The 274,714-nt window shown below is 57.5% G+C and overlaps 64 protein-coding genes across 64 annotated transcripts in view; 55 read left to right on the top strand and 9 right to left on the bottom strand.

The window, feature by feature from the left end:
- Positions 1-23, top strand: part of JKF63_04666 (uncharacterized protein) — a gene marked incomplete at both ends in the record, with an annotated part of 3,462 nt that extends 3,439 nt beyond the window's left edge. Inside the window, one exon of the mRNA XM_067900646.1 lies at positions 1-23. This exon is cut by the window's left edge and continues 3,439 nt beyond it. Coding sequence (XP_067756667.1) covers positions 1-23 — 23 coding nt within the window.
- Positions 24-1,099: 1,076 nt separating this feature from the next.
- On the top strand, positions 1,100-4,690 carry JKF63_04665 (uncharacterized protein; the record flags this gene model as incomplete). The annotated part of the gene is made up of 1 exon (XM_067900645.1): positions 1,100-4,690. One exon carries the CDS (start codon positions 1,100-1,102, stop codon positions 4,688-4,690), a length of 3,591 nt encoding a protein of 1,196 aa, XP_067756666.1.
- Positions 4,691-5,595: 905 nt separating this feature from the next.
- JKF63_04664 (uncharacterized protein) lies at positions 5,596-7,149 on the top strand (the record flags this gene model as incomplete). Its single annotated transcript, XM_067900644.1, has 1 exon — positions 5,596-7,149. One exon carries the CDS (start codon positions 5,596-5,598, stop codon positions 7,147-7,149), a length of 1,554 nt encoding a protein of 517 aa, XP_067756665.1.
- A 2,145-nt stretch (positions 7,150-9,294) lies between these two features.
- Positions 9,295-15,567, top strand: JKF63_04663 (uncharacterized protein; the record flags this gene model as incomplete). The annotated part of the gene is made up of 1 exon (XM_067900643.1): positions 9,295-15,567. One exon carries the CDS (start codon positions 9,295-9,297, stop codon positions 15,565-15,567), a length of 6,273 nt encoding a protein of 2,090 aa, XP_067756664.1.
- Positions 15,568-16,848: 1,281 nt separating this feature from the next.
- Positions 16,849-19,377, top strand: JKF63_04662 (uncharacterized protein; the record flags this gene model as incomplete). Its single annotated transcript, XM_067900642.1, has 1 exon — positions 16,849-19,377. The coding sequence occupies one exon, from the start codon at positions 16,849-16,851 to the stop codon at positions 19,375-19,377; it is 2,529 nt and encodes an 842-aa protein (XP_067756663.1).
- A 789-nt stretch (positions 19,378-20,166) lies between these two features.
- On the top strand, positions 20,167-20,475 carry JKF63_04661 (uncharacterized protein; the record flags this gene model as incomplete). The annotated part of the gene is made up of 1 exon (XM_067900641.1): positions 20,167-20,475. One exon carries the CDS (start codon positions 20,167-20,169, stop codon positions 20,473-20,475), a length of 309 nt encoding a protein of 102 aa, XP_067756662.1.
- A 26,001-nt stretch (positions 20,476-46,476) lies between these two features.
- Positions 46,477-48,735, top strand: JKF63_04660 (uncharacterized protein; the record flags this gene model as incomplete). Its single annotated transcript, XM_067900640.1, has 1 exon — positions 46,477-48,735. One exon carries the CDS (start codon positions 46,477-46,479, stop codon positions 48,733-48,735), a length of 2,259 nt encoding a protein of 752 aa, XP_067756661.1.
- An 897-nt stretch (positions 48,736-49,632) lies between these two features.
- Positions 49,633-51,399, top strand: JKF63_04659 (uncharacterized protein; the record flags this gene model as incomplete). Its single annotated transcript, XM_067900639.1, has 1 exon — positions 49,633-51,399. One exon carries the CDS (start codon positions 49,633-49,635, stop codon positions 51,397-51,399), a length of 1,767 nt encoding a protein of 588 aa, XP_067756660.1.
- Positions 51,400-52,495: 1,096 nt separating this feature from the next.
- On the top strand, positions 52,496-54,898 carry JKF63_04658 (uncharacterized protein; the record flags this gene model as incomplete). The annotated part of the gene is made up of 1 exon (XM_067900638.1): positions 52,496-54,898. The coding sequence occupies one exon, from the start codon at positions 52,496-52,498 to the stop codon at positions 54,896-54,898; it is 2,403 nt and encodes an 800-aa protein (XP_067756659.1).
- A 1,193-nt stretch (positions 54,899-56,091) lies between these two features.
- JKF63_04657 (uncharacterized protein) lies at positions 56,092-57,723 on the top strand (the record flags this gene model as incomplete). The annotated part of the gene is made up of 1 exon (XM_067900637.1): positions 56,092-57,723. The coding sequence occupies one exon, from the start codon at positions 56,092-56,094 to the stop codon at positions 57,721-57,723; it is 1,632 nt and encodes a 543-aa protein (XP_067756658.1).
- A 1,452-nt stretch (positions 57,724-59,175) lies between these two features.
- Positions 59,176-60,525, top strand: JKF63_04656 (uncharacterized protein; the record flags this gene model as incomplete). The annotated part of the gene is made up of 1 exon (XM_067900636.1): positions 59,176-60,525. One exon carries the CDS (start codon positions 59,176-59,178, stop codon positions 60,523-60,525), a length of 1,350 nt encoding a protein of 449 aa, XP_067756657.1.
- An 864-nt stretch (positions 60,526-61,389) lies between these two features.
- Positions 61,390-65,094, top strand: JKF63_04655 (uncharacterized protein; the record flags this gene model as incomplete). The annotated part of the gene is made up of 1 exon (XM_067900635.1): positions 61,390-65,094. One exon carries the CDS (start codon positions 61,390-61,392, stop codon positions 65,092-65,094), a length of 3,705 nt encoding a protein of 1,234 aa, XP_067756656.1.
- Positions 65,095-66,192: 1,098 nt separating this feature from the next.
- On the top strand, positions 66,193-66,429 carry JKF63_04654 (uncharacterized protein; the record flags this gene model as incomplete). The annotated part of the gene is made up of 1 exon (XM_067900634.1): positions 66,193-66,429. One exon carries the CDS (start codon positions 66,193-66,195, stop codon positions 66,427-66,429), a length of 237 nt encoding a protein of 78 aa, XP_067756655.1.
- A 1,429-nt stretch (positions 66,430-67,858) lies between these two features.
- Positions 67,859-68,146, top strand: JKF63_04652 (uncharacterized protein; the record flags this gene model as incomplete). The annotated part of the gene is made up of 1 exon (XM_067900633.1): positions 67,859-68,146. The coding sequence occupies one exon, from the start codon at positions 67,859-67,861 to the stop codon at positions 68,144-68,146; it is 288 nt and encodes a 95-aa protein (XP_067756654.1).
- Positions 68,147-75,233: 7,087 nt separating this feature from the next.
- On the top strand, positions 75,234-76,151 carry JKF63_04651 (uncharacterized protein; the record flags this gene model as incomplete). Its single annotated transcript, XM_067900632.1, has 1 exon — positions 75,234-76,151. The coding sequence occupies one exon, from the start codon at positions 75,234-75,236 to the stop codon at positions 76,149-76,151; it is 918 nt and encodes a 305-aa protein (XP_067756653.1).
- Positions 76,152-77,346: 1,195 nt separating this feature from the next.
- JKF63_04650 (uncharacterized protein) lies at positions 77,347-79,659 on the top strand (the record flags this gene model as incomplete). The annotated part of the gene is made up of 1 exon (XM_067900631.1): positions 77,347-79,659. One exon carries the CDS (start codon positions 77,347-77,349, stop codon positions 79,657-79,659), a length of 2,313 nt encoding a protein of 770 aa, XP_067756652.1.
- Positions 79,660-80,348: 689 nt separating this feature from the next.
- JKF63_04649 (uncharacterized protein) lies at positions 80,349-81,668 on the top strand (the record flags this gene model as incomplete). Its single annotated transcript, XM_067900630.1, has 1 exon — positions 80,349-81,668. The coding sequence occupies one exon, from the start codon at positions 80,349-80,351 to the stop codon at positions 81,666-81,668; it is 1,320 nt and encodes a 439-aa protein (XP_067756651.1).
- Positions 81,669-82,352: 684 nt separating this feature from the next.
- On the top strand, positions 82,353-83,126 carry JKF63_04648 (uncharacterized protein; the record flags this gene model as incomplete). Its single annotated transcript, XM_067900629.1, has 1 exon — positions 82,353-83,126. The coding sequence occupies one exon, from the start codon at positions 82,353-82,355 to the stop codon at positions 83,124-83,126; it is 774 nt and encodes a 257-aa protein (XP_067756650.1).
- A 738-nt stretch (positions 83,127-83,864) lies between these two features.
- Positions 83,865-84,125, top strand: JKF63_04647 (uncharacterized protein; the record flags this gene model as incomplete). The annotated part of the gene is made up of 1 exon (XM_067900628.1): positions 83,865-84,125. The coding sequence occupies one exon, from the start codon at positions 83,865-83,867 to the stop codon at positions 84,123-84,125; it is 261 nt and encodes an 86-aa protein (XP_067756649.1).
- Positions 84,126-87,041: 2,916 nt separating this feature from the next.
- On the top strand, positions 87,042-87,830 carry JKF63_04646 (uncharacterized protein; the record flags this gene model as incomplete). Its single annotated transcript, XM_067900627.1, has 1 exon — positions 87,042-87,830. One exon carries the CDS (start codon positions 87,042-87,044, stop codon positions 87,828-87,830), a length of 789 nt encoding a protein of 262 aa, XP_067756648.1.
- Positions 87,831-94,275: 6,445 nt separating this feature from the next.
- Positions 94,276-95,820, top strand: JKF63_04645 (uncharacterized protein; the record flags this gene model as incomplete). Its single annotated transcript, XM_067900626.1, has 1 exon — positions 94,276-95,820. One exon carries the CDS (start codon positions 94,276-94,278, stop codon positions 95,818-95,820), a length of 1,545 nt encoding a protein of 514 aa, XP_067756647.1.
- Positions 95,821-96,783: 963 nt separating this feature from the next.
- Positions 96,784-98,253, top strand: JKF63_04644 (uncharacterized protein; the record flags this gene model as incomplete). The annotated part of the gene is made up of 1 exon (XM_067900625.1): positions 96,784-98,253. The coding sequence occupies one exon, from the start codon at positions 96,784-96,786 to the stop codon at positions 98,251-98,253; it is 1,470 nt and encodes a 489-aa protein (XP_067756646.1).
- Positions 98,254-99,877: 1,624 nt separating this feature from the next.
- JKF63_04643 (uncharacterized protein) lies at positions 99,878-100,528 on the top strand (the record flags this gene model as incomplete). Its single annotated transcript, XM_067900624.1, has 1 exon — positions 99,878-100,528. One exon carries the CDS (start codon positions 99,878-99,880, stop codon positions 100,526-100,528), a length of 651 nt encoding a protein of 216 aa, XP_067756645.1.
- Positions 100,529-102,695: 2,167 nt separating this feature from the next.
- JKF63_04642 (uncharacterized protein) lies at positions 102,696-104,486 on the top strand (the record flags this gene model as incomplete). Its single annotated transcript, XM_067900623.1, has 1 exon — positions 102,696-104,486. One exon carries the CDS (start codon positions 102,696-102,698, stop codon positions 104,484-104,486), a length of 1,791 nt encoding a protein of 596 aa, XP_067756644.1.
- A 1,373-nt stretch (positions 104,487-105,859) lies between these two features.
- Positions 105,860-107,035, top strand: JKF63_04641 (uncharacterized protein; the record flags this gene model as incomplete). The annotated part of the gene is made up of 1 exon (XM_067900622.1): positions 105,860-107,035. One exon carries the CDS (start codon positions 105,860-105,862, stop codon positions 107,033-107,035), a length of 1,176 nt encoding a protein of 391 aa, XP_067756643.1.
- A 1,459-nt stretch (positions 107,036-108,494) lies between these two features.
- JKF63_04640 (uncharacterized protein) lies at positions 108,495-109,295 on the top strand (the record flags this gene model as incomplete). The annotated part of the gene is made up of 1 exon (XM_067900621.1): positions 108,495-109,295. The coding sequence occupies one exon, from the start codon at positions 108,495-108,497 to the stop codon at positions 109,293-109,295; it is 801 nt and encodes a 266-aa protein (XP_067756642.1).
- Positions 109,296-110,374: 1,079 nt separating this feature from the next.
- On the top strand, positions 110,375-111,085 carry JKF63_04639 (uncharacterized protein; the record flags this gene model as incomplete). The annotated part of the gene is made up of 1 exon (XM_067900620.1): positions 110,375-111,085. The coding sequence occupies one exon, from the start codon at positions 110,375-110,377 to the stop codon at positions 111,083-111,085; it is 711 nt and encodes a 236-aa protein (XP_067756641.1).
- A 1,159-nt stretch (positions 111,086-112,244) lies between these two features.
- On the top strand, positions 112,245-113,663 carry JKF63_04638 (uncharacterized protein; the record flags this gene model as incomplete). Its single annotated transcript, XM_067900619.1, has 1 exon — positions 112,245-113,663. The coding sequence occupies one exon, from the start codon at positions 112,245-112,247 to the stop codon at positions 113,661-113,663; it is 1,419 nt and encodes a 472-aa protein (XP_067756640.1).
- Positions 113,664-115,379: 1,716 nt separating this feature from the next.
- Positions 115,380-118,220, top strand: JKF63_04637 (uncharacterized protein; the record flags this gene model as incomplete). Its single annotated transcript, XM_067900618.1, has 1 exon — positions 115,380-118,220. The coding sequence occupies one exon, from the start codon at positions 115,380-115,382 to the stop codon at positions 118,218-118,220; it is 2,841 nt and encodes a 946-aa protein (XP_067756639.1).
- A 1,120-nt stretch (positions 118,221-119,340) lies between these two features.
- Positions 119,341-127,101, top strand: JKF63_04636 (uncharacterized protein; the record flags this gene model as incomplete). The annotated part of the gene is made up of 1 exon (XM_067900617.1): positions 119,341-127,101. One exon carries the CDS (start codon positions 119,341-119,343, stop codon positions 127,099-127,101), a length of 7,761 nt encoding a protein of 2,586 aa, XP_067756638.1.
- Positions 127,102-128,268: 1,167 nt separating this feature from the next.
- JKF63_04635 (uncharacterized protein) lies at positions 128,269-131,358 on the top strand (the record flags this gene model as incomplete). The annotated part of the gene is made up of 1 exon (XM_067900616.1): positions 128,269-131,358. The coding sequence occupies one exon, from the start codon at positions 128,269-128,271 to the stop codon at positions 131,356-131,358; it is 3,090 nt and encodes a 1,029-aa protein (XP_067756637.1).
- Positions 131,359-132,285: 927 nt separating this feature from the next.
- JKF63_04634 (uncharacterized protein) lies at positions 132,286-134,415 on the top strand (the record flags this gene model as incomplete). The annotated part of the gene is made up of 1 exon (XM_067900615.1): positions 132,286-134,415. One exon carries the CDS (start codon positions 132,286-132,288, stop codon positions 134,413-134,415), a length of 2,130 nt encoding a protein of 709 aa, XP_067756636.1.
- An 818-nt stretch (positions 134,416-135,233) lies between these two features.
- Positions 135,234-136,187, top strand: JKF63_04633 (uncharacterized protein; the record flags this gene model as incomplete). Its single annotated transcript, XM_067900614.1, has 1 exon — positions 135,234-136,187. One exon carries the CDS (start codon positions 135,234-135,236, stop codon positions 136,185-136,187), a length of 954 nt encoding a protein of 317 aa, XP_067756635.1.
- A 1,179-nt stretch (positions 136,188-137,366) lies between these two features.
- Positions 137,367-137,621, top strand: JKF63_04632 (uncharacterized protein; the record flags this gene model as incomplete). Its single annotated transcript, XM_067900613.1, has 1 exon — positions 137,367-137,621. The coding sequence occupies one exon, from the start codon at positions 137,367-137,369 to the stop codon at positions 137,619-137,621; it is 255 nt and encodes an 84-aa protein (XP_067756634.1).
- Positions 137,622-138,792: 1,171 nt separating this feature from the next.
- JKF63_04631 (uncharacterized protein) lies at positions 138,793-139,563 on the top strand (the record flags this gene model as incomplete). The annotated part of the gene is made up of 1 exon (XM_067900612.1): positions 138,793-139,563. One exon carries the CDS (start codon positions 138,793-138,795, stop codon positions 139,561-139,563), a length of 771 nt encoding a protein of 256 aa, XP_067756633.1.
- Positions 139,564-141,288: 1,725 nt separating this feature from the next.
- Positions 141,289-143,223, top strand: JKF63_04630 (uncharacterized protein; the record flags this gene model as incomplete). Its single annotated transcript, XM_067900611.1, has 1 exon — positions 141,289-143,223. The coding sequence occupies one exon, from the start codon at positions 141,289-141,291 to the stop codon at positions 143,221-143,223; it is 1,935 nt and encodes a 644-aa protein (XP_067756632.1).
- A 1,027-nt stretch (positions 143,224-144,250) lies between these two features.
- JKF63_04629 (uncharacterized protein) lies at positions 144,251-145,534 on the top strand (the record flags this gene model as incomplete). Its single annotated transcript, XM_067900610.1, has 1 exon — positions 144,251-145,534. One exon carries the CDS (start codon positions 144,251-144,253, stop codon positions 145,532-145,534), a length of 1,284 nt encoding a protein of 427 aa, XP_067756631.1.
- Positions 145,535-146,544: 1,010 nt separating this feature from the next.
- On the top strand, positions 146,545-149,715 carry JKF63_04628 (uncharacterized protein; the record flags this gene model as incomplete). The annotated part of the gene is made up of 1 exon (XM_067900609.1): positions 146,545-149,715. The coding sequence occupies one exon, from the start codon at positions 146,545-146,547 to the stop codon at positions 149,713-149,715; it is 3,171 nt and encodes a 1,056-aa protein (XP_067756630.1).
- A 1,342-nt stretch (positions 149,716-151,057) lies between these two features.
- JKF63_04627 (uncharacterized protein) lies at positions 151,058-152,626 on the top strand (the record flags this gene model as incomplete). The annotated part of the gene is made up of 1 exon (XM_067900608.1): positions 151,058-152,626. One exon carries the CDS (start codon positions 151,058-151,060, stop codon positions 152,624-152,626), a length of 1,569 nt encoding a protein of 522 aa, XP_067756629.1.
- A 2,203-nt stretch (positions 152,627-154,829) lies between these two features.
- On the top strand, positions 154,830-161,588 carry JKF63_04626 (uncharacterized protein; the record flags this gene model as incomplete). The annotated part of the gene is made up of 1 exon (XM_067900607.1): positions 154,830-161,588. The coding sequence occupies one exon, from the start codon at positions 154,830-154,832 to the stop codon at positions 161,586-161,588; it is 6,759 nt and encodes a 2,252-aa protein (XP_067756628.1).
- A 933-nt stretch (positions 161,589-162,521) lies between these two features.
- JKF63_04625 (uncharacterized protein) lies at positions 162,522-168,179 on the top strand (the record flags this gene model as incomplete). The annotated part of the gene is made up of 1 exon (XM_067900606.1): positions 162,522-168,179. The coding sequence occupies one exon, from the start codon at positions 162,522-162,524 to the stop codon at positions 168,177-168,179; it is 5,658 nt and encodes a 1,885-aa protein (XP_067756627.1).
- Positions 168,180-170,487: 2,308 nt separating this feature from the next.
- On the top strand, positions 170,488-175,317 carry JKF63_04624 (uncharacterized protein; the record flags this gene model as incomplete). The annotated part of the gene is made up of 1 exon (XM_067900605.1): positions 170,488-175,317. One exon carries the CDS (start codon positions 170,488-170,490, stop codon positions 175,315-175,317), a length of 4,830 nt encoding a protein of 1,609 aa, XP_067756626.1.
- Positions 175,318-176,131: 814 nt separating this feature from the next.
- JKF63_04623 (uncharacterized protein) lies at positions 176,132-178,027 on the top strand (the record flags this gene model as incomplete). The annotated part of the gene is made up of 1 exon (XM_067900604.1): positions 176,132-178,027. The coding sequence occupies one exon, from the start codon at positions 176,132-176,134 to the stop codon at positions 178,025-178,027; it is 1,896 nt and encodes a 631-aa protein (XP_067756625.1).
- A 789-nt stretch (positions 178,028-178,816) lies between these two features.
- Positions 178,817-182,026, top strand: JKF63_04622 (uncharacterized protein; the record flags this gene model as incomplete). The annotated part of the gene is made up of 1 exon (XM_067900603.1): positions 178,817-182,026. The coding sequence occupies one exon, from the start codon at positions 178,817-178,819 to the stop codon at positions 182,024-182,026; it is 3,210 nt and encodes a 1,069-aa protein (XP_067756624.1).
- Positions 182,027-183,552: 1,526 nt separating this feature from the next.
- Positions 183,553-186,108, top strand: JKF63_04621 (uncharacterized protein; the record flags this gene model as incomplete). Its single annotated transcript, XM_067900602.1, has 1 exon — positions 183,553-186,108. One exon carries the CDS (start codon positions 183,553-183,555, stop codon positions 186,106-186,108), a length of 2,556 nt encoding a protein of 851 aa, XP_067756623.1.
- A 680-nt stretch (positions 186,109-186,788) lies between these two features.
- Positions 186,789-187,151, top strand: JKF63_04620 (uncharacterized protein; the record flags this gene model as incomplete). The annotated part of the gene is made up of 1 exon (XM_067900601.1): positions 186,789-187,151. One exon carries the CDS (start codon positions 186,789-186,791, stop codon positions 187,149-187,151), a length of 363 nt encoding a protein of 120 aa, XP_067756622.1.
- Positions 187,152-188,159: 1,008 nt separating this feature from the next.
- On the top strand, positions 188,160-189,913 carry JKF63_04619 (uncharacterized protein; the record flags this gene model as incomplete). The annotated part of the gene is made up of 2 exons (XM_067900600.1): positions 188,160-189,354; positions 189,432-189,913. The coding sequence occupies 2 exons, from the start codon at positions 188,160-188,162 to the stop codon at positions 189,911-189,913; spliced, it is 1,677 nt and encodes a 558-aa protein (XP_067756621.1).
- A 1,714-nt stretch (positions 189,914-191,627) lies between these two features.
- On the top strand, positions 191,628-193,330 carry JKF63_04618 (uncharacterized protein; the record flags this gene model as incomplete). The annotated part of the gene is made up of 2 exons (XM_067900599.1): positions 191,628-192,822; positions 192,900-193,330. 2 exons carry the CDS (start codon positions 191,628-191,630, stop codon positions 193,328-193,330), a joined length of 1,626 nt encoding a protein of 541 aa, XP_067756620.1.
- A 2,543-nt stretch (positions 193,331-195,873) lies between these two features.
- On the top strand, positions 195,874-197,316 carry JKF63_04617 (uncharacterized protein; the record flags this gene model as incomplete). The annotated part of the gene is made up of 1 exon (XM_067900598.1): positions 195,874-197,316. One exon carries the CDS (start codon positions 195,874-195,876, stop codon positions 197,314-197,316), a length of 1,443 nt encoding a protein of 480 aa, XP_067756619.1.
- A 5,141-nt stretch (positions 197,317-202,457) lies between these two features.
- On the top strand, positions 202,458-204,155 carry JKF63_04615 (uncharacterized protein; the record flags this gene model as incomplete). The annotated part of the gene is made up of 1 exon (XM_067900597.1): positions 202,458-204,155. The coding sequence occupies one exon, from the start codon at positions 202,458-202,460 to the stop codon at positions 204,153-204,155; it is 1,698 nt and encodes a 565-aa protein (XP_067756618.1).
- A 1,504-nt stretch (positions 204,156-205,659) lies between these two features.
- JKF63_04614 (uncharacterized protein) lies at positions 205,660-206,157 on the top strand (the record flags this gene model as incomplete). The annotated part of the gene is made up of 1 exon (XM_067900596.1): positions 205,660-206,157. The coding sequence occupies one exon, from the start codon at positions 205,660-205,662 to the stop codon at positions 206,155-206,157; it is 498 nt and encodes a 165-aa protein (XP_067756617.1).
- A 2,396-nt stretch (positions 206,158-208,553) lies between these two features.
- On the top strand, positions 208,554-210,053 carry JKF63_04613 (uncharacterized protein; the record flags this gene model as incomplete). The annotated part of the gene is made up of 1 exon (XM_067900595.1): positions 208,554-210,053. The coding sequence occupies one exon, from the start codon at positions 208,554-208,556 to the stop codon at positions 210,051-210,053; it is 1,500 nt and encodes a 499-aa protein (XP_067756616.1).
- A 7,162-nt stretch (positions 210,054-217,215) lies between these two features.
- JKF63_04612 (uncharacterized protein) lies at positions 217,216-231,843 on the top strand (the record flags this gene model as incomplete). Its single annotated transcript, XM_067900594.1, has 1 exon — positions 217,216-231,843. One exon carries the CDS (start codon positions 217,216-217,218, stop codon positions 231,841-231,843), a length of 14,628 nt encoding a protein of 4,875 aa, XP_067756615.1.
- A 1,019-nt stretch (positions 231,844-232,862) lies between these two features.
- On the top strand, positions 232,863-234,056 carry JKF63_04611 (uncharacterized protein; the record flags this gene model as incomplete). Its single annotated transcript, XM_067900593.1, has 1 exon — positions 232,863-234,056. One exon carries the CDS (start codon positions 232,863-232,865, stop codon positions 234,054-234,056), a length of 1,194 nt encoding a protein of 397 aa, XP_067756614.1.
- Positions 234,057-236,324: 2,268 nt separating this feature from the next.
- Positions 236,325-237,566, top strand: JKF63_04610 (uncharacterized protein; the record flags this gene model as incomplete). Its single annotated transcript, XM_067900592.1, has 1 exon — positions 236,325-237,566. The coding sequence occupies one exon, from the start codon at positions 236,325-236,327 to the stop codon at positions 237,564-237,566; it is 1,242 nt and encodes a 413-aa protein (XP_067756613.1).
- A 2,485-nt stretch (positions 237,567-240,051) lies between these two features.
- JKF63_04609 (uncharacterized protein) lies at positions 240,052-241,446 on the bottom strand (the record flags this gene model as incomplete). The annotated part of the gene is made up of 1 exon (XM_067900591.1): positions 240,052-241,446. The coding sequence occupies one exon, from the start codon at positions 241,444-241,446 to the stop codon at positions 240,052-240,054; it is 1,395 nt and encodes a 464-aa protein (XP_067756612.1).
- Positions 241,447-242,736: 1,290 nt separating this feature from the next.
- JKF63_04608 (uncharacterized protein) lies at positions 242,737-245,415 on the bottom strand (the record flags this gene model as incomplete). Its single annotated transcript, XM_067900590.1, has 1 exon — positions 242,737-245,415. The coding sequence occupies one exon, from the start codon at positions 245,413-245,415 to the stop codon at positions 242,737-242,739; it is 2,679 nt and encodes an 892-aa protein (XP_067756611.1).
- A 2,798-nt stretch (positions 245,416-248,213) lies between these two features.
- Positions 248,214-250,409, bottom strand: JKF63_04607 (uncharacterized protein; the record flags this gene model as incomplete). Its single annotated transcript, XM_067900589.1, has 1 exon — positions 248,214-250,409. One exon carries the CDS (start codon positions 250,407-250,409, stop codon positions 248,214-248,216), a length of 2,196 nt encoding a protein of 731 aa, XP_067756610.1.
- Positions 250,410-251,880: 1,471 nt separating this feature from the next.
- On the bottom strand, positions 251,881-252,468 carry JKF63_04606 (uncharacterized protein; the record flags this gene model as incomplete). Its single annotated transcript, XM_067900588.1, has 1 exon — positions 251,881-252,468. The coding sequence occupies one exon, from the start codon at positions 252,466-252,468 to the stop codon at positions 251,881-251,883; it is 588 nt and encodes a 195-aa protein (XP_067756609.1).
- Positions 252,469-253,087: 619 nt separating this feature from the next.
- JKF63_04605 (uncharacterized protein) lies at positions 253,088-255,718 on the bottom strand (the record flags this gene model as incomplete). Its single annotated transcript, XM_067900587.1, has 1 exon — positions 253,088-255,718. One exon carries the CDS (start codon positions 255,716-255,718, stop codon positions 253,088-253,090), a length of 2,631 nt encoding a protein of 876 aa, XP_067756608.1.
- A 1,529-nt stretch (positions 255,719-257,247) lies between these two features.
- On the bottom strand, positions 257,248-259,836 carry JKF63_04604 (uncharacterized protein; the record flags this gene model as incomplete). The annotated part of the gene is made up of 1 exon (XM_067900586.1): positions 257,248-259,836. One exon carries the CDS (start codon positions 259,834-259,836, stop codon positions 257,248-257,250), a length of 2,589 nt encoding a protein of 862 aa, XP_067756607.1.
- Positions 259,837-261,965: 2,129 nt separating this feature from the next.
- On the bottom strand, positions 261,966-263,234 carry JKF63_04603 (uncharacterized protein; the record flags this gene model as incomplete). The annotated part of the gene is made up of 1 exon (XM_067900585.1): positions 261,966-263,234. One exon carries the CDS (start codon positions 263,232-263,234, stop codon positions 261,966-261,968), a length of 1,269 nt encoding a protein of 422 aa, XP_067756606.1.
- Positions 263,235-264,906: 1,672 nt separating this feature from the next.
- Positions 264,907-265,116, bottom strand: JKF63_04602 (uncharacterized protein; the record flags this gene model as incomplete). The annotated part of the gene is made up of 1 exon (XM_067900584.1): positions 264,907-265,116. One exon carries the CDS (start codon positions 265,114-265,116, stop codon positions 264,907-264,909), a length of 210 nt encoding a protein of 69 aa, XP_067756605.1.
- A 1,337-nt stretch (positions 265,117-266,453) lies between these two features.
- JKF63_04601 (uncharacterized protein) lies at positions 266,454-267,749 on the bottom strand (the record flags this gene model as incomplete). Its single annotated transcript, XM_067900583.1, has 1 exon — positions 266,454-267,749. One exon carries the CDS (start codon positions 267,747-267,749, stop codon positions 266,454-266,456), a length of 1,296 nt encoding a protein of 431 aa, XP_067756604.1.
- Positions 267,750-274,714: the final 6,965 nt, after the last annotated feature.

Raw genomic sequence — 274,714 nt, 5'->3', positions numbered from 1 at the left:
ACGACATTAGCACAGTAGCCTAGTAACCGGCTGTTACAGAATGAATAGCAACGTACTGCGGCGGATTGCAGCGTCTGCGCAACAGCCTCAGTGTGTTCGTTCTTTGCTCTCATGTACGTAGATATAGTCTCTCTCCCCCGAAACCAACATGTGAACAACGCGCGGAGGAAGAGGAGAAGTGGGGAGAGGATCGATGAAACGCGAGAAACGAACGCGCGGTCCCCGGCACGCACGCGCTCAAGTAATGAGTACATACCCCCCCCTGTAGATTGTGCGTCTCCTGTACGTCTTTCTTTGTGCGTTTTTTGTTGTTGTTGTGGCTGTTCTTCGCGCGCGTGTGTGTACGTGTCCGGGGCTGAGAGCTGTGGGGGGGGAGTGTGTCTTCCTTTGGGATGACGATGTAAACAAGCGAATTATGTCTGTGTGTGTGTGTGTATGTCAAAGAGAGAGAGAGCACTAGAAAGCGGGTAAGGAGAGAAGGGGCAAAGCAAAAGCGGAACATTGCAGGCCCCCCCCCCCCCCCCCCCAGACACGCCGACACCAGGGCATATCGGTGCTCTTGCCCCCCCCCTCTCATTGTGCCCTCCCTACACACACACACACACACACACACAGCTTCCTACAACAACAGTGATATATAATATGAAGCGAAAGCCTTTCTCTCACGGACCTCTCAGCCTCCTCCTCCCCCCCCCCTCCAAGCCGAAGCCCTCAATCATCTGTGCGGCAAATGATGCCGTCGACAGTGTACAGCGAATGAAAAGAGACACTCGGGAGAGGGGAGGGGGGATGGTGCAGTTGCCCACCCTACCTTGTTTTGCTTTTCGACGCACAATCGCACAGTACATGCAACCCTACGTCTCTCTTCACCTACACCAACGGATCTGTACTCAAAGTGAAGCTGCACTGCGCTGCAGCCCGACGCGCCGCCGCCTCTCTCGCGCGCACGCACAACACACGCGCGCAACAAAAAAAAAGAGGGAGAACATCTACATAAATAACGCACACAACGATCACGCGTATCCCTAGACGCACCCTTCATAGATACACACGTTCATACGTGTCTGCCTCCCCCCTCCCCCTTGCAGCGCTGCCACTCATGTCCTCCACTGCCACATCCTGCTCCCCCCGCCTTCTCTCTGGAGTGCGCGTGTTTCTGCACATCCGCCATGGTGACGACGATGTGCAAGGAAGAGGAGGAGAACTGAACTCCAGTAGCAGTGGCATCAGAGTCGTCAAGAAGCGCAAGGGAGGCGGCCAGACAGTCTCTGTCAGAGAAACACTGCGCACGGCGCGTGCGCATGTCCAGCAGCTCGGCGCCACACTTGTCCTGAGTGAGGCAGCCGCTGATTTGATCGTCTTCCACCAAGGCAACGCGTCCTTCCTAGAGGCTGCACTCAAGAAATTCAAGACGGTTGTTCGGCCAGACTACCTCGCCGCATGCATCGCTGCCGATCAGCGAGTAAGTGTAGGCCCCTACATCGTCAAGCCAACCGCAAGCGCGATGGTGACTGCATGCGCCTCTCCAGCGCACGAGTCTGTCAAACCCTCCGCCTCTGCTATCCGCTCACCCCCCACCGCCGCCGACACCCCTGAGGGCATCGATAGCGGTACAATGCACAGTGGGGCAAATAGAGTCGTGGCTGCGGTTCCCTCATCTTCCTCCTCCGTCTCTCCCTCACGTGCGACGCGTAACCCACAGGTATCTAAAACACGAACAAGCACGCCCGCCAAAAAGGCAGGGAACCAGCAGCAACAGCAACGCGGATGCTCAACCCTCGCCAGCACGGTAGCGGTGAGGAAGGAAGATGCCGTCGCCCCTTCCGGCGACTCCCCTCCCTCGTCCTCACTTGCCCAACCCAAACCCCGCACCGCCACCAACCTCGGCGCCACGAGGCCGCTCCATGCCCTGGACGACATGTCCAACTCCAACGCGAATGACAGCCGCTGTGGAGCACAAACGCTCCAAAGTGGCGAGACGGGCAACAAGGAACGCCCGCAGAGCCGATTCGCTGGTAAAAGCAGCACTGTCAACGGGGTGCCTGGGAGAGGAAGCGTAACTCGTGGGAAACGGTGTGTGCCCCAGGTGAGCACGTTGGCGGTAGAAGTCGACGAGGACTTTGCCCAACGGTGTAGCGCCGACAGCGTCCCCACACCGCAGCTCACCCCCTTCCCTCAACACAAGCTCAGTAGTAGCGAGAGCCCAGGCGTTGGCGCGGGGGAGCGGCCCGACTACGGCGGTGGCAGCAGCAGCACCACCACCACCAACACCCACCAAGAGCGGGTGACTGCTGCAGTGGAAAAGCGATCGGCAGATTTGGACGAAGAAGAAGCGATACGCCACGTCGTGCTGCGCTCGACCGCAACGTGTGCCGTGACTCAGCGCCGGGGGCGACCTCCCAAACAAGTCGATGCAACTCTCAACCCCGCTGACACACTGCCATCGCTGGTGAGCCTATTAGCCAAGGAGCGAAACGGACTGGCAATGCGTGGTCAAGATCCTTTCTTGCTTTCGGAGCCCAGTACCCAACATCCACTGCGGTCCCAAGAAGCGTCAGGGCCTTCCCCGAGTGATGCGAGTGGTGGGGAGGTGGATGTCACCCAGCCCCTTCCAGCCGTCTCCCCCCCACCTACGCAAATGACCTCAAAGCGTCATCGCAGCCCCAGCGTCGCCGAAGACGGATATACGGAGGAGCAGGCACACTGCACTCACCACCCACCGTCGTTGGACAATGCGCTAAGTAGCGAGAGGCAGAGACAACGAAACAGACGAAGTGCCGTGAGCAATCCAATCTGTGAAGCCGTGAAGAAGTCAGTGAAGCAAAGACAACAGAACCGGCGTCAATTTTCTGCGCGACAGCGCGGTCGCTTCTCAAGCCGCTGTGTGGCTGCTGCCGCACTGGATCCCGAGTGCGCCCCCGCCGCGGATCCACCACTCTTGATGACCTTCACGGACCTCGCTCTTCTTCGTCGCATGACCTCGGTGAACGAAGACGTGCGATCTGCGGCGGCTCAACTGTGCGTTTGTATTTTCTCCGATGACGGTGGCGGGGCAGCGTCGTCGTCGTCGTCGTCTTTTTTTTTACGCGACGTTGTGGTGCAGTTGGGTGCCGTGTGTCTCCTCCTCGGCGGCGACGATGGCGAAGGGCAGTCGTGCTGGTTTGGGCATTGCACACGCACGCACATGGAACAGATGCCGCGCATGGCGAAGAAGCCGACGCATCTCGTTGTTAGCCCCCACGCTCTCCTAACACCAGATGTCCTGTACTACAAGGCGCTCGGCATCCCCATTGTCACACCGCAATGGATCTACGACGCGATAGCGCTGGGGGCATTCCCGGCAATCCTGCCGCACATTCACACCCACACCCTGTATGGGGATGGACATGCAGCGGACGCGGCAGTGACGGGAGCCACTCCAATTGTCACTGCCGCGTCCGCTACATGTTCTCGTGACGGACTGCTTGGGGGTGAAGAAGACAGCGGAGAAGCAGCACGGGCTGCTACAAGAGCAGTGCAGCGTCCCCTTGCACATAGCACAGGCGACAGTACCGCACCGCCTCTACGCCTTGGAGGCTCTTCTACTTTGCGGCGGCTCCACAAAGAAGTGGCGGAGGAGTACGTGCCTGCCGGTGAGCAGGCGATGCGACCGTTCTACGCACCGATCTTCCAGGACCGCATGTTCTACCTCTACGTCCCCCCGGTAGACTTGGAGAATGCCAACGCGTCTGGCGGTGCCGCCGGACCTCTGCGGCCAAGTCGAGTGAGTCGCAACAGCCGCAACGGGAGCTACCTTGGCGGTGTCACAGCCGCCTTGGCACAAGTGACGGAGCTGCTGCGCGTTCTTGGAGGTACGGTGACGCGTAATGTGGAGAGCACCTATCTCGACGCTGTGATCGACCTGACCGGCTTCTACGATAACATGGTGGAAGTGGGACAGACCGCAAGAGAGCAGCAGAGCCAAGCTCGCACTCTTCGTGAGTCTCTCAGCTGTGCCTATCACGACGCCCTACAGCGTGTCTCTCAGTGGTCTTCCTCCGTGCACACTCATACTGCATCGTCTCCAACACCTGCGCCAGTCTTGGGGATCGCCTGGCTCATTTATTCAATTCTCACACGCCAGTGGACGGCAGTGGACTCGTTTATACTCCATGAGCACCCTATTGCTGCGCAGCTTGCCGCCGTGCACTCGCGTCCCCGGGCCTGCGGCATTGAGGCCGCTGTTGCAAAAATGACCGACATGGGTGCGGTTGGGAGCAGCGGCTTTACACCACCGACAGTCCATGACGCGCCAGACGCGCGCATACCACCAACGCCATCGGCGCATGAGGAGGCCGCAGAGTCGATGAGCGACTCTGTCTGGTTCGCCCTGCTGACAGCAGCAGCCTCTCCGCATCTCAAACGCACGCGGGGCCCGCAAGCCTCAATCAAACACCCCAGCCATCAATGGGACACGCAGGAAATAGCTTCGATGCTGGTCGACGCCCAGCAGGAACCTTTGGGCGCACATGCCACGGCCACCTTGCCCACACCAGCGCTTGCGTTTCCATCGCACCACACCACCACCACGCCGGTGCCGTTCGAATTGGAGGAGGAAGACAACTTCATATTGGCGTGTAAGCACTACAACGGTGACGTTGTGGGACGAAAAGAATCGGGGATGGGGAGGCCGCACAGCTTGCCCCTGTAGTGGCCTTGTATGTACTCCCCTGTATGCCCCCCCCCCCTCCCCAACCCCCACCCCACAATTCCACGAGGTGCTCGACTATTCACAAAATGAACGCATTGACGAACACATGAAGGCACATGGGCTCACGCCAATATCGACGCTGCTCAGACATTGCCAGAAGCAGCACTTGTCCTTTCACAGAGAGAGAGAGAGAGAGTCCATCCCTCTGAGGGAAGCGCTGCCTTTCTTTTCATAGCTCATCCGCCGCACGCGCCATCAACTCCCTTTATCACCTAGCAGGATACAAACGCAGGGGAGTCGGTCGCGCGTGGAAAGAAAAAAAGGGGTGGGGTCAAAGCTGCCCACCACCACCAACCCCTCCCTTTACTCTCTACATAGTCATAGGTGGTGATCATTTCTTCGTACATCTCCTCTCCGTCTTACCCCTCCCCCTCCTCATCCTTCCTCCATCGAGCAGCGCGCACACAAGAGCAAAGTGAGCTCTCTCTCTAGGTGTGCCCCCCCCCACACACACACACACGCCACCGTCTCTTTCCAGCGCATACAATCGCTGCAAGTAAAATTTGAGGCGCGTGTGTGCACCACTGAGCGTATAATTTTGCTTTGGTGGTCTTCAGGCACTTTAGTTAGAACTGGGATCCCACCAGCACCCTCTGTTCTGTTGTTGTTGTTGGGTCCGGTTCGCCGCCTCACCTCCCTTCCTCCCCTTGGGACCATCTTCCTTTCATCTGCACTCAACTCTGCTCCCCCTTTTCAGGGTGCGTGTATGTGTGTCGCATTGTGTGTGTCTTTTTTTAATGGTTTGAGAGAGCACACACACACACACACAGAGAGAGAGAGACAGAGCAACCTGGAGACTTGGTGTAGTAGACGACGAGCTGCCGCGAAAGAATCGCGTCATCATAATGGCGGCTGCGTCTGAGAAGTATCAACCCACCGGAAAGGAGGTCCCGTTCGGGGCAGGTCGATTTCTTCTCAGACACCGCCTCGGCAGCGGCTCCTTCGGCGACATCTTCGAAGGCTACGACAAGCATAGCCAGCGCATTGTCGCAGTGAAGCTGGAGCGCAAGAAAGCACGCTATCCGCAGTTGTCTTATGAGAGCAAGGTGTACCGCGTGCTGCACCAGCCACCAGTGGGACAGAGTGGAATTAACCCTAAGCAGTTTCTTCTCGAGTGCAGCAGCAACAGCAGCGTCAACGCCGGCACCGTGCACGACAGCAACAACGCCGACCTGCCCAGCTCGGCACAGAATATCACTGCTGTGACGCAGCAACAGATGAGAGCCTTGGAAGCCAGCGTAGCCGTCGGCATCCCACAAATTTATTACTTCGATAGCGAGGGTGACTACAACATAATGGTGATGGAGTTGTGTGGTCCCTCCCTCGAGGACGTCTTCAACTACTGCCACCGTCGCTTCTCTCTCAAGACGGTTCTCATGATTGCTGATCAGCTCCTCCACCGAATTCAGTTTTTTCACGAAAAGGGCTTCGTGCACCGCGACATCAAACCCGAAAATTTTGTCTTGGGCTGTCGTTTCAAAGCCCACATCATTCACATCATCGACTACGGGCTCTCCAAACTGTATTGGGAAGTGAAGAAGAATACTCACATCGCCTTTGCAGAGGGCCGCCCCCTGACGGGTACAGCACGTTACTGCAGCGCCAATGTGCACCGCGGCTACGAGCAGAGTCGCCGTGACGACCTCGAGTCCATCGGATATCTCTTCGTATACTTCTTACAAGGGACTCTGCCTTGGCAAGGGATTCAGGCGAAGGAGCAGCAGATCAAAACCATCAAAATCGGTGAAACCAAAATCTCGACGCCTCTGGAAGAATTATGCAAGGGGATGCCTGCGGAGTTTCTCAAGTACCTCCAATACTGCCGCGCATTGACCTTCGCACAGAAGCCAGACTACGAGTATTTACGGCGCTTGTTCCGCGGTCTGGGTAGGCGTCTGGGGCTGACGCTGCACACGCCTAGCATGCCCGCTAGCAACCCATGCGCTTCAAGTCGCACTGGAACGGACCCCCCCAACCCGCTCATCACGCCGGACGCGGCTGGCACCGATGCGGCGTCCTTCACAGGATCGCGTGTGCTGAGTGTCGTGAGCGGGTCAACCGCAACCAGCCGCCCCAGCCAGCAGCATCAACCCCCCAGCACCATCGCCGCACAGGTACTCTCGACCCCCGAATATGGTGACCCGACGCGCGGCACGTATGACTGGTGTTTTGACTGGTTCTGCAAGCGACAGATGGAGGTGAAGAACGGAATAGAAAAGACCCGGCGGCAGCGGTTAGAACTGCCGCGGCCCATGGTAATGAGCGACAACCTCGAGCTGCGCCTCGAGGACGTCTCGAACGCGGTGGACTGCTCGACACAGCGGGGAAAGAGCAGTGAAATAGGCAGCAAGCGTCCTCTGTTCACTGCTCTGCCACAGGTCAGTCGCCTACGCGTGTAGGATTACTCACGGGGTGTGTGAGAGAGAGAGAGACAAACCGTAGTGATGTCTACGCCAGTGTATTCGAGGTCAGGGGGACATACACCGCATGCTGCGAGGAAGTGTGTGTGTGTGTGTCTGTGTCCGCTAGGGAAGGGGCCCTCTGTTTTTTTCTTCATGGCACTCGCTCATATAAGCTATTAACTCGTCCTGCACCATTACCCCGCCAGATTTATATTTCGCGTTCGGCGTGCTTCTACATCCTGCTATTTGTGTATCTGTGTTTGTGCCAGGAGGGGGGTGGGGTTATTCTGATGTATAGTTGAATCGTGGTGGTGGCGGCGGCAGTTCTGTTGTCTCGAATACAACGAAGGCACAGCGAAGGATGAGTGAGAGGTTTGGGGGGTGGAAGAGACGGGTCGTATCGTCTCTCCTTTCCTCCTCCCTGCCACCACCAAGACCACCCATCCCCCTCCCTCCTCCTCTTGTGTGCTCCCCACTCCCATAACCCACCCACCCACTTACCTTTCCTCGCCCCAAGCGCTGCATTTGTTTTTTATACATGTATCTATATGTGTGCATTGAGAGAGACATGTGTTTGAGTGTTACTTCCCAACCCCGGGGACGGAGGGGGGGGGGACAGTCAAGGCGATGCATCGCTACGCTGATGTGAACAATCAGACCCAGGACGGCGTTGCATTGGAGGAAGAGCTGTGACTGTGCTCTTGAATGTGCGAGCCATACGATAGGGCAAAGTCTCAAAGCAGCTCGCCTGTATCTCATTCGGCCCCCCACCACTGCCCACGAGTTGAGGGGGGGAGCCTGAGCTGACTGACAGGGTACACACACCACGAGGCTGGTCAAGTGACACGGGAAGCGACTGTTACGGTGTGTGTGTGTGTGTGTGTGGCCCATGAGGCGTTTTGAGGTATGGGACAAGGGGCAAGGGAGGAAGGGGTCGAGTGTGTGGTACCCCACTCACATAAAGTGTTGTATGGAAAAAAGGGGATACTTGAAAAAAAAAAACGGGGTGGGTACTTCCCACGCTGCCGCCGCCGCCCTCTGCGTCGATTCCGGGTGAACGACTGCCTGCCTCGCTCCCCATGTACATATATATATATATATATATGTACACCTGTTTGAGTGCGTGTGGATATGTGTAGATACCCCGTAAATGTGATGGATTGCCTCTTCTTTTTGTATGCCTTTGTCGTGCATCTTTCTGTCACCTGCCTATAGTAGGGGGAGAAAAGAAGGAGAGGCAGCTCTCTGCCCTCCTTTTCCTTCGTTCTTTTTTTTTTCAATGCCTCCACGCGTGCATGCGTACGTGCACAGATGTGTGTGTGTGTGTGTGTGTGTGGTCTCTTCTCTCTGAGACGGCGGTGTTCTTTTTCAAATTCACTTTTCGTCTTCAGCGCACGCACAGAGCAAAGGTGGAAAAGGGAGGAAAGTGTGGGGGGAGTGGCTCAGAGGAGAGGCGGAACCCCCACCCGCCCCCCTACACACACACAGACATCTGTGCTCATTCATTGATTTCGTTACCCCAAATGGGGCCCTAACATGCTCAAAAAAACAAGTTAGAAAAAAAGGAGAGGAGGAGGGGGGGACAGGCAAGAGAAGCGCAATCCGTAGCAATTAGGTGAAAGGTGTTATGGACACCGAGTTTGCGCGTAGACGAACGCAATGGACAGTCAACACATTCATTGTGCTGTGTGTGCGTGCGTGCTAAATGTCCTGACAGCGAAATGAAGAGCTTAAGGGGGGAGGGGAGGGGAGGGTACTGGGTTCTAGTGTAGTGACCGCCCGCCCCCTCCCCCCTGCTCCTCCCTCGCGCGCGCGCCCGTGTGGGGGGGGGAGGGGAGATGGAGATGGAACAAAACCCGACCTACTCTATCCACCCCCCCCCCGAGCTCACAACAGCTGATGTTTACTCTCTCCTCCCTTATTATCCGCCATCTCGTCTTGGGCACATATTCAAACCCGCGTTAGGATACTAGTGGTACTCGCCGACGCCAGCGTCTCTGTTGCGCCCGTGCGCAGGCAGTGGATGATAACGGGCAGCTCATTCCCCCTCCCCCTCTCTCTCCCCCTGTCTCTCTCTGTGAGTGTGTGCGTGCTTTATAAGCTCTGTAGCCAGTGTGTACATCAAGATATATTTTTCCAATCATGAGCCTAGAAGACTGGGTGGTGCAACGGTATGCGCGACCTGTGGTGGTAGTAGAGAGCAGCTCCGCGACAAATGCAATTTGCGCTCGCAATGGTGTCGATCTCATTCATCTGCTACGTCTGCACAGCGTGTACGCAGGGGGCCCTCTGCACGCCCACACCGGGGACCGCAGTGAACCGACTGTGTGCCACAAGTTCGGCGTTCGGCTGATGCGTACCGAATGTGTACTTGAGGTGGGACTATCCCAGCTGACAAAGCACACTCGACGAATGCTGCGAGACGCGGTGGTGATGGACCTCGCGTACGGAGAGAAGTTTGACGCAGCACTGGAGGAAATTGTCGAGAAGAGTCGCAGTCGCCACGATGGATCGCTGCCACGTCCAGTCCGACCGGCCCAAGCGTGCACGTCGTCTTCGCCATCCTCGACACCATCAAAGTGGATCGGCGGTCCAGCAGCCGTGTCAACGCTTCTGGAGCGTTCTTGTCCCCCTTGGCACCACACTTTCATCCACGACTTCCACAACCTCGTACGGTGCAGCTCTTTTGACACCATCGACTACCCCGTCGGGGCAATCTTTGCGGTGGCAACAAGCGAGGCCGGTGGTATCGAGGGCATCCTCAAGGCCTTCCGTGTGCAGGCACAGCGCATTCAAGAACTGCGCGCCAGCCTCCCTGGCATGGACACAGAGCTTCACTATTACTACCTGATCCTACACGACAACACGTCACCTCTGAGCCCATCGCTGAGCACAGCGCGGCAGCTCCTGGCGGCAGTGCAACAACGCTACGGGGCGAATTACTGCGCACTCATCAAGCTCAACTCCGTCGTTGACCCACGCACCGTGAAGAACCTCGACCCCTCTATGTGGATAGAGGCCTCCCCGAAAGTGATGGACGTACCGTCTGCACGAGCACTTCACCAAGCAGCTGCAGCAGCATCATCCGCCGCCGCCGCCACCCCACGATCTCCCAACGCGTCGACTACCTCCCTCTCTTCCAGTGCCGTGCCGCCGAACGGTGACGTCATCGGTCGCACACCGGCACTTTCGTTCCGCACCGTGCAAAGCACCTTCGGCACCTGGCCGAACTCGAACACCGCCATCATCACGGGGTGTTACATGAGTCCCGAGGACGTGACAGAAGTACACAACGTCATGGCATACTACCTCTCTCAGTCCCTTTTCAGGTTCATTGAACAGCGACTGCGCATGCTCGACCTATCCGTGCAAGATCGGCGCACGACAACGCTGGGAAAGATGGCGGCGTGGTTCAAGGGCAAGGACGAGGGTCGACCCCGCAGTGCTGACGTCGTCAATGTACCCAACAGTTTTGACTCCTCCCTGCGCCCAATGTACGTGGCGCACTCGCTGGAGATGCAGATGAGGCACTGTGGTGATCTCTCGCTGGCGCTGCACGACCTGAAAGGCGCTGCCTCGTACTACCGCATGTGCATAGACGAGCTTCTCGAAACGCTAGCGCTGCGGCCGTTCAACAGGGCCTTCATCGCAGCTTGCCAAGAGGGCATCGGCGTGGCGCAGCTCCTGCAGGGCAAGCTGGCACCTCAGAGCCTAACACCGTGGTACACCGGCGTGATGTCCACGATGCAGCGGGTTAGCTCGCAGGCAAACCGTTGGGAGGTGGCGTCGAACGACTACTTAGCCGCCGGAATGCCTGTGCACGCGATGCGCGTTGCTTTTCTGCTTTACGAAAACAGTCGACTCCATACGCCGCCTATGCTGGATCGCTGTCAGGCGATACTGACGCACCTGCAGCGGAGTGGCATCCTGCGGCAGCATAATCTGATCAACGGCATCGTGAATGACATGTTGGCCGGCATGGCGGTTTTCACGAATCCGCCTTTCCCAGCTGGATTGGCAGTGTCACCATCGATCCCAAGAGACTACCCTATATACATGAGCCTGCGCCGTTTTGCGCAACGGTTGCAGCAGGCAGGCGCCCTGTACCGCACCGAGAACCTACCAGAGCAGGCACTGCGCTGCTATCTGCGTGTGCTGAAGCTATTTCGCGTGATTGACCCGCAGGAAACGTGGAAGACACTTACCGAGCACCTTTATCTGACCGCTGGCCAGCTGTACGCGCAACTGGGCCAAGATGTGCGTGGAATCGCTATGATTAGCGCCGCCGTTGCACAAGGGACACCTCTGTACCGTAACCCTGCCACCGCGCAGCAGGCATTCGAGGCGTTCTGGGCTCAACAGAAGGGCGTGCTCTCCAGAATAAGCTACACCCTGTGCCCCCACATGACGATGCCTCGCATTCTGCGCGGTTCTTTTCACATCGACAGCAACCTGTTCAGCACCGACATGTTGACTGATGACGCGACACGCAAGATGGGCGAGGCAGCGGCGAAGAGAGAGTGGCGCAGCATGGAAAAACATCTGCAGAACTACACAAAGAAGAGCCTGGGGGTCCACCCGCACTACCACCTCTCCATCCTCCAAGGCGCCGACAAGGATAGCATCGGCGGCTCTTCTCACGGAGGACCCAGGCACACTGCCAACAACGGCCACCGGCACAGCCCGACAGCCGACGCACACGCACACGGTGAGGCCTCGTCGCGGGCGCTGTCACGGCAAACGGGTCTGCGCCAGAACGAATTCGGGCCTGCTGTTGAGGAGACGACGTCAGGCGTCGCTCCACAGGCGCTGCGGCGCTACACTATTGCGAAGGCCGAGCCTCTCGTACTCAGCTTCATCATGGAAAACCCCATTGGTTGCTCGATTGAAGTGACCGAGCTGACACTGCTGTACCTTGCGTGCACGTCACCAGAGCAGCTGTGGAAAAGCTCGGCAACGCAGACAGTGCGCCTCAAGGCCGGCGCGTGCCAGCGAGTCTCCTTGTCTTTTGATCCTGTAACGGAGGGTGAGTACGCCATCATCGGCTTTTGCTGGTGTTTGCTGGGTCAGGAGGGATACTACTACTTTGCTACGCGGGAAAGTCGGCCTGGGTGCCCAGAAAGCACATATGAGTACGCAATTGAGCACCCATCGCCGTCGCTCGATGCACCCGAAAACATTTACGTGAGCGTAACGCCATCGAAGGCGCGCGTCACCGCCACCTTCCGGCCTCCGCTTCCAGAGCACCTATACGATGGCGAGTACTTTCACACTAGCCTAGTACTGCACAACACTAGCGCGCAACAGGACGCGGCGCACGTGGTTCTGCAGCGACACCCCGCGGCATCGCATCTCATGTACCTGGAGGAATTCGGTCGGCTGCAGAATCTAGACCGGGAGACCCCCCTGGTGCTAGCGGAGCACCTGAAGGCGCAAGAGACACGCACCTTTGCCGTGACCATACGCGCGCAACATCGGCGCGGCGACGCAGCGCTGCAGAACACCATCAACTACTTTTTCCTTCTGCTGGGCTACCTTCCTGGGCCCCTAACGGCTCCAGAGAGGCTGGAGCCTTCCCCGTCTGCGAGCGCCATGGAGCTCGACACCACCGGACTGACTGCACTAACAGGATCCTCACCGGTGTCAACTTTGACGACGCCCACCTCAGCGCAGCCCCACAGCCCTACCGCCGCTTTTTGGACTTACAAGACTTCGGGTGGACCAGCGGTTGCGGTACGCCTGCATCGATTGCTGCGCCAATGCGAAGTACAGCCAGTAGTGGCGATGTACTCGACGGTGCTGCCGCCAGCCAACGCGTCGCTACGAACGGCGGTTGTGCTAACGGTGAAAAACATTTGTACAGTCGTGGCATCCACCCCGAGCAGCGAGACAGCCACCACTCCGCCGAGTGTCGCCAACGTCGTGCATAATGTCCCCCATTCAAGCGACGGGAACGAGCTGTCGTCGAGACACCCCCACGGCAAAATCCCCTCGTACACCCCAGTGCGCGTTGCTCGTGTACTGGCCGTGCACAGTCCGCGCTGGGGTGTAGAGTGCGAAGGCACCGAAGATCTGTTTGCTGACTGCGCCATGCACTGCCTGCTCTCCCAAGGAGACTCACTGACGCTGCCTCTACTGGTAAAGCGGCAGCAACATGCCGCAAAGGAGGCAGACACGACGTTGCAGGGCATGGACCGAAGCAACGCTGCCTCAGGGGCACAATGCCCGTACAGCGACACGACCTGCATAGCGCTGGTCAATGCCCTTCCGTCGCCAGCGCGGGCGAAAGCTGTTGAGGAACAACTTGGCACGTCCGTATCCCAATCAGAACGTAATCTTTTCTTTCTGCAAACCTCATGCCTCGGCCCGGGTGACGTCGGCGCCAACTCGTCCCCACAGAGGGCCGGAGGCTCTCTGGCATTCTACGCAGACAAGGCTGGGCAACAGAAGGTAAAACTGAAGACTGCACAGCAGCGCCGATGCGACGAGATAGGCGAGGAGAGGCGGCTCTGCGGGGGTCCCATAGAGCAGTACACCCCACTCGCCATTGCCGTGACATGGGTACGCGAAGAAGGAGGCGTCGGCGTGGACAGTCAAAAGCAACGCAGTGGTGGTGGTGGTGTGAAACTGAGAAAAGGCCAAGTGTTTCTCTTTGTGGACCCTATCGAGCATGTGTACCAGACATTGGCACAGCAACAGCAGCGGCACGCTGAACAGGAGACCGCGGCGTCGCTGCGGCCTGTCCTCAGCACTGTCGGAGCGGCGAGGGTCTCGGTTGTGCAAAGTCAACAGGAGCTCTGTGAAGCCATGCTGGTGCGCCACACCAGCCTCAAGCCCTGGCAGGGAGCCTTGGTGTCCCACGTTCACGTACCGCCAGTCATGCGAGTCGCGAAGGGACAAACGCTGGACAAAACTGTCGCGGCCCAAATACCAGTGACACTCCGTTGCCTGTCGCTAGCGCCGGTGCCGCTGCTTGTGACGGCAGAGGCACTGCCGCCCTCGGTGCCGCACAGCTCTCTCTCTTCCCTGGGGCCTGCTCGTATAGGAGGTGCAGGGGGTGACCAACACGGTAGCCCTGCCATGCCACAACCATTGCCTTCGCCGTCGGTGTCCGCAATAAGGCGGCCCGACGCATCGGTGCTGTTTGTTGGCAAGACAACGCACACGTTTTTACTCATGCCGAGCGAAGAGTACGAAGTGAAGTTCACTGCGCTTCCGCTGCGTCCTGGGCTGGTGGACTGTCAGCGCATCTCTCTCAGCGCTGCCTCTATCTGCTTTCTGCATAGCACCGCCGCCAAGAGAGGTGACGACGATGGCGGCACTGAAAACATGCGTTGCGCGGCGAGTGTACCGTCAACATCGCAGGAGGGTGGTGGCAACACTGCCACTGCTGCGCAGCCTCTCATGCGCACAGGCATGACACTTCCGGCCCTCATCCGCGCCTTGCGGAGTTGCGGAACGCCGTCGACGGCAGCCAACCCTACAAGAGGTACGTCACACTCAGCCAGGCAACTGTGGGGGCGCGAGCGCTCCGACGCAGACGCAGACGCAGACGAACGTAGGACTGCGGAATGGCCCAGGTCTCAGCGGACCTCGCAGGGATATCCGGTGGTTGCCGGACACGACACTATGCTGACTCTGGTGGAACGCTACGGCGCCCGGGCAGCGGAGCTAGTGCACCAGCTCGCCCCTCTTGGCCCTGCTGGTGGCGCCACAGTCAGCCAGGTAATTCCGTCCACCGCACCTGCACTCACCCACGTGATCATAGTCGATGACGAGGTCTCTACACGGCCTACCACGGGAGACGGTGCTGGTGTCGCGGTCCAGAAAGAAGCATCCCCTGCGATGACGCACTCGCGTAACGCTGCCCGCAAGTTTTTCCGACAGCTGGAGTGCTTTGAGATGGAGCTAGAAAAGGCGAGCCGCAGAAACCCGTCTGACCCCTTCGCTCTGCAGTACATCTACCGCCCTACGGTCAAGATGGCGGAGGGCGATGCGTCAAAGGCTGGCTACTATACGACTAACAGCTCTCTTGCCACGTCCAAGTCTCTCACCAGCGCCACAGGCATCACTGGCAACGCTGAGGCGCCCCTTCGCAATACCTCCTGGAACTCGCCCTCAACGCCAGCAGCTGTGCCATCACTCACAACAGACACCACTTCTATGATAAGCGGCGGAGGGACCACCACGTCAGGGCTATCGCACAAGGCAAATCACCCTGCACAGGCGGTCGCTGAGACCTCCATCGGCGCACAAGAAACCTCTCCCTCGGCCCTGTCACTGTCACACCAACCGTTGGACGCTGTCACGGAGGAGCTACCTAGCCCTCTCCACCTTCCTGCAGTCGCGTTCGAATGCCGTGCAGCGGACACCGCCCTCACCTTCGACGTTGGTGAAATGAAGACCGCCCTGTAAGCAGCAACAACGCGTGCACAGCAGAGTTTCCCGTGCTCGAGAGCTCAGCCTCCCTGGGAGGAACCGGCATCAAGACAAACAGCGCCACGATGGTGTCAGAAGGCCAGTGGCTGCATGCGAGCGATGCCGACTTTTTGAGTGGCGCTGATGTGCTGATGAGCACAGATGGCGTTGGGGATCCGCACACACGGGGCATCGCCGGAATCAGAGCACCACGCTCTCGTCGCTAGGTGGGGGGATGCGCCTCAGGCGTTACTGCAGGCAACCCCCCCCCCACCACCACCACCACCAATCACCACTGTAGCCAATATCAACCTGCAGCAGCTCAACTGGGATGATGGACAAAAAAAAACGACTTTGTCGAGCAGCGGTGCAGCGACCATCAGCTTGTGTGTGTGTGTGTGTGTCTGTCTGGGAAAGGTGGTGTGTGTGCTTTGATTGGGACGGGGTCGTGTGCACCCTGGACGCAGAGCAAAAGCAGACTGTGTGTGTATTGTGCGCCTGTAGTTGTCCTTCCGTTGTGGTGATGGAGTGTGGTGTCTCGCACATGTATTTCGAAAGGGGGGTGGGGGGCTACTATCAAATACGCTCTGTTAGCCCTCACCCTCAGCTACCGGGCCAAGTTGCCTCCTTCCCACCACCGCACACGCACTCCCGCCCGCTCCTCGGCATCACCTGGCCGTCTTTATAGCTTCCATCTTTTTCTGTCACGCATGCGTCTCTGCGTGTGTGTGTGTGTGTGTGTGTCTGTATGGCGATGAGACACACGAAAACGTGTGACGCATGTGGTTCTTTCTACGTCTGCATATGTGCCCTGAGGCCTCAACCACAAACCATCTGCTGCTCCCAACATATCCTTTGGCAGCTCATCTCTCTACCTCCCCCTTCCCATTCCCACTCCGCAATACACCCCCTCCGTACCCTCTCTTTCCTTCCTGGTGGAGGAACACTAATAACACCCACGTACACTCACATACACAGCGCTCTAACAATCACCCCATACACGCGTACACTTTTCATTATCGAAGAAAAGAGGCAAAGTGCACGAGAAGGAAAAAAATCAAAAGAGGCGGGCCACACCCGCATTTTTGTCCCCCTCCCCCCGCGTGCGGGCGTCAGTGAAAAGAGGGCGAAGCCTGCAATCAACGGCATCGAAGGTGTCCAACCCTTCACGAGAGAGACTCCTTGAGTACACTTTTGTGAGGCGGCGCACCCAACTGTCACGACAACAGCTCGTCTTTGCTTTTCATCCATTCATCCATCCCCCTTCTTCCTCAAAGAATGCACCAGCAGGATTTAACGAGCCCTCTCAAGCGTAATCGCGGGGTCAGTAAAACCAGTGACGAGGGTGGTCCGCATGCGCAGGAGCAGCTTCGCCATCAAAGCCCCCGTGGTGAGGGGTACGGTAGCGGTTCTGAGAGCAACACCACCACCAGCACCGTCATGGTGCAGCAGCAGCAGCACCTCTACGTAGACCCCTCTGTCCGCGAGGCCGTAGTGACAACCCGAAACCCCCACTACGCAGAACCGGTTTTCCAGGAGGATAGCAGTGACAATGAAAAAGGGCAGGCATATGAGATGTACAATACTGCAGATAACGCGGTAGAAGGCGTCTCAGCACACTCCGGGGTCTTCACACAGAGCAACTCCTCCTCCACAAGACCACGTGCGAGCAGCCATAGCAGCTGTCGAAGCCTCTCCCCGCCCGCGCAACATGCAGCGTCAGGGTCGTCATCGTCCTACAGTGATGAGGAACCCGAGGATGTGGAGGATGACACCAACGAAAAGGATCCGCGGAACTATGCCGAGGATGTTGCAAAGAAGTATCCCATGTTCACTGAAGCGTACGCGGACAAGTTTCGCCGCGACGCAACGCCGTTCATGCGCGTCGTGGAGGTCGACTCTGCGGAACCGCGGGCGTCCTCCTCGACGCGGCTGTCGGAGGGCAATGTCGGCGGCTCCCCGAAGCGTGAAAAGCAGTTTGTACTGTACGACACTTATCTGTACGAACGAACACTGGGCAAGGGTACCTTCTCCAAGGTAGTACTTGGCATCGCGCCGCCGTCCTCGCCGGCGCTGGCGAATCAAATCTCCGGCGATGTACCGGCGCGGGTTGCGCTGAAAGTATTTCGAGACAAGGAGGAGTACATCGAGGCCTGCTGGGACGAGTTCACCATCCTCAACTCCATTTGCACAGATCCGCCCTCGGTAACACCGGAGGAAGCAGCAGCAGCAGAACATCGCAACGGCACGACCACCCCATCGCCATACATCTCCGTTCGCTCTGTGGTCATGTTCACAGCCTCTACATGCGGTATCAAGCAGCAGTACTTTGCTGACCAAGGCCGTTTCCTTGTGCCCATGGGATACGTTGCGCATCCGGTGCATCCGGCCATCGTCTTTCCCGTGATGGGGCCGACGCTCCTGAAGGTTCTGAACACCATCCGGCAGAAGAGCAAGGTGGTGACGCTCGCAGCTCGGCGAAAGAGGCTGCGCACCGAGACGCGGCTGGGGAAGATCACCTCTAGTGGCGGTGCCTCCATCAGCGGAGACGTCCAGCAGTCCGTTCAGTCGCCCCCACAGCATCAGCGGCGCGTGTACTACCGCGGACTCCCTCTTCCACTCCTCAAGGCAGTGCTGTATCAAATACTGACATTCCTGCAGTTCATTCATTGCCGCGGCGTCGTGCACACCGATCTGAAGCCAGAAAATGTCCTTTTTGAGTCCTCTAATGTTTTGTCTGTCGACGTCGCCATCTACCACACCCACTACGTCCGCCCCAACGGCGACAGCGCTGCTGACCGGACGTCCACCACCACCGCGACGAAGAAACGATCGAATGACGGTTTCAAGTTTCACAGCTCCTCTCTCGAGCAGCGGGCACATCGGGATGAGCAGACGACTTTCGCATTCTCCTCGGGCCCCCCACCCTTACAGCGCAACGCCACCGGCGCGGCGTCTAAAGGTGAGGGGCTAAAAGCGTCGCCGCTGGAATCCCCACCCATAGAGGGGGGCAATGGGGCGGCTTCGAAGTCGTCGACAGGCCCCAGCGCCGTCCCCACCGACGCGACCCCGTCCCGAAAGGGTGATCTCACACCCGCGCACTACGTTCGGGTGCCGTTGCCCGTGATGAACAGCGTGCGGGTGGTTGACCTGGGCGCCGCGCAGTTTCTTTCCACCTTCCGCGACCGAAGCCCTATCCCAGGCTATACACATGTCCCCGTCAGCTTCAACCATATACAGACCTCCCACTATCGCAGCCCTGAGGTACTGCTGGGGTTTGGCTGGAACACCTCGGCGGATATCTTTTCTTTGGGCTGCATGATCCCAGAACTGCTCACTGGTGAATGTCTCTTTATGCCGAACCACACGATGGAGCACCTCGCGATGATGCAGCATGTCATCGGGGCATTTCATGATAAGGACGGCATCCGCAGCGGGACCGCGACGAACCTGCGCAGCGTCTTTGCGTGCGACATGCGCACATTCCGCCACTACTTCACTCTCCAGCCAAATAACCGCGACTTCGACCTCAAGTGGCCCGTATCAAAGAGCATGGTGCATGAACAGGCAAAGCAGCAGCGCTTTGCGTCGGCGGCAAGCGGAAAGGCGGAGGAGGAAGAGCTGGAACCACTCGAGGAGACGCTGCCAGCGGACATCGACTACGTGACGCACAAGCCAACCCTGGACGAGATCCTGGCCCCACTCCCGGACCTGTTGGACCTGGCACGGCGCATGCTTCATTACCATCCATTCAAGCGCATCACTGCAGAGGAGGCTTTGAAGCACCCCTTCTTCCGCAACGTGTAGAGTCCACCCCCTCCCTCTGATCTCTTCTCTTCTGTGTGAGTGTGTGTGTGTGTGTAGCATGCCTGGGGGGAGAGAGAAAGGTGAGGGGCGGTGTTCTGTTTGGTGGTGGTAGTATATCAAGAGAAAAAAAAAGAGCTCCTCTTATTTGATCACTGTTTATTGTTATCCTGTTCTCTTTTTTTATATAGCGCGTACTCGAGCCTCTCAGATGTTTTGTGTGGGTGTGTGTGTGTGTGATCGGTGTGGGTGTGTGTGTGTGTGATCGGTGTGGGTGTGTGTGTGTGTGTGTGTCGGGTCTCTCAACTGAGAGAAACGCCATTTGTTGTTGTTGGTCTGTTTTCGTTTTCCTCGTGTGTTTTTTTTCCCACCCACCCCAAAAAAAAAAAAAACTGTTCTCCTCCTGCAACACAAAAAAAAAAAAGAAGTACGTTAGGGAAAGGGGGGGGAGGGAAGAACCTCATGCATGCGAAGAGAGTGTGTGTGTGTGTGTGTGTGCACAAGTGGCCATCCTAGAGGCTGTCCCCTTCCGGTCTTGCTCGCTGAGTGCCTCCCCACCCCCACAGACCCCCATGCTGTGTCTGTGGGTGTTCGTCCATAGGCAGTGAGATGAAATGGTGTGGGGGTAACTTTACTTACCACAGAATATTTGCTCTCCTCCACCGCCATCGCCTCATCCGCTCCACTCTGCCGCTGCCGCCCTTTTTTTTTCGAGGGGGGGGTGTCTTGTCCCTTTTCTCAATCGTTTCCACTCACGCACACAAATCAAAGATATATAGGGAGGAGGAAGCTATGCAGCCAGTGCAGCCTAATCCAAGCCTCATGGGGCTCTCGCAGGCGGAGGCGGTCATCCTCTCCGAGAAGCTGCACCACATCAACCATGAAGGGTTCGAGTACTGCATGAAGAAGTGCATAACACATTACGGCGATGATGCCATCCCGTATCACCCGGGCGAGAAGGCGTGTCTGGATCGCTGCATCAGTAAAATTCGAAACGGCATGTACATGGCGATTGATCACAAAAAGGAATTTGAGCAAAAGCTGCGCAGTGGCGACCTTCCGTATCAGTGGATGAAGGACGCGGCAGCAGGTAATATGTGAGGAGGGGGGTAAATAGGAATGGCACCAGCGCACATACACATGTACACACTCACGCATGTTGGCACATCCCCACACACCACGCCCCCTCCCCTCCTCCTCCCCCTCGTACACCTGAAAAAAAAAGGCCTGGCACGAACGCTGGCCCTTACCAACTTTTGAGAAAAGGGACTGGTCAACGAGCATTGGCTGTGTGTACGCATGGCATACACGCGGGTAATCTGCCCGGCTGCGCGAGCGTCTCCGTGTAGGTGTCCAGATCCGGTCTTCCCCCGGTACCTATGGCCGTCTATGTGCTTTTCAGCAACTGTGGCACCTCTCTCTACAGTGTTTAGTGTATGTACGTGTAATAGTGGGAAGCGGAGAAGGGGGGATGGGAAAAGGGAGGTGTAGAGAGAGACTTGGATAGAGAAGAGCGACTGACCCCTGCACCTCGGGTAGATCACAAAGACCACCATCCGGCACGGTGAAGTCCACACTTTTTCTCTTCACCGCCCTCCCCTCTCCCACATCCACTCCTCCTGTAACACTGCACCTCCACCCCTCTATCGCGAAGTGCAGGAGGCTACTCCATTGGTTACCGTCTAAAGGCGAACTTTGCCCACATGCGCCGTCAACTCTAACCCCCTCCCCCTTCCGGCGCGCGACCCCGTTTTTGGGGGGCGTCACTCTGCCTACAGCCGATACACATCGGTGGACAAACACAGGGAACACGCCTTTCCTGATTTCCATTCCGCTCATACCCATGAGCTCCACCCTTGGCGCACTTCACCTTCCATGCCAAAGGTCCTACCCTGTCAATGACGGGCCGCACCGCTCGCCCAACCCACCCCGAACACACTCACCTCTCTGCTCACCTCCACCACCCTCGCTTACGCCTCCTACAGTTCTTTGCCCGCATACACACCAGGTGTCGCTCATCACCACCCGCTGAAGCTCTCTCAGCCCTGCCTCCCTTCCCACACCACAGTCATCCCCGCCCGCGCAACGAGCCCACCGCAATGGCTGTGCCCTGCGTCTGATGTGTTTCGCGCGCCAGTGCCAGCGACAGTGTGTGGCCTCACACAACCCCCCTCCCCTCCTCTACGGGAACGCCAAGCCGGGTGAAGAAGCCGTGCCCCGCTACACCTCCGTCGGGGGCTGCGGCGCCGACACCCGCCAAGAACCAGCGCTCGCGCGCATCTGCCCCTGTCTGCCTCTAGTTTCTGTGCCTGTTTGCTTGCGTGCGTGTATGCCCCTCTTTCCGCCTGTGCGAGTGATGATAAGACTTATGTTACTGACACCTCTAGTCTGATACTGTTGGTGACGAGCACACATTTGTATAGTTATCCCTGTCTGACCGCACACGACTAGGCCCCTCCCCCCCCCCCTCCCCCCCTTCCTCGCCCTACGCATGCCCTTGCCCAGCACCACCCACGTGATGAGCCAATCATGTTTCACTCTTGTCTGAACCACCTGTTGTGATTACAAACACACCCTCGAGGTGTGACTGACCTCTGTGCGCCCTCCCCTCCCCTCCCCACCCCTTTATCCCACACATTTCACCCCGAGCCACCCTTCGCCAGCAGCCCCACATGATGTGTAACACGCAACACTCCGATACCGCTGAGATTGTAAGCATGTGACTGACACGACATTGCGGACTGACACAGCGGCTGCTGTAGGTGCTGCTGGCACTGCGGGTGGTGCGCGGGCAACCGGACGGCACACGCGCGCGCACACGTGACGAGCATTCAACACACTACTAGGTAAGAGCCGTCTGAACGACAAACCTCCGTCCTGTGGAAAAACAACACCTGGGGCCTGCCACCGCAATGGCTGTGCCCTGCGTCTGATGTGTTTCGCGCGCCAGTGCCAGCGACAGTGTGTGGCCTCACACAACCCCCTCCCTCCTCTACGGGAACGCCAAGCCGGGTGAAGAAGCCGTGCCCCGCTACACCTCCGTCGGGGGCTGCGGCGCCGACACCCGCCAAGAACCAGCGCTCGCGCGCATCTGCCCCTGTCTGCCTCTAGTTTCTGTGCCTGTTTGCTTGCGTGCGTGTATGCCCCTCTTTCCGCCTGTGCGAGTGATGATAAGACTTATGTTACTGACACCTCTAGTCTGATACTGTTGGTGACGAGCACACATTTGTATAGTTATCCCTGTCTGACCGCACACGACTAGGCCCCTCCCCCCTCCCCCCCCCTCCCCTACCCCCCTTCCTCGCCCTACGCATGCCCTTGCCCAGCACCACCCACGTGATGAGCCAATCATGTTTCACTCTTGTCTGAACCACCTGTTGTGATTACAAACACACCCTCGAGGTGTGACTGACCTCTGTGCGCCCTCCCCTCCCCTCCCCACCCCTTTATCCCACACATTTCACCCCGAGCCACCCTTCGCCAGCAGCCCCACATGATGTGTAACACGCAACACTCCGATACCGCTGAGATTGTAAGCATGTGACTGACACGACATTGCGGACTGACACAGCGGCTGCTGCAGGTGCTGCTGGCACTGCGGGTGGTGCGCGGGCAACCGGACGGCACACGCGCGCGCACACGTGACGAGCATTCAACACACTACTAGGTAAGAGCCGTCTGAACGACAAACCTCCGTCCTGTGGAAAAACAACACCTGGGGCCTGCCACCGCAATGGCTGTGCCCTGCGTCTGATGTGTTTCGCGCGCCAGTGCCAGCGACAGTGTGTGGCCTCACACAACCCCCCTCCCCTCCTCTACGGGAACGCCAAGCCGGGTGAAGAAGCCGTGCCCCGCTACACCTCCGTCGGGGGCTGCGGCGCCGACACCCGCCAAGAACCAGCGCTCGCGCGCATCTGCCCCTGTCTGCCTCTAGTTTCTGTGCCTGTTTGCTTGCGTGCGTGTATGCCCCTCTTTCCGCCTGTGCGAGTGATGATAAGACTTATGTTACTGACACCTCTAGTCTGATACTGTTGGTGACGAGCACACATTTGTATAGTTATCCCTGTCTGACCGCACACGACTAGGCCCCTCCCCCTCCCCCTCCCCTACCCCCTTCCTCGCCCTACGCATGCCCTTGCCCAGCACCACCCACGTGATGAGCCAATCATGTTTCACTCTTGTCTGAACCACCTGTTGTGATTACAAACACACCCTCGAGGTGTGACTGACCTCTGTGCGCCCTCCCCTCCCCTCCCCACCCCTTTATCCCACACATTTCACCCCGAGCCACCCTTCGCCAGCAGCCCCACATGATGTGTAACACGCAACACTCCGATACCGCTGAGATTGTAAGCATGTGACTGACACGACATTGCGGACTGACACAGCGGCTGCTGTAGGTGCTGCTGGCACTGCGGGTGGTGCGCGGGCAACCGGACGGCACACGCGCGCGCACACGTGACGAGCATTCAACACACTACTAGGTAAGAGCCGTCTGAACGACAAACCTCCGTCCTGTGGAAAACAACACCTGGGGCCTGCCACCGCAATGGCTGTGCCCTGCGTCTGATGTGTTTCGCGCGCCAGTGCCAGCGACAGTGTGTGGCCTCACACAACCCCCTCCCCTCCTCTACGGGAACGCCAAGCCGGGTGAAGAAGCCGTGCCCCGCTACACCTCCGTCGGGGCTGCGGCGCCGACACCCGCCAAGAACCAGCGCTCGCGCGCATCTGCCCCTGTCTGCCTCTAGTTTCTGTGCCTGTTTGCTTGCGTGCGTGTATGCCCCTCTTTCCGCCTGTGCGAGTGATGATAAGACTTATGTTACTGACACCTCTTCCGATACTGTTGGTGACGAGCACACATTTGTATAGTTATCCCTGTCTGACCGCACACGACTAGGCCCCTCCCCCTCCCCCTCCCCTACCCCCTTCCTCGCCCTACGCATGCCCTTGCCCAGCACCACCCACGTGATGAGCCAATCATGTTTCACTCTTGTCTGAACCACCTGTTGTGATTACAAACACACCCTCGAGGTGTGACTGACCTCTGTGCGCCCTCCCCTTCCCCCTCCCCACCCCTTTATCCCACACATTTCACCCCGAGCCACCCTTCGCCAGCAGCCCCACATGATGTGTAACACGCAACACTCCGATACCGCTGAGATTGTAAGCATGTGACTGACACGACATTGCGGACTGACACAGCGGCTGCTGCAGGTGCTGCTGGCACTGCGGGTGGTGCGCGGGCAACCGGACGGCACACGCGCGCGCACACGTGACGAGCATTCAACACACTACTAGGTAAGAGCCGTCTGAACGACAAACCTCCGTCCTGTGGAAAACAACACCTGGGGCCTGCCACCGCAATGGCTGTGCCCTGCGTCTGATGTGTTTCGCGCGCCAGTGCCAGCGACAGTGTGTGGCCTCACACAACCCCCTCCCTCCTCTACGGGAACGCCAAGCCGGGTGAAGAAGCCGTGCCCCGCTACACCTCCGTCGGGGGCTGCGGCGCCGACACCCGCCAAGAACCAGCGCTCGCGCGCATCTGCCCCTGTCTGCCTCTAGTTTCTGTGCCTGTTTGCTTGCGTGCGTGTATGCCCCTCTTTCCGCCTGTGCGAGTGATGATAAGACTTATGTTACTGACACCTCTAGTCTGATACTGTTGGTGACGAGCACACATTTGTATAGTTATCCCTGTCTGACCGCACACGACTAGGCCCCTCCCCCTCCCCCTCCCCTACCCCCTTCCTCGCCCTACGCATGCCCTTGCCCAGCACCACCCACGTGATGAGCCAATCATGTTTCACTCTTGTCTGAACCACCTGTTGTGATTACAAACACACCCTCGAGGTGTGACTGACCTCTGTGCGCCCTCCCCCTCCCCCTCCCCACCCCTTTATCCCACACATTTCACCCCGAGCCACCCTTCGCCAGCAGCCCCACATGATGTGTAACACGCAACACTCCGATACCGCTGAGATTGTAAGCATGTGACTGACACGACATTGCGGACTGACACAGCGGCTGCTGCAGGTGCTGCTGGCACTGCGGGTGGTGCGCGGGCAACCGGACGGCACACGCGCGCGCACACGTGACGAGCATTCAACACACTACTAGGTAAGAGCCGTCTGAACGACAAACCTCCGTCCTGTGGAAAAACAACACCTGGGGCCTGCCACCGCAATGGCTGTGCCCTGCGTCTGATGTGTTTCGCGCGCCAGTGCCAGCGACAGTGTGTGGCCTCACACAACCCCCCTCCCCTCCTCTACGGGAACGCCAAGCCGGGTGAAGAAGCCGTGCCCCGCTACACCTCCGTCGGGGGCTGCGGCGCCGACACCCGCCAAGAACCAGCGCTCGCGCGCATCTGCCCCTGTCTGCCTCTAGTTTCTGTGCCTGTTTGCTTGCGTGCGTGTATGCCCCTCTTTCCGCCTGTGCGAGTGATGATAAGACTTATGTTACTGACACCTCTAGTCTGATACTGTTGGTGACGAGCACACATTTGTATAGTTATCCCTGTCTGACCGCACACGACTAGGCCCCTCCCCCTCCCCCTCCCCTACCCCCTTCCTCGCCCTACGCATGCCCTTGCCCAGCACCACCCACGTGATGAGCCAATCATGTTTCACTCTTGTCTGAACCACCTGTTGTGATTACAAACACACCCTCGAGGTGTGACTGACCTCTGTGCGCCCTCCCCCTCCCCCTCCCCACCCCTTTATCCCACACATTTCACCCCGAGCCACCCTTCGCCAGCAGCCCCACATGATGTGTAACACGCAACACTCCGATACCGCTGAGATTGTAAGCATGTGACTGACACGACATTGCGGACTGACACAGCGGCTGCTGTAGGTGCTGCTGGCACTGCGGGTGGTGCGCGGGCAACCGGACGGCACACGCGCGCGCACACGTGACGAGCATTCAACACACTACTAGGTAAGAGCCGTCTGAACGACAAACCTCCGTCCTGTGGAAAACAACACCTGGGGCCTGCCACCGCAATGGCTGTGCCCTGCGTCTGATGTGTTTCGCGCGCCAGTGCCAGCGACAGTGTGTGGCCTCACACAACCCCCTCCTCCTCTACGGGAACGCCAAGCCGGGTGAAGAAGCCGTGCCCCGCTACACCTCCGTCGGGGGCTGCGGCGCCGACACCCGCCAAGAACCAGCGCTCGCGCGCATCTGCCCCTGTCTGCCTCTAGTTTCTGTGCCTGTTTGCTTGCGTGCGTGTATGCCCCTCTTTCCGCCTGTGCGAGTGATGATAAGACTTATGTTACTGACACCTCTTCTGATACTGTTGGTGACGAGCACACATTTGTATAGTTATCCCTGTCTGACCGCACACGACTAGGCCCCTCCCCCTCCCCCTCCCCTACCCCCTTCCTCGCCCTACGCATGCCCTTGCCCAGCACCACCCACGTGATGAGCCAATCATGTTTCACTCTTGTCTGAACCACCTGTTGTGATTACAAACACACCCTCGAGGTGTGACTGACCTCTGTGCGCCCTCCCCTCCCCTCCCCACCCCTTTATCCCACACATTTCACCCCGAGCCACCCTTCGCCAGCAGCCCCACATGATGTGTAACACGCAACACTCCGATACCGCTGAGATTGTAAGCATGTGACTGACACGACATTGCGGACTGACACAGCGGCTGCTGTAGGTGCTGCTGGCACTGCGGGTGGTGCGCGGGCAACCGGACGGCACACGCGCGCGCACACGTGACGAGCATTCAACACACTACTAGGTAAGAGCCGTCTGAACGACAAACCTCCGTCCTGTGGAAAACAACACCTGGGGCCTGCCACCGCAATGGCTGTGCCCTGCGTCTGATGTGTTTCGCGCGCCAGTGCCAGCGACAGTGTGTGGCCTCACACAACCCCCTCCCTCCTCTACGGGAACGCCAAGCCGGGTGAAGAAGCCGTGCCCCGCTACACCTCCGTCGGGGGCTGCGGCGCCGACACCCGCCAAGAACCAGCGCTCGCGCGCATCTGCCCCTGTCTGCCTCTAGTTTCTGTGCCTGTTTGCTTGCGTGCGTGTATGCCCCTCTTTCCGCCTGTGCGAGTGATGATAAGACTTATGTTACTGACACCTCTAGTCCGATACTGTTGGTGACGAGCACACATTTGTATAGTTATCCCTGTCTGACCGCACACGACTAGGCCCCTCCCCCTCCCCCTCCCCTACCCCCTTCCTCGCCCTACGCATGCCCTTGCCCAGCACCACCCACGTGATGAGCCAATCATGTTTCACTCTTGTCTGAACCACCTGTTGTGATTACAAACACACCCTCGAGGTGTGACTGACCTCTGTGCGCCCTCCCCTCCCCTCCCCACCCCTTTATCCCACACATTTCACCCCGAGCCACCCTTCGCCAGCAGCCCCACATGATGTGTAACACGCAACACTCCGATACCGCTGAGATTGTAAGCATGTGACTGACACGACATTGCGGACTGACACAGCGGCTGCTGTAGGTGCTGCTGGCACTGCGGGTGGTGCGCGGGCAACCGGACGGCACACGCGCGCGCACACGTGACGAGCATTCAACACACTACTAGGTAAGAGCCGTCTGAACGACAAACCTCCGTCCTGTGGAAAACAACACCTGGGGCCTGCCACCGCAATGGCTGTGCCCTGCGTCTGATGTGTTTCGCGCGCCAGTGCCAGCGACAGTGTGTGGCCTCACACAACCCCCTCCCTCCTCTACGGGAACGCCAAGCCGGGTGAAGAAGCCGTGCCCCGCTACACCTCCGTCGGGGCTGCGGCGCCGACACCCGCCAAGAACCAGCGCTCGCGCGCATCTGCCCCTGTCTGCCTCTAGTTTCTGTGCCTGTTTGCTTGCGTGCGTGTATGCCCCTCTTTCCGCCTGTGCGAGTGATGATAAGACTTATGTTACTGACACCTCTAGTCTGATACTGTTGGTGACGAGCACACATTTGTATAGTTATCCCTGTCTGACCGCACACGACTAGGCCCCTCCCCCTCCCCCTCCCCTACCCCCTTCCTCGCCCTACGCATGCCCTTGCCCAGCACCACCCACGTGATGAGCCAATCATGTTTCACTCTTGTCTGAACCACCTGTTGTGATTACAAACACACCCTCGAGGTGTGACTGACCTCTGTGCGCCCTCCCCTCCCCTCCCCACCCCTTTATCCCACACATTTCACCCCGAGCCACCCTTCGCCAGCAGCCCCACATGATGTGTAACACGCAACACTCCGATACCGCTGAGATTGTAAGCATGTGACTGACACGACATTGCGGACTGACACAGCGGCTGCTGCAGGTGCTGCTGGCACTGCGGGTGGTGCGCGGGCAACCGGACGGCACACGCGCGCGCACACGTGACGAGCATTCAACACACTACTAGGTAAGAGCCGTCTGAACGACAAACCTCCGTCCTGTGGAAAAACAACACCTGGGGCCTGCCACCGCAATGGCTGTGCCCTGCGTCTGATGTGTTTCGCGCGCCAGTGCCAGCGACAGTGTGTGGCCTCACACAACCCCCCTCCCCTCCTCTACGGGAACGCCAAGCCGGGTGAAGAAGCCGTGCCCCGCTACACCTCCGTCGGGGGCTGCGGCGCCGACACCCGCCAAGAACCAGCGCTCGCGCGCATCTGCCCCTGTCTGCCTCTAGTTTCTGTGCCTGTTTGCTTGCGTGCGTGTATGCCCCTCTTTCCGCCTGTGCGAGTGATGATAAGACTTATGTTACTGACACCTCTAGTCTGATACTGTTGGTGACGAGCACACATTTGTATAGTTATCCCTGTCTGACCGCACACGACTAGGCCCCTCCCCCCTCCCCCCCCCTCCCCTACCCCCCTTCCTCGCCCTACGCATGCCCTTGCCCAGCACCACCCACGTGATGAGCCAATCATGTTTCACTCTTGTCTGAACCACCTGTTGTGATTACAAACACACCCTCGAGGTGTGACTGACCTCTGTGCGCCCTCCCCCTCCCCCTCCCCACCCCTTTATCCCACACATTTCACCCCGAGCCACCCTTCGCCAGCAGCCCCACATGATGTGTAACACGCAACACTCCGATACCGCTGAGATTGTAAGCATGTGACTGACACGACATTGCGGACTGACACAGCGGCTGCTGTAGGTGCTGCTGGCACTGCGGGTGGTGCGCGGGCAACCGGACGGCACACGCGCGCGCACACGTGACGAGCATTCAACACACTACTAAGTAAGAGCCGTCTGAACGACAAACCTCCGTCCTGTGGAAAAACAACACCTGGGGCCTGCCACCGCAATGGCTGTGCCCTGCGTCTGATGTGTTTCGCGCGCCAGTGCCAGCGACAGTGTGTGGCCTCACACAACCCCCCTCCCCTCCTCTACGGGAACGCCAAGCCGGGTGAAGAAGCCGTGCCCCGCTACACCTCCGTCGGGGGCTGCGGCGCCGACACCCGCCAAGAACCAGCGCTCGCGCGCATCTGCCCCTGTCTGCCTCTAGTTTCTGTGCCTGTTTGCTTGCGTGCGTGTATGCCCCTCTTTCCGCCTGTGCGAGTGATGATAAGACTTATGTTACTGACACCTCTAGTCTGATACTGTTGGTGACGAGCACACATTTGTATAGTTATCCCTGTCTGACCGCACACGACTAGGCCCCTCCCCCTCCCCCTCCCCTACCCCCTTCCTCGCCCTACGCATGCCCTTGCCCAGCACCACCCACGTGATGAGCCAATCATGTTTCACTCTTGTCTGAACCACCTGTTGTGATTACAAACACACCCTCGAGGTGTGACTGACCTCTGTGCGCCCTCCCCCTCCCCCTCCCCACCCCTTTATCCCACACATTTCACCCCGAGCCACCCTTCGCCAGCAGCCCCACATGATGTGTAACACGCAACACTCCGATACCGCTGAGATTGTAAGCATGTGACTGACACGACATTGCGGACTGACACAGCGGCTGCTGCAGGTGCTGCTGGCACTGCGGGTGGTGCGCGGGCAACCGGACGGCACACGCGCGCGCACACGTGACGAGCATTCAACACACTACTAGGTAAGAGCCGTCTGAACGACAAACCTCCGTCCTGTGGAAAAACAACACCTGGGGCCTGCCACCGCAATGGCTGTGCCCTGCGTCTGATGTGTTTCGCGCGCCAGTGCCAGCGACAGTGTGTGGCCTCACACAACCCCCCTCCCCTCCTCTACGGGAACGCCAAGCCGGGTGAAGAAGCCGTGCCCCGCTACACCTCCGTCGGGGGCTGCGGCGCCGACACCCGCCAAGAACCAGCGCTCGCGCGCATCTGCCCCTGTCTGCCTCTAGTTTCTGTGCCTGTTTGCTTGCGTGCGTGTATGCCCCTCTTTCCGCCTGTGCGAGTGATGATAAGACTTATGTTACTGACACCTCTAGTCTGATACTGTTGGTGACGAGCACACATTTGTATAGTTATCCCTGTCTGACCGCACACGACTAGGCCCCTCCCCCTCCCCCCCCCCCACCCCCTTCCTCGCCCTACGCATGCCCTTGCCCAGCACCACCCACGTGATGAGCCAATCATGTTTCACTCTTGTCTGAACCACCTGTTGTGATTACAAACACACCCTCGAGGTGTGACTGACCTCTGTGCGCCCTCCCCTTCCCCCTCCCCACCCCTTTATCCCACACATTTCACCCCGAGCCACCCTTCGCCAGCAGCCCCACATGATGTGTAACACGCAACACTCCGATACCGCTGAGATTGTAAGCATGTGACTGACACGACATTGCGGACTGACACAGCGGCTGCTGCAGGTGCTGCTGGCACGGCGGGTGGTGCGCGGGCAACCGGACGGCACACGCGCGCGCACACGTGACGAGCATTCAACACACTACTAAGTAAGAGCCGTCTGAACGACAAACCTCCGTCCTGTGGAAAAACAACACCTGGGGCCTGCCACCGCAATGGCTGTGCCCTGCGTCTGATGTGTTTCGCGCGCCAGTGCCAGCGACAGTGTGTGGCCTCACACAACCCCCCTCCCCTCCTCTACGGGAACGCCAAGCCGGGTGAAGAAGCCGTGCCCCGCTACACCTCCGTCGGGGCTGCGGCGCCGACACCCGCCAAGAACCAGCGCTCGCGCGCATCTGCCCCTGTCTGCCTCTAGTTTCTGTGCCTGTTTGCTTGCGTGCGTGTATGCCCCTCTTTCCGCCTGTGCGAGTGATGATAAGACTTATGTTACTGACACCTCTAGTCTGATACTGTTGGTGACGAGCACACATTTGTATAGTTATCCCTGTCTGACCGCACACGACTAGGCCCCTCCCCCTCCCCCTCCCCTACCCCCTTCCTCGCCCTACGCATGCCCTTGCCCAGCACCACCCACGTGATGAGCCAATCATGTTTCACTCTTGTCTGAACCACCTGTTGTGATTACAAACACACCCTCGAGGTGTGACTGACCTCTGTGCGCCCTCCCCTCCCCTCCCCACCCCTTTATCCCACACATTTCACCCCGAGCCACCCTTCGCCAGCAGCCCCACATGATGTGTAACACGCAACACTCCGATACCGCTGAGATTGTAAGCATGTGACTGACACGACATTGCGGACTGACACAGCGGCTGCTGTAGGTGCTGCTGGCACTGCGGGTGGTGCGCGGGCAACCGGACGGCACACGCGCGCGCACACGTGACGAGCATTCAACACACTACTAGGTAAGAGCCGTCTGAACGACAAACCTCCGTCCTGTGGAAAAACAACACCTGGGGCCTGCCACCGCAATGGCTGTGCCCTGCGTCTGATGTGTTTCGCGCGCCAGTGCCAGCGACAGTGTGTGGCCTCACACAACCCCCTCCCTCCTCTACGGGAACGCCAAGCCGGGTGAAGAAGCCGTGCCCCGCTACACCTCCGTCGGGGCTGCGGCGCCGACACCCGCCAAGAACCAGCGCTCGCGCGCATCTGCCCCTGTCTGCCTCTAGTTTCTGTGCCTGTTTGCTTGCGTGCGTGTATGCCCCTCTTTCCGCCTGTGCGAGTGATGATAAGACTTATGTTACTGACACCTCTAGTCTGATACTGTTGGTGACGAGCACACATTTGTATAGTTATCCCTGTCTGACCGCACACGACTAGGCCCCTCCCCCTCCCCCTCCCCTACCCCCTTCCTCGCCCTACGCATGCCCTTGCCCAGCACCACCCACGTGATGAGCCAATCATGTTTCACTCTTGTCTGAACCACCTGTTGTGATTACAAACACACCCTCGAGGTGTGACTGACCTCTGTGCGCCCTCCCCTCCCCTCCCCACCCCTTTATCCCACACATTTCACCCCGAGCCACCCTTCGCCAGCAGCCCCACATGATGTGTAACACGCAACACTCCGATACCGCTGAGATTGTAAGCATGTGACTGACACGACATTGCGGACTGACACAGCGGCTGCTGCAGGTGCTGCTGGCACTGCGGGTGGTGCGCGGGCAACCGGACGGCACACGCGCGCGCACACGTGACGAGCATTCAACACACTACTAGGTAAGAGCCGTCTGAACGACAAACCTCCGTCCTGTGGAAAACAACACCTGGGGCCTGCCACCGCAATGGCTGTGCCCTGCGTCTGATGTGTTTCGCGCGCCAGTGCCAGCGACAGTGTGTGGCCTCACACAACCCCCTCCCTCCTCTACGGGAACGCCAAGCCGGGTGAAGAAGCCGTGCCCCGCTACACCTCCGTCGGGGCTGCGGCGCCGACACCCGCCAAGAACCAGCGCTCGCGCGCATCTGCCCCTGTCTGCCTCTAGTTTCTGTGCCTGTTTGCTTGCGTGCGTGTATGCCCCTCTTTCCGCCTGTGCGAGTGATGATAAGACTTATGTTACTGACACCTCTAGTCTGATACTGTTGGTGACGAGCACACATTTGTATAGTTATCCCTGTCTGACCGCACACGACTAGGCCCCTCCCCCTCCCCCTCCCCTACCCCCTTCCTCGCCCTACGCATGCCCTTGCCCAGCACCACCCACGTGATGAGCCAATCATGTTTCACTCTTGTCTGAACCACCTGTTGTGATTACAAACACACCCTCGAGGTGTGACTGACCTCTGTGCGCCCTCCCCTCCCCTCCCCACCCCTTTATCCCACACATTTCACCCCGAGCCACCCTTCGCCAGCAGCCCCACATGATGTGTAACACGCAACACTCCGATACCGCTGAGATTGTAAGCATGTGACTGACACGACATTGCGGACTGACACAGCGGCTGCTGTAGGTGCTGCTGGCACTGCGGGTGGTGCGCGGGCAACCGGACGGCACACGCGCGCGCACACGTGACGAGCATTCAACACACTACTAGGTAAGAGCCGTCTGAACGACAAACCTCCGTCCTGTGGAAAAACAACACCTGGGGCCTGCCACCGCAATGGCTGTGCCCTGCGTCTGATGTGTTTCGCGCGCCAGTGCCAGCGACAGTGTGTGGCCTCACACAACCCCCTCCCTCCTCTACGGGAACGCCAAGCCGGGTGAAGAAGCCGTGCCCCGCTACACCTCCGTCGGGGCTGCGGCGCCGACACCCGCCAAGAACCAGCGCTCGCGCGCATCTGCCCCTGTCTGCCTCTAGTTTCTGTGCCTGTTTGCTTGCGTGCGTGTATGCCCCTCTTTCCGCCTGTGCGAGTGATGATAAGACTTATGTTACTGACACCTCTAGTCTGATACTGTTGGTGACGAGCACACATTTGTATAGTTATCCCTGTCTGACCGCACACGACTAGGCCCCTCCCCCTCCCCCTCCCCTACCCCCTTCCTCGCCCTACGCATGCCCTTGCCCAGCACCACCCACGTGATGAGCCAATCATGTTTCACTCTTGTCTGAACCACCTGTTGTGATTACAAACACACCCTCGAGGTGTGACTGACCTCTGTGCGCCCTCCCCTCCCCTCCCCACCCCTTTATCCCACACATTTCACCCCGAGCCACCCTTCGCCAGCAGCCCCACATGATGTGTAACACGCAACACTCCGATACCGCTGAGATTGTAAGCATGTGACTGACACGACATTGCGGACTGACACAGCGGCTGCTGTAGGTGCTGCTGGCACTGCGGGTGGTGCGCGGGCAACCGGACGGCACACGCGCGCGCACACGTGACGAGCATTCAACACACTACTAGGTAAGAGCCGTCTGAACGACAAACCTCCGTCCTGTGGAAAAACAACACCTGGGGCCTGCCACCGCAATGGCTGTGCCCTGCGTCTGATGTGTTTCGCGCGCCAGTGCCAGCGACAGTGTGTGGCCTCACACAACCCCCTCCCTCCTCTACGGGAACGCCAAGCCGGGTGAAGAAGCCGTGCCCCGCTACACCTCCGTCGGGGCTGCGGCGCCGACACCCGCCAAGAACCAGCGCTCGCGCGCATCTGCCCCTGTCTGCCTCTAGTTTCTGTGCCTGTTTGCTTGCGTGCGTGTATGCCCCTCTTTCCGCCTGTGCGAGTGATGATAAGACTTATGTTACTGACACCTCTAGTCTGATACTGTTGGTGACGAGCACACATTTGTATAGTTATCCCTGTCTGACCGCACACGACTAGGCCCCTCCCCCTCCCCCTCCCCTACCCCCTTCCTCGCCCTACGCATGCCCTTGCCCAGCACCACCCACGTGATGAGCCAATCATGTTTCACTCTTGTCTGAACCACCTGTTGTGATTACAAACACACCCTCGAGGTGTGACTGACCTCTGTGCGCCCTCCCCTCCCCTCCCCACCCCTTTATCCCACACATTTCACCCCGAGCCACCCTTCGCCAGCAGCCCCACATGATGTGTAACACGCAACACTCCGATACCGCTGAGATTGTAAGCATGTGACTGACACGACATTGCGGACTGACACAGCGGCTGCTGTAGGTGCTGCTGGCACTGCGGGTGGTGCGCGGGCAACCGGACGGCACACGCGCGCGCACACGTGACGAGCATTCAACACACTACTAGGTAAGAGCCGTCTGAACGACAAACCTCCGTCCTGTGGAAAACAACACCTGGGGCCTGCCACCGCAATGGCTGTGCCCTGCGTCTGATGTGTTTCGCGCGCCAGTGCCAGCGACAGTGTGTGGCCTCACACAACCCCCTCCCCTCCTCTACGGGAACGCCAAGCCGGGTGAAGAAGCCGTGCCCCGCTACACCTCCGTCGGGGCTGCGGCGCCGACACCCGCCAAGAACCAGCGCTCGCGCGCATCTGCCCCTGTCTGCCTCTAGTTTCTGTGCCTGTTTGCTTGCGTGCGTGTATGCCCCTCTTTCCGCCTGTGCGAGTGATGATAAGACTTATGTTACTGACACCTCTAGTCTGATACTGTTGGTGACGAGCACACATTTGTATAGTTATCCCTGTCTGACCGCACACGACTAGGCCCCTCCCCCTCCCCCTCCCCTACCCCCTTCCTCGCCCTACGCATGCCCTTGCCCAGCACCACCCACGTGATGAGCCAATCATGTTTCACTCTTGTCTGAACCACCTGTTGTGATTACAAACACACCCTCGAGGTGTGACTGACCTCTGTGCGCCCTCCCCTCCCCTCCCCACCCCTTTATCCCACACATTTCACCCCGAGCCACCCTTCGCCAGCAGCCCCACATGATGTGTAACACGCAACACTCCGATACCGCTGAGATTGTAAGCATGTGACTGACACGACATTGCGGACTGACACAGCGGCTGCTGTAGGTGCTGCTGGCACTGCGGGTGGTGCGCGGGCAACCGGACGGCACACGCGCGCGCACACGTGACGAGCATTCAACACACTACTAGGTAAGAGCCGTCTGAACGACAAACCTCCGTCCTGTGGAAAACAACACCTGGGGCCTGCCACCGCAATGGCTGTGCCCTGCGTCTGATGTGTTTCGCGCGCCAGTGCCAGCGACAGTGTGTGGCCTCACACAACCCCCTCCCTCCTCTACGGGAACGCCAAGCCGGGTGAAGAAGCCGTGCCCCGCTACACCTCCGTCGGGGCTGCGGCGCCGACACCCGCCAAGAACCAGCGCTCGCGCGCATCTGCCCCTGTCTGCCTCTAGTTTCTGTGCCTGTTTGCTTGCGTGCGTGTATGCCCCTCTTTCCGCCTGTGCGAGTGATGATAAGACTTATGTTACTGACACCTCTAGTCTGATACTGTTGGTGACGAGCACACATTTGTATAGTTATCCCTGTCTGACCGCACACGACTAGGCCCCTCCCCCTCCCCCTCCCCTACCCCCTTCCTCGCCCTACGCATGCCCTTGCCCAGCACCACCCACGTGATGAGCCAATCATGTTTCACTCTTGTCTGAACCACCTGTTGTGATTACAAACACACCCTCGAGGTGTGACTGACCTCTGTGCGCCCTCCCCTCCCCTCCCCACCCCTTTATCCCACACATTTCACCCCGAGCCACCCTTCGCCAGCAGCCCCACATGATGTGTAACACGCAACACTCCGATACCGCTGAGATTGTAAGCATGTGACTGACACGACATTGCGGACTGACACAGCGGCTGCTGTAGGTGCTGCTGGCACTGCGGGTGGTGCGCGGGCAACCGGACGGCACACGCGCGCGCACACGTGACGAGCATTCAACACACTACTAGGTAAGAGCCGTCTGAACGACAAACCTCCGTCCTGTGGAAAACAACACCTGGGGCCTGCCACCGCAATGGCTGTGCCCTGCGTCTGATGTGTTTCGCGCGCCAGTGCCAGCGACAGTGTGTGGCCTCACACAACCCCCTTCCCCTCCTCTACGGGAACGCCAAGCCGGGTGAAGAAGCCGTGCCCCGCTACACCTCCGTCGGGGGCTGCGGCGCCGACACCCGCCAAGAACCAGCGCTCGCGCGCATCTGCCCCTGTCTGCCTCTAGTTTCTGTGCCTGTTTGCTTGCGTGCGTGTATGCCCCTCTTTCCGCCTGTGCGAGTGATGATAAGACTTATGTTACTGACACCTCTAGTCTGATACTGTTGGTGACGAGCACACATTTGTATAGTTATCCCTGTCTGACCGCACACGACTAGGCCCCTCCCCCCTCCCCCCCCCTCCCCTACCCCCCTTCCTCGCCCTACGCATGCCCTTGCCCAGCACCACCCACGTGATGAGCCAATCATGTTTCACTCTTGTCTGAACCACCTGTTGTGATTACAAACACACCCTCGAGGTGTGACTGACCTCTGTGCGCCCTCCCCCTCCCCCTCCCCACCCCTTTATCCCACACATTTCACCCCGAGCCACCCTTCGCCAGCAGCCCCACATGATGTGTAACACGCAACACTCCGATACCGCTGAGATTGTAAGCATGTGACTGACACGACATTGCGGACTGACACAGCGGCTGCTGCAGGTGCTGCTGGCACTGCGGGTGGTGCGCGGGCAACCGGACGGCACACGCGCGCGCACACGTGACGAGCATTCAACACACTACTAGGTAAGAGCCGTCTGAACGACAAACCTCCGTCCTGTGGAAAAACAACACCTGGGGCCTGCCACCGCAATGGCTGTGCCCTGCGTCTGATGTGTTTCGCGCGCCAGTGCCAGCGACAGTGTGTGGCCTCACACAACCCCCTCCTCCTCTACGGGAACGCCAAGCCGGGTGAAGAAGCCGTGCCCCGCTACACCTCCGTCGGGGCTGCGGCGCCGACACCCGCCAAGAACCAGCGCTCGCGCGCATCTGCCCCTGTCTGCCTCTAGTTTCTGTGCCTGTTTGCTTGCGTGCGTGTATGCCCCTCTTTCCGCCTGTGCGAGTGATGATAAGACTTATGTTACTGACACCTCTAGTCTGATACTGTTGGTGACGAGCACACATTTGTATAGTTATCCCTGTCTGACCGCACACGACTAGGCCCCTCCCCCTCCCCCTCCCCTACCCCCTTCCTCGCCCTACGCATGCCCTTGCCCAGCACCACCCACGTGATGAGCCAATCATGTTTCACTCTTGTCTGAACCACCTGTTGTGATTACAAACACACCCTCGAGGTGTGACTGACCTCTGTGCGCCCTCCCCTTCCCCCTCCCCACCCCTTTATCCCACACATTTCACCCCGAGCCACCCTTCGCCAGCAGCCCCACATGATGTGTAACACGCAACACTCCGATACCGCTGAGATTGTAAGCATGTGACTGACACGACATTGCGGACTGACACAGCGGCTGCTGTAGGTGCTGCTGGCACTGCGGGTGGTGCGCGGGCAACCGGACGGCACACGCGCGCGCACACGTGACGAGCATTCAACACACTACTAGGTAAGAGCCGTCTGAACGACAAACCTCCGTCCTGTGGAAAAACAACACCTGGGGCCTGCCACCGCAATGGCTGTGCCCTGCGTCTGATGTGTTTCGCGCGCCAGTGCCAGCGACAGTGTGTGGCCTCACACAACCCCCTCCCTCCTCTACGGGAACGCCAAGCCGGGTGAAGAAGCCGTGCCCCGCTACACCTCCGTCGGGGCTGCGGCGCCGACACCCGCCAAGAACCAGCGCTCGCGCGCATCTGCCCCTGTCTGCCTCTAGTTTCTGTGCCTGTTTGCTTGCGTGCGTGTATGCCCCTCTTTCCGCCTGTGCGAGTGATGATAAGACTTATGTTACTGACACCTCTAGTCTGATACTGTTGGTGACGAGCACACATTTGTATAGTTATCCCTGTCTGACCGCACACGACTAGGCCCCTCCCCCTCCCCCTCCCCTACCCCCTTCCTCGCCCTACGCATGCCCTTGCCCAGCACCACCCACGTGATGAGCCAATCATGTTTCACTCTTGTCTGAACCACCTGTTGTGATTACAAACACACCCTCGAGGTGTGACTGACCTCTGTGCGCCCTCCCCTCCCCTCCCCACCCCTTTATCCCACACATTTCACCCCGAGCCACCCTTCGCCAGCAGCCCCACATGATGTGTAACACGCAACACTCCGATACCGCTGAGATTGTAAGCATGTGACTGACACGACATTGCGGACTGACACAGCGGCTGCTGTAGGTGCTGCTGGCACTGCGGGTGGTGCGCGGGCAACCGGACGGCACACGCGCGCGCACACGTGACGAGCATTCAACACACTACTAGGTAAGAGCCGTCTGAACGACAAACCTCCGTCCTGTGGAAAAACAACACCTGGGGCCTGCCACCGCAATGGCTGTGCCCTGCGTCTGATGTGTTTCGCGCGCCAGTGCCAGCGACAGTGTGTGGCCTCACACAACCCCCTCCCTCCTCTACGGGAACGCCAAGCCGGGTGAAGAAGCCGTGCCCCGCTACACCTCCGTCGGGGCTGCGGCGCCGACACCCGCCAAGAACCAGCGCTCGCGCGCATCTGCCCCTGTCTGCCTCTAGTTTCTGTGCCTGTTTGCTTGCGTGCGTGTATGCCCCTCTTTCCGCCTGTGCGAGTGATGATAAGACTTATGTTACTGACACCTCTAGTCTGATACTGTTGGTGACGAGCACACATTTGTATAGTTATCCCTGTCTGACCGCACACGACTAGGCCCCTCCCCCTCCCCCTCCCCTACCCCCTTCCTCGCCCTACGCATGCCCTTGCCCAGCACCACCCACGTGATGAGCCAATCATGTTTCACTCTTGTCTGAACCACCTGTTGTGATTACAAACACACCCTCGAGGTGTGACTGACCTCTGTGCGCCCTCCCCTCCCCTCCCCACCCCTTTATCCCACACATTTCACCCCGAGCCACCCTTCGCCAGCAGCCCCACATGATGTGTAACACGCAACACTCCGATACCGCTGAGATTGTAAGCATGTGACTGACACGACATTGCGGACTGACACAGCGGCTGCTGTAGGTGCTGCTGGCACTGCGGGTGGTGCGCGGGCAACCGGACGGCACACGCGCGCGCACACGTGACGAGCATTCAACACACTACTAGGTAAGAGCCGTCTGAACGACAAACCTCCGTCCTGTGGAAAAACAACACCTGGGGCCTGCCACCGCAATGGCTGTGCCCTGCGTCTGATGTGTTTCGCGCGCCAGTGCCAGCGACAGTGTGTGGCCTCACACAACCCCCTTCCCCTCCTCTACGGGAACGCCAAGCCGGGTGAAGAAGCCGTGCCCCGCTACACCTCCGTCGGGGGCTGCGGCGCCGACACCCGCCAAGAACCAGCGCTCGCGCGCATCTGCCCCTGTCTGCCTCTAGTTTCTGTGCCTGTTTGCTTGCGTGCGTGTATGCCCCTCTTTCCGCCTGTGCGAGTGATGATAAGACTTATGTTACTGACACCTCTAGTCTGATACTGTTGGTGACGAGCACACATTTGTATAGTTATCCCTGTCTGACCGCACACGACTAGGCCCCTCCCCCCCCCCCTCCCCTACCCCCCTTCCTCGCCCTACGCATGCCCTTGCCCAGCACCACCCACGTGATGAGCCAATCATGTTTCACTCTTGTCTGAACCACCTGTTGTGATTACAAACACACCCTCGAGGTGTGACTGACCTCTGTGCGCCCTCCCCCCCCCTCCCCACCCCCTTTATCCCACACATTTCACCCCGAGCCACCCTTCGCCAGCAGCCCCACATGATGTGTAACACGCAACACTCCGATACCGCTGAGATTGTAAGCATGTGACTGACACGACATTGCGGACTGACACAGCGGCTGCTGTAGGTGCTGCTGGCACTGCGGGTGGTGTGCGGGCAACCGGACGGCACACGCGCGCGCACACGTGACGAGCATTCAACACACTACTAGGTAAGAGCCGTCTGAACGACAAACCTCCGTCCTGTGGAAAAACAACACCTGGGGCCTGCCACCGCAATGGCTGTGCCCTGCGTCTGATGTGTTTCGCGCGCCAGTGCCAGCGACAGTGTGTGGCCTCACACAACCCCCTCCCTCCTCTACGGGAACGCCAAGCCGGGTGAAGAAGCCGTGCCCCGCTACACCTCCGTCGGGGCTGCGGCGCCGACACCCGCCAAGAACCAGCGCTCGCGCGCATCTGCCCCTGTCTGCCTCTAGTTTCTGTGCCTGTTTGCTTGCGTGCGTGTATGCCCCTCTTTCCGCCTGTGCGAGTGATGATAAGACTTATGTTACTGACACCTCTAGTCTGATACTGTTGGTGACGAGCACACATTTGTATAGTTATCCCTGTCTGACCGCACACGACTAGGCCCCTCCCCCTCCCCCTCCCCTACCCCCTTCCTCGCCCTACGCATGCCCTTGCCCAGCACCACCCACGTGATGAGCCAATCATGTTTCACTCTTGTCTGAACCACCTGTTGTGATTACAAACACACCCTCGAGGTGTGACTGACCTCTGTGCGCCCTCCCCTCCCCTCCCCACCCCTTTATCCCACACATTTCACCCCGAGCCACCCTTCGCCAGCAGCCCCACATGATGTGTAACACGCAACACTCCGATACCGCTGAGATTGTAAGCATGTGACTGACACGACATTGCGGACTGACACAGCGGCTGCTGTAGGTGCTGCTGGCACTGCGGGTGGTGCGCGGGCAACCGGACGGCACACGCGCGCGCACACGTGACGAGCATTCAACACACTACTAGGTAAGAGCCGTCTGAACGACAAACCTCCGTCCTGTGGAAAAACAACACCTGGGGCCTGCCACCGCAATGGCTGTGCCCTGCGTCTGATGTGTTTCGCGCGCCAGTGCCAGCGACAGTGTGTGGCCTCACACAACCCCCTCCCTCCTCTACGGGAACGCCAAGCCGGGTGAAGAAGCCGTGCCCCGCTACACCTCCGTCGGGGGCTGCGGCGCCGACACCCGCCAAGAACCAGCGCTCGCGCGCATCTGCCCCTGTCTGCCTCTAGTTTCTGTGCCTGTTTGCTTGCGTGCGTGTATGCCCCTCTTTCCGCCTGTGCGAGTGATGATAAGACTTATGTTACTGACACCTCTAGTCTGATACTGTTGGTGACGAGCACACATTTGTATAGTTATCCCTGTCTGACCGCACACGACTAGGCCCCTCCCCCTCCCCCTCCCCTACCCCCTTCCTCGCCCTACGCATGCCCTTGCCCAGCACCACCCACGTGATGAGCCAATCATGTTTCACTCTTGTCTGAACCACCTGTTGTGATTACAAACACACCCTCGAGGTGTGACTGACCTCTGTGCGCCCTCCCCTCCCCTCCCCACCCCTTTATCCCACACATTTCACCCCGAGCCACCCTTCGCCAGCAGCCCCACATGATGTGTAACACGCAACACTCCGATACCGCTGAGATTGTAAGCATGTGACTGACACGACATTGCGGACTGACACAGCGGCTGCTGTAGGTGCTGCTGGCACTGCGGGTGGTGTGCGGGCAACCGGACGGCACACGCGCGCGCACACGTGACGAGCATTCAACACACTACTAGGTAAGAGCCGTCTGAACGACAAACCTCCGTCCTGTGGAAAAACAACACCTGGGGCCTGCCACCGCAATGGCTGTGCCCTGCGTCTGATGTGTTTCGCGCGCCAGTGCCAGCGACAGTGTGTGGCCTCACACAACCCCCCTCCCCTCCTCTACGGGAACGCCAAGCCGGGTGAAGAAGCCGTGCCCCGCTACACCTCCGTCGGGGGCTGCGGCGCCGACACCCGCCAAGAACCAGCGCTCGCGCGCATCTGCCCCTGTCTGCCTCTAGTTTCTGTGCCTGTTTGCTTGCGTGCGTGTATGCCCCTCTTTCCGCCTGTGCGAGTGATGATAAGACTTATGTTACTGACACCTCTAGTCTGATACTGTTGGTGACGAGCACACATTTGTATAGTTATCCCTGTCTGACCGCACACGACTAGGCCCCTCCCCCTCCCCCTCCCCTACCCCCTTCCTCGCCCTACGCATGCCCTTGCCCAGCACCACCCACATGATGAGCCAATCATGTTTCACTCTTGTCTGAACCACCTGTTGTGATTACAAACACACCCTCGAGGTGTGACTGACCTCTGTGCGCCCTCCCCTCCCCTCCCCACCCCTTTATCCCACACATTTCACCCCGAGCCACCCTTCGCCAGCAGCCCCACATGATGTGTAACACGCAACACTCCGATACCGCTGAGATTGTAAGCATGTGACTGACACGACATTGCGGACTGACACAGCGGCTGCTGTAGGTGCTGCTGGCACTGCGGGTGGTGCGCGGGCAACCGGACGGCACACGCGCGCGCACACGTGACGAGCATTCAACACACTACTAAGTAAGAGCCGTCTGAACGACAAACCTCCGTCCTGTGGAAAAACAACACCTGGGGCCTGCCAGCGACAGTGTGTGGCCTCACACAACCCCCCTCCCCTCCTCTACGGGAACGCCAAGCCGGGTGAAGAAGCCGTGCCCCGCTACACCTCCGTCGGGGGCTGCGGCGCCGACACCCGCCAAGAACCAGCGCTCGCGCGCATCTGCCCCTGTCTGCCTCTAGTTTCTGTGCCTGTTTGCTTGCGTGCGTGTATGCCCCTCTTTCCGCCTGTGCGAGTGATGATAAGACTTATGTTACTGACACCTCTAGTCTGATACTGTTGGTGACGAGCACACATTTGTATAGTTATCCCTGTCTGACCGCACACGACTAGGCCCCTCCCCCTCCCCCTCCCCTACCCCCTTCCTCGCCCTACGCATGCCCTTGCCCAGCACCACCCACGTGATGAGCCAATCATGTTTCACTCTTGTCTGAACCACCTGTTGTGATTACAAACACACCCTCGAGGTGTGACTGACCTCTGTGCGCCCTCCCCTCCCCCTCCCCACCCCTTTATCCCACACATTTCACCCCGAGCCACCCTTCGCCAGCAGCCCCACATGATGTGTAACACGCAACACTCCGATACCGCTGAGATTGTAAGCATGTGACTGACACGACATTGCGGACTGACACAGCGGCTGCTGTAGGTGCTGCTGGCACTGCGGGTGGTGCGCGGGCAACCGGACGGCACACGCGCGCGCACACGTGACGAGCATTCAACACACTACTAGGTAAGAGCCGTCTGAACGACAAACCTCCGTCCTGTGGAAAAACAACACCTGGGGCCTGCCACCGCAATGGCTGTGCCCTGCGTCTGATGTGTTTCGCGCGCCAGTGCCAGCGACAGTGTGTGGCCTCACACAACCCCCCTCCCCTCCTCTACGGGAACGCCAAGCCGGGTGAAGAAGCCGTGCCCCGCTACACCTCCGTCGGGGGCTGCGGCGCCGACACCCGCCAAGAACCAGCGCTCGCGCGCATCTGCCCCTGTCTTCCTCTAGTTTCTGTGCCTGTTTGCTTGCGTGCGTGTATGCCCCTCTTTCCGCCTGTGCGAGTGATGATAAGACTTATGTTACTGACACCTCTTCCGATACTGTTGGTGACGAGCACACATTTGTATAGTTATCCCTGTCTGACCGCACACGACTAGGCCCCTCCCCCCTCCCCTACCCCCCTTCCTCGCCCTACGCATGCCCTTGCCCAGCACCACCCACGTGATGAGCCAATCATGTTTCACTCTTGTCTGAACCACCTGTTGTGATTACAAACACACCCTCGAGGTGTGACTGACCTCTGTGCGCCCTCCCCCTCCCCCTCCCCACCCCTTTATCCCACACATTTCACCCCGAGCCACCCTTCGCCAGCAGCCCCACATGATGTGTAACACGCAACACTCCGATACCGCTGAGATTGTAAGCATGTGACTGACACGACATTGCGGACTGACACAGCGGCTGCTGCAGGTGCTGCTGGCACTGCGGGTGGTGCGCGGGCAACCGGACGGCACACGCGCGCGCACACGTGACGAGCATTCAACACACTACTAGGTAAGAGCCGTCTGAACGACAAACCTCCGTCCTGTGGAAAAACAACACCTGGGGCCTGCCACCGCAATGGCTGTGCCCTGCGTCTGATGTGTTTCGCGCGCCAGTGCCAGCGACAGTGTGTGGCCTCACACAACCCCCCTCCCCTCCTCTACGGGAACGCCAAGCCGGGTGAAGAAGCCGTGCCCCGCTACACCTCCGTCGGGGGCTGCGGCGCCGACACCCGCCAAGAACCAGCGCTCGCGCGCATCTGCCCCTGTCTGCCTCTAGTTTCTGTGCCTGTTTGCTTGCGTGCGTGTATGCCCCTCTTTCCGCCTGTGCGAGTGATGATAAGACTTATGTTACTGACACCTCTAGTCTGATACTGTTGGTGACGAGCACACATTTGTATAGTTATCCCTGTCTGACCGCACACGACTAGGCCCCTCCCCCCCCCCCCTACCCCCTTCCTCGCCCTACGCATGCCCTTGCCCAGCACCACCCACGTGATGAGCCAATCATGTTTCACTCTTGTCTGAACCACCTGTTGTGATTACAAACACACCCTCGAGGTGTGACTGACCTCTGTGCGCCCTCCCCCTCCCCCTCCCCACCCCTTTATCCCACACATTTCACCCCGAGCCACCCTTCGCCAGCAGCCCCACATGATGTGTAACACGCAACACTCCGATACCGCTGAGATTGTAAGCATGTGACTGACACGACATTGCGGACTGACACAGCGGCTGCTGTAGGTGCTGCTGGCACTGCGGGTGGTGCGCGGGCGGCCGGAGGGCACACACACACACACGCATCGGGGCGTACGCTCATTTTTTTTCAGTTTCTGACTCCGAGGAGCAAAAGGTTTTTTTTCGCAGGGCCGGGGAGGGGGGGCCAGCATAGAGACCGCGGTGTCAATGAGGGACTGAAACTCGGTGTCGAAGGACGATGCATTGCAAGTTCGTTTTTCTGTGTTCCTCGCGCTGGAGACACACCTCTCGTGTGTCCGTATTACAAGTACAGAACTCCTGTGTGAAGTCGTTGGAAGGGAATGGGGAAAAGTAACAATAAGAAGTGGAGGATGTGGCTGAAGAGACGACTTTGGTCTACTGTGCAGATGTGTGTTTGATGACCTCACGCACACACGTCGGGCAGCTCTGCTCTGTCTCTCTAGTTCCTTTATCCGTCTCGAATCACAACTCGCACCCTGTGCGCTTCACTTTTCCCGCCCGTCAATGCTTTCCCTCACTCTCGGTTCTTTTTTTTTGTTTGTTTGCCTACACACCTCGCGGTTATCGCCCTCGCTGCGTCATGAGAGAAAGAGAGAGCTCATTCGGCACTGCGAGGGCTTATCCAGACGTGAGCTCTGTGTGTGTATATTTGTGCATCTTCTGAACTCGCCGCTGCAGAGAAGGGGCTCGAGCCACATACTAGCGACCTTACGTAATAACAGAAGCAACTCTTCACCGAACTTAGGCTATGTCATCGTATTATCGCGGTGGCATTGGCGGCCGTGGTCGTGGCCGTGGACCTTTCGGTGGTGGTACTGGTGGTGGTGAGACCGGGCTACGTCGAGGTCGTGGATGCTACGCAGATGCCGTATCCGGGGGCAACATGGGTCGCAATTTTCAGGAGCAGCGAAGTGAACCACCCCGGCCGAACTCCTCTGGCGACGACGACAGCGAGGGGGGAGGTGTAACCTTTGACGGTATCGTGCAACGCCATGCAGATCCGCCCTTTCCGCTGGATGCACTCGAGTCTTTTCTCAGAGGCGTCGACGGTAGCAACTACAGTCAGCTAAAGCAACTCACTGGTCGTACATACAGCCTCACACGACAGACGAGTCCAGACCCCTTGTCCGTGTCGATCCGCTTTATCCGCATTCAATCAGATCCGTTTGCCCCTGGCAGTCAAGTGTGTGTGAGCGTGCCAGCACCCTTTCCAGTTCACGCTCTGCTGCACTCTGCACAACCCACGCCGCCTGGTGCCACAACCGCAGCGCTCCACACTCACCTCTCGCCGGAGGATACCGCGTGTCGCCGCGTGGCCGCAGAAGACTTCATTCTTCGCTGCGTAAAGGCTGGGCTGGCGGCTTCCCGGCACACCAGTGGTGCCGTGCAGACAACCCATCAATCGCAGCACGTACTTGCCCGCAGCGCTGTGCAGCTGATGGATGCAAGCGAGGAAGGCGATGGCCGTGGCGAATCGGCTGGCCAGATTCATGTGTACTTCCGTGTAAAACTCCCTGGCCATGGTCGGCGCATCGACGCTCGAGGCATTCAGCAAATTCTCTTCTCAGAGGTGCTGCCAGTCTTCCAGGAACATGTGCTGCGCTGTGACCACTTTGATTTGTGGGCACACGTCACTAGTGTGCATGACCAGGAGTGGCTTCGCACGCAACTACGAGGGCGCGGCTTGACGGCTTTCATTGCCGATGGTGCCGTACTACCACGTGCGGCTGGCAACTCTGATAAGCCGCTGAGTGGTCCCGGCGTTGTCCCTTTCTCGTCCCCCAACACTTTGCGGCAAACGTTCGACTTGCCGTACTCGGGCCGGTCTATCAGCGGTGCTGGTCTGCCGCATGGCCTCATCCTCATTGCCGGTGGTGGTTTTCATGGCAAGTCGACTCTTTTGCGAGCACTAGAGTTGGGCGTGTACAACCACGTTCCTGGTGATGGCCGCACGTTTGTGGTGACGGATCCGACAGCAGTCAAAATCCGTGCCGAGGACCGCCGCTCCGTCCACGGGGCTGACATATCGCCCTTCATCACCAACCTGCCCTACCGTGACAACACAACTGCCTTCGCCACCACTGATGCGAGTGGGAGCACGAGTCAGGCCGCCAACATAATGGAGGCTCTGGAGCTGGGCTCAAAGGTGTTGTTGCTTGATGAGGACACGTCGGCAACAAACTTCATGTACCGCGACGCGCTCATGGAGCAGCTCGTCCCGCGCACACAGGAACCGATCACCTCCTTTGTGCACCGTGTAGGCGACCTGATTCATCATCACGGCATCTCAGTGATCATGGTAGTGGGAGGGTCAGGGCAGTACTTCCCCATGGCAAATGTGGTCCTGGTGTTGAACGCGTACAAGGTGTCAGACGAAACTACCCGCGCCAAGAGCATTGCAACGCAGGGCACCAACGAGAGGAACGCGGGACTTGTGGAGTCGGCAACGCCGCCTACATCATCCGTGTTTCGCCTCCCTCCTCGACGGCGTTTTGTGTACGCCGACACCTTCGAGAAAATAGGATGGCACAGTCAGCACCAGCACCATGGCTACGGTGCCCGTGACCACGGCGGAATGGGACGTGGCATCAAAATCAGCGGCTCCGGTATTGATCACATTCGCATGGCTGACGAGGACATCAACGTGACGCTTGTGGAGCAGCTGGTGGAAGAGGGACAACTGAACGCCATTGCACAGTGTCTGGCGATGCTCTACGATCGCGGCAGTGCGACTGCAGAGCAGTGGCAACGAGAAGCAGGACCGCGTCCCAAATACCCGCCATCGCTGCTGAAAGGTCTGTCCGCTGATCCTGGTGCGCCAGCGTCAACCGCCATCTCTGACTTCGGTCGCCTCGTGTATAACTGCGAAGGAAGACTACGGCAGGCACGGCTAGAGCCGCAGACGCCGTCGTGTTACCTGCCCGCCGGATTCACGGCTTTGCCCCGTGTCTTTGAAATCGGGGCGGCGCTTAACCGTCTGCGCACCCTCATCACCAACTGCAAGTGAAGGCGAAAAAAAAATGGGCATTTTCAAGCAAAGGGCAGTGGTGGTGTTATCATCATTCTCTATGATGAAAAGTACACAGAGAAGCTGTTCAAACCAAATGCGGGGGAGAGTGGGAGGAGGGCATTGCCTCAGCTAGTTGATCAACTATATCAGGTGGTTCAGTGTTGGTAAGTAGAATAAGCAATCAAAACGAAAAAAAAAGAACACCGTCATGAACATCGGGCGGTGGTGTTTTTCAGGAAGTGGGAGGGAGGGAGAGAGTGACTGTCGACTGTCGGTTGTGTCGCTGGCAGTTTCCACCACCACCACCACCACCACGCGCACACACACAAATCTTCAGACTTCCTATCTCACTGCACTGCAGTGTCAAAAAATCACACTAAATATACTTGAAAGCTCGTTCCCTCCCCCTCCTCCCCCCCCCCACCACCACTGGTCTATACCACTCTGTGCCTGTGTGTGTGTGTGTGTGTGTGTGTCACTGGTAATGATGCTTATATTCATTCTCCTGCGCGCCAAACTAGAACTTACCTACCTTGCACCTATACACTTTCTCGACCTTGTCCACCCTTCCTCCCGCTTCCCTCCCCTCCACTTGCTCTCTCCACACGCTAACACTCATTTTACCGATCCATTTGGAGAGCCCTGCTCTTCTTCTTCACCACGCACTCGTGTCTCCAAGTGCCTGGGAGTGTGTTTGGTAGCTGACTCAACCCCGTCTTTTTTTTCTCTCACTTCACCTCCCCCGCAGCCGCCGCCTCGGCCCCCCTTTCCCATACACCAGTGAGGGAATAGGAAGAGGGGTGAGGCCCCTTCAAAAGTTAGTCACGTATTGGGGTTATATTTTTCACACACACACACACAGTGCCCTCTCGCTTTTGTTGCTCTCGCCTCTACATGTCGCACTCGGCTACGAATCCGTTTGAAAGGGCTGATGTGCTGAAACTCTTTGAACCTGCCCCTCCTGGGACCTCTGCATCTCCTGCAGAGGATAGTGGGAGCAATGACGACGCGCCCATCACGGATTTGCAGTACTCCGCGCTCCTGTGCATGATGGCAGCAAAGCTAGGAATCTCGCGCGCCGAGGCAGAACGAATTTTTCCATTTCACAAACACGAGCAGGCGGATGCTGGGTTGACGGATACTTCCATCCCCACAATACCGTCACAGCTCCCCCCTCTCTGCGCCCACCTCTCGCGGGAAGGTGCCATGGTGTATTACGGAGCTAAACCTCAAGCCCACACCATCCCCGATGTGCGCTGCTGCGATGCCCGGGAGATACACAAGCAGGAGGCCTTCCCAGCGCCCTGTCACGGTCCGCATGTGCACTGCCTTCACTGCTTTCAACAAAGCATCAAAAGTGCACCGTCGCCTGGGCGGGGGGTGGCGCCGCCAATCGTTGCTGACTACTGCGACAGCGCAAGTCTCCAGGCGCATTTTGAGGAGCACCGGACGCTCTACAAAGCGTACCTGCGCGTCCTGGAGGTGGAGGAGGAGGACGCCTGCAACCGCAGCAGCAGCAGCAGCAGCAGCGACGGCAAAGTCGATTTGGGTGCAGAGGGTGAGGTACTCGTCAATGAAAACCTTGCGGCGTGCGAGGCGGCAGCCGAGGAGGCGAGCCGTCACGTGTGCTTCATGGCCTCGATGGGAACGGTGGCTTGCCCGTTAGTCGTCTTCTACTGCGCCGAGTGCGACTACTTCGCCCCGCTGGTGTCTTTTCACCGCGTGAGCGTTGCGACGAGCACCTCAAGCGCAACTGGAGCTGACACATGGGTGGCGATGGAAGGCGCCAACGTGGTGCTGAGTAGACTCCTCCTGAGTTGCCACGTACTGTACATGTTCGATGCGCAGCGCTTTAGCCACCAGGGACGCAGCACGCGCCACCTTCTCTACCTGTTTAAACCTGTTCTCTTCTCGGTGGAGACGGAGGAGTCCCTCATCGAGGAATTCGAGTCGGACGCCGAGTGCACCTATACCGCGGTGGTGCTGCCAGATGCGAGTGTAGCTGGTGACCCCCCTCAGTTGCTCCTCCGAGAAGACGCAGAGGGAGAAGCGCCAGACGTAACGCAGGTGTTGTCGTGCTTCTCTCCGGTGGTTATCGGGTTTGCGATGGAGTGGAGGTCAGCAGAGCTTCTGCAGAAAAAGGTCGCGATGGTGCTCGAGCACCACCGCAGGGCAGCGGCAGCTTGCTCACAGGATGGCGGAGAGCCGTCCTCCTCCTCGCCTACGTCACCGGCTTTCCACGTTACGACGCGGAGGGTGTACGTTGTGGATACGGGGAAGTGGGAGGTGGCGCACGTTCTCTACCACCGCCTCCTGGCGGCTCACGCTGAGCTGCCACAAAACTACCTAGACAAAGCAGATTACGGTATTCGTGTGCAGGATACCTACAAAGTGGATGTGCCAATGCCCGCGTGGACGGATGTCGCCATGAGTGAGGACGAGCCGAACGCGGTAGACGAATGGAGCGGAGGAGGCGAGTCAGATGAGAGCGTCGCCGCCGCCGCGTCGATCGATGCGCTTGACGTGGATGGATGTCCCTACACGATGGAGTCGCGCACCATCGACTTCTTCACGCGCATGTTGGTGCTGGCCAAAGCGATCCACGAACTGTCTGCATGGCGGCTCACCATTGACGAAAACAAGGAGCCATCGCTTCTGTGAGGCAGACAGATGGGTGTAGTATTTTCGGCCATCCCTAAGTGGATCAGGGCGAGAGGCAATGGTGTGATCCGAGCCCGTATCTCCCCCCCCCCCACCCCCCGCCCCGCCGGGCCCCCTTTTTTTGTTGCTGCTCGCTTTGGAGACTCGCGAGATGGGGTACAACAGGAACCTGAGAAATATGCACACACACACACACACACACACCATTCCCTTCCCTCTCGCGCCAGCAAAGAAGCGATACTCTTTCAGGATACCTGCGTCGTGACGGAATAGGGACGTCGCACACGCAGTCTGTTCACCTCCGCACTCGCGTATTTTAAGGCTCTCGGCACATGGGCAAAAGAAATAAAGTGAGGCAAGGAGGGAACACATGCATCCAGTCTCCCGTTCCTTTTTTTCAGGCTACGGCCATCATGCCCCCACACCGTCCCTCTGTTCTGCCCTCTGAGTATTTGTTCAACACTGCCCTTCATTACGTTTTTTTCCTCTTAGTCTTTTCCCCCAAAAAAAAAACAAGACGAGAGTGACTTGAAAACGAGCACACTGCGTCGCTCCCCTCGGGCTCATCGCCTCGGCTCCTCTCTCTCTCCTGCTGCGAGCTGTGAGTGATCATAGAGGGTGGGGCACACATTGAACGCAGACAGAGTGACGCACGCTGATCCACGTCCCAACACGGTAACACTTTACACAACCCCATGGTGCAACTGCGACATCAGCGACCAGTAGAGCTGTAACAAGTAAAAAACGCTTCGAATATCATAAAGAACACTGAGAAAAGGGGGAGAGAGGAAAAGAGGATCTGTCGACGTCCAACATGAATCCGTCATGGAAGCGGCCTGCGCTCGAACAGCAGCAGCCCACACCCCCAGTGTCCTCTGGTCAAGATGACATGGCGAGCAAAGGCCCCAGTTGCGACAATCCAACCCTTCCACTGCTTTCCTCCGGGTCGAGAAGTCTGGTGCCTACCCATCAGCGACGGTCAGGCCCCGCAGCAGCTACAAGAGCGGACAGTGGTAGAGACCCTGGAACGCATTCTCATCCCGCAGAGGTAAGCCAAACCTACCCCGGGCCCCCACGCACATCCGCGGCGCAGGCGATGGCACTGGCGGTGATACCTTTCACAGACACTAGCAGCGCTCGGGTGGACAATGGCGACATCGGTGCCCCTCTACCGCCACATGGGGACCTCAGAAAACGCAGTGCCGACCAGTGCAACAACAGCGCAAGTGATAACGGCGACAACGTTGCATACTACTCTGGACGCACCCTGTACGAAAAGCTGGCCCCGCTGTCGCTGAGGAGGCAAGTGTGCCCACACTGTCTTCGACCCTACGACATCTTCGACGACAATAAAAATACCTTCGACCAGTCGATGTTCTTTCGCACGAATGCGACGACGTCGCCACCATCGCTGCCGCCTCCCCCAACTCACCCAAGACTCCTCCCACCGCCCTCGCAGGAGGGAAACGCGCAGCAGCAGCAGCAGCAGCAACAATCATCATCATCCCCAAGCCCTCACACTCACGGTCAAAGGGACGTTGGCAATCCCGCTGGCCTCCTACTATGCAGCAGGGGCAATACGCTTCCTGGCTTCGACGACGGCGTCGGTGATGCCACCAACAGCAGCGAAAACTGCATGACGGGTCTTCATCCACCAGCTGCTGCTTTCACCTCACATTACTTCCGTGCGCTACCGCCACCCGCTATCATGGCGGCAGCAACCCGTGGCGTGTCTGTGCCGCTTGCAATCGAGGACTACCACCCATCGCTGCCGATCGATGGCACGAAAAGTGACTATGAGAAGGCGAGGCAGCAGCTCACAGTAGCTCCCGCGTCTGGTGGTGGTGGCACTGGTGACTCAGATGACTCAGGTGAGACGGTGTTGTACAACGTATCCTCCTCACCGTACTACTCCTATGTGAATCCCACAGCCGGTACAAGGATACACTCGCGCCTGAAACTGCTCCAGCAGAAAGACGGCAGCGAGAAAGAAATGCCGCCAATGCACGAGAGCGGCTCGCCGATGTACTCCCCCACATCCATGGCACCTTCGCCAAGCAATGGCTACTACCGGCATTACTTCAAGGAACTCCGCCAACTGGGTCGTGGCACCTATGGAGGGGTCTACCTCTGTCGTCATATGATGTGCGGCGTCAACCTGGGAGAATTTGCCCTCAAGAAAATTCCTGTCGGTGACAAGACTACCTACCTGCAGTCCGTATTGCGCGAGGTGCGCATCCTCGAGGAGGTTCGGCGACATCCGAACGTGGTGGAGTACAAGCACAGCTGGGTGGAAGAGGCACAGCTCGCTGACTTTGGTCCACCCGTGCGCTGCCTCTTCATTTTAATGGAGTACGCGTCCGGCGGATCGCTCGACACATATCTGGAGCGCTACGGCAACAACCTGTCCACTCTCGCTGTGTGGTATTTTTTTCTTAGCTCTGTGGCAGGCACCGCGCACCTTCATGATAAACACATCCTGCACCGTGACTTGAAGCCGCAGAACCTGTTGCTCACCGCGATGCAAGACCGTCCGCCGCGTGTCCTGGTTAGCGACTTCGGGACTGCAGCAGTGCTTGAGGAAAACCTCTATGACCGATCCGGTGGTACGGGTACGCTCGAATATATGGCGCCGGAGCTCTTCGAGACGACAGCGTCTCCACACAGCGTGAACGAGCGGTATGTGAACCATCACACAATGGCCTCTGACGTGTGGTCACTGGGAATGGTACTACACTACCTTGCCTTCGACGGAACGCTGCCAGAACGTCGCGAGGACGGCAGCGTCAACCTTGACAAGGCACGTCGCTCAGTCAACGCCAGGCCACCTGAAATGCTCCAACTCCTGGAGGCCATGCTGCAGCTCGATTCCTCGAAGCGCCCAAGCTGCAGCGACATCCTCGGCTCCTCGATGGTGCAGTCCATCATGCGCATTTTCAACAAGGATGACTACAGTCAATGGAACCTATCTGTACAGCAGCAGCAGCAGCAGCATTCGGCGGCCACCTCGTCCTCTGGAATTCTTCCCTTGAGGAGCCGGTATTCCCCACAGGCACCGGGACCGGCTCCTAGGAATGCCCCGAACATTACTTCAGTACCCTCGAGTAACCTTGTCAATGGGGCCCCCTTCGACGCTCGCCACAACAACAGTAACGTTGTCACCGTCGTCTCTACCTTCCCCTCGAGGGGTGGCGCGCTGCACAACCCTGTGAAAGAAAGGAACACAAACAGCGTTCTTCACAGCAGCCGTGTTGAGCTCTTGTCATCATCGATGTTGACAGATCAGTCATCAATGACGGCGCATGGGGTGATGGGTGGCAGCGGCAGTGGCTACAACCCAATGATAGGGAAACTGTCTCCAATGCGCTCCTCCTCTACCGTGACCCCACAGCCTGGCGAAAAACAGCACCGACGCTCGCATGTGCCGTCCTGTTCGCCGCTGCCGAACAGGGCCGACGTCGGTGCACAAACCGATCCCGTGGTGATCGTGAAGAAGTAGCAGCAGCACTGTAAAGAGAGGGTTATCACCAATGTCGACCGATGCGTCTCGATGGACCCTTATGGGGATCTCTCTCCCCCCTCTCCCCCCCCTCCCTCTCCCCAGTCGGCGGATAGCCTCAACGGCGCAATCTCTTTCTCGTTGTCTAAACCTGCTGTGTTCTTGTATCAAAAAACGTCAATGTTCCCACCTCCCCACCCCCCCCCCTCTGCCGCACGTCTCTCGATCTTATGGAGCGAGCCGTGTAGGCGTATGTACGCCTGGTCTGTGTGTATGTGTGTTCACCGCTTTTCTGTTTTCTTCGAAGCCCCCTCCAACTCGCCTCTCTCTCCATGGCGATACAAAATCCGGCAGTAGCTGCAGCGTCCGTCTCCCAGTGCCTTGACCATACAGTCCGTCATTCTCCCCCACCACCACTGCATCGTCACACGTAGCAGGTGCCAATAGTGAAAATGGCACCAAAGTCCCCTCTTCCAGGCCGTCCCCGCCGCCCCACCCCACCACCACCGCTGGGGGCGCGCGTCGGTACATCTACGCCCTTTTGGGGGTAGGGGGTAGGGGGGGGGGGGGGTACAGCCTTCCTGTCATCAAAGAAGCCGAGCAGGCTTTGTTTGGCGGGCGATGCAGCTCAATGCACGCCAGCATCGTCGCCTGCCGCGCTAACGCGCCTCCTCCTCTGCCCCTTGCCCCGCATCCCTCTTCTCTGGTTGTCCCACTTGAGCGCACGGATCGTGACTTGACGTGACTCCAACTCGGATGAGGGAGGGGGAGGGAGGCAGCACGTGGTTAGTCTGGATCGACTCCTCTGGCCTTTGTGACGGAAACACCACCACCACCTCTCTCTCGCTAGCTTCTTCCCATCCCTCCTTCTTCCCCACCCCCCCCACCACAAATAGTTCGCAGCGCGCGGCAGCGACCATTTCTTTTCTCTGCCCCCTGCCCCCGAGGTCCCGGCCACGGATACACCAAAACATGCAAACAGAGTGAAACTATCACCAGTACCACCACCACCACCACCACATTAACCTCCCTCTACCCATTCACCCTCCCCCCCCCCGCCTCTTTCCTATCCCTCCCTCCTGACGACGGCGACGACAACGATCTCTTTTTTTTTCTGTCCTCGCATGAAAATCAGGTATGCCCTGACTTCATCTCTTCAGTTGTAAAACGTTCAAGCACACACAGGATACCAAATGGAGATCGCGTCCTCCACTCTAAAGTCCCTCATAGAGCCGCTCATAGACCTCATTCATGGAGACTTGGTACTGAAGGACACCTGCTGCCAACGTGTTGCACATGCGCTCGTTGAGCGTCATGATGCGGCGCTGCGCCGCGTCGTAACCAGCCACGCTCTCCCTAATGGTCTCGAAAAAGCGATAGAGGCGTACTTGGTGCGCAGCTATCTGATCAACACGCCCGAGCTTCTTACGCAGTCACACAAAGTGACGGAGATGTTGCAGCAGCTGGCTGACACTCTCATCGACACTGCCAGAGCCCTGAAAGGCGTCCAGCGGAGCGGAGGAGTTGAGAAGGAAAAGGTGCGCCGCGAGGATGAAGGAGCGGAGCCGACATTGGCAGAAATCGATGAAGTTGGTTCGGGCTCTGCCGCTTACTTCCTTGTTACGTCAGGAGAAACAATCAAGGAGGACGTTGCCGCGCTGCAAGTGCAGCCGGAAGCGCAGCGCTGCACGCACCTTATCGATGCCCTCGGAGAGGTAGTTCTTGGGTATATTATGTGCGCTGCCCAGGAGTGTGCGCAGCGAGCGCACGAATACCTTGACGGAGCATCGTGGCAGGACACTCAGGTGGCGCACTCCTCCTACCACGCCGCACTTCACCAATTCGTGAAGTCCGCCATGGAGCACCGCGAGGCGCGCAAGCGGGAGCGGGAGGCGGCGCAGGAGGCAGAGGTCCAAGCTCTTCTGTTTGGCAGAGACCACGCCGCCTCGGTGCCAGCTGTGAGCAACGAACGCGGAGATGATATAGAAGAGGGTGACTCAATAAGGATCCGTGAAGACGACCTGCCCGACGACGCCCATTCATCCCCATATGAGTCTTCTGACGCCGATTTTGCTGCACAGGTGCAGGCCGCCATGGAAAGCCCGCCCCCCTCTGCACAGCCGCCGCAGCAGCAGCAGCAACTCACATTGAAGGCCCCCACGCCGCACACCACGAGAAATCCAGGGAAGCGACGTCTACTGCACTCAGTGAACGACTCCGTTTCTGAACAGTGTGAAGCGCTAATGCAAATGACTCCACCTGCGACTCTACAAGAAGAAGAAAATCAGCCGACACCGCGGCAATCCCTTGCACCGATCGAACCCACATCGAGCCCAGAGATCATTGTTGACCCCCTCTCGGTCGCGGCAGCTTTGGGCACCTCCATCACGTCAGCTAAAAGATGGGCGCCACACGTAGACGACAACAACGACGACGACGACAGGACTCGAAAGCCGCACAAGAAGGTGCACCGAGCGGAAGCCGCTCCCATTGGCGACTCGGTGAGGAGCCCCCTGCGCACGATGAACCACGCAAACGGCGAGGGCAGCGAGGTATGTTATTTGTCGGCAACAGCGGCGTCAGACTTCGCCTCCATGCCGTCGTCCACGCTCCCGGTCGGGGCGCAGCGAACGCACGACGGTGGCGGCACGACAGGCGACACCGTCTCCTCCGCCAACTCGACTGTCACATCAACTCTCCACGTGGCAGATGAGAAAGAGGGAATGTGGCAGTGTCTTCAGAAGCAAAACGCTGAGTCCCGCTCCTACTTTCTGTGCCCTGCAACACATCGGTTCGAGCCGTATGTTGCGAAGGGCTTCTTTTGAGTATGCTGTCTGGGACGGAAGCGTGGTAAGTGTGGGTGGGAGGAGGAAGGGAAGAAGACACACATACACACACTGACACTGTCACCCAGACAGACTTGAGAGAACCTCATCCCCTCCCCAATCAGCTTAGACGAGCGTAGCTGTTCTTGGGCGTGGTGTGTGTGTGTGTGTGTGTATGTTTCTCCATCAACGCGCAACCACTTCAACCATCTAAAAAAGATTGCTTGTCGGCAGTCTCAGCCAAACACACATCGGTCTCCACACTGCTATACATCGTCTCCATCCGCCCTCCCCTCTCCCCGACCCATCAGTCATGCGCCACTGACGTCGCACGGCCCTTGCCCACCACTGTCCCAACCACCACTGGCAATGGGGGGAGAGAGAGCCTGACCGCGCCTGACAGGAGTTGAAGTGACGGTGCGGAGCACCTGAGGTGTGTGTGTGTCCTGCAGTTGGTTATCTCCAACGGGGTGTCGGTCTCACCCGTTGCTGTGACGCCACCCCATACCTCCGCCCGGTGTACACCTCAACCCCCCCCTCCCCTCCCCGTTCTCTTCTTTACCACCGCCTGAGCATTTAAGAAAGCATTGCAGAGGGCACACACACTCTCCTTTCTGAAGCCTCAATAAAGACCTGGCGTGATACCGTCGAGGAGGGGAGAAGGTGCGGTACGGGCGAGAAGCGATCTTTCCATTCTCGCCATCTCCTCACCCCGCACACACCCAAATCATGATCAGCCTGAGCGCCTACGCGCAGCACGTGTACCAGTACTCGTCGCCAAAAACAACGGAGCATCTGCGGCAAACGGTATGGGCCCCACTTGGCCTCTGCGGTGACACGTCTGGCGGCACTGAGTCCGTCCCCGCTGCGCAGGCATCTCGGAGAAGCGCATGGTTGTCGCATGAAGCGCTGTACGCCATCCCACCCATCGCGACGAACGCTCGGTGTGTCGGCCGTCACATTAAAGCCAATCTCACTACTCTTCTCGAAGCGTCCCCGCTCTCGGCAGGGACTTTGCCCTCCCCCCGCTTCGCACGCCCATCTCATCTCGCCGCGATTGGCCTTCCGTTCTGCTTGTGTGTGAAGCCGAGAGAAGAGCTGCTTACGCCGTGGCCTCCCCTTTGCGCCTCGAGCACCCCCTCCTCGTCTCCGCCGAGAAGCACAACAAATTCAGGAACGGATTGTGAGCAGTCAAGCACACCCCTAATTGTCGTGGTCGATGTGGGGGCGGCAGAGGCGGTGCTGCGGGGGAGCGACCTATACGCACCGGGTATCGTGACGACCTCCCGTTCATTCCACGTCGGAGAACGCGCGGTTGTGTCCTTCTACGTGAAGCGTGTAGCAGGCACGTGGGACAAGGAGCAGAGCAAGTCTGCAGAGGCGCCGCGTCGTCTAGCCTGTGCGCTCCCTACCGGAGCCACACTTCCAGCTGAACAGTTCGAGCCCCTGGACATGAACGTTGATTACGAAAACGAAAATCATCTGTTCGACATGCTGAGAAACCGTTCCGCCTTCCTCGTCTGCATCGGCAGTGGTGTGATGTGCATGGAATGGAAGAATATCATGAGCCAATCGGCCCATGGCACGGCGCTGCGGATGGAGTGGACACCCCAGGGGCAACCCTCCCGCACCACCCTGCGCGCGCTGCTCGGAATCACAAAAAACACGGAATGCCAACCTAAGCACAGCGGCATGCAAGGGCAACTTCAAAAGGCAACAGATGTTATCTTCCTGCAAAACTACTCCAGTATGGTGCCGGTAGCGCTCCTGGTAGAGCACCTCTCATCAGTCTCCTTCCGACGTGCGTGGACGCACAACGGCGACGCAGCCCGGGGCACCTCTGCGCCATGCTGCACTGTCCTTGACGCCTGCGCCGCGCCAGGGGGCAAGACAAGTCTCCTGTTGTCCCTACTGCAGGAGCGCGCCGAGGAAGAGAGGACGGCAAAAGCAGAGGCGATCAGCTCTCTTTCATCGATCACAGAACCCTTTCGGGTGGTGTGCTGCGAGCGTAGCCGACCCCGCCTAGAACAGCTGGTCAACCTCATTCACCACCACTTCGCAACCGAGCCCGCTCTGCCGTCTGCGTCGCCCTCATGGAGCGCCGACTCCGCTGACAATGTCCCATTCGTGACGCGCGTTGTGGAGTTTCACTGCGTCGACACAAACAAGTTCCTCAAGCGCAAGCTCACAGATGTGGCAGGAAGCTGCGGCGGCAGTGTGGCATCACATACAGAGAGCTTCGATGCCGTCTTGCTAGACCCGCCGTGCACTGGCATGGGTCTTCGGCCAAAGCTGATGCCCCATATGCACTCTATCGCCTCCATCCAAGAGTCATCCGACTACCAGCGCAAGCTCTTCGACTCCTGTCTCCATCACATCCGCGGCTCACCCAAGGTGCCTGGTGTACTCGTGTACAGCACCTGCACCACCACTCTGGAAGAGAACGAAGCGAACGTTTTGCACTTTCTCCGCACCTATCCGTCTCTGCTTCTCGCCCGCGCCACGACACCAACACAGCGTGCGCTGTGCAACCTCTCCGTGGTTCGCCGCTACGGTTCCCAGAAGGAGACCGACGGGGGCCAGAGCAGCTCTTCTCCGTGCTCTTTTCTCTTGCAAAAGGAAATTACTGAGGTGCAGGTGGCCAAAGAGCGGGCAGCCGCTTCAGAAGGACTGTCATCGACTGATCCACTCTTGTTGCTCCGCTTCATGCCTCGCCCACCCGATGCGTATGATGACACATCTGAAGACAGCGTGGGGTTCTTCGTGGCCGTGTTTCTTTGGAGAGGCTACACAGGGGCATAAAAAAGGCCTTTTCTCCATCTCACCTCTTGAGGAGGTCGTTTAATCCACTGGCACGGGAGGGGGGGGGGGCACAGGGAGGCGAGCAGGTCCGCAGGGACGGGAGTGGCTACGTGTCAGTGAGCACAACCGTGCCACGTGACTCAAACGAGCTCATCACAACCTCCTGGTGACAAGCACCATTCTGGGAAGTCTATCCAAGAACACCTTAGAAGGTACTGTGTAAAAGCAAAGGAGTGGGGGGGGGGGCGAAGAAAGGGGGAATCGCACTTCGTGTAATGCTCAACTTCGATAGGTTCGTCCTTTTTTGTTGTTTCTTGCACCTCCGGCAGCCAACATGGCAATCTGCCTTCGTTGTGAAGTAGTGGCATTGGGAATGGGGGGGGAGAAGGGAAGGGAATGGGGGGGCACACAGGCGGATATACTCAACAAATGCCTCCTCTCTCTCTCTCCCTCCCGCTCCACCCCCCCCCCTCCCTCCCTCCCTTTCTTTCTTCCCTGTTCTCGCACCAAATGCGTCTCCGAAACATGATCGATCTCATGTAATACTGCCGCCTTTCTTCCCAATACTTTGTGTATACACACACACACGCACGTGTCCACCACCACCAAAACCTGTTTGCTGTACAATCTCACACCGTGTGTGAAACATCTTCATACGATTAGCATTGGCCCGCGCCCTTTAGGTGTTTTTTTTTTGGCCCCTCACCTCACACTCTTCACTGGAAAGGCCCCGTCACGCCCATCGGTGTCCGGGGCTCCTCCCAAGCCCCCCAACCCCCCCCCCCCATTCCTCCTCCATCACTGTATCATCTTGTACATCGACACCGCAAGAGCAGTAGCGGCGGCATTCTCTGCTGATCAACGATGGACACGATGCACGCGTGCAGTGAGGCGCCGTCGGAGGAGATTCCGCTCCTTATTGAGGACTTCAGCTCTGCCAACAGTTTCGAGGAGCACGTCGATGTAATACAACAGTACCTGACAGCCCTGTTTGACCGAGAACCCCTCTTGCAGACTTTCCTCGTGGCCCCCGCAGTAGCGGAAACGGGAGGCGAGGTGCCTGCGTGCGAGAGGAGCGGGGCATACCTCACGAGTGAGGTCGAAGTCCCTGTTTCACTGCCGGCGTTACCCACAACTGCTTCATCGTCTCCGGTGTCTCGCTTGTCCGATAATGAAGTGCCGTATCCCGCCACGGAGTCGAGGGTGTTCGGCAAAACGATTCACCTCTACGCGTCGTCTCTCAACACTTCTGAGGACGCAGAAACAAAGCCTTTCTCAGCAGCAGGGGCTACAGAGAGTGCCATATCGCTTGACAGAGACTTATCGATAGCGGTGGAGGTGCACGTCCGAGACGCCAACCACCCCATCACGCAGCAGTACTACACACCGCTATTCTTCCTCATAAAGAAGATCACAGTGAGTGCGTCCTACCGCGAGACCGAAACCAACTATTTGCTGTCGCTACTATCCACAGCAGTACGGCAGATGCTGCTCCAGAAGAACAGGGTAAACAGTAGCGTTCTTCGGTTGTGTCCGGCATCCACCAAGACTTCGGCACTTGGTTGCGTGTCCCCTCCACATAAACGACAAGCCACAGTGAGGACTCTTCTGCCATCGCCGTTCTTCTACCAAGACGGGTGTGCGCCATGCTTCGCCCCAGCTGGTGACTCTTACAAGCAGAGCTTTGTTGGTATTTCTCCACCGCTGCCGACCTCTGCGGCGCTGCCATCGATGCCAGCGGCCTCGCCGCCGCCGTCGTCTCCGGCGATGAGTGCTATCGAGTGGACGCTCTTGCATCAGCGCAGCTTCACCACGAGATTCCTCGCAGACGCCTTTGGCCGCGCCCCAGAGCATTGCCAGAGCCTCGCCGACTACATCGACCTCTTTCAGCTGCACGTAGGGCAGCACAGTCGCATCCGCAGCGACAGCTTCGATGGAATCTGTGTCTCTCTGTGGAAAGAGTACGTGATGCCGGTGCCGTGGAAATTTTACCCGTATGGACCGCCTGTGCACGGAAAGCCCAACAGTGACGGTGGTCTCCTCTTGGAGGGGTCGTCCCTCACCTGGGAAAGTGTCCTGCGTCGAGAAAACGAGTACACACAGCTCCTGTGCGGCACCTTCACACACGACTTTGGTACCACAACCCCTCCGCTGGGCTACGTGCGGTTTCACTTCCAGTGGAACCAGCTGCAAGATGTCGAAGTACACGAGGCTTCCCGGGGGGACAGCCACCTCGACCCTTTCCAGTACGCCGTCGCCCCTGAAACACCCGGGCCCACCTGCCCTGCCGTGTCGGCGCTCAGCAGCGCTGCGGCGTTCCAGGCAGCACAGCGTAAGTGCTCCATTACGGTCCAGACGGTGGTGCGTGATGACAAAGACATCAAGCATGGTGTAAGCGAGCACCTCTCGGAGGTACTGACACAGGGATACCTGGAGTATCTTTCAAACACCGCCTCTGCAGCAGCAGCAGCAGCAGCGGCAGCGGCGCCGCTCGAAGACAAACCTGCACACACCGGAAACCAAAGCGATGGAGAACAAAGTGCGGTCACCCATCCAGCACAGAAACCCGGAGACGACGAGGGTACGGAAAGCGATGTGAATGGGCGTAGCGGTGATCGCTGCAGCGAGGCGCAGCTGCGCGACTTAGCCACACGTATTGTGCAATGGGGAGACGCCAATGTGACGCTGCAGGAGTCCCTCATCCGGCGCTTTGCCACATCTCTGGAATCAGAAGACGACGACGACGACGTCAATGCGCACGAATGTGGTGACGGCAGCGCCTGGCAGTCTCCTGGAGACACACACACGACGCGAAAAGGTAAGCGAGACGAGGCAGTGTTGGCGCGTCATCTGCGCAATCTCTGGGGCGAGTGGGAGACTCACCAGCAGTGCTGTTACGGAGAAGCAAGCGCACAGCAGAAGCAACGGCGCGGAGGGAATGGTGGTGGTGGTGGTGCAGCACAAGAAAAGGACCTGCGTCGCAGCTATTTCCCCGACTCCTTCTTCGCCCGCTTCGCCTTCGTTTGTGCAACAGAGGTTCCGCATCCTGCAGATGTGCGGGTACTGTGGCGACTGTGTCTCGACGCTCTTCATCAACTCTTATTGAACGCCCCACAGGGGCAGCAGAAACAGAGCTGGCAGCGCCTCCTGGACTGCTTGGCCATGCCTCGGGAGGATCCCCCCGTCGACCTCAGTAAGCCACTCCTTACACAGAAGCTCCAGCTGCTGCGCTACGCACAAGAGAGACTCCTGTGTGCATCGGAGGATGCTGACCCGCCGATCACGGTGATGCCTGTGATGACCGAGACCCCTGTCCGGCGTCTCATCACGAACGGCGAGGTGCTGTGCGTTCCTCCGCCGCTGCCACAGCCGATGACGACGGCAGACGAGCTGCTGCAGCGTTCGATTGAGCTTAACTCCCTCGGTGCGGTCGCTGTGGAGAGCGCCAGCGTAGAGTGGCTGCAGACAGACGCGCTGTACAACGACATGTGTCTCTTTCTGTACGTCAACAAGGCACACGAGGGCTGCGTCGTGCGCTTTCCTGACTTTGTGCAGTGGCACAGCCCTCGCGATTTTGTCAATGCGGCTGAATCACTATCGGGGCCTCTCAATGACAACGACTACCTCTCGGAGCGCATGCAGTTGCAGGAGTCAGAAAGGGATACCAGTGATGGCAAAAGCTCGACGCATGTGTGGTGGTCTCTCTGGCGTCGGGCAATCCCTCGCTCTCACGATGACATCATCAAGTCTCTCTTTCGACCACTCGAACAGGCCGCCAACGTGCTTGACTGGCTCGCTTCCATGCCAACAACACGGTTGTTGCTCGAGGTGAGCAACGCCTCTATCGCAAACGCGCTGCACCGCCTGCTCTGTCATCGCTACATTCTCGGAGACGACGGAGCCCCTCAGCCGAGTGGAGGCGGCCGTTCTCGCGACAAGACCAACCGTAGCCCAACACCGTTTCCCCCTACCTCAGAGGCATCAGCCCACACGATTCCGGCCACCCCGCGTATTCGCGCCCTCCACCGATACGTGTGGGACAAGTGCTCGGCGCTCACCAAAGATGTAGAGGCGGCGTCAGCCCTCCTCCTCAGCCATTCTGGCACCCTTGGCGTAGGCGTTGCGGCGCAGGAGTCCATGGTCGGGTCAGAGGACATGTTAAATGAGACGCTTCGCGGGCTTTTTTCAAATGCCCTTCACCATCTCGGTGAAATCGAGGTCAGTGTGTGCACTGCGGTGACGCTTCAGTACCTGCTGGGCTTATCAACAAACCCGGAGGCGGCTGCCGCTATTCATGCGCTTAGCTCCCCTGCTGCGTTGTCTCAGCAGCATCTTGCTACCAATCTGCAGATGCGCGCCGTCACGGTGAGCATGGCGACGTGGTCGACAGCTTTCGCCAAACAGTTTGTGCGGGCAGAGACGCGTGAGGTGCACGAGAGCATGGTGCGTCTGACGTGCATGGCGGAGCGTCCCCTCAACACTGGCGCGTGCTTTCAGCAACTTGTGGTGCACCAAGACGCCTCGCGGTCTCTCCGCCTAGCTCTTGCACTCACGAAGGAGGTGCTGTAGGGAAACAGCGAGGGGGGAGATGGAGATGAAGACAGACGTACGGTGCACGGGGAAGGGGGGGGGCATCAAAACGAAGATGCAAGTGAGTGTGCTGCGTTCTTCCCCTCTTCTTACAGACTTTCTCTTTCTCTCTGGCGTGTCTGTGCACATGGCTGCTGTCACGTGGAAGTGATGTTCGGCGATGACTGCTATTACCCCCACCCCCGCATCACCTTCATCCCCAGTTGGCCCTCACACGTATACGCAGAGACAGACACGCTCGCGTAGGACCGGTGTTAAACTGCTGAGCGTGCGTCGACATGCACGAACAGACACACGCACGCACACACAAAAAAAAATGAAGTTACGATCGGCAAACACTGCATCCCTTCGCGTAGGGCACTGGCGGTGCTCGGAGGAAGGAATGGCCTTAGTGTTGCAAGCTTCGTAGGCGCTACCAGTCTCTCCGACCACCTACGGTTCTGCCGCATTGCCGCGGTGTGTGTGTGTGTGTGTCTGACTGACTGCGAGCCAACGTGTACGCACCGCTCCCTGTCTCTTTTCTACACCTCTTTTGGTGCGTACATCACTCCGCGCACATACACATTAGGTGTACGGACATCATGTCTCTCTCCCCACCACCACCACCACCACAATCCCCTGCATCCTTTCCCATCTTGTCTAAAGCTATTTGCGGTGGTTGCCGACAATGTTTTCAGCTCCAAACTGGCCTACCACACTCCATTAGAGCCGCTCCTGGCCCCCTCCGAGTCTACTCTTCGATATCAACGCCTTTTTCTTCGGGAGTTCCCCCCCCACACACACCCCGCCCACACCGGCGTTGAATCGGCTCTGGCTGCATCACCGCACTTGGCGGCAGGCTGCGCCTCTGCGGTCCTCGCGAATAGCACTTCTGTCTTTAAAAGAGACGCGCGACACCTACTGAGGTAAGGAGGAGATGGGCGACGACTGCTCCAGCTGCTGTGACGCAAAGCTGGAGTACAAGCTTGGCGAGCCGCTTGTCTCCGGCAAAGCCACCCCGTGTTTCGACGACGGCCGCCTCTTCAAGATCATCAAGCGTGATACCTGGTACCCCACAACGACACGCAGGATTATCAGATGATAGTGACGGGAAACTTCGGCGATGACTCGAAGATCATTGCGTTGGGTGACCCGCAACCTGTGCGCAATAGCAGCACGGGGGCCTGGAACGTCACCATGTCGGTGCTCCCGCCCGAGACCAAGTCCATGGTAAAAGTCGAGGATGTGAACGGCCTTATCGGGATGTACTCTGGCGTCCCCCTTCACAGAGACGAACCGAGAGAGGCTTCACCGGAAGGCGGCGGTGCAGATTAGCGCCAAAATCTCCGAAAATGCGCGAGCTCTGCACAACCTGCCCAAAAATCAAGAATTAGCTCCGGGGGGGGGGCGGGGAGCGGAGAAAGAATAAGATGGTTGTTGACCTGTCCTTTCCCCCCTGCCATATCGACTCGCACCCGGCGGCATGTCTGAAGTCCCCAGAGAGGGTCGCGTGGCAACGCCCCGAGGACTTCCTAACGAGGGAGTGGCACTCAAAGATTCGCCTCTTCGGCAATATATCGCCCAAGGACATTGAACAAAGTCAGCTCGGTGGCTGCTACTTACCTCTGTGCTCTTGTGGCAGCTGGCCGAGTACGACGCCAACATCGAGGGCATCTTCAAGAACCACCACTGGTTGTATGTACGCATTCAGGGGCCAAAGCATGGTGCGTGGCGCGTAAGTTTGAACATCAGCGAGTGGTGGCGCACCATCATTGTGGACTCATACCTGTCTAGCGTGCAGCTGCTGCCGACGTTCGCGCGTAACCGTAGACACCCGAACGAGTTGTGGGTTTCCTTCATGGAGGAAGCCTACGCAAAGGCCTTCGGCTCGTACCAGGCGATCGTGGGTGGCCACCCGTGGCAAGCCCTCGAGGATCTTACAGGTTTTCCCGAAGTTTAGCATCGCCGATGTGTGGAAGACAGCACAGACGAATTCAACTCTACGGAAGAATCTCTTCGACCGTCTCCATGAATGGAACAAGAGGAAGTACCTCATCTGCGTTTCCACGCCGAGCGACGCCCAGGTGAAGATGGCCAACCAGCGTCTCTCTGTAAGAGAGGCGGAGCTGCTGTTTGAGAAAGCCGGCCTGCAGACCGGCCACGCGTACACGGTGCTGGACGTGAAACATTTCCCGCTGCATCACCTGTGCTTGCTGAAGATCCGAAACCCGTGGGGGTCGCAGGTGGAGTGGACAGGGGATTGGAGCGATGACAGTCCGCTCTGGAGCCGCTACCCACTCATCAAGGCCGCCTGCCGTCCTCAGAAGAAGATGAATGGTATCTTCTGGATGAAGTGGTGCGATGTGGCAATGTTCTTCGAGAGCTGCCCCATCTCCCTTCGCCGGGGCAACTGGTTCCACTCATAGCACACCTACCGCATCCCTGGCAACGTCGAGAATCTTGAGTGCGACACGGCGTTGGAGATCATTGTGAATAAAACCTCGGTGCTTCCCGCGTACCCCTCTCGCTTCACCGGAAGGACCGCCGGGGACTAGCACCAAGCGCCCCGGACAACAAGTACGCTGCCATCATGATGAGCATCTCCCTGGGAACCATCACGGGATCGAAGCAGAAGGTGGTCGCAAGCTCCAGCGAGAATCCGGAGGAGCCAACGACGGAGTACGTCTTCCAGCAGTCCCGCTCTGTCTCCCCTCTCTTATGAGCTCTCACGGAGGGTCATCGATACTCCGTCATCCCCCGTCGCATGAAGAGGGACACGGGCAACAACACGCCCAGGAAGAAGTATGTGATGGCACTCCGCATGTCTGTCAAAGCGTCGAGTGACGACGTGGTTGTAAACATTGTGCGCCTTGAAAGAAGCAATGTCGTGTTCAAGAACGTGGACCCCCTCGATGTCGGCGCGCTGACGAGCCCCACCACACTATACCAGACCGAGCACCGCACCGACGTTGTTGTTTTTTGCACCTATCGCGGCGACAACTTGTACAAGGGCAAGAAGCAGCACAACACGGAGTTCGAGCTCGTGATGTGAGCGGTGGATTCCGTACACGCACACATGCACGCAATTTTGTCTTGCCTTCTAGTGCACCAGTACCTCTTGTCATTGACACCACGGGTCTTTTACGTGATTGTCTCTTGCTTGCTCTCATCCTGAGATCTCTTCTTCTGACGCTCCCGATGTTCATACGTGCACCGGCCCGAGTACGCATATATCCATAAACACACAGGGTCGGGGGAAAGCGCAGAGCTCCCTGCTCTGCTCTCCTCTCCTCCCCCCCCCCCACCCCACCCCACCCCTTACCGACTCGCCGCCTTACGCAAATTGTGTTCAATTGACCAAAAGTGCGCAACCCCTTTCGTACAACTGGGGTGCTGCTGGTACTTGTAAAATCGCCTCCCTATTCCCTCTACCCCGTCCTACCGAAGATTGCACATCGGTTCGGGTTGCATCTTCCCTCCCTCCCATCCTCTATTTTTCACCCCAAAAAAAAAATTTTTTCCACGCGTGCCTTTGTATTTGTGACCTTCCAAGCACGTGGTGTCTAGCAGGCTTTTACATTCTCCTCCCCAGACCACAAAGTGCCGCCCTCATGTAGAGAGAGATCCACCAGCACGCCCCACACAAGCACACACCCCTGATGTGGGTACCTCCAGTCAAGTTTGGGGAGAAGTGCAATCATACACGCGTAGGCGTGCGTGCGCGCGTGGGTGGATGGAGGTAGGGGGAACCCCGCCGGGTTGCACCGTCATCCATTTTTTCTTTTCCTGTCCGTTTCGCCGCACCCCACTACATCTCACATGAGGGCGTGTTCGGGTCCACGAGTATCGCGGAGCACGCCCCAAGTAAGTGACGGCTCCAAAAGCTCGCGTCACGGTGTGCACGCCATGAGCGGGTGGGGGCGGCACGTCCCCTCCCTTTGGTCACACGCGCCGCCGGCAGGCAGGGTGATGTTCGTTCAAAATTCTGAGGGGGCGTTTCGCGGCCGCGGTTTTCTTTTTTGGGCCCCTCGGGGGTTGGGCACGCCCCCACCGGCGCGGGGGGCGGAGAGCACACCCGAGGGGCCCACAAAAGAAAACCGCGGCCGCGAACGCCCACCGGAAGCCGCAAGGCACCGCGAAACCCGAGGGGGAAACCTCGAAAACAGCGCCAACGCCCACCAAGAGGGATAAAAATGCTCGCGACAAAGGCGCTGAACCCTCAACCAGCCACGAAGGCCACACAGTCCGAGGCCAAACAACCGCCCCCCCCCCAACGCGCCACGAACAAGAGATGAGCAGACAGCAAGGCATCACAGCCCCTTCGGCGGCTTGGGGAAGGTAATGCTCGCATGTGTTTTTAAAGGTGCACATGCGTTCTCCGAGGAGCCGCAAGACTCTTAAAAGGGGAGGAATTCCTTTTCGCCAAAATCCCACACATCACGACCAACCCTTTCCCAGGGAGCCTCCCTCCTCTTCCCCGCACCCTCGTGTAGCAAATTAACCCTTGCCCCCTCCACAAAAAAAAAACACCAGGATAAAAATTGATTCTGATCGTGGAAATGAAATAAGCCAACCCCCAAGAAAAAAGCCCCCGTGAAAAATTCTCGGATTGACCTGGGCCAATTCTCAGAGCAACCGACCTTCCACGCAGCGCTTCAAGGCAGCGAAGCTGCCCAGTTCAATAAACACCAGACTGCCCCCCACTAGCGGTAAAACCAGCACGGTCCAGAAAACCCACCCACGCACTGGAAAACAGGAACAAAAACGCCGCCCCCCCCCTTGCCTCCGGGTAGGGGGCGGCGGCACCAAACGCCACCAGCGACAGGAAAACAATTCGCACATCCTCTGATCTCTGGGAACGTTCAGACTGGCAACGCCCAGATGAGTCCGCAATGGAGGCCCATTTGCAACCTAAAGTAAACATGGCCAGCGGCGCCCCAATGACACACACCGAGCGAATTTATATGAGGGCGCGAGTGGGGATAATATTGAACCCTTCCGTTCCACCAAAAAAGCGGTTCAGCCCAAAACCTGGCGCTTCGAAAAAACAAAGCCAAACACAGCGCAGCCGACCCTGCCAGGTGACAGCGCCCAAAAGAAAGGCGGAAGGGCCTGATGGCGCTTCTGCTTCACTCTTTTATTTTCGCATCACTGGGAAAAACAATGAACAGACGAACGCGCGCCGACACCCATGCGCCCCATTGTTCCGAAAGGGCCTTCTGCCCCCGAAAAAAAAACGGCAGGCAACGCCAAAAGCACCGCTATCACCACGCACGCCCCCTTTTCAGCGCAAGCGCCACACCAGCCCCCAAAGAAAGGGCCGAGCACCCGCAACACGGAGGCGCAACGACATTTTCTGGGCACCGTTTTCCCAAGCCATTACTTCAGCAGAAAGTCGGAACAGCCCAAACAGTCCGCCAGACGCGACGCCTCCACAAACACGCCGCAATTATTCGAACAGGTTTCACCGAGATCTCGCCCCAGACTTTCCCAAAGCCCAGCCGCACCGAAGAACGTGCGACCGGACGGCGGACCTGGTGGTTGCGGCGCGGTGGCCGGAAAAGGGAAGAATAGGCGTCGCAGAGAAGCACGCAGTTTGATTACTCTGTCAGATTTCGGAGGCGCACACGCATTGCATTCTAGCAGCACCTTGACATGTGGCACATGACATGATGTAGAGTAGCTGTGGTTTGAGTCGAAAATTACCGATTCACCACTAACAAAAGCGGCACATATTGTAGAACGTGTCAAACCCTCCTCGGTAAATGGAAATGGCGAAAGCGAAAAAAAACTATGAAGAGAGAAATGCCACCACGCGCTTATGCCGAGGAACCGCACCGGCTCGTTTTCTTTTCCTACGGCCACGCATGGCACCGCACGGTGGAGCAAAAATTTCGTTTTTAAAACGGTCCTCCGCTGGCCCTTTAGGGCGCGAGAATGCTTACCGCTTTCCTTTTGTAATTACGACATCTGTCCCTAAAAGCTTCTTTTCGCAATTTCATTATGGACATCCATATAAACCAGTGGAAAATTATGGGTTGGGTGTCGATCTTGGCACCAAGCTGGTTTTCTGTCTCGGGAGATTCATCCCAACCTTGATTCCAGAAAGTGCAAAAACAAGATGAAAGCGCATAGAGCGATATCGCACCGAGGATACGATACAGCCCACCAAAGGGAATATTTGCTTCGTAGAAATAGGTGCCCATATCACGCGCGATGGGCAGCCTATGGTTTTCCTGGAAGCCTCCTAGGTCTTCCCGTTCAAATCAGGCGACCCATGGGGAATTTATTTTGTTTCCCCCCCAATGGGTGTAGAGGGGGGGGCGAACTGCACAACTCCATGTAGTCCTCCGCCCCCCCCCCCCGATTATAACAAAACTGACGTTTTGGTGCGTAGCAGGGGTTTTGCGCACCCGAATATGAGGCGGGTTCAAAGCGGTAATGCGGGCGCACCCGATTTTTTTCTCGCAAGGTGTAGTCGTTAACTTTTAGTTTTGTTGCACTAAAAAGGCGGTTTTCGGAAAAAAGCGCGCCTTGGTTTGGCGAACGTTCTGTGGAACAATCCGGCTAGCCCAACTCAGCGGGCAAATCTTTCCTCTTCAAAAAAAAAAGATGTGTGATTAAAGATGCTTGTTAGTGGGCGTCGGTTTTCCATCGTTGGGAATATCCAATGGCGCAGGGACATGACTCATGCCGCTTTGCCCTGGTTTTTTTGACGCAAATCGCTTGAGAGCAATTCCCGGCAGCCAGCAAAGCTAACATAGACGCCCCCAAGGCTGATGTATAGCCCAAAAGTTCCCAAAGCCGCTTGTGGTGCGGACGATGCAGCGTATGAATGCGTTATCGTCGCTGAAAATCTGGCTTTCGAGGGGTAAAGCGGGTGATCAGCCCCCATGGCGGCTACCACCGCCGAACGCAGCAAAACGTTCCCTTCATTCTTCCCTTTGCGCGTGCGCATGGGGAGGCCTGGCCCATAAAAAGGGCGCGCCCGTAACGGGACTCACGGGACCCTCCGCTTCCAGAAAACCTGGCCCGGGTTATGCCCTGGGGGGCCCCGCCGGCGCCCCAAAACCAAGACCGCCCAGCATAGATCGATACCGCGCGGCCGCCAGAACCCACCACACACAAAAAGGAGCGAAACAAAGCGAAACAGGATACGCTCCGGATTTTCGTAGACGTAAGAAGGGCAGCCGGGTGGCTCTACACTTGGGAAATGGCGGGCAAAGCATAGAGACAAGAACACAACACACCAGGTGAGTGTTTTCAAAAAAGGGTTAACCACGGCAAGGAAAAAGAACGAGAGAAAGCGGTAACAGACACAGCTTTTTATCATACAAAGTGAAAAAATAGCCGTAGTGAATAGGGAAAAAGCCCAATAACAAGGACAGAACGTCCTTCCTTCAAGCGCAACAGCGCCGTTGATTAGCAAAACAACGGTGGGCTCTGAAGATACGGGGTGCATGCGCTTGGTTTCTCGCGGTACTCGCCGTGATCCCTCCAATGCAAAGGGGGAAAATCTTTCGGAACTCAAATCAAATGGAAGCTCCTCTTTCCTCAAAAAATAGAGGAATGTCCTGGGTCGCCGCCCACTGGCCGAGCAGTGGATTGAGGTGCCGCTGACCAAAAGGAGAGAATGGCAACCTCCAGCGCAGGAAACAGAAAAAGTGCTAAGACTGAGAAAAAAAGTGCCCGTGATGATCCGGGGAGGATTTCTTCGGGGAGTAAGAAAGAAGCCGCACAGCATGCCAACGAATCAATCCGTCACTCTTTCTTACAAGAAACCCCTCGCTTTGGTCAAGGCAGAATTCCATACATCACCGAACAATGAATGCCATCAGACAAGAAAAGTAGGACCCAATTGGGAGGTAGACGCGCTGATGTGGTGTATATATATTCTTTTGCGCGCATGAGTAAACCAGCGCCAGGGCTCAAAGAGACGCTCCGAGAGCGTGCCGCAGTTTTTTTGAAATGGGGGACGTTCTTCACTCAAGTCCTTTTTTCTTCGCGTAAGCAGCATCCCATGGCAAAGACTGAGCTGCTAGGGAATGGGGATCTGCGACCTGAAGCGTTTTTTTTTGCTGTTGCAAATGACGACGCCGATAAAAAGCATCTGTTCAACCCATGTCGGTTTTCAGTAAGCACATGAAAGTAACTGCAACACCCCGTCTTTTGGCAAATCCCCGTGATTGGCATCGCCCCCCCCCTTGGAAACCACAGTTGCTATAAGAGCAAATTCGCGATTTCTTTGAATAGTGTAAATCTTGTACGTTTTGTGGCGTGAACAAGTGAAATCAAACCGGGTTTACTGTGCACGCACCCGTCAAAAGGGTATCACCTAGTGGGGTTTTGCATCCATGAAATCAAAACGACAACCAATCCCCGCGTACGCGCTACGGTTTCGAGGGCCAGGCGCCCAGACCAGAGGCGCCAGGATGGGCTTAAGATGGGAAAAACCTTTCCCTCATTTCCCGTTTGGCAATCGAAAAGACTTCCAGAAAGCGCTTATAAGGCTGCTGAAGTCATCGTGCTGGTGCAATTTGCAACTGCCACGCATGGGGCATGGACGCGCATGTGCTTTGATTGGGGCTTTCTCCCCTTTTGCTGACGCAGAGAACGCCCCCAAAAGCTAAAAAAGCACACGGTTGCAGGTACCCCAACTTTCATCTATTTTGTTCCGAGTTCGTTTGCCAGCAACGTCTCTCGTGAAACAGTCCTGTCAAACATCGCTCGCGGGGCGAAAGGCAGCTGCGCACGCCAGCCACAGAAATGCCAACCGAGTCCTCACCACGCGGCCCCCAAAATCTAATCCCACCCACGCCGACCCGCCCAATTGCCGCCGACCCGCGCCCATTGCCCCAGCCCGCTCCCCAGTCCGGCTAAAGGTGTTTCGCCAGCCGGCGGCCTTCGACAGGGCGTCTGGGCTCGGGTCGGCCCCTCGCCCGCTTCCCGTCGCGCGGATGGCGCCGGCGCTTTCGCTGTCGCGGGTTTCCTTCGCGCGCCGCCGCCCGGGGCGTGGCCGCGGGCGTCCGTGGGGCGGGCTTCTGGGGCGCCCCGCTGGCCGGGGTTTTGGTCGGGGGCTGGGGGCTTGGGTGGCGCTTCGCGTGCCGGCGGGGGGCCGCCCCGTTGGGCGCCGGTGGGGGCGCGGCGGGTCAGCCCCGCGCGGCCCCGGGAAGCCCCCCCCCCCTCCGCGGCGAAGATCAGGCCGGCGCACCAAAAACGCCAGGGACCCCATTCCCGAAACACGAGCACGGGCCCGCGACCGGCGGGGGTCCCAGAAGATCGCCTCTACAGATCTCCGTGGTCATGTCCTGGGCGGCTGTGCGCGAAGGAAACCCGCGACAGCGAAAGCGCGGGCGCCATCCGCGCGACGGGAAGCGGGCGAGGGGTCGACTCGAGCCTAGCCGTCCTGTAAAAGGCCGCCGGTTGGTGAAACACCTTTAGCTGGACTGGGGGCGGCCTGGGGCGATGGGCGTGGGTTGGCGGCGACTAGGCGGGTCGGCGTGGGTGGGATTGGATTTGGGGGCCGCGTGGTGAGGACTCGGTTGGCATTTCTGTGGCTGGCGTGCGCGGCTGCCTTTCGCCACGCGAGCGATGTTTTACAGGATTGTTTCACGAAAAGATTTGATCATGTTCTGTGATAGAATGGAAACAATAGGAAAACAAAAAGTTATCAATTTGCCACAGAGAAAGTCGCATGTGGGGAGGGGAGAGGGCCGACAAGCGTTGCAGTAAGTAACGGTAAGTCGGAAAAATAGAGCGGCTGAATCTAATTGTCAGAGAGGTAATAAATGGTACTGTTTCGTAGCAATGTTGTGAATATTGGGAAGGCAATTGGTTGCTGCTTCCATGAAGCTCCTATCTTTTATTCTAAGGGACGCTTGGGAGGGCTCGAACGTATCCTGAAAATTTCCACACTAGCTGTGAAGCTCTGAAAACGTAAGGAAAGGCGCAGCCTGCACAGTCTCGTTAGAGAAATGCACAACGTGGACTGTCGTTGGGGGTCCTTGCGAACTGAGTGTCACCCTTTCGATGAATTTGGCCCACTTTCACGTTGCTTCATTTCCTTTTCTCTCCTTACATCAATTGTACTTACCGTAAACATTCAGCACAGTGCATAACATAGAAGCGCGGCAGTCAAAATGGCGGTCCCAACGCGAGCGAGAGTTCCTCTCTCTAACCAGACTAATCTAGTTCATGAGATCTATCACAAGACCACCGTTCAATCCCCGCGGACACAGACGCATGAACCATGTTTTGCGTCAGAGTACGGCTCCGAAATATTGAACTACTTTTTAGAGGTTGAGCGCGTGGTTTACACTGAGAGGAAGTACATGGACCGCCAGTCGGAAATAACTGATCGAATGAGAAAAATTCTGATAGACTGGCTTATCGATGTCACGACAGAGTTCAAACTTCACTCTGAAACGTTTTTTCTTGCCGTAGACATTATTGATAGGTTTCTTTTCCTCTACAGTATCCCGCGCACTAAGCTGCAACTTTTGGGTGTTACAGCTGTCTTGATTGCAGCTAAACACGAGGAAGTGTGGCCGCCAACAGTGAATAACTGTGTCGCCGTGACAGCTAACACGTATACTTCAGCTGATGTTATTGCGATGGAATTTGATGTCGTGACCGCGCTCCGATTCAAGTTTACTGTGCCCACGACATATCCGATAGCTTGCCGCTTCTTGGACAGCTGCTGCATGGAACCTGCTGTACGTCACGCAACGTTAATGTTTTTGGAGAGCGCTGCCCACTGCTACCCACTCCTGCAGTACCTGCCCTCACATATAGCAGCAGGGGCTTTCCTTTTAGGAACGTTTTTAATTCGTCACAGCAGGTCACAGGACGCCATTTCACCTAGGCGTCTCTGGGAGATCGAAATAGCTCGCTTTGCGCACGACATTCGATTTGAGGACATACAGCCGGTTACCGAGCACCTTCTACCCTTTACCCAGCGCTTGTGCTCTGCTTCTTCGCGTCTTCAGGCCTTACGACGCAAGTACTCTTCTCGCGATTACGACTGTGTCGCTTTTTTGGAATTTCTCTTTATTTAAACGTCTGAGTGAGGGATAAATCTCCTCGGATCTGCTTTCATGAAAAAACACTTTTTTTCATGTATATATATATATATACATCCTACCATAGAATTAGTTTCCTTTGTTTTTAATTTCTGATCCTCTTTTACACAGCACACACTTTCATGGTCACCTTTTTTTTTTAGATATATCAACAGTGATTACCTGTGGTGGTACTCTGCTGTTTTGCTCGTTTTGCGCCGTATACATCTTTGACTTTTTATACTCTCTTCGCTTTTTTTTTCAGTACCAAACAGCGTAGAGTCAAAGAAAGCTCAAAACTGGCCTCGATCTATTTTTTTTCCATCATCCGGCGTCTTGAGTTGCATAACCGCTCCAGAGCATAAAGAAAGCCCGATAATTACAGACTCTTCAGTGTGGAGTGTTAGAGGGCTCATCACTCACTATATGGACAGGCTACGCTCCCCCCAAATCCCCCTGCCAGGTCCGCACGATTTCTGGTCTTGAAACAGGTCCACGGGTCTGCGACCGGCGGGGTGTCCCAGAAGTTTGCCGCCACGGATGTCCGTGGTCATGTCCTGGGCGGCGGTGCGTGAAGGAAACCCGTGACAGCGAAAGCGTCTGTGCCATTCGCGCGACGGGAAGCGGGCGAGGGGCCGACTCGAGCCTAGCCGTCCTGTCGAAGGCCGCCGGCTGGCGAAACACCTTTAGCTGGACTGGGGAGCGGGTTGGGGCGATGGGCGCGGGTTGGCGGCAATTGGGCGGGTCGGCGTGGGTGGGATTAGATTTTGGGGGCCGCGTGGTGAGGACTCGGTTGGCATTTCTGTGGCTGGCGTGCGCGGCTGCCTTTCGCCACGCGAGCGATGTTTGACAGGACTGTTTCACGAAAAGCTTTGATCATGTTCTGTGATAGAATGGAAACAATAGGAAAACAAAAAGTTATCAATTCATGTAGGTCCTGGAACACTGCTTTTTGCTCTGGGATTCAGTGCGAAAGGTCGTTCTCAACGTGTATTCTCGATGCCTCGTGGTGCTCTGTTTTTTTTCGTGCAATTTTTCTCTGAAAAGAAATCCCTTCCCTTTTTTTTTCAAAAAAACAAATCTTCACATCCTCTGAGAAACGCATGGCTATGCTACCACACTGCAGCAGCAGCAGGTAAAGAAAGAGTAGGGAAGTAGCTTTGACAGCTGAATTACACTCCAAAAAGACAAAATGAAGAACAGTGTTGTGAGAACGCAGCCTGGTAAGCATTACGCTCATGCACCACTGAGCGAAAACTTGCCGTTGGCGATTGGCGCCAATTTTCACGACGATCCCATCAATCGAAGCACACAAAGAAAAAGCCACAACTTACTTTTAGATAAGAAAACTGACCATGCACCTCACACAGTGTATTGCTATAATGGCGAACCATTTGGAAGGTCTCGCTCGGCCACCGAGACCGAGGACGACGGGTTTATCTGGAACGGATGGTTTACTGAGGACATCAGCACAGAGGATTTAGACAATTTTGTTGTTAGAATGCTGGGCTACTTCACCGAGGATACTTCAGAGAGCAGCGCAGAGAGCGAGCGTGTTCGCAAAGTAGGCATCAACTTTTTTGTCATGGACGACAGCATTTCCATCACTGAAATCGGTCAGAGAAACAGCGGCTTGGTTGAGTCGAAAATTCTTTCTCGTCGGCAGGTTCCAAAAGACGTGCGAAACCCAAGTGATATTCTTCATCTGAGTGACTTTCACGTTGGCGGTTCTGTTAATATTTACGGGCAAACGTACCATATCGTTGATATGGATAAAAGAAGCCGTCGTTACCACCGCGAGGTTCTCCAAAAGGATGTCCCGGACGCACAGAGCATTCCGCAGGATTCATTCAGCCGTGCGGCTGCAGCTGCCGCTTCACGGTCGACGAAACGAGTGGTGACCTCCGACGATATGGACCGCAAGCGCGCCATTGAGCAACAACTAACGGGTATCTACACGAAGCACTCTGCGGAGGATATTGCCATCACAAAAGAGTTTTTGAAGAATAAGATCAACGAGCATTTGACCTATCTGGCGCTCTGGGATGATCGTGGCAACCTCAGCGGCGACTTACACTACTGCATCATTAGAGTTTACCTGGAAAACACTAGCTTTGAGATTGCCGAAAGTAGGCCGGAGAACAGCGGCCGATGGGGAGGACCAATCTTGATTCACCGTCAGCGAATCCCACATCCGTCTGCTGATCTGACTCAGAGCAGATATCAGCAGCACACGTACGGTAAGCTGATGAAAAACGATTACTTGAGCCCCGAGGATATTCAGGTTGGCGAGACATATATGATATACGGAAAGCCATTTTATATCTACGACAGCGACGCTTTCACCCGCAATTATGTCAAAGAGAAGTACCAGGTAATCCTCAAGGACGCTATAGATATCACTCCTTTCGTGTCGCCGGAAAAACGGACTGCTGTCTTTTACCCACCTCCGCCGAACGGGTTCGGGAGTGAGCATGAAACGCGAAGCAACTGGCTCTCTTTGGTTGCTAAGCCGGGAAGGATTGACCCTGAAATGGTGCAGCGCGAACACGGTCGGGTGATGAACTTTTCAGCAAAGTTAGTCAAACCGATCGTTGCGGGTGACGAAGACAGAGAGTTTGTAATTTCGTTTCATCGTGAAACCAAGGAGCTGGAGATCTGGGAGAAACCGAGGCGCAATTCGGGCATGATGGGCGGTCGGTTTCTTAAAAAGGGAGCGCACCGCAAAGACATGCCGAATGGGACTACGGTACCCTTTTCTCCTGATGATTTTCAGGTGGGTCAAGTGATCATCATTTACCGGCGTCCATTCCTTCTTACGGGTCTCGACGTAGGAACCCAGAGAATTCTCGATGGCACCGACAAGGACGTCACCGAGGATCGCATCAAATATCTTTTGGTGCTGCTGAAGCAGCAGCTGAACCTAAAATTCACACGCGCTAATGAGGCCTTCCTTGGACTTGGACCGCAGGGTACCCTTGGTTATGCACAGGTGAAGGAGTTCCTGCGTTCTTGCAGCTGCAACATCACCGACGAAGAGGCGCTTCTGGTTCTGCAAAACTTGTCCCCTGGCACCAGCGGCGTGATAGGCTACGACGAATTTCTGCAAATAATGGACGTGTCATCCGAGTCTATGGACGAAGCTTCGCTTACAAGTCGCTCTGTGCGCAACGTACATATGCTCAAAAATGAGCAACTGAAGACGAGCGCCGCTATTTCCGAAGAGAAACAGCGACGCAAGTATCTCTGTGACGTGCTCAAGTACAAACTCATTCAACGAAAGGGGAATGTGCAGGAGCAGTTCCGCGTCTTGAGCGATCATAACCCCAATTCGCGACTAAACCGCGACACGTTTCGCGGTTCCCTCAACAGAGTCTTGCAATTCAACGTAAACAAAAGTGACGAGGAGACGCTAGTATCTCTGCTTTTTGACGGTGTCGAGGATGAAAATGGAGACATCACATACAAGCAGTTTCAAGAGTTTGTGGATTCTGTTAGCTCGTGAACGACTTGTTCGAAGATCTCGTTTTCGACTGTTCTGTTTTTTGCTTTCTTCTACTGGTTCATGCGAGCTTGTGGCCTGCTTTTTCTTTCTCCCCTCGACGTGTGTTGAAAACGTACGCATAGAGTGTGTGGTGTGTGTGTTTAGGGCGGCTGATGTATCAAAAGTCCTGGTCACAGTGGAACTCTCGTGACAGCAAGGCTTCCTTTTTATCTTCCATTTCACCCGATGTACCCCTATATATATATATATAATTTTGTCGCCATTCGTGATGTAGCGACCAAAAAATTCCCCCGAATAACCATAACAAAGAGCTTATCAAGAACCATTCGTTATTTTTCATGCGACTCTGAAACGGCCTTTCGGACTTGAGTCGAGGTTCTCGCTTTACTGTCTCCTCCTCCTCAACGAATGCTCTCCTCCTCCCCCCCCCCCCAAATGCGACATTCTAACAGGATGGGAGGCGGGGGAGTCATATATGGTTGATTCTCTTCTGTACGTGTAGTCTTGCCCTACTTTGTGATGTCTCCGTTTGCTCTCCTTTGGTGTGCTTGGGGTTGGTCCCCGTTCCGAATCAATTTTGCGGCTGCAACTTCCTCTCATTTGATAGCGCTGCCCGTGGCCTCGTTAGGCATATAACTCACAGACAGCAAGTGTTTTCGACCTGCCCGGTCTGGTGATTCCCTGAGTGAATGCTATGGCGGACGTCGCGGTTGCTGTTCGGGGCCGGTGGCACACAAGGCGGTGTCAAAAAAGTATCCGCCGTGAGGGTCGACTATTGCAACTGGGTGCTCAAAGAGAGTACACGAGCGCTGATTGACTCCATTCACCACCCTCTCGTTACTGAGTACCTGATCCGTCTTCATGAGAAGCGGGTTGCGCTGGAGAAGTGGCAAGAGAAGTCCGTCACCGACACGAGAGCTGAGGCTCTTTTCAACAGTGTGGATGGCTCTCCATTTGACTACGTGCGGTGGAATACCAAGTACCGTGACGAGCTCGACGTCGCTGAGAAAGCGTCTATTGTCTTGCGACAACTGGATGAGAATGTGATATTGCGTGATCAGCTCCAGTCCAAATGCGCACGCAGTGAGGGGGAGGATGAGATGTTTGACATGGTCAAAGAGGACATTGCTATGCTCACAGATCAGCTTCAATCACTGGACGGTGACTTAAATGCCGTGATGGAGCGCCGGATCGGATCTGAAGACATGGTAGGATCCTCAACTAACACGTGGAATATCAAAATTGAAGGGAAGGCGGGCGGCGAGGAGGCTAGTCTTTTCGCCGCAGAGCTGGCGGAGATGTACCGCGCGTATGCGACAGAGGTGCGCAAGTGGAAGGTTCGTCCAGTGCCCAAGGAAGACGGCAGTGAAACTGCCAACTCGAACGAGTTCCAGGTATGTGGGGAAGGGGTGTATCGCAATATGCACCACGAGATCGGCGTCCACAAAGTCCAGCGCGTGCCGGTGACAGACGCCGCAGGAAAGATGCAGACCTCCACCGCAGTCTTCACGATGATGCCCGTTCTGGATCCGGTGTCCGTTGACGTTCATGAAAGTGACTGCAAGATTGACTTCGTTCGCGGCTCAGGCCCCGGCGGACAAGGCATGCAGAGCAGCTCCAACTGTGTGGTACTCACGCACAGGCCCTCTGGTATATCTGTCAAATGTCATCAGTCTCGCTCGGCCCTCGGAAACAAGGAGCTCGCGTTGCAGATGGTAGCGCAGCAGATTCTGGCGCAGCGTGTGAAGGAGCAGAGTAGCTCTCTGCACAAAGCGTGGCAGAGCCAATGGAGCACCGGGGAGCGTTCTGACAAAATGCGAACGTACAATTATCCGCAGAATCGCGTGACGGATCACCGCATTGGGAAAGACTACGCGTTGTCCTCCTTTATGGAACGTGGCAGTGGCCTACAGGGCCTCCACGACCAGCTCAACAGCATCAGTGATCAAGAGCAGGTGACCAATGTACTCCTCAAGCACATCAAGGGTGGTTTTGGTAGTGTTGTGTAGGCGGTTGGTGCAGTGGACGCAGGCGTTGCAAGAGCGGGCACTACTGCGGTTCTCTTGCATACCATGGCCACAAGTGAAGGGTTCTGCCCTCCCGTTTTCTAGAGAGGATAAGAAAGATCACGTCCTATCATGGAATCTTGTTTTGCTTTCCTCAGGAGAGCGGGGTGTGACCCTGCCGCCCGGATTTCGTTCTTCTCCGCTGTTATTTTAGACGAGAGTACATTATTTCGGGGTTGCATTGCATACCTAGCCTTTGGCCTGAGGTGTCGTCGTACGATCCCCAATGGGTTCGCCCCGCCATCGCGTTGGAGTCGCTGCTGGACTCGCTTGGGCCTACCCTGGTACTCTCTCGTTTCTTGCTCTCTGTGTATATTTCCATACTGTCTACGCAAACGGCAGAAAAGGGTAGGGGAATTTATATATAAATATTGTATACATACATTTTATTTTTCAGTCCACTTACTAGCGTGCTGAATTTGTCCGTATACACCTGCCACAAGGGAGAGCTCCCCCCCCCTTCTCCCATACACACACACACACACAAAACGCACCTGGGATAGCATAGGATATCCTTGATGCACTGCTCCCCACCATATATCCTATGAATTCATCTAAACATATATAATACATATATATATATATTTATATTTTTGTTATCAGGTTTCATTTCAGCGTGCGCCTCCCATGTCTGCACAGGACGCTACGAAACCGCAGTCAGGCACTGCAGCTCAGCAGGATACGAGGAAGTCCGCACCGGAGTCACTGTTTCAGCGATGTGTGCGCAAATGGATGAGTGTCATTGACTATCTCTCCACCACCTTCCTTGGTGGGCCACGCTGCATTAGGTTCTCTGACGTCATCAATTTTCACAAGTGCATGATGCCTTTGGTCTGCGGTGCCATGATGTGGAGGTCTGGGAACTTGTCCGCGACTGCGATGACTTACACTGCATTGCACGGCAGCTACGGGCTCTGCTGGTACCTGAAGCACCTCGTCTTCCCAGACCCACGGTGGGATGTGAAGATCACGATCGGAAGTACCATTTGCGCTATCACAACAGTGCTTGGTCCTTATTGGATGATTGCCTACAACGCTATCATGGGAGGCACAGAGCGATCGAACCTCTCTCTTTGCGCCGCAACAATGGTGTACGCTCTCGGCCTGGTGATGATGATGGGAGCAGACGGGCAGAAGTACTTTGTTCTGCGAGAGCGCAAAGGTCTGGTTACGAACGGCTTTTTTGCCCGCACACGAAACCCCAATTACCTTGGTGAGATGATGATCTATTCGTCGTTTGCCTTTGTTTCAAACCACATGAGCTCCTGGGTGGTCTTGCTGGTGATCTGGACGTGTGTGTTTCTCCCGTCGATGCTATCTAAAGATATCCGGATGAGTCGTCACGCTGGTTGGAAGGAATACGTGGCAAGAACAGGCTTCCTTTTCCCCCGTATTTTATGAGAACTAAAACTAAGTACCGCCTTCATTGGGAGGGCTGGGGTAAGAAGGAGAGGAGGGTGCTAGTTCGCTGAGTAATATCATGCGCTCGGCTTGCGGTCAACCTTTGCATCTACCTCTCACCAACAGTTATTGCCAAGAAGTCCTGCCGAATATGTTGTCGTCTTCGTCTTATCAATTCCACAGAAATCCGCGAGGCTAGGGAGAGGGGGGGGGCCTGGGTACAGATATAGCCCACTCTTTACATGGGAAGGGAGGGAAAATGAAAACATTAGTCCACGTTTCCATGATAATGCATCCACCACTTTCCTTCTCTTGCACCTGCAGTCTACAACGCTTTTCTTCTATGTGACTCCGGGGAAGCGTTGCGTCGTGCACATGCCGACTTGCCCGTTTACCAAATGACTCATGCGATTATTCGTTGTAGTGCTGTGTGCCGCCCTCCACGTTTGCTCTTTTTCGTACATCCCCCCGCTTTTTTTTCGCCGCCGTTTCGCTTGCACACTACTCAATCGGTGTGCTGTTTTGTGGTTTTATTTTTATTGAAAAATGAAAAAACAACGCTGAGGCGATCCAAATTCCAATAATACGCAATCCTCTCAAGGTCATCTAATATTCTGTAACCGCAGTTTCGACCGACTTCCCCCCCAAAACACACACACACACACACGCATACGCTCTCTTCAGCTCGACGTCCGATCGAAAGCTCTATTCCGTGGCACAGACGTCAGCCATCGAGAAATGTATTCCGCACCCACGACGGTTCACCGTAACCGGAGGCCGTACCCCCCGCAAGACACTTCCAAGCACTACACTGAGGTGGTGCGGAATGCTGTGAAGGAGTGTAACCCGATCTACTGCGCCATCAAGCGTCTGGGTCCCGAGATCGCGTTTGGCGATTTGGAGCCTGCTGAAAAGGCAGCAGTGCTGATAGCGGCCCTGCTTGTTGTGGCTCTTGTCATCGGTGGCCCCACTTACATTCTTCGTCAGATGCTCTCGTAGGGAGACGTTCGTATGTCGACGCCTCACTCTCTCTCCCCTCCTCTGCTATTGATTTCCTTGAGGCTTAGTTGTCTTCAGAGGTTCCACGGTTTGTGATGCACAAATTTCCCCCTTTTCCATCCCTTTCGTGGCAGAGGCTCAATAGTGAGTGCTGCTGTTTGTATCTGGATATATGTCTGAGGAGCAGGAGAAGTTTGAGCCCTCCCCCCCCTCTCCCGCCGAAACTAGAAGTGCTGTTGCACTGCATGAGATGCCGTTGGGCAAAGGCAAAGGGGGCGGGGGAGGGCAGTGATGCGTGTGAGGTTTGGTTGTCATGAAAAGTATTGAATGCTTATCGCGCGATTGATGTGCACTCATCAAGCCAAGCGAGTAGCAGCGCAAGAGCGTGGAGGATGACACTGATGTCAAACATGTCGGCGTTGGGAACCACTTCCTCCTCTTACCCCCCCTCCCCCCCCCCCCCCCCCCCCCCCGATCCTCGTCGGGGGCGCCATCTGAAACATATTTTTTTTTGCATCACTCCGTTCAAAATCACCGCTTCAAGCTTCCTTTGGGGGTACCTGAAAAGATGTCTCCTTGTCATTCTTTTCATTTTCTCTCTTTCCATTCTCCACTTATTGAGAGTGCCGCGTGTGCGTTTCTCTGGTCTTTTCAACTCGCACTCACCACCCCCGTTTCTCGCCAGGTACTGCACTTTGTTTCACACTCGGTCCGATCGCCACGCTCTGTATCGAAAGGCCTACCCCTCCCCATAGCAAAAGAGGAGCTCAAAGAGGACACCCAATTGTGGGTAAAAGAGGTCGGGGAGAGGTGTATGTAGCGCAGGAGTCTAAAGGCCTGCCGAAAGGGTCGTGATGCGCTGTTGCATATTGTATCGTTGGGCGACAGATGCAGTCTGAACCAAGGTGCTGACTGGATAGATACGTACAACTACGTGCGCTTCGGGCCTCCTTTGCAGACCCCCTGTTTTCCTCCTTTCCATGGGTACCATTAGAATCGAGATGTAACGTTTCACAAGAAACGGTTGGGGGGGGTCTGTGCATTGCAGTTCATGTATATTCTAAATCATTTCGATCACCAATGTTTCTCATCCCCTTTCTTCCCCTTTGTTTTTTGTTCCCCCTCTACCCCACCCCCTCTCTCTCTCGTTTCCAACTCGACGCTTCCCCCGTATACATGCATACAACTGTCATATGCGACTTGAAGTATATCAAACCCAACAACAATAAGAGCAGCCCCCCCCCCCCCCCCAAAAAAAAAAAAGGCCCCAGTTCACACAACAGTTAAGACAAAAAGGGGGAAATCGCCGTTTCATATATGTTTGCGCGTACACATTCATATATATATTATTTCCCCCGACCCCCCCCCCCCCTACCTTTTCCCCCTACTTATTTTTTTAGTTATTTAGAGAGCGCCCCGATCTTTCTGGCTCGTGATTTCTCTTTTTCCCCCTGTTTTTGTCTTCCCCATTTATCACACCCGTGTTTTTTTCCCGCCCCGTTTCTCCCCCTTCCCACCATTTCCGGCACGTGGCGTATATTTTCTATCAAGAATAGTAAAAAAAGGAAAGCATTTTTTTCTAGAAGTACGACACTCAGCTCGCCCCCCCCCCCTCACGTGTGCTCTTTCCACCGCGCGTTTTTCTCACTTTGCCAAATTCTTTCCTTAGGGACTTGTCAGGCACATCCCCTGCGCGCGCGTGTGTGTAAAGCAAAGCTTCCATTTACTGGAGACGAATCGGCGCCGCAGAGCCCCTGCAAAGATTTTCCTCTACCTTTTCCCTTGTTCGTGGGGCAATCGATCGCTTAGAGGTGCATCCACCCTCCCTCCCTCTCCAAGTGCGTCGCCAGTGGCTTAGTGACTTGGTGAGACAGTAACGGCAAATCGCTTCTCACCCATTAGACAAAAGAGGCTTTGCATGACATTGACGGCTCTGCGTGTGTGTCAGTGAGAGCATACCAGCAATTCTATTCCCGTACAGAATTCTTTTTTCGCTGGTTTTCTCTGGTGTTTGGTTACTGTTTCCTTCCCTGTTCCCCTTCAGCCTCGCACAGTACTTTCTTTCCTCATATTTTCAGTGACTTTTCCCTCTCCTCCCTTCCTGGCACGTTCTTCACCCCTTCCCTCCCTCCCCCCCTGATTGTGACTCCATATTATTATTATTGCTCATCTCGTCCCCGTTCCTCTTCTGGGGTATTTATCTTCTAGCGTTTTCTTAAAAAAAATTCGTCTTCTTCGGTTTCCTTTCCCTTTTCACTTGTTTCACTGTGTGCTTGTTCCTCTCTCTTTCTTTCCTTTGGTTTCCTCCCCCCACTCTGTCTCTCTGTCTCTCTGTCGGTCTCTCTCTCTCATATACACTTTCACACAGCCTCTATTGCACAGTTCGATACTCTCGTTTTACCTCATTGATTCACTCTACCCCTCCTCCTGGTCCCTCGCCATTTTTTTCTTTCGGGACTTTCAGTCAAACACTTTATCTATTTTTCTATTTATATTTCCCACTTGTGCATTGCGCGCCCTCCTGTTCCAAGCGACGTTGTGCGCACTATTTCCACCAGAAAGCCAACGCGCAGGAGTCCTACAGCTTTTTTCGCACTTCAACCGTCTCTGTTGTGTGCGGTGGAGGAGGAAAAAAAGAATAGAAAAAGTGGAGGCTGTGAAGGGTCGTTTTCTCTGAATGTGTGCATGTCCAGTGCTCGAGGTGATCGTCTCGGCGTGCCGTGATTTATCCACTACACAAGATACGACTCATATGTTTATTTTCGGGTAAGGTAGCTGTACACACATACCCCCTCCCCCAAACACACACACACACCACACATATACCCAGGCATCTTTAAAACATTATATTAGGACAAATCTTTTTCTCCCTCTCAGTCACCCTCTCGCTGTATTCCTTTTTCCTTTCTTCACGCGATGGCGGCAGTTCCACCGTTCCTTTCGTTGGCGGACATATACGACTACCTGCCCAACTTCGATGCCGACTGTGACCTCCAGGTCGGCGACTGGGTGGTTATCCAGCCGTGGCGCATAGCGGCGTTGCTCGGTCCGTTGATCAGTTCCTGGGAAACTGCGCCGCAATCTCACGCAATGCCCGCTACTTCTTCCGTGCCTCAGCACACTTTGAGTCAGTTCCTGCCTGACCCCCTGACGCTCCGGAGGCGATCACTGTCATGGAACCGTGTTGCACTCAACCCCCACTCAACAAAGTTGCCCAGGCTGGCTCCCTTGTCTATGGCGCGAGCGCATTACTGCCAGCGAAAGAGGGTCCACATGGCTGATGACAGCCCCACGAACGCAGGGAACAGTAAGTTATTGGATGATGACGCAAGCACCGGAAACGGTAACCTGTACCTGCACGTGCGCTTGGGCTTACTCACTCCCTCCCGGCCGTACGTTTTTGGAGGTTTGGATATTGTGGAGGTGTTGGCGTGGCTACCTGATGACGCATGCGCCGAGGAGGACACGGCGGCGAGTGAGCCGCCCCACTCAGTAAACCAAAAGCCAGCAGTTTTGTATTTGAACCTCCTCACAGGGGAGACACTGACGCGCGAGGAGGCTGTGTGCCGGACATTGAAGCGGATGCCATCATACAACTCTTCTAACAGCACATGGGCCTCTGCGATCGAGGAGGCTGCTGAGAAAGAATGGCAGCAGTGGGTGCTTCGGCGAACCTGCATCACGCAACAGCAACCCTGCATGTAACCACAGAGCCGAGACCATTGGCGTCGCAGCGGCATGGAAAAGAGGGGTAGGTGGGGGAAAACGGTTTGACTAAAAGAGACGGTCTGCACAATAAGCGCCGAGGTGAGCACGCCGTCGGTCCTGTTTTCGTCGTTCTTCCATGGTGTGTCTTGTAGCCGTGGAAAGGTGGGGGAAGGGAGGGGACGGAGGATGGCCATCGAGCATGTAGGCATTGTTGTCTTTCCTTCCGCCCCTTTCCCTTTTTATTTCCTTCTCTTCTTCCACTGCCAATCTACACTCTGACACACAGACGCACAGCCACACGCATCTCTCTTTCTGTTTGCTTTTCCTCCCCTTACCTTCCTTGTGCCTCTTCCGTTGTGCTGTGCGCCATATGCCTGCGTGGCCCCGTCTCTCTCTTTTCAGAAACAAAATACTCCGTCCTTTACCTCCATCGCAAGTGTAAGAGAAACTGATCTCTCACAAACTAAACGTTAGAGAAGCGTGAGCACAGCGGATGTACATCACCACCAGCACCTGTACATTACCATTCGGGAGTAGTGGTGGTGGGGAGCTTGAATGTAGTGGAAGGGGGAGGATGATGCGAGGGGAATCTACCAGATGCACCTTGTAGCTGGGTCTCATGGTCGTGAAGATGAGGCTGCTCCCCTTCTTTTTAATTTTTCTGCTTCCCCGTATTCAGAGGGACTTGTAATGTTAGATCGATTGTGTGTGCGTGCGTGGGTCTGTCATCAATGGAGGTCCCCTTTTCCTGCTTTTCAGTTTTTTTTTTTTCGGGGGAGAGGGGGCAAGCAGCTCTCGAGTGATCGCCAAGTATCTTTTTCATTTTATAACCCCCCCCCCTTAAAAACGAAATGTGTTCCGCTCTTCAACCCGTTTATCAGACGATATGTATAAATAAATATATATGTTGATATGTAATTTATATATATATATACATGGACAGATGGGCACACTCTTTGTTCCTCACTCAACACTCGATTCTCCGTCTCCCTCCCTTTCTCTTGGTTTCTCCATCCTTGTGCGCGCCTTTTCCCTTCACCTTTCTCCCTGAACTCCCCCCCCTCCGTGTATCATTTCATATATTTTCCTCCATACTGTTCTTCTAGTCATACTGGAGGGAAGCGTCAGCAATAGTGTGGGGGAGATCTGCTAAAAAACAAGAGGAGTGAAAGAAAAAGCCACGCAACCCCATGTAACAAAAAACTTGACAGAGAGGACGAGTGTGGACTTGAAGAGAGTTTGCAGTGGTTAGCCATTTTCTGTTTTATTTTATCGCCCGTTCTACTACTACCAATCCAATCTTTCACTTAATGCAACTCCGTTGTTTTCTTTAGTGGTCTTTCTCTCACCCCCCAACCCCACTAACCTCTCTGGCAACTATCTGAGCCCCGTTTCATTTACTTTTTCGCTCTTTCGTCTCTCCAGGGGTCTTTGAAATTATTTTGATTTTTTCTCCTCCCCCCCTCCCCCCGAAATCCACCCTTTGCTGATGCCAAACCACTTGTGGTGGCGGCAGAGTCACACACCTGCGACATGGGGGAGACCAGTGCAATTTATCGCCACGGGTGTCGACAATCCAGTCCCGAATGGCGCTGCATTGGAGAGACCCGCGGCAGCGGGCAGGCTTGCACCGCCCACACGGATGGGCCAGGTGTCAGGGTGACTGGCAGGTATCACACCTCCGGGTCTCCCCGCTCACTGGCAGGGTAGCCCGAACGCACGCTGAGGGATACACACCACGGGGATCGACCGGAATGATGGGAGTGGCAGCGCTGCAACCTGCGAGGTTGGGGGGTGGGGTGGGGTGGGTGGTGTTTGAGGCGCGGAGGCCGTGCTGAGGTGACTGCATCGCCATTGCTGTAGCGCGCGTGGCTACAGGGGCTGCTTCGCATTCACACAAGACGCGGACCTACGAGAGACCGGGGGGGAAGGAGGGGGGGGGCGCAAAGTGGAGGAGAGGGAGAAGTTTTGGTAACTGTATGTAGAAAGAGCATGTAGAGGGAAAAAGGCAGCATCTCCGTTATCTTGTCTTCACAGTTGCGCTGCGTGTCTTTTGAAATTTTGGTTTGCGCAGAAGTACTGCCACCTTTTTTTTCTTCCCTTCCCCTCGTTATGCGTGGTAGTATGCGCAGCTTCGAAATGGGGACTGACATGTCCCATTTTCACGGGGTTTACAACAAGGGGAGATTTTTGAACACAATTGCGTACATACAGTAAAAAGTAATTACACTAACACAGGATCAGACGCAGACATAGATCTTCGCCTGCTCCGTCTAGTCACTCGAACTCCTCCATATCGCTTTCCAGCTGGTGTTTGTATGTTTCCCTTTCTGCTTCCCTGATTGGGTCGAGCATGTTTTTTTTTTCGTCTGTTTTCTTCCTAAGCTTTTGTCTTGTTTTTTATTGTTTATGTTACCTTCCTGTCTCTCTCTCTTTTTTTCTTCCTCGAAACACCGCCTGTGTGCGTTTCATTAAATGTCCTCCTTTCTCTGCGCCCACTTCTCTTGTATCCAATTCCATTTGTGTTGTAGGTCATACAATGTGTGGAGTTTTTGACAGATTGTTGTGGCTGACGTTTGACTGGTAGTCTTTTTTTTTGGGGTGGGTGGGTGGGGGGGTCACTTTTGTATTCATGTTGTGCTGCACTGATCTCACAAGGTTCGTAGTCACTCTTGCCCCTCCCCCCCCTCCTCTTCCTTCCTTCCCCAACTCCACTCCCACTTCCCCATGGGTCCAAGGAAAAAAACAACTTCATCGTTTCGCATGTTCCTTCTCCTCCCTCCGAGTTTTCTTTCTTCTAATCTTTACCGCTACTCTCTCTCTAACATATATGGAGCATGTCAGCTTCTCTGTTTCCTCCTCCCATGAGGGAGGAAGGGAACCTAACACCACAGATAATACTACAGAAAAAAGGCGTTCTTCTACACAGCTATATCGAAGGTAAACGTTGAACAGAACCTCTTTTTACTCTCTGCTCCTCCTCCCCCCCCTTCCAGTCTACTTCTTATGTTTCTAACGAGCATACCCCTTCCTTTGTTCCTGGTGCGCTCTCCCGTCTCTCTCTTTTCCCATTACAAGGCACACATGTTCGAGCTTTGTTCAGCACGGCGTGCTACACAGCAAAAAGCTCCACTTTTCCACCCCTTTCTCGTTTTTCTGCTGTGTTGCTTGGGTTTACTCTTCTTTTTCATCACCTCCAATCTTGTATAAAATTTTTTCCTCCTCGTTCTCACTAATGTCTCCGCTATGCTGCCGTTTTACGCGTATGCTTGTGTACTTTGGTGCATCTGCCTCTTCAGTGTTTTTTTTTTTTTCGATCCCCCTAAAAAAAATGTGCTTTCATGTTGTTCTTTTCGTTTTCTTTTCCTCAAAGAGGGAGCGAATCGAGGCGCATCAACGCTCAACTCCTCCTCCCTCCTCCCTCCTTCCCCCTCCCCCCCCCCCCGAGCGAAACAAAGCCAAAGGGCAACAATGGGTAACACCTGTAGATAACACCGGTTCACATGTGTCTGTGTGTGTCTGTGTGTGTGGTTGGGGGGGGGGAGGGGGAGTGGAGAGAAGCGCGCCAGAAATAAAACAACCGAGGCCAAATTTCATCTTTGATTGATTTTTATCCAAAGGCCCCCCACCTTTAAAAAAAGTTCCCCCCTTTTTTTCTCTGTGCTTTCTCCATCAAACTATGCTTATTTTCATATAGATGTTTTTTTTTTTGCGTTTTGTTTGTCTTTGTTTCTTTTTTGCCCTGCCCCCTCCTCGCCTTCAGACTTTCGCTCAGCGAGTGTGCTTCGAAAGTGAAGCGAACAGTTTCACGTCGGCGTCAAGGTGCAGTTGACGAAGGTCCGGCGATTACCACTTGATGTCGTCATTTTGGTGAAGTCGAAAGGGCAAAGAAAAAGTGTTTTCTGGATAGGCCAATAGAGGAGAGAGGGGGCCCTGTGGAGCCGCTCAGGGGAGTTAGGGTATCGCTGACATCTCTATGTGTGGTGGTCTATTGTGTTTGTTGTTTTTGACGGGGGAGGGCGGCATTTCATTGTTGGCTGTATTGGGGAAAGCGCATGTTTGGTTCCAGTTGTACATTGGGTCATAAAACATGAGCTTAGCTCCTCCACTTTGCGCCCCCCCCCTTCCCCCCCGGTCTCTCGTAGGTCCGCGTCTTGTGTGAATGCGAAGCAGCCCCTGTAGCCACGCGCGCTACAGCAATGGCGATGCAGTCACCTCAGCACGGCCTCCGCGCCTCAAACACCACCCACCCCACCCCACCCCCCAACCTCGCAGGTTGCAGCGCTGCCACTCCCATCATTCCGGTCGATCCCCGTGGTGTGTATCCCTCAGCGTGCGTTCAGGCTACCCTGCCAGTGAGCGGGGAGACCCGCAGGTGTGATACCTGCCAGTCACCCTGACACCTGGCTCATCCGTGTGGGCGGTGCAAGCCTGCCCGCTGCCGCGGGTCTCTCCAATGCAGCGCCATTCGGGACTGGATTGTCGACACCCGTGGCGATAAATTGCGCTGGTCTCCCCCATTTCGCAGGTGTGTGACTCTGCCGCCACCACAAGTGGTTTGGCATCAGCAAAGGGTGAATTTCGGGGGGAGGGGGGGGAGGCGATGGGCAGCTGGGCCTTCCCCACCCCTCCCCTTGGATACACCACACTGGGGTGGATGTGTCTGTCACACCGCCTTCTCTCACCCACTATTATAAGAGGAGATGAGAGGAGGAAATAGTAGGAAAGGAGAGAAGGCTTCATTGTAAAGTTAGACAGCCACACACATCGAAGAGTGTCAGAGCGCGCTTTGTGTGTAAGTGTGTGTGCTGTTGCTGCTGTTGCTTCTTCCCTTTCCTTTTTCCCCCTCTCACTTTGCACAGCTGTTGAGCGTTCATATGTTTTAAAGATGTATAACTCCACATAACAGAGACCCCCCTTTTCGGTTTACAAACGCGAACACACACACACACACACACACACACGCACGCACGCACGCACACATCGCAAAGAAAAAAAAGCGGACAAAATACGATTTCGACCCGAACGGGTTTATTTTTTTCTTCGTGTTTTGATTTCCGCTTTTTGTGTAGTTCATAGCCTCTTTCGAGTGTGTGGGATATGTGCATTTGCTGTGCGAGGTCGCCCCCCCCCCTCTCTCTCTTGTGTGTGTGAGAGTGTGTATTTCTCAGTTTTGTGATGACTCATATCCAAACCTCTCTGCGCTAGTCAGCCCAAGGGTGTGTTGGAGGAGGTATGCTAAAAAGATGACAATGTATTGGAACAGGCCCACATACTGCAAGAGTACTTGGATTGTTGCAAGCCCCCGCCCCCATTGCCGTCTGTGGTCATTGGTTTCTGACGCTTGTTTTACGCGAAGTGAATGGGCAGCAGAAAAGACCCTTAGATTCTCTCTGTCCTCTTTCCCCTTCCCTCCTGTTTTTTTTTTTTTTGATGACCATGACATTCGAACGATTTTACCTTTGTGTGTGGGTGTGGGCCCCAAGGGGCCACGCGCTCGTTCTTGAGTTTTGATGGGATCGCGTGTGTATGCGAGAGAGCGTTGAACTCGACTACACTGTACGGAAAAGAACCACACACGTGAGCTGCTTCTGTTACAATCGCTACTCTCTGTTAAATTGCTGCGCAAGCCCTTCTTTCTTTCCCCCACCACTTCTCTTTTTTTTTTGTGTGTTGGGGTTTCCCATTGTTTTATTTTCTCGATTCACTGTCGATGAGCTGTGTGCGGACCGTATGTCTTGACCACTCGTGAGCATCTCTCCCCCTGGTCTATCCAGTCACATGAAGAGTAAGAGATGTGGAGCTCATCAAGCCGTTTAGCTTATGGGTTTGAGGGGTACGAACTGCGAGTGCTCAGCATCCCTTCGTGGGGACTGTGACCACACCCGCTCTGTCGATTACGTACCAGTGTCCTTTTTTTTTTGCCTCAGCGCACCCCCCGCGATTAACATTGTTCTGCAAGCCGACAAAAAAAAAGGGGGGGTAACAGTAGCGGAACAGCACCTCATAGGGAAGGCGATTCCCTCTCTCTTCCTCTCACTTCTTTCATTTGTGCTTCTCTCTCACGGGCACAGTCACACGTACAGACTCTCTCTGGTTGTCGGCTTCACTTCTCACACATTGACGCTCATACTGGTCCAGAGTGTCTCGAATTTGAAGCCCACTGGGAGAGCAAAAAAGAGTTCATAGTCAAGGGATGCATGAGCGCAGTACATCAAAACATCTTATAAGAGAAGAGCTTGTCTTCTTTCCTCCTTTTCTCCTTGTTCTCCTCTAGTCTACCCTCCTTCCCTCACCTCCCCCTCTCTTTGTGTGTGTGTGTGTGTCTGTGCCATAAGTGGGGTCATTATCCGAGGACGGGTGCTCTGCGCGCCCTCTTTTCCTTTTCCCTCAGAGGATCCGACACCCTTCCCTTCCCTTTCTCTCCCCCCATCCCCGTGCGATGTTGCGATGGTCACACGCGACGCTGCACCGAAAGGTGTCGACCGTGCTGAAGGGTCAACTGAATCCATTCGAGGCTCTCACACAGATGCAGTTAGGCATAACACCACCGCTTGCCCTTCAACGCGGCTTTCTCCTGGAGCACTGTGAGCAGCACCTGGAGAGGCTTGGCATCACGGAAGGAAAACTCCTCGCCATGGACGGGCGGCTGTGCACTCAACTCACAAAGAAGATTGTTTACGAGCTTTACCTCGCCGTTCCGTTCCGTGTCTTTACGTTTGACATGGAGTTCACTGGGCCGCCGGTCTTCACGGCGGATGGACCAACGGAGGATATCACTGAGCTCGGACTGTACTCACCCCTTCTCGACGAAACGTTTTCATGCCTCGTTCAACCTGTCTGTGGCCGAAAGCAGGGACCAGGGGTCGAGAAGCTGACGCAAATTACGGACGCGATGCTGAAGAATGAGGGTATCCCGTTTCTCGAGGCGTGGCAGCGGTTTCTCGCGTTTGTTCAGGCACCACAGCCGGGTGAGATCAGCGGCTCCGAGAAGCGCATCCTGCTCCTCTCCCACGGTGGAAAGCTGGCGGATGTCTCTCTGATCAAGGGGACGCTCGAAAAGTTCAAGATGGAATTGCCATCTAGTTTTGTCTTTGGGGACACAATTCACATCATTCGTGATGCACATCGACGACGGCCCGTCACCGTAGATAAGCATCCGCCGTCATGGAAGCTTGGGGATCTCTTACAGTGGCTGCACATCCCACTCACCTTACCCGCGCATCGTGCCGGCAACGACGCCCGCATGACGTGGGACGCTCTGTATCACACGCTGCTCCGATACGGCGACGATGAAATGACACCGCGCGAGCAGCTCGTGCCACGATTTTTTGACGAGGAAGCGAAGCAGCGCTTGCGTGAGTACGCGGTGCGGCGGTCAAGTGAGAGGGACTCGTTGAGCTTGGATGGCACGTTTCTCTTGGCTGATGCCTCGCGTTGCGTTTCATCGGAGCACGCGGAGAGCAGCGGTGTCGGTGAATCCGCTGATCTTAGCGCTTCGTGTGGCACGTCTAAGTCTGCAAAGGGCGGAGCAGCGACGGATCTACTCGATCTCGATTTTGACGACATCTTCAGCGCACAGAAAAAGAGTGGCGCCAACGCATCTATTGTGGAATTTAAACTGGATGACGAGGGGGATGCGCTTCACAGTAGTCCCACCGAAGCACAGGACTCTGCCGCTTGTCGAGAGCCACCATCTGATCCCACGGGCAGCCCTGCTGCTTTCTCCACCGATGCGGGTGCACAGAACGATAGTGTGTCTGTGAGCAACGTGAATGAGGCAGCAACATCCGCACCAGGACCAACCCTGGGAGCGAAGACAGCACCCTCACGCAGAAGAGAAGCGAAGGCATCGGCCTCGTCCCCCCGCACAAGGGCCTCGAGGAAGGACACGCGCCGCGGCAGCGCAACGGACAAAGGTGTTGTGAAGGCGAGTGATCCACCGGCCGCCGCTTTGGATGGTGGTGCCACTGTTTTCATGGTTTGAGGGGTGAGATCTGGAAAGCTTTTTGCACGCGACCTGCTCAGAGGCAGAAGGAGTATCACGCAATGACGCGCCCGCCCACTTGCACACACGCGCCGGTACAATACACACTACTCCAAGAACAGCAATAGAAGTACATGCCGGGCAGACGGGAATACGATTGGGAGTTCTTCATTCCCCTGTCTGGTTTACTCATTCGCAGTGTCCATGGCGCTAGGCGTATGCCTTTGTGTGTGTGTGTGTGTGTGTGTGTGTGTGGTATGCGCAGCCTTGTCGAAGTGCCCTTCGAACACAGAAAGTAAAACACGATTCCCCCCCAGTAAAAGGAAGGATGCGCTGGTGTAATAAGGTGGAGAGTTGTTGGGTCTTGCAGTACTGGTGGTGAACTGGTTCTGCCTGTGGCTGGGATTCGGCGCTCTGTTGCAGTCGTAAGTGCCCTGGTGCGTGTCGTGTTGACAAACACGGCATTGCTCAATATGCATCCAACGATTCGTTGCGGGTCTTCTTCGCTATCGACATCGTTTTGCACCACCCCCCCCTCTTCCACACACATGCGCGCTGCTCTTCATTTGTTTTTCACATCCTTTGTGTACATCTGTTCTTGCACCCCTCCCTGATCATCTCTTTTTTTTTTTACTCTACGGTGTTCATCTAGTGCGCCCCTCGCTGATCGCAAGTCCACTCATTGACGCTCGACCTATTGCGTACCGTTTCTCCTTCTGTTTCCCTTTGATCGAAACAGCTCTCTCTTCAAGAGGGGAGAGGGCGTTGTCTTCGTGTGCTGGTGCTAGCTGCACGCGCGTGTGTGTGTGTGTACGAGGAGGCCTCCTTCCCCCTCTTTTCTCCCTTCCCTTTGTACACACACTCTCACAGTTTATATCGAACCGAGCAAAACACAAGTGCTTAAGCTGAGGCCCACTTCTTTTCATATTTCTTTTTTTTTTCAAGCGGATCCTGGTCTGGGCGATGTCCTTTCGTGAAGTGCGCTCTTTTTCGGAGACGATGCGTCTCCTCGGATACTCGCGGTTGATCAGTATGGAGTCCTTCCGAGAGCCGAACGTGGAGCTGGTTGCTGATTGCCTTTACTGGCTTATCATGCGCTATGAGCCATCTGCGGAGGTTACATTCAACATTGAGCGGGAGCACAACCGTGTGGCATTCTTTAAGCAGGTGTGTGAGGTTGCCCTCGCGAAGGGACGCATCAAGCTCAACGTGAAAAAGCTTTACCAGGCGGAGGGTCACGCGGTGCAGGAGATGCTGAAGCTGGCGAATGTGTTGAAGAAGGCGATGAGGGCAACAGACGCTGAGGAGCCGGACTTCACCGCACTGCAGCAAATGGCGGCGCAAAAGAATGTCAGTGACGCCAAGGCGGTTCAGCAGCTCTGCAGTGAGTTGACCGCCGACGGCAGCAGTCTATTCTTCTTGGTGGAGAAAGAGCTGAACTCGCGCAGTGACCGCCAGCGCATCTTGTCTCGCGCCACCGAGGTTGGTCAGTTTGAGCGCCGCTTGCGGGAGCTGCTCACCAACGTCGCCCAACAGGTGGACCAGTATCAGAAGAGCATCGTCAACCTCAGCGCCGACGAAAGCAACCTGGAGCAGAAGATCGAGAACAAGAAGGCTCATCTGGAGCGCGCACAGAAGCAGTACAGGAGCGCTATGGCCACTAACCCCGCCTTCCTCAAGGAGTACGAGAACCACGAGAAGAGGCTCCAGGCGCAGTTCGTCAATTACCTCGAGCAATACCGCAACCTGGAGTTTCTAGAGCACCAAGTTGCCAAGTACAACGCCAAGGAGGATGCCATCCTCGAGGAGCAGGAAGTAAAGCTGAAGGTCATGCGGGAGCGTTTACGCAAAGAGGAGCTGAAGAACATCCGTGGGGATGGCCTGGCGCATCGGCCGAGTGAACCTCGTCGCAGCGTTGGCGGGTCTCTGGTGCCGGTGATGAGCGATGACGAGGAAGACGGGGAGGACTACGCCCCACGTGTCAGTGCTGGGGCGCAAATCCGCAACGCTGCCGAGGAGGATAGCAGCGGTGACGAATCCACTTCATCGGGTAGTGATGAGAGCAAGAGCGAGGATAGAAGTCGGCGCCAGGGGCGCGGCTCAGGCCAACGACAGGAGCAGCCACGGCCACACAAAGCCATTGGCCAAAGCCGTGGCCCGTTTGCCCGCGGCAGTACCATGAGTCGCGAGGACGACAACCACGAAGAGGACGACGAATCGCTCGTAAATCAGTCAAATCGACCGCGAGTGGCGACAGGGGTGCGGCCCCCTGCCGCAGGGGGTGAGCGCACACGGTATCCCATGAACAACCACGCCGAAAGCGACTCCTCTTCCGACACAGACAGTAGTGAGTTGTCCTCCTCGACGAGTAACGGCGACTTCAGCAGTGATGAATCCAGCGACTACAGCGGCTCTGACGATAGCGACATTTAGACCCGTGAGGGGAGGTTGTTTCTTTGTTTTTTCCGCGTTCGCCGGTGTGGGCGCGCATCGTGGGGGGGAGGGGGACACACACACACAGACACACGCATCGCTGACGCGGTGGTCGCTTGTGGATGGTTGTGCACGTGAGGCGCTGCAGAGTGCTAGGATCTATGGACGTTGGACGATATGAACACCGTATGTTTTTGATATGCTTAGGGCTGTCGTGAAGTGCGTAGTGTGCGCCCCTCTTGATGGGTGGGGAGCGCCACACCTTTCTCTTCCCCTCTCTCCATCCTTGTCGGTAGTGCGCATTTCCAAAATTTAGGCTTCTTATCTCGCTCATGCTGATGTACCCAGTAACTTTCTATGGCTGCCTTTTCGACCTGGCAAGGTCAGGCGGCAGCGAATCGGGTAACAGCGAGCTCGAGAGGTAATAGCAGAGCATGGTATGTAACCTACTCTCTCTCTCCCCGGCTTTCCTTTCCATCTCTTTCCCCTACATTTTTTCTTCGCTGCCTGTGCCGCCGAGTGGATCGTGCATACGTGGTGCATCTTGTGTTGGCTGATGTTCTATAGATGTGAGAATTGCTGTGTTTCGCACACCTTTTTTCTGAGTTTTTTATAGTTTGGTGAGGGCTTTCAGTTTAGACTGCTCTCCGATTTCTCTTGTACGATTGCGCACACGTGCACGCATGAACTGCGGACATGCTCCTCCCTCATTGGTTCCAGGCTCATTCTATCTCCCCTGCAACACCTCCCCCCCTTCCCAACTCATGAAGGCAGGCGCATACGCATGTCATTCTGCTGCGGTGTTTGGAGGCAAGTTGTGTACGCGTGTAGGGGCACATGCGTGGTGTTCTCTCCTCTTCCCCCCGACTTCAGCATCGAAAGAAAACAGAGCCATGGCGAGGGGTTAAGCGACACCTTCGATTCCGCATATTTCTACCACCCCTCGCTTCGTGCAATGGCAGCACCCGAAACGGCAATGTTGATATGTGTTCACCTGGCATCTTCAGGGGGGGGGAGGGCAATGTCAATGCCCTTCCCGCGGTAGTGGCGCCGAAGAATAAGCTACACTCAGGTGCATAGATCGAGTGTGTGTGTGTGTGTACGTGTGACATCGTGTTTTGTTTCCCAGAGGAGTCGTCATCGCTGTCCTTCTCTCTTCATTTTCTACGAATGCCTTCAATATCCTTGTCGCCTCTTTCCCTCTCTGCATCTGCCTTTCTGCTGGTGCCCGTGGGTGGGTGCTCTGCTTCGCATATACCCTGCTCTTTTGTTTCAAAAATTATCCTCGTTTCTTTTTACCCTCCTCCCGGCAAATTCTTTCCGCTCCTCCGGTGCTGTGGGTAGAAGAGTTCACCTCTAATAAGCCACGCCTATATCCCTTCACGGGATTCGTGTATATCTTCTCTGTATCAGACGATTTCGGTTTTTTTTTGTGTGGATCGGCATTCGTACACAGACTTACACGTATATTTATATATATATATAAATATATATAAATACCCACATAGAGATTGCTTCTGCGCAGTCGTCCTCTTTCAGTCTGTCACGCGGGAGCTCTCATTTCCGCTACCCCCTTTCTTTCCCTCCCCTCCGTTTCGATCCCCTGTACGCGACTTTGTCCATCATGCATCAGGCACCATCCGACTGCGTTGCCAGTTTCAAATTGATCCTGGTCGGCGATGGCGGCACGGGTAAGACGACTTTCGTGAAGCGTCACTTGACGGGCGAGTTCGAGAAGCGCTATGTCGCCACCGTTGGTGTTGATGTGCACCCACTCACCTTCCACACTAACCGTGGCAAGATCTGCTTCAACTGCTGGGACACCGCCGGTCAGGAGAAATTTGGTGGTCTGCGTGATGGCTACTACGTGGAGGGCCAGTGCGCCATCATCATGTTCGACGTCACCAGTCGCAACACGTACAAGAACGTGCCGAACTGGTACCGTGATATTACACGCGTGTGCGACAACATCCCCATTGTCCTCGTAGGCAACAAGGTAGACTGCGCGGACCGCCAGGTGAAGGCGAAGATGATCACCTTCCACCGCAAGAAGGGTCTCCAGTACTACGATATCTCGGCCAAGTCGAACTACAACTTTGAGAAGCCCTTTGTGTGGCTGGCAAAGAAGCTCGCCAACGATCCTGAGCTGATGCTGGTGGAGGTGCCGATGCTGGACACAGACGTGGTTGCCCTTACTGCTGAGCAGGTGGCCGCGCTGGAGGCGGAGCAGCAGGCTATGGCGAACGCTCCGTTGCCCATGGGCGATGACGAGTAAGCCGTCGACTGTCGTTCTCCTTGGCTTGGCTTTCCCCCTTCCCCACCACCACTCATTCCCCCTCCCTCCCCCCTCTAAGCTGAGTTCTCTTCACGTGGGCTCAGAGAACCCCCCCCTTCGCATCTTCTGTTTAGTGGTTCAAATTTTCTTCCGTGTTAGCTTTAATGTGTCTTTTTTGTTATGTTGTTGTTTCGCGCGAGGTGTGGTGGGTGTTCATATATTTTTTGTTTTCGGATCCTCGTCCCTCCCTTCTCCGCCTGCCCAATAATATTACGTTCGTGTTTTTTTTTCTTGTCCCTTCTCTCTCTCTCTGGAAAAAAAAAGGCGGCGGGCGAGAAAAAAAGGGAGGTGACCGGAGTATCATTGCGCGCGCGTGTGTGTTGTCGTTGTTGTCTCTTGCCGTGTGGGTTTGTGTTTATCTTTTCGCTGTCTTCATATATATATATATATCTTAAGGGTACACAGGTCGCCTGCACGTCTGCGTGTGAGAGTGCGCATCCGTTGGGGGTTGTGAAAAAGCGTCAAGGTGCAGCTCCCTCAAGTTTGTAGTAGCTCTCATCCCCCCTGAGAGAATAATAAAGAGGTTCTGTCATCATGGAGATGGCGCATCATCTTCCCCCCGCTAGTGCCTGTCTCTCTTCTGCAGAGCTTTTTCTTTGCGGTTGCCTTGAGGTGCGTGGATTTCGCTTTCGCCTACCGCACTACCTCACGAGTAGTGTGCTGTAGCCCTCTTGGGGATGAATGCAGACACGTCTACGCTACACGAGAGATGCATCCAAATGCAAGAGTCCAGAGAGAGGGAGTTTGTGTGTGTGTGTGTCTGTGGGGGGGGGTAGGGCGGCAATAAAGGCAAGTGGCATAAGATGTAGAGTCCTTTAAGTTTCTGACTATATTTGAACACTACCCACCACCACTACCATCGCCCTTTTTGATGCCCCCCTCTCCTCCCCTCCCCTCCCCTTCCCTCCCCCCCGCTACGGCGCACCAGGTATGCATCAAACTCTGCACGTTCACCCAGAACTCGCGTGCACGGCGTTAGCCTGATGGATAACAGATAAAATAGAGAAAAAATCAAACAGAGGGTCTCGTAAGAAGAAATCTCTCCTCTCCTCCCCTGCCCAACCCCCCCTCACACACACACACACACACATCCGTACCCACATTTGGTAATACGAAAAGAAGAGCAGATGATGTCTTCTCGATGCATCAGGCTACTGTCTTTTTTCCAGAAGCCTGCGCTTGCTGTTGGTGATGCGTCGCTTCTATCGAATAAGTGGGTCTGGGCAGTGTATCTCGAGTACTCTCTGTGCTCATGGGGCTTCTCTCTTTTTCTCTTGCGATACAGCTTCCTCAAGTGAAGCGGGGTAGCTCGACCCCCTCCCCCCTACGAAGTTCTACAGTTTTTCTCTCGTACCGCTCCCTCCCTCTCTCCCTCCAAACGTGATGGGTCTGCAGTTTGGTGCCCATTGCGAATGGGTCGGAGAGAGACCACGCAGACATCGAGCGACACCTAAATGCAAAGGCTTTAGTGGGTCTGCTGGGGCGCGGGGGAGGGCGCCGTTGCGCTAGGTGTTCCAATGCGCCCAATTGCCGACCCTCACTTAGTCTATCCTCCTCCCTCTCCCCCCCCCCCCGGCTAATACCGAGGGGTCGATCCGAGCTTGAATGGGCCCTTACGCCTGCTCCGATTTGCTGTACACATGCATTCTATGAGCTACCCTGGCTCTCTCACCCCTAACACACACACACACACACACACCACTCACACGAGCACATTTACCTTCTCGCATAGACATCCATTTGAACATACACACACCATAACATAACATCAGCGTGTAAGGTGAGAGAAGGGCACATTGACGAAGCAAAAGGGGAAAAATACACACACACACACACGCGCACACACACTTGAAGACAAAAGACGAAGAGGGGCAGGAAGGGAGGGAGTGTAGACCACAGGCACACTGCATCACTGTCTTATCCCATCGCTGCCAGTACCTCCCATGTGTTGCTTACCTTGCGCTTCAACACGGACGGACTCTACATTCACACGCACACCATTTGCAGAGGTGAGTAAACAGAGATTTATACCCAGCATCACACATAGAACACACACACACACACTCACCTGCATTAGAAGGCGGTGCCGAAGTAAGGGGGGTTAGTCATGGCCGGTAACAGCTCAGGGGGCCCTGCGTCCCTTTCTGATGTTGAGGCACGCAGCGCGTGTCCGATCACACGCACCCACCAGTGCTTTCTTCTTCGTTCTCTGGCCTTTACGCAGCAGTATGCTCCCATGTACCGATGCCGAATGATGACGCAATACGCGTCTGCGCTGCTATCTATCCAGGAGGTTGTACAGCGGGACCCAATGTACGGTTCACAGGCTTGCGCCATGGATCCCCGACGCGTGCTCGAGCTGCAACCCGGTGAAACCGCCGTGTGCGTTGGCGTCGTATACAAGAACATGAAACTGCTACCGCGCTTCCTTGACGAGTATCAACGTGAGCTTGTTCGCATCGACGCTGGCGACGACGAGAACGACGAGGGCGGTGACGCCCTCGAGGCCGTTCCCTTCGACACACCTGCAGACGCTATAGCCGCGACGACGCAACTCAACAATGGCGCCGAAGAGGATGTGATCGACAACGGCCAAGCACTTGCTGCAGCGGATGAGCACTACAACGTGTGCAGCAAGGCCGATGAGCTGATGCTGGAAGACAGCAGCGGACGTGTCCTGCTGCAGGGACTGGACACCGAGCGCTTCTGCACGGGGATAGTGCTTGGGGTGTACGGTACCTTGCTCCCGAATGGCACCATTAAAGTCCTTCGCTACGCTTTCAGCGGGAACTTGCGGTCCACATTTGTCCCTCGCCCGTTGATAAATGCCGCACAGCCCTGTTACATCGCTTTTGTGAGCGGGCTGAGCGTGAACTTGCCACAAGGAAGCGACAGGGAGGAGCAGGCGGCCGCCTCTCGGGCACGGGCCACGCTGGAGCTTTTAGTGGATTTCTTGTGTGGCAACACGGGAAACGTGTCCCTGCGTGGCAAAGCGACGTGCATCTCACGGCTGGTGATTGGAGGTGATAGCATTGCCCCCACCGCCGAGGTGAAACTGAAGAGGAAGGTGAAGCTCGACCCTTCTGATCATGCGCGGCTGAACGACGACAAGGCGTATGGCAGCACGGTTACCTCTGCCGCGCTAATGCGGCAGTTGGACACACTTCTGGAGCGCGTTGTCAGCACTGTGGAGGTGGAGCTGATGCCCGGCGACAACGATGTCTCCAATGCATTTCAGCCGCAGCAGCCGCTGCATCCCTTGCTCCTCCCCAGAGCAGGCAAACACTCAACGCTTCGACTTGTCTCAAACCCCTTTAGTTTCACGGCGCAGCCGCCCGCCGCGGCCACTGCCGAGTTGGAGGTGATGAGCGATGATTGCACAGGGTCGGGTTTGAAGAGGCACAAGGCCGAGGTGGCCGGCGGCGTCAACTTTTTCGTGACGTCAGGGCAGAACATCAACGACGTGGCCCGCGAGTCACACTTTCCGACCCGATTGGACACCATGTGCATGGTGGTGGAGTCGGGCTGCGCCTGCCCCACAGCCCCCAACACACTCTTCAGCTACCCTTTCTGCGACCAAGACCCTTTCCTGTTCTCATCCCTACCGCACTGCTTTGTGGCTTGCGATCAGCCGCAATTTGAGACGCGCTACGCAACACTGGAGGAGCTACATGAAGAGACCCACTACAACTTTGCCGATCCGGCATCGTCATCTCCGCGATCGAGAGCGAAGCCGATATCTGTCTCCGAAAAGGACGAGGATAACAAGGGTGGGCGCACAGAGGCTGGCGTGCGCCTGGTCTGCGTGCCATCCTTTGCTCGAACGGGGGGACTGGTGCTGGTGGATGTGAACTCACCAACCCTGGAGACGAGTGTCGTCACCTTCTCAGTGCCGTGAGGCTAGGCGAGAGCAGTGAGGATGGGGCCGTGGCAGATGCACAGGGGCCGCACATTTTTCACTTTTCTTTCCTACACTTTTTTTTTGGGGTGGGAGGTAGGGGGGTTGCTTCTCCATGCTATGCTGAGGTCGTTTGGGGTAGCAGCGACGGTTGATGAGAAGTAGCCACGAAGCTCGTCTCTGTGTAGTCTGGCGTAGCGATCGAGCAGCGAGGAGGAGGGGGGAGGCACCGAATATATGCGTTGAAGGTCTCGGTGGAAGGTGCACCACATGCACAAAAAGCCATTGCGACATTACTGGGACCCCGTCATTTGCTGTATTCGCTGAGAGGGTTTTTGTTTTTAAAGGCCTGTCAATTATATATATATAGATATGGAGTTCACGAGGGGCAATGCTTAAAGCTGCTTTGCTTCTCTCTGGCCCCTCCTCTCCCTTTTACTTTTTTTTTTCCCTTCCCCCTTCCTCTTCCCACCCCCCTTTCCTTCCGTCCAGTGCGTACTCGTGTCTGTCTTTTGTGTGTGTGTGGTACGTACGTCTGGGTTTCACTTTGAAAATAAAGTAAAGCACACAGTCACGTTTGAACTGCGCTTCTAAGAACACCGACCCCACTCTTGTGTATAGTGCGTGTGTATGCGAAGCGTTTATCTTCTGTGCTCGACAGCCTCCCTCGACTGCTGCCCGTCTCGCCTACTCTTTGCAAACGAGCACGACATGGAAATTTAATCATGTGCATATGTGTCTGTGTGTGCGTGTTGCGCGCTGAGCCAGCTTACTTTTTGCTGTGTCCGATGAGAAACATGAGGTGGTGCATATTTTCTGCCCGTCAAGAGTCGTCTTCCCACTTATCTCTATCGGTCACTAGTTCCGTTGCCCCCTCTTCCCCCCCGCCCCTACATGATCTCTTTTCTTCCTTCTACTAGTCTCTCTTCTTTTCCCTGGGCCGCCTCCTCGCTTTATTGGCTCGCACGTGGACTCACGCTGGCCGACCTCAGCCTCGGGAAAGGCTGTGGGACGTCGCCGATACCTTTTATCACCACCACAACCAGAGGTACGTGTGTCTTTAAACTTCTTTTTTTTTTGATGCTTTGTTGCTGTGGGTATTGACGACACTTGGTCTCTCGTGTGTGTGCTCCCCGGGCGACCGACACCAGCGATAATTCTTTGCGTGTGTGTGGCTCTGTGTGAGACTTTTCCTTCCTCTGCTGAGTGGCTCTGGGGTACATCTCGCCATCTATCCCTTCTTCGGTGTGTGACTCCCTCACATATTCTTCTTCCGGAGGTGCGTCTGTCTGGCCGCATTTCCATCCGCCTCTTCTGTGTACTTCTGCGAAGTGTCATACAGGAACACAAAGCAACTAGATTGACAGAGAAGGATGGAGAACGAGGAGGCCCTTCCAACAATAGTTGTGCCGGGCCCGGAGCTGCGGGAGAAGGTAGACGCCTTCGCCGCACGTCTCAGTGCCCTGGATCGGCGCAAGGCAGATGAGATGGTGGCCAAGCTGCTTGCCTCAAGCAAGCGCAATCAGTTTCTTTTCGTGGATACCTCTCACATTTTTTACCCATACTTCCTCAGCAGGCTGACGGAGTTTCGACAGCACCCGGAGCTGCGGCCGCAGAAACCTGGTGACCAGAAGAACAGCGATGGCGCGGGAGGTGGCGAAAAGGGGTCGACGGCTGCGACCACGACGAAGGCCGGCACCATCACTCGCACGGTAGGCGGTACCGTCAGTGCTGAGAACGACCCGCAGCGCGAGGAGTTGCTGCGTCAGACCGAGGCCGAGGCTCGCCGCTACCTTGAGGATCCATTTCCCAACCACTTTTCTCTGGACCAAAAGGCCGGCACGGTTGATGTGACAGCGTTGCTGATGGATGTGTTATCCACGACGGCTCAGTACACCGCCAAGTACGGCGATAAATTTCTCTCCGCTGTGCAGGGCAAGCAGCGTCACAACCCCATCTTTCACTTTCTGCACGAAGGAGACGTGCGGCACGCCATGTTCTGCAAGCTGGTCGATTCCTACCGTCGCATCTTGACTTTTGATGAGGAGGAGACGGAGACGCGGCTGGAGAACTTGAAGTTGCCGTCATACCTCCTAGACACGGTCTGCGAGGAGAAGAAGAAGTACGCCAAAGCCGCTCTAGCTCGCCGGCGAGCCGCTTTGTTGACGGATGACGAACTGCGCGGACGCTTGCAGTGGACGCTCTTCTCGGTGGTCAAGACATTCCGGTTGAGCGACTTGCAGCTAGATGGGCCAGTTCCCGAAACCGCAGCCTCGATAGCTCGCGCAGCTCCGGCAGCGAATGCGAACTTCATTTCCCCTGCCCTCACCTCGGCGACCTCTTCCAGAGGAGCGGCATCAGAGAAGCCGACTGCCGCCACAAGTGGCAAGTCGTCTGCTGCCCGTTCCAACACGCCGCGTCCCCTTTGTGAGCCGTCAACGCCGTTTGCACCGGTGTACATGAGCTCGACCTTGGTGAGGGGCACCGGAGGCAACGGAAAGCGGCCGCGAGAGCGAGGGGCACCAAAAGAGGCTCATGGACGAAGTTAAGCACGGGTGGTCTTTCTTAGCACGTTTTCCCTCGTCGAGGAGAGGATGGGGGGATGCGTGCAAGCAGGGTGAAGGAGTATGTGAATGAGTGGTGGCGTCAATGACTGATGAAGCTCTGTGAAGTGCACATCCACTGACAGATGCCCAGTGCCGATTTCTGAGAAGTCGCTGAGTGTGTGTGTGTGTGTGTATCAGACATATCCACCCCAGTGTGGTGTATCCAAGGGGGGGGGTCCAGTACCCACTTCTCTCTGTGGGGGGGGGCGAGGCCCAGCTGCCCATCGCCTCCCCTCCCCCTTCCCCCGAAATCCACGCTTTGCTGATGCCGAACCACTTGTGGTGGCGGCAGAGTCACACACCTGCGAAATGGGGGAGACCAGCGCAATTTATCGCCACGGGTGTCGACAATCCAGTCCCGAATGGCGCTGCATTGGAGAGACCCGCGGCAGCGGGCAGGCTTGCACCGCCCACACGGATGGGCCAGGTGTCAGGGTGACTGGCAGGTATCACACCTGCGGGTCTCCCCGGTCACTGGCAGGGTAGCCCGAACGCACGCTGAGGGATACACACCACGGGGATCGACCGGTATGATGGGAGTGGCAGCGCTGCAACCTGCGAGGTTTGAGGGGTGGGGTGGGTGGGTGGTGTTTGAGGCGCGGAGGCCGTGCTGAGGTGACTGCATCGCCATTGCTGTAGCGCGCGTGGCTACAGGGGCTGCTTCGCATTCACACAAGACGCGGACCTACGAGAGACCGGGGGGGAGGGAGGGGGGGGCGCAAAGTGGAGGGGCTGAGTTGATGATTTGGTGGTGTCGCATGGCAGAGAGGGCTGAATACATAACCCCCCCCTCTCCCCACCAAACAAAAAATGACGTAATTGTGGGAAATGGTGCCCCCTCTGTGTGTGTGTGTGTGTCCTCTCTCTTCCAGCACAGAGGGTTCTCTGACGGGTGCTCGCTTTATCGGACTCACCTCCTGTACCTCGTAATGCGTCTGCGACGCTGTGGTTGTTGTCTTTTTTCTCAACACACCTCAGCATCGCCACTCGCTGGTGGTTTCGAATTTGTGTGTAAATATACATGTCTGTGTGTGTGTGTGTTTAGAGAGTCAAGTGGGTGTGGGGACGGTCGTTTTCGAATTTCGCCTTCCTCCCCCTCCACCGTTTGACTCGTCGACTCGTGCATCCCCTGGGTACGCTTTAGATTCCGATGGGATTGTACAAACGTTGTTCTCTCTCTTCCTCTTCCCCCTCTTCTCCCTCTTCCCCGTTGACTTCCTCCCCACGTATGGGTATGTATGTTTGTAATGTGTTGCTCTGTTTCTCGTTCTTTGTCCCTCTCGTTACGCTCTCACACACCCACACACCCACACACACACACGGCCACACTCAGCTAACACGCGCGTGTGTATATATGCATACGCACACTCCTGTGTTAATCCCCTACACTCCATAAAGACGAATGGGCAAGTACGCTGTGGTTGTCATAGGGCCAGCCGGGTCTGGCAAGAGCACTCTCTGCGGTGTGCTGGCGGAGCACTACGCCACCATGGGCCGTTCCGTCCATATCGCCAACATGGACCCCGCGGCAGACTCGTTGCCGTATGAGCCGTCGATAGACATTCGTGACCTTATTTCGCTGGAGGACGCGATGGAGGGAAAAGGACTGGGTCCAAACGGCGGTCTTGTCTTTTGCATGGAATACCTTGTCACCGCCGGCGCCACGTGGGTGTCGCAGGAGCTCAGCGACTACGCTGAGGACTTTATTATCGTGGACATGCCAGGGCAGGTGGAGGTGCTATCGAATCAGCCGGCTGTGCCTGCCTTTGTGCACCTACTTCAGCAGGAGGGCTACTATACGACCGTGCTTTATCTGCTCGACGCTCTCGCCACGACGGCGGACAGCAGCAAGTTTATTGCAGGCTGCATGTTTTCGCTGTCTAGCATGGTGTGCTTCGACTGCCCATTCATTAATGTCCTCACCAAGTGCGACTTGCTTAGCAAAGACTTCAAGGAGAACGGCATACTAGAACATTTCTGCATGTGCGACTTTGACTTCATGGACCTGTCAAGGCTGCCGCCGCGCTTCCGGGCCATGTCACGGCAGATTGGGGCGCTGCTTACAGACTTCAACCTCGTGACGTTTCGACCGATAGACATTGAAGATGTCGGGTACGTGAGTAATTTGTGCAGTGTCCTGGACGAGACACTGCAGGTGGCGGATGAGGCGGAGGTGAAGGATCACGACATTGCCGACAACTGACCCGAGAATGAATCTGTCATCAACACCTGTGTGCATGTGATGCGGTGTCTGCGTTTGTCCTGGTTTCTGTGGTGTGCTGGACCTTCCATTCGTGTAAGGAAGGGGACATTGCGTTCGCCTTTCCAAACCTGCCTTCGTCTGTGAAGGTGTATATATATATTATATATATTATATTATTATAATTAACCGCTTCGCTCTTTTGCTGTTGCGCTACGGCAGTGGCAAATTATTCAATGTTTTATATGCGCGACAAATATGTGTACACCCAAGTACAGGCGACATGGGTGGCCGGTTTTGCTTCCTCTTTGTATTGGGTCTCCGCGTCCCTCTGTCATCCCTTGCACGTGCAAAGCAAATTCCCCCTTTCCGTCACCCCCCTTCCCTCCCTCCACATCGTCTCCTCTTTACTGCACTCGCATCCCCGCAGTTGCGTCTATTTTGCTGATTAACTGGCAAGAACTGTTTTTTTTTTTCGGGGGGATGGGCATGGATTCGCTGCCATCACCGGTTTTGTCTGGGAGGTTTTGGAAGGATACACTCGGAGACACCTGCGTTCCCCCTTTCCCTCCTCTCGTTTGATAAATAGTTTCTGCTAATCTGGTGAGAGCGTCTCTGCATCGTGCCTGTGTGTGTGTGTGTGTGTGGGGGATTCGGTACACGATATGTTGTTTCGCAACCCGTAGCCCCCCCCCCCCCCCCTCCCTCCCCTACACACACACAGACGTACACAAGAGGAAAAATAAAAAAGGCCGCTTTTTAAAACCCTTTGCGCTGTGTGTGTGTGTTGTGAGGAGCGATAGGGGGGGGGGCTGAGAAGGGCCACCATGGAGGGGTTCTGGCAAATACTGTGGTAGGCAACGATGCGGCGTTGCACACAAGGGTGGTCTCATATATATATACAATATATATATGTAATGCAACACAGATTCGCTTCCACTGTGCACCTTTTTTTTTTTGAAAAATGTTCTGGCCCCAAGTTGGGCACGCATTCTTTTCGTATCCCACCCCATCCTTCCTGTCGTCGTCAAAGGCAGCGCCAAGGAGTACAACGCCCCCCCCCCCTTCCCCGCTGACGAGCCATGAGAGCCACACGCCACTGGTGCTACGCGGGGATGCTTAATGGCCTTTGTGCCGGCACTCTCGTCCGTCTGCAGTCCTTCGTCCCACTACACGGCCCGAATGAAAGCGTTTTGGAGCTGCGCCGCAAGCTTCAATTACAGTTGCACCAGAAGATGCCGCGTATGCAGACAGTGGAGACAGAAAACCGCCTCATCTCACAGCTCTCTCGCAGCCCCCTGGCTGAGGAGCGGGAGGAAGCACTAGAAATGGGTGAGGCCATGTGGGCGGAGCTCCATGACGCGGGCTCTTCCATTCCCTTCGGTTCCCGCACGGCGATGAAGATTACGCTGTGCTCTTCACTGCGTCGCTGCGCGCTCCTGAGCAAGAATCACAAGCTCGCCGAAACCTGGACGGTGCGCTTTGCCGAACGGGCAGCGTTCCTCTCACCGGCAGACTTCCAAGAGCAGGCTCCCAGGGTAAGTGAAGTGCCCGGGTGGCGGGAAGCACGTGCCCAGGTGCGTCCTGGCACAGGGATCGATGCAGACGACCTCGAGGTTGATGCCAGAGAGGAGGCTGATGCGGCTGCCAAGAAGGGGGACGGCGATAAAGGTTCCCGGAAAAAGGCCTCGTCCCCGTTTGAGCGATTTAGGCAGGAGAAGATGCTCGAACACCCCACGGTAGAGCTGGCCTTTCGCCGTCGTGCCGGGCCAGGGCCCCGGTACACAGGCTGATGCTTATTGAAAAGGATGCTCCACGTCTTTCACCGGCTGATGCCCACGCGATCGGAGATGTGTGTGTGTGTGTGCGTCCGTCTTGTCCCCCCCCCCCCCCCCCACTTTTTTGTCGTCCTCTTCCTCTCCCGCCACCCTCCTCCTCCACTTTTTTCTTACGCATCTCCACTCCGATTCTTGAACCATTTGCATGGCAAGAGAGGATAAGGACAACAGCAACAACCAAAAGAATAAGGCGTGGCAACAAAAAGGAAGGGCAGGTCTGATGTTTCTCCCTAGACATCGTTGCACGCAATGCACCTGGCCGAGGCGACTAAGCTGCTGCTGCAGCAGCAACTACTACACTACTGCTCTTTGCTCGTGCTATCTACATACACCCAAAGAAGGAAGAGACAACGTACACACAAAAAGAGGAGGGAAGACCGATTAGTCGTGAGCCCCAAGTGAATGCTGCAATCCATGATTTAAGATTGTGTGTGTGTATGTGTTGTGTTGTGTGTGTGTCTATGGAGAAAAGGAAGGACGAGGGAAGGTAGACTTTTGTACGACATCTGTCGCTGCTTCAGGTGCTAGGAAGGCTGCCCACTTCTCCACGCACATAGGGGTGGGGGGGGGCTGGACACCGTCTTTCTCTTGATTGCGTCATCTTTCTTTTTCCTACTGTGTTATCAACGCTGTAATAGCTGTGGGATTACTTCGCCCGCCATTGCCATGCGTTGAGCATCTGCTTGTGATACTTGCTTTCTTTTCTCCTCCCACCCGCCTCTTACCGCACTTCTTCTCACACCAACTTGTTCAGCTCCCAATTGATCTCACGTAGCTTCTTCCCTTCGGCCTTCTTTCTCAGTCCCCGCGCTTGGGGTGACCCTCCAACCAGAATAGTATTGCATCATCAGGAAGGGGTTATATATATATATATACACACACACACAGAAGGAGCGGTGCCGCTTTCGAACGGAGCGAGGGTGTAAGTAGTTGCACGTGTGTGCGTGACTTGTCATTCTTGACGAGAAAATCATCTTTGTGTCTCTGCACTTGACTAAATTCTTCGCCCAAGGGGCCGATAGCGGTGCGCAGCCCCCCTCTCTATCGTCAATAGGGAGGATAACGGTGTTGCTTCTACTCCCCACGACCCGTTTGGTGACGGAATAGAGGCCAAATGTCGAGCAACACATATGCGGCACGCGATGCCGTCACCGTCAAGGGGCACTTCACGAACCTCTGCGATGCCTACACTGCAGACGTCGTCAACACCTCCCTTGCCAGCACTGATGCCACCCTCGGCCGACAGATACGCTCGTTGGTGATCGAATTTGAACTGCATTGGCGTCATCTCTCCGCCGTTGGTGCGTTCTCTCCAAACGATGAGATCGACGACTACTCCACCACAGCGTTAGAGATGCTGTGGACGCCGTACGTTGTGGGAGATCTTTACCAACGCATCCAGGGACCTGTGACGCGCGTCCAGAATAGTGGCCCCAGAGGCGGTGGTGGAATGAGTGACGACACCACGCAGCGGCAAACCGGTTCGGCTGAGGTGCGCATGCAGGGTGAGGACGCACTGCGTCAGAGTGAACAGGACAATGAGGTGTCGAAAACGGTAATAGCGTCACGTTCTGCAGGCGATGGGACCTCTCGGTCTCTTACGGAAGAGGAGCTGGGGTCCTTGTCGCGGCAGGAGGCGTTGACCCGCTCCCACGCCTGGTTCGGTGTATTCTTTGAGTGGATGCAAAACATCGGGCTTGTTGACGAGAAGACGCTGGACATGTACACTGTGTACCGTCCCGATAATCGCTCGCAGCGCATCGAGCTTTCTCGCACCATCGCGTCCCTGAGGGAGGCGTGGAGGGTCGAGGAGGACAAGGTGGGATACCTCCGCGCAAAGCGGCGTCGCATGCGGGAGCTGATGGCCGATGATGGCGAGGCGGCGGAGGAAACAGGAGGAGAGGAAGAGGAGGCGCTGCGTGAGCGTGCGTTGGCACGGCTCAAGTGGTCCATCTACGAAGCCTGCCATCAGCTTCAAATATCGTCTCGTGAGCTCAGTATGCTCGAGGCGCTGAACCCACAGCAGCGGATCGCCATCTCAAAGCAGTATCAGGATACCATGGACGCCGTGCGCCGGGGAGAGCTTTCGCTGGGGCGACACACCTACACGATTCTGCCGGGAGGCATGATGACGGTTGGGACAGCTGATCACCCGCAGCAGGTGCGTGTCAGTGACGTTGTGCACTCTGGCGGCGTCACTCGACCTGCGATGACCACGACAGCTGCCGCCCCTTCTTTTGTTTCCAATGGTCTCGCAAGCACACAACTCTACCGGCAGCAGATCCGAAACGAGCTGATGATGGACCGCAACGCACCAACCATGACGCTGCAAGAGTTTGCCGAGCTGGAGATGGCGGATATTCAGCGGCAAATGAACGAGGCTCAGTCGATGCAGCAGCTGCAGGCTGAGGAGGACGCACGCCTTGGTCCGGATGGCGTGGAGGAGAGGCAGCGGCAGAAGGACAGTGCTTGGGATAACTGGAAAGACGATCATCCAGCCTACGGGTTGACAAACAAGGGCAACTATTCGTGAAAGATGAAGAGGGAGAGATGAGGTGCGCACAGTGTGTGTGGCTGCACCACCTGCTGCGTCTTTAGCTGTATTTCTACTAGTGCCGCGTTTCGGAGGTGGACGGATGGGGGATAGACGCTGTAGGATGAGAGTGTGTACTGCGGTGGCTTCGTCTGCCTGTCAAGCTGACTAGACCCATTTACTGTGGCACACGCACACGCACACAATCACATACATACACGTGCACATATAATATATGCTTGCTGGTGGCGATGACACGCGTTCCTTTGCGTATCGTATCTCTGCTTCGACGACCAAGGGGGGAGAAGGAGGAGGAGGAGGAGGAGGGGGTGGGGGCGTCACTGGCTGGTATTTGTCTTGCTGCGTACAACGATATACGTGGTCGCCGTGATAACATACAAACCTATATACCCTCCTGTCCACTGTAGACTTGAGTGCCGTCACAGATTTTAGATGAGTACGCACAGGCTCTCCTTGAAGAGGCTGATCCCTAGTTCGTTTATTGCAATTAAAAATCACTACACTCTTCAGCTCTCCTTTTCCCCTTTCCCCTTCCCCCGGACGCCAAGTGACGCGGTGTGCGTGTGTGTGGGGGGGTGGGGGGGGGGCTGAAAAAAAGGCATGACACTTTGCGAGCTTCAGTGGGCGTTGTGGATGCCATCCCCTCCTTTCTCCGCCTCCATTCCTTCTTTCACCCCCTTCGCTCTCCTATTTCACACACTCACTCTCACACGTACATAAATGGCTTTCAGGAATCAGAAAAAAAGAGAGCGGTGGTTTACCGTGCGTAGCAGCAGCAGCAGCAGCGCCTGACCCCCTTCCACGCCCTTTTTTCTCTTCGGTGTGTCTCTTGTGCCTGTGCTTTACCTGGCACTCCCCCCCCCCTTCCCCCCCTCCCTCCCTCTCCCCCACAGACACACACCTCGATAGAACTAGGCACGTCATCTCGCCCGGACCGCATCCTTTGTCATAGAAGTGTTTACTAATCCACACGCACACATATCCGAAAAAAAAAGGCCCGCTGTGATTCATTCGTGTGACTTTCTATGTCACAATTGTTCGCTGGAGTACTGCATCTCTCTTTGTGTTTCCATCCGACGTGCGCGCCGCTTTAATATTATATTGTGTACATCTCTCCCCGCCCCCCCGTTCCGCCGTTTTTGAGTGCGAGGTGAGGGTGGTGCTGCTAAGCTATCCCACACTTGGCCACTGACACGTTGTGCACATATGGGTACCTGCCTGGAGTGTGCGTGGGTTTGCTGAACATCCAAGAGTGACCCTCGTGTGTACTACTTTACTAACCTCCAATAGAACGTGTATTCACAGCGACAGAGGCAACACAGGAGATTGGCCAGGTGAAGGCGTGTTTGGAGAGGGTGGAGGTGGGTAGTGCAGTGTTGTGCAGAGAAATGCTGCGCGTAGCCTTTCCATCTCGCGCCCCTGTGTCAGCTGTCTTCATTTGCCTTTGCGCGCTTTTTCCGTGTGTGCTCGGTTTCTCCACCTCGCTTGCATCTTTCATGGGGCTCTCATTGCGCCCCGCTTAAGCAGCGCCTTTAGAGCTTCTTCCTCGTTCCCTCTACCTACACCCAATCCCGCAGAAAAGAAAGGGTATATCCCCATCTACCTCTTCGACTTTGCCCCTGTCCGGCGGCGTCGTGAGACAGGGGTCTCTTGGAGGGCGCGGAGACGAACAGCTCTGCTAATCGTAGCACTTCGATGAAGGCGACGGTAGGACGATGGAGGACTTCATCGCGAGCGCGGCCGCGCTTCCGTCCTTCCTGGATGTCCCCCGGGCTCACGTCGCACCAGCAGCTCGACGCCGGCATTGCGGCCCGCCAGCACGCTGGTAGAAAAGCACTGAAGAAGTCAAAACGGCCGTTCGCGAACTACTTCAAGACGGAGTACCGTCTTTCCCCTCTTGGGGGTATGCCTGTCACGCGGACATCAGGCGCCATCAGCAGCTTTGACACCGTGCGCATGATGACGGACCCGACACGCAGCTGGGGAGCGCCCTGGGACCGCGCCGGTAGCAGGGTGCGCTCGCATCACAAGCGGCAAGATGTACTGGAGCCGACCCCGACTCAGTTCGGCGAAGACTCGATTGATCGCGTGGTGGCGTGGTTGCTGGACATTCGATTTGCCTGGGATCGAGAAGACGGAGTGTTTTGCACTGGTCTCGTTCCGGAGAGCCTCTTTAGCAGTACGATGCACTGCCGCCCCTATCTCACAGAGGTGGTCTCATCGCCGCCTAATTCATCGACAGCCCTTTCACCACGCTATACAGCCGAGGGCGGCCCTCAGGCAAGGGGGGGGAGCCGCGAGCTGCACACTGCTGGCGAGGATGAGGAGGTCGTCATGATTGCCGGTACACCTGTCCGTATCAAGCGTCGCACACCAGTTCTGCGGCGCAAGTCTGGCCAACCAAAGCGACCCCACCCGCGCTCTTCCTTGGGTTTCAGTGGTGTCGAGACGGTACCGTCACTGGTGCTGGACGTCTCTCACGGCCCTTTTCTGACCAGCCCAGGTGTACCACTGATGACGTTGCGATGGAAAGGGGAGCACCGCGAAGCAGCCAGCGTGCTCAGGGTCCGGCAGTTTCTTCAACGGGCGCGAGCGGTGCCTGCCATGGGCCTCTCACCTCGCTCGTCGCTGCTGCTGCTCAAGGCGCTGGCCACGGTGGAGGTGGAGGAACCGGCGCTGGCGGTCTCTTTGGCCATCGCAATGGGGGAGAATTACAACGGCTACTCGGACACCGAGTGCCTTGAGCTGCTCCGCTGTCTGCGGCGACTTGCGCTCGTGCGGGCGCTGCCGGACATTGCTGCTCCCGAAATTGACACGTCCGCACTGCGCACTGCTTCAGCCGCTGCTGGCAGCTCGTTGCCTCCGTTGTACGCGGAGGCTGCGCTGACAGATGCGCTCTTTTCCCACTATCTTGCGGACGCCGCACCGTTCCTGGTGGCTAAGGTTTGGGCCCGTCTGCCTGAGCAGAGTCGCCACCTGCTCCACCGCGGGTATTTCTTGGACTGGTTCGATCTCATGAGCCTCGCTATCGCCGCCAGTGGGCCGCAGCACCTGCCAGAGCGGCTGCCGAACGCCGTCAGCGAGGCCCCATACGCCGCCAAGTATCTGTTTTTCCGTTACACATTGGGCCTCAAGGAGGATGTAATGCGTGCTCTCGTGGATCATCTGCGAGGCCTCGCCAAGTCTACAGGCTCGACGCTTCAGCAGTTTGCAGACTCGCGAGCGCACCACGGGCATACGAATTCGGCGGCATCGAGAACGTCCAGCAGCGGACACGTCGAACCTCCGCACTTTGTGGACGAGGTCAAAGAGGAGGTGGTCAAGCCCCTGGTGCTGTGGCTCTGCGTCGCGTTGCTCGTGCGCATTGTTGCGGAGTCCCTCGGTGATGTGGTGAGGCACGTAGGAAACTCGTTGCATGAGCACGCCGCCTTGGCTGCAGATCGGGCGGAGGCGCAGCAAAAGGATGCCCTTGAGGGTTGTCAACATCACTTGCGTGATCGTAATAGGGGCTCTGAGCCGCCGTCCGCCCCGTTGGATCTCCATCTGCCCTACCCTCGCTTCAGCAATGGGGCCTACCAGCAGATGGGTTGTCGCCGACCGAAGAGGGTGCGGGTGCGGCTCCTGCCCTTCGAGGCGTTTCCGCGTGTATCGCAGTGCTTTTCTTGTCCCTTTGCCGCGGTGACGGAGAGGGCGGAAGCGCAGGAGCAGCAGCGGCGCCTTCGCCACGGCAAGTCACACGGCTACCCTTCGTCGCACAAGGGCGGTGCTGCAGTCAGAGGTGACGGCACGACTGCCCTGACAACGAGGGACTTGAGTGGCCACAGCCGCAGCGCGGGGGGGCAGGGATCACTGAAAGAGGTGGAGTCGACATTCGCTTCCATCCTCGCCAATTCGCCGATCATGGAGAAGCACATCGAGCGCGCATGCGCCGCATTTGTGTGGAGCACAATGGTGTTGCGCTCGTGTCATGCGATTGTGCGTGACTGCCCTCTTGTGCGCCCGCCCACTATAGCCTTGTCGATGCTGAGCGACAGCAACGACGGCGCTGCTCCCGCGCCTTCGAGCGGTTCCTCGTCACGGTCCCACCGTGACTGCAACGGCGACGGGTGGGCGCGCGAGTCCGTGGCGATAGAGGTGCGTCGCGCACTGTGCTACCGCTTTGTCCGCTCAAGCGTGCAGCAGCATATGGACGCCCTCTTTGCTTTCATCCCATGGGCCGAGATGGAATCGGCGTGGGAGCCGGTGTTGGCCACTGACGTCGATGCAACAGATGACACAGCAGCTGGCGACGATGCCGCCTTACTTACCGCCGCGGCCTTGGGGGCTGTGCTCATGGAGGATTACATGGGGCCAGACGAGCTGTCCGCGAGGACAGCATCAGCGGCCAAGCTTTCCGAGGCTGAACAACGTGCGCGGGCCACCATGAATGAACTGCGCGAGAGGCTTGAGGAGTTTCAAGTGGCTGTCGCCGATTTACTTGAAGCACACGAGACCTGCTTCCCTTCCGATGTGCCATATTTTTTCCCCTCCTCGTAGCGTATTGACAGAGACGGAGAACTTGAGGATATCCGGGGAGAGAAGCTCGTGTGGTGGTGGGCTGCGGCGCTCAGCTTGTAAAGCACAACGGAGCTTCTTCACTTCAACGAGTGTTGAACACCTGCGAAGATGGAAGAGGGGGCACCAGACCGACCCGCAAAGGGCACCGGGGAGAGAAGGGAGAGCAACCCCACAAGATGAAATGAACATAAGACGGTGGGACGATATATATATATATATATATTTGGGTGTGCTGGCGGAGGCGGAGGTTGTGCGGTTGGGTGGGCGTCTCCTCAGGGGGGGGGGGGAGGGGAGGGAGAAGAAAGAGGGTGGGGTGAGGGCACGCAGTTTCTTCATTGCGCCATTTGCCTTCTCTCTCTTTCCTTCCTGCCACGTAGGCTCTTTGTTTACCCCCCCTCCCGCCCCTCCCCTCCTCCCCAAAACAACAACAAACATAAATACTGCCGTCTGGGCACATTACCTGGTTCCGCTTACACGAGACAAAAATGTACAACAGAGAAGACATGGAGTGCGGTGCAGGATGTGGTGTGGTGGCGGGAGGCGAGTTGTTCAAACAACTATGCGTGTGCACGGGCAAACAAACACCGCCACAGAAGCGTCCAGTCATCTCCGAAATACGAGTGCATCGGAGACACACTTCGCTGCGAGTGCGACTGTGTAAGATAGAGGTGCACACCTTCGCTGGTGGTCATTGTCTCTTGCTCTCGTCGTCCTGGGCTGCCACGCTCCCTCTTCATGCCCCCCCCCCTCATTATTATTATTATTTCCGTGCACTGCACGCTGCCCCTCTATTTCTGCCTCATTCTCACTACCACAACTTTTGCACATGGCCCAGCGCGTGTACCGCAACGGTTACCCAGTCTTGGCGAAGGGGGTGGGGTGGGGGGAGTTGCCCGTAGCAGCCTCACTGGCCTCTCTTCCTCTGTACATTGGGTTTCACATCACTTGGCGCTGTTTGCCATTGCTGCAGCCGTTTTGAATTATTCACTGGTGTCCTTGGGCGTCTCTCTCTTTCTCTCTCTCTCCGTCAGTTCTCTTCTGTATTGTGTGGTCTTCCCCCCCCCTCCCCCTGTCAATTGCTGCTGCTGCTGCCGCCGAGATGAGCGCGGAGGACGACCTGACCATCGTGTCCTCGTGGGCACCAAAGGCTTACCAGTGTTTTGCGAGTGAGCTGGAGGAGCTGCAGCAGCTCCAGCAACAGCATGAGCAACACATGTGCCAGTCGCAGCAGGACTTGGAGACACGCTGCAGAGCAGAGGTGGACGCGCGGCTGCATAGAGATTTTCCTGATATCTTCCCTTGCCTCAAGTCGCCTCTATCGCTTTCACGCTCCGGGGCTGGGAGTGTGTTATCGTCACCGCCGTTGTCGTCGTCTGGGTTGCCTAGCGGAAAACGGCCCCGGCTAAAGCCAACGCAACAACTGCGGCAGTCCGAGGCAGTTGTGGCTTACGCTAAGCGTGATGCACTCTTACAGCAACACATTCAGGCCGCCATGGTAACCCAGCGGCTACAACCAGCGCGCCAACTCGCCGCGCAGTATGCCGAGCAGCTGAGCAGCACGCAGAGGCAAGTGGGGTTGTACCTGGAAAGAGAAGCCAATGAGTTGCGTCGTTTCACCACCAAGCCGCTCAGCGCATACGCGTTGGGTGAAGTATTAGAGGCCCCTCCGGTCACCATAGCTTCTGCCTTGCCTGCACCAGAGGCGGCGGTGCCAAGCGCTTTGCTTCTACCCCACCCAACGGCGCCCCAAATGCCCAAGCAGCGCATAGCCTCCGCGCCTCGCAGTGAAATCGCGTCCAACTCCACGCAACGCTGCGCGTCAGAGCGCAGCACCGCAGCGGCGAGCAACGCTGGCTCAAACCGACAGAGGCCGAAGAAGAATGACCGGTCGGGGCGCAGCGATGGCGCAGTGCCGTCCCACGCGCACGTGGCTGACAAAGGCGGCGCGACTGTGGTTGAGCAGGCTGGTCTTGACCGCCACGCAGAACTCGACGCTGCGTCGCTCGCGGTACCGCCGCCGTTCTTGATTGATGCCCACCAGTTTGCTGTAGACTACAACGAGATGCTGAAGAGGGAGTACGGTTTTCGTCCCTCCATGACGAACACGCTGGCCTCCGAGGAGTCGAAGGCGGGTTGCGAGGCTGCGGACGTGGTGGCGGCGCTAAAGGGTCAGCTGCGCACGCACGCGGCAGGGATCACAAGCAAGAGGCTCGATGTGGTCGCCAGCAACCGTGCGCTGCCGCCCTTGCTCGAAACCGCTGCGTCCTGCACCACTCTCGCTTCAGGGTCGTTGCTGCAACCCGTCCACGCAGACACCGCGACTGAGAGGGGTGGCATGGATTCCAAAAGTTCTCTCGCGCACTCCTTTCCAAAAAGGAAACAGGCGCAAAAAGTGCAGCCAGCGTTCACGAAGCAAACCACTGCGGGTGGCAGCACGAGCAACACCCGACAAGAGGGACGGACTGCAGCAGCGTTGTCCTCTGTGCGGGGTGGCGGCTCCTTGGCCTCTTCGAGTGTGAACCCTCTGAATGGCGTGAGATGTTCCTGCAAGAGCGGTCGGATTTCGCTCTCCACCTGCGTCGGGGTACCGAGCCGACAGGTGATTCGGTTTGTGAACCAGAATGGTTTCCGCACCCGACTGCGTCTCAAGCCATCCTCACACCCGTGGCTCGCATACCGGTGCGTTCGTGTTGCACCCTCCGCCGGCGCTGCTGTGGCGGTGGTGCCAGAGATGCCGCTGAACTGCGGAGGCTACATGGAAGTGGAGGTGATCTTCTGCCCAACCTCCATCGAGGAGGCCACGGCAACCCTGGAAACGGTTCTGGAGATGGGAGTCGCGCGAGAGTTGAATGATCGGGTCGGCGAGGGAGCCCAGTGGCAGTTCATGACCGTGTCGTTGCAAGGGCAGGTGGTGCTGCCACACTTTGAGTGGTGGCGCAGTGCCACCGCGGCTGCCACTAAGTTCACAGAGGACACGAGCGAGCTGGTGCTCGATGCACCGCCGGCCATGGCGGCGGTGGAAGAGGCAGGCGTGGACGTAGAGGCGATGCATGCAGAGGAGTGTGCTGATACGCAGGCGCCACCGCTCATTGCCCATGACGCACTCGTTTCTCGAGCAGTGCGCCTGGGCGTGAGTGACTTTTCCGCAGCAGTGGTGGAATTCGGCAAAGTACTTCTTCTTGATGCAGTGAGGCAGACTATTTACGTCGAGAACACCGGTTCCACAGCGGTGGTGCACGTCCAGAGCTCGTCCCCAGAGTTTACTGTGTCACTCCCACCGGTGGTGGCCACGACGCTGTCTTCTGGCCACGCGATGCCGCTCCACGTATCTTTTTGTCCATTGTCAGAGGGCTCTTGTAAGGCCAGCTTGATTGTGGCAGTTCGCGCCAGCGATGCCGCAGACAGCCCCATCCTGACGGAGCACAGGGTGGGGCTCTTGGGCATCGGCGTTGTGCCGCGTGTCAGCATCACTTCGCTTGGGTCGCAGTTGGTTCAGGATAGTGACACGCCGCAGTGGCAGCTGGGCAAGGGAAACGCACAGCTCCAACTCCTTCTGAAGGGCACGATACCTGATTTGCCGACGGAAGTGCCGCTGACTGTGCGCAACGACTGCGCCGTTCCACTGCCCTATCATTGGCACGGCGGTGTGCCATCCTGCAAGGGGCAGAGCAATGACAGCCATGAGGAGGCGGGGCAGGAGGGTCTCGACGCGAATCGCCAGGCGTGTGTTTCAGCGTCAGGGGCCACCGCCACTGCTCCTCCTCTCACCACTGTCGATGCGGCTGGTGTTGGCGCTGACCAGATTTCCAACATTACACCAGCCTTTGGGATACTGCCGCCTATGAGCACGACCAATTTTACTCTCACCGTGACGCCGCGCACCCTGCAGCCGCTCCAGACGCTCTACAACCTCTTCCTGGACAAAATGCCTGACCCCTCCACTCCGCAGAATGCGGCTAAGCTGTCATTGGTAGATGCGGAGGTGCTGGAGCTGTACCGCCGCAATCGGCTCATACCCTGTGGGGTGCATTATGCAGAGGATGACAGCCGTCTTTTCAGCGACAGAGCCGGGTCTAAAGCAGCGCTGCCCAATTGGTTGCAGGTGACGTACCTAGATCCCATCGCTGCCTTTGCCCGCTTTCAAAGCGGACGAGGAGAGGGTGAGGACTACGTCGACCCCAACGCCGTCTTCGTCACAGGTTTTTTGACGTATCAGCAGCCAGCGCTGCCCACGCTTTCCATTGACCCAGCGGTGGTTGAAGAACGCGTTGAATGCCTCATCCAGTCCAGGACAACGCGCACAGTCTCGCTGCACAACAATTCACCCATTGCGATGCACTTTCTGCTGGATCCAACCGCTGCGGAGTTCGCTGCTTCTGTCGACCAGCACGATTACTTCGACGGAAACACGAGCACAACCCTCACCTATGAGCTCTGGTGCGCCTCCTTTCCAAAAAGTGACGGCATCTCCGTGACTTGCCAGCCTCGCAGTGGCCTCATCGCACCGCATGGCACGGTCACAGTCACTATCCACTTCACACTAGAGGCAATCGGACCCCACTACGCGGTCGTTCCGTGCTGGGTGCCAGAGGTGGAGCTGTTATCTGCGCGTTTGACAGCGAGGTGTCCCGTTTCCACTGCCGGGCTCTCCAGGCGCACATCACTCTCTTTGCCGACGAACTTGCGGGGATCCACTAGCGCGGGCATGGCCAGCCGACGCACACACCTGACGACACCATTTCAGAAAGCGCTGCCTGGGCCCGGCGTGTGCCTACGCAGCGCCAGCGGAGGCATGGAGAAGAGGCCGAAATCTACGTCGGGAGTCTGCGCTGTAGGGGGGATTTCATCCGTGACTGTGGCGGCGTCGGAGGACGTGGCTCAGCCTCAGCCATCTGAGCATTGCGGCTACTACGCTCTGCTTGTCACGGCCACCGGCGTTGGCCCGACAGTCACGACCAGCGCCGAACTGCTGGACTTTGGGCTGATCGAGCTCGGCCAGGAGGCCGCCGCTTCCTTCACAGTGTCGAACCCGAACTCCATCCCTGTGGTATTCGACCTCTCTGACCCGCTCATGCGCCACCCGTCGCGGTTTGTCTTTATCCCCCAATCGTTCCGCCTCGCTGCCGGCAACACGGTGGAGGTGACAGTGTACCGCAGAGTCGTCTCCACTGAGGACGCGCAGACGTTTTTTGAGCTTACTGTGCGTGACGGCGGTGCCTCGGTCGCGATCGAGACTCGGGCAACCATTCAGCAGCCGCTCCTTGTCGTTGAGGATCCCGTCGTGCAGTTCGGGGTCGTACCAGAAGGTGTGTGGCAGTCCAGAGCCTTCCACGTGTCGAACCGCTCAGCCCTCGATACAGCGTTCACCGTCATCCCAGCAACCCCGACGCCGTCCTATATGGAGCTCGACTACGAGGCTGAGCACTCGTTACGCGCGGGGGAGGTGCTGACAGTGCCCGTTCGCTGCCGCTTCCACGCCCATCCTCCCGCCATGGCGAGCTACCGCAGCCGCCCCGAGACATCGGCGTCGCTCGTGAGAGCTCAGAGAGACACCGCTACTGCCGCAGGAGACAAAGATGACTACTCGACTCTGCTCAGTGTCGTCTCTAAGCGTAGCCGGCAGGCGCTATTCGTGGAGGTGCGCTGTTACAGCGTCGAGACGCTGTCTGTCTCGGTGGACCTGGTACCAGACGCGTCCCCAGACGACCGCTGTGCTGCGCCCTCGACAGAGCCCATGTCCACCGAAGCCTACGTGCGAGCACTCCTCTGGAACTTGCTCGAGGCCGCGTTGTTCGCACGGGCCACTGCTGCGGCAGATGCTTCAGCGGATTCTGAGGACCATATTGCTCCTCTCGTGGTACATCCTTATTGCTCGACGCTGCGTGTAGTGGACTACATGCTCGATGACGTCCCCCTTTCCCGGTGCTCCCTGGCCATTGTTGTGGAGAACTACACCGGCTGCGAGGGGGCCTACGAAGTCCGTGCGAAGCACTTTATGCCACTGCCGATGGAGGTGTTGGGTACGCAGGGTATTCTGAGCAAGCAGCGCAAGAGAGCGGCGGAGGTTGTCAGTCGAAGCGTGGGGGGCAGCAGACGAGGCAGCGGCCTTGGTGCATCTGGCGGAAGCAGCAAGAAGGCTCAAATCCATCTGCCAGAGGAACAGGGGCAGTTGTTGTCTACATTCTCGGCACTGGAATCGGGAGTACCACCAGCGAGCAACCTCGAGGGTGGCGGCAATGGTTCCACCCTCCCAGCCTTTTGGATTAAGAGCGTGGAAAAGGGTGTAACGGTACAACAGCAACAGCAGCAGATGGTAAAGGCCGCGCAGAGAGTCCTCGGCGACGGTCGCCGGTGTGTGACTTTGTTCGGGTCCCTTGCGGGAGGTCTGGGCCCGTACGGCCGGGTGCGAATACCTGTGCGCCTCGTATGCGCCTTGCCTGGGCGCTACGTTGAGCAGCTGTGCATCCGTGCGAACTCGACTCTGCCGTGGCTGCAAATCCCTGTGGATTACGAAGTCTACGGCAAGGCCATTGTGCTCGATCCAATGACGTCAGGGCTCATGAAAGAGGGCGGCCGAGATGGGAAGGAGGTGTTACAGATGCCGCCCGTGATTGCGCCTCTGGGCACGTCGCGGCGGACGATTCGGCTCGTGAATCGCGTGTCGCGCGACGTGGACGTGACTGTGGAGGTGTTCTCCTGCCCGCTGGGCATGGTTGTCCACGCCGTGGACCCTGGCGTGCTGGCGGATCAGGTTGAACTCAGGTTGTGCTCTATGACCGAGGAGGATCGGGAGAAGGAGCGTCGGCGCGTGGGGCGGGTGTCAGCGACACCGTTCAAGCTGCGCATCCCCGCCCACTCGCGGCGCGAGGTGCTACTGGAGTTTACGCCGACAGCGAGGGCCGCAGAGGAATCGCTGGCGAGCGAGCACGGCAAAGGCTTCAACCGCTCTGACGGATACGCTGTTTCTCCTAAAGGTAGGCACCGCAACGATGCCAGCGCGAGGGGTTTTGTCACGGGGCATGACTCCGACGGTAGCGAGGACGACGAGGATGGCGAGGAGGCCATGCTGCCGCCCTCGGAGCACTTCTGGCAGGGTAGCGTCTGCATCCACGCCATGCTGGCGCACAGCGAGCTGAACGACATCTTCCTTGTCGATGAATTTTACACCCTCTACGCAGACCGCTACCCATCCCAACGCGTGGCTCGCCCTATCAGTGGAGCAAAGGCGGGCGCCAGATGCACGACTGACGTTGGCGGTTCAGCTGGAGGGAGCCTGACGGTGGCCCAGCTTAGTGTAATGCAGCCACTGCGGACCCGGCCGGGCGGTCGAGTGGTGCGCGACGGTCGGGTGGTTTGGCCCTCCGAGGCGGCACAGCGAGCGCTCGACCGCGCCGCCGCTGCAGGTGACACACCTTTGGTCAACACCACTGCCTCTGCACTTGGTAGGCCGGCGAGCCACAGCCCCGGCTGCGATAGTGACAGCGCCACCGACGGCGACGAGAGCGCTAGCGAGATGTCCCTCTTCTCGCAACGCGCAGAACCCATTCCGCCACTGGAGGTGCTGCAGCAGGAGGTGGAGGAGCGGCAGGCCCTTGTTGCGTTCATGGAGAGTCGCCGTCGTACGCTGCAGGAGGAGAGCCGAAAATATTTCACATCGATCGAGCTACGCTTGCGAGCGCGGTGCGGCCGGCCGCGCCTAACAATCGAACCTTCAGAGCGGTGTGTATGCTTTCCAGGGGTCCCCCTGGTGGACAAGCGGGCACCAGGAGCGTCCTTGGCTGTGTCGCACTGCAGGCAAACGATTCGGTTCACGAACCGAAACAGCTCGTCACTGCGCTTTGCCCTTTTGTTCTCCTCACCCAACTTCCACGACTCCACAGATGTGTTCTCCGTCGTGCGATGTGATCTGTGGCGCTCTGGCCATGACGCGGCCACTCAACTGTTTTGCTCTACTCCAACGACCTCTTCGGCTGGTGCTGTGGGGCACGAGTACACATTAGAGAGCATGGATGCGCTTGACGTACAGGTCGAGGTGCTCACCGGAGGATCTGCGTGGCGGCAGGCATGCGCGACTCTCATTTCTGCATCATCCCAATTTTCGCTGACGGACAAGGCGCTGGCGGTCGAGGGGGTGTTGAAAGTCCAGTTCCTGCCCACATCCGAGTTAGCGGACACCACGTGCGACTCCTCTGACGACTGCGTCCCGGCGCCTCACCAGCTTCTGCATCTCCGCGTGCCTCTCACCACTCCGTGGCTGGAGTGCAGTCCTGGGGTGGTGTGGTTCCGCCCAGGCCAGCAACGCCATGACGGCCGCCGGCAAGGGGCATACACGCAGAGGTTTGTCTTGTTCAACCGGAGTGCCATTCCAGTGTCCTTTCAGATCTGCCCCGTCACGGACGCCGATGAGGAGACGATTGAGACGTTCCGCCTTCAGCAGCAGGAACAAATCACGACCAGGAGTCACTGGGGTGTTTCCCCATCGGCGGTCTCAGAGCGTCTTTTGCTGGAAAATACGACCACGACACAGCTTGGTGTCTCGGCGACTCATCGCCAGTGCGACTCCATCACGCGGAAGGTAAAGGCTGTTGTGGGGATGCCTGCCGTGGCGCCGCCTGCGGAGGGTCGTCCTGACCTCGTGTACGTTGATGAGCCCTCGCGATTCTCGCTCGATCCGCTAGAGGGCGTTGTCCCGGCTGCGTCGTTGGGCGGTGAGTGTGGTTGTCTTGAGGTTTGCGTTACCTTTGTCGAGTTCTCTAATTTACGGTACGAGTCGTTGTTCAAAGTGGTTGCGGTTGGCGCCGCCGTTCAGCAACCAGTCTATGTGCTGCTGCGTGGCGACAGCCGTGACACAGAGGTGTAGTCCGGTTCTCACCGGCTGCGCCCCCCCCCCCCTTCTCGTGTGGAAACGCGGCGAGAGAGGGGGAGGGTCAGGGATGTGCTTCACAGGCTTTCTTCGCTCTTTGAAGAGCGAATCGAGCGGTGATGCACCGCATGCTCACTGCAAACCCCACAGGGGAGGGGGAAACAGGGTGAGATGGGAAGAGTTATCATGACCGTACGTCTAAGGGTGTGTGTCTGTCTGTATGTATACACATATACATGTGTGCGTTGGTGTGCTTGTACCCGGAAAAAATGTTATCGACAATGACGTGGCCTCTTCCCGGTGTACACGGCGGAGTTTTCACTCCGCCCCCCCTCCCCATTTTTATTTGTTTGTGTCTCCATCTTCACGTATTCTCACGTGGCTCATGTACAGATTTGATGTGTGCCTTTTCGCCTCTCTGTGTGCGCATTTGTTATATAGTTTCCCTCCTCCCCCCATTTCCCTCTCCAGACACCACCTGTATTGATTTTGCCCCCCTCCCACCCCCCACCTTTTCGCTTGGTTGTGTTGGTGGATGGTGTGTCTGTATGTCATCCGGAGAGCCTTCAACGTTGAGCAAGCAAGCAACCGCTACAACTCCTGCCAAGTGACACGAGGGTAATCTTGGTGGCAGGTGTGCAGACGCTCTCTCTCTTCCCCTCGCACAACATGTGGGAGTGAGCCGCTGGTGTGACCTGAAAGCGGGTGCACTGCGCAACGGCTCAATGATGTCGTGTGACGGGCGCCTTTTCCCACACGCGCATACATCCCCCCCTCCTCCTCCTCCTCCTCCTCCTCTATCCATTCCATCCTCAATTTTCTATCCGCCCGCCCCCCTCCCCCTCCTATCAGCATCCGCAGTAATCCCATAACAGCTCTTACATATTTGTTTCACGTACGCGCGCGTGTGTGTGTGTGTGTGGTGGTGGTGGTGCGTTTTAGGTGTTCACTACCTCGTTCTCCCATTGCGTGCCACAATATCCTTCACTTCGCTCTCTCGCTCTCTCGCATTACACACGGTCGATCGACACCCCCAAAGTGCTCAGCCGTCAGATTTCGACTCAGTCTTGTTACCTCAGTTCCGCATTCTTTTTCCCCCATCTCTTGGGACCAAACGATTGTTTTACTTTGAATGCCTGCGCGTTTGTGCGCGCTCATTGGATAATGTACAATCAACCAGCCCTCTCGGCGAGTCCTTACGTGGGAGGATATGGCGGTTACGGGGTCTACGGGTCCGCTACGGCCCCCGGAGGCGGGTCGGCTGCGGGGTTGTACTGCGACCCTGCTCAAGGCCCCGCTGCAGAGGCGGGCTACTACGGCACTGCTGTTCAGCAGGCTTCTGCGATACAACCCAACACCGCTGCTGCTGCTTCCACGTCGTATGGCTATGGTGGTTACGAATACGCTTCCGGTGCCCCAACTGGCACTACAGCGACAACAGGTTCTGCGTACCCGTACGGTAGCAGCGGTCACACCACGATGAGCGCACCAGTGACAGGTCCGCGCGGCTCATCCACCACGGCATCGGCCCCACCACCTCCTATTCCTGCGCATTCTCAAGTTGGATACAACCCTTACGGCTATCACGGTACCGCCCCTGCGGCTTCTGAGCCGTTGCGACAGCAGGCATCATCGGTGTCGACTTCAGCCTATCCACCACCACCACCACCACCGCAGGGCAACTCTGTTGCCGCTACAACAGTCAGTGACCCCTACGCAGCAACTTCCTTGCCCAGGACTGAAGTGCAGGCACCGAAGTCGCTGCCGCGGCCGACTCAAGAGTACAGCAGTCCCATGGCGGACAGTGGCGCTCACAGCCCCCGCCCCCCGCCGCGTGTCTTGGCTCGACAGCCGCCGGCACGCGTTGTGAACGTACGCGCCGTGCCAAACCCGGAGCGCAACATCCAGCACAACAGCGATGCCCCGGTCGAATATTTAACGTGCACGAACGAGCCGCCCTACGCCACTGTCGACTTTGTGGGCCTTGACAACGGAAACGTCAACTCGAAGTTTTTTCGTCCGTCCATGCTGTGCGCTCCTGAGACGGATGGACTCGTGAAGGACAGCCATACCCCGTTTGGCGCCATCCTCGCACCTCTGTGCCAGCCGCTTCACGATAAGGAGGTGGTGCCGCTTGTGCGGCACGAAAAACCGCCTGTGCGCTGTCACCGCTGCCGCAGCTACATGAGCTGTCATGCCCGACTTCTTGAGATGGGCCGCAAGTGGGAGTGTCCTCTGTGCGAGGTGGTCAACGATATCGCTGACGATGGCTTTCAAGCTGTTGACGGAATGGGGCGTCGGGTGAACGTGACGGATCACCCGGAGATGTCCTTCGGTGCTGTGGAGTTCGATGTCGATGACTTCTCAGAGTACGCGCTGCGTACCGAGGACAACGTTGTGCTGCCCAGCCGGCCGCTGCATCATCTCTTCCTCATCGACATCTCGCGCGACGCGGGCCAGCGCTTTCTGGCCGACTACGTCGAAGCCATTCGCAGCGCCCTGCAGCGCATGGCGGAGAAGACGCCGGGGTGCAAAGTGTCCTTCATCACATTTGCCTCGCAGCTTCATTTCTATGACTTTCGCCGTCCCGATATGCCGCAGCTCTGCGTGCCAGATGTCGAGAACCCGTTCGTGCCACTGCCCTTCACGAGTTTTTGTTGGATGGAGGTGGGGACCGAGCTGGAGCGCCTGGAGAGCTTTCTGAGTCGGCTTCCGCGTTTGGCCGTCGACACCGATGAGTCGGACTGCGTGCTTGGTGCCGCCGTCAAGGCAGCGACGCTGGTGTTGGCGGGGCAGCATGGGGGCCGCGTGATCATGTGCGCGAGCCGCCCCCCGCAGCGTGGGGTGGGAAAAGTTGCGCTTCGCGAGCAGCACAAACTCTACGGCACCGATCGCGAAAAAGAGCTGCTGCGACCCATCGAGGGTTTCTGGACGACCACCGCGGCTGCTGCGGCGAAGCAGCAGATTTCGTTCGACTTGCTCATGTTTGCCTCGCGATACTGTGAGCTTGTGACGCTGTCAAACCTGTGCCATGTCACGAACGGACGTGTGTTCCTCTTCAGCAACTACGACCCCCTTGTCGATAGCACCAAGGTCAGCGCCTCCATGCTCCAGTTGCTGACGGAGGAGGCTGGGTATGCTGGTATCCTCCGCGTTCGGTGCAGCACTGGTCTCCGTGTTCAGCGCTACCGGGGCCACTACCTCTCCCAGACAGTACATGACATGGACTTGGCCAGTATCACAGGCAGCTCCACTTTTTATGTCGAGTTCGCGCATGAGGGCCGCCTGCAGAAGGACAATTATGCACACTTCCAGACGGCACTGCTGTATACCACCCGTTCTGGCCACCGTCGGGTGCGGGTGCTGTCGTGCCGGCTGCGCGTCGCCTCCTCGCTGACCCTTCTTTTTCGAAACTTGGACTTGGAGGCGACCCTGCTCGGGTTTATTCAGGATGCCCTGGCAGACGCTGTGAACAAAGGCCCACGGCAGGCGCGCCAAGGGATGACCGATCGCCTCATCAAGGTTTTCTCCTGCTACCGCCAGTACTGCGGTTCCGATAAATCATGTAGTGATTACGAGGACGTCAAGACCGCTGCCCACACCAAGAAGAACACTCTCTTGATGCCGCCGCGACTCAAGTTGCTCCCGGTGTATCTGTTGTGCATGATTAAGTCCGACGCGCTGGCGGAGGGCACCTTGGTGCATATCGACAACCGCGTGGCGAGCATCTTTGATCTAGTTTCGATTCCGGCGTACAAGCTCCTCAATTACCTATACCCCTCTCTCTACTGCCTGGACGACTTGGAGAGCGATCCCACGATCGGCACGCTCAATGTGGAGACAGGACAGTGCATTCTGCCGCACCATCGCCAGCTGCTCTTTGACAACGTGGCCCAGGATGGCACGTACGCGCTCTGCGACGAGCAAGCGCGGCTCGTCTACATGTGGATTGGCAACGCTGTTCCTCCGAAGGTAGCGAATACGTTATTTAGCACTCCTGATGCATCCTCTGTGTGTGTGGCCGGTGGGCCAGGTGAAGAGTGCTTCAGTGAGCGCCTGCGCAACGTCCTGTATGCGCTTATGCTGCGCGACGATGGCATGCGGCGGCTCATCGTGGTTCACCACGGTGAACGCTCCGAAGAAGCCTTCTTCAAGGAGTTCAAAGAAGAAATGGACACAAGCAAAATGGGCTACGATGAGTATCTTACTCATCTGCACCGTACTATCCAGGCGCAGGTGTCGTCAAGCTGGTGAGCCGGGGCCGGAGAGGGTGGGGCTGCATACCTCTTCCGATGACCCAATCGGCTTGGTAGGCTTCCCACCGACCCCGTTGTTGCGTGGTAGTACGTGTGTCATGGTATCTTTGGAAACGAAAGGCAAACATCCCTGTGATACCGGGGTTTCAAAAAAAAAAAATGAGCCGCTAGCTCGCCACCTGGTGTCTTTGATGGTGCATATGTGTGTGTGTGTATGTGTTGTTGTTGACGGGGTAATTTACTTGCGCTTTTTGGTTCACGGGTTTCGGTGCACGTGCATGGCGGCCTGCATGAGCGTGGTGATGGGGAGGGAGGGAGAGTCCGCACCCGAGTATATGTTGTGCACGCGCGCTTTGATTTTCCCTTTGTTTTATGGGCGTTGGACATCAGAAGTGCAGGCGAGCAAAAGGAAACGATGTAGTGACAGGAACTGAGTAGGGGGGGGGGAGGGGAGGGAGGGGAGGGGTGCTACTCACCACCGCACCGTGTAGGTACCGAATGCTACGGCTGGCGAGGGTGTGTGTGTGGGGGGTGGGGCCTTTCGTTGTTTACCTCCAATTCTCTCTCTTCTCCCTTCTCATGAACATATATATATATATATATATATATATTATATGCGCCGGTGGCACACGCCCACGGGCATCGTCACCTGTGACACAAAGAAGATGTGCCGGCTGCAGCTGGCGTTTGAGCTCTTTGTCTTTCTTTCCTCCTCCGTTGCTCAGGCCCTTCCTCCACTACTCCCCCTCTCCCCCCTCCTCCTCTACCTCTTTCCTCTTCCCAGCCATAGAGTACTGCACCAACAAATCCAGAGGGAATCGCTTCGCGGTAGATTTGCATACATGTGCAAGTACATACATTCAGGCAACCCCCTTTTTTTTTGTCATCTACATCCCTTTTACATGCACCAAGTCGCTGCCGGCTAATGGACACGCGCTTCCACTGCGTGTACCTACTCACCAGTCTCGACCCTCAGTGTGAAGGCGACTTCTACATTGGCTACACTGTGAACCCCCTGCGACGGCTGCGGCAGCACAATGGCGAGCTCGTAAACGGTGCCCGACGCACAGGTCGCCGTGGCCGCCCTTGGACGATCGTATGCTGCGTCTCTGGCTTTACCGACGATCGGGCCGCACTGAAGTTCGAGTGGTGCTGGCAGCACCCAACTGCGTCCGCGCGGCTGAAGCACACAATTGACGTTTTCACAGGCTTGCATCGGCTTCCTTACGCGGTGGCCACCCTTCATTTCCTCGTGTGTGCCTCCCTTTTTCGCGAGTTGGACTTGACGCTGCACATATTTGAGCCCGCACTCCTTCAGGAAGCGACGGCCAGGGCGGAGGTGTTTCTCGCGACACGGCGTGGCGCCTTTGCCGTAGGTGTTGGACGGCGAGCCGACTCACCCCAAGCGAGCACACGAACCCGTTCGCAAGTATTTGATTCCGTGCAAGGACAGGCAGGCGGTAGTGTGACACCGCCACTGGCCGCGTTGGGGCCTCAGGGGGGAGGTCTGCAAGATGCGCCTCTGACGTCGGCACCCGGGGCGACCACGGCTACCTTTCACGGTCTCCCTCCGTTTAGTCCATCGCTCCTGTTTCATGTCGAGGTCACAACGCGGCAGGCATTCGAGGATGCCTACTTGAGTCACGACCGGTGCCTGCTGCTGCCCAGCCTGGGCCCAGGTGTAGACCTCGGTGAGGCTGGGAAGGAGAGCAGCACCCACTTGAGCGCTAATGCCAGCGCCTCCTGCCCCTATGATGTATCGTTACTTTCCCATGCTGTACGGGCAGAGTGGTCGAACGCTTCCTTCGCCTACGACTCAGACGACGAGGGCACACGGAGGCTTGCGCCTTCTTGGTGCACTGAGGGCTCCGGCACGCCATCGCCGCAGCGCGGTGGCGCGGAGGCCTTGCCAGCTTTTCTTGGCTACCGAAGCGAGGAGCGCTCGGGTGACGGTGTCCTGCAATCGAGCCCGGGTGACAGTGTCGGTTGTGGCCCAGCGTCACGCTCCTTTTCGCGTTCTCCACCGCCACCGGCGTCTTCGCGGCGATCGCCGTCGTGCCCGTCTCTACTCCCAGGCATCAACGACGCCGCCCCCCTCGCAGCGGATGTACACCGAGACGGTGTTACGACTTTTCGCCCTCCCTCCGCGGCGGCGTCTGTCCCAGAGCCCCGGATTCCGCTCCGCTTTGCAGACTACAGCGAGGTGGACTTTGCGCGGGCCCACGAGGAGGAGCAGCGTCGTCTCCACCTCGGACTGCTCCCGTGCAGTATTTGCGCGTTGCCTCTACAACCCTCGTATGTGGCGTACTGCAGCCGCGCGCCTTTCTGCGCCTTGCGCTGCCACCTGAGCTGCTTGGCGATGTGGATGCTTTATGCCGAGGCCGAGGCAGCGGCCACCGAAGACGGCGCCGAGGCCAGCCCTGCGCCACCTCCTCAAGCACCACCGGTGACTATGTCACCCCTGCGTCGTCTGATCCCCTCCAAGCCGTGCCCATGCCCTCTCTGCGGTGTCTTCCTGAATTGGGGCTCTCTTGTGAAGGCGCTGAAGAGGCGTGTGGTCGTGGAGCGGCGCCTGCACGCGGCGCAGCGGTGCATTCGCATGGAACAGCGATGGCAGGCGCGCCTGGCGCACATAAATTCGGCGAAGAGGAGCACTGGTGCAGCGATGCGGCGTCGGCAGTGGACGAGGGTGGGTGGCGCTGTCATGCGGCGGAAAAGCGCCGGTGGGGCACCCGTCGCCGCGTCGACTGCGCCGATGACTACGATCAACCCGCGGCCGGTACTGGGTGATGCGCCACTAGTGCCCTCACCGAACTCGTTGGCCAATCCACCACTACCACCGCCGCCGTCGTCGGTGGCATCTGCACTTGGTGCCTCTCTGCTCTCTCCCACCGCCTCATCACCAGCGTCGCTTCCCATAGACACATACTCGCCGATCACTTGGCGCGCTGGTGACTTGAACGTCGGCGCTGCACTTAGTGTCGCTCCTCCGGTGTCTGACGCGTCGCTGTTGTCTCTGACTGACTTCTGCGAGGATGACTGGTTACGTTCATGAGTGTGGGACTGCTGCCATCGATGGGGAAAAGGATTACCTCCCTCCTCCCCAATGGGCAGATATACAGTGAGTGGTGGTGCCAATGTGTTTACTCAATACTGGCCAGCAGCCCTGTGTTCGCATTCAGTGCGCCTGTGCAGGCATACACAGAGGGCAGTGGGGGCTGTTATTGTTGGCTTCTACCCCACAAATTGCCATTTGCGTATCAACGGCCTGCTTGCTCTCTCTCTGCAAAGCCCCCCCCTCCCCCCCCTCACACGCGTGCAAGCGGTCCTCTGCCTGCTTCTCTGCGTCGCTCGTCAATCCCATCAAACAGATTGTACGTGAACGCAGTGGCACCGATACTCTCTCTCTACATGTCTATGTTCCTATCCGCATGTTTTGTGTGTGTGTGTATTTTTCAAATCGTCTTTCTGTGTCCCCTACTTAATCCCTCTGTCCTTTCTCACAGTTCACTGGTGTATTGAGTGCGTGCGAGCGCGCTTTCCCCCCAGTCTCTCGCTAGAATACATCTCTTTCACTATACACACATCCATATATATATATATATATATGTATGTATATTCGCGTGTGCTCCCTGCATTGCCACCTTTCCCACTCTTGCGCGCGTTACCATCTTCCCACACATCCTCCTTTCATTCAAAGCGGTAGAGGCATCGGCTCCACCTCGAGGGGTGTCGTGTACTTCTTTTTTTTTCACTCTGAGACGAGCACCAGGGGGTGGGGAGGGGAGAAGGAGAGGGGCGAAAGGAGGTGAGGACAGCGGGGGGAAACAAGGAAGAACAAAGTAACCAACGTAGTCAGTAATTTTCAGCGCCATGACGACCACCGGTGAGGGATCGGCGGTGGGGTCGAGCAGCGCTTTCGACTTGGATGAGATGATCAACTACGTCATACAGTGCAAGCCGCTCAGCGAGCAACAGGTGGTGCGTCTCTGCGAGAAGGTGAAGGAAGTGCTGGAGAAGGAGAACAACGTGCACGTAGTGCGGGCGCCAGTTACGGTGTGCGGAGATGTGCATGGCCAGTTCCACGACTTGCTAGAGCTTTTCAAGATTGGTGGACTGCCGCCGGACACGAACTACCTGTTCATGGGCGACTACGTGGATCGCGGCTACTACAGCGTGGAGACGGTGACGCTCCTTCTCCTGTACAAGCTTCGGTACCCCCAGCGACTACATCTTCTTCGCGGCAATCACGAGTCACGTCAGATTACGCAGGTGTACGGCTTTTACGATGAGTGCATTCGAAAATATGGTAGCGCGAATGTCTGGACGATCTTCACAGACCTCTTCGACTACCTGCCCCTGACGGCACTGGTCGAGAATGACATCTTTTGTCTCCACGGCGGACTCTCGCCGACGGTCGACACGTTCAGCCATATCCGCAACCTCGACCGCGTGCAGGAGGTGCCACACGAGGGGCCGATGTGCGACTTGCTCTGGTCAGACCCCGACGACCGTGATGGCTGGGGCATCAGCCCTCGTGGTGCCGGCTTCACCTTCGGTCAAGGAGTTACCGAAGGCTTCTGTCACAACAACAAGATCAAGACGATCGCACGTGCCCACCAGCTTGTTATGGACGGATACAGCTGGACACACCAGGACCAGCTCGTCACGATTTTCAGTGCGCCAAACTACTGCTACCGCTGCGGCAACCTTGCCGGTCTCCTCGAGATTGACGAGCACATGGGCAAGTGTTTCTTTCAGTTTGATCCGGCACCGCGTCGCGGTGAAGCACAGGTGTCTAAGAAGACACCAGATTATTTCCTTTAGAGGGGGACGATTGAAGGAATGGTAGCAACGCTAAAGGATTGTAGCGGACGCACTCACGACCTGCCACAGACCCCCCACGGCGGGGGGTGTGTGTGGATGGGAGGGCGGAAGGGGGAGGCGGGAGGACGCATAGATGCCGTCTTCAAGGCCTGCGTATTGCACGTAAGTCTATCTGGACGTGCAATTTTTGGTTTCATTGCGGTGCTCGCCTTTTGGTGCGTGTACAGGGGATTTTCATTATCAGTTTCTTTTCGCTCTCTCTGTCGTATATATATATGGTGTGTGTCTGTGTGTGTGTGCCGGAGCTCACTATAAAACTTTGCGTGTCTTTGGGACCGTTCAAGGAGCCACTTCCCCCCCCCCGAAAAAAAAATGCAGAAAGCCAGAGTACACACCAGAAAATACTGGAGCGAACGGAGAGGGCGAGGGGGGGGGGGAGGGGAGGGGAGGGGGCGTCAAGTCTCTTCTCTGGAGGTGGTCTCCAGTCGGTCATTCACCCTCGCCCGTCCGACACTCGCTTCATGCACTCTGGGTGTGGTAGCTGACTTGGCCGGATACGCTCCAGTGTGGTGGGGGGGGTGGGGAGGCTCATGTTGGTGCGGGGGGTTGCCGTAGCAAAAGGCACATCCTGGTCAAGAAGATGTGGCGTCAGCGGCGCGTACTTGTTTACAAAATGTGTAGCTCAGGGTGGCAGGAAGTGTGTGTTGGTGAGTTGCCTCCCTCTGTTTACTCAAATGCATGTTCGTCTAACCAGTTTTCTATTACACCCACACAGAGGCGCCAACGATCGCAGCCGACATGCGCACGCCCAAACGAACCAATCAATCAATACAAGCGCACTGTTATCGCTTCGCTGCGTTTCCTCTTCCTTTGTCTCATCTCTACCATCTCATCCCTCTCCTCTTGCGCTGAACATGCCCATCATCGTCCTCTTTTGCATCCTCATCCTCATCATGTCCCCCCCCTTCCCCTCGCCCCCCTTTTAAAGTTTATTTGTTTGGCCATTTTGACCTTGACGGAAAAAAAAAGGGCAGCGTTGCGCGACGCACGTGGGCATCTGTCTTGCGCCAACTTCTCTCCCCTCCCCTTCCTAGTCGACACGAGGGCCTCCTCGCTGCCTTGTAACGAAGCCACCGCAGAGCATATATACACACTTACGTATAGCTGCGTGCTTCCGTCATGCTTATTCCTGTGCGTTGCTACTCGTGCGGCAAGGTGGTCGGCAACCTCTACGAGCAGTATCAACGGTTGTTAGATGAGGACTACACGGAGGCTGAAGCTTTGGATGCGCTGCACCTAGACCGCTATTGCTGCCGTCGCATGATCCTCTCCCATATTGATCTCATCGACGATATCATTCCATATAGTGTGCCGGTGACGGCCACCATGCAGCTGATGGCACCACTGCCGATGTCCGCGCCCCACCGCCGCTGATAACTAAGGTGCATGACACTCTCGGCGGTCTTGACGCTTCGCACGTCTCTCTCGTACACTTCTCTCTATCCAGGGGGCTGCTGTGTGTCTGCGTTTCTGCTCACGTGCGTGTGGATGTTGGCTCCGCGTACGATACAAGCCGTCATTCTCCGGCGATATCATATTCATTTCTTTTCTTCCATCCTCACCCCCTCTCGTTTCCTTTTCTTTGTAAGTCGATGTGTGTGTTTGTGTGTCTCTGTGTGTGTGTGTGTGTGTGTGTGTGTGTGGAGCGTGGGTGTGGAGTTGATTGTGCGTCCTGTTGGTCGCTTCTCTCGCTTGTGTGTGTGTGTGTGTGTGTGTCCTGTTCTCCTCCCCTCCCTCGTTTCGGCCGTTTTCGATCACGCTAATCCTCACGCGCTTGTCTGCGCTCTCGAGTAATACTAACACCAGCTCAGCTGCAACCACCGAGGGTCGCAGCCAACCACTCTCGCCCTTGTGTCTCATTGATCGTACACGTTCATGTTACAGGTGAGGACAATACATGCCCCCCATCTCTCTTCTCACTACGCGTATTGGCAGGCCCGAGTACCTTTGGCGCGTCCATTCGTGCTTGCGTGTGTGCGTGTGCTGCCTCCCCCCTCCCTTCTTTCCCTCATCTGCGTCATGTTGCTTGCTTTTAAAGCGCTTTCTACTCCTCCTCTTTATCATATTCGCTCGTGTTTTTCTACCAATATCTTTTTTACAATACCCACGACTCGTGTTACACCCCAACCCCGTACCCGTCCACAAATGCACACACTCATCCGTAGCTTAATATTTTTTGATCTGTTGTTCTTCTCATTCTTGGTGATTCATTTTGTGTGTGTCTGTGTCTGTGTGTCGGCGTGCATTGTTATCGTTCGTATTCCCGCTGACCTGAACTCTCAACCCCCCCCCCCCCCCCCCCTGTGCCGGGATATTTCTCTGGGCGCGGTTTTGTTGTACAGGAACGCTTCTTGCTGATTGTTCAATCCTCTACCACCAGGTGATCACTACGTCTCGTCTAGCGCTTTCCTTTGGTGGTAACCCACCGTTACTCCTGCGACTACTTGTATCGCCCCTCGGGTGTCGGTGCTCCTGCTGCCGCTGCTCCTCCGCCCTGAACGTGTAACGAACTCGTGTAAAAAAAAAAACGAGAGAGGGGAAGCCAATGGGGCCTCGCAAGACCAACGCCTTCGCGTCCGGCAAGGATGATGGCCCCGCCGCCGGGAAGGTACGGAAGGTGGGTGCCAATGGTGTGCCAAGCAGCACCGCGACCGGCAACACGAACCAGAAGCAGGGTGCGGATATCACAGCTACTAGGGCGAACATCTCCTACACAAACGAGGAAAGGTCCTTTCTAGAGTCCCAGCTGACACTCTTCACATCTGCTGGGGGTGGCAGCTGCGGCACAGACTTTGCTAGTATGACCAAGGAGCAGTGGATGGCCGGCCTGTCCACACTCGTCTCAGCAACAGAGAAGTTGCTTCAGGTAGCGGCTGAGGAGTATACAAAGACATGCCGTGAGCACACAGCAGCTGTAGCTACTGCAAACGGTGCGCTGCAGAGCGGATTTTCCTCGGGCGTCGACGGCTGCGGTGGCGGTAGGCACGGCACCACGCCCAGCAGCAGCGACGCCAACGGGCCCGCAGCTGACGGTATTGCCCTTGGCGAGGCGGCAGGCTCATTGGACCCGCGTTCCTCCCCAGCCGCCGGCACCCCTGCACAGTTTGCGGAGGAGAACGCTTATATCATTGCACAGGCGCAGCAGCTCCAGTGGTTCCCCTTCACTTACCAGCGCTGGGTTGAACTGCTGTTGGATCCGTGTAAGCACCACACGGCTGGCAGCACCGGCCGCCTCCGCGGGGACGCGATTCAGGCGTCGTTGCGGCGGTGCATTCTGGTGACGTATCCAGCAGTGGAGGGCGGGGATCTTATTTAGGTGAGGAGTGCGTGGGAGGGGAGGGGGACGGATACCGCAAACCGCATGCACACCTAGGGTATTGGCCACCTGATATTCCTACCATCACCCCAGTGTGGTGTATCCAAGGGGGGTCCAGTACCTACTTCTCTGTGTGTGGGGGGGGGAGGTCCAGCTGCCCATCGCCTCCCCTCTCCCTTCCCCCGAAATCCACCCTTTGCTGATGCCGAACCACTTGTGGTGGCGGCAGAGTCACACACCTGCGACATGGGGGAGACCAGCGCAATTTATCGCCACGGGTGTCGACAATCCAGTCCCGAATGGCGCTGCATTGGAGAGACCCGCGGCAGCGGGCAGGCTTGCACCGCCCACACGGATGGGCCAGGTGTCAGGGTGAGTGGCAGGTATCACACCTGCGGATCTCCACGCTCACTGGCAGGGTAGCCCGAACGCACGCTGAGGGATACACACCACGGGGATCGACCGGAATGATGGGAGTGGCAGCGCTGCAACCTGCGAGGTTTGGGGGTGGGGGGGGGGGGGTGGTGTTTGAGGCGCGGAGGCCGTGCTGAGGTGACTGCATCGCCATTGGTGTAGCGCGCGTGGCTACAGGGGCTGCTTCGCATCCACACAAGACGCGGACCTACGAGAGACCGGGGGGAGGGGGGGGGGGCGCAAAGTGGAGGGGCTGAGTTGATGATTTGGTGGTGTCGCATGGCAGAGTGGGCTGAATACATAACCCCCCCTCCTCTTCCCACCACAAAGCGGACATATTTATGTTTACACACTTTTCTTCCCCCCCTCTTTTTTTTATCTCACCCTCGAGAGGTCGTCTCTCGATTTTCGCAACTTCCTTCGCGCATAGGATGATGTCTCTGCGTATCTATCTATCTATATATCTATATATACATATATATATATATATCTATATATCTATGTTTATCTGACTGTGTGTGTGTGTGTGTACATTTGCTACCGTTGGTGCCCTCCCTTCCTGAGAGAGAGAGAGAAAAAAAGACGGAATTTAATATGCGCTGCAACAGCGATTAGCAACACAGGGGGTAGACTGGCGTGGGATGAAGCGCTGCCCTCGGTTTCTCTCTTTCTCGCGGCTTGTGTGTGCGTGTGTGTGTGTTTCTGTGTTTTCCCGAGCACGTGAGAGGTGACTGAGGAGTCTGTGAATCATTGCATACATACTCTTTGGTTCCCCCTGTGTCTTGCCTATACTCGCGACTACCGTTTTGGGGGTATTCTTCGGCTCCCAGTTACACGTTGTTTTTTTTTTGCTTCAGGCAGGTGTCTTCCTCAATTTCGTAGTGCTCACGTTCGACCTTCCCCCCCCGCGCCCCTCCTTCCCGACCTCCTCGCGCTTTCTGGACGCTCCTGTTCCTCTGCTTCTGCCTTGCTTTTCTTTCCTCGTCTTTGTGACGGTATTGATGTGATTTTGTCCAGCCCGAAAGGGGAGAGGGAACTAGATAGCCATTACACACACACACACACACACACACACACACACACGCTCATACACAGGCACACAGAGAGCCATACTCGACGTAGGAGACGCCATATCACTGTGGTGTGGCGCAGGATCTATTCTCTTCCCTCCCTCCCCCCCCTCTCTCTCCCTCCCACTCCTCGTGCCATCAACCTCTCTCTCGACAAGGTGTTGCCTGTGAAGAGCGAATGGGTGGAAGGAAAGGGGGCTTGTGAGAGAAAAAAGCGTGTTGCTCTTTTTTGTTTTTCGCAATGGAGCCACACGTGTTCTGCGGCCCCGAGTTCATTCTTGAGGTACCCTCTCAGAGTGTTTCCTACGTTCTGGAGCGCGTCCAGGGAACATCGGAGGGAGTGACAACGTCGGCGCCGGCCGAGTCTTGTGGGACTGTGGGGTCAAGCCTGTCAGGTCCTACTACCGATGGCCCCGTGTCGCACGGTTGGACTGTGGTGCCGTCAGCCCTTTTGCGCATACAAAATGAAATCTACGGCGTTTGTACAGCCGAGGTCCGTCGACATGCACATGCCCACAAGGCGCTCGCTGCGTGTATGAAAACAGACGTGCGTCGAGGGATGGAGATGGTGTCACGACGCATGGCTAACTTTGGCCGTATTGTTCTTCCAGCAAGCTACGGCAATACCAGCAGCGGTGGTGTGCCGCCGCCACCGACAGAGGTGACCTTTGTGGAGGTGAAGCCCACCACGGCGCTCAGCACGGAGGAGTTGGCCTCGCTGCGGCAGTCCGTGCGTGTGGCGGGCGCCTCATCTGGGGCTACTCCGGCCGCTTCATCCTCACCAGCAGCACCATCCACTTCCCCGCCGAGCACGTATCTGCTGCTCTATGTAACGGACTCGTGCGTCGCTGCACAGCTGCACATGCTATGCCTTCGCAACACCTTTGTTGCTCTGCCCCATGCCTGCCGACTGTTAAATTACTTCGTCTCAACGGGCCGCGCTGCCGCGATTGTGCCGAGCCAGGTGCTCCAGAAGCGCGAGTTGCTCAGGTCGCACCTCAATTTTGATGCCGAGCTCTGGGGTGTGCTGGAGTCGAAGCTCACCGATGAGCTGGTGGAGCAGGTGCGCAGCTCCGGCCCCGCACCCAACAGCGGTCGACTCCTCACGGCATTTGAGCAGCGTGAGCAGAACGTAAAGTCGGTGCTGCGGTATTGCGAACAGAGCGTGTGCTACGCTGGTGTTTTTGACGACGACGAGGAGGCGAGTCCGTTCCTAGTGGCGATGGGGTTGTGCTGGCGACTCGGGCTCACAATGGATGATGTGTGCCGGCACTTTGCCCGACACCCTCGTCGCGTTATTCGTGCCTTGGCTCTTTACCTAGCCCGCTATACCCTCGCACCGGAGGATTACGTGTACTTCTTCACTCCTTCCTTCTGCGATGAGGTGGTGATTGCCTGCACCGCAGACGCCCAGGTGACCACCTCAATGAAAGATTTGAGTCGGCAGCTGCTCACGAAGAACGACGTTGTGGACGCATGGCTGCCCATTTTACCGAAGCGCTGGCAGGAGGATGTGGTGGCACCAGCGATGGCGTTCATGGAGGCTTGCTGGACGCTACAAGTCCAGGGTGATAGTGGTAGCGTCAAGGTTGACGCCACTGCTACGGTACCCAGCGCACCAACCGATGTTTCACAGCTCTTTCTGGACGCGGACGGGACTGCCAGGGACGGTCTGGATCGAGTTCACGGCGAAGGCCGTGGTATCGCTGCTACCTTTGGATTTCGCAGCATCATTGAGATTGCTGACCATGCTGCGCAGCACGCCCGTGTGCTGGTGCCGCAGAGCATCGCAACGATAGTGAAACGGCGTCGTGGCCTGGAAGAAGAGGTCTTCGGCGGTGGCGGTGTTGGCGACGATGCAATGGATGTCCTCGGTGCTGATGACGATGCCGATGACGATGACTTCCTTATCCACGTTGACGTGCGTGGCGATGACGCGGTTGACGATGTGAGGGGGTTTGGTGCCATGGTGGACCACCACAACGGCGGTAGCAGCGGACTCGCCTTTCCCTCCATGAAGCGAGTAGGAGCCGGCGAGGCCAAGAAGGGGAATGGCGATGGTGTCGTGCTCGATCCGCATCGGCGCATCATGCGAGAGGGACTTAAGTTGACGCTGTCTTTGCTCGGTCGCCGCACTCTTTTCAGGAAGGGCGACGAGCACTACATTGAGTTTTGAGAGCGCGCGTATATATATATATATCTATATATGGGGGGGGGAGGGGGCGTTGATGTGCCCGCTGGAGAGATGGGAAGGGGGGTTTACATGAGGAAAAAAAAGAGAAGGATCGTGTGGTCGGTGGTGCAAGTCGTTCAACCGCGTCTTCGACGGGGAGACCTCACACACAAACCATAATTGTACCTGCTGTGACAGACAGGTGCGTGCCGGCGCATGTCCCACACGGAAAGTCCCCCCCTCCACATACACACACACATATATACATACATATATATGTATAATCGCTCACAAAGGCGTGCATCGGCGCCAAACCAAAGTTCTTAAGAGGAGATACATGATCTCGTGAAAGGAGGCGGGCTCGCCGTAGTACGTCACCATCGTTCAGTGGAGGGGGCAGAGGCGGGGATCATGGTTGCGTTGTAGGGTGCACAGCGAAAAACGTCACGGGGATATCCAGCTGCCTTCCTCATATCCTTCCCCTTGATTCAGGCACGAACACCCACGGATGGAAAAGGTGAGCACAACTCCACCAGTGCCGCTAGTGGGAGGCTCAAGCCCCCTCCCCTCCCCCTCCCCCTCCCCCTCCCTCCCCCTCCCTCCCCACCGCTCCAACTCCCTACTCTCCTCTCTCCGACTCTTCATTACCCACATGTGGGTTGCGTCACAAGAGTTTTTTTTTTTGTTTTGCCATTATCTGCAGGAGCACAGCGCAAGCTTAGAAATCCAGTTGTCCAAGAAGAGTGGGTGTCCGACGCTGTCCTTACTTTTCCCCATTGATCCATACCGTCGAGACTACTTTCGCAACACAAAAAAAGAGGTCGTGGTGTGATTGCGTTGTCGCTCGCTGAAGGGCACGGGCACCGTCTTGACCCCCCCTCCCAACTCTTTTTGTGTTTTGCAGCTGATCCTTTTCTCTTTCTCTTGAGCGCTTTGGTCGGGGCCCTCTGGACAGGTGGTGTGTCGTGTGTGTGTGTGTGTGTGCGCTTATATCGAATACACGCTAGGAACACCGCACATAGTGGTGAGCATGTCCTCTAGTGACCCCCTGCAGCAACTGAGAGAGGAGCAGCGCCGACGCTTTGAGAGGGCCAAGAAAGAAGGCAACACACCAGAGGTGCGCAGGTGCGACGCGTGTCAGAAGCCCACTTACTCAGCCAACGTATGCCCCGTTTCGGGACTCTTTCATGACCTCGACAAGAAGACACTTATAGGCGGTGCCATCGTTAGCTCAAATGTTATCTCATCCTCGCAGCTTATGTCTGCCATTGACCAGACACGCGTGAAGTGGGTGCCAAGTCGAACCCAGCTGGTGAGGGTGGATGCACAATCGATCAATATCTTTCAGAGCTTCGTGGCGCAGATGGATTGGAAGCTGCAGCGCTACGCTATCCTCTACGGCCTCTACGATGACACTACCCGCACGATCGAAGTGCACTCCGTCTACGAGCCGGAGCAGCACGGCAACACCTACACCTTTGAACCCGTTCAGGACCCACACTTGGATAAGGTGGATAAGATCGCGAAGGTACTAGGTCTTCGGCGCGTCGGTGTCGCGTGCACGCATCCAATGCGAAACCTGGAGCAAATCTTGTTGAACTACCGCGAGCTGCTGCTGTGCAGCAAGGAGCAGTCCCTCTACGGTGATGAGTGCGTCTTGCTCACCGTGGCACCGGCAGCCATGCCGTCAGAGGAGAGTGGTGGTACGACGAGCGCTCCGCGTGAACTCGCTACTGCTTCCGTGGCGGCGTCGAACGATGCGACAGCTGCACCGAACATTGTGGTTTCTTGTCAAGCCTGGCAGACATCGCCGCAGTGTGTGCATCTTTATCGCCTTGGGGTCCTGCAGGAGTCTCCGGCTGGCGAGACGGCGCTGCAGGACGTTGAGCGGGCGCGGCAGGTCCATTCTACAATACCCTTGGAGGTGGCCCAGACGGACACCGACCCAAGCGGTCACCAGCGCTTTGTCACCAAAGCACCGAGCGCTGAGGTCGATACGCGCTGGTTCACGAGCTACATCGCAGTGCAGCAGTTCGAGTCACCCATAGTCCGTGGTGCCTTCATGCGACTCGCGCGGCCAGGCATGCCGCCACCAGCATTGCAGAATCTGCGCAACTACATGCGCGACCCAAAGCGAAAAAACATGTCCTTTGCAGAGACGATCGCTGATTTCCATGTTCTTGTGTACCTCCTTACGCAGATCTTCACCACCGACAACGACCTCCTCGCGCTGTGCTCGGTGGTGCGCACCAAACAAATGACGGAAGAGGCGGCCGACTACCAGATTAATCTGCTGGGGATGATGTCCGCGTAAGGAGGCCGAGAGACAATAGAGTGCATATATTTTTGTGCGCATGCCGCGGGCGCTCCAGGGCCGTCTGTCCGTCTTCGCACAAGACTGCTGTCATCTTTTATCTGGCGAGAAGAGGTGCTGCAGCTCATTCCATCTACTTTACTGACGTTTTCCCCTCTCCTCCCGTGTGTGTGTGTGTGTTCATCTTGATGACGCAGGCAAAATCTGTGTGTGTTGCAAGTAGAGGCCGCTACGCCCTCTCTTTTCCCTCCATTGGACGGGATTCTTTGCCCCCTCCACCTTCAGCCCACGCACTCTCGCTCTTGCACAGATCACTTTTCGTTGTCCCATTGTGCTGCGCTCCATTCACGCGTGTATGCCTGTCGTGTGCGCGCTTCACCAGCACCCCTTTCAAGGAATGCCTCCTCCCCAACAAAAGAGTTACAGCCAACATGCCGAGGGGGTGAGTGGGTGGGTGGGGACCGTCACTGAGGCACAAGAGCGAATGTACGAAATCGGATAGAAATATCCCCCAGGCGACGTGCAGCTGGGCGCGGGTGCGTCATTAGTGGCAGAACACCGCTGGAAACACCGGCTCTGCTTTGGCAGCACATCGGATTTCGAGACCGCTTGCTTTCCCTTGACAGTTTCTGTTGAGAAACTGCCCGCGCGCGCTCACATGTGCACCGGCTCTTTGCATCTCAGCTGCTGCCTTTCGTGGGTATTGCCAGACCTGTGAGAATGGCGGGGCTAGTCTTTGTGCTCGATCTGCGTGCGTCACGACTCTAGTTCTCCATGTTTTTCTCCCCTTCCCTTCCTCCTCTCCCCCCCTCACACACACACACACACACACACACACATCTTTTTTTTTTTTACTCTTCTTCCCGGTTTTATAATTTGTATCCAACGTACAATAAGTGTAATACACGCACACGGCGCCTGCTGTGGTCGCCTCCGCGTATGTTTGATAGCCGATCACCCTACCGACTCCACAGATCTTTCTCGATATTTGTTTGTGCGTCGATACGCTCATGACGATGCTCCCCTGCCCTCTCTTGCCGTCTTTCCAGGTGACGCTGCTGCCTGAGCAGCCTTTGGCACAAGAGCATCAGGTACCGGCAAAGGTGAACTCTGCGCTTTCAACACCGTCGCTGTCATCGTCCCCAGCCGCATCTATACAGATGCACAATCAGGCATCCGCCAAAGCCATGTTGCACGCTATCCTCGACATGGCAGCAGACTGTACGACCCCACAGCGTCGCTTTAGCGGCTACTCGCCTGAGGCGGTCTTGCGCAGTGTACGAGCCCTTGTAGATGACGGCCTCGGCGCGTCATTGGTGGAGGAGCTGCGAAGCGCCTCGCGAGCGTATGCACAGCGCTGCGTGACGGTGCTGGCGGCGCAGCTACAGCAGCTGCCGCCGATCACTGGCAGCGGGGAAAGAGTGACCAACAGCGATACGAAGGACGACGAGGAAGTCGGTGCGCTGTTGTCACAGGCGACGTTGGGGTCGGTTCAAATTTTATCGCAGCTCGTTAGTTACTGGGACCGGCTGCAACAGGGTTTGGTGGAGTTGTCGTATGTGTGGGTCTACGCAGATCAGTGGTGCTCAGCGCAAATAGGTAACGCACTACCGCGCTCCCTTTCCGCCGCTGCAACCCAAGAGGTTTGTGAGGTTCTCAGAGGTGACCCTGAGTTCTGTGAGACGGCGCTCGAAGGGTACGTGGCTGTGCTGAAGGCCGAGCTAGCGGCAGACACGGAGGAGCTTCTCTCGGCGTGCCGCTCCGCGCGCGCGTCTCATGCGACGGAGATTCTGGACAAGCACATTGTAGCTTCTCCCGCAAGTGCGATACCGTCCAAATATATGACACCTCAGCTAGCCAGTGTTGATTCCGCTTCGCTTGCAGTCCTGACGTGTCCGCCGTCTCTCACCTCACTTGACAAGCCACTTCGACAGCGTCTGTTGCGCCTCTTCACTCAGCTGACCCTCGCCACCCAGAACTACGCAAAACTGGTGGAACCAACCGTGGTGAGTGTCGTGCGCAGCCACTACGAGAGAGTCGCGCACCGCTTGTGGGGGGATGATATCGACGCGGGTTTTTTTTTCCTTTTCTGTGACGCCGCTGTCAAGCATATCGGGTCAATGTCGGCGACTCTGCTCCACGTTGGCATTACTCCGATGCTGGTGGGGGCGATTCAGAGTTCCGTGATCAGCAGAGTGGGCAGCGAGGTCCTCAAGCGTGACTTTGTTTTTCTCGTGGAGCAGCAGGCGTACGACTCGCTGCGCCTGGCATGGCGGCTTCTGTCTGCCAGTGAGGGGGTGCGTAGCTCTCCGATTGTCGCTGGGCTTTTTCACGAGTACTTGATTGACTGTGGCCAACAGATCATGGAGGAGCTAGTACCGTTTTCGACCAAGGTCACGCCGGCTGCGGCTCAGGTGGCCGCGCGTGAGCGGCCGTTCCTGGGCGTGCGGCACTTGCTAGGCTTGTTAGAGCACGGCAGCTGCATTGTCACGAAGTGCTTTGCGGAGTGCGAGAAGGATTTCAAAGTGGCGCTGCACGAAGACCTTCAGACGATTCTTGAGGCGTATCCGCAAGCTTTCTCGGAGCAACTCGCCGCCTACCACGACGCGATCATGAGGGAAGTCGGTGCGGGGCGCCTGCCGGTTGGTCCCTCGAAATCAGCAGCTTTGGTGGCGGTCGAGGGCGAGAGTGACGATGTTGATGACAAAGGGGACGGGCTGTCGTTGCCGTTGCGCCGGCGCCGCGTCGAGGGGGCGTTGCCGTCATTGCAGCCACGGGTTTTGGCGCCTTCGCTCCTCCTCGACAGGGCCGAGGAGGACGCAAAAACTTCTTTGGGTAAGGATGAACTGACGACTCAGGTGGTAGATGGCCCCGTGAGAGGCGACATTCTCATGGGCGCAGCCGCACTGCGTCATGCCCCACCGCTTCCGGCGGAGGTGGAGGAGGCGACCTCGGTGTTGCGCCGCATCGCATACATTTACTCTTACCACCCTAAGAAGAGCCTCTTCGAGGCGGCCTACTGGCGCGACTTCGCCAAGCGCTGCCTGCATGCGCACCGCAGGCTGAACAGTACGGCAGAGAACGCGTTTATATGCTTCCTGCGCGACATCTGTGGCCTTTCTTTCACTGCCAAGTTTGAGGGCATGTTGACTGACCTCACCTCGTCCACGGAGCTGACAGCCCAGTATAAGACTTGGGCGCAGGAGCAGGAGGAGTCGCAGCAGCAGCAGCAGCAGTTCCATGAGGACGGCGCTGATGCCGTGACTGTAGGCTCACGCGTGTCGGAAACAAAAGCCCTTGATGCACATCTGTTCATCCTGACGCAGAGCTACTGGCCCGAGTACTCACCAATGCCCATCAACCTTTACATTCCACCTGCCGTGCAAGCCCTTACGCACAAGGTCGAAAAATTCTACACTTCCCGGTTCCCGAATCGCCATCTCAAATGGCAACACCCTCTGAGCAACGCGACGCTGCTTACGCGACTGACACCGCAGAGCTCCTTGCTGATGCTCACTGGTACATACACGCAGTGTATACTTTTGATGCAGCTGGATGCGCTCTACGACCGCGGCGTCACCTCTGTTACACTCAAGGCGCTTTGCGACGCTGTTGGCATCGACATGTCGAACACGGAGTCGTTGTGCTCGCTCCAAGGGCTGTGCCACCCACGCTTTCGCCTTGTCCTACGCGAGGCAGCTGCCGCCGGTGTGCAGCAAACATCGGCAGAACCAGACTATGCGGACGACGCGAACGATACAAGAACTGAGGAGGCGTCTGCGCCGCCACCATCCACCTTGTTTGGCAGCACCACGAGTGGCCCTCTGGGCCACACGCTTGTCTCCTCAGATGTACTGCGGCTAAATCTGAGCTTTACGTCCGCCACCAGCAAAGTGTTGATTCCACATCAAGCGCGTCTGCGTACCGTATCGCTTGCCGACCTCGACAACCCCAATCGGGTCGGGCGCACTGCGGACAACGGGAGTCATCTGATCGAGGTGGCTATCGTGAGTTGCCTGAAGGCGCAACGTACCATAAACCACGCAGCTTTGGTGAGCGCTGTAGCAGAGCGGGTCCCGTTTCCCGTGACCACCGCGGCACTGAAAAAGGCCATCGACAAAATGATTGAGCGCGGTTTTGTGGTGCGTAGGGGCGGCAACACATACGTCTACTCGGCATAGCCCCCCCAAGTTTTTCTTCGCTAGCATTGCGGAGGCTTCTGTGCCTTCTTGTGGATGCGTAGGTGTCGTGGAGGATAGGCGTTGGTGGTGGTCTCTGCCGATGCGGTGGACATTTGGCTGTTATGGTGGTGTACGTACTTTCTAGTACCGGTCGTCAGCCCCAGTAAGAGAAAGGATCAGATTATGTGGGGGAGCTTTAAAGAAGCAAAGGTGTCACACACCGGCCACCTCTATCTCCTGTATGCGTGTGCGCGTGTGTGGGAGACGGGAGCAGTGCTGGGAGAGCTTAGGTGAGGCGAGCCCCAGGGCTTTTTCATAGCCCGCTGTCCCCCACTGAATCCGGTGGGCTGGCGTTGGATGGGAGGAGAGAGAGTGCGATTGTTCGGCGCCGATCATGGTGCTCGTGTGTCATGCACACACTATCTTGCACATAGCGCGTGTGAGACCACCTTGGAAAAAAATATATGCAACTGTATATATCGCTTTTCATTTGCTTTCGCTAGGCATTGCGGAGAGCACAACTCTCACCTCGACACTCTCTCGCGCGCGTGTGTGTGTGTGGGCTCTATACAGTATGGTGTGTACCGTGTGGTCGCGGTACATTTATCTGGCTGACTGAGCATCTGATGGTCTTGCCAAATCATCCCTTTCCTTTTCGTCTTTGTCCGTCTCTCACGTACAAATACCGACCCACATATGCAGCTGCTGTACACACCCACACACACACACACACTCACACACGTATATATATATATATATATATATTTGTATATGTCTACAAACACAACCGCCCTTTCCCTTCATTCAAGGTTTTGTTACGGGCGACGCACTTTGTTCCTGTCTTCTTCAGTGTTTCTCAGAAGCTGCACTGGGGGCGGCCACTAAGACACATCCATACTCGCATTCATATTCGTCTCTTCACGCTCTCCTCTCCTTTCTTTTCCGTGGTTTTGAGCCACCCACGCTCTGGATCTGTCCCCCCCCCTCCCTCAACCCTACACCCACTCGAGTATCCCCCTTTCCCCCGCACCTGCCCTTTCTCCCACCCGGTGATCCGCGCTTGACGAGACGCTCTTATTCCACCTTAAAAAACGCAAAAAAATTACTCAGAGGAAACACACTCATCTCGTTTCGTGTGTGTGTTGTTGCGCGTGTGCGTGCAGCAGATTGCGGTCACACCAGCGTGGATGCCCCCATCCCCGTTTTAACCCCCCTCTCCCCCTCACACACATACACACACACACACACCAGGAGACGAAGAACAGTACCGGCCAACACCGTCCCGTGCAATTATTACGAGCAGCTTCAGATATCGAGCGCAACGACAAACAACAAGAGGAAAATGTGGTCAGCGCTTTCGCAGGACTTCTCGGACCTCACTGAGGTGCTCAAGTCTGAGTCAGCCGGGCTTATGGGCTACCTTGAACACATGGCCTCCAATGCCGTTGGCGGCAGCAGCGGCCTCTACGCAGGCGACGAGTTTCTCGGTGGGACTTTCAGGGACATGCCGATACCAAGCGATCTTCTACAGCGCTTGCAGGGTTCGGAGGCGACATACACTACGCCCATTGGGGCAGAGGAGGAGGAGGAGGAGGCGGCGTTCGCTTCGTGGGTAAAGTCCAGCCCGCTGAGCAGTGCGAAGGTGCGTAGTCGCCAACCCGAAAAGGTACCAGGCACGCTCGCCAGCAAGTCAGAGAGTGATTCGACCTCTAAAACACCGGAGCAGTCCCCGCCGCGTGTTGCATCGTCGAGCCGCCGCTCTGCTGAATCCCTTAACGAGCTGGTTCATGAGGCACGCCAGCGGCTGTTGTGCAACAGTAAGCTGGTCTTGGAGCAGTATCTCTGTCTCGTGGGTGACACCGTGGGTTCGAGTACCAGCATCTCCGCTTCACCAGCAACGCCGCACGGGCGGCAACGGCAGACAGACGCGGCTTCCGCTGCGAAGCTCGGGGAAGGCGAGGACAGTGTCGCCGTGTCGGCTGAGACTCCCACGGAGCGGCTACCCGTCTCCCCTCGTTCCGGGCCTCAGGTATCCGCATCCGGCCGCATAAGCGCAGACGATTTCTTTGACCGCTACTTTTTCCGCTTGATGCAGCTCCGTCTATCGCACTCGCAGGGCCTTTGCGAGGCCCTGAAGAAGGGGGAAGCCGAAGACACATTAGCAGCGTCAACGCCGTTGTCCTCGTTTACTCCTCCAACACAGTCGCCATCGTCGTCGTCGCGTGCGCTGACGAGGGATGATGTGAATCAGCAGAGCCCCGATGCCGACGACTTCGTCTCTGTTCCGTTGTTTGCAAGGCGCGTGATAACGGCGGCCAGCGGTTTTGTGGCAAAGATTGACAACGCACTGAACAACGTCGTGGTGGGGGACACGTCACGCGTTAGCAGTGCTGACGGCGAGGTGGCAGATGAGCTCGACGAGGACGCCGCCAACGTGGAACCGAAGGACCTAGTACACTACCGCAGTCCGAGGCGGCAGATCGCTGATCTCGAGTTGGTGGTGCAAGAGCTGCAGGAGGCACTTCGTCAGGAGCGGCACCGTGTTGCGCAGCTCACGCGTGTGTTGGAGGAAAAGGGGATCGAGGTCCCAGCAGTACTCACAATGCCGTCGCCACCTTCCGCTGCTGAGTCCTCAGCGAAGAAAGGGGTCGTGGGCTTGGAGACAGTGTTGACGCCTGTACGCTACACCGATGTTTATCCTGCCGCCCCCGCTGGTGCTGCGGCCGCTGTATCGTTTGTCAGAGATGCGTCAGCCGCTACGCCGCTTACGGACACCGCTTTGGCCATTCCTCTGAACAACCAGAAAACTTATCGTGCCTTGCCTTCTTCTAAAAGCATCAGCGGGGACGTGCTCTCCACTGTGACAGAGGAGGAGGATGCCTGGGTGAACATCAACTCAGGCACTGAGTAAAGAAAGAGGCCTTGGGTGCCAAAGCACTACCCGAGATTAGGGCATACATGCGTGTGTGTGTGTGTGTGTGGCTGGGTGGGTGTCCACCACCTATGCATGCGGTCACGTCGCTCATACTGAGACCATACCAGGTAGGAGTTGCCGGGCCAATGCGACCGGTTACACAAGTGCAGAGACACGTGTACATGTATGTGTTTTGCCTCCCCCCCCTCCCTCCCCCTCCCCCCTCCCCCCAAAGAGATACACAAGGGATCATATAGTGAAAGAGGGGATGGGTAGGTGAATAGAGATCACGCTGCCGGGAAGGGAGAGGGGGGGGGGGAGGGGAACGCGGCCTTTTTCTGGGGAGAAGAGTGTGGCCATGCGACACAGACATGGGCAAGTACGGGACCTGGTGTGGCTTCCACTGGACTTAATCTTGACCACCATATTTCGACCGCTCTCGCCATTGGAAGTCACCACACCCCGCTACGTCATAAGAAGGACTTCACTGGGAGGAGGTCGGAGGAGGAGGGCGGGGGGGGCAATACAGAGGATATTCTTCTTCACAGGGGCCGGCACTCTCTTTTGCCGGTCATGCGAGAATAAAGGGCGTACATATGAAGAGCCGGAAGGGTGGTGAGACCGTGTCGCCGGCAGTATTCAAAGGTGTGTTGTAATATTTGTTTATAGGCATGTACATCTGTATGTGTATATATATTTATATTTTATTTTTTGTACTATGTGGGGTGTGTTGCCTCTGTAGAGAATGTTGTGGCTTTTGTTTTTGCTGCTGTGTTGGACAACTTTGCCCATTTGTCCCCCCAATGAAAAACCGTTCTTCCCTCTTGCTTGTTTCACTTTCATGAACGCCAAGCTGGTCAGCCCCGCGGATGTGTGTGTGTGTGTGTGCTTTTGAATCTCTCTCTCTGTGTTGAGTGCCAGCGTCCTATTTGTAAAACACACAAAAACAAATGCTTTGTACATGTCCATCGCCCCTGAGATGTCTCTCGTTGTTGCCCTTGTCCCTGTCGCTCTCCCCCGTCCTCCCCGTTTCCCGTACCTGCGAGTCTCTTTTGGCCATTTTTGTACGCCTCATCGTCATGGGTGAGCCTTTTTTCCTTCTCTTTTCTCCCTTGTGCGTGCCCAACTTTAGTTTTCGTGTCTTGTTTTGCTTTCTGCTGTTTTTTATCGGTTGCTGCCGTTGAGTGTTCAGCGTCCAGAGATCAGACAAGGACTATCGTGGCAGCGTGGAGGGTATTGGTGGTGGTGGTGGTGGTGGGGACTGCGGTTGAGGTTTATGTGGGATGGGGAGGGGTAGCTGCCAACGGGGTGGGAGGGTTGGAGGAGGGGGGGGGGAAGACGATAACAACAACAACAAAACATTTGACACCAGCCATTCGTTTTTGATTACGGAAATCGAAAGAATCGACCGCATAGAAAATAATAATAAAAAGGAGAGATCGAGGGGCAGACGTGTGTACACACGTCTTCACGAGTCGCTGAAAAAAAAAACAGCTCTCGCGTTATTAGAGCACCGGGCCAGTGCTTCTCTCAAGGATCGGGTGGGGTGGCAACTGATACAACCTGTGGGAGCAGTGTTCACGACTTGGTCGAAACGGTTGGATGGCGTGCTCAGCAACGTCTCACCCCCCCTTACACAGACAGACACGCACACATCGTCACTCTAGTGCGTGCCGTTAGTTGACTAAGCTGCAGACGCACTGTTACACTGACGTGCCACTTTTTTGCCTCTTCACTTGTACCCCTTTTCTTTCCTTTCCAATCCGTGTGTATCTCACTGCACTTCTTCCCTCTCCTCACACACACACACAAGAGAAAATACACACAAAACAGACGACAAAAATAGGACGGGGTGTTATACGCCCACCCGCCCTGTTTTTTTTTTCTCATCCCGCATCGTAACTTTTTATTTGTGTGTGGGCCCCTTTCTCATCTGTTGTTTTATCGCTCCATCCTCCCCCCCCCCTCCTCCCCCCCTTCCTCTTCTGTCTTCCCACACCTCCCTCTCTTCTCTTTGCTTGTGTCTGTGTGATCACGACTCCTCTCTTACCCCCCCTCCCTCGTTTCCATCGATTTTTTCGTAGGGAGGGATCTGCCGCGGTCTCATCTTGTTTTACCTACTCTTTGTGTGTGTGTGTGTTTGCGTGCGTTTGCTTTGCATCCCTCGCAGTCATTCAACCCCTCACTGCACTCACTCGACATGTTGCTGTGCAAGCAACCTGGTGACACCGGCATCTACGCAACCGCTACGTCGAGTCAGGTGCGTCTGTACTACGTTCTCGACCGTGTTTTCCCCCTCGTCTCGGACGGAGCGGCGGCAGCGGAGGCGGCTGGTGTCCTGGGGAATGGTTCGTGTGGCTCTGTCGGGGGCATCGATACCTCCACAACTCCCGAGCCTCTCGCAGACACTTCGCCGGAATTACTGCCGTATGTTACTGGTGCTCCGGCCTGTGTGCCACGCGAATACTTGCGCACGCTGTGCCGTCTCTCCCCTTTCTGTGGTGGCGGTGGTGGTGGTGGGTCCAGTTCGGTGACAGCTGCGACGGTTTGCGGCACTGGTGGACGGACCGCTCGGTACAGCGGTGGCGAGCCTCCCGCTTCGCTAGCCACGTCAGCATCACAGGGATGTTTTTCGCCCCTCCTTCGCACTGGTGCGAGATACGCGGCGTCGGCCTCTGATGATGGGCCGCCGCCGCAACGTCCTAGCCGGGACGCCGACCCGACGTATCGCTGGGGCACCTCGCTCACCCCCTTTCATACAGTCCCATGTGGGGCCAATGCCGGCAACGGTACTGGCGAGGTGCGGCTCTTCAGTTCGCGTGGTGGCACGAACACACCACCACATGAGTGGGCGACACCACTGTTACCCACTGCCAGGTCTACCCCAATCTTTGCCGAGGAGAATGGCCTGGGTCAGTCCTCTGTTCACACGGCCGGGGACCTTGCGGTGGGGTATGGTGGGGGGTACTATGCCGCTGACCCACTGTCGCCAGCTAGGCGCGCTGGTGGTGGCGCTGCCCACGCCAGCAGCACCACCTCGGCCGCTGCTTTTTCAACTGTTCCCACAGCCCTCTCCCTCAGCTGCGCCACAGACCGCCTCCTGTTCTTCGTGGCAAACGCCGAGGGGCTTAGCTGGGTTGGCCGCAGCGATGCCACAACATTGTCTCCTCTGCGAGTCTCTACGTCGCTGCAGATGCGACGGCACAGCGCTGGCAGATACGGTAGACCAGTGAGTGGTGGTGACTGCACGGTCGCGTCATCGACACCGCGTCTGCCGCGGCCCTTTTCCGCAATTTTTAGTGCGCCCATGAACACAAGTCTCCCCACGCAACATTACGCAAGCAGTGCGCGAGCGGCCACACCTCCAAACATGGTACGGGAGGACGACTCACGGCAGAACGCCGCGCTGGTGTCAGATGAAGACGGAGCTGATGACGACGGCGGCGCTGGTGGGGGGGGAAAGAAGAGCAGCCGGCATCGCGACAGTTCAGCGGGCGTTGCTGGTCCATCCTTTCTCGGCGGGCTTCATGTGGACAGCGGCGGGACATTGTCGGCAATGGCAGGTTCCCCGATCCGTAAAGCGGCCTTTCGTCACGACTGCATCGTCACCGCATCCGGGTGGGATCCGCGCAACTCAGCCATACTCGCCCTTGGCCGGCAGAGCGGCGCTGTGCAGCTTCTGGACGTTGAGTACATGGTAGGCTCAGTGGACCGCGAGTGCTGCAGTTCCACCACGACGAGCCGTGGCACAAGTGACTACAGAACTGCAGAGCTCTTTTCGGCGCGCGCTGCAGGCGGCACCAGCGCAGGGCCCAGCACGCTCGGTGCTAACCGTGTGGTGGGTGGCCCCCACCTCGTGTCATACGCTGGTGCAGACCATCTTAGCTACAGTGTGGTTCAGCAAAGGCAAATGCTAGGCCCTGTGACGGCTCTGGATTGGATGCCGCAGTCTCACCTGACTGTTGTGGCCGCACGGCGTCACGATGGGCTTGGCTTTTACGCACAGCTCCTTGATCTGCGAGCGTCCCATGATGGCGTCACGTATCTCGGGGCGCCGCCCGAGGTGTTCGGCGTTCTCGTTCACACACGAACAACAGACGGCAATGCTCCACGTGTCCTCTGTAGTGCTGAACAAGTGGCGTGTCACCCCTCGCAGCGGTATGTCGCCACAGCGGGTGCATCGCGAATGCGGGATATCGTGCAGCTTTGGGATGTGCGCATGGCAACACGGCCGGTGGCGTGTCAGGTGTACATGCGTAAAGGGTACACTTCCCTATGCTGGAACGCGAAAGAGGCAGGTGTGGTGCTTGCCACGACGCGTGACGGCGGTCTGCGTGCGCATACCTTCGAAGAGCTTACCACGGCACGCACCTCTTCAGGCCTTCCGGTTGTCGTGACGTCACAGCACCTCGGCGGCACAGCTAGTCTTCATCAGAGTCCGAGAGGCTTTGGCTCGGGTGGTACCGGTGGAGGTCGCGGCACTGGTCGCGGTCACCGGCGTCGCGCGCCCAGCGGCGGACCACTCCTGCACCACCAGCCGACGAGCGGTGGGGAGCAGGAAGGAGATCGATGGGGCGTCAACAACGGCAACCTGGTGCACAGCGGCTGCAGTGGGACGGAGGATGACTTCTTCGACGACTCCTGCAGCTTTCGCTCCGGCTTCTCCGGTGACGGCGCCGGAGGCGCCATGCTTCTCACCGACGGAGGCAACGCTGTGGGGCACGGCAATGTAAAGGCACAGTCCGCGCTAAAGTGCCAGCTCCCGTCTCGCGTGCCTGCTGCAGCAGTAGGATGGGTATGCCACCCGCTTTCAGAACCCGCGAAGGTCAGCGCTGCAGGCGGTATCCCTGGCCGCGGGCCGGGGCGTAGCCGCACTGGAGGCGTGATGACCGCGTCTGGACCTCACCACCCAGAGTACTTGAACATAACACAGAGCGCTACGACCGGCCCTCTTCCTAGAGATGACCATGGTGGCGACTGGGACGGTGATGATGTGATGGCACGTGGCTGCCGCACAGACCTTCCACAACTCCTACTGCTTAATGCTGAGAACGGGGAGCTGTACACGCAGGTGTACAATCCAGGTGGCAGCACTGTTACGAGTCTCAGCAGCGGCACGGCCCTCGTCGCCGCCGGCCCCAACGCGTTCCTAACACAGGCTTCTACAGCGTACAAAACTGCGAGCTATGTGCATGAGGAGGCCGTGTTGGATCGGCTGGAGCGTCAAGCCGCGGCCGCAGTTGTCGTTGCCCCCGTCATTGCCGCGGTCGACGCAGCTTCTGGTATGACAGCATCTTGCGTCTTCACTCCCGTGGCTTCTATGCCTGAATCCAACGGGGGCAAAGGCCTCATCGGAGGACGAAGAAGCCCTTCTGGCATGACAACAGTTGTCTCTTCTGCGAAGAGACCCACGGTCTCAACCGCCGGCGTCGCTGATGGGGCGCAGTCGTCACACACTGGTAGGTCTTCCACTGGAGGTGGCGGGGTCGGTGCGGTGGCTGCGGCTGCCGGCGGTGGTGCAGCGCCACTGGCCAGACTAAAAGGGTGTCCCGTTGACTTCATTGGCCTTGGCTTCCTCGACGAGGTGGAGGAGGAGGAGGAGGAGGAGCGGGACACGCTACCGGCAAATGCTGCTGCTGCAGCCAGCAGTGATTACGAGCACCTCATTGGCACTGACCCCAACGCAAACGGGCAGCAGTCCCGGTTCGGTGTTACTTCCTCTTTGAATCATCGTTTGCAGGGTATTGCAGCTCAGGGGACGGCTGCGGCAGGCGTAAGTGATGACGCGGCGAGCGCAGGCAGTCTGTGCGCTGGAATCAGTTTGGGAGCTGAGGCGGCTCTGCTAGGGACGAGGGGCGCAGCGGCGCCGAAGGGTGTGCGTCGTAGCGGCACCTTCCGACGTCAGGAGGAGTCACTTGACACTCTCGCTCCCTTGCGAACGCCTTTCGGTGCGTCGCCGCATGGCCCGTGCGCCTCTGCCGCGTCGATGAAGCAACAGCACACGGTTGCCGCATCCGCAGCTGGCCGGGGTACACCTAAATCAACGGCAGCAGCGGTACCTGTTCCCCAAGAGCTGAGCTTTTGTGAGTTCCATCGTATCGATCGTACGCAGCATCTCTGGTGGCGACTGCGCAGCGGTTTCGCTTGTGATCCATTGCATAATTTGGTCGTCCTCCTGCGCGAGGGCGTAGATCGAGAGGCGTATGCCACTTTCCTTTACGGTTGTTGTGCTGCCCAGCTTCTCTTCCCTAATTCTGTGGTGGTGTCGCCCGAGTCGCGCACCACTGGCTCCGCTGCGCGGCCAGCAGCAGCATCCCCTTCTTTGGTTCTTGGCCTGAAGCAGGCTGTGCCGGGGTTGCTTGAGTTGTTGGTATCGGAGCGGGATTTGCGGCAACAGCTGGGGTTGAGCGACACCCGCCTCTCCTCGGACTTTCAGCTTGGTGAACACCACCAGCATCTCGCAGCAGCCAGTGAGACCGCTGTGGCGCCGCTCTCCGCCTCTCCGAGCGGACATGGGATCGTCGGTCCCGTTGGGGCCCTCGGACTGCGGTCTCCTCTCCTGGCGAGCCTATCAAGCTCAGTGGAGATGCACGGGCGACCACCCGGGTTTCCACTGGATCCGTTCAGTGCCGCTGCGGCGGGCATACGTGGTTCTCTGTCACAGCGGGCAGTACACTTGGCGGGTCCCGCCATCAACGTTGGAGTGAACCGCGCTGCGCCGTCGAGTGTCGCAGGGGATGCCGCCCGCCCCGGGACGGCTGGTGGTTCTGCAGGGTACGGCGTGGCCCACCGCCCGGCCTACCCCATAGCAATCGGCATGCTGCGGGAGCTCGTGCTGCAGTCCATGGGTTGGATAGCTCCGCCTGCAGCGTTTCTTGTTGATCAATTGGCTGGGCAAGCTGTTGAGGCTGGGGGGGCTCGTGTTACGGCGGCACCAGAAGCAGCCGGTGTGGCAGAGGCGACTAAGTCGTCTCCTGTGCTCCGTCCCGGCCACCCGAGTCACCCGGCGGAGCGGTTCTTCGTTCAGGGAGACGGGATAGGCCAGCACAGCCTGCAGGAGGCGCTGGAGCGGCGCGTAGCCGTACTCGTGTTGCTGGATCGTCTCGACGAGGCGGCCGAGTTGCTCGCGCTGTACGGGACCCACAACCCACAGTACCCCAGTATCGCCCTGACTCTATCTGCGGGCCGTGCCTGTCAGACGACGCTAATGAACTTGGCGGGAGCTGATTCTTCTGGTGTGACCTTTTGGATTCATTTGATGCTCACATACGGAGAGCTCTTGATGTGTCAGCAGCCTTCTCGCACGACGGCAGCATGGACCAGGTCTTCGCCTGGGGATGCTGCGGGATTGGAACGCCCCCCTGACGGCGCCGCGTCGAACGTGACAAGAAGAAGCGGTGCGGCGAGGGAGCCGGTCAGTCGTTTTGATGACCACTTTACGCTACCGCAACAGAAGGATGTTGTGCTACGCTTGCTGGGGAGGTACCCGCGCCTGGTCCTCTCCGACAAGGTGGCCCTGGCCACGGCTCTCTTGTTGCCCTCGCATTACCACAGCGGTCATCTCACCAATTTGACTGAGGTCCTCCAGATTTTGGTGGACCAGCAGTATAGCGGCTACTCTGCCGTGGCCACTGCCAGTAGAGGAGGTCAAGAGGCTGTTGTCGATAGGACGCACGGGGCGGCGCTCTCACTGCCATCGCTACCCAGGGTTGGTGCACCCCAAGAGCGACGTGTAGATGCCAAGCGTACATTACCGGCCAGTATGCTTTCACCCTCCGTGCAGAGCTCTTCTGTATCTGCTGTCGCGTCACCAGGGTCTTTCGGCAACCGTTTCCCAAGCCCGCCTAGCGGTCCTGCGGCGTTCGGCAGCGTTGACTCCCACGACAGCAATCCTAGTGAAATTTTTGTTTTGTCTGCGGCGGCATCCACCGCATCGGCGGGTACATTTGCCCCCATCTGGGGATGTTCTCTGCTGCTCGTGACGGTTGTAGGAGGGGCCAGCACTGACAGTGGTGCACTGCAGCGCTATGTGGACGAGACTGGTGATCTGCAAACGTCTCTGAGCTACGCGGTGGTATTTGGCAATATACTATCGTCTTCTGTCTGCACGTGGCGTGATGCGTACCGGCGCCTGCTCAACGATCAGGGGCTTTCCATGTGGCGCAGTCACCACGATCTACAAATCGTGAAGCTTCTCCATGCCCGTGAGGAAGCAGGCAATCGCGGGGGTGGCGGCACTGCTTCCGGGGGAAGTGCCATGCACAGCGGTGGAATAATGATTGTTCCAGGTGGCGCCGTACCTGGCGGAGGTGGTGCTCGTGAAGCCGCCGCCGGCACTCCTGCAGGTGGTCATGGAGCGGCTCTCCCGGGTACTGGCGCGCCTCTGACGAAGGGATTTCCTGGCGCGTTGGGGTCACTTGGAGGCGAACTCGGCGCGGCGCCCGGGTCTTCCTCTGCTGCGGCGATGATGTCGACACAAACGGCCATGATGATGGAGCGCACGCTGAGTCGATTCGCACAGACTACTGCGACTACGGCAACGGACCGCGAGCGTTCGTTGCGCGAGGTAGCCACCACTGCCGGTGGGGCCAGCATAGGAGTCCACGAAACGCATCACCGAGCGGTGGAGCTGCGGTGCAACTGCGGTCAAGCGATGCATGCAACAGCGCGGAGCAAGAGCTCCATTTCATCCATGACGTCGACCAACATGATCCGAAAGCAGCTCATCCCGTGCGGCAACCCAGAGTGTCGACAGTGGCAGACGCCGATGTGCACCGTGTGCGGTGAACGCATGGAGCACCGCGCAACAGAGTTGCCCCCGGGGCGCTTCTTCGGGTGGTGCAGCGTGTGTCTGCATGGAGGCCACTGGTGCCACCTGCGGGAGTGGTTCAGCAAGCACACAAAATGCCCCGTTGAGAACTGCCCCTGCCACTGCTGCGACAGCGCTCATCTCTCGTAGTTGTGGAGGCTGCTGTCCTCGCTGCTATTGCCGCAGCCTTTCTCTTTTTCTTACCCCCACCGTCGTCCCATTCTTTCCCCCAGTCCATTCCTTTTTGGATGCCCCCCCCACCCCCTCCCCCCTCAACGACTCACTCGGGGCAACTCTCCGTGCGATACCTGATTGTAGAGGGGGTGGGGGGCAGCGAGTCCATCACCCACACACACACACACCTAACAACCAACATTGTATGGGATGACTTGGAACGGCTGCACAGAAGAACCACACTGGCACCGGACGTCCATCTCTTCTTCACTTCCGTGTGAACCTTTCCATTCCCCCTTTCATTGCCACGCCCCCTCAGCACACATGTATCGCGCGTCTGCGTCTGCGTGTGTGTGTGTGTGTGTGTGTGTGTCCTCTTTATTTTTTTTTCCCTCCCTCCCCCCTCCTTCCCCCTCTCTCTATCTTACACCGCCCACTCACTGCATCCCATGGATAATCTCTACACGCATTCAAAACTGTGCGCCTCACATCTCTCGGCATCCAGCCAGCTGCGCGTGATCTACCCGTTCCCATTGCCACATCTACAGTAGCTGCAACAGCAAGAGGGGCGGCGGTGGTGGCGGAGGGGGAGAGGGGACTCGACCACAAACAATCCGCTCACGTCTATACTCACGCGCGACGGGCAGATACATTACTGCATCTATGACTGAGCGAGAGGCCCCCTCTCCCCCCCCCCCCCACATACATACACACACACATTCTCCCCTTCTTTACCCTCCAGGGGCCGCCCAAGGCACATCGCCGCGTTCATCTCTTCGTATCACATTTCTTTCTTCTCCATAACCTTTTCATTGTTCCGTCGGTGGCCATCGCCATCTCTCCTCCTCCTCCTCCTCCTTCGCCCCCTTACATAGATACACCATCTTCACTTCCTCCAGAACTCGTTCCATGAAGTACTTCTCGTGTCAGCCGGACTCCCACAACGCGTTTGGGTCGTTGACAAACGGTGTGCTGACATACTTCAAGGTGGACTGCGCCCGCTACGGACGCGTGGAGGAGAGCGGTATCGGCGCTGCGGCAGAACCACCCACTCATTTGAAGGAGGAAGGCGCGTCTCTGAAGGGTGGCACAGCTCCGCAGCGGCTCGGTCAGCGTTTTTTTTCCCCGGCTTCCTTTTCGACCAACCACGGCGCAGAGCACAGTGCCGCTCCGCACGACGTGCAGTTCACTACTGCCACGCGCATACACACCCAGTCCACCCTGACACTACCGAATATTTTTCAGACAACGCAATGCTGTTTTAGCATGGCCAATCGGACCTTCTTTGGCACTGACATGGCCTTCATCGGCGCTGCCAATGGCTTGTTGGCCCTCGCCGTGCTTCAGGAGGATTTACTGTTGTATGTCAAAGGAAAAGACCCAACGAGCCTCCGTGAGCAAATGCAGCGCAGACAGGGCGAGTTGTTCTCTAGCCCGGGTCATTGTTCTGCTTCGTTGGCGCCGGCGGCCGACTCCACAAACCGCATGCCCGCCTTTCGGCCTCCCTCGCCGTCATCCATGGTTATGGGGCTGCCAACTTTATCGCAAGGTGGGGGCGGGGACATCTCCTCCTCCTCCCTCATGGGCAGTCCCACCATAGCGGTGATGCCCGGGAGAACGCCCCTATCGTCTCGGGGGTTGGGAACGTCCTCCGATGTAGCCCGGCCAATTTCGTCGTCGTCGCACAGAGGCGAAGGGGAGACCGATGGACTGTATCGCAGAGACGCTCCTTCCACCATTACCTGGATGCGTGACAGACCACTCGTGTTGGTGGGCTATACCTCAGGATGTGTGGAGTGGTACGAGGTTTCCATCTCCGCAGCACGCCGACAGGAGCTACTTGACCCAGCTACAAAGATCCCGTACGGCGCGTCGGTAGCGCCTAGCGCGTTCACGCATCAGAACCTGAACCGCGACTCCTGCTCCAACCGCGTTGCCCGTGTCGCCGTGGGAGGTCAGAAGGGCGGTATGAGGGTCGAGCTGGTCGCTTCATGCGCCTTGGCGGAGGCCGGCGCCCTGGTCTCCAGCGACTACTTCCCCGCCAATGGTATGGTAGTTGTTGGGAGCGAGCGCGGCATCCTCTTCCTGTTCGACACCAACCAGCTGGAGGCACCGCTCTGCGAGTTGCGGCTGAATACGCTGAACGTATCTTTTCTCTACTGCCACCCCTTTCTGCCGATTGTGGGGATCCTGTCGCAATCTGTCTGGACTGGTGCGGAGGAGCTGAGGAGTTTGACCGCAGCCGCGGCGGAGCAGCGGAGACATGGGAACAGCCCAACCTTGCACTCCGCCGACAGCTACAGTAGTATCGTGGCGAGGTCATTGGCAGGCCGGGTGGATGGTGACATGGGTGCTTGCGTAGGAGGATCGAAGTGCGATGTCACGAGCGACAAGCGGGGGGGCGACTCAGGCGGCAGCTGGCACAAGTGCACCCCCTTCTCTGGTGCCGCGTCAGCAGCAGCGGCAGCCCAAGGAGGGTTGAGGCAGGGCCGCCACGTGGGGTGGTGTGACGAGGCTCCTGCGTCGCCGCTGAGCGGAGGACACGTCGTTGAGGCCTTGTCGATTGATAGCGGCGCCGCTACTCCATTTCCACTCTGCAACAGCGCTGGCACCGTTCCAGAAGTCGGCTCTGTGTCGATGCTGCACTCCGGCTGCGTGCTGACGTTCGTCGAATACCGCAAAGACCCCCCGCCTCGGAAGCTGTCGCGCGCGTGGACCCGGGCCCAACCCCCACGGCTGTCGCATCGACTGACGCAGGTTCTGCAGCACAGAATGGAAGGTACTGCGGCGCGGTACGGCACACACTACACTTTCTCGTGGAAGTTCAGCTTTGATTTGGAGCTGGTCGTGGGCAACCTCGAGGAGGGGGCGCTACGCATCGTCCGCGCCGCTCGCATCATGGGCAGGGATGGGGGTACTGACGCCGGCAGTGTGGCGGGCAAAGAGGAGAGGGAGGGCACTGCAGTGGAGAGCGAGAGGACTGTGTCAGCCCCCGTTGTCCGAACCATTCCCGCCACCCAGTCGTGTGCGTACCAGGTTGTGCAAGACTACGCTGTCCGTCTCCCTTTACACTCACTTGTGAACGTAGAATACGTCTCGGCCGCCACCGTGTTGCTTAGTTCACTAGACGGCACAGCTGCGCAGACGAAAACGGAACCGGCTCCCAGGAGCACCGGTGCCAGCGGCACCACAGCCGAGCAGTCACCTCTTCAGAGAGGGATTGAGTGCGGTCAGTGGCAGGGAGCGCTGATTGGCGCTGCCGTCGACCCGCGGTGTCACCTGGGCTACTCTTTTGTTTCCCCGTGGGAGGAAAGAGCTGCTGCTGGGGTGTTGTGCCGAACAACGAACCCCATCTGGGCTGGTTTGGCTGTGGTGTCAATGCCACACAGTGGTCGACGACACGGACTCGGCTACAGCGACGGTGCTGATCACGGCGTCGGTCGGCTCGATTTCTTTGGCGCTCTCGGGGGCTGCGATGGCGCCTTGAACGCCTTGTACTCCCCGCAAGGTCCTGGGGGTGCTGGCGCTAGCCCTGGTCCAGGATGTATGCATGGGGTGTGTGCCAGCACACGCGGCACTGCCGAAAACGGCTACTGCCCACAGCTGAAGGAAAACGCACTGGCGGCGATGATGTTGCAGCCGTTCTGTAGGGATACCGGTGCGTCTGGCGGTATGCGCCATGGTGGCCGATACCCAGGAGAGAGCAACAGCAGTGGCTGCTCCCTTGGTGGTGGGGCCGTGTCCACGTCAAGCCGTTGGGTTTCCTCATCGACTACAACTTCCGTCTCCACGCAGCAGCTCCACCATCAGCGCCGGCGACGTCACTCACGGTGCCTCCGTGACCCACGTGAATCTAACAGTGCAGTCTCCAGCTACCCTGCGAGAAGCACCAAGGGCGAAGCTGCGAGCTCGGCGGTGTACACATCTGATCAGCGCGTTGACCTTCACGGTACACTTCAAATAGGGCCTGGCAATGTGTCATATGTCGTCGTCATGAACGCGGCGGGAGAGTTGGGGTCGGTTCCGATCGAGGTACGGGCTGTGACCGCGTGGCACGAGGAGGGCAGCGTATTCGTTGGTCTTGGTTCCACTCTATACGCCGCCGATTTGGTTTCTATCCAAGGCATCGAGGAGCTCATGAGGCGGCGTCACGCTGCTGGCTTCGGTCTCTCATCACTGGCCAACCTCGCCGCTGTAAAGAAGGTAGGTGGTTTCGGAAGCGAGGATGTGGCGATCCTCTTCTCCTACTTGGTTACGCTGGAGGGGGTCTCGATCGTGGGGTTGTCGGGGCCTGTGCCGTCATTGATGGAGCTGCTGCACAGCTCTCCCGGTGCCAGGCGTGGCGCCACACAGAGAGAGGCGGTAGCGAGGATGCAGGCACGTTTGGGTCCTGCGTGGCGAGCCATGATGGAGGTGTGTGTGTGCCACGAGAATCTCTGCTGCTTATTGGTGTTGCAGATGCTGCGATGGCTGCCATCGTCCCTGACTGGGGAGGTGGGACAGCCGTGGCGAAGTCTAGTGAAGTCAGTGACCCTTGTGGATGCCACACCCGTCCTTGCAGAGAACAGTACCAACGTCGATATTGAACGGGCCGTCGCGGTGGAGGTGACGCACGGGCGCTACTCCACAGCAGCGGAGGTGCTGCTCCGGTTCGCCAGCCGCTCTCCCAGCTACCGTGCCGTAGCTACCCTTCTTTGCCGTCCTGGGGAGGCGCAGCCCATGATTCGCAACAGCGACCCTCGAGTGTGCGCGTCGTTCCGTGCATCCCTCACTCCGTGGCTGCTCGTCGTCTTCCACTGCTTGTGTGGCCGCTGCGAGGAAGCGAGGCGCTACCAGCCGCATGGCGCGATGGCGGCTGGGGAGGGGGAGGGGGAGGGACGCGACGGTGCGGCCACCACACAGACGGCACTTCCCTCGTACCTCTACCGGCATTCGGCTTTACCCTTTTGGGACCGAGTTGCCTTGGCCGTGGTCATGGAGGCAGGCACACCGGCTGCCTTTAGCTACGTTATGCAGGACATCCTCATACCAGAGTCCAATCCGGTGCAGGCGTTGCTACTCCAGCATGGGATTCATCTCCGCACTCATGCCGCCATGCAGGAAATCGTCGACTCCACTGGCGACTTCCAGCTTGGCGCCTGCTTGTTTGCACGTGTTGGTGTGCTCACCACGGCTGCGGCGCTCGCCTTTCCTTTCTTGGTAGATGCTGAGGTGAGCGCCGCGGTGGCAACGGAGCGGGCGGTGGTGACCTCACCTGCTGCGCACAGTCTGCCCTTTGGGTTGGCACGCGATACCGAGTTCGCCCTTGCTTCTTCCGGCTACCCGCTCGGCTGTGGCGTCCCAGACTGCGGCTTTGGTGAGTGCGGTGACGGCAGCGACGACAAGTGCCAAACACGCGACACCGTGTACGGCTGCTCCCCGTTCTTCTACTTGCGGTCCAGCCGCTGGGGGCGCAGCTCGGATCAGCCACCTTCCGCCGCCACCGGTGATGATGAGGTCTCTCTGGAGGAGGGCGTGGCACACACGGCGCGACTCGTGCGCAATAGCGTGTTGCCGCCACCCGCACAGACTCCAGGGGAGGTGAATGGCCTCGGTAGGTGGCCCCACCCATCTGACCCGAACAGTGTCAGTAGTAGTCTTGCCCCTGGGCACCTTCCGCGCGACGCCGTCTTCTCGAATGACACAGTCGCAGGCGATTGTCATGAGGGGGTCGATGACGTCGTCAGCGCTCCGATCTGTGACGAAAGCGATGATGTGGACGCGGATGTGCCGTGGGTGTGGTGGGCGGCGGCGTACCGCTCTTTCCTCGACGACGAGCAGGCTTTTGTGCGCCGCACGACGTTCGATGTGGAATGCGGACAACTGCGTAGTTGCGCGTTTGTGGTTCGAGGTGCAGCTACTGCCACCATGGGCCTCCGCGGTAGGGACGTTACTCCCGCTTCAACTGCTGGCATCGCACGTGCTGGTGTTCACGACAGCGGGTATGCCCCCCTTCGCCGTATTAAGCCGCTAGATGTGGAGATGATGGGGCAGCATCACGCCTCTTCCCTTCCCGAGAATCCTGAGCCGATGTCAGTTGCGCCGTGGACGGCCCGTCGTGGGGCTGGTGCTGGTGCTGGTGCTGCCGCCGGCACCACGAGCGGTGGTAGTGTCCGTGTTTGGCGGCACATCCCAGCCACGGCCTCTTCGTTGCCTTTGTCTGCAACTCCGTTCTTCGCAGGTCCCTATGGTTGTGGCGCTGCAGACGTCACCTCGGTCGCCCCTCAGCACGGATCGGCCTCCATGAGGTCCCCTAAGCCGACAAACTGTGTATGTGGGGAGAGGCACACTGGAACACAGTTGATCCGCTCACTGCTCAGCCTTTGCAGCACGACGGCGACGCGGTGCTCTGTGTGCCTCGAGCCCGTGCGCCTGGGCACCAATGACGTTGCTACCGCGTTTGCCTGGTGCACCTCGTGCAGCCATGGTGGCCATGCCCACCATCTGCAGAACTGGTTCCGCACGCACCGTCGCTGTCCCGTGAATGGGTGTAGCTGCCACTGTGATGAGGACTCGAACTTGTACTGACTGTACCCCCCCCCCCCTAACAGGTGTACATCCCACATGTACACTTACGCGACACAAACAGCCCAGAGAGCCGGACACGCAGGAAGGTGGGAGGTGGGAAGTGCAGTGACTCGGGCTGCACACATTATCGGTCTCTGCATTTTGTTAGCATCGGTGGCCACCTTCGGCAAGTTGGTGTACGTCTTTTTTTTTTTTTGACACGTTTGTGACGGCAAGTGCCCCACGAACGATGTCAACCACAGTTCACTACAAGGAGGGGGAGGGAGGGAGGGAGGGAGGGGGGCGATATGTGACTGACAGCGCCAACCGTTGTCCTTGGTGGATGCCAAGATGCGTTTATCCCATCACTTGCTTCCTCTCTCTTTCCATTGTACACTTGCCTATCGTGTGAAGAAAAAAAACCGTTCAACGTCTTGACAGGACGGCCCATCACTCGACGACGGCTCCCATCTCCACTACCCGCCTTCGTACCCCTGCGAGACCCCCCCCCTTTCCCTATTCCACTCGTAGCGGCTCTGTTTCACTTCCTTTCTTTGTTTGCCTACTTGCACTCACCCACTTTTTTTTCAGGTATCCCTACTCCTACAACGCACGTGCCAGCACCGGTGCAGCGTCACATCGGCCCTGGGAAGATGTGTTCTGGTACACATACACACACACACACGTCACGTCATTGTCACTCCTGAGACGCCCCTACAGACTTTTGTTTTTCGGTCTGTCTTTATCGATTGATGCCCTCTTTTTTTTAAAAGTCATTTCTTTGGGCATCTCCCCCCCTCCCCCTCCCCTCGTAAGCAACGCCGTACTCATTTTTCAGGTGTTTTTGCTCTTTCGCATGCACCCCTGTGGTTCGCGTCGTTTTGAGTCGTTCTCCGCCTCTGCCTCCCATTCTGATTCCTTTGCGCTGCTTCTGCTGCATCATGTGCCGCGGTATCACTCCTTGAGACGCCGCCGCGCGGTTTTGTCAGTCGACTTTCCCATGTTCGCCACCCGAAGCGTTTCGACTTGGACTCGCATGCACGCGGTGCCGCAGAGATCGCACGGCCCCTCGCAGACGCTGCTAGCGTCTAACGAATCTGTCAAGGGTACGTGTGACTTCTTATCGGTCCGTTGCGCCTCTGTGCCGTGGGCAGCGGCTCAGGAGTCATCGAGGCTTTCACCCGGTGCGGCGGTGGTGCTGGCACAGCGCGCGCGCGAGAGTGTTCTTCGGCAGGAGCGATGCGCCGCCGATCTCCACTACTTTATGAGTGCGGAGAGGCGCGCGAGGCAACGTTTTTTCCCCGCGATCGGCGCATCGCCTCCAGCGTTGCGGTCACAGTCACCAGAAGGTAACTGTGCGCCGCGTGGCGTTCCCGCCGCGATGGACCCTCTGGTGCTTGTTGACAATTACCTTGACGCGCATGTCTTTTCTTCCTCCACTTCCTGGGAGGACCTTGACCTGCGTTTAGCCACGCCCTTCCCATCAGAGCTGCTCCGCGAGTCCCCGACAGTTTCCCGAGAAGTGGATACAGCGAGTGGGTGGAGGGCGCCGACGGACGAGCACATTGGTTGTGGGGGTTGCAGCTACAGCAGATCCGCATCACCCTTGTTCCGTCAGCAGCAGACGTTGTTTGATCTGCGGCGTCGCCTGGCGTACCTCTTGGCGGGTGACTGCACTGGTGCCGAGGACTCCGATAAAAAGGCCCTGCCGCTACGTGGCACCTTCCGTCGTGCCGCGTTGGCACTGTCGCTGACGCAAAGCATCCTCGAGGTGTCTTTTTTAAATGCGGGCGTGTCGGAGGCATCGAGGAACACGGAAGGGATTTCTACAGGAGCCCCGCATTGTAATGTGCAACACTCGCGCATGCAGTCTGGCGGCTTGGACGAGTCAACAACTTCTCTTGTGCGACCGCTGCAGCCCGACAGGCGTGGTCCATGCCCCTACGTGTACCGAAGCGTAGCGCAGCCCGTCGAGCTTACCCCAGCGGAGGCGTATGCACTTCTCAGGTGGTGTGCTGATCAGGTGTGTACGTGCGCACACGCAGTAGCCGCGGCCGCTCACCAAAGCGACTCCCCCGAGCATCACAGTCTCATCTTCCATTCTGACGCGGCGACTTCGTTAGCGGCGGACTGCGGCGGCCCAGAAGAAGGGGGAGGATCAGCGAGCAGCGCTTGCTCCGCGACAGAGTTCTGCAGCGGCCACAAACCAGATGGGTGCGAAGGGGCAGAAAAAAAAGGGGGTTGCAAAAGGCGGGCCTCACGAAAGGCGTCCGACAGTACGCTGCCGCGCTTGTCAACCTCCGCCACACGTTCACCATCGACGCTTTGGATGGCCAAGCGCTTGCCAGGCGACCGCATCAGCAAAGACATGGATGGCAACAACCCTTGGCCTTCGACTTTTGGTGGCCTGGAGCGCGAGCGGACGGAGGAGGTGGTCTTCAGTGCCACAGCACTCATGGAGCTTGTGGCCGCGTTTGCTCGCACGGCAGCCGAGTTGGCGTTGCCCATAGCGGATGGATTTTCTGGTCATTCTCACGAGGAGACCGTCCCACAGATGCAGCCACCAGCGCACGCCAGGCTGCACGGCTCAGTGGACTCCTGTTATGGCGGAGATGCCGTGTCAGGAAGCGAGGAGTACCTGGGTGGTTTCGTAGAAAACGTGGTTTCAGGTGCCTGTACCGCGCTGGACGCAGTGCGGTGCACAGGGCACCTGTGCGCGTACGCGAAAACTCGCGTCGGGAGCCGCAACAGGGACGCTGCCTCTTGTGGAAGTGGGGGCCATAGCGCACCAGCCATGGTCTTTACAGCGACCCACGATGAGGGTCAGGGGCAGCTCCGTAGTCTCTACAACCGCCTGTCCTTCTCGCAGACTGCTTTCCAGTCCGTGCTTTGCTGCGAGCGCGAGTCCTGGTCGAAGGCGCTGCAGCTGACGGAGCGGATGTCAGAGTGGAACACATCCCTCGATGGGCTGCTTGGCGTGTCTTCTCTTGCCACCAGCACCTCGTCGACATGCTCCCAACTCGATGCTCTTTCTCCTCCTCGTCTACTCGCAGTCGATGGAAGGGATGCAACCATTCCATTGGGTGCGACTTGCCCGAAAGCAGCGGCACACCTGCGCGGCTTGAGCAGGAGCACTGCCTACATGCTTCTATATGTCTTGGCGCAGCATGGGCGCCTCGCGGAGGTGCTGCGGCTGTGCGAGACTATTTTTAGCACAAACGCTTTCGATCTCCTTCGCGGCTGGTCGACATTCGACAAGCACGGTGCTGATGCAGATGCTGGTCTCGCATTGATCCTGCACCTGGCAGTCGCAAATACGGACCCCGCCGCCGCCGGTGCCTCTGCCCTTTCTGCGGCAAGTGTGGATCTCGATTTAGAGGCACGTGTGCACACTGCCCTTCTGGATCGGATGCGCTGCATCGAGTGTGTCGTGCGCGCTGGTGTGATGCCGCAGCGGATGCTGAGCGTCACGGAATACGCTACGTTGGTGCGCCGCCTTTTAGGGGACCAAGTCCGCAGTGACGCGGCGTGCCATGAGTTTGCTGCGACGACAATGCGCAGAGCCAGTCCTAGCAGCAGTCTGGGATGGTGGCTGTCCCCTTCTCAGGTTTGGCGCTTAAGCGCCGGCTTGGAGCACCACGTGCGCACCACACTTTGCCTTATGGGCTTCCAAGTGAATGTGCGCCACGGGCAGACAGACATGCTGAACCTGGAGGACCTGTACGTGGTGCTTACGATCACACGGCAGCTCGTGCGCCGCCACGACATCGATCTACGCCAGCTGCGGGACAGGCAGGCAAAATCACTGGGCGGCAGCGGTGGTGGTGATGGCGGAGATGCAGACGGGGCACTATCAAAGCCCCAGAGCAGGCGGTGGGTGGATTGGGGTGTTGTGACTGGTAACACAAAATGGACTCCGCTCAACTCTTCATCACCTCCGTCTGAACTCCTCTCGCATCCGCCGCCGCCCACCGTCACAGGCACCTGTGCGGAGGTGGGGGCGGTTAGTGGTTGCTGGACAGACTTGAAAGCCCGTGCACCGGCAAAGGTGGCGCTGCATGGCAGAGAAGAGCTCCTCCTTCACCTTCTGCCGGCGCGGCGGCTTGCAGGGAGTCCGACCGGGGCGGACTACGTTTATCAGCTCTGCACCACTTCTCACGCTGCTTGTCACCGTGCGCTGTTGTCGTTCCCTCCAGCGTACGTGGAGAAGAGTGGCTTCACCGCGCAACATATCACACCAATGCCACGACAGATCCCTGGTGTGGGGGCAGTCAACCGTGGCGCGGCGTCCAGCACGGTTGCCGGCAGCGCCGTGCTCTTGTCCCTTGTGTCGCAGGAGACGCTGTCCCTGCTGCGGGCCGTTTGTTACACACGCAATATCACTCTCTTCTGGAGCTCGGCCCTCGGCGCATTGGCCGCACAGCAACTGAGCGTGCAAGCTTCTGCAGCGGGTGCTGCTGGCACTCTTCACGGAGACGGTGGATTTTCGGAGCGCACTGCGTTCGCTTCTTCAGCCACCAGAGTACGTGAAAACTGGTTGCAGCCGGAGGAGGGGTCTGAGAGCCTGCGAGAGGAGGTAGCGTACGCTCTCGCTCACCAGGCGGAGGTAGCTGTGGGGGCTAGTCTCGTCGCCACTCGCCGCCTCGTGGACCCACTGATTGTGCTTGCACCGTATCTCTCCGCGTACACGGTTTCCGCGCTCGTTCAGCGGCCCTTTCGTCGCGCTTTCACATGGCAGCAGTGCCTGGCGCTACTGCCATACACCCCCTTGGGCTCACGGAGCCAGTTGTGGCTAGTTCGTCGCATTGCACAGGATAACAAGGGGCGACGCGGTGCGTTTCCAGATGTCGCCGCCGCACCGGTGTCTGGTGCGTCGCCGGCGCCGGGGCCGCGCACACTCTTGACGCTGTCCGCCTTATCGATCACAACACTTGAGACGGCAGAGAAAATGGTGGCTGTCGAGGCGGCGCATCAGCGACATCAGCGCCACCAGTGCAGCTCAGAAAGGGCAGGCCCAAACGCGACACTGGATGCAGCCCAGGCGGCGCAAAGGAGACGCCTTGTCGCTTCTCCGTCGAGTGCAGAATCTTCAGCGTCGGTTTTCGCTGACGCAATGGCGCACGCGGATGGTGCTCTTCTGGCTCTCCTCCTTGAGGGAAACTGGAAACGCGCCTTGCAGGCGTTTCAGGAGGCGCCGTCTCGCGTCCAGGTCGGCGGGGCCCCACATGTTGTGCGTCTCCTGGTGGCGGCGGATGTGTGGCGCGACTTGAGTGATGCGCAGCGACGACCGCTCGTACGCCTGGCTGTGCAGGGCTCTGCGCACTCGCTCGGCGGAGTCTCTGGTCTCCTGGAGGAGGTGTTGCAGACGACTCTAGAACACGGCCTCTGGCATACCGGCCTCTATTTCCACCGGAGTGTCGCCGTGGAGCAGCCAGAGCTTGTGCGACAGTGTCGGCGCGCCCAGTGCTACGCTGCTCAGCTGTGTCAAGGCCTGTTGAGACGGACGTCGATGACCAAGACGGTGGCCCAGATGACAAAGGCTGTACGGCGTAGTCAGTGGGCTGAAGCAGCCGCTTGCTTTCTGCGTTATGCGACCCAGCAACGTGATGGCACTCCAGTCGTCAGCACTTCCCTGCCACCAGTGCACCCCTTGAGTGACACACCGACAGGCGCACCGCTGGAGGATGCAGCAGCTCTTCACACCGCACCCGTTTGTGCGGCCTCTGAGAAGGCGGCGCCGCCACACGCCGCTTGCACCACGGCCGTGCCCCCAACCACCAGCGAAGAGCTCCATTCGCTCGCCGCGCTTATCGATGCAGACGAGTCGGTAGCCCTTCAGCCCCACACCAGGGCACGTGCATCCTCATCGTCGCCTGCGTTTAACCTGCTCTGCAACAGCGGCGACGCGTTGATCCCGCTTGAATTGGCGCACGTGGCGCAGACGGCGAGATACGCGATGCTGCATACGCCGTTGCTGTGGGTGCGTGCACTTCAATGGCTCCCCAAAACAGCGCTACCACTGCCGTTTAGTCATGAGCAGGCGTGGCGTGTCTTGTGTGCAGACAACACGGAAAAACTACGTGCTGTGTTGCCACCGGCAGTGCAACTTGAGGCGTCTTTGGACGAGAGGGGGGGTGCATCGGCGCAGGTGGCCGCCGCTGCTGCTGCTGCTGCTGTCGCGGCAGCGACGGTGGAGGACACGGTGGCGATGGTGACTTCCACCACAGAGGCAGCACTGTCGCTTGTCGAGGCAGCACGTCGCGCTCACCGTCCGCAGCATGCCAACGAGGTTGGAAAGGAGCAGCAGGCTGCTGTGGCGAATGCGCTGCGGGTGCTGCACCGCGCCGGTGCCTGGGAGCAGGCCGCTCTGCTCTACGACAAGGCCGTGGAGTCACATTGCATGCCCTACGCCTCTTCGTCAAAGGTCCTCGAAGCTGCACAGCAGGGCGGTGCCCCGTGGCAGGTGACGCTCACGTATTTTTTCCGCATGTCGCAGCGCCAGCGCCCCGACGTGAATGCGACGGCGGTGGCACTGCAAGCCTGCGTGGAGGGCGGTCAGTGGGAGACGGCGTTTCGTGTGCTGCGCCAAAGCGTGCTGACGCAAGCGGCCCCGGTTCCTCGACTCGTGATGTTGGCTGTGAATACTGCGCTTCAATGTGGCGTTTGGAGTCGCGCCTTGGCTGCCGCACACCAATACCGTCGCACGCGCAACCCACAGCTTGCGCACACTGTGTTGCTCACGTACGTGCGTACCCAGCATTGGGACGACGCCACAGAGTACTTTTACGACTGTACCCGCCGTGGACTACGCCCACTGGACGCCTCCTTGGAGTTGGCCATCATCGCGAGCGAGGCCGCCAGTGCTGAGTACCGCAAGACGGCGCTCATGGTCGGGGCAATCGCGTCGGCGCTGGAGGATCTCTACCGTATGAGCGGCGCTGTCTTGGAGCACATCATCTTTGTGCACCGACAGGCACAGCGCGGTGCACTGCACTGGCAGACAGTGTCGAGCTCGCCGTGCTGTATGCCGAAAAGGGCACTCCATGGTGCTGCAGACATCGATCACGACGGCGACTTTGTTCTCCCGCACCCAGCAGCTGCCTCGTCAAGAGATGAGGCCCACCACACGGATGCGGACGACAATTGTGATACCGTTTAAGTGCAGCCGTTTTCGCTTGCTCCTCGGTGCCGTCTTCTTCTTTCTTCTTAGCGACTGTGGAAAGCGCAGGTCGCGGTGACGATGAGGAGGGGGGGGGGAGGGGAGGGGAGGGGAGGGAGTCGCGAGCGACCTGGGCGCATGCCCTATTTGGCGAAGATTTCTGCATTACTACGCACACGCCTGTGCTTGTGATGTGTACACGTCTGTGCACCACAGTGGTGTTGTCGCGCGTTTCTCTGTCCTTGCCGCGGGAATGCCCACATCCAGCTCCATCTCCGCGCTGTAACCGCTCGTCCCCCCCCCCCCCCTCCTCCCCCCGCGGGGAGGGGGAGCAAAAAAAAAATAAGGGGGAGGCGACATCGATCACTCAGAGTCTGCAAAGACTGGCTGACAAGCGACTGCTCAACGTCAAAAAACAACAACCGACGCGTCGCTGCTGTCCCCCAAGGATTTCATTTCTGGAGGCTCCTGAGTTCCCTTAACGAACACACGTTTTCTGGGTGAGACACACCGGGTTTTTTGCCTCCCTCTCCCCCCAATGTACACACACACACACAAACTGCCATGACCTATACCACTCTGCATCATCTGTTTCCTCTTTTTTTGAACTGCTTCGTTGCTTCCTTGCGGACATGTAGAGGTGTGTATATACATACATTCACATATACATAAGGCTGGGGAAAGGGAGGGTCGTTGCCCCCCTTGCCAAAGTGACACTAGGCCTCGATAACTTCCCTGCCCCCTCCCCCCCCTCTCCCAACCCCACCCCACCCCTCATTCCCTCCCTTCACACACACACACACACACACACACAATGCGTACTTTTGTCTTTATCAGCGACATCCCGGACTTTCTGTTGCAGCCCATCATCAAGGGTGATGGAGACAGGAATGGTGCCAACGCCCACAACAAGTCGGCCCTCGCCACAACGGCGGTGGCCTCAAAGTTTGACCTTCGCTATGAGCGTCTGCGCCGTTTGCTAGTGGAGCACTCGTCTGGCGTGATGCTCGTTATGCATCTAGAGTCGAAGGGCTACGCGCTGGCTTTGTACGCCTCCGAGGGAGAGGCGCTGGCGGCTTGCAAGGCGGACATTACTCCGGAGCAGCCGGGGCGGAAGTACCCACCACTGCGCTTGCGCATTATAGAGAAGGAGAAGCCGCGGCCACCAGAGTCAGTCTACCAGCCCTGCTTGGTGGTGGAGGGCGAGGAGGTGCGCAAAGAAGAGCTCGCCGATACACGTGGCCTGGAGCTCGTGTATCGTGGTCGTATGGTAGCCAAATGGTGTGCGCGAACGTTAGCGGGCCAGGACTGCTACTTTGGGGTTGCATGTTTGAAGCTGCACAAGGCAGCAGTGCAGAGAACCCTGCGCAAGCGTCCACGCATCGAGGAGGACGACGCCGGCTCTCACCTGACGCGCGAGCAGCAGGAAACTGTGAGGTACCTGCTTTCCTCTGTCGAGACAGCGAGGGCAGCTCTTACGCCAGCTTCCATGACCATGAGGGGCTCCACCTACGTGCCAGTGTCGCTGGAGGAGATGAAGGTACTGACCCGCCTGGAGTGCGAGGCGTCGTCGAGTACGTTTTTGGCAGGGTCAGAGTCCCTGGAGGCTCACCCCGTCTATCAGGCGCTTCTTCAGCGCATTGATGGTGCCCTCCAGTCCCAGAGGGCCTCTGGTGTTGCCACCGTCGCCGGCGAGCCCACCGCGTTCTTTCCGCGGCTGAGCTGCCCTGGCGGTGCGCCGTGGGAATGGACTCTTGAATCAGAGGACGGTCGGCGGCGGCTTCGCCAGCGGTGCCCTCCCCCGGCGAACGGTGCACCCACGCCGCTGGAGCGCGATCTATACACACAGCGACTGTGGTATCACATGAATCAGCTGAACCGGTGCCACAGTGCGCGAGACGTGCTGCGGATGTTGGGCGGGAGTCGGCGCGTGCGGGAGGCGGTGCGTCGGCTCAGTGAGACGATCAAGGATAGCTCGGTGCCATTGCAGTCCAGTATCAGCGCCGACGGTGAAGTTCGAGCCAACGCATCGCCCCCATCCTTTTCGTCGTCGTTGCCTGACACCAAAACTGCAGAGCTAACCCTTTGTTTGCAGCCGTGGTTGTACCTTCCCACCGTGGGCTGCGAGGTTACCGCGTATCTCGAGCGCGGCGGCCGGCGGGTTCGCGGCGTCGTGCAGCGCTACGCTCAAGTGCGTCTCATGACCTCAGCGACGCTCTTGGCTTCCGCGTCTTGTGCGATGGGAGGAGACACCCACATCGATGCTTTGCTCGCTCGTTATGCCGTCCTCGAGTCAGCGACCGACGCAGCCGCCGAGGAGGACCTCACCAGGGAGCTGCGTGCACTGCAGCGCAGTTTTTCCAGCGCGGTGGGCGACGTCGCACTTCACTTGCAGACGCATTCTGATAGCATCGGTGGCGACGGAGTAGCTTGGTGCGTGCATCTAGCGGTGGTGCTGACGCCAAGCTCAGCTCCAGCAACAGGGCCTTCGCCCTCTGTGGTCTTGCTCTCCGCTAGTCCCTATCAGCAAGGACTCGAGGAGTGCACCATGTACTCGTCTTTGGCGCCACCGAGTAGAGACAACGATACGGCCACCTCATCGGTGGCGAGTCCCACGAAGGTGGAGGTGAGCTGGAATACTCAGCGGCACCCGCACATCCCACTGTTCAGCCGTGATATCATGGAGAAAATGCGCTCCGATGCCGTGTGACGTAAAAAAAAAAGGAGGCGAAAGGGATGGGGTGGGGTGGAGTGGGGAGGTCCCAGTGCTATGCGGTGCTCTGAAGCCTGACGGTGTAGGCGGGTCGGTGCGAGAAGGACGGGCACGAGAAGGGAGATGTGCTTCTACGTTCACATGGATGGTGCATCTCGACTTACTTGCCCCCCTTTTTTTTTTTAAAAGATGGCCAATTCTAGGCGTGCTTTCCCCAGTTTTGCTCTCTCTCTCTCTATACGTGTGACATGCGCATGCGCCTGCGCTCAACCCGGCGAACATGGAGCACCGTAACATACCTGAGCTCACCCACCTCACCCTTAGACCTACGTGCACACGTACACACGGCCTCAGGCTCTCACATGCATTGGTCTGGCAACATCTCTAATTCTCGACATCACGGCATGGAGCGTCTGTGCATATTCGCATTACTTCGCCTCTAGTGTTGGTGTCCTCAGCTGCCAGAGGGCCCACAGCACCTCACCCATACCCCACCTCAAAGCCTCTCCGCCCTTCCCCAATCTCGGTGGTGGACATCCTGTCTGAACCTCCTCTTGCCGGCGCCGCCACTGCCCTGCTCTTGGCCACTCATTTCACGATTCTTTTTTTTTTGCTCGCGTACGCGCTCTTTTCTTCCCCCCCCCCTCTTTCGCAATCGTTCTCAACCGAGCGACAGTTCACTGTCGAGGCTTTTATCGTCCTCGGTGCTTCTCTAACTTCACACACACACACACACACACACAGATACTCACAATACCATTTCGAGTGTGTCTCAGTGAATAACGAATGCCCCCGAAAAAGACAAGATCCAAAGCAGCAGCAGCAGCTGTGCCGCCGGCAGTTGAACAAACGCCAACCAAACGTGCCGCGGCGGCTTCTCCAGCAAAGCTGTCGACTACGCCATCTCCGAAGACACAATCCGTGACGACACCAATCAAGAGGAGCCCCGTAGCGGGCAGCGCAAGTCCAACCCCGTCTTCCTCTTCGATGGCACAGGGACGGCGGCGGCAGCGATCGCAGCTGCAGTCCTCCACCCCTGAAAGGGAGCGCAGTCAAAGCACCGTCAAGCAGGCACGTGGGAGCTCGTTTGCAGCGACACCCCGGTCGACTACACCGGCTCCCAGCAAGACTCCGCAGCGTTCTTCCTCGGCCTCCCCGACTCGGCTAGGCACCGACGGGAACGCTGCGAAGGCCAAGGCGAACGGTACTGTAGCAGCTGCGGTGGCGACAAGCACTTCCGCATCTCCAGTGCGCCCGGCTCCGCCGCCGCCATCGCCTGCCCCGCATGAAAGGGTGACAACGTCACCGCCACCGCCACCGCAGTCTGTGAGGCCCAAGAAGAGAGGTTCTGGTGGTACTGCGGACTGCAGCGTCTCTCCACACACCGCACGGGTGCCCACGGAGCAGGCCAAGGAAGCTCCAGCGGTTGCCGTGGCGGACAGCGCAAACCTAAGCGTCAGCCTTAGCGCTGCAGCTGCTGGGGCCCCCAAGGCCTCGAAGTCTGGACGAAGCCGCAGTGTGCGTCGCAGCCGTGCCCGCGCGCTTTTGTCGGCGTCTTCGTCGCCGGCCTCCTTGCCGGACGCGCACTTTGTTGAGCGGTTCATTCGTGAGTCGAAGGTAATCGCCCCGGATGTGAGCGGCATTCGTTGTCTAGCGGTGCACCCCTCAGAGCAGGAGGTCGTTGTTGCTCGGGAGAACGGTTCGCTGGTGCTCTACGACGTGTCCTTCTTCCAGGGCATCCCGCAGTTTGTGCAGCGCCGCCACACGGGCGGTCAATCCCACCGCACCATTTCGGGACTGGCGTACGTGTCGCTCCCAGCACCGGTGTCGTCCTCGGCGTCAAAGCCCGAGGCGGCGTCCTTTGCACACCGCAACGTCCTTCTTGCTTCTATGATGTCTGGCCAGATAGTCGTGTATGACGCGGAGTTGCTCGTTCCTGTGGCACTCCACCAACGCAGTGGTGGCGCCATCTGGGCTTTGCATGTTGTGAGTGCGGCGTGCGTCTACGCCGCCATGGCTGATGGTAGCTGGCAGCAGCTGCGCCTCACGTGCAAGCGAGACGGTGCCGCCCCGCAGCTGGATCTCGTGCGTGTTGTGCCCGGCATCAGCGGCGCCGACCGCGCTTTGTCTGTGACGACGTCTCAGTCGCTATCCATGGCGGTCGGTACTGACGACGCCGGTAACGTACATGCGTGGCGCTTGCCTGCTGGTGTGTCATCGCAAGGGTCGTCTTCCGGCGTGAGTGCCGCGGAGGAGGATGGCGAGGCTGCCGCTCCCAGCCGTTCACGCGGTTTGGCGGAGCACGATTCCTTGTGGACCACAAAGCTGGCGAAGGGTATCGCGCTCAGCTGCGCTGTTGTTGGCGGGACACAGCGCCCTTGTGTTGTTGTTGGGACGTCGATGGGTGACGTTGTGCTGCTCGATGCTGCGCACGGACACGTCTTCCAAACGTTTTCACAGCATAAGGGTCCGGTGTCGACGCTGGTAGTTCAAGGCGACGCTGTTGTCTTTGCGTCCGGCTGGCACGAGAGCCTTCGGAGTTACCGCTGCAGCGAGCAAGGGGATTGGTACCCGGCCGAGGTGAAGCGACGCACGCACTATCACGAGGCGAGCCAGCTGGCTCTGTTGCCAAGTCGCAAACTGATTTTGTCCGCATCGCGCGACGGCACGATCATGTACGCATCAACGGCGCAGTTGTTCACATCGCCGGCGATGTATGTGGTGGCCAGCACACAGCAGTTCGCCTACGCCACCGGCCGCGATGTCCTCTTGCAGTCGCGCTTCGACACGATCGAGGCCTTCCACATGGACAGCGCCGGTCGCCACTGGGTGCCCTTCTTTGGCCACCGCCTCGATGGCCGCTTTCATCTCTCCGGCCTGTGGTGCGATCGACAGCTGGACTACGTCGTTTTCGCTACAGAAGAGCGCCTTGGGCTTCTGAAGGTGGTCTGGCGTGCACATGCAGCGATGTCCGTGTCACGACTTGAGGTGGTCGTGGAACTACCAGCACGCAGCGGTGTCGTTGACATCTGCTGGTCGGGCAGCGCCGGTCCTGGTGTATCAGATGGCGAGGTCAGTGCTGATGCGAGTGACGAGACGGCTGCCGATATGTCCGCATCGTTGCCGACCTCGAAGCGGCTGTATATTCTTTACGACGACAGCGTCACGTGCGTCACTCTCGCTGATGGGTATCCGGTGGTGCACACCCCTGTGCAGGTACGCGGTAAGATGCTCCCTGGCGACTCGCTGAGGCCCTACCAGCTATTCTGCCGCCCAATAGCGGCAGCGTCTCTGCGGAGGAAGGGCAGCAGTAACACCAGTAGTCTGACATCTGACGCAAAAGAAGGCGAAGAGATTGTCATCTACGGCCACCGTGGCAGCTGCCGCATGCGTCTCATGCTTGATGGCACCCCCGACGCGAGCTCCCTCGTCTTCGACCTGGATGACGTGTACACGCTGGTACAAGAGTTGCCGCTGTTGCAGGATGCATCGAGCAAAGACGCCCAGGAGGGTGGCGACAGTGGCGCGGGACCGGCACTGAAGAGGCCAAAGTCCGAGGTGTCGGCCACGTCAGCGCCTGCGAAGGCGGCGACCTCTTGCGAGGCCCTGGTTGGCTTATCTACTCTGCAGCAGCGGTACGTCGTAGGCCCGACGCTGCACTCGTCCTCAGCGGCTTCTACCCCGCTTTCGGCGACTCTGCCTCATGATGTGCGCTGGATAGCCCGCATCGCGGTTTCTTCGTCGAGCCGCAACAACACTACCACCACCACGCCTGCCTCCTCCGCCTCCGCTCCTGTCTCATACAAATTCCTTGGGTACTTCAGCCGTGGTCTCCTACTCGCTTCGGGTGACAGCTGGCACATGGTGCGGCGCATGTGCGTGGAGGCTGCTTTTCTGGTAAAGGATGGCACAGAGGTGCTGGTGTTGGAGCGTAACCTCGAGAAGACCCTCGAATCCCTTCCCCTCTGCTGGAAGGTGCGCCGCTTTGGCAACTGAGCAGGTGCACCGCCGCCTCGGGATGGGCACCTCGATAAGACCAACATGCATGTCTGGTTGTGTGTTGTGTGTTATGTGTGTTGTGTGTGTGGGGGGGGTTGAGAGTTGTTTTGCAGAAAAGCCTCTGAAGTGACCCCCTTTTTACTTGCGGGGGGATGGGCGCGTGCAACGTAGGTGGCGCTGGTGGAAGCGCTGAGGGGAAGCCAGAGGGCGTCTGTGTCGAAGCGCAGGAGGGGCGGAAGCCCCTCTCCCCCGGAAAGGGTGTGGCTCAAGGGCAACATGCAAGTTTTTCAGGCCAGAAGATCAAGTGTGACTGGCTGTGAGTGTGTTTGATAGCAAAGGGGGTGGGGGTCGCTGACTGTTGCTTCTCTTCCGCGTTGCTTTCGCTCTACGCATAACCACCACAAGCCCCCCCTCCCCCCCCTCCCTCCCTCCTACCCACCCCACGTCGCTTCCTCAGACATACGTGCCGTAATACTCCGCTTTCCTTTCCCCCACTCTCTCATAGGATTTTGTCGAGTTTGTTTTGGTGACCACGCAGCGACCGTATCTTCGTGTGTGTGTCACGCACACAGACACACACGCACACTTCTTCCCTTCTCTCAATGTCTCCTGGTATCAACATCATTTTTATGTTGTCTTAAGTGCCCTTTTTTTTTGTGTGTGCGCGCGTGTGTGTGGGGGGCTAACATGTTTTTTTTCTTATGACGTCTAAAGCACCAGGGGGAACGAGCGAGGGGGAATGCGGAGCGCGATCATGACACCCGCGCGTGGTCGACTCCGACTTCTCCTTCGGTTCGGCTCGCGCACCTCACCTGTAAATAACGCAACCACAAAAAAAAAATAGAGCTTTCTCTAGGTGGCATGTGTACGCAGTGTATGCGGCCTGATGCGCACACACATACACACATACACACACATGCATGTAGAGGCTGATGCTGTTGAGAGAGAGAGTCTCTAGTGAGGGTGGTGTGGGCCGGTGGCGATAGGGACTGGTACAGCGCGAGAGTATTTTTTTGGGGGCGGGGGAGGGTCGTATAGCGCATATTCAAGGGCGAGAAGCTTGGCGATCACTGATCCCCTTCCCTGCTCCTATTAAAGCTTCTTGTGTCCATGGTACTTTGTCCTCCCCACGCTACAGCAAGTATATGCTGTTGGTGGTCGTTACCGGTCTAGCTGCCTCACCTTCGCTCATGGTCGAGGGAGGGAGAACGCGTACCGGCATATGTACACCATCGGGGACGTGGGTGTCGGTGCGCAGCTCCATCGTCTACACAGCCCCTGTAGCCTTTCTTCCTCCTGTGCTCGTCCGGGGCCCCTGCTTGATGCTTCGTCTTTATGCTCTGACTGCGGCGCATGATTTCTGTTCTATTCTCGTTTTTGTTACGCGCTTCGCTGTCCCTTCCCTTCCCTTCCCTCCCCCCCTTCTCATCCCATCCCTCCTAATCAATGACCATTCCTACTTGTATACACACACACACACACACTCACACACACACACAATAATCCGGACGGTGACGTCAGCGATGGCGTCCGCGGCCTTCTACCCGCCCTCATACCCCGCAGGTGTCTTTTTGGTTCGCTCCAAACAGCAGTTGGCACCTCTCCTTTCACGGTTGCGTGCGACCCGTCGACTTAAGGCAGGTCGCAATGTGACGGTGTTTGACGGCGAGCACTTTGCTGAGGTGGTAGACGATCCGACCACCAAACTGCCGGCGAGTACTCCTGAAGGGCAAGGGAGCGGTGTAGTCGCGAAAGGAGAGGGTCAGCGGAGCAGCGGTAGTGCAGACACCGCGTTCTGCTTAAAAAGGACGTTGTTACAACTCTACGAAACAACAGAGGCCGAGGCCGCGGCGTTCGAGATGACTACGGATCCACGGAGCAGCAAAGGGGTTTCTGGCAGCGATGGTGCCACCTTACCTCTGCCCCGAACTCTCTCTACGTGCAAGGCACACACACCTGTCACGTGCTCAATCGGTTCAGCAGTGCCATGTGAACCGTTTGTGCTTACCACGACACGTGGCTCTGTCGAAGGTGAGCAGTTTCTTTCGCTGCTGCGCGTTCCCTGCGCTGCACGTGCAGGTGCAGGTGCACAGTGGCCACCCTACATGGCGGTGCACGTTGTCGGTGCATTTCTGGAGGCGGAGGTTCTCGAGTTTCTCTCCCCGGGCGGATCATGTGGAAGTCTCAGCACTGACATGGACGGTGTTGACAGACGCGAGTTGGGAAAGTCCTCTCTGGCAGTGGCTTACATTTATGGCATCCGGCGGTTCCATCGCGTATGTTGCCCAGTGCTGGAGGAGATGCCATTTGCTCTTGCAGCGATGCGGCGCATGGCATTACTGCAGCGTCACCAGCGCCTTCTCCAAGGTCGTGACGTTGCGGTCAACAGTACGTCCACACCGCCATCGCCGCAAGAAGGCACCCCATCGCTATGCGCTGTCCCCCTCCAGCGCAGTAGCGGTCTGCCCGCTGCCGTCTCGCGAGACCCTGACGCCACGTGCACTCCATTCTTCACATTCTCCGAGTTGTTTAGTGGCATCGGCATGTTCCGTAGTGCTCTGGAGCGCGTTGGTGGTCATGCCGCCTTCGCCGTGGAGATCGCTCCCCCCGCGCAGATTGTCTACGCACTCAACCACCGCTGCTTGCACGATTGTTCAGCCGCGCTGCAGCTGCCTAATGCGGATCCGGGGGATCTCAAATCGGGCCCCGATGCCCTCTTCAATGAACGCAGCAGTCGCCGCGGGCCCGGCTTGGCAGCTGCCGCCTCCGCAGCAGCCGATGACCATACACCGACGATGGGAGGCTTTCCTGTGGCCACAGCATGTTTTGCGCCGTTTCTGGTGGGTGACATCACCGAGATCCCCAGCGCCTTTTTCCCTCTCCACGACGTGCTCACCGGCGGTTTTCCCTGTCAGAGCTTCGCCAAGGCCGGCGACGCCGCGGGGCTGTACGCGGAGAAGGGATGGCTTTTCTACGAAGTGTTGCGAGTGTTGGCTACTACTCGACCGGCGGCATTCTTGCTCGAAAATGTCGAGCATCTTGTCAATGTCGAGGCTGGTGCTCAGCTCGCTGAGATCCTCGAACGGCTTCGCCACCCGGCGTCGACATCGCCCACACCAGCCCTCGAGAGCGCCGCAGTTGAGTACGAGGTGCAGTACGTGGTCGTGGATGGCGGCGCCCTCACACCACAGACGCGCAAGCGAGTCTACTTTTTCGGCTTCCGGGTCGCCTCCGCTGCAGAGCAGAGCCGTGCAGTGTCCTCTGACTTGCACCATCCCTCCTGTCGGTTTTCTCTGCCTCGGGCTGAAGGGGGGGAGGCAAGGTCGGCTGCAGCCCGAGTGGTCGCCAATGCCCTTCAGCAGATAAAGGCTGCCTCTCTTCACTCGCCATACCGCAATGTCGGGGAGCTCCTGGTAGCTCCCTCAACTGTTGATGTCTTGAGCCTGACATCGCAAGGGCGCTCAATGCAATCTGCGTCGATGACCACACCGAGCGAGCTAAAGAGTGGCGCCCACCGGTCCGCACACAGCGACCTTCAGTTGACCCCCTCTCAGTGGGAGGCGGTTCAGCGTAGTCGCACATACCGGCAGAAACCGCTGTGGCGGCTGTGCGACGTCCGGGGACAGGCCCGCACTCTGATGGGCAGTTACCGTACGAGTTATCAGCTCTACTCCGAGTTTGTGCCTTACTCGCCCGAGTTGACACTAGATGAAGTCACGACGCTGCTACAAAGAGAAACGCTCCTGAGGCCAGAGAATGGTGCCGAGGATGTGCGTGGTGGCGGCTCAGATGACTCAGCGATGGCGGTGCCACCATCCCCACCGCTGCGATTCTTCGCGCTGCGGGAGTGTGCGCGTTTGCAGGGAATCGAGGACGACTTCCTCCTCCCACACGACACGATGCAGCCCTGGCAAAGCCCTGGCACCGCTGGTGCTGGTGCGGCGGTTATTTCTCCCGAAGTACTCCGCCAGGTGCCACGCGGTGCCGTCTACAAGCTGATCGGGAACGCAGTCAACCCGCGCGTGGTGGCGTGCTTAGGGGGCGCCATCGCGTCTTATTTACACGAGCGGCGTATATAAACGCGAGCGGTGGGTTTTCTGTTTTATCCTTCCACATTATCGTGTATGGCGCTAACCGGCAAGTCATGTATCTGCAGGGGCTCACGATGTCGTACGTGTCTTGTCGCGCACATCGCATGCCCCCCTCTTCCTCCCCCCCAATCACGTCAGACCTGGGCACACGGGAACAGCCCGGAGACAATGAAGCAAGACAGGCCAAGTTGGGAAAGGGTGTGTGAGCGCTTTGGTGGGGTGGGATGGGGTCGAGCGGCGATCGATCTCACTCTTATAACGACTACAAAACAACGATAACAACAAAGATATAAAAGGAACGAAAAGTCACAAACTCGTCTGTTTGTGTGTGTGGGCGCGGTGGGAAGGGAGGGAGGGGGACCTATACCAATCTTGGGGGATGGGCCCCATCACACACACACACACACACGCACACAAATGGATGCAGTTGCTTTAGATGCTATCGCTTCTCGTCTTGCCTATCCTCTTTCTACACCACTCACTCTCTCTCTCGTCTCTGACCTGGGTGCTCCTCTCGTTTCTCTGAATGACACACACACACACACACACACACACGTGTACACCACCACCACTACTAATAATAATCGCTTCCCCCCTTATTGCTAGAGGAGTGAGATCTACTCGTCTTCCACCCTTTAAACCCCCCGCCCGCCCCCCTCTCTGCAATCATGCCGCCGAAGGCTGGTCAGACGAAGAAGGCCAAGATGGAGGCCGCCACGAAGGGCGCGAAGAAGACCACGAAGAAGTGGAGCAAGGGCCAGTCCCGCGAGGCTCTGCAGAACGCCGTCATGTTCGACAAGGAAACGTACGACAAGCTCCGCAGCGAGGTGCCCAAGTACAAGCTCATCACCCCGTCGATCATCTCCGACCGCCTCAAGGTTGCCGTTTCCATCGCCGCCGCTGGCCTCAAGCAGCTGTGCCGTGAGAGACTGATCCGTCTGGTGTCGTGCTCCAGCAAGACCCGTGTGTACACGCGCATCGTACAGGCTGCCCCGGTTGAGGCGGCTGCCGCTGCTCCGGCTGCTGAGTAAGCGGTTGTGACTCAAGGTGGAGACTTTGGCGCCCCCGTCTGCGTGCGCATCTGTCTGCTCGGATGTTCGAGGGTGGGAATGTGCCTGAGGTGAGTGGTGAGCCTGAACATGAGAGGCGGAGGCTAGGAAAGTGCAAAGACCAAATATGGGAAGACATTTTGTTCTGCCTCTTCTGCAGAACACCCTCCCCCTTCTTCACCTCTCTTTGCACCCCCCCCCCCCCCCCACCACCACCACCACCACACTCCGCCTCATGCCCTGTGTGTGTGTGCGAGAGAAAGGTTCCGGGGGCGCCTGTGCGTGCGGTTTTACGTCCACACTTATGCAACCTCTCTTGTTCTCGGTTTCTCGTCGTCGTCTTTGCGGCCCCCCTCCATCTCTCTTCTTCTGTTCGCAGTGGATCCGTCTTTTTGATTTTTCTCTTCTCATTTCCAAGTGAAATAAAATGTACGTACAAAAAGAATATATATATATATATGCTGGGAGCAAAACCAGGAAAAACAACGCGTGTGTGCGTGCGTGTGCGTGGTTCACACCAGCGCGACTTCCTGGACAGGGATGCCCTCGTTTTCTCCCTTGAACCAATGCCCCCGCCCCCCACCCAACCCCACCCAACCCCTCACCCTGACTACCAACACTGGAACTGAAACCCCCTTCGGTGTTTCTCTTTTTTTTTCAATACTCCCGCTTCCTCTCTCCTCTCTCTCTATCGATGTCATCTTTCGAAACCCGTGTTTTTTTTTTTTCTGCGATGATGGGTGCAGGATTTTCAATCTTAGTTTTCCGCCACGCGTCACACACGCACGAATACCCAAACGTGTCAATCGTACCCGTTAATTTTTTATTTTTTCCGCTTCTCTGTAGTTCACCCCCCCTTTGTCCCTCCGCAGCACTTCCGCAACTGCGACTTCATTTTCTATTCGACTGTCTGTCTGTCTGTCTGTGTGTGTGTGGATCTTCTTCACTAAATTCAAACGTGTTATAAGCTCAAAATAGGATACCACAGCCATGCTGTCTCGTGTGCAGTCCGCGGTGATCCGCTGCGCCGCTGGCGTGCGCGCTGCGTCATCGTCTGCGCCGGCCGCCGCCGCGAAGCCTGCCGAGCACAAGGGCCGCGTCGGATACGTGTCGCAGGTTATTGGTGCCGTGGTGGACGTGCACTTCGCGGAGGGCGTGCCGCCGGTGCTGACGTCGCTGGATGTGACGGAGAACCTCGGCCGCGATGAGCCGCTGACGCTGGAGATTGTGCAGCACTTGGACGCGAACACCGGTCGCTGCATTGCGATGCAGACGACGGACCTGCTGAAGCTGAAGTCGAAGGTCGTGTCGACCGGTGGCAACATCTCTGTGCCTGTTGGCCGCGAGACGCTGGGTCGCATCTTCAACGTGCTTGGCGATGCGATTGACCAGCGCGGCCCTGTAGGTGAGAAGATGCGCATGGCGATCCACGCCGAGGCGCCGAAGCTGGCGGATCAGGCGGCAGAGGACACGATCCTGACGACCGGCATCAAGGTGATCGATCTTATTCTGCCGTACTGCAAGGGTGGTAAGATCGGTCTGTTCGGTGGTGCCGGTGTAGGCAAGACTGTGATTATTATGGAGCTGATCAATAACGTGGCGAAGGGCCACGGTGGGTTTTCCGTGTTTGCTGGCGTGGGCGAGCGCACGCGCGAGGGCACTGACCTGTACCTGGAGATGATGCAGTCGAAGGTGATTGACCTGAAGGGCGAATCAAAGTGCGTGCTTGTGTACGGACAGATGAACGAGCCCCCGGGTGCGCGTGCGCGCGTTGCGCAGTCTGCGCTGACGATGGCCGAGTACTTCCGCGATGTGGAGGGCCAGAACGTGCTGCTGTTCATTGACAACATCTTCCGCTTCACGCAGGCGAACTCCGAGGTGTCTGCGCTGCTGGGTCGCATTCCTGCCGCCGTGGGCTACCAGCCGACGCTTGCGGAGGATCTGGGCATGCTGCAGGAGCGCATTACGTCGACGACGAAGGGCTCGATTACGTCTGTGCAGGCCGTGTACGTGCCTGCGGATGATATCACGGACCCGGCGCCCGCGACGACGTTCTCGCACCTGGACGCGACGACTGTGTTGGACCGTGCGGTGGCAGAGTCGGGCATTTACCCTGCGGTGAACCCACTGGAGTGCGCGTCGCGTATCATGGACCCCGATGTGATCGATGTGGACCACTACAACGTTGCGCAGGATATCGTGCAGATGCTGACCAAGTACAAGGAGCTGCAGGATATCATTGCTGTGCTTGGTATCGACGAGCTGAGCGAGGAGGACAAGGTTGTGGTGGACCGCGCGCGCAAGGTGACCCGGTTCCTGTCGCAGCCGTTCCAGGTTGCGGAGGTGTTCACTGGCATGACGGGTCACTACGTTCAGCTGGAGGACACGGTGGAGTCGTTCTCTGGCCTACTGATGGGGTCATACGACCAGATCCCGGAGATGGCCTTCTACATGGTTGGTGGCATCAAGTCTGTGCTGGAGAAGGCGAAGTCGATGGCGGAGGAGGCTGCGGCGATGGAGAAGCAGCGCCGCGCTCGTCAGGCCGCGAGCGCCTCGGACTCGCAATAGGCGGGCCGCGACGCAGGACCGCAGCGCGCGGGTGTGTGATTGGCGGCGTTGCGCGGCCGTCGCAGAAGATGCCCCACGTGCCGAGCCCGCCGTATTTCGCGCTTACCCGTCTTGTGTTCACCACCACCGCCCCACCGCCTGTCCCTGTGATGAGGCAAGAACGCGGTGTGCTCTAGCGGAAAGGTGAAGTGGTTTGCTTGACAGGCGTTGTAGTGCGTGACGAAGAGATCTCGACCACTCGCATGGGTCGGCGCCAGTAAACGAAGAATCGAATGGGACGCAGGTCGGTGTTGCCGTCTAATTCTCGCTGTGTATGTCGAGTGGTGGTTGTTTTTTTTTGTCTGGTTTGTCGTAAAGTATGCTCGTTTTTTTTTTGTATGTGTGAACGCGTGTTCGTGCCTGCGTGCCGCTCCACAGAGTTCGTTAGGGCAGCGCAGGCTGCCTCGGCGGGGATGCCATCAGACCTGCAGGCACTGTCACGCATGTTAGCAGCGAGGCATTGTCGTGCCCGCCCGCACGACCAACCGCAACTGTGCTATCTTTGAGGTGATAGTAGTAGTAGTAGTAGTAACGACCAATGCTCGACGACGTGTGTCGAATTGAAAAAAAAAAAGAAGGGCTGGGACAGGAGAAAGCGCACTGGGGGGGGGTGCGCATTGTCTTAAAAAAAGAACAAGAGAGGCATGCGATACGGGAGGGGCGTGGTGCGGGAAAGCGAGCGAGAGAGGAGTTTTGTGAGGACAGCGGTATGCAGGGGGGGGGGGGGGGCGGGGCGGGGCGAAGGTTTTTGTCAAGTCATGTGGCGGTCCCCTAGACACAAACAGTCGCGTATTACCATAGGCTGGACGGGGAAGGAGGAGTCGCATTCGCCGCTCTTGGAAGGCCGAACCCCATCCTCATCCCCCCCCACCCCACATACTCGCTTTCGTGGGTTGGCGCAGGACATTTCTTTATCATCTCCCCCTTTCTTTTTTGAAGGGGCGTGAGGGAGCCTGAGCCACTTTTTCGCGCTGTTCTCACCCCCAACCTCCATCTCTCGTATTCTGCCATGCGTGTTATCATATACGGACTGTATGCGTAGCAAGCACATGTCTGTGTGTGTGCGTGTCTGTGCGTTGTTGTTGTTGCGGCGTCTGCAGCCTGTCTCACGCGCCGACTCGCATACTCAGCCAGCTCACATGTATCCCAGCGTGTGCAACCCACGCGAGTAAGGAGTTCAGTCGAAATTTCCACACGATTCATTTTGTGATCTTCACTTGGATATGCACTTGTCTCCCCCCGAAGCATGCACATGCATCCGAGCTCACAAACTCTTCTTATTCCCCCCCTCCCTTTCTTCCTTCTCTCTTCCTTCCCAGAGCCTTGCAGCAAGGCAGCGCAGCACCTTTGCCATTGCTGTTCGCTGCTGCCGAGCCCAGATGTGTGATTGTGTAGGGGGACAGCTGTATTGACAGGATCGTGTGGTCGCGCCTTTGCATCTGCGCGTCGTGGCGTCCCGAGACGATTGGAAAATATGTGCAATTCTTCTGTGCTGTATGCGTTTGTGTGCCGGCTCTGATCGTTCACCCCCTACCTCTCTTTTTTATAATCCCCCCTTATCCTCTTCTTCTTGATTACCTCTAATCTTTCGCGTCACCCACCCACCCACAAACACACACACACACATACACACACTCACATTGACGCACGTGCACTGTGACGCACAAACTACGTACAGGCAATTCACTGCCTTCCCCTCTTCCCGCGTCGATCTCACTCTCGCGCCACCAAAGCGTGTATCGTCTTTCTTGTGGGGACTTTACGCATCTTTCGCTTGAATACCTTAAAAACACACACAAACCATCTCTCTCTCTCTACATACACACACACACACACTTTCTAGTACAAACCATGCTGTCTCGTGTGCAGTCCGCGGTGATCCGCTGCGCCGCTGGCGTGCGCGCTGCGTCGTCGTCTGCGCCGGCCGCCGCCGCGAAGCCTGCCGAGCACAAGGGCCGCGTCGGATACGTGTCGCAGGTTATTGGTGCCGTGGTGGACGTGCACTTCGCGGAGGGCGTGCCGCCGGTGCTGACGTCGCTGGATGTGACGGAGAACCTCGGCCGCGATGAGCCGCTGACGCTGGAGATTGTGCAGCACTTGGACGCGAACACCGGTCGCTGCATTGCGATGCAGACGACGGACCTGCTGAAGCTGAAGTCGAAGGTCGTGTCGACCGGTGGCAACATCTCTGTGCCTGTTGGCCGCGAGACGCTGGGTCGCATCTTCAACGTGCTTGGCGATGCGATTGACCAGCGCGGCCCTGTGGGTGAGAAGATGCGCATGGCGATCCACGCCGAGGCGCCGAAGCTGGCGGATCAGGCGGCAGAGGACACGATCCTGACGACCGGCATCAAGGTGATCGATCTTATTCTGCCGTACTGCAAGGGTGGTAAGATCGGTCTGTTCGGTGGTGCCGGTGTAGGCAAGACTGTGATTATTATGGAGCTGATCAATAACGTGGCGAAGGGCCACGGTGGGTTTTCCGTGTTTGCTGGCGTGGGCGAGCGCACGCGCGAGGGCACTGACCTGTACCTGGAGATGATGCAGTCGAAGGTGATTGACCTGAAGGGCGAATCAAAGTGCGTGCTTGTGTACGGACAGATGAACGAGCCCCCGGGTGCGCGTGCGCGCGTTGCGCAGTCTGCGCTGACGATGGCCGAGTACTTCCGCGATGTGGAGGGCCAGAACGTGCTGCTGTTCATTGACAACATCTTCCGCTTCACGCAGGCGAACTCCGAGGTGTCTGCGCTGCTGGGTCGCATTCCTGCCGCCGTGGGCTACCAGCCGACGCTTGCCGAGGATCTGGGCATGCTGCAGGAGCGCATTACGTCGACGACGAAGGGCTCGATTACGTCTGTGCAGGCCGTGTACGTGCCTGCGGATGATATCACGGACCCGGCGCCCGCGACGACGTTCTCGCACCTGGACGCGACGACTGTGTTGGACCGTGCGGTGGCAGAGTCGGGCATTTACCCTGCGGTGAACCCACTGGAGTGCGCGTCGCGTATCATGGACCCCGATGTGATCGATGTGGACCACTACAACGTTGCGCAGGATATCGTGCAGATGCTGACCAAGTACAAGGAGCTGCAGGATATCATTGCTGTGCTTGGTATCGACGAGCTGAGCGAGGAGGACAAGGTTGTGGTGGACCGCGCGCGCAAGGTGACCCGGTTCCTGTCGCAGCCGTTCCAGGTTGCGGAGGTGTTCACTGGCATGACGGGTCACTACGTTCAGCTGGAGGACACGGTGGAGTCGTTCTCTGGCCTACTGATGGGGTCATACGACCAGATCCCGGAGATGGCCTTCTACATGGTTGGTGGCATCAAGTCTGTGCTGGAGAAGGCGAAGTCGATGGCGGAGGAGGCTGCGGCGATGGAGAAGCAGCGCCGCGCTCGTCAGGCCGCGAGCGCCTCGGACTCGCAATAGGCGGGCCGCGACGCAGGACCGCAGCGCGCGGGTGTGTGATTGGCGGCGTTGCGCGGCCGTCGCAGAAGATGCCCCACGTGCCGAGCCCGCCGTATTTCGCGCTTACCCGTCTTGCGGCATGCTGACAAGAAATTGTCCTCCAAAAGGCAAGGCGAAGGTGCGTTAGATGTGCAGTGGGTGAGGCGTGATGGTACGGTGCAGCCTTGCCGCGCTTTTATTTTTTTCGTGTTCTCTGGTGTTGTGCGGGTCTCAGTTGTTTCGGGGATCTCGCGATGTTGTCATGTGGTACGCGTACTTAAACGATTTAATACTGGGCTTCCCCCCCCCCCCTTTCCCCGCTTCTCATTGCTGTGGATTCCACGCCGGCTGTTGACGCTGCCTAGATGGACCTGCTGGAGCCAGCCGGCGGGAGGGAGGGAGGGAGGGATGGATGGGGTGGGGGGTGGGGGTGGAGGAGTGTGAGGGGCGATTGTTTTGTTACGTTTTTTTTTTCATTTCTAGCGGATCGTCACTGGAGTAGATGGAATGGGATGGGATGGCGACAGGGTGAGAGGGGGGGAGTGAGTGGGCGCACGGATCGGTGGTGTGTGCGGGTGTAAATGTGTCGGCTAACGCATCGGCCCCAGTCATCGTCGAAGCGGTGTGCGTCCGTCTCTCTTCTTCCCCACTTTCACTTATTGTTTTCTGATATTACTTTCTTTCTCCCCCTTTTTAGGTATATAATATATATATATATATGTATATGTATATATTTTTTCGCTGGGTGGGGGGGGGGGAGGGAAGGGGAGGTAGAGGGGCGGGGGTATATAAAAGTAGCACTGGTGGAGGGAAGTGAATGCACACCAGAACAACAACCGTGCGCGCGCGCGCACACACACACACACACAATTGACCGCGCGGTTCTTCTCTTCGTAGCGCCCCCCTCTTTTGTCCTTTCTCACTTCCTCTCTGTATCCAACACACTCACGAAACATGCAGGCGGGCGTTTATCGCAGTATCGGACATGAAGTCAAACAACGAAGTGGCGTAGCTGCATGTTGGGGTCTCGAGAGTACATGTAGAAAATATATATATGCATGTATTTTTTAAAAATGGGTCCATGTCTGAAGAAGTGCGTGTATGTGTGTATATGTGTGTGTATGTGTACGTGTAAAAGTGTTTTTTTTTGTTCGTTTGCGCAACAACAAAAAAGGCATTATGGGAATCGTGCGTATCTTCATATATATATAGAGAGAGAGAGACGCACCCGCCCACCTCCTCTTCCACTCTTCCCTTAACCAAGAAAAGAAACACAGAAATGCCCACACAGAAGTAAACCACGACGAGAAGTTAACAAAACGAAAGCCCCCAAAACACACACACACACGGTGCTCCCTCCCTTCCCACCTCAAATCAAATAATTTGATTTGATTTAATTTGATGTGGGAAGAGGAGGATTTTATTTTTGTGGGAGGAGGCGGGGGCGCTGCGTGTGTGTGTGTGTGTTTGGGTTGCGTATATATATATATATATATACTGCGGTAAAAAAGCGAGCATTTCCTTATTGTTCTGAGGGGGACACACGCGGCCAAGTCAGAAAACGAACTCCAAAACACACAAATACGGAGATGCGCGTTTGTCTTCCCCCTCGGTGTTGAGAATCGGAGCGTCGAGGCTCCTTTTTTTCTCACCTTTCTCTACTTGCGCCCCTCTGTACTTTGCTCATCGTCGTGCTAACGACCCTCTGATCGCCTCACATGCTTTTCTCTATGATGTGGTGGCCGCCTCCCCTACACACCATCCTTCTCTCCCTTTTTCTCGTTCCCCTGCGTGTCTCCCCCTCCCTCCCCCCTCCAATCCTCACAACTGGCCCTCACAGCGGCTCTACCTTTTTTTTTGAACTTCCGTTTTTTTTTGGTTTATGGGTTACTGGATTGTTGCTCCTCCTTCATATTCACACCTTGGACTCGATTGCTTCCGTTTTTGGCTTCCTCCTCCCCCCCCAAAGCCCACCACACTTTTTTTTTATTTGGTGCTTCTCTGCCTCGGCTGCTTTTCATATTGTCTTTGTTTTTTTTTTCGGCCTATTTTTCTTGCCCCGTGTGCTCTGTAGCCGCCACCGCCGCCACCAGGGCACCGCGAGTGTGTTTCTGTGTGTATTACTGAGTGCGTGCTTGTGGTGTGTGTGTTCTTCTGTCTCGTTTTTTTCCTCTTCTCGCTGTCGTGGTTGTGTGTCTAGAGAGGGGGGGGGGAAGTGTAGGGAGAGGACATCGTATTGTACTTCCCCTCCCGCATCGTGTGCTTTTTTTTTGTTATCTATCATATATATATATGTACACACACCCAGTCTGATTTATATGTGAGTGTTTGCTGGTGCCGGTGTTGTCAATCCTAATTTTCTTCTCGATATATATATATATATCTTGTTGCATTGTTTCTTTTTCCCTCTCTCCCTCGAGGGTGCAAAAAAAAAGGATCGCACCTTTGCAGTGTGTTCTTTGTGTGTGTGTGTGTGTATTTTGCTGCGTTGTATTCCTGGGTATCACCCAGAGAGGAGCTGCAGGTTGGGCGCTCTCTTCTTCCTTCCCCCCCCCTTTCCTCTCCTCTCCTTTTTTTTTTGTTCACTCTGTCCACCAATCGCCACTAACCCCTTTCTCTGTGTGGGCTCACCACCGCCATCCCCCACACAATGCTCAACTGGTGGCTTATTCTTCTTATCATCCTGGTGCCGCTAATCTGCATCGGCCTCACCGTCTACGTTATCGTTTACTTCCAGTCGGAGGAGGACTCCGGATGGGACTATGTGCCGAAGTCGATCGCCGGGCTTGGGTTTTTCGTGGCCTTGGGCGCCATTCTGCTTGTCCCATACGATGTCGCCAACTCACCAGACCCCACTGTAGAGCACAAGTTCAGCCAAACAATCAATGCGGTCCTCATGTGGGAAATCGTGTTGTGGACGATGGCTGCCCTGGCTGTTGTGGTGTGCCCCCTTTTTCTGTTTTTCTATGAGGCGTTTGACCCCGATAAGCCGAGCGTTTCCAAGCAGGCTGCGCAAGGCGTGATCTCCACCCTTGTCATTGTCGTGCTATTCGCTGTGATCGTAGGTCCCTGCTACTACTACGCGGGTTTTGCGGACATTGAACTCATATCCTACGCAGGAACACCGCAGAAGGCCCTACCCGAGAGCCCGGGCCTCTTTTACACAGAAAATGGGAGCAGAACAAAAATGGCCATCCCCGTGAGTTTCTACACTTATTGCATGGGCATGTTGTGCTTCTTTGGGTGGTTACTCTTCTTTTTCTACGGCGGCATCGGTGTCGCTGCCTACCCTATCGGCCTTATCAAGGACTTCCAGTCACACACCCGGTCCATTAGTGCAAGTCGCTTTGCGGAGGAGATGGCCATAATCTTGGCCAAGGCAGATGCAATTCTGGGGCTTTGTGCGGCCCTGCAGAAAGAAAGCCGCGGGAGAATCTCTCGCTCCACAAAGAACAAGATCAACATCGTGCGCAACGAGGTTTACTTCTTAGAAGCACAGCAATCGAAGCTCATTTGGGCATACAAAACAGCCGGCGGCTCGCCCTTCATTGTGTATGGCAAGCTCCTGCTGGGGATCGTGTGCGTCATCATCATGATCATGTGGACCCTGCAGATTTTCGTCTACAATACCTTCGATGCTGACCCATTTCTCAACACGCTACTACTGCGCCTCACCGATGCTTTCGGACTGCTCGGCGTCTGCGCCTACAGCATCCTAGCTTTTTACCTCATGTGGTCAACGTTCCAGGGGCAGATCGCTCTGGGCCTGCGCTTCTTCTTCTTCCAGATACACCCCATGAAGCGGCGAGACACCCTTGTGAATGCTTTCCTCTTCAACGCCAGTCTCCTCCTCATTACCTCCTTTGCGGTTTTGTTCTTCGTCGTGCGTTCCTTCCGGGACTACGTAGCGCTGACCGCCATCAACGGCTTGATGAACGTATTTGTGGCACACCTGCGTGGTATTGGCGTACTTTTAAGATGGGTGCAGTTCTTCTTTTTGGGCATGTCAATACTGGCGCTGATACTGGCACTGGTGTGGCCTCGAAAGAAGCGTGGCGATCCGGCCAAGTTGAACCTAGATGATTTGAAGTGACCCCCCCCCCCCCCATGGACACACAGCGTGTCCACACCCGTTTGTGTTTTTTTCTCTCACCCCCTCTCCTTTTCTCTGCTTCATCACCCCTTTTTTGTACACTAAAAGGCGACCGCGCACGCGCGCGCGGAAGAATTAAGAGAAGGAACGTAATTGGTGCTGTCTTTCATATATAAGCCCGCCCCCTTTTCAACTCGCCTTCTCTACCATCTCGCGCTGTTCTTCTCGCTACTCCTTTGTCGAGTTCCTCTTCTTTTCTGGCTCGCGTGTTTGCGGTTTGCTTCACCCTCTCTGTTCATTGTTTTCTCGCTGTGTTTGTGCGTGTGTGTGTGTGTGTGCCTCCGTCTCTCTATTTGTTGCGGAAAGAATTGTCCCCTCTTTTTTCGATCCTGGGCTGACGGCAGAGGGTGGCTGGAAGGGGGATACACGCGCCAACTTTGTCGATATTTGCGTCTCTGTACCCCTCCCCCTTCTCCGGTTGCTGGCAATATCCAAGCTTGCACATGCCCCACCTCCTCCCTTCCAACTCAAACATGCCTTTACGGTCACAGTCATCTCCTCCGTCTCGTCGCCCTGTGATTATCTCACCCCTGTTCATGTTCTCGTTGGCCTCTATTCCATGCCCTCTTCCCCCCTTCTTTGACACTCTGCCACAATCTGTATTGTATGCTCGCTTGGCCAACCGCCCTCCCCCCCCTTCCCCCCTTTGCGTGTGTGTGTGTACGTGTGTGCAGGTGGTGCGCGCAACCGGACGCAAAACGTATCAGCGCACAGAGACCACCACCACCCCCCTGGATGTGGGCCTTGGTACATCTCTTTACTTCGTATCACGTTTGTATTCATCTTTTTTTTTCCATAGGGGGCTTGCAGCTCAATACGAGCTCCGTTGCTTCCCCTCTGTACACACCCAAGACGGCTGCGCTCACTACTGTTTTGCTGGCTTCTTCTTTTTTTTTCTTACTGGGTAGGGGATTTGAAGCACACCTTTGCTACTTACTCTGACGATTCACCCAGTCGCAATGCGCCGGTCCGCGCAGCAGACCTATGCAGTACTGGCCGGCGAAGAAGTGCCCGAGCTGACGTCAGTGCCGGATGGAATCTCTCTGTGGACTGGTGCGGATATCGACGCGTTGCGCCGTACTGCTGCTCGTGGCGATAACACGGGCAAAAAACAGGAGGACATGGCACGAAATCTCTGCCGCACGATCGACATTCTCGGCATCCGTAGCCAGCGAGCGCAGGGAATCAACGCCGTCCTCACCTCCGTGGCGCGACTACGGGAGAACAACACTTCCCGGCTTTACTTGCTCACCGAGAACCACCGCGGCGTTGGAATACTGAAGGTGGGAGTGAAGAAGTTGTTTGTGACGCATCCCGTCAAGTGTACTTTGGTGGAGGTGGATCCTCTCTGCGTGCTCGACTTTTATGTGGACGAAAGCTGCCAGAGAAAAGGGTATGGGCAGCAGCTGTACGATCACATGCTAAAGGCAGAAAAGATTTCCAGGCCAGAGGAACTGGCTATTGATCGCCCTAGCAAGAAGCTGCTCAACTTCATAAAAAAACATTACAGACTCACCGCGTACACGCCGCAGGCGAACAACTTTGTTGTCTTTCACCGTTTTTTTGACGACACCACAGTGTCCGAGCGCGGAAAGCTTCTGCGGGCCTCATCCCCAATGCGCACACAACCGGCTTCGCTCACTGCGGATGCTGCTGCTGCCCCCAACGACGTGAGGCCAAAAAACAGGATGCCCGGGTAGACGCTGGTGTGGCAGCGCCATCACTGGCAGCCAGTGATGGCGCTGCTGCCACCGCTTTTGGCATTTTTGGTCTACCCGGGCCCCCATTAACGGCGCAGTCGTCACTCTACAGAGTCGGTCCCTCGATATTCGCGTTACCGGGGTGTCACCGCCGTGCGCTGCGCAACTCCTATCCGACACCGCCTGTGCGCTTGCCCTCGCTCACACCTCCAGGTGTGTCGGCGGCTGCATCAGCAAATCTTCACCCACCTGCGCTGGTGTCCTTGCTGCCACCCGGCTGCTTTCAGAGCCGACCAGCCGCTGTGAGGGAGCCCTCGATCTTGCAGGTGAAGCCCCCTACTCGAGATGCCCTAGCGCCTACGCGGTACGCCCCGTTGCCACTGTCGATACTGCCTACGACCTCTGACGACGTCGCTGCTGCTGCTGAAGAGGGGATGTCATACATCCGAATGTCACCCGTATCTAACAGCAGTCACAGGGCTCCCGGGGGAGGATCTGCAGGTGCCAAGGCAGCATCGCTGTCACCGCCACTTTGTTCTGTTGCCATGCCACCAGGCTGCCGCGGAGCACGGTGGAACGGGCTCGCGTTGGCAGCTGTGGACACTGAGAACCGCCGCGAAGACTACAGAAGTGATCCCGGTGCACATGAGGCGTTGTTGACGCCGAGTTCCCGTCCGCAGGCACCGTACCGCCGGGGTGCTGCGTACAACATAATCAGCAATCTCCCCTGACCCGCAGTTCCTTGAATGCTGCGGGGAATCGAATTCTCGGGGAGAGGGAGGGAGAACCATCTGCGTGCGTGTATGTAATGTAGGCCGGATGAATGATCGACAAAATATGAGCGCTGATGCATGACGGCTCTGTGCGTGCGGGTTTGTGTGCCCACATTTCAAAAGATCTCCTTGTCTGTAAGCCCTTTTGCGGAACTCGAGGCACGTGAAGGGGCCAACAGGCTTTACGCTCGGGTAGCGTGCGGGGGGGGGGAAGGGGAGGGGGAGGCTCTTCGTCGCCGAAGGTGCACCCATCTGAGTCGCTGACCACTTCCCCGTACTGCGCCCCTGCATCTCTCCCTCTCGTTCCTCCAAACCCAATGTGCGCGTACCCCTTTATCTTCCCTATCCCATTCTTCGTCTCGGCCAAGTTGACATGCCGTATCCCTTCCCTCAAGTGCCTTCGCGGATGTTTCACACACACACACACACACACACACACACACACACGACACGACACGAACAAACAAGCCAAGCCCCCCTTACCAAAAAAAAAGATGCTCCTCACAACACAACTCATCGTGACGAAGACATTCCTTGGGCACTGAGGACGGATGACTTGACTCATGCCCGCGGACCTCTCTTCAGGTTCAGGACTCCTTGCTGAGGCCAACACATGAGAAGAGTCACGAGGTCCCTCAGGATTTTTTTCTAGGAAGATGATGGAGCCGGGCCGGGTCAGGTCGGGGGGGGGGAAGGGGATGGGGAGGGGAGGGCGACACTCATTTCTCGATGAGTGGCGGATGTGGCAAATTTCTCAGTAGAAAACGAACAGGAATGCGCTTTGGTGTGCGCTCTTTTTTTTTGTTGCATCACCAAGTCTTCTGGCGGCTTCGCGGTCGCGGAGTTCAACCTTCTGCACTGACTCATAATCGAAGCGCCCCCCCCTTCTTCATAGTCTTCGTTGATTTTGGGAGGAGGACCGGGTCCACCTTACGCACCTCTGATATTTTGATCCCGTGCCACGCAACTTTGACACTGGTGAGAAGAAAAAGGTGGTGCAGGTGCCTGAGGAGTATAGTTATCGACTGGCAGACCCACGCTCACAACACCCGCCTCGATATTATCTTCCGATGAGGAGGCATTGAAGCCTCCTGCACCCCCCCTCCCTTTTTTTTTCCTCCAGAGCAGACACACTGGCGCGGAGGGGGGGGGGAAGAGGCGGGGCTCCTGAGAACGCATGTTTGCCGCTGCCTTTGGGTGAGTCTCATCGCGGACTGACACAGGGGGTAAGTCTACGGCTGCTGCCTCCCTCCCTCCGGAGGTTCATGTGTTAGCGTGGACTCTTTAAGATCTGGAAAGAGGGGGGAGAGTGGCACGTTACCTGTCTTGACGCAGATGGGGGGGGGAGTGTGGGGAAGAGAAGGCGAACCGCCCGGCAACGGCGTTGGGAGCCAATTCAAGGCTTTTCAATGGACCAGAACGGAATGGCTTTTTTTCGGGGGGGCTGCTCGCGGTTCTCACCGGAGGGCGGTGAGGGTGGGGTCGGGCGCATCGTTTTTTTTTTTTTTTCGGTGGTTTCACAGCGGAATGAAAAGGCCGATGGCTCTCCAAGTGGATGCGTGAATCGATGCAACTATCCAAAATAGTTGACGCTGTTGTCCGCAGGTGCTCAAAGTGATCTGGGGGGGGTTCACAGGAGTACCACCACGAATACACGATATCGCGTCACGCCAATGGCAAGGCCCGGTGCCGTGTACAATCTCTGCACATGTGCGACAATGACCGGGGAGGGGGTATGTGTGTGTGAACTGGAGGACCAGGAAACCTGCCGCTATCGGCATGCGTTAGGGGACACGGGTCCCTGACGACAAGATCGATTGGGCAGAGCCCCGGAGAGGTGCACTTCTCGCGCTGGGAAGCCTTGGCTTTATATATTGGAGCTTAGGTTTACCCTCACGTGGATGGAAGTTCTGCATTCACTGTTCCCCCCCCCTTCGACAAGGGGACTACTCACACCGTGATGCAGTCGACACGGAGCTCCATGACTCAGTTTCCATACATGTCCCACGGCTCGCTTGATTCTATCAAGCGAAGACCCCCCCCCCCTTTCCCGACGGGTTCAGCGGTGATTCTGCATATCAAACGTGAGGGGGGGGGTGGGGAACCACCAGAAACACGGGGAGGTGCAAGATGGAAGGCTTGACGATGGGGGTCGGGGCGGGGGGGAGGGCAAGTGGCTCCTCGCCCTCACCAGCACATGCCCATCGACACACACACCAATAGAGGGGAGGGAGGGGGGGGGGAGGCAAAACACATACATGTACACGTGTCTCTGCGCTTGTGTAACCGGTCGCATTGGCCCGGCAACTCCTGCCTGGTATGGTCTCAGTATGAGCGACGCGACCGCATGCATAGGTGGTGGACACCCACCCAGCCACACACAAAATTTGAACCACCAGAGACGAATGGGCGGAATCGCCAATATACTCGGGGTATTCATCTCCTTTCTGTCATCCTCTCTCCATCCATGGCCACTCCCTCTCTCTCGCTTTCTCGCTCTCTCCCGCTACTCACTGCCGCTTCTCTTTCTTTTTTCCCCCTTCTAGTTTTATAGCGCACCGCAGAGAAACTCGTGCCCCCCCCCCCCCTCCTCCCTCCCCCCTCGACCATGTCAAAAGGCCACCGAACGGCTGAGGTGTCTCGACGCCTCGTCGACGCGTACGTCACATCGCTACGCCAACGCCTTCCAACGCACTGCATTCGGCAGCTTGACAAACTCCCAAAGGCGCAAGAGCACCAGCTCACCCGCCTTCGCCAGGCTTACCCTGGCACACCGCCAGAGCTCCTTTACCTTCTCCAGCGCGTGAACGGAACGTGCTGGGAGATGCTGCAGGGACCACCGGGCTCTGTGCCACCGCCCGCTAGCGCTAAAGTCACTGGGACCTCTCTTAAAGGTGAAGGTGGGGTTCCTGCAACGTTTGCCGCCACTGCTACGACAGCGCCGCCGTCATCGGCGCCGGCAGCAACCAGCACCGCCACAGCAGACCCGCCTGCAGCCAGTGCGTCGCCTGCAACGCCCACCAAGCCGGCGGCAGCTTCTTCTGCCTCTGCAGAGGCCTCGGCGAGGGGCGTCAACAAAGCGACAGCCGCAGCTGCAATGGCCTCCGAGGCGGCTGCTTTCATCAAATCGAAGATCGTCAAGAAAGTGAGCACGATAGGGGCACCGCGGCGGCGGCGCCCGCTTCCACATTTTGTGGCGCTGCCCATCCTCGGCTCCACGTACAGGTGCTGTCCGTATTACCTCAAGTCGGTTGATCAGATGCTGGTAGCAGAGCAGCAGTTCCCACCCCCTACCGCCACTCTCCCCGACCAAGGCGAGGGCTGGGTTCCTTCTTCAGCCGCTGCCGCAACACAATCGTCCCCGCCTCCGCTCCCGCCTCCCCCTTCCACACCAAGTTCGTCTTTGCCGGCCGACCCCGTCCCTACAGGGGCGGGGTTGAATGATACTGTCGGTGTGGCTGGGCAGGGCAGTTGCGAGGGAGGCGCGGCGGGCACCACACGCGGCTCGCCACCGCCCACCGCTAGCGGGGCCGCGCTCAACACACATTGTATCTCTTCGGTCTACGCGGGGTGCAGGATCGTTTACAGCGCCCCTCCAACGTCGCTCCCGCTACCGCCATCACCTCCTGGTACCAGCGGTGCGTCGAACACCGCAGCTTCGTATGAGATTGCTACTGGTGATGCTAATGCATCCCTCGCGACGAACCTGACGCCGGCGTCATGTAGCGAGGAGCCTCGTCTCGTCTACGTCGATCCCCGCATCGATATCCATGCCAGCTTTTACCAGTGGCTTGCGTTTGCCGACAGCGTGCAGCCACATGTTCGAGGCCCAGCACCGACAATCCCGGACGCCGATCCTGCAAAGGTTAAGGCGGCATCTGCCGCGGGGAACGCAGCCGACAAGTGTAGGTTTTCTCCTGCGCGTACCCCATCCCAGACCTACACGCCGCCGCCGCCCCCCCCGAAGCAGTTCGCTGCCTCGCGGCTCTACATCGACTTCAAACCCGTCGAGCTTCACGGTGGCGTGTACGGGCAGGTGATTCAGTTTGTTCACGGCAAGCCAGACAGCTTCTCTGTAGTAGCAAGCGATTTCGGGGAGTACTTGAAGTACATCATGGCGGAGGAGTACGGCTTCACGGAGGAGCTGGAAGCCGGCGACGACGACGATGACGCTGATGTCGGTGCTCAGAAAGCACGCCGCAACGATTTGCCCTTGACGGGGCCGGCGCCCTCCATTATCACTACCGATGGCCGTCCATTAACGTCACCGACCCCATCACAGACAGACGTTCGGACCAAAAGGTAGGCGACAGAGGGGAGAGGGAGAAGGGCCGACGCGTTGCTGTAGGAGGCTGTAATGGACATGATCGAGGTATCGGTGCCGCACCGTCTTAAACTGTGTGTGTGTGTGCCTATGAATGTGTTTAGCTTATGTACGACACTGTAGTGATTTTTTTTTTCCGTTGTGGATGCTGTTGGCTTGTCTGCCACGTGGGTGATGCAGCCTCTTCCAGCCGTACGTTTTTCTCCCCCCCCCCTTCTCGCCCCTCCTCTCTTCCTTTCTGTGGCGGTGGTGGTGTATGGCTGCATGTTATTTTCTTTTTGCTCTTGTTTCCCCTCTCTGCTCCCCCCTTTTTTTTTCGTGTTGGTTTATATTGTATGTGTGTGGGTGTGTGTGGGTCTGTGCGTTCAGTATCTTTTCGGTGGTCGGTGGCCGGTGGCATGGATGTGTTGGCTGCTTGTGTACTCAGTCTTGGTGACGTGCTTCTCATGATGTGTGTATGCCCCTCTTATCTTTCGTTATGTACGCGTTGAGGGCTGTGTTCTCTCTCTCCACGTCACAAATCACGACATATGCTAACCCCCCCTTCCCCTTCCCCCTCCCCCTCCCCATCTAGACACATTGACGCTCCACAAATACACAGAGGAGAGTACTTGCGGTATCCCTCCCTCCCTCCTTCCCTCCCTTCCCCCCTAAAAGAAAAGCAGACATCTAACTTTGCTCCACACACACACACACCTTTGTCATCTCTGACTGCCGCGTGTTTCGTCTCCACTACTACCGCCTTCCTCTCCCTCCACTCTGGGTTCTTTGTGCTTACGCGTAAGGCTCTTGGTTCCAAGCGTGAGGCCTTGCGTGTCGCTCTACCCCCTATGTGCACTCGAATAGACACGGGATCGAGAGATGGAAAAGAAAGTTTTGTGAAATAGGAGGGGGGAGGCAAACAATTTAGTGGCGCACACTCGGGGGTGGGGGGTGGGGGGGGGAGATAAGGGAAGGTTCTTCTCCTTTTGTGATGGTGATACTCGGTCATGTGTGCCAAAACTTGGCCGCACCTCCGAATACCCCCTTATCCTGCCGTCGTCATGCCCGCCTGTGTGTATATATTTATACATATATTTATATGTATAAATATATGTGGATGACACTGCTTATTTTACAAGCTCTTGTGAGCTCGCATAATATGCGTGCGGTGTTGCTTCGCCGCACCTGACTTCACTTCTGCGCTACAACGTCCCCCCCTCCCCCCTCCCCACTTATCTTCATAAAATCATGTTTTTTTCCCCCACATTTCTCTTCTTGACCGGATTTCGACGTTAATCGCATCGCGCGTGTTCGTGTGTGTGTGTGTGCATAAACACATTCACCTGTGTGTTGAACACACTCGCACCCCATCTGCCCATATTTATATCCACGGCACGCACACACACACACGCATCACATACAGAAGCGCTTGCTTTCCTTACCCCCCTCCTCCTTCCCCCACACTTTCTTGTACACATTTCCATTTCCTTTTCCTTCCCGAGCCATGCCGCGACCGTTTGGCGTTTGGGCACCGGCCACTACACTGGCCGAGTACCGCGCCCGCATCCCGAACCCGTTCGCGTACAGCTTCAAATGGGTTTACTCCATGAAGAAGGAGGTGTACTACCCACCAGAGGCGTTGGCGCACTTTAAGGACCCCCAGCAGTTCAAGGACGCCGTCGACACTGTTATCGCGATGCGTATTTCTGATAAGATTTTCGGTGAGGGCCAGAAGCTGCCTCGTCACCCCATCATTCTCATGATTATTGTATTGGCAACGCATGGCTTCATCATCTTCAGTGGGCTCAAGTACTACTACGGGACACACCTACCGGCGAACAACCCGACGTGGCGCAAAACGGTCAACAAGGAGTGGGAGGAAGCCATCAACAACTCACCATGGGACCACATGTCGCATGTGTGGCAGTACAGCGACGAATACGCGGCGGCGCTCGGTGATGTCGGTGCTCCTGGCCCGCGCAAGTTCTACATCCCTGCTTAAGATGCACTACTATCCACTGATACACGCGCACATGCGTACACTCACACGCAACGAAAGCACGCCTGCGGACTCTTGTCGTTCGCTGCAGGGCATCCGAACAAATGACAGGTGGACCTTCCATCGCTCTTACCAAGACCGCTCTTTCTTCAGATTGCCCCCCCCCCTCCCCTCCCCTCCCCTCCCCCTCTCCTTTCCACTGATCGAACCGGCGGAAGCGCTGCCTGGAAAGCTGACGTGGTTTTTTGTCTGTGTGTATATTTAGTGTACATGCCGAGTGCCGTAAGGCTCCCTCTTCTTTCCCCTTTCCTTCCCCTACCTCCTCGTTTTTTTCCTTTTGAAAGCCTGCCTGTGTGCGCACACGGAGGCTGTACATGGCGGAAGGGGGGGGGGATGATGATGGATGGGTGGGGGTACGGGTTTGGAGGCGTCAGGCTGAGAACTTCGCGTTTCTCTTTGGTGTTTCTTTTGATCGGTTGCATTTTTCACTATTGGAGAGTACGTGCGTGTTTCTGTCTTTGTGTGTGTGTGTGTGTGTGTGTGTGTGTGTGTGTGTATGTGCGTGTGTCTTCCTGACGGGGCTGCCTGCAAACGTTTCTGTGCGCACCACTCGTTTATCTTGTATGTTTTTGTTATAAAAAAGAAGAACACACTTTTCATTTGTTGTAGTAGTAGTAGTGGATGGGTTGGTTGTTTGGTTTTGATGTTTTTTTTTTGTTTTTCATCCTTTACTTGTTACGAGGTAGGTGTGGTGCCCGTTGTAGCTACATCACCTGCCACAGAGTGGGCACTTTCTATTTCACAGAAGCGTGTCTCCTGCCGATTTTCTTCCCCACTCGCACTCTTGTGCATGTGCGAGTGTTGTGTGAGTAGGTTGTGATCATATCCCGTGCGTCTGAAGGGTATCTGTCTGTGTTTGTCTGTGCGTGTGTGTGTGTGTGTGCACACCGCACCTTCTCACTTCAGAACCTTTTTTGTTTTCCTTCCTCATTGGGAATCGTTTCCAGTGTTTTTTTGCTTCGTGTAGAGGGGCACATGACGGTGGAGGGGTGGACGGCAGATGTCTCCAAAGAATTTTGAGCTCCCCCTCTTTCCCTCCCCCCTCCCCTCCTCTTCCCTTCCCCACGGAGAGCGCGCACACACAGACGAATGCACGAAAGAGAGGAAAGAAGAACAAGCCGGGTGGAGAACGACCATCAAAAAAATGTTAGAACCGTACCGATGAAAGAAACTCGGGGAGGATACCCCTCCACTCCTCCACTCCCCCCTCCCTCCCTTCCCGCAAAGCTTCACCACCGGGGCGAAGGGGGGGGGGAGAGGAGGGCCAACAGGGGGCCTTGCGTGAGCAGTCAGGTTGCCTCGATTCGACAGGTGGAATGACTTTCAAAAAACAACAACAAAAAATAGAGGGGGTGAAGCACACATGCACACACACACACACACAATTTTTAGCTCGATGCTTTACCTAAAAGATATCCGAGCGTTTGCGTGTCTCTTTTCGGGTTCAAGCGTGGTTCTTCTCTCACACCTCCACCCAAAAGGAAACCCGGATGGGCTATAAATATGCGCCCGGAGCAGTAAGTTATTCGGCTCTGCAGAGTGGGAGAGGTCGGAGGAAAGGGGTAGGGGCGGTCAGCATGGTGCGAAAGCGATGCTCACGTTGCGGCAGCTCTCTTCGCTTTTTTACTTCCTGCCGCCTCTCGTTCTCCTTCGCACCCATCTCACACAACCGTCTGTTTCCCTTCTCCCGTGTCGTGTGTACATCTTTCGGCGTGCTGCGCGTCCATCCCTCTCTCTCCCCCTCCTTCTCCCCTCCCCCTCCCCCCGGGATCATTTTGATGTGATCTTCGCCTCTTAAAAAAAAATGGTTACACTGGGCACGCACACGCGCCCCCTTTCATTCTTGTGGTTTGTGGTGGTTCTTACTTGCTGTAAATACAACAGCTTCCTCTTTTATTTATTATCTATCTACCCACCCCTCTCGTTCTTTCCTCCCCTTCGCCACTTCGCATCCTGCCTTTTAGCTTGGCTTCCATCTCACTTCTTTGGCAGATGCTTTGAGGAAAAATACATCCACCTACCGCCACCACCACCACCACCATCACCATCACTGCCACTCTTCCTTCCCTGATATATCAATGTATATCGTTGCATGAACACATTGCCACAGAGAAACGAATCATCTCCTCCTCCCCCTTCCCCTTCCCTCGCATCCTTCGCGTATACAAGCCCAGACCTCGCCTCTCGCTTTGCTACTGTGTGTTTTACTTTGACCCCCTTCATATTTCTTCTTTACTATATTGCCCCTCTTTTTTTTTTTCGTATCGAGACTCTCCCCCCTCCCCCCCCCCCCCCCCCCCCTTTCCCTCTCCTCCACCACACGCTTTGTTCTTGAGAAGATGCTACGCGCCACCTTTCCTCTGCTGAGGTCGATCCCCAAGGTCACCCACATCCAGGACAAGTTGCTGATCAATGGTCGTTTCGTGCCGGCTGTGTCTGGGAAGACTTTTGAGGTTGTGAACCCTGCAGACGAAGAGGTGATTGCGAAAGTCGCAGAGGCCGGCAAGGCGGACGTCGACCTTGCCGTGGAGGCTGCCCGCCGCGCCTTCGAGTCTTTCCGCACAACCGAATGCCAGTGGCGACGCAACCTAATGCTGCGCTTGGCGGACATACTGGAACAGAACAGTGCGGAGATGGCTGCCCTAGAAAGCCTAGACAACGGCAAGCCTTTCGAGATGGCGTTGGATGTCGATGTGGCGTCTTCGGTGGATATACTGCGTTACTACGCTGGTTTCGCGGACAAGGTGGAAGGATTTGTGCCACCGCGTGCCGGTAATTTCTTTGGCATTGTGAAGCGTCAGCCCGTTGGCGTGTGTGGACAGATCATCCCCTGGAACTTCCCACTGCTGATGGCTGCATTCAAAATCGCACCTGCGCTTGCACTGGGCAACACCGTGGTGCTGAAGCCCGCGGAGCAGACACCGCTGAGCGCACTACGACTTGGTGAGATGGCGCTGGAGGCGGGCTATCCGAACGGGGTCCTGAACATCCTGCCGGGCTTTGGCACTGTCGCCGGTGCGGAGATTGCACGCCATATGGATGTGGACAAGGTTGCCTTCACGGGCTCGTCTGTGATTGGCCACGAAGTGATGCGGCTGGCTGCGGAGAGTAACCTGAAGAAAGTGTCACTGGAGCTCGGTGGCAAGTCTGCGCTGATTGTGTGCGAGGACGCCGATGTGGAGGAGGCGGCAGGTGTGGCGACGACGGGCATTTTTTTCAACGCGGGTCAGGTGTGCACAGCGTCGTCCCGTATTTATGTCCACGAGTCCGTATACAACGAGTTTGTGTCGTGTCTGCGCAAGCACGCGGATGCGCGCAGGGTGGGCCCAGGCAACGACACAGCGAACAACATGGGTCCACTGGTATCGGATAAGCAGCTGGAGCGCGTGCTCGGGTACATCGCGGACGGCGTGAAGGCTGGGGCCACAGTGGTGACCGGCGGCAAGAGGATCGGTGACAAGGGCTACTTCGTCCAGCCGACAATCTTTTCGGACGTGGAGGAGGACATGCGGATCTGCAAGGAAGAGATCTTTGGTCCTGTGACTTGTGTGATGAAGTTCCGAGACATGGATGAGGTGGTGAAGCGCGCGAACAACAGCATATATGGGCTGGCTGCTGGCATCTGTACGCGCAGCATGGACACTGCGATGCGCTATTCCACCTTCCTCGACGCCGGCACGGTGTGGGTGAACACATGGAACAACTTCTGCCCCACGATGCCTTTTGGCGGCTTCAAACAGAGTGGGATTGGCCGCGAGCTGGGCAAGGGCGCCATCGACCTCTACACGCAGTCAAAGTCGATCCACTTTGCACTCAAGGGGCCCATTGTCAAGCCGTGAGGAGATGGCAGGCAGAGGGCGCGCTTCACCGCTTCATGCATCCCTCCCTCCACTCCACAAAATGCGTTCCCACCGTTTCAGAGCTGTGCGAGAGGGTGTCAGGCGGGTGGGGAGGCGAGTCGTTTGGCTCCCACACGTGCGCGCCAAGGTTGTCCAACCTGCTTGCACCGCTGCTTGGGACGCCGCGTAGAGTGTCTCTGCTCTGTCCTCGTCTACTATATTACATCTCCTTTTTGTGCAGTGTTGCTGCTGGCGTATAAAGTGTGCGTGCGTGCGTGTGTGTGTGTGTGAGTATCCGGGTGAGACTTTGCTGTTCTCCTGAGTCTCTTCTCCGCGAAGGGCACATGACGTTCGGGGATGAGGAGGGAGGGGGATCGAAATATGTGTGTGTGTGTGCACCAGCAGTCACTCAGAGGGGAGTAGCTTTATGGAGTCAGCGAGGTGTGCCATGGGCGCCATTTTCATCCCCACCCCCCCATGCGCTAATATCGTTGGCGTTTTCATCGCTGTTAGGCCTCGCCCCCTCCCTCCTCTCCCTCCTCTCTCTCCTCCCCCCAAATACTCTGTGATGATGGGTACGCATCAGGTTTAATTGCACCTCTGAATTCCAGGTTGTCTTTTCCTGCATCTGTCTTTCTTCCGGTTCACTTCGATGACCGGAACGGGGTTGATGACAAGAAAATGTCGGAGATGTTTTTGGATCTCGTTACTAGAGGGTCTGTGCATCGCTTGCGCCTCCTTGTGGCTCCGACACACGCACATACACACGCACACACACAAAAAAGGGGGAATTCTCCTTTTTCACCATTCGGGTACGCTTAACGGTAAGAGGATTGGTGGTGAGGCATGGACGTGTCGTGTTCCCTACATTTATATATATGTAAATGCCTGTATATATTTTTTTTAGCACGTTTTTTTTGTCTAGTCTCGACGTCACGGTGCGTTGATGATTGATTTTTTTTTTCCTTTGATGTGTTTTCGATATATATCAAGAGAGAGGAGATGAAGGTTTGGCGGCGCTGGTCTACACACACATAGGGATAGAGGATAAGCGTCAGGAAGAAGCGCCACCAACTCTTCTATTATGGTGATGTCATGTTTCTTGGCTCCATTGTTGTTGCGCAGAGACCGAGGGGGGGGGGTTGGCTTTGAGTGCATGGTAAAAGATCTCGAAAGCGCACCCTGAAGCTCCGCGCTGACTGTTCGCCAAAAGGGGGGAGGGGATAGTCGGGCAACACGGACGATTTTTTCCCTTGACACACAGGCGGCAGTGGTACATACCCCTTTCCGCGGCGAGCGTGGACAGCCTGAAGGTCTCGTACACTTCCCTTGCTTTTCTCTGTTTTTGTAGCTATCAATGGCCCCCTTCCCCCTCCCAAAGACACACACACACACCCATACATATATATATATATATATATGCACACACACACACACACGTCTATATGTTTGCATGTATAACTCGATATAATCCCTATTCCCCCCCCCCCTGTGCGCAAGTGACCTTTATGTGCGATGGATTTCTGTAATGGGCGTTCCTTGACGAGACAGATACACACTTGTTCCCCGTATGATCCCATTAGGGGCCACGCATCTGTGTGTGTGTGTGTTTTTTCTCTCGCCACATGGCATTGTTTTCCGTAGTCAGCTCATACATGCCCGCATGGCCACCATGCGCTGTGTGCTCCCCCTTTTTTCCCCAGTTTCTTGCGTAGGTGTGCCAGTAGGTCCACTACCCTCTATGAACTCTGCCCTCATCTCCGCTTTACCCCTCTACCCCCCTTCATTACACACACACACACACATACTTTCCAGGTGCACGTGAACCCCACAAGAACCGTCACACGCGCCCACAATACTCCCATACATTCATACCAACGGGGACGCTCTACGCGGCAGAGGACTCCCGTCATACGAGAGGTGGTCTTGGAGAGGTGCGTGGGAGGTCTGCAGAGACTGATGCCAGCTACTTTCACGACCGTTGACCAGTCTACAAAGCAGACGCGCGTATATATGCATACATATATACGTATGCACACACAGGTACATGCACTCAAGCCGCTCCATCTCCCCTCCCCCCACATATACATATATATATATATATATATATATATATATATATACATATATATACCTCTTTTATACGTACGTATAAAATAGACACATACGCGCACCTACTCCCACTTGGGCATTCGTTGTTATTGCTCAACTTGGATATCGTAGACACCCCCCCACATACATACATACATAATACGCACACATACATACACAGATACACACGCACAGACCTCCTTGCAAATCCGCGTCTTGTCGTATCCGTTCCTTTAAAGGGCGCGCGTACGTTGTGCGTCTTTACGCGAATACTTCTGAGATAATGGAGGCAGAGGAAAGCAATGAAGAGGGGCAGCAGGTCCTGTCACCGACTGGCATGGACTCATCTGCGACATCACAGACCATGGAGAACGGCGCTGCAGCCCTGACGGTGTTGCTCACCACAGTCGCTACCCCACATGGGTCAAATGACGACGACGACGGTGGCAATAAAACACCGAGCTGGTCGACACTCTCGTCCCATTCGGTGTCGCAAAGCAGTTCCATCGCCAGCAGCAGTCTCTCCTTTTTCTCGAAAAGCGCGACTCCTCGACAGTGTGAGGATGGAGGGAGATCAGAACGCGACGACGCAAGCAGCATTGCATCGTTGGTACCCACCCCAGAAAAGCAGCCACGGGCTTCTTTATTTTCATCGCCAACTGCGACGGGCAAAGGTGACACTCCTGATTCCACGGCTCTCATTACGAGCCAGGCTCCCTCCACCGGGCCGGGGGCACCTCTACCACTTCCTCCCACGTCTGCCACAGTGAAGCTGCGTGTGACGTTGACCGCTGACGCCCGCTCCCTTGGTAGTTCCTCAGGCACCGACGCCCACATTCACCAGCACCCGCTCGCCTTGTCCACCACATCGCAGTTGGCTGCCAGCACTCCCGTGGCGCCCAAGGTGGTAGTCTCTACGCATTCGGTCGATGAGATGACTAATCAGAGCTCTGCACCCGTCGCTGCGCTAGCGCCACCCCTGGCGCGTGTAGCCTCAGCTGTGGACGATTATGGCGGCGGCGGCAGCGGAGAAGACGCTCGTGAAATCGATGGAGGTGAGGATGATGGGAGCAGTTTATTAGGCGCATCAGATCGTGGCAACGGCGTTGAGCGTGCAGGCGCAGGGGTGGAGGCCCCAGAGAAAGTTGAAGAGGACCCCGGCTCTCCGAAGGGGGACTTCTCCGCAGTGTCGACTGGCGTAGAGCTGTCGCGGCCACATACCCGTGCGAATGAGGAGGAGAGGCGTAGCAAAGAGCCCTCAAATCTACCCCGTGATTCCCCTCCCGCGCTGTTCTCCCCCCCGGACCGCCTTCGTTGCGAGTCGTCGGAGGGGCAGCCTCCCAGTATCGGGCGCTTGGGCGGCACTAGTGACACAGGCCGCGGCAGGATCGAGGATGAGACGATCTCCAATGATGTGGAGGAGATGTGGGGTGGTCAATACCCCCCACACCTCCGTTCTACTCAACGCAGTGGAGCAACTTCCGAGGGGGACAAGAGGCAAGACGAAGCGACGGCGGCAGAGTGCCGCGAGGTGGGCGAGCACCTCGGGCGCCTCGGACATACCAGCGCTCACTCACATCGTCAAGAGATCCGAGATTCAGACAGGGAGGAGAATTCTCGAATGTCCCCGCGGCCCGCAGTTGCGAGTGTCTCGCATGGAGGTCATGCGGTACCTATGCGTGGTACATTTTCACAGTTTGCCGCTTCGCTCGGTGCGAAGTCGACCTCCGCTGTGAGTGTTGCTTCCCCCACGTCTACTCACAGACATCGGGCCAGCGTGAGACGGAGTACGCCAGCGTCTTCACTCATCGTGATGGATCCACCGGTGCGCATTTACACGGTGGATGTCCCGTCTACGCCGTTGAGTCTACCGCCTCCCTCCCTTGTCTCAGCCTCCCACGACGGAGACGCCGCCGGCGAGGAGGCCAGGGGGGATGGGCAACAGACAGAGATCGCGCTTCGCAGCTCGTCACCCATTGATCGCAATCAAAGTTTAAGGTGGCCTTCAGCAGATGGCTGGCCAGACGTGATCTTTCCGTCCAGCGAGGATGAAAACGAGAACGCTGCAGCCCCCAAAGACGAAGGATTGCGGCCATCCACGCAGGCGCAGCAGCAGAGGGGACAGACAAAGAGCACACTGGCAAAGGATCATGTAGAGGGCAAGACGACAGTTGTCGTTAGCGCTACCGGGGACGTGGGTCAGTCGCTGTCGTTGCCGCCCGTCGCGCACACGCGCGAGGCTTCCGCCGCTGCCGGTGCAACCCCGCCTCTGCAGACCGGGAAGCACCCGGGGTCCATGCGTACAGAAGCGCTTCCGTCCACCTTCTCCAGACCTCCTCCATCGACTCTGGTTGTGAAGGCGACTCGTGGTGGGACTTCTCCCACCGTGAGGGCGTCAACCGCGGAAGCCGCGGCGATCTCGACAGCGGTTTCACCCCCACTTGTGCACCCCACTTCTCTCGGCTCATCACCTCCTGTGCCAGCAGCGCTGCTCCCTCGGAAAATGTTGCCATCACAACGCCAGTCACTGTCGTTGCGGTCGTCGTCGTCGTCGTCTCCTCGTCCTCCTCCACGACAAACTCCTCCAGCACCGTTGTCCATCATGAAAAATACGGAAGTGGCGAGTGACCTCTCAGGTGTTCATCAAACCTCACTAGGCACCGTTGGGGCAGGCAGGATACCCACACCACCGTCTTTATTAGTTGACACACTCGAGCGATGGAGCACCACTGGAGGCGCGGTGGCCACCCGTGATGGCCACGACGCGCGGCGTGCTGGGGTAGGGTCTACTTTAGCGGTTACCGTAGAGCCGCAGGCTACTCCGATCGTGCCACCCTCCTCGCCCACCCTGCCATTACCTCTCCTGCCTCTCGAGACTGCGAATGCAGCAGCCGCCGGCCGAGCTTGCGACTCCTCTCCTTTATGCACCAGCTTGTTCACACCTATGGAGAGGGCTGTCGGCGGCCTCGATTATGTGAAGAGAGTAGGCAGTTCAGGGACGCTGAGGAGCTTCACGGCGAGACACCAACGCTTTTCGGTTAGTGGCATGCCCGGCAGCGTGATCTCTGAGCAGACGCCGCTGTTTATGGCACAATTTGAGGCTCGCCGAGTATCGTCCCAGGGTTTCGGCGGACACGACAGTAACACGGTGATCTCTAATAACAACAGTGAAAGGCAGGAGGGCGCGGAAGCGTGGCGGTCGTACGCTGACTCAAGTCGCTACGATGAGTACAGCGACAGAGGCAGGTCGTACTCGTACAGCTACTCGTATAGCAGTGGGAGACCCACCGACAGCATGGCGCAGGGCTCCTGTTCCTCTGCCACTGTTGCGGCGCCACAGTCACGTGACAAGAGGGTGGGGGCAGCAGCAGCAGCAACAGCAGCAGTGGGTGCGCCGGAAGCTTCGTCCATAGAGCTCATTCGACTAACAGCTTACGAGGAGGTAACTCCTGTTGTTGGTGGCGGAGGCAACAAGCTGAGATGGCTGCATTGCGGCCGCAGGAGGAGGGTGACGGGTGGCGAGCGGACAACTCGCACAGAAGTGCGCACCGTGAGCGACCCAGTAGAGGACCACAAGAGAGGTAGTTTCATGGAGCTCTCTCACATGCCCGCTGGGCGACCCACGGGAGTATCGGAGCCTGAGGGCAGCGTGAATTCACCAGCTGTGACGACTCAGGATGAGCGAACACACAGCACCGCTGGCAGCGGAGACCATGTTGGGGGGTGGAGGGGAGGGGGGCCCGGTGGTGACAGAGCCGGTGGCGCAATAGAAAGTGACACCAGCGGTATTCCCCGGGAGGTCGGGAGCGTGACGGAGATCCCGAGCAACATTGACGAGTATGTCGGTGAGAGTGCTCACGAAAGCGTGGGCGAGAGCGCAAAAGATGTCACTTCTCGAAGCAGCATGAGGGGCACCGCAGGCGGCGAGGCGCGCCGGGATGAGGCCACAGAAACTTCGTCTCTGCTTCACGACAGAAGTGGGGAGGCGGACGGGGGGGGCCCCATCGGTGCGTCAGAGGCTGAAGGGTCTGTGTCCCCCCCTGTTGCCGCCGAGGCCAAGGATCACCGTGACGGCGCTGATGGACGACGGGTCAGTGGGGGAGGCGGAGAGGGAGAAGGGAATGAGAGCACAGGGGCCACTATCTCTATTGCACTTGATCCGCCGATGGGACACCCGATGCACTCCGAAGCGCCACCTCGACTCTGTTCGTGGGACTCAGAGCCGCCGTGTGCCGAGCGCACTGATTGTTCACCTAAGGCGCAGGTGGCGGAGAAAATGAAGGCCAAATACGATGAGGAGGCTATCGCTGCTGATGAGGCCGCGGAGAGGATCTTCCGCCAAGTAGTGCATGAGCTCACGGTGCACCCACCTCGGCAGTGCGTCTTTATTGGGGTGCACGGACTGCGGCACTGGTGCTCACTGATGTTTTGCGCGCAGGGGGAGCCCAGACAGGGTTCGGCAAAACGTGCCACAGCTGCGCTCTCCGACGAGCTGCACGACGCGCGGGACGGCAATGCTCAGTCAAGCGCCCCACTCATGGAAGACCCGAGGTGGATTGACGTGCGACTCGCCTTGTACACACACGACGGCGTCGACGAGCGTCTGATGGCGGCTGGCTCCGTTTTCACCCTGCCGTCGAACCTGGCAGCGCTGCAACGCTGCGTGGGATGCAGCGGCGGCGGTGCGGCTGTCGAATGCGTCTCTGCATGCGGCTACGGGCGTGACAGCTGGTCTGACTTGCTCGTGTTTCAGGTACCAGAGGTTACGTCTGAAGGCGTCGCCGGAGGTGGGCAACAGACAAAGGGTCGCGCGCACGCCAGCATCGTGGCCACCACAGCAGAGGAGACGGGAGAGTACAGCGACGGCCGCAGTGGAAACGCTGGCTGGGCCGCACCGAGTAATCAAGCCTCGGAATGGGGCGCGGAGGGAGGCAGTCTTCTTTATTCCCTTAACTGTCGAGGAGCCTTGTATGTGAAGCTTGAGCAGCACGCGGAGCGCTGGGTACCCATCACCGATGGATATGGGCGTGCTGCGACGATGGCGACAGCCCCCGTGGCGTTTTCTCTGGGGATGCACATGCCCTCATCCGTCCCCGATGCGCAGCAGACCGTGGCTACAGCCGTTCCCGCAGAGGCTAGACCGGTGGATCTCGCGACCTTGTCCCAACCTGATGAGGAGGATGCCAGCCAGTCTAGCACGGAATGCCAGACAGAGCCATCATCGTCCTCATCCTTGGCAGTGGCGGCAGTGTCGCCTCCTTGCCTCGCTGGCGAGACAAAGGAAGCTCGTGGCAGCACGCACCATCCCACTTTGGACGCAGCAGACGTGGAGGATGTGCACGTTCTAGCAGCGCCTGTCGGTGGCGTCGATGGTGGACCTGCCGAGCCAACACGGGAGCGGCTCGAAGAGTACTGGAGACCCTTGGCTATTTCCCCCCCATTGTTACCAGCGGACTTGTGCCAGCTCCAGTCGGATCAACCATCGCTGGTGACAAGGCTGGAGACAACGGGAGAGGCAGCGTTGGCAGCTGCTGCGTGCGTTGAGCAGCCCTTGCCGCTGCTCCCGTGTCATCTGCGCTGGGCGCAGGAGCCGCAGCCCTCCTCTGCCGCCGCGTCGGAGTCTGCGCCATTTGAGCCATCTCCGAATGAGACACTGTCGTCATGGGCGGCGCTCGGGTCCGCGATAAAGGAGTACGAGCGTGTGTGCCGCTGCACCTCTACCGGTGGTGTGTCGGCTGAGACGCTCAGCAACTTTCAGAGCGGCACCGCTGTCAATAACACAACGCCTCGGCCACTGACGGTGCTCTGGAACACAATCTCGTCGCCACTGGCGGAGGAACATACGGGGCTGCAAGGTGCGCGGGGAGTGCACCTGATTGCTGGTCCTCTGCAGTGCTGCTGTGGTGGGGGACTGTCGCCACCGGCGTGTGTGATGGAGACACCGACGGTGTGCTCCGTGGTGGTGCGGTGTGCCGCCGCCATTCTCGTCGCTCACGGGGCGGCCGATGTGCCGGATTGTCGCTATTGCCCACCCACATCGGTTTCCGTGACTGGTGGCTGTGATGGTGTGTTGGTCGAGCGTGTCGCCACTGCAGGTGGCGACGACACGCACGGCACACCCCCAGTCGCGCACCGCGCTCCTGTCATGCAATACGACAACCTGCAGTTCCACGCAGTCCTCACACGCAGCACAGCTTCATCGCTTCTCTTCACTGTCCACGGCGTCGCATCGCCAGCCAAAGTGTTCGGCTTTGCCGTGTGGACGCCATTCGATACCACCTCTCTGGCGCATGTGCAAAGCGACAGTTGCCGTCACAGTGGAGATGCCGGTGTTGGTGGCGGCTTGACAGATATGTGGCTGCCTCTTTTCGCCCCGGCCAGAGCTGATGCAGCACCACCAGCGGTTGCATCGATGCAGCAGCAGGGGGCTTCATTACCTGGCACCCAACCTGCCGTACCGTCCCACCTCAGCATGAACCAGGTCCACGGCACAACTGGCTTGCTCTTGGTTGGCTGGCTGCACTGCGACGTAGAGGTCATGCTTCTGTCGTCGCCAGCCGAGGCGATGGCACACCAGCTGTGGAACGGGCCGAAGCGCAGCCTCTCCTCCCTCGCTCTGGCGGCGGCGGGAGAGGCAGAGCGAGGGAGGAGAGGCTGCATGGGGCGTGGTATTCATATGGATGACGGCAGCTTAGTAGACCTTAGCGTGGTGAGGGTAGTCGGTCTGCGGCCCTTGGCCACGCAGTTTGGCATGTCACTTTCACCCAGACCCCTGCGCTGGGACGATCCTTCGACCTGGGGAAACGACACCACCTGTGCCTGTGTGTACTGCGAAGTGGTGGCCTTGCGGCAAGGGCCGCAACAAGGAGCCCGTCACCCAGCCCCACGGTCTGTGCCACATGCAACTGGGGCCTCCGCGGCGCCAGGGTCTCTCGGCTGGGGCGATAGCCCAGGATCTGCGATGCACTCTGGCCTCGGTGTCATGGGATTCGCTTCAGGGCCGAATGGTCAGGGGCGGGGTGTGCGCCGAACTCCACTGAGTAGCAGCAGTCGAGAACAGGGCAAGGAAAGAATCGCTTACGGCACCAGGACAGGGTCCAGCTTGACAGGGACGGCAACCAATGCAGTGCTGCCCGTCACCACCCCTGTTCTCCACACCAATCATCCCTCTTGGCAGCATACGTTTCGCGTCGGTTTGGCATCGCTTTCCAGTCTCCACCTTCGCGTCTTCGACGTTTGCCAGCACCTTTCGGATGGCAACAGTAGTGGCACTGACACGACGGCCGACAAGGCAGGGAACGGCCACATGAAGGCACAGCGCACCAGGACACCAGGAAGAGGGGCGACACTGCTTGGCACCGCAACAGTGTCGCACTGGCTGCTGCGAAGACTCTTGAATGGCCCCTGCGGTGAGGGGTGCACTTGGCTACCGCTTCTGTGGAGCCCCAGAACAGCTTCAAAGTCAGTGGCCGCCTTGGCGGCAGCCCCGGGCAAGCCTCACCTTCGGCAGCGGCTCTCTCCCGCGGTGTGTAACGGCTTTGTGCTGATTGGGTGGCGCCGCCTGCCTCAAACCCCGGCCATCTCGCGGTCGCTACGCACGAGAGAGTCGGGATCATGGTACGCCTCAGTGACGCGTCGGTTGCACCACATCAGTGCGTGCCAACCGACGGGGTCAGCGATACCCGCACGTTCCTCTCTCGTGATGACACCTAGGCGTCTGCAAGAGACTTCGCCGTGCTGGTATCGGCCTCGCATCCCACCCAGCACTAAAGCGGACAGCGTGACAGCGGTCGCCTCGCCGTATTCGTGCCCTCAACTGCAGACCGGCCGTGACGTTGCGCCATGGCTACAAATCTCCCATGTACGGCTGCAGTGGGTCTGGCTGCAGCATTTCCTTTTTATGCATGGCGGTCAAGCGCGGCTGTCGCTGTTTTCCCCTACTGCGCAGGGTGAGACACGCTTGTTGACACAGTACTTGTTGGTCCCGTTGTGCGAGTTGGCGAAACCGTCGGTGAAGGGTGTTTGTAGCGGTCGGTCATCGCGTGTGCACTCACGACGGAGGCGTGACGCCACTGGTGTCTACGGTACGGTGCTCCCCGCTGCGTCATTGTGTGGCGCTTTTCCTTCATCAAATGCGACAGCATTGACAGAGGCCGTCCTGTGTCTCCCGGCCAGCCCGTCCGTCGAGGTGCAGTTGTGGTGGTACCCGCATGACAGTGTCGGCATCCCAGCCAGTGGTGGCTCCAATACTCCGCCCCGTCTCATAGGTCGTGGCGAGTGGCGCTTCCCCCCAGATGGTGCGGATACGGGGGTGCAAGGGTTGCTCGCAAAGACAGAGAAAGAGGCGTTTGGCTGGGTGACAAGTGCGCAGCCAACCCCGATGAGTGAGGCGGGGCTCGTTGGTCCGGGTGACAGAGAAGAAGGCAAGTCGACGGTGGGACTGGCACCGCTGCCAATAGCTCTCAGCAGCAGCTTTTTCACTCCTCACGAGGCAGACTTGCACGTGGCGCCAGTGTACAGCACTGGTCTCCCGCAGTTCATGGAGGGCGGCGTGCTGACGTGGCGCCTCATGTCCCTTCCTCGACTGGCGTGCGATAACTGGGGTGAGGGGCATTCTGGGAGTGCATCCCCGACGCCACTCGAGTCGGTAGCCCGGGTGACTGAGCCGCACGGAGTACTTCACCATCCGTCGCAATCCTCCTCTGCTGCGAGGCCATCCTCCACTTGGGTGCTGCCAGATATAGGCACGCCGACAACAGTCCACATCGAGGTTTGCAACATCATCAACTTTGACCCCACAGATGGTCCATGCACCAACGCTGCGCAAGCCACTACAGCCTTCCAAGTCGCGGTGAGTGGCACGCCGTGCGACGGCTCTTCGCCCGAGGGAGCGTCCGAAGCCTCAACCGCGGTGAATGAGGTAAGATGCTGGCTAAACCCCAGCGAGACTCCCCCACCCGACGCCCCACGCCTGCCATGTGTCTTCTTTCCAGTCTCCGATTCCACTTTGCATGGGACGGATGCCGGGGGCAACACGGGTGGTGTCCAGCAGCAAATGCATCAACTGCCAAACTTCCAGACATCGTGGGGGCGGAAGGCGCCGCTGCAGCAGTCGCAAGCAAATGCGTCAGGGCTCGATTGCAAAGGGGATGCGGCGTGCAGCGTCATGCAGGGCGCTACGGTCTCTCGCCCTTTACGAGCGGAGATCCAGTGGCCACCACGTCGATTTGGCTGGGTAAGCGACGCCCCGCCCTCCCTCTCTCTATGGTTGATGTCACCTGCGACGTTTTCCAGAGGCACCGGCACAGCAGACATCACAGCTGGGCCGGCGACTGGGGCGAATGAGCGCGTCTGGGGAGCCGTTCGATTGCCGAGGATGGATGCCTTCACGAAGACTTCGGGAGTGGTGTGGTTGCCGCTCTTCCAGAGTTACGCCGCACCAGCCCCGGTCGCTGTCGTGCTCGGCTCTGCTGCCACTACAGAAGACGTGATAGGGAAGAGCAGTGGTGGCGGCGACACCGCTGAGCAGTTGGGCAAAACCTTGCCATTGACACCGTCATCAACCACGGGGAGGGAGGAGAGCGGTGTTACGGCGGCACATCCGCCGTGTGCAGCGGTTGTGGTGAAGCATATCGGCTTTGCTGCGATCCGGTACGCGCACAACATGCAGAGGCGCTCGGCTGTGGCGGCCACGACCGGCATCACCACACCCAGCGCCGTCACGCCACGTGTCTTGTTGGTGCGCGTAGGGCGATTGCGTCAACGATTTCCTGCGTGCGCTGCTGGTCGCCCGGCTCCCTCGTCGTCGTCGTTCTCCTCCTCCCCACCTGTGCCTTTCGAGTCACACACACCACCGTCTGGTGCCGCGCTCAGTCATTGCGCCACGGCGGGGATAGCTGTTGCCACTGCCAAGAACAGCACCGCATTTGCTGCCGCGGTGACTGACGTTCTCTCGACCGACACCAGTGGCGGCACACACGTTCTTTTGGGCCTCGGGGCGTACCAGGTGTCGATAAAAGTGCCAGACACTGGCAATGGCCGGGATGGGAGGAGTCAGACGAGTGTCACCGGCCGCGTCGCTGTGTTCCCGCTTCCACAACGTGACGCCGGCGCTGAGCGCTCACACGAGTTGCGTGTTCAGGCGCGTGTGGGTACTTCTTCACAATTGGCCACCAAGACGATGTGCCTCAATCTCGACGGCGACGAAGAGACTCCAGGGGAGGCCCAATGGGTGCCGCTCGTCGTACGCCGGCTCTACCATCACAATGCGCACGGTGCTGGATACAGCGACCAAGGCGAGAGTGTGGTGTCTGAGATCCTCCTGCAATGGCGAGTCGTGGACTTCGACACCGCTGCTGTTGCGCCGCGGTTGGGCTTCTCTCCGGTGTCTTTGCAGCGACTTGTGCGAGAGTATGTCGGTGGGGCCACCGGCACTTCCTGCACCTACGCTGTTTTCTCAACACAGCCTGCAGCAGCTCAGCTGAACCGGAGTCCGCCAAGACACACTAGCGCTGAGGTTCAGAGACGGGCGCCCTGCTCGGAGTCTTCAGAAAGGAGACCAAGGGAACAGGACACACTCACTGCCGAGATGGTGTCATTAGGGCTCTCGCGCGTGCTCCGCATGATTTGTCCCCAGCGCCCGCACTGCGTGTACTTGATACTGGACCAGCTGTGCCTGCAGTGCACTGCGCGTCAGCGGATGGTGTGGACGGCACTGCAGCAAGAAACGGCGGCGTTGTCGCAGGAGGTGTTGGCGGACGGTCGACAGGACAGCGCCGCCTCAGCGCCAATTCCACTGCGGTTGGAGGTGCAGCTAAGATGGCCTGCCGAGTGGGGTGCAGTGTGGCATCGCACTGCGCTCGGTTCACCGCGGCTCCTGCCAAAAACAGCCGAGCCGGGCGTCGCTCCCAGCCTTTTTCCTGCGGCCGCCTCTTCAGGAGCAGCAGCAGGCGCGGACGCTCTTAGCGTGTGGATCGACAGTGGAGAGGGCATCTTTGTGGAGCGCGGCACTCTCACTGCTTCTGCTGACGACGAGTCTTCGGCCGGTGTGTCGGGGGAGCGGCTCCTCTCTTGTGCGTCTTTTACACCGCTGTGCTTGGTTTTGCCGTCCGCGCAGGACATTGAGCGTGTACTCGGGGAACAGGGGCTGGCGGCGCGCTTCAGCCTCACTTTTGCACTTTTTGCGGCTCTTCAGCGGCGGGGTGATGATGCATCTCTCCTGGAAAGGGTCTCGGACGTGTGTGTCGGCACTGGTCGAACGCCCGTGGTGTTCCCCCGATCGGCGCAGTTCGGCCTCACATCACTGTTACCACGCCCCAGAAGCAGAAGCAGCAGCAGCAGCAGCACTTGCGTGGGGGCGCTCGCGAACGCCACAGACGCGGATGCGAAGGGCGGTGCTGCGCCAATACCGGCGTTTCTGTCTTGGCGCGCACGAGTGACAGAGTCTCTGCCGGTGCCCCCGAAGGCATCATCACGATTTTGCGTCTCGCCCAAAGCGAAGAGTCCCGAAATCGGCGGCGACATGTCTGCCGCGGCCGATGGATCACGGCGCAGAGGGCATATGTCGCTGCGTTTGTTCTCTTCGTCAACCAGTTCTTCTGCTGAGGACGAAGCGATCAAGAGCGACGGGGGCGCCGAGCCTACAGGATACACCGCCGCCCCACTGATGCCGCGCACACCTGCGTTGGCGCGCGTCACTGTCACGCGTATTGAGTTATGCGGGGTCGATGTCAGCCTCGCCCATGGGGCGGAGCAACGTCATCGCCGCCCACTTCTACCTGCGACGGTGACAGTGGCAGCGGCACCTACACACGAGAGAGGTGGCGCAGCCACTGCAACATTGCCTGTGCACCAGCTGCTCCCTCGTCTTTGCCCTCTTCATCCCACCGTGCCGTCTATATCCATGCCGGCCGCGGCAACACCGTCGCTGTCCATGGAGCGGGTGAGCCCAGCGCCATCACCCCTACCACACGTACCGCTGCAGCAGCAGCGGTACATGTGGAGCACCGATGTTTCCCTTCTTGCCCCTGCGTCGCAGCTGATCTTTTGTGTCAGCGTACCTGATGCTGTGCTGCGTTCAGCGCGCGTTGAAGAGGCATGGCTACCGCCAAGAAGCCCCGTGAGCGAATCCGAGCAGAATGACACAGGCGCGCTGAGCGTGGACGCGCACTGGCAATCGCGGCATACCAGTCCGGTGGATGTGGTGGGCAAGGCGGCGTGGGAGTTGGACCTTGGGCTTCGCATGGAAACTGCACGACCGTCTGGTGGTGACGGTGAGCGCGCCGCAGCAACCCAGACGGCCGATGGTACGCGTGATGTTGTGCTGGAGGTGGAGAGTCTCGGGCGCGGTCACTGGCTCGGTCGCCTCTGGGCCCGTGTAGACGTCACCTTCGCTGACCAGCTAATGCGCAACGCAGCCTCCGTCTTCTTCAACTCTCGCATGACTCTCAGCGTGCGAAACTGCCGAGGTTTCATCGTCGGCGACGTGCGGCTCACCTACCGTGTGGAGGAGACGTACGCGCGGCTGCGTGAGCGGGCAGCGCTGCTGTGTAAGCAACGCGGTAGGGTGCCACGGCGACTACGCGAGCAAATGCAGGAGATACGCCACATTCGACGTCAGTTGCGGCAAGAGCAGGGGCTGCGGCGCAACAAGGTGCTTACGAGCCCTAGCGCCTCGTCCACGGCGGGGGTTGTGCGACTGACGTTGGCGTCAGGGGAGGACAATGTGGGTGCTTTGTCGACATTCGCATCGAAGCCGTTTGCGCTACCCACAGCGACGGATCTTGTCCATCCAGAGCGCGGGGTGGCGAGATCGTCGTCGTCTCCGCATGCACCTTTGCTGTGCGTATCGCGCGACGTTTCGATCGCGCGGCGGACAGAAGATGTGACGGCAACCGCGCAGCTGGAGCTTTGTCAGGCGTCGAGCGGCGTTGTGGTTGCTGCTGGGCAGATGACATTGCCTCTGTACCCCACGCAAGCGTCATGGCGCGAAGACGCACGTCAGTCGCCTGCATCGACGGTCACTTCTCCGCTATCAATTCGTGTTTCCCTCGATCCCTGCACGGTAGCCGAAGCACGCGCCCCGTGCATTCACCCGCTAACCCCGTCAGCTGGTGCGGTAGACGTCACCGCTACGTGGTCTGTATCGCCCGCGCGGGGCGACACATGGCTGACCTGCATTTACGTGAAACGGACAGCGGGCTGCGAGGGTGAGACCAAGTTGCATCGGCGGCTGCTGTTACGTTGGGTCTACTGTTTCGAGGCGTCTGCGTACCCGGAGACGGAGCACGCGGTCGACATGCCTCTGAGCTTGAAGCCGTCCTCGATCGTCAGTGATCACGACGGGAAAGGCGTGCGGTGCCGGCGCGGCTGTCGTCACATGGTCAGCGACGCTCCGGTACATTGGTCGGGGAGAGCAATGCAGCTGCCGCGAATCGGCGCGGTTGGCGCGACAATCAAGCGCGTTGAGCTTCTCGAGGTCACCCCGATCTCCTGCGCTGAGCTTGTCAGTAGAGGGGAGGAGGCGGCGGCACAGCAGTCCCTGCCTCGTTGCAGCCCGTCCACACAGGATGCCTGCGTGATAACTCAGCTCGGGAAGCATGTGTGGTCTGTAGCGGATGAGCTGTCCTTTGAGAGGAAGCGTCTCCAGTCACAGGACTCAGGCGAAGACGCACTCTTGTGGCTGACCTGCGAGGGCGCCCCTGCTGCCGGTGGTCAGCGCACTACACTTGTCTACGAGGTACTCCTGGGCCTCTACACGAGCAGTTCTTTAGCGAGGCGTGCTGCACAGCTTCTGGAACAGCTGGGACTGCCAGCGACAGACGTGGAGAAGCCTCTTGCGCGATCCGAATCTGCAGGCCTGCGCCAGCATTTGCATCCGTGTGCTGGCGCCAAGGCACTGCTTGCGTGCGATCCTACGCGCGTTGACAAGGCTTTTGACTCGTCGTCACCGTTGTCAGTGGCGAATTCGCGTTTTCAAGTCTCGCCGAGATCAGCCAGCGGCGGCGGCGGCAGCGACGGCGGTCTTGTGATGAGGACGCTGACCTTCAGTTGCGGCCACTCCCCACCACTCCCCACTCCAGAGTTAGGGCAGGTACAGGCAGTGACGTGCCGCGTCGTGGCTGTACGGCGCCAAGGCGGCCGCGATGCAGCGGTCAAACCTCACCAACATCCCAAGTGCGAGTGTGAAAAAGGAGCAGCCGACTGTGCCAAGTCATCGATCGTAGTGCTCGATGCGGGTATGGCAACGTCGCTGCTACAGGAGCGGCGAGCTCCTGAGGACTTGCCACACATCACGACAGTCTCAGCTCCTTTTAGCTCTACACAGCTCACCGCTGTGTGGTCGCCAACGGCGGGGTCGTCACACTCGACAGTGGCGGCGCCATGTGCTGCAGCCGTGTCACAGAGGTCCGATACGCACCACCGCGCACCGGAGGGGCGTTCGCCGAAGGTGGGGGCCGGGCTGCTGCGCGTGGTTCTGCCACTGGCGCAACCGCAACAGGTACTCGCACCCACCGGCGACGAGGGGGCGGGTGATGTTGCTAGTGACAGCCGCGTGGAGATGACAACAAGGTTGGAGGAGAAGCAGTTTCGCATTGAAGTGGCGGTGCGAGGCCGCCCTTGGGGCACCAGTGCCGATGAGACGGAGGTCACGGCACGCTACGTCTCCGTTCCTTTTTGCGCATCGGATATCTTGGGTAGTTCCCAGCGCCATTGTGGGTGCGGCGGTGTTGCCAGCGACTCAGAAAGGAAGGTTGCTGTGGCTGGTGGTGGCAATCCGCTGTGCATATCGTCCGCACGTTGGTTGTCAAGGTTGACGATGCACCTTGCGCCGACGCCTGCGGCTGAAGAGGCGTCGAATAGAGCTACTCGTGAAGGAGGCGGAGAGGGGCGGAGGGCCGGGCCGGTTGCGCCTCAGCTGTCCCCGACAGCAGTCATGGAGGTGACGTGGTCGTTGGACACCCTCAGTCTCCTGCAAACCCGTGCTTGTGCTGCTGGTGTGGTGTGGGCCTCCGTGAAGTGCGATCACTGCAGCACCCACCGCAACAGAGGTCACTGTGTTGCGTACCCCCAAGTTCCCGGCGGCTCGTTCGCCCGCACGACGGATGTCACCGACGACGGCGACGCCGATGGCGACGCTGACGACGCGAGCAGTGGCGAAGTGGAGATGCGACAGATGGAGGCGTACTCGGCCTGGTCAGAATTTTTAGTTGCCCAGAAAAGCGTAGAGGAGACGCGGATGTCGCAAGCGGGACTGCAGCGCTGGCGCTGTGCAATTGTTGGAATTGAGGTAACGGGTCTCGAGTTGCCGTCGTGGCGGTGTACCGGACTCGACTCAGAGGACGACGTTTACGATGCGGGTCAGCATGCGTCACTCCTCGCCCAGCTTGTGTTACCGCTTGGAACGCAAAGCACTGCGGTTGATGGCGTGGATGCGGGGAGGGAACTGGAGCAGGGCAGCGGTACAACGGGGCATCATCGTCGACGTCGGAGACGCAACAAGAGTGGCCTCGTCGTCGGTGTGGCTCGCACCACTGTGACTCGCATAGATCGCAGTGAGCGTTTGAATACAGATGCTGTGCCGACTTCAGGTGGGGATGGTTTTGTGAGGGATGGCGCGAGCGGTACGCGATCGGTGGCCACCGCCACCCTGAGCATCACCAGTCCTCGGCCACGGCGCCATCGCTACACTGCCACCTTTAACCCGCTGTCGTGGTCCATGGCTGTGACGGACATGATTGACCAGGCCACCGCCGCCGCCGCCGCAGAGCATGGCGAGAAGAAGCAAACAGCAACAGCGGCAATCGGCGAAGCCCCCGCTGCGGGTCTCACCGTGTGGCACCTACTCGCTCTCCCGCCTGGTTCATCGTCTTCCGCCAGTAATCGCATCGGCGACCACCAAGGCGCATCACAGACCACCATGCGGATGGTCTATGGCCTTGGTGCCACGCAGCTCGCCCGCCTCCTTGGCGAAGGCGCATTGTACCTCGTTCAGATTCTAACGCGCTGGTGTAGGGACGCCTACACGACTGAGGAGAGGGACGCACTGCTGAGGGCTGCTGCCTTGTACCCTACACAATGGATGCCGCTGACGCCTGCCACACCGACCGTAGTTGGCGCCCAATGTGACGCCTACGTGCGCTTCAAGTATGCCTACAGCTACCACGGGCCTGTGCTGTCAGTGCCGAAGAGTCTTGCGACGATGCCACCTCCCCCCATCTCAGCACCACCTGGCCTCGATGACGCTGTCTTCTGTGCGCAGCTTGATCGCGTGCAGCTCACATACACGAGTACGGGAGACACGGAGGCAAATGCGCTCACTGCAGAGCCCTATCGCCACACTGGTACAAGTGCCGCCGCCGCATGGATAAGTCGCTTGACACTGGTGATGCGAGCTTGTGTCACTACGGAGAACGATATAGACGGCACTTTAGTTCACTCTCGCGAGGTGGCGCGGTGGTGCACGCGACTGGCTCCGATGCCATGCGGCAGTGCGCCACCCACCATTGAAGCGACGAGGGAGAGCGACACAGTCGCTCCGGCTGCGCCGGTAGCCTCTTCGGCAAATCCACTGCCCGTGCAACTGCGGACAGCGCCAGCGCCAGCGCCAGTGGCAGTGCCAGCGCTGACGTCTATTCCTATACCCCTCGCCGTCCCCATGCCAGCGACCATTCCGCCATCTGAGAACGAAGGCACAGGCGATGGAGATCGCCAGCGCGTCGCCGCTGCCGCTGCCCCGTCATTGGTGGCTGAGGTAGTTCCTCTTTTACCCACGACTCGGTCATTTTGCTGGCAGTCGCCGATGCAGCCGGAGGCGATGAGGAGCTGTGATGTGGCTCAGCTGTCCACTGCCGTGCCGGTTGCTAATGCCACGGAGACGACCACCACCACGTCGGTAGAGATGGTCTTGCTATTGCCAGACGGAGAGGCGGAGGGGGATGTCATGGCTTCTGTAGGCAACCAGGAACGAATCGCTGTAGACGGCGACGGCGCCTTCGCCGGGACCGTGGTAGGTCGCGGACGGGTTCGCCTGGGCTCCTCAAACTCGAGTGGGGTAGTCTGGGACGTGGTAGAGGGCCGAGCGGAGAGCGGGTGGCGGCTTGGCGCACCTCTTTCTGTGCGGCTGCCTGTGATCACAGAGGCTGCACTGTCCCGAATGGGATGCGATGCGTCCACCTGCGCGATCCCACAGGGAGAGGGGGGAAGAGACGAATCCTCGTCTTACACCTTGCTCTTGGATTTGCTTGTCTTCAGGGCACCGAGCATGGCCCAGGTAGCAGCGTTGCAGGCTTTGAGGTCCGCGCGCGATGAACGTCGTCGCCGCAGCTTGTCTCTTCTGCAGTGCACGGAGAAGACCCTAGTCGCACTAGCCACAGCTGGCCACCACCATTATGAGGAGGTGATGGATCGCAGCAAGGCTGCCTGCGCCCTCACCGCTGTACAACCATGGGCAACGCTGAGCTCGCTCTCCCAGAAGTGGATGCCGCGAACTCCGTATCAGCTTCTGCGCGTTCCACCGATTGTGCTCCGCGTGGACACGTTCGCCGTGTTCGATGGTATCCCTGCGTCACCAGCACGGTGCGTTCCCATCCCATCTGCAAGCGGCAAAACCGAGAATGGCCCTATGTGGCCCTCTCAAACGTTGTGGACGATACCACAAAGGCGAGTGATGCGGCAGAGTAGTAGCCACAAAGTCGCAGAGGACGCTGCATGCCCCAGCCAAGCTTCCAGCGAGAGTCGCCCTGCCGACGGCACGTGCGACGGTGTCGTGTCTGTTGAAATGCAGGCGTGGCTTGTTGACGAGCGAACCGGTGAGGTTCGAGCTCCTGTTTGGACTTTGCTTTCCAACGGTCCACCAGCGCTGCGCGGTGGTGGGGATTCTACACGCATTACTCCGCAACCACTTTCGTTGGCTTCGCACCCCCACGCCGGCCGCGCTCTCTTGCGAGATGTGCAGCGCCTCCGACTGGACTGGCGCTCTGGCGGCGGGGGCGCTTCCCAGGAGAGCGTAGACACGCTCTCGGTGTTGGCGGGTCTTGTAGGCTGTGCATCTGTCTCCTATGTGGCGGCCAACGGCGCGGCGTGCTTGTGGGTGAGCGGTGGCCTGCGCCGCTGCTTTGGAGAAGATTTCCTCCACAGTTCTCACGTTGTCCCGAGGGCGCAGGGCACTGATGTCATGTGTAGCTCTGACCGCCGAACTATGAGGCCTTCGCCGCCGTTGCTGCGATCAACCGCTCACCACACAAGTGCGGGCCGCCGGCGCTTCCAGCCGCCCCCCTCGACGCCTGCTTCGATGGTGACCACAAAGGCTTTTTCACCTTCCTCACCGAGACATAACTCGTGTGCAGATTCCTGCAGGTTCGATTACACTCTTGATGGATGGCGTTTCCTCAGTTGTTCAGCGACTGGACAGGCAACGACACCCGTGTGGCGCTGGGAGGCGCATGACTCCCTCACGAGATCCTCCTGCACCGCGTCTCCAAATCTGCGCTCTGCCCCAAGACTGTTTCACAGCGCTACACTGGTGGGGGACAGGATTTGGCTGCTTGGTGGATGGTCATCTCAAGCGGGGGCGACAACACTGCCCTCGCTGCTCGCGAGGCTTGCGGAGCACCGACGGTGCAAAGTGTATGGAGTTACGGCCCACGACAGCGACAGCAATGTCTCGAGCGGCCGCCTCTCGGCAGCAGCTTTGGCTGGGTGGTCACCCCAGTCTCCTGACACCTGTGCACTCAGCGGGCACGGCGACATAGACAACACACCGCCTTCCACCTTCCTGCGCTGGTGTGAGGGGGTGCAGTCCGTTCAGTGTCTCGACGACGGCTCCCCAGCACCGCCGGTCGATGTGCCTTTGCCGTTTTCACCGCAGAGGAACTGCGTGGACCAGGCAGGCGCGGAAAACCGGCGTCTTGACACGTCGCCCCGCATCGCCTGCCACGTGGCGGTAGCCTGCGGAGATCGATGGGTGGCTGTGTTTGGAGGGCTGATGCCCCCCAGCGAGACCGACGATGGCGCACCTGTTACGACGTCAGCTGTGCACGTCTACGACACCGTTCAGGGGACATGGTCTGCACAATTCGACTCAAACACTGGAGACGGGCAGGAGGAGTGGCCGATGGCGCGCTACGGCCATTGTGTGACCCCCGTGCCCGGCACCGGTTGCGTGCAGCAGCCCCGCAGTTACTTCATCTTTGGAGGGGCAGCAACAACACCGTCGTGTCGCTCACACCCAGTGCCGCCAGAGCAGCTTCTGTGGATTTGGACACCTGTTCCAGACGCCGGCCGCCCTGGCAGCGTCTGCGCCGTCCAAGATGTCTCCGTGCACAGCACCTGGCGACGCGTGCAGCTGCCCCCTGGGCTTCCAGTCCCGCTTACCTGTCGTTTTTTGTCGCAGCTGCACGCCTACTCCGCCGTGGAGGTGGCGACCGCCATATGCGGGACTGCAGAACCTCTCAAGGACGGGACGACGCAGCCGTGTGACCCTGGTCTGATATCCATGGTACTCTGTGTCGCTGGTGGCATGACAGCGTCGTTAGCGCCGGCGCAGCCCAATGCACCGGCGGCTGCATCAGGCGCGTACCGCGCTTTCTGCGAGTGCGTCGAGCCCTGGTTTGCGCATCCAGCCCCGGATGTGGTATCCGTATTACTGACGTGTGTCTGTGAGCATCAGCGATCAGTTGCTGCCGGTAGGGAAGTGTAGGGTATGTTGAAGCACACACACACACACACACACACACACACACACACAGGCACGCATGGATGCTGTGCGAGATCGTCGGCTTTGTGGGTCTCAATGTAAGTAACTCAGGGTTTGTACCCTTCCCCCCCCCTCCCCCCTTCCATCAGCTTTAGAGCCAGCAATGGTGTCGGTTCAGCCAACCCCTATTAGAGACGACGCCCTCCCCCCCCCCCCTCACCACAAAAAAAAGGGGATGGGTGGGGGTGGGGGGGGGCGAGTCACGGAGTCACAACAAACGCCACCGTGCGGTAAGTGAAATACAATCTGACTCCCCCCCCTCCCTGCACTGCCCTGCTGGTCTTCTCCAGCTTCCCTTTCATTGACCACATCGCCGTATTGTTCACCCGGAGTGTGCGTGTACGTTTGTGTCTTTCTTACATCCGGGCGCGAGGAGCTGCGATGATGTGCTTCGCTACCGAAGGAAATCCCGAGTAGAGGCATAGGTCCACAAACACGCTCGCTCAAGAGGCTCACGTTGCTGTCATTGCCCCCCCACTTCTTTCACCACCATCCACGGTCTTCATTTTCTTCTATCGTGTTATGCCCCCTTTTAGCATGTTGTCTCACTGTATTCTCACACGCCAACGTATACAACCGTGCGTAGGGGTTGTCTTGTGGCCATAGAGTCCGGCTAGACGACCTTCATTTAAACATATCCCATACCCCAGCTCTCCCACAAACAAGACGCACTTGGTCACATCGAACGTGTGTTGCGTGCCGTGTGTACAGCGACGACGACAACGCCTAGGTAGCGTGGTAGATTCCTTGCCGACCATTTCACTTGCATTACCAATTCCTGCATTTGTTTTCTTTCCACACCAACTCGGTCAACACCACAACGCTCTCTGGGCGGGTTTGGGGTGTTTTGTCTTCGCCTCCTCCTCCCACACAGCAGTTCACACACACACACACACACATACACATAAACGGATATAAATATATATATATATCTTCTAGTCTTTCCGGAGAGGGCTGTAAATATGGTCTCTGGTAGGCGCGCGCTAAGGGTGGCGATTGCGTTGCTTCTGCTGGCGTGGGTGGCGGCCCTCGTTGCGGAGGTGCCAGTGGCCACGATCGGTGCTGCAGATCCGAAAAAAGAGGACGCCAAAGCTGTCGATGCGTTGCTACGGCTGCCGGAGGACGACTTCTACGCTGTGCTCGGTCTCGGTGAAACACGCGAGGATGCCACCGAGCGCGATATCAAGAATGCCTTTCGGCGACTTTCAAAAAAGTATCATCCTGATGTGGCCACCGGCGATCAGGATGCATACCGCCTTGTGTACCAGCGGGTCCAGCGCGCGTACGAGGTCCTCGGTGACCGCCGCAAGCGCAAGGTCTACGATATCCTCGGCATCGACGGTGTCCAAAAGGTGGAGCAGCCGCAGCAGCAGCAGCAGCATATGAATCCCTTTTTCGCCTTTTTCGGAGGCGCCCAAATGGCCAACGCGGAACGCGGCGAGGACATGGAGTTGTTGATGGTCGTGTCACTCGAGGACATGTACCGCGGAGCAGGCCACACATCCAGGTTCGCTAGGCGCAAGATCTGCCGTGGGTGCAAGGGGACCGGGGCACGCAGCAGCGAGGACGTGGTCAAGTGCCCTCACTGCCAGGGCCACGGCCGCTCTGTGCAGCGGGTGCAGATCGCACCTGGTTTTGTACAGCAGATAGAGCAGGTCTGCCCACATTGTCGGGGAAAGGGTACGCACGTGGCACACGTGTGCCCGATGTGCCGTGGAAAGATGGTTCTCTCTGGAGAGGCGGTGCTTAGCGTGGACATCGAGGAAGGCCTGCCCGAGGGTCACGTGCTGACGTATGAGCTGGAGGCGCACCAGACTCCCGGCCAGGTTCCCGGTGACGTGTTGTTGACGGTAGTGAGTGCCCCACACCCTCTCTTCAGTCGCAATGGCGAGGACCTCCACGCAAACGTTAGCATCTCGCTGAAGGAAGCGTTGTTGGGCTTCAAAAAGACTCTCACGCACCTTGATGGGCACGAGGTGGTGCTTGTCAGGGACGGTGTAACGCAGTACGCCCAGCGGGTACGCATCGTAGGGGAGGGTATGCCGCGACACCACGTGCCATCCGAACGAGGTGACCTCTACATCACCTACAACGTAGTGCTGCCGGCTGCGTTGTCAGAGGAGCAGCGTGCGGTCTTCCAGGAGCACTTTGAGTAGCTTGTCTGGGCTTTGTGTGTGTGTGTGTGTGTGTGAGGAGCGGGTGTGGATGATGTGCCTTCATGTTGTGTGTGTGTGTGTGTAGGGGGGATGCCAAGGTATTAGGGGGTGGGTGCAGGTTCCATGCATCCATTTGACCAGCGGCGTGCGGTGCGTTCTGTGAGGTTCTCCATTCTTTTGATCCCCCCAATACACCGCTGCTGTCCTTCACATTTGTTGTGTCGCTCTATGACCGCCTCTGATGTGTTTTTGCCGAGCGCTGCCCCGCCTTGTCCCCCCCCCCCCCCAATCGGCTGCGTTGCTCGTTCCTGAAGTTGTGATGACTGCCTCTCTGTGTGTGGTTGCACCACCGCCTCTGTCGTCGTCGTCGTTGTCTGGGAATGGGTTGACGTGTGGAGAGTCTCGAGATGCACACTCTCTACGCGCATGCGCAAGTAGATCCCCCCTTTTTTTCCTTCTTTCATTCCTGGGCTTTGTTTGTGCTAGGTTGTACGTCACCTTTGTGTGTATACTCAACTTTTGTTGTTTTTATTTCGTTACGTGTGCGTTGTGCGTAGCGCCCTTCATGCCGTTCTGCCGTGTTAGAGAGAGAGAGCGGAGGTGAAGATGTGGCCGTGTAGTGCTTTGTGCTTCCCCTCCCCCACCGCCACCACTGCACCCCGTGTGTAGATTTTATTTACGGATGACCACTCACTTTGAGGCCGTGGCCGTTTATGTGCGTGGGTGGGTCTGTTTGGGGAGTGGGGTCGGTGGAGGCGAAGCCTGCAACTGCACGTGGAGGGTGAGAGGGAGCGTTCATTGTGTTCTCAGACGCCGAGCGGCATTGTGTCAGGTGTACGTCAGCGACAATAGTTTCTTTCGCTTCTCCATTCGCCATACTTGGTGCCACCGCTGTTTTTCTGTCTATTCTCGCTCTCTCCCCTCCTCTCCAGACGTAGTTGGCACCTCCACAGGTGACTCCAGAATGGAGATCCGCGGGTGCGGATGTGTGAGAGCAATAGATCATGAAAAAAAGGGGGCACTGTTGGCTGTGTCGAGGTGGGTGGTGGGGGGCGGGGACACAACGGATGCATTGCACGGTACGAATCCCCCCCCACACACACACACACACGCACACACAGCTTGAGTTTAGTGGCAGCGGCGGTGAATCACGGATTAACAATAAAATGAAAAAGGGAGGCTACGAAAGACGAGCACAAGAGCACCACGGAGACGGACACTGAGGTCCGGGGGAATGACCAGTCCCGAAGAAGGAAGCTATGGTGGGTTTCGGGTGATTAGCGCACAAGTGCAGCACTGACAAATGCATGCGTGCCCACGGTTCCTCATCACGAAGCGTCAGCTGCGTCGTCGCTAGTTTGTTCTCCGCCCCTTCTCCCCAAAGCCGACTGTGGCAACATCATCTCCATTCACTCATCCACCCCGCAACTCACTTTTTCTATATTTTTCTTTTACGGGGGACCACTTCAATTTGGCATCATCACCTACATTCGTGATTTTTTTCTTTGTTGGGGGGGGGGCTCTCTCCGGATGACAACACCCGTCAATCTTCGTCCCCTCACCCTCTTTGCCCACTCACCCATCCTCTCCACTTGTTACATCACCTGCCAGCTGTGTCCACACTCGCTAGCCCCGCTTCACAAGTCTCCCTGCCCCTTCGTAACCTGTGTATTCACTCGCTCACCTGCCCTACACCCTCTACTAGAATTCAATCTGCGCTCTGTTGTTGGGCTTTTTGCTCCTTCGGCTCCCCTCATTTTTTCAGCATTTGTTTCTCTTTCTTCTTTCTTTCTCTACGCGCGCGTGCGTCTGTGTGTCTGCACAAGCCCGTTTTTTTCTTCCCTGTTAGTGTGAGATGGACATGCATCGGCGAATGATTTTCTCTCAAACTGTGCAGCCAACTCTCTGCCCATCTCGTCTCCGTGTGCATTGCTGAACGCGTTACAACACGCGGATACACACATCACGTTCGACACGCTCCCAAATAGGATACGGGGAGCAGTCCACCTTCATAGGCGGGTTACATTTTGACCTCGGGATTTTCTCTTTCTCTTTATACTCATCACCACCAGCCACCTCGGCACGTCCTATTGCGCGCAATACTCGCCAGCGCTACGTGCACATTTCAAGGCAGCCAACGTTTCTCGCATTCCTGCACCCAGGTCTGTGGGCGTGTGTCGCGGGTGTGTTCAAAGAATCCACAGCGCTTTTCTCCTTCCCCCACCACCACCACACACATATACACACACAGTGATCTTAAACTTCACCATGATGCGCAGCCAGTTTGACAACAACAGTCCCAACGTGGACGCCGCAAAGTCGGGGTGGCCGCTCGGCTTCCGCACGCGCTATCTCGCGTTTAACCGCGACAGTGGCTCCTCCTGGCTTGCGAACGCAGACGTGATGCTGAAGAACGTGGAGGTGAACCAGGACAGCATTCTTTGGGTGGACGTGGAGGGCGAGACCCCGGAGGTGCGACACCAAATCCTGAACGGACTTCCGTGGTCCCTCAACATCCCGCCAGCGGTGCTGGAGGCCGTTGTTCGGCCGACAGAGAGTGATGTGATGGAGCTGCAGCCGAACTTGGCGCAGTATGCGTACGGCTGTTTGAGCTGTGCTATCGACCCAGTATACCTCACCACCGACGAGGCCGCCGCGCTCGACGAGGAGAATTTAAGTGGGGAGGCCTTCGACAATACTCGTGGTGTGGTTTGGTGCACGGTGCTCATGACGGAGAGGTTGATCGTGACGATGCACGACAGGCGGTTTCTTGGGCTGGAGGAGGTGGTGCGGGCCCTGGAGATGCGTGTGAACGTGGTGGACGCCACTGGCCCTGGGTACGGCACCCTCACGCCGAGTATCGTCCTCGCCACGCTGGTGGCGTACTCCAGCGAGATGATGCTGCCGGACCCGACGGCGCTACTGGGTGAGGTGGACTGCATCGACGAGATGGTGCTCCTCATCGCACCAGGTCAGCGCGACCAGCCGGACCTGCTACGGCGCATTGCCTTGCTGCGCCGCCGCATCTCCTCCTTCCGCGGCTTGCTCTACCTGAGGGAGAAGCTGCTGCGAGAGTTGGTGACGCCTTCGATGCGGGGCAGCTTTGTCGCGGGTGACATGCTGCAGGTCATGCCCATCTATAAGGAGGCGCTGGACAAAAACACACAGGTGTCAGACCGCTTTGACGACGCCCGTGATGTCCTGAACCAGGCGAACCTGAACTTCGTGACGGGCGTGTCGATGCGCATGTCACAGAGCTCAGCGAACATGGACTTCAAGATGCAAATCCTCAGCCAGGTCGCAACCATCTGCCTGCCACTGAATCTTTTGGCTTCCATCTTCGGCATGAACTGCCGGGTACCGTGGCAGGCGGAAGACTATCCCAGCCTGGGAGCCTTTTCGGGCATTATTGGTCTGATGGCGGCGTGGGTGTTTGTTTGCAGCATCCCGACGATCCTCCAGGTGCTTCGCGGCAACCCCGCCAAGGCCATAGTTCCCACGGACGGCTAAGGCAGGTCGCGCGGGCAGTGGATGGGTGTGCGTATGTGCATCTGTGTTGGTAGGGCTACCATTATTGCCACCCGGCCGTGCACGCGCACAGTAACGTCTCTGAACTAAAGTCTTAAGATGTTTTTTTGTTTTTGTGGAAAACATATTAAAGTCGCACGGCAGTCTTTGACTCCGTGGTGTCCTCTCCCCTCCATTTCATTCCACCACCCCCGGCATCGAGGCAAACAAAACACAGGAAACATCGGCACGCAGCCCTCCCCCCCCTCCCTCCCCCTCAAATGTGGATGGTGACTTTTCGCGCGTTTGGCATTTCACTCTTCCCCGCCCCCCCCCCCCCATTTTCCGGCCGAGCAGGCGCCCCCGCTCCCTGGGCGGCCGAGAGGCCCCCCCCTTGGCTGACCGAGCAGGCGACCTTCTTCCCCTTGGTCGACCAAGCAGCCCCCCCTGGCGGGCTGAGAAGGGGCCCCCTGGTCGGCCGGGCAGGTGCCCCCTGCCCGCCGCGGCGGGGCGGGGGCCAGGTGGCTTCGGGGCGGGTGTGGCGTTTCTTTTTTTTGAAGGGGGGGTGGGGGGGGTGGTGGTGACGTGGGCATTTTGTGTGGCGCAGCTACGCGCACGCACGCGAGGCCTTTCATCAGGTAAAGTTGGCGCTGGACGCGCCGTGGTGAAAAGCAGAGCATGGCGAGCTATTCGGTGACCGTCTGTGTGGGCTTCTTGTCGCGCGCCTCTGGGGCAGATACACTTTTCGCTTTTTCGTCGTAGCCTGTGACGATGCCCGGGATGGGGTGAGGTGGAGTGGGGTGATTTGCTTACGATGTTAGTGAAACATGAGAAATGCAAAGAGAAACCACGGCGCACCATCACAAATGGACCACACACTCAGATAAAGAGAGGCAGACAGACACCCAGGTTAGCCGGACGGGGGTAAACACATCCACATATACACACGCAGACATGTGGGGACGAGGCTGAGGGCAATTGGGGGAGAGGGGGGGGGGTAGGGTGAATCTCCATAAAAGGAAAACAAGCATTGCCTCGGCGCATCTCTCTCGCAATACACGCGTGCCGGCACACCCTATTCCTCCATTCTCTCTGTTGACCTCAGTATTTCGACTTAAGACTCGCGACACCTATCCACATGAGAACATCAAGGGGGAGAGCCCTACATCCCCTCCCTAGATACACACACACCAAAGCATCCACACAACACAGCAACGACAAACAGCAACAAACGGGTGGGTAGGGGGCTCTACTTGTGTAAACCCTCCAACATAACCACCAAAGCAAGAAACAACAGAAAAAAAATGAAACGGCAGAGGAGGAGGAGTGGTGGGGTGGGGTGGGGTGGGGGGGGGGGGAGGGGGGGAAGAATACAAGGGGTAAGTTTGGACACACCATGTGGTCTCTCCCCCCATTTCTCCTCTCTGACGATCCAATGCGTACGATGGTTGACAAGAAAAAAAAATTAGACCAGATAAACGAAAAAGACATCAGTTCCCCCCCCCTCCTCCCCCCCCTAGCGGCCAATATCACAGTTTAGGACAAGCGCTGCGTTAATCACTAAGAAGACAAACGAGAGGCCTCCTCTACGCACACATCACCAACGCACTTGCGTCGCTCTTATGAATACACGTTAATGTTAAGCAATCGGGTTCATCCTGCCCCCGCGTTCTTTGTGTGTCAACCTCCCTCGATATCTTCCCCCCTTTGCCGCTGCTCTGGTCTCTCCCCCCTCTTCCCGATTTTTCTCCACGCCTATTCTTTACCCATGCGCGTGCGAGTGGTCGCCTTGCTCTGTCTCTTACTTTCACTTTCTTCCAAGAAGGCGAGGAGAGGGCAGGGGGGGGATTGGAGGAGAGCGTAGGTGGGCGGGGGAGAAGGATGAGGAGAAAAAGAAAAGGGGGTTGCGTTGTTGTAATTCTCCCTTTTCCATTCTTTGCTTCTGTTTGCATTTCCCCCGCTTTTTTTAATCGTTCATGATCATATATATATATATATATATATGTACACACACACACACAAATGTGTACATGTGTATAGAGTCTATCAGCGATGGAGAACAAAGTCAACAGGAATATATAAATATATAGAAGGAAGGACTGTGTGTGTGTGTGCACTGATGTGCTGGACGGGGGCAGGAAAAACATCAAGGGGGGATATGGAAAGCACACACGCGCACTCGTTGATAGCACGTGTGTAGCCTTCCCATTTCCCCTGTCCAATGGGGGTACTCGCAACTTGAGAACAGTTGTAGTCAAAACGCCTTCGGCCCCGTTGACACAGATTGTCGCAAAGCCACCTCCCTCTACACACACAGTCATAGACACACCGTTAGACTCCCAAACATGTCCCCATGAATCCGTGCCCCCTCCCCCCCCGCATACCTCGGCACATCGCTAAGGAGGTGCAGAGGTGTGCAAGGGGCCGAGAAGGTGGAGAGAACCACACACGCACATGACTTAGGCGACAGCTATGGCTTTGTGGTTGCTTAGCTGCGGCGCAGGTCAGCCCACTTGTCCGTGCTCACAGGGCCTGACGGCTTGGACGGCGCACCTCTCTCACCACCAAAACCGCTGCGCTCACCGCCAAACCTGCTGCGCTCACCGCCAAAACCGCTGCGCTCACCGCCAAAACCGCTGCGCTCACCACCAAAACCGCTGCGCTCACCACCAAAGGAGCTCCTGTCAATGGCTCCGGCACCACCGCCACGGCCGAGACCGCCTGCGCCGCGACCGCGACCATTGCTATTCGGGCTACTGGCTGCGTCGCTGTTGTTGGCACAGCCGGCGTTGCTTTCCTCAGTCTTGCGATCGCTCGGCGCTGTTGCGTCATCTTTGACTGCACCTTCCGATTCCTTCTCCGTCTTCGGCGGCTCCACGCGCGGGGCGTCGCGCCAATTGCCAATCTCGCCGCTGAACGGATTCGACTTCGCCTCCAGCGAAACCTCCCCCTGAGTGACCGGGCTAGCCGGGTCGCTGCTGTGGCGCAGGTTGCCAGTGCGACGGTCGAGGCCCTCCTCACTGCGGCCGTTCTCGCGCAGCATGGAGAAATCGGGTTGCTGTTCCGGGGCATCACTGCGCCAGTTGCCGAGATTCAGCGGGGAGCCAGCGCTGCCCATCGGGCTGCCCGACACTGGCGATGCTTGCTGCACTGCTGAGCCTAGCACGTCGCGCGACAGGTCGCCGAAGTTGTGCAGCTCAGTGCGGGAGCCGAAGTTTGAGCGGCTGGTCATCCTTTGCATTCCCGGCTGGTCCTCGGGTTGTTGGCCACCGAAAACGTCACGGGAAAGCCCCATGGCGGCGAGACCACCAGGCTGTTGCTGGCCAGCCGCATCGCGTGACATGCCAGGGCGCTCGTTCGTGTTGCGGTTAAGCAGCCGCTCTACTTGTTTCGGTGTAGCGAGGTCAACGTACATGCGGCGACCGCGTTGGAAGGTCTGGTCTAGCGACAACGCCACCATCAGTGCCTGCGTGGAGACGAACTCAACAAACGCGAACGACTTGCCATCCTGGTTGATGAGGCGGTGGGCTGCGATGGCGTCGCGGTTGAAGAGAGAAAGAAAGTCTTCCTCAGTGGTGCCGTTACGCAGGTTGCCGAAGTGTGCCACATACGGTGGCTGCAGGTCGTCAATGGTGAAGGACCGCTTTTGCTCTGACACGGCCGCCGTGCGGAAGCTCTCTTGCTGATCTAAGGTGTTGTTTGCCACGCGGCTGTACTCTTGGCGCTGCTTCGCTATTTTCTCCGACAGCTTCGCCTCACCGACCTGCTCCGCTGTCATCCAGTCATCCTCGGCCCAGTCGAGGGCTTCCTCTGGGATGTAATCCTCATTGAACTGGAAAAGGTTCACTGTCTTTCCGCGTCCTTTCTTCTGCTTGGCGGGCATTGTGCAGTGCGCTTCCGAGTTGTAGCTCTGTTTTTTTATGACTATATATATATATATATATACGTGCGTGTATACACGTTGTATCCCGAAACCCCTTTGAAAGAAAAAAAAAGAGATATGAGGTGTGTCCGGAGGTGATGCAAACACACAAACAAACTCAAAAGAGAGCGACCTTTATTAAATGGATAATATATTGCTGGAATATAAAAAAAAGGGGTAGCACGTGTGTGTGTGTGTGTTTAGGGGGTGGGGAGAATGGGGAAGGGGAGGGGGGGGTTGTGGTGGCACACGGGCGACAGAAGAAACGTGAAAAGAGCTTTGCGGCAGCACGTGCAGATATTTGCCAGTGCGCATGAGAGGAGGAGGAGGGGGTTAGGGTAGAGGTGATGGTCAAGATGCCGAATGGTGGTAGGGAGACGTGAGTGGCAGTTACCGTATTGGACCGGGGCGACCTTTTTTTTTCAGGTTTCTTCTCTGCCTGCGCTTGCTCAATGCAGACGCACACATGCAGCACAGGACTCAGTGGCAGCGTTGTGCCCAGATGAGGCATGTTTATCCTGCGCCTGTCTCCATTTCTTTTTTTTTTTGAAGCTGTATTGCTCCACCGTATATTGATCATCTTCGCCTTTCTACTCGATCTTCTCGTTAGGGTCAGGAGCGTACAACTACAGGCATGTACAGAGAAACCTAAAGCAATATATATATATATATATATGTATAGATATATATGAAGAGCACGGAAAGACATGCTAGTACCCCCCTTTATTGGCAACTCTTACCACCACTTGGCTTCGTTATTCAATTGACGTATGCGTATATGTCAAGGCTTTTTTTTTGTGTGTGTGTGTGTGGGGGGGGGGACATGCCATCATGAACACCATAGTGGCGGCAAATGTGCAACGACATACATGTAATCTAGCTTTACACCTTCAGGCTCTTCACACGCCTTCACCGTATGCCTTCCCCCCCTCCTCCTCTCTCTCTCACACACACACACACACACACACACACAGAGGCACACCTCGTACGATTAAGGAGATCAAGCGAAGCAACGAGGATGCCGGGGGCAGGGAGAGCAAAGTGTGTGTGTGTATGTGTGCATGGGGTACCGGCCCCATGCGCTAGACGGGGGGGGGGGGGCTATCACGCTTGTGCATGTGAGCAGCCCCCTTAACTCCAGTCTCGTCCTCTGTTCGGGCGGAGGTTCATGAGATGCTCAAATCACTAAAAAAGGAAGACGGCAAGGGTGCGGGTCGCTTCCCCCTGACCCCTTCCCCCCTCTTTCTCTGTCTAAGCCGACAGTCGTTCAAGCACGCCACCTCCGTTCGAGGCGCTGCTTCCACGAATGCGCGGAGATGTTCGGGGACGCGCGAAGCCGTTGATACTTCCTCGTGGCGTGCCTGCCAGCGACGTTCCAAGCCGCGGTGTGCTCGCTGAGCGGAGCATGCGATCCTCATCATCAGGAGCAGCGGTGGCGATCTCTTCGGCGCGGTCTGCCTGCCTGCGCACGGCAAAAAGAGCCTCGCTGAAGTCTCTCATCTCCAACTCGGCACCCTCATCAAGCCAGGTAGGGGACTTTCTACGGCGCGCCATCTTCGCCTCTGCTCGCTGCAGGAGTGACCGCGCCTCCTGCACGGACCGCTGCAACCCCTGCAGCGACGCGGCGTACTGCTCTCTTTCTTTGTTATGCGACTCCTTCGTACTCTGTGTTCCTGGAGAGGAGAGGTCGCACTGCTTTTTCACGGTGGCTTCCATGATCATCGTTGTCTCATATGCCTTCTTGGCATTCGCCGCCTCCACAGTGGCGCGCTGAGCGTACAAGCGAAGGTCCATCAAGCGGTCGTAGCCGTTCACATCCACGGCTGTTTCTGTGCCGGCTGCGGCGCGCTCTAGCGGACCACGCCCGCTCGTAGGCTGTATTGTGCTGATGTCCTTGATGTTACTGCCCCGTCGCATCTGATAGGCGAGGTCTCGGCGGCGGTGCACCGCGCGGGCCTTGGTGTCTCGCAGTGCTGCCCGCTCGACGCGCCAGCGCTGCAAGTCCAGCGCGTGCTTCACCTTCTCACTCTCGGAGAGCTCGTCGTCGCTCAGCACACTCACCGGTTGGGGGCCGTGGTCCTGCGTTTTTATGGAGTAGTAGTCCTTCGCCTGGTGCTGAGGTTCCGTGTAGAGGCGCACGATACTTGGCGGGCGGCTGGTGTTCGGGCGGCTGGTGCTCGGGCGGCTTGACGATCGGGGCGTCACCCGGCTGCGCGAGGAACACAGCATCGCCCCCGTCAAGTCGCAACCAAGCCGCCGTACGTGATCGTCGCGAGCCTTGTACAGCTCTTTGTTCAGCCGCTTCATGACGCTGCTCTTCGCCGCCAGTTGCGACGACAGCTGCACAACGGTGCGCTCGCGCGCCCGCATCACCTCAGCGATTGCCTGCAGGTTGCGCAACTGGTTAACGGTCTGCGTCCAGTCCTCCACCTCTTCACCAATAATCTCTAGTGGTGCCTTCAGTACAGGTGCTGGTGTGACAAACTTAGCTGCCACGACGGGGTCGAACACCGCCGGCGGCGGCGGGGTCGCAGGGGTTTTTGCTGTGTCGTTAGGCTGCGCTGGCGAGCGCGGGTGTGCGTATGGAGTTGGCGCGACAGAGCTGCACGGATCTTCCGAGACGGGGGACGAGGGTTGCGGGTGGGCTGCAAGGTTTGCTGGGGGAATATTTCTGTCGACGAGTACTTCATTCTCCTTTGACGACAGCGTCACTGGGCATTCAGCTCTGACTGTGCCGTTGTTGCTGCGCGCGCTCGGAAGAGCGGAGGAGCGCTTCCTCACCGTGGGGGTGGCTGCTCGCGAGCTGTTTGGGGTGGCGCTGTTGGTGTACCACGGACGTGCGTTCATGGCTTGCCGGCGCTTCTCAGCCTCCTTCATCTTAGTGGCTTGCTCTTGCTGCAGAGCATAGGCCGCGCTCTGGCTGCTTGTGCGTCGGGCGCGCGGATTGGGCTCGTTGGTCTTCCAGGGACGGATGTTCATGTATTGGCTGCGTTCCTGCAGCGCCTGCTTGCGCCGCTCCTCCTCGACCTCCTTGCCACGTCGCCGCTCCTCGCTCGCGCTGACAAACTCGAATGATGCTTCTTTTGTATCCACCACCTTGGCTGCTGCCTCATTGGCGTCATCTCCGCGGTCAATGCTGAGGTGCGACACCAACACCTCTTGCCCTCGCACCGATTCTTCTCTACAGCCACTTTCCTGGAAGAAGCTGTGGCGTGCTTCGTCGTTTGTCGAATGGACTTCAAAGTGTAGGCTTGTTGGGGTGGCCATGGAGGCACCGCTGTGGGCTGTGGTGCCGAGAGCGGGCACGTTCGAGCATCGTTCCCCGCGCTGCGACTCATCCACTGTGAAGTGAATGTCGCTGCCATCCGAGTACGTCAAGGCATTGAGACCGGGCTCCTCGGTGCGGTGGTTGAGTGCGGTGGGGTGCACTTGGAACAGGATGCTGCCGTTTTGTGTCAGCTCATCCTCAACAAACTGGATAGAGCGCTCGCTCTGCACAAACGATGACTTTGGCATTGGGGCCGCCGTCTTTGTCACGTGCTGCGACCACCCGCTGTCGCCACGCAAGAGTGGCGTGCAGTAGCGTGACGAGGTACGGCTTGGAGGCCTTTGTGGTGGCTTACTCAATGTACGTGTGCTTCCACGGGGCGTATGCCCTGGCCCACGTGTCATCGGCACTGGTGGTACCCCGAAGGTGAGTGTACCGCCCTGCTGCTGGTGTGCTCGTGAAGCGACTTCTGAAGCCTCGACATTGACCGAATCGTTAGGGAGCTGGGGACGCTCCGGCTCATCCGTATGGATGGACAAGTTCGAGGTAAGCACTGGGGAAACACCATCTGTCTTCGTGGTGGACGTTGGCGGGGACGCGTACTTAGAGACGATAGACGATAACGCCAAAGGCGGCGCCGTGGCCTGGCCGTTGCTTGTCATGTTTTAGAGTGAGTCCCAGGGGAGGTGACTCACTGACAGGGGTCAAGAGGCTCTAGAATGGCCTTTCGTGTGACGGTGGGGTGGTTGGCCTCCTCCGTCTACAGTTCGTGATTTTCTGTGAGGTATATGGCCGTTATGGTGGCGCGGGGGCGTGCACACGAAGCGCTGTTATACTCAGCTGCGGGATCGCGAGGCAGTGCAGGGATTGGGCAAACAAGAGAGGTGCACGGGCAGTGGTCTACGAAGGTGCCCGGTTGAATGTGTGATGCGCACGAGGAAGGGAGGGAGGGGGGGGGGTAGGGGAGTTGCCCACGGCTGTCGTACCGTTTTCCCCTTGTTCGTACGCTCTTTATACGTTGTGGATTGCCTACAGCTGAGTTGTGTGCGCCCGCGATGTGATAGAGGCGGTGGTAAGGGGAGACGGAGAGTGACAGCGCGACAACTACCTCTGCAGTAGAATGATGGAGGGCTCAAGATGCGTCAGTCTTCGCCTTCAACGAGCATATATATATATATATCCATCGTCTGTCCTTAACTGGAGGAAGGGGAGGGGGGGGGAGAGAGGGCGGGGGCGCGCTCTTCCCTGTGAAACAAACTGTAGCCACCTCTTTCTGGAAGCATCTCTACACATGTGCACGCAGAGAGATCGTGTGGAGGGGGCGATGTTATACTACATTGACACAAACACACGCACACAAAAAATGGGGCACAAGCGCATACCTTTTTCTTTTCCTATCTCCCGCTGTCTGTGTTACTGCGGTGGTGGTGGTGGTGGTCGTTTTGAGCTACCACGGACGGAGAGACGGCTGAGTGAGGTAGGTCAGAGAGCAACGCACGATACTGGTGAAGTCAAGCGAAACGGCAAGGCTGTGACTCGACAGTTGTTGCATTCTCCTCCCTCGCCGTATCCCCATCACACGCACCCAGTACCCCCTACACTACCAGGGACAACTCGAATCAAACCACACCGTGTCCCTCCTCGTCGTCTTGAATCCTCCCCACACACTACTTTCTCCTCTCTCCAGCACGCATCATCACGGACAGATCAACATAACGACAGGGAAGCGAAGAGAAGGCGCCGATAATACTCTCAGTGGTCGAGATGCTGCCAGTACGCCACCCAACTGGCGAATCACCACCCGACGGAGGACACGATGAGTCTTCCTCTCGAAGCAAACAAAAAATTGTTGCGGGCGGGGCAGAAGAAACACACACACACACACACATTGAGGTTTTTGCAATGTGAAAGTCCTCTGCCACTCTTTGTCCCCACACATCTGACTTCCCCCGCCCCCTCTCTCTTCGGTGCAATGCTTTCTTCTATGCGAGAGGCACACTAAACACATCAGTCATTCAACGGGAGACACTAGAAGAAAAAAAAAACAGCCCCCCTCCCTCAATTCCCAAACTCACTGACGCACATTACAACAGTGCCTATATGTATGCAACGGGAGAGTGACCCTCGCGTTGACAACGCCAGAGGAGGATGATAAAAGATGGTGCCCGTCGCTCCCTCCATCCCTCTCCCCCCCCCCCCCCAAACAGAAAGGAGGAAGAATGGGCAGTTCAGGAGAATGCGGCGTCTAACACCGTTGGATACACACAGAACAGTTAGCGCACCGACGAGGGGGGGGGGGGGGAGTTGCGTTGCCTTTACATTTTGAACTGACACTCGACACACACACACACGCACACCCCTCCCTGGTGGATCCAATTATCTATAGAATAGCGCGTGTGTGTACGGGGGGGGAAGGGGTAGCATGGAGCGAAAAGTTCAAAAGTGAGCACAGAACGTTCACGACAAGACCGACGGGGAGTGGATAACGTGAGAAGGGGATGCGTACATGTGTGTGTGTGTGTGTGTACGCACGCAACGAAGACGGGGGGGAAAGTGTCGCTCGAATGGGCATGATGGTGTCGTGCTGACCAAACACACAGACAGGCAGACATGAAAATAAGCTCATAGAAATTCGAGTGGACAAAAGAGAAAATAGAGGTGCATCAACGACGAAGACAACGACGGTGTTGGTGTGGTGGGAGACGCCACCGGGTACAGCGGGCCAAAGATATGAGAGCCACGAAAAAAAAAAAAAACAGAAACGAAGCAAACAGGGGAAAGAAAAAGGCGGGAAGGCGCGCTCACATGAATGCACCTGGCGAGGAGGGTGGAGGGGACACACTAATAGACTGTTGGTATATGACTCGCGTGTATTCGCCGACATGAATATGTGTATGACTGCCTACGGTACAGATGGAGATGCTTTGAGACTGTGTGTGTGTGTGAATGTGAAAGAAAACTCTATGAAGATCTTTCAAAAAAAAAAAAACGAGTGCGGGTACAGGGGTGGATGGGGTAGGATATAACAACCACAGAACAAGAACAAAGCAACTTGGAAAAAATAAACGGCAACAACCGGATAGAGAGGGGAGGGGGTTATTGGAGAGTCGGGGCAGAGTCTGCACCGCACAAGGTTGTCTCCCATTTCTCTGCTCTCCCCCTTTTTTCACCCTCCCCCCACACACACACACACATGTATATCACACCGATAGGCACAGACGCGTAGACTATACACACCTACATGTAGAGAGGACGTCGTCATGTACGTGACACCCCCCCCCCTCATCCCACATGAAGTTCTAACACCCACCTTCCTATTTTGCCTACCCTATGCGTGTGTGTCGCAGAAGAGGGGGGGGGGAGGGGGCGAGAAGGCAAGAGAGCGCAGAGGTACTGCTCCTAACCCCCCTCCCCCCCTTCCTCCCCCTCTACTCCGGTTATGGCTGGCCGATGGACCAGCCTACACAAACGGGTTTGGCGCGGCATCCGGAATCGGATCCTGTTCGTCACTATGCTCCCCTGATGGGTACTGCAGCTTTACCTCTTCAATCTCGCCCGGGTGCGCGTTGTGAGGGCTGGGCAGTTCCACCGGATCCTCGCTACCATTAGCGGCAACGGCGGCGTTGTGAATATCCTCGTCCAACGCCATTATTTCCTCCGCAGCGGCTGCGTCCGTGTCGCATTCGTAATGGTGCAGCGGTTCCTCTTCTGTGTCCGTTCCCTCCTCCCCATTTTCAAAATGATCCAATTCGCTGTCGTTCTCTTCCTCCGCCACCGCCCCCTTGACACCTTCAGTCATGAGAGCGTAGTCGTCCTGCTCGGCCACAGAACTGCTGACGTCCATGGACGCTGTCGGCACCACGTCCTCGGGTTCAGCGTCGGAGAGCGCATCCGCCTCGGGGGCGATCACCAACTGCTGTGGGGAGCGGGAGCGGGAGCGAGAGCGGGTCCGGTGAGAAACCGAGCGCGTATTTGCCGTGTGCTCCACACCGTTGATAGGGCGGTGCCCTCTGGGGTCGTCCGACGGCGCCGCCATTGCGCACGTCTGCTGTTGCACCTGAATAATGGGGCGCTGACGGAGCGCCAGGGATGGGACGCCGCGCTGAATGTGCTGGGGTGGAGGGTTCGGCGGATGCCCGTCGGCCCCGCTCTGGGGAATCGGTACGGACGAACTACGACTGCCGTTTTTGCCGCGCTGCGGTGTCGTGGTAGAGGCCGAGTTTTGACTGTTGAGCACCACATTGCGTCTCTTGAGATCCTCGATGTAGAGAGGAGACTCCCTGTCCATGACTTGCAGCACACCTGGTCGCGGCGAGCGCAGGTGGTAGATCCGCGGCGTAACAAGCACCATGGGAAGCTGTCCGAGCGCTCTCTCGAGGCGCGAGCGAGCCGCGCTGGGCTGCGGGGTCAATAAATCGGACGGCGTCGACTCCTCCAGGCACGCATCGACCTTTGGCGATCCAGGCGAGACTCTCTTGCGTTCGCCCCGTGCCTTGCTGATTTTTGTTCCCTTCTTCCCCGGTGTTTCGGCGGCCCTTTTCTTCGCCTTCATTTTCTTATCCGCGCCTGCTGGTACGGCGGCAACCGGGTCTGGCAACTCCTCTGGCTCTGGCAACTCCTCCGGCTCTGGCAACTCCTCTGGCTCTGGCAACTCCTCTGGCTCTGGCAACTCCTCTGGCTCTGGCAACTCCTCCAGCTCACTCTCTACTTGGTGCTCATTGGCACTGCCAAGACTGTGCGGTGTGCAAATACTCTCCAGCAGCGCCAGTGTCGCTTCGTATGGGCAGCTGCTCAGCCTCTCATCAATATCGCTTGTCGTCATGGTGGGGGCATGGCTGATGCTGAGGCCACACGACATGCCCGTGACTGCCGCTTCCACCGTCACCCGAACGCATTGCAGTTCCACCCCAATTGCGGTTGCCGTTTCCTTTGCCACCGTCCGCTCCACCTCCTCCAATGAGGTGTCCACCACACTTGTCCACTTGCTGCCTGGGAAGTAGCGGGTGTGCTCCGTGACGACTACGCCATGGTTCCCTGCGGGCTTAACGGCTGCCATAGGGATCGGGACAGCCTTGGCTGGCGTTGGCTCCGGCACGAGTGCGTTCTCGCTAACAGGCACCAAGGTCGAGTCCTCAGAACCCTGCCGTTGTTTGGTTACCTGGTGCTGCGGCGAACGGCTGCGCGGCGTCAAGGGTGGTCCAGCGTGCAGGCGAGCCTCTTGCGCGGCCTTGGCGGCACGCTGCGACAGGCGGCGGGGCGGAGGGTAGAGAGCGCGCTGGTCAGCGGAAGCCTCTTCGTTGACCCCCTCTGGTGCGGATTTGCGCGGTTCGGAGTTCTCACGACTCTGGGGTCGACTCGCCTGGTTCTGGCCCTCGACCTGGTACGTAAGACTCTGCGCCGAGTTCGACGCGCCATCGTCCACCTCTTCAAACTGAATGTCGTCATGCGACTGCGTATGTGCGTGGGGCGAGGAATTGAAGACGGCGCCGCTCTCGTGGCCCAGAGATGTGTTTTCGTGCGCCGGCTCCTCTTTTACGGGTTCCTCGTGCAAAGAAATGGAGATGATGCTCTGATCATTGACTCCCGTGTTCTCCACTGGCACCTTGCTGTGCCGTTCCTCCTGGAAGGCGATGGACGACGCAAGAGACTCGGGCATCGCTCCTCGGAAGCTGTGGCGACGATGAGAGCGGGCGAGAAGGGGAAGGCGGTGTGTGTGTGTGTGTGTCAGGGCAAAGCAGGGGTGGTGCTGCGGCGGTAAAAAAAATGTGTGATTACAACTGTGGTGTGTGTACGTGTTGTTCAGTGTTTACTCTGCAAGTAGGTCGATGAGAGATGTGATGAACACCTTTACATGACCGAGTGGGATGCACGTATACGTGCGGATGCGTCGTTTCAGAGAGCGTGGGGCGGTGCCAAAGGGGGAGGAGGGGGAGGGGAGGGAGGCCTCCAAGTCTTCATGTAGGGCGGACGGTTGTGAAGACAAGTCGAGGACGACGCTTATGGTGGACGACGCTTGGTGCAGATAGACGCAGACCAAAGGGAGTGTGGCGAGGCACACGTACTGTTTTCGAAGGGGGGGGGGGAGAGAGAAGCTCGTATTTCTCCTCTGGCCCGCAGCAACGGTTTAGTTAGATGAGCTCCGGTTTGGGTGCGTGCGCTTGACTAGCGAGGGCGCAGAGCAGAGCAGAGAGGGAGGGGGAGGGGAGCGACGCCAGCAAGGGGGAATGACGATAGATGCCGCTCCCCAGCTTTAAATATACGGGCACTGTCCTTTTCATCCCATCAGGCCAAAAATGTTTATTGTGCTCTCCTCCTCCTCCCCCCCTCCCCCCCCTGGTGCACACACACACACGCACATACACATACACACCACACACATTTTGACAGCCACCTGCTGAGGGCGCTCGGGACACCACCGATGTTGTCTAAAGCAGCAGTAACACTACCACCACCTGACCCTGACGTGTGATGAGGAGATGAAGGGATGGCCCACTATACACCCACGTGCGTGTGGGTACGGTCACTCCCTGCGCTCTCCGCATCTTTTCTGCCCTCTTCCTCCTTCGCTCAGCTCAGCTCAGCTCAGCCCAGCCAGCCAGCAGCTCCTCCTTAAATAATAACAGTAATGGGCTCCACCTTGTCGATACCGACATGCCGACGTTTTTTTTTTGAGGGGATTGAGAGCCAATCTCATATACAGAGCGGCACACCAATATATACACATATGTGTCTACTCCCCGAGAAGCAGCAACGTCAGCTGTAGGAGGTGGGTGGGGTGTGGGGGTGGGTGCGAGGCAGCGAGAGGGGTGCGGTGGGAGAGTTGATGTGGCCTAGTCTGAAGAGAGTACCAGTGAACCCCCCCCCCCCCCCTCACCCATCCTCCACACACACACACACACACACAAAACAAACAAACAAACAAGACGGAGGAGGGAAGACTCTCAGCAAGCTAGTGAAGCAATAAGCTTCAGAGAGGTAAAGCGGTGCCGCGAAGGTTGATCTCACACTGAACCTGAGAAAAGGAGCAGGCAAGGCGTACGAGTGACGTCCGTAAAGTGTTTGGGGGGATGAGTGTACCTGACTTGTACGCCTTGCCTCCACTCAGTGGTTTATCTGTGGTGAGCACTTCATAGCCCTTGTCCTCCCTCAAGCTTGAGGTTCGTGCCGAGCACCTCCGTTAATTCCCTCTCCAACTTCTCCACCAAGTCGTGTCCGTCGTGATCCGATTTCCATGACGTCTTCTCGCGACCGCCCTGCGTCATAGTGATCATGTCGTAGTGATGAGGACCAGAGATGGGGGAGGAAAGCCACAGTTGCACATTTGGAGCTTGCTTATTGAGAATGAAGGTGCCGCGCTCGGTCGTTTCGATCGTCAACACACCGCCGTTGCAGCTGACATCTTCCACTGCCGCACTGTCGACCGCGTCCACGTAAGTCTCAATGAGCTGGAGAAGCTCGTCAGCGGCCATGTTGAACTTGACGTCGGTGAAGCCATCCATGCCGAGCTTAGAGTAGTGGACGACGTGCGGGGCGGCGTTGGTGTCGGTCGCCCCGGTTGTCGCGGCTGCGCGACTCATGACAGTCATCGCACTTCTGGTAATGGCCTTTTCATTATTCTTCGAGAATGTGAACGGGGATCCGACTGCAGGGTAGCTGGCAGCTGCGTAGACCCTTGCGCGCAGTGCAACGCATTGGCAAAGTTTCGTGCATCTCATTGTGATTTTGTAATGGAGGCGTGCTTGAGGGCTAGAAGGGGTGCCAGGAGAAGGGGAAGGGGAGAGACGGCAGCATACAAACGAATCGGGATGAAGAAATAGGGGGACAAGGTTATACTCATCAGACGCCAGAGGCAGTGTAGGCCCCCCGACGCACGGACGCATCGGTAGAGAGTCGCTGGTGACTTTGTGTGTCTCAGCAGCTGTCGTATTGTGATGGAACGGATTCCATGTGCATATGACCATCTGCATCGATCGGCGACCGCACACACCGAAAAAAGCGGTCGGGGTGGTTGGAGGCGAGCCATGGAAACAATGTCCCCCCCCCGGCAAAGCAGTGAGCAGCGGTAGTCGTGAAACTCTGTGTGATGATGCCGCTTATTTTTTCTGTTTTTTTTTCTCTAGGCTGTGTAGATGAATGGTTTGGCAGTGTGTGTGTGTGCGTGTGTGTGCGTGGGGGGGGGGGGGGATGGAGGAGGGAGGGGAGATGTATGACGTGCCCGTGCCCGATAGAGCAGGGGTGGTGAAAGAGCTGCGCGAAGTCATCAGCGTAGCCAGACACCTCATCAGTGCTTTGGGTGGCATATCCTGTTTTCTCACTTCCCTTCGCTGTTCTCGACTATAAGTAGTTGCGTTCTTCGAGGAGCTCCTGCGCCCACATGCCTTGTGCCACTCGAGCCACATCGATGTCGACATCTGCTAGCCGTGATCGCGGCAGTTTGGGGTCGGCGGTTACGTCGCGTCGCGCGCCTTTCACCGCACGACCGGAGCTCTGCCAGCGGCTGCTGGAGGTGCACTGTGGCACCATACAACTGTTCATGTCCCTGGCCGTGCAGGGCTGCATACGCGCTGCGGAACACCGATTCTGGGCGGCACGCCCTTCCGAACGATTCGACGAGAGCCGCGAGTGATTGATCAGATGATCGTATGCGAGTGAGTGCTGCGTGGGGGTGGGGGCGCCGGCTGCCACCCCTGCAGAAACTTTGCCCCCTTGGGGGCGACTTCTGCTACTGCTGCGGTGGACTCGCTGCCCCTGTTTCCACTGCCCGCTGCCATGCTCCTCGCAGCCCAGCACCTCACGGGCGCGCTCGACGCGACGAGCGGCCGCGGTTGGTGAGTAGCGGTCTGGCATGTGCAGAGCACTACCACCGCCTGTGCCGTGACGGTGGCAGGGGCCACGAGTGTAGGTGTTTGCGGTGGTGCTGGGCTTGCCTTTGTCGTCATGCAGACAGTCCGCCTGCCTCGGAGTCTCGTCGGCCTCCTCCAGCCTCTGCAAAGAAGATCTTTCGGTCTTATGGCTTGCTCGCAGTGCTGCCTGCAACGCTGAGGTAAGTCTTAATGCTGTCGAGGGGGCACCGGGTTGCTGCTTCGCTGTCGGCTGCTGACGTTGAAGCTCGCCAAGGAACTGCACTAGCTGATTGACAAATTCTGTCGGCATATAGCCACCTGGTTCATCCGCAGGCCCCTCTTCGGAAGCGATTTGCTGCGGGCCACTATCATGCGCGTTTTTTGTCCTCCAACGCAGCAGCGCGACTTCTTCCTTCAGCGTCGTCTCCTTGGCTCGATGGGCGATTTTCAACTGTGTAATGCGACTCTCGTATTCCGCTTGCCGATTCGAGGCCATCTGCTCAAGCTCGGCCACACGCCTTTGGGCCTCTGCGAGGGCCGCCTGTAACCCCCGGCGGTTGTAGCCCGACACCAAGGCCCCCGCTGAAGGTTCGGTCACAGCATCGCTCTCTCTATTGCTCTCAGTGCTGGCAGGCAGGTTTCCTGTCGATAGGGCTTGCTGATCCTCGGTGGCATCACCGCTGCGGTCATCCGTGACACCTGCGTCGCCGTTATCTTCCACCGCCACCGGTGTCGTGTGTGTGCACGCAGCGGAGGGCGGTTGTCTTGGGTGCGGCGAGGCGGCATTACACCAGTAGTCAGGACTGTAAATCTGCATGCCGGTGGCCACGCTAGCCCAAGCGCCGTTGGCAAGGCGACTGCTGTGAGCAGGAGAGGGAGCTTTGGCGACGCGCTCGAGCGAGCTAGCCCCGCTGCCGGCCACGCCAATGGCCGCTCGCGTTTTCATTGGTTGGGACCATCCCTCCGCACCGTAGGGCCGCGGCGACGTGTGGGGGCTATGCCGCCCAAGCAGGCGCAGCAGCTCTTCGCCATGAGCCTGCGACAGCGCCTGCAGTTGATTCCCGAAGCTAGAGTTCAGAAGCACAATGTACTGCTTGAGGAGCCTCATCTCGTGCTTCACTTGCCGCACGCTGTTGTATAGTTGGAACGTGACGCTGTCCCTCAGGACGTCTTGCACCTGCCGTATTCGCCGTATCTCCGCCTCGAGAGTGCGGTTGTGCGCGTCTAGTCGATCGTAGAGACGGTGCATTGTATTGAGACGCTGGAGAGCATCGACATACTGCTGCTCTAGGGTGCTGACCGCCTCAGAGGCGCATGTGTAGACAGCACTACATCCACTCACTTGGTCATCGCTGCGACGCTCGCGCTCTTGTGGAGAGCTCAGCTGCCATCGGGCGGTGCTGGGGGCGGGTGGGCTTGTGCGCGCAGCTGCATCAGAGGTGTAGGCGTTGTCCGGTGGCATCAGCTCCATCGTGGGTGGCGCTGCTTTCGTGACGCTTGGGGTTCTTTTGTGATTCCCGTGAGGCGAGCGTTGCTGCAGGGGCTGCGGAGGCGATGCTGGGACTAGTTGTGGCGGTGACGGTGACGGTGACACCCTTGTCCGAGTTGAGCAGTGGTAGCCGCTGGTGGTCTGGGTAGACAGAGCGCGCGAAGAGACGGATGGCTTTGCGGCTGCCACACCCGGAGTCGATGCGAGCGGTCGCTTCGGGGGTGACACTGCGCGGTACGAAAGAAGTTGCACTGGAGGTGGTGTGGTCTGTACTGCCCCTGCCCCGGTGATTTTCCCTGGGCTCGACGGACGAGGGGAGAGGAGTGCCACATGCTGCTGTACTTCATTCCCCAACGGGGAAGAGGACGCCGTTTGGGCTTCCATGTGGTTCGGCGCGGGCATGTTTTGCATGTCCTCGTCCTCGTGGTCGTCCAGCTCCGAGGTGTAAGAGTGCAGCCGGGCGTGGTACAATGCCTGATGCTCCGCCGAGCCGGGTAGCGAGGCGACGGCAGCCGCGGTGGCCCCTGATTGCCACTGTTCCGTGGAGGTGCCCTCCGGTGGGTCTGTAGAGGAAGGGGGGCTGGCGGAGGATGAATCTCGGTCTGCGCGACTCGCCAAGAACGCACGAGGCATGTCCTCTTTCGAAAGTCTGAGTTTCCCTCCCTCCTTTCTCCCAACACGTATGCGTGGATGTCGATGTGTGTTTACAGAGGTTGACGCTGGGGGCGGGGATCTGATGAATATTTGGTGCAAATCTAATCATAAGTAGAGTCTATAGCTCAACGACGACGGCGACAAAGCGTGAGACATGCATGACGTTGTGTAAATGAAGGGGAGGTGCGGGTGGAGGAGGGGGGGGGAGGGGATGAAGAAAAAGAGGGGAGATAGAGGTATGCCCAAGTGCACATAACCCCCCCGCCCTCCAAAAAAAAAACACCAAACCGTATAACAATGAAGAAACACAGCACGTGTATGGGTCGGCTGTGAGTGAGTTTTGTGTGTGCGTGTGTGTGAAGGGGAGAGGGATGATGATGAGACGTAAAGTAGCCCCTTGTTGGTTGGGCACGTATTGGTTCACTCACCCTGTTCAGAGCGAGTACATCCAGAGCACGCGTCAGAGAGAGAGGGAGAGAGGGGGGGGGAGGGGGAGGGGGAGGGGGATGGCAGAGGCGGGCGGATCAGATGACCACTTACAGGCAAGGGAGCACCGAGTGTAGTTTGCACAGGGGTGATATCCAAAACTCGGCATCAAAGGGTGCGAAATGTGGGTGACCTCCAAAGATGTCATCATCCTCACCTGGCCTGCTTCACGAATTGAAGGTGCCCGTGTTTGTCTGTTGGTGGGTGTTACGGAGTCGGCCAGGACATGTAAATCACAGCAAAAGGCACCGAATCAAGATCACCACATCAGGGGGTCAGATAAGTTGTGCGTATGTGTGAGGGTCGGTGGTCGGATGCACACACACACATTCAAGAGATGAGGGACTTGGGATCGCCGAAGAGCAAAACAGGCGTGCACATGCGTGGAGAGACCCAATAACATCAACAACACGTATATATATATATATATATCTGTATGTATGTGGATTGATAGAGAGTAAGCAACAGACAAGAATGTAAACGCTGTGGATGGCACACTCGCACTTAGAGAGACCTCCATCCCGATCGCTAGGAGATAAAAACAGCCTCAAGCAGCAGCAACGAAGACAGTCAAGCAAAGGGTAAAGTGTGCTGCGGTGGCGTGGACCACAGGCAGCAGCGTAGCCTCATTTCAGGCGTACTTTGAAGCAAAATAGAAAGGCGGGTTGAGTGAGGGGAAGGGGGGGATCCGACTGTGGAACACACACATACAATGGGGGGGGGGCATCAGGAGCATACGGGCAACAGGCGAGCAGAGGATATGCAGAAGAGGTCTCGGAGGCAGAAGCAGACTACATCACCCATGAACAAACGCTCCCATGGGCAGAGAGGGTGGCGAAGCAAGTCGGACACGTGTGAGACCGCCCCCGCCCCCCGCCCCCCTCCCCCCTGCCCAACAAGACGAGGCAATGCTCTCACACAAAGAGATCCGGCAGGCTCGGAGATTATATGCGTATCGGTGTGTGTACGCGCCCACGCTTGGCAGGTGCTCTTCTCGCCTTGTGCCCCCCCCCTCTCCTCCTCTATCTACCAGACTCACGGAAAACACCGAGCCCTGCCGCGCTCGCGCAGGCCTGCATCTCCTGATGTGAGTCACCGTCACTTCTGCCGGCGCTGTGGCGCTGTGCAGAGGAGTCCCTCACCCATGTGTGCAGGCTTGAGTGACGAACATCATCGGGCAGGGAAGCTTGAATTGTCGCCAGGGTGGCGCGCAGCGCCTCCAATTCCATGGGTGGCTGAGTGTGATCGAGGGAAAGCGCGCGGCGACACCAGTCCGCCACCATCGGCGGCAGAAAGGGTGGAATGCGGTACGCTTGGCCACTGCTGCTTGGCTTCACATCCACTGTGCTCGAGGTGTTGCCGTGTGGCTGCTTTGTACAGGCGAACACCTGTTCCTCCACCTCTCTGTCCGTCGTCATGTGCGCGTAGGGAACCTGACCTGTGAGGAGCGCAAGGAAGAGTTGCACAACAACGTAGCTCGAAGGGGCAGTGGCACGCGGATGCGGACGCCACCGACTTCCGACCGCCTCGCCCAGCGTCCATCCACACGGCGGGTTGTAGCGGACAACAAAGTGCTTTGACCGACGGTGCAGGAGATCCTCAGCTCTGCCAGCGTCCGTCTTCGCTCCTTGGATTACATGCACAGTCGTCTCCCACGCTCTCGATGCCTGCACCGTGTCATCTACGGCGTGGGCGCTTGGATAGGCATGACATCGACCAAACTCCCTATCTTTCATGTGATTTCTTTGCAGGTTACAGTGACTCTCTACTGAGGCTGTTTCAAGGATGCCGACGCCCTCGCCGACGGTGACGACGTCATCAGTGAAGACGTGACTTTCAGTATTGAACAAGGTGGGCGACGTCGCCCGTTTTGCGTGCTGGCATCCTCCTCTACCGCCTTCACCACCACCCTGTTGTTGCGTCTGCTGCTCTTGATACGCGGCCTCCTCATCTTCCTCGTCCAGTTCGACCACACGCACAACAAAGACGTTCGCAGGGTCGACAGTTAACCACGCCGTCTGCACCGCCTCCGACACTTCATGGATGTCGTCCATGATATACTGCAGCGCGTCGGCGATCTGGCTACAGACGTGAAGCGCTTCGTGGAGCGTAAAGTGGTGTCGCGAAACAGCAGGGGGCGACGCCGAAGAGGAAGCGGGGGCGGCAGCAGAAAGCGGGTTGGAAAACAGAAAATCACTCAACGTGACGCCGGAGAGCTGCAAATGAGCGGGTGCTGTGGTCGTCTGTAACGCACCCTGCAGCTCCGTGACGTACCCCAACTCAATGATGGGTTCCCCAGCACGGATTGAGTCGGCCAGCTGCCAGGGAAGGCTCACCCCAGGAGCGCGTGCCGCGCGCTCCTGGGGTGCCCCACTGTCGTTTAGGTTACCGTTTCCTGTCATAGCCTCGTGGTGGTCTTCATCCGACACCAGGGCACCTCTATGCGCAGGCGACTCATTCGAGTTCCCCGCGTTGTCGGTGAACCTTTCTGTAAACCCGCCAAGGCACTTGACGATATTTGGATGACACCACGTGGCTCGGCACGCGACGTCCAACAGAAATTCTGTGGCGTACTGCATAGCCACCGCCTGCGTCTCGGCTTCGTTTGTATCCACCCCACCAGAGAGGACCTTCACGACGACAGGGACGCCGTTGTATCGGAACACGTGCGGTACGACGCGGAAGCGGATGTTTACTTCTTCAACGGTGCGGCGCCCCATCGCCGCAGAGGCGGATGCCCATGTGTCTTGGAGTCGACTGACTCCTGGTAAGAGTTGGTTCGTCGGTCCGAGATCATCGTAGAGGATCCGCCATGGACCTATCTCACGGCGCTGATAATAGGCAAGCATGTCGCGCTGATGCTGGATCGCGCTGCTTGCCTCGTCAGTGGTGGTGGTGGTATCGTCATGCTTGTCGAGAACACCAGTGGAGAAGAGCAGCTCCATCATTGTCTGCGCATTCTCGGCGCGGTCGTGTGACTCTGCGATACCGTCTTCTCGCTCCAGTTCCGCGCGCGAGTACATGGACCACGCTGCCCAGAGGCGCCCGTATGCGGCTTGAAAGAGCCGTCGACCTGTGAAGTGCTGACACAACAGCACCTGCCAGCACTGCGCCGGCCCTAGTGGATCGCCGTCTGGGCCGTACAGAATCTGAGGCGCAGTTTCCAACTCCGCCATGCTCGCCATTACCCCACCGTTGTGTGCGCACTGTCGCAGTAGCAGACAGAGGGACCGTACCGCGGTCAGCAGCCGCATAGATGGCGCCGGCTGCGGCATTTGAGCCAGGGTGCGGGCAATCTGTCCCAGGCGACGTACCGCCAAGGCACATTGATGCTTGTGGATGTGCCCTTGGTCCCGAGCGACAGTCGCAGTATCGAGAAGGCGCTGAAGGCACTGCACCAAGACTGGTGTTGTGTCCACTGTCAGATCGGCTGCTTCTTGCCTGGAGGAGTGGAAGACCGACTCCCCAATACTGGAGTGGGCGTCATGCGAGTGTTTCTCGCCGGTGGATCGTGAAGGCGTTGTCGCTGAGATCTGCGCGCTCCCCACCGCCAACCGAGAACGCGCCGCAAGGTCGGTGTACTGGTTTTCCTCGACGGTGTTCACGAACATGTTTGCCTTTTTTTTTTGGCTGAGTTGTGGTAAACTTCGTGTGTGTATTGCGGGGGAGGGGGGCTATACAGAGTTGAGCCTCTCCCTCAGGACCAGATAAAGGGAGAAAAGAGAGAGGAAAGAGAGGGGAGGGAAGGAGGGGCGGGGGAGGAGGGCTGTGAGAGAGAGAGAGAAGATGCACCACAGGCGCAAGCCCAACGCGAACCATTACACGATTGGAGAAGAAAATGCAGAAGGGGGGCACCGAGTGTGTGGCGATAAGAGCTCAACTACTACTCCCCCCCCCGGGCAACAACAACAACATACACATGCACCCAACAAATGAGGCACACACACACTCACACACAGAGACCCGGAAGACACGGGCGGACAGTGCGAGGACAGTGGAAAAGGGAGACAGATGAAGGAGTGTGGTGTGGAGTGAAGAAAGCCTTTACGGAGGAAATGAGCAGCTTTTACAGTAGATGTCATGTACACACACACGGATTGGCGAAAAACAACGAGAAGCGGTACCAAAAGCAACTATGCTGCCCCCCCCCCCTCCCCCCTTCCCGCCATGGCAGTCTCTCTCTCTCCCTGCAGTGAAGAGGAGGAAGGGGTTGGGGTGGGGTGGGGGACCGTCGCGATTGCACCCCGATAAAGTTTTGTGATTACTGCATGAACAAGATCGAGTGTGCTGCAGAGCTTTTTTTAAATTTGACAGGAGGGGTGTGTGCAGTCCTTGGTTTCTCATAAGTGGCCATGATCTCACCATGACAAGGGCACACCTCAATGCAGCATTCATTGATCCAAAATCCGTTCCCCCCCCCCTTACTCCCCCCCTGCTGCGGATACAACATCAAGGCAGCTTCCTATAACGTCCGTTAGTCAGTGCCGAAGCGCTTCTCTGATGGCGACAGGGAGGGGGGGGGGAGGGAGAGGGAAGGAGGAGGAGGCCATAAGAATCCACAGCCGTGCATTACAGAAATCGAGACGGCATTGTGCTGAAGGTGCTCGCATGTCACGAGGATCGCGTGATGAAAGCCCACCTATTGCTCGCACATTGGTGTAGAGCTTTTTCAGTGCATCTAGAGCGACCGGTTGCGTGCGCGCTATAGTTGTTGACGGCCTCGATTTCTAGGGTAGTTGCAGGGTTGGGGCTAGCCGATGCATAGGGGGAAGGGGGGCTCTGGCGCCCGGTTTATGCGGCTGCTCTCAACGTTTTTCCCTGTGTAACTCACTTTTGGGGAATGCAAAGAGCCTTTCCGGCACTGGATCTGCACATGTGCACTAACGCTCCTGAAGAGGTGAAGGGGCTGTTCAGGAGAGAGACATCACGGGTGCCGAGATACACAGCGCAGGTTAGCAAAGCGTCTGTCGCTGTAATGTTGTGGGTTTGCTAGCTCATCTCTCCGTATGCGGTGCCGTCGCATCCGCAGGGAACAGGGTAGCGATGCCCATCAAGAGTCAGATGGAGAGAGGGGGGGTGGGGCGAGAGAGAGAGAGAATTAAATGAGGAGGTTCGGTGTGCGTGCGAGTGCTTTGCGCTCTCAAGAAAAAGAGGGAAAAGAAACACACACACACACACACACACACACAGGCTGGGGAATGGAAACAATCGCAACATTACCTACCTCACTAAGCAGAAGCAGAATGAGACGATGATTTAGAGAGCGTCGCCGCCCCCCCCCTCCCGTCTCCCCCCTTTTTACGGTTTTGTCGTTCGTCTGGCATTGTCGCTGATAGCGGACGCTACGAATGGCTAGTTGCCGCCCGTAGGGACTACTTAGCCTCGTTTAAACGTGTTTTCTTCCCCCCTCCCTGTTCTCCTGTTGAAGCCCTAGGAGAAAGCGCGCGCGCACACGCACACACACACACTTACATCCTAGGATGACAGAGGCGAGAAGGGATCGAGGTAAAAGAGAGGGAGAGGGAGACAGCAACTCATCTCGGAAAGAAGAATATGATGAACAAAGGGAAAAACAAATCTGTGGCCAACACATACGTACGCGCATACGCACTCTCACCGACTTTACGAAGGGGCGGTTGCAAGGAGAGGGGGAGACTCGCTCACTCCTCTCTCTCGCTCCCTCCGCCGCCCCCATCCATCATCATTTTAACCTTCTTTCTTTTTCGGCCTGAGCGACGTACTAGTAGAAGTCTTCCGTGGTAAAATCTGGAGTCTTCTGTGGCGAGGGCGCTGTCGGCGGTGTCGCCGACGATACGGCCTGAGCCGTGCTGCCTTCGGCGGCCCCGAGCGAGTCAGCCAGCAATGTGGGGTCCATTTCCAGCTCTCCTGACACCGGCGGGACCAACACCGACACCGCTTCTGCTACTGAAGCGCCGTTTACCTTTCCAGTGACACGCCCGTCCACAAAAGCGGCGGCGGTGAGTCCGCGAGGCTGGACGTGCACGCCCTCCTCCTTTTCCATGGCCGCTGCGGCCCCGATGTAGTGAATGACTGCCGCCATGTCACGGTCACCTAACCCAGATTCGGCAGCTGCGCCAAGCATGCGCAGTGACGCGTCCAGGACAGGAAAGCGTTCCTCCTCGCCATCACGCCCTCCGTGACCGTTATCGCGGTTCTCAATCTTGGGCAAGGAGGCGTCGAGGAGCGCAAGGTCCTCGAGGAGGTTATCGACGCTCGCGCCAGAGGATGGTGCCAGCTTGTCCGGGTTACGCACCAGGTCCTGCATCGTTGCCGCGTTGCGGCGCAGCATTGTGCTTGAGCCCCAGGAGGCATCCAAGACTTGTATGAGTTTCTGGTAGTCTTCGATACCGAGTCGATTTGCAATCGTCATCGCCTCGGCGGCGGCGGCGTTGTGTGAGGCCACCAGCGCCTGCGAGAGAAGCTTCGCCGCAGTGCCGCTGCCGTTGGCGCCCATGTGGTGAATATTGTCGGCGAACATGCGAAAGATCGGTGACACCCGCTGCACCTGCTCCGCTGGGCCACCCACCATGAGTACGAGCTGATTATTGAAGGCTTGCTTAGGACTGCCGCTCATCGGGGCATCGAGAAAGACGGCGCCGCGCCGCTCTGCCTCATAGGCGCACTCACGCGACAGGTCCATGTCCACGGTGGTGTGGTCCACTATTATTTGCCCAGGACGTGCGTTGGTGATGAGGGCCTCGCTGTCCTCCAGAAGAACTTTCCGCGAAGCGGCTCGGTGCGCCAAAGTTAGCAGGATGACATCACACCACTTGGTCATGGTGCTGTAGCGGTCGTGGATGCGCATGGCGCAGGTCGCGCCGTCGGCGCTCATGTCGTCGCACACTTGCCGCGCCTTACTGAGGGTGCGACTATGGATCTGCAAATACATCGCACTGCGTGCCTTGAAGGCGAGGTTGCGCGTAATGGGAATGCCCATGTTACCCATGCCCACAACGCCGACATTCAGTGAACGCTTGATGGCCGACATGGGGATGAGGGAGCCGGTGGGAACGGTGTGTGTGTGTGTGTGTGTGTGTGTGGGAGGGGAGGGGGGGAGGGGTGATGCCTACCGTTGCTCTCTCAGTGCATGGAGAGGCGTGGGCTAATGGTTGTGGGTCAGGGGAGGGGGGGGGGGAGGGGAGGAGGACGCGATTGTTGGGCGTTGCACAGACAAGGCGAACGTCAGTGGAGAACACTAATACGGTGGCAGAGAGAGAGAGGAGGAGGGGGGGGGGAAGGGGAACTGACAGCCTTGGTACCGCACGCATGCTGCCGACTGTCTCCTCAAATTGGTGTGGAAGGGTGTGAAGAAAGGCTGGTTGTGGTGGTGAGAGGTGATGCGCAGCGAGACTTCTTGTATAGTTTAGGAGTTCATACATTTAAAATGTGTCACTACCGCGATCATACGTGTTCCCCTCCTTGTGCACTTTGTTGTTGCTGTTGTCACCCCTGTACGGTTCAGCTCCACTTTTTCTTTCCTGGAAGAGAGTCCCTCCTCTCCCTTCTCGTGCCAGCCGTTCATCTCTTAGAAACAAGCGTGTTTTGTTTGTTCGTCCTTACTAAAGCCAGTGTAGATAAGCGACACCTAAAAGATGGTTCGAACAGCATGTGCAGCCCCTCCCATCCACCGCCCCTCTCCCTCGCCCCCTCACTCCCCATTTTCGCATTCCTCCTACGACGTACGCACACATGCACCGAAACACATGCATGTGCAATGAGCGAAGGGGTTGCTTACCCCCTCCCTTCCTTCTTTCCTTCTCCCCACCAGATATTTGGATCAAGAGAGTGGAAGGGATACAGCTGGAGCATAGAGGCCCACATGACCAGAGTCACGTACATGCCATAGGGGATGTGGAAGCACCTGCACCGGCTAGCCACAACGCGACATACAGGCATACCAACACTCATGAAAGAAAAAAAAAAAAAGAACACGCTCACTCGCCCAGCACAACCGTTTAAAGCCGCTATTGCCGTCGTTATATCACACAACACCTCACACACGCACGAAAAAAATAAAGAAAAGCCCAAAGTATGCCAAAAAAAAGAAAGGTGTGAGTGAAAGCAGGCGACAAGTAAATTGGATATGCAAGTATATGGGGCACATATGCATGCGCGAAGCTCCTTCTCGAAAGTCTCGCTGTATCTGGCGTACACCTCACCCCCCCCTCCTGCCCCTCCACTCCCACGTCTTTCTCATCTCAGGAGGGGGGGGGCTCGAGTTCTTCCTATCTTTGCATACCTTTTATTCTTTTCATCGTCTCTTCTTCCCGGGGTTCACCCACACCCACAGACGATACTGCGTTGTTCTCGGTACAAGCAATGGGCAGAGAGATGGGAGGTGAAGGGGGCGTAGAGGTGGGGGAGGGACAAGTAAAGATAACAACATCCGTGGTTGCTGGTCTTCGTGCGATGAGAGTGCCCGAGCAATCCACGACGACAAATAACCAAGAGGTACGCAGAAAAATACACACAAGCGTACGCCGATACACACGCACATACACACACACACCGTTCCCATGACCACGGGGGGGGGGAGGGGGGCTGCAGTCTATCCGCGTTTGAGTTTGAAAATCTACCGGCACATATTTTTCTCCATTCGCTCTGTTTTTTTTTTCGAACTCGCGCCCACAAAAGCCAAACGTTCGCAGAAGTGCCACACGTTACACACCGAGAATGACGTTGTTGATTGGAATGAACACGAGCTTCACAAAGAAGCCGAGGAAGCCCATCATGAGGAAGCCGATCACTGCCGCAAGGGCGGCTGTCGTGAACTCGTTGTAGTTTGGCTTCTGACACTTGCGCACCAGCATGCGGCTGTTCTTGGTGAAAGCCACGATGGGGTGGAACAAGATATCATCGAGGAAGTCCATTGGTTATAGTGGGGGAAGGAACAAGAAGGGAGGGGGTTGAGGGAGAAGAAAAAAAACAGAGTTCTGTCCGTGTCTGATCTGAGGTAGAGCTCTGGAGACAACAGGCAACAGCAGCTGTGACACTGGTAACTATGGTGGTGATCGTGCTGTGATGCTTGGTGTGTGTGTGTGTGTGTGTGTGTGTGTGTGTTGCGTCGTCGTGAACAGCGCAAGGGGAGACAACGAAAGAATGATTCAGTACGGATGTAGACGGAGGGAGGAGACGAAGAGTTTGTGAGAAAAAGAGGAGCGGGGGGGGGGGCACCGGGAGGGGGGGGGGCTTCTTTGTTACTCATCGACGAGAGATTGTGATGGCACCGGCATCGGATCAGTTTGCATAACATCTGGTGCTACGGCCAGTGCCTTCCGTTATCACCACAGATTGAGTCGTCGTACCACGCGAGGGGAGAGCGTTACAGAAGCAGAGAAAGAAGGGGGGGGTCTATCACACGCTCCACTGATACGCACGGTTCTCTTTTTTTTGTTTTTCCCATTCTCCTTTTACGCTGTTTTTTTTTTTCGTGACAATTAACGGCCACATTTGCAGCGACAGTTCTAAAGGAGAAAGTTAGGGAGGAGGGAGGGGGCAGTGCCGAGAGGTGGGGCATAACAATGACAACAATGACGATGGTGGTGGGTTAGGTGTGTGTGTGTGCTGGACCCATCAAATGGAAGGTGGGGAGGGGGGGGGCGTTGTTTCTGTTTGTTTTTAAATCCCCTCTCTTCATTCTCCCTTGTTTGTTCCACATATACGCGTATATGATTTTGCCCGACTGCAAAAAACAAACAAACAGGCAAACAGAGAAAGGGGAGTTGCGGAGTTGGATGAACACAACACAGCACACGCCACACACACACACCATATCAAGCCACCACAAACAAAAACGAGCCCCCCTCCCCTCCCCCCAACCACCACACACACTGCACTGACGAAGCGATGCTGCCACGGCTGGCGCGCCAATTTCTATGATCGTATTTATTATGAGACTCTAGACTGCTCACTCGCACACACACACTCGTCCAAATGTTTGGAGGGGGGAATGGTTGGGGGGTCGGGGGAAAGCACTGTGACCGTGCTCATCACTGGAGGAGAAAAACAACAAAAGGCATCCCCCCACCCCCCCCCCCTGTCCATCCCCATCCCCGTGAAAATGTTGCAAGGATACACGTGGAAAAACAAGGAGTCCCCGGCCGAGCCCAGCCTCCCTAGAATCTACGTTCCACTGCGACGGTGTGCAAGCAGGGAGGGTGCTGGCGTTGCTGTTGCTACAGCAGTTCCACCGGTGGGGGTTTTCCCTTCAGGGTGTGGGCATCATGTCACCGGCAAGGAAACTGTCTTGTGCATCCACGGCTGGGTTGTCCTCTTGCTGCAGAAGAGGCTCGATGCGCGCATCGTGGTCGGGCAGAGCGAAGAATACGATGCTGCAGCGGCTGTGGTTGCCCTTGACATTGCGCACGCGGTGAGGCGTTGCGTCGATGAGGCCGCCGGTCCACTTCTCCAGAAACAAGCCGGCGTTCACGAGAAGCGCGTCCTCAAGCACAGGGACGGCCGTATAGGAGCCCTTCTCCTCGTCCCACACCTCCAGCCCTCCCAGCGAGTCCTGAGAAAGCAGGGTAATGGTGCTGAGGTCCTTGTGCGTGTCGAGCCGCACAGTGATATCCTTGTCATTGTCACCGTCGTCGGGACCGGCACCCTTTACCAGGGGCTGCGTCTTCGCTCCTTTGCGCCGCAGCACCTTCACGCCACCCGGGTTGTACGCTGAGCGCTGGTTTTCAATGTCAACGCCGTTCTTGAGCCGCGTTCCCTCCCCAAGTTGCGGGTAGTACTTGGCTTGCAGGTCGCAGTCGCGCTTTTGGTGAAACGACGTGAAGTACTCGAGCTCAAAGTCCATTGCCGGGTCCGGCCCGCCTTGTGGGACGGAGGGGCGGATGCCCAGGCCGCAGCTGATGTGCCGCATCACGTCCATGCTCACCGTGTAGCAGAGGTCGTAGTAGGCCATCATCATGTCTTTGAAGTCGGACATAAAGTTATCATTGCGGCCCATACCTGGACGAAGGCCGCTGCCAGCTGCAGGGGTCGAGTTGACGTGGTTCAGCAAGACGTCCCAGGGGTTTCGGCGGCTAATCATGCTCAGGTACTCACTTTCCTCCCAGCCGGCTTGTTTGTAGTAGTCGCGCCGCAGCACGGCCGGGTCAGCCACGTCGTCACGCCCGACGGAGAAGCAGTCAATGGCGTCATCAATGCCACTTGCGCCAACGTAGCGGTGGTAGCCACGGAATCCACTGGGTGATTTGATGCTCTCCAGCTCGTACGGAGAGAGTTGGGAACAGTTGTAGTTGTGCAGGTTGTTGCGCTTCAAGCTCCCCTGGGCAGCGTCGTCGCGGAGGTTTAGAATGTACTGCTCAAAGAAGATGCGACAGTCGCGATGAAGCTGATCGAGGACAGTTTTTTGAATAAAGGGGTGCTGGATGTAACAATAGCCGTGATCTTGCAGGGACTCGAGGAGGGCGTTGCTGGCTGACTCTGTCACGTTGTTCGCACCGCGGCCGATTTTGACCAGCGTGCCGCGTGCAATAGTCGTGGTGCGGAGCATTACTTTTGGCTAGCTGTCCACACCACGTGCGGGGCGGACACAGTCACGAGGGGGTTAGGGAGGGGCGTGCTAGAGGAAAGCGGGGAAACGAAATGGCCGCCACCACCACGACAATTGCGCGGGGCAGAGGGAGGGCGAAGAGGAGGCCGACGTCGATGCCACGAATAATAAGACGGAGGACGCAGAAGTGTGCGTACGCCCCAAAAAACGAAACACAGAAGCAGACGTATGGCGATTCGGTGCAGTGTAAGATTCGGAAATGAGCCGTGTTTGGGGCTGCGTGTGCGTGCGTGCAGGAGTGGGGGGAGGGGGGGGGGGGGCGGCAAAGAGCACAACGACACTGTGCCTTCTCTTTCCCTATGTATAGATGTATATATATATATGTGTGTGTATGTGTGGGTCGTTTATCGTGTATGTATGTATGCGTGTGTGTGTGTGTGTGTGTATGTGCGTGTAGAGGGACCTCCGAATGCATGGCCTTTTCACCACGGAATGTTTGATGTGAAAAAAAAAGATGGGATGTCGTCGTGCGTGTATTCAACAACAAAAGTAAGAAGAACGGGGGAGGAGAGTGGGGGCAATGTAGTGGCAGAGGGTTACTCTCCGCCTCTCGGGAGAGTGAGTGAGTGAGTGATTCGTGAGAGAGAGAGAGGTGTGTGTGTGTGTGTATGTCCCTATGGGGCCATTTTTATCGGGGGTGACGCGTTCCCATGCCCTGTCGGCAGGCGAAGGCGCCATTTTTTCTTTGTTTCGAGCAGGCGTATTTGGCCTCGCTTGACTGGTCTTGGGGATCCCCCCTCCCCTCCCCTCCCCCCCTCCCTCCCTCCCCCTCCCTCCTCCTGTTTGATGAGTGGTGGGGATGGCGAAAAGGGCGCAACAAGCATAAAAGACATCAGCTTATAGGGAGGGAGGGAGTGGAGGGCAAAATAAATAAATAAAAAAGAGGCACAAAATAAAACAAAAACGAAACCCCGTCAATGAACAAATAAAAAAGACATTCGCACAGAAGTGAACTCCCCCACTCCCATCACCACACACGACAGCAGGGCGTGGAAGGGGAAGAGAGAGTGGAGAGGGAGGGAGGGGAGGGGGGGGGCGGAAGAGAAACGAATAAAGTGAACGGTGTGCGTGGGGATTTTACATCGAAGAATCATCAAAAGGAGAGTTGTTGACTATACATGGGTGTGTTACTCCTTTTTTTTTCCACCTCGTTCCACTTCTTGATCTCCAATTATTGCATATAGAAATATTTATGGTGTTTCTGTCGGTGTGTGTGTGTGTATGTGTAGGCTTAGGGAGAAAAAGGAGCGCGTGGGATGGGCAAGGGTGGGGGCCAGGCCGTGGAAAGGGGGATGGAAGAGAGCAAGACGTGAAACACACACACACACCGACAGCGACAAGAGCGAAAGACACACAAATAAAACGAGGAGAGTCCGTCACAACATGTATTGGACATTCACCAGTTTTTCTTCCTTTCCTCATTACGATAGTAATCATAGCACGTGTCGCGCCTTAGCAGTTGAGGGATGCCGGCGAGGTGACGGGTGCGCAGATACCTTCCCTACCACTCCCATGCCGCCCCATCTTCCCACACCACCACCTGAAGGACACAAGGCCCTAAAAAAAAAACATGATGCCTCCCTCTAAGGAAAGGGGACAAAAACAAGGGTGGAGGGGTCGAGGGGGGAGGGAGAGACACACACACACACACACACACACAACAATGCTGATGCACGAAGCACGTTGGAGATGACGGGGGGTGGGGGGGTCGAGAGAGAAAGGGGCGAAAAGGAAATGACTAGAGAAGGCCCCTAACGCTAAACGGCACATCAACAGGTTTGGTGTGGCGCCTATTCGAGAAAGTTGTGGATGAACCACAAAAGTCATGCGTGTGAATCCTTCCATTGGATCCATATAAGTAACTGAGGCCACTTCCACCGTTTTATTGACCCCACCTTCCCATCCTCCTTCCTTTCTACTTTACCTCCTTGTTGCTGCTACCCATTTTATGGGGGAGGGAGGGAGGAGGGAGGAGGGAGGGGGGGGGGGGAGGGGCACACATCCATCGATCGGAAAGCCCCATTCATTCTTTCACGCAGACCGCTTCGAGACGTTTTGTAGGTTTGTCGCCTGCTCCAGCAGTACCTTGTTCCAATTTACACCCGGCCCCTCATAGAAACTGCGCTTTTGGATTGGTTTCACATTTGCTGCCTTGAAAGTGTCGTGTGAGGTCGAGGGGGATGTGCCTGCGCCGCCACCCACATGCGCTGCGGTGTCCAGCACCAGCTTTTCGTACCCAGAGAGACGGCCACGTGCCACCACGTCGCCATTTGCAGCACTGAACAGTACGAAGCGAGCGGGAGTAGTGGATGTTATTACACCCGCATTGTCGCCTACGCGTAGCGGGGAGCCATCGGAGGAGCAGTACGTAGCTGGGACACGTTCAATTGATGAGCTGGGGGAGGTGCTGCTGAGTCCCTGCGCACGTCGAGTTCCGGTACTCGCCGGATCCGAAACGCAGTGCGGCACAGGAAACAATGATGTCGACACGAGCTCGGCCAGTTTCTCATCAACATCCTTTGCAGACCGTCTCACCAATTCGTTGAGCTGGTCTTCGGCGCGTCTGTCATGGTCGGACGAGTAGAGGTTGAGACGTCTCGGCTCCTGTGCAGAAGAGCACCACCTTCCGGGACCGCGAGCCCCTACTCCCTCGCACCTTTGTGCGTAGCCGCCCAACCCTGAACCTTTCGCGGACGTCAAGGGCGGCTTCGAAAATGCGCTCATTGAAAGACGCCGCTGCGACTCGGAGGTGAGGGAGCGGCTGCGCGAGCGTGGCAGCGCTGCGCTCGCTGCCGGTCGCCGTACAACAACACCAGCCATTGAAAAACGCAGTCCTGTTGGGATCGTTCCGGAATTCACGACTGCAGTGCCCACCTCCACCGTCGTAACGCCCTCGACTTCGCGCCTCTCTCGGGGACATGACAACACCACCTCATATTCCCTCTCCCCAACACTCAGTTCAGGTGGTGCGAGTTCAGCATAATCCTCTTCGTGGTTGACCTCGGACTGTTCGTACGCGGTGTCCACAGCATCCTCCTGCTGCTCGACGTCGAACTCTTCGACAACTGTCTCAATTGCTGCCTCGGCTTGCTCGACCTCGGACTGTTCGTAGGCGATGTCCACAGCATCCTCCTGTTGCTCGACTTCGGACTGTTGGTAGGCGATGTCCACAGCGTCCTCCTGCTGCTCGACTTCGGACTGTTCGTAGTCGATGCAACCTCCGTGCTCGACTCGAACTTCGACATGTCCAATCCTCCAGTTGCTCGACCTCGGACTGTTCGTAGGCGATGTCCACAGCGTCCTCCTGTTGCTCGACGTCGAACTCTTCGACAACTGTCTCAATTGCTGCCTCCAGTTGCTCGACCTCGGACTGTTCGTACGCGATGTCCACAGCATCCTCCAGTTGCTCGGCTTCGGACTGTTCGTCAGCTACCTCAATTGCTGCCTCGAGCTGCTCGACCTCGGACTGTTCGTACGCGATGTCCACAGCGTCCTCCTGCTGCTCGACGTCGAACTCTTCGACAACTGTCTCAATTGCTGCCTCGAGTTGCTCGACCTCGGACTGTTCGTACGCGATGTCCACAGCGTCCTCCTGTTGCTCGACGTCGAACTCTTCGACAACTGTCTCAATTGCTGCCTCCGGTTGCTCGACCTCGGACTGTTCGTAGGCGATGTCCACAGCATCCTCCTGTTGCTCGACTTCGGACTGTTCGTACGCGATGTCCACAGCGTCCTCCTGTTGCTCGACCTCGGACTGTTCGTACGCAATGTCCACAGCGTCCTCCTGGTGCTCGACCTCGGACTGTTCGTAGGCGATGTCCACAGCGTCCTCCTGTTGCTCGACGTCGAACTCTTCGACAACTGTCTCAATTGCTCCCTCCGGTTGCTCGACCTCGGACTGTTCGTAGGCGATGTCCACAGCATCCTCCTGTTGCTCGACTTCGGACTGTTCGTCAGCAATCTCGATTGCTGCCTCGACCTGCTCAGCTTCGGACTGTTCGTACGCAATGTCCACAGCGTCCTCCTGCTGCTGAGCCTCGGACTGTTCGTACGCGATGTCCACAGCGTCCTCCTGCTGCTCGGCCTCGGACTGTTCGTCAGCTACCTCAATTGCTGCCTCGAGTTGCTCGGCCTCGGACTGTTCGTAGGCGATGTCCACAGCATCCTCCTGCTGCTCAGCTTCGGACTGTTCGTACGCAATGTCCACAGCGTCCTCCTGCTGCTGAGCCTCGGACTGTTCGTACGCGATGTCCACAGCGTCCTCCTGCTGCTCGGCCTCGGACTGTTCGTCAGCTACCTCAATTGCTGCCTCGAGTTGCTCGGCCTCGGACTGTTCGTCAGCTACCTCAATTGCTGCCTCGAGTTGCTCGACCTCGGACTGTTCGTAGGCGATGTCCACAGCATCCTCCTGCTGCTCGACTTCGGACTGTTCGTCAGCTACCTCAATTGCTGCCTCGAGTTGCTCGGCCTCGGACTGTTCGTAGGCGATGTCCACAGCGTCCTCCTGTTGCTCGACTTCGGACTGTTCGTCAGCTACCTCAATTGCTGCCTCGAGTTGCTCGGCCTCGGACTGTTCGTCAGCTACCTCGATTGCTGCCTCGAGCTGCTGAGCTTCGGACTGTTCGTACGCGATGTCCACAGCGTCCTCCTGTTGCTCGACGTCGAACTCTTCGACAACTGTCTCAATTGCTGCCTCCGGTTGCTCGACCTCGGACTGTTCGTAGGCGATGTCCACAGCATCCTCCAGTTGCTCGACTTCGGACTGTTCGTACGCGATGTCCACAGCATCCTCCTGCTGCTCGACCTCGGACTGTTCGTACGCGATGTCCACAGCATCCTCCTGCTGCTCGACTTCGGACTGTTCGTAGGCGATGTCCACAGCGTCCTCCTGCTGCTCGACGTCAAACTCTTCGACAACTGTCTCAATTGCTGCCTCCGGTTGCTCGACCTCGGACTGTTCGTAGGCGATGTCCACAGCATCCTCCAGTTGCTCGACCTCGGACTGTTCGTACGTAATGTCCACAGCATCCTCCAGTTGCTCGACCTCGGACTGTTCGTACGCGATGTCCACAGCATCCTCCTGCTGCTCGACTTCGGACTGTTCGTACGCGATGTCCACAGCGTCCTCCTGCTGCTCGACGTCAAACTGTTCGACAACTGTCTCAATTGCTGCCTCCAGTTGCTCGACCTCGGACTGTTCGTAGGCGATGTCCACAGCATCCTCTTGCTGCTCAGCTTCGGACTGTTCGTACGTGATGTCCACAGCGTCCTCCTGCTGCTCGACCTCGGACTGTTTGTCAGCAATGTCCACAGCGTCCTCCTGCTGCTCGACCTCGGACTGTTCGTCAGCTACCTCGATAGCTGCCTCGAGCTGCTGAGCTTCGGACTGTTCGTACGTGATGTCCACAGCGTCCTCCTGTTGCTCGACGTCGAACTCTTCGACAACTGTCTCAATTGCTGCCTCCGGTTGCTCGACCTCGGACTGTTGGTAGGCGATGTCCACAGCGTCCTCCTGCTGCTGGACCTCGGACTGTTCGTCAGCTACCTCGATAGCTGCCTCGAGTTGCTCGACCTCGGACTGTTCGTCAGCTACCTGAATTGCTGCCTCGAGTTGCTCGACCTCGGACTGTTCGTCAGCTACCTCAATTGCTGCCTCGAGCTGCTCAGCTTCGGACTGTTCGTACGCGATGTCCACAGCGTCCTCCTGCTGCTCGACTTCGGACTGTTCGTACGCGATGTCCACAGCGTCCTCCTGCTGCTCGACTTCGGACTGTTCGTACGCGATGTCCACAGCATCCTCCTGCTGCTCGACCTCGGACTGTTCGTCAGCTACCTCGATTGCTGCCTCGAGTTGCTCGACCTCGGACTGTTCGTCAGCAATGTCCACAGCGTCCTCCTGCTGCTCGACCTCGGACTGTTCGTCAGCTACCTCGATAGCTGCCTCGAGCTGCTGAGCTTCGGACTGTTCGTACGTGATGTCCACAGCGTCCTCCTGTTGCTCGACGTCGAACTCTTCGACAACTGTCTCAATTGCTGCCTCCGGTTGCTCGACCTCGGACTGTTGGTAGGCGATGTCCACAGCGTCCTCCTGTTGCTCGACGTCGAACTCTTCGACAACTGTCTCAATTGCTGCCTCCAGTTGCTCGACTTCGGACTGTTCGTACGCGATGTCCACAGCATCCTCCTGTTGCTCGACTTCGGACTGTTCGTCAGCTACCTCGATTGCTGCCTCGAGCTGCTCAGCTTCGGACTGTTCGTACGCAATGTCCACAGCGTCCTCCTGGTGCTCGACCTCGGACTGTTCGTAAGCTACCTCGATTGCTGCCTCGAGCTGCTCAGCTTCGGACTGTTCGTACGTGATGTCCACAGCGTCCTCCTGTTGCTCGACGTCGAACTCTTCGACAACTGTCTCAATTGCTGCCTCCGGTTGCTCGACCTCGGACTGTTCGTAGGCGATGTCCACAGCGTCCTCCTGTTGCTCGACGTCGAACTCTTCGACAACTGTCTCAATTGCTGCCTCCGGTTGCTCCACCTCGGACTGTTCGTACGCGATGTCCACAGCGTCCTCCTGCTGCTCGACCTCGGACTGTTCGTCAGCTACCTCGATTGCTGCCTCCAGTTGCTCGAGCTCGGACTGTTCGTACGTGATGTCCACAGCGTCCTCCTGCTGCTCGACCTCGGACTGTTCGTAGGCGATGTCCACAGCGTCCTCCTGTTGCTCGACTTCGAACTCTTCGACAACTGTCTCAATTGCTGCCTCCGGTTGCTCGACCTCGGACTGTTCGTAGGCGATGTCCACAGCGTCCTCCTGCTGCTCGAGCTCGGACTGTTCGTACGTAATGTCCACAGCATCCTCCAGTTGCTCGAGCTCGGACTGTTCGTACGCGATGTCCACAGCATCCTCT

This window comes from Porcisia hertigi, chromosome 25, assembly GCF_017918235.1.
Source record: "Porcisia hertigi strain C119 chromosome 25, whole genome shotgun sequence".
NCBI lineage: Eukaryota > Euglenozoa > Kinetoplastea > Trypanosomatida > Trypanosomatidae > Porcisia > Porcisia hertigi.
Note: the sequence above shows the minus strand (reverse complement) of the source record. Positions and strands in the feature narration are given on the sequence as shown.